The 288,358-nt window shown below is 42.9% G+C and overlaps 4 protein-coding genes and 1 long non-coding RNA gene across 25 annotated transcripts; 1 reads left to right on the top strand and 4 right to left on the bottom strand.

The window, feature by feature from the left end:
- Positions 1–103,464: 103,464 nt before the first annotated feature.
- On the bottom strand, positions 103,465–146,994 carry nup98 (nucleoporin 98 and 96 precursor). Of its 4 annotated transcripts, XM_061298748.1 has the most exons (35): positions 146,788–146,994; positions 145,123–145,232; positions 144,814–144,909; positions 144,541–144,732; positions 144,328–144,467; positions 143,833–143,940; positions 143,564–143,750; positions 143,328–143,494; positions 142,760–142,897; positions 142,551–142,686; positions 142,378–142,470; positions 141,864–142,004; positions 141,641–141,774; positions 140,677–140,864; positions 140,482–140,598; positions 139,933–140,104; positions 139,730–139,829; positions 139,488–139,604; positions 139,283–139,421; positions 139,026–139,203; positions 138,499–138,654; positions 138,200–138,424; positions 136,371–136,485; positions 136,023–136,264; positions 128,271–128,452; positions 127,930–128,168; positions 127,383–127,643; positions 109,663–109,820; positions 109,391–109,531; positions 109,091–109,242; positions 108,527–108,748; positions 107,041–107,282; positions 106,604–106,758; positions 106,429–106,543; positions 103,465–104,783 (listed from the first exon to the last, which is right to left on the bottom strand). In XM_061298748.1, exons 2-35 carry the CDS (start codon positions 145,199–145,201, stop codon positions 104,602–104,604), a joined length of 5,409 nt encoding a protein of 1,802 aa, XP_061154732.1. In that variant the 5' UTR covers positions 145,202–145,232; positions 146,788–146,994; the 3' UTR covers positions 103,465–104,601. The 4 variants fall into 4 exon arrangements, with proteins under 4 accessions (XP_061154732.1, XP_061154730.1, XP_061154731.1 ...); XM_061298746.1 differs by having other exon boundaries at positions 144,541–144,909; XM_061298747.1 differs by lacking the exon at positions 146,788–146,994 and adding an exon at positions 146,606–146,775 and having other exon boundaries at positions 144,541–144,909.
- A 446-nt stretch (positions 146,995–147,440) lies between these two features.
- On the top strand, positions 147,441–149,731 carry LOC133168279 (uncharacterized). Its single transcript, XR_009718179.1, has 2 exons — positions 147,441–147,602; positions 149,334–149,731. It is a non-coding gene; the product is annotated as an uncharacterized LOC133168279 (long non-coding RNA).
- Positions 149,732–151,914: 2,183 nt separating this feature from the next.
- On the bottom strand, positions 151,915–232,351 carry LOC133168486 (serine/threonine-protein kinase DCLK1-like). 15 transcript variants are annotated; one of them, XM_061300094.1, is made up of 24 exons: positions 232,209–232,351; positions 231,924–232,006; positions 231,742–231,852; positions 228,892–228,932; positions 228,700–228,798; positions 228,420–228,615; positions 226,053–226,106; positions 225,882–225,932; positions 225,267–225,689; positions 223,302–223,630; positions 178,094–178,193; positions 176,897–176,998; positions 165,046–165,143; positions 155,620–155,701; positions 155,237–155,517; positions 155,028–155,147; positions 154,555–154,701; positions 154,342–154,475; positions 154,067–154,144; positions 153,901–153,997; positions 153,758–153,838; positions 153,445–153,552; positions 153,147–153,220; positions 151,915–153,023 (listed from the first exon to the last, which is right to left on the bottom strand). In XM_061300094.1, exons 1-24 carry the CDS (start codon positions 232,277–232,279, stop codon positions 152,966–152,968), a joined length of 3,018 nt encoding a protein of 1,005 aa, XP_061156078.1. In that variant the 5' UTR covers positions 232,280–232,351; the 3' UTR covers positions 151,915–152,965. The 15 variants fall into 15 exon arrangements, with proteins under 15 accessions (XP_061156078.1, XP_061156072.1, XP_061156077.1 ...); XM_061300088.1 differs by having other exon boundaries at positions 228,420–228,798; XM_061300093.1 differs by having other exon boundaries at positions 228,420–228,798; positions 232,099–232,349.
- LOC133168489 (SEC14-like protein 2) lies at positions 231,278–240,401 on the bottom strand. Of its 4 annotated transcripts, XR_009718224.1 has the most exons (16): positions 240,260–240,401; positions 239,822–240,081; positions 238,877–238,952; positions 237,950–237,993; positions 237,371–237,433; positions 237,057–237,245; positions 236,898–236,993; positions 236,757–236,817; positions 236,591–236,674; positions 236,421–236,527; positions 234,591–234,730; positions 233,348–233,517; positions 233,071–233,244; positions 232,323–232,394; positions 231,924–232,150; positions 231,278–231,852 (listed from the first exon to the last, which is right to left on the bottom strand). XR_009718224.1 is itself a non-coding variant. In XM_061300102.1 (13 exons), the coding sequence occupies exons 2-13, from the start codon at positions 239,873–239,875 to the stop codon at positions 233,126–233,128; spliced, it is 1,203 nt and encodes a 400-aa protein (XP_061156086.1). In that variant the 5' UTR covers positions 239,876–240,081; positions 240,260–240,401; the 3' UTR covers positions 232,441–233,125. The 4 variants fall into 4 exon arrangements, 1 of the variants encoding a protein (XP_061156086.1); XR_009718223.1 differs by having other exon boundaries at positions 231,924–232,394; XR_009718225.1 differs by lacking the exons at positions 239,822–240,081; positions 240,260–240,401 and having other exon boundaries at positions 231,924–232,394; positions 238,846–238,952.
- Positions 240,171–265,670, bottom strand: LOC133168488 (spartin-like). Its single transcript, XM_061300101.1, has 8 exons — positions 265,460–265,670; positions 263,386–264,016; positions 243,642–243,836; positions 242,705–242,828; positions 241,594–241,788; positions 241,350–241,508; positions 241,133–241,223; positions 240,171–240,884 (listed from the first exon to the last, which is right to left on the bottom strand). The coding sequence occupies exons 2-8, from the start codon at positions 264,013–264,015 to the stop codon at positions 240,623–240,625; spliced, it is 1,656 nt and encodes a 551-aa protein (XP_061156085.1). The 5' UTR covers position 264,016; positions 265,460–265,670; the 3' UTR covers positions 240,171–240,622.
- Between the last annotated feature and the right edge of the window lie 22,688 nt (positions 265,671–288,358).

The raw sequence follows: 288,358 nt of genomic DNA, 5'->3' as shown, positions 1-288,358 counted from the left end.
TGGGTGTACATAAACTGCATTATATTTCAGGGTATATTCTTTTGTATATTTTTTGCACGGCCATTTCATTTGAACCACCTACTATGTCAGTTTTGTTTTGCATGTAGTAGACCTAGATGCATACCGTATTTTTCGGACTAAAAGTCGCTCTGGAGTACGAGTCGCATCAGCCATAAAATGCACAATAAAGGGAAAAAAACATATACCGTATTTTCCGCCCTATAAGGCGCACCTAAAAACCTAAATTTTTATCAAAAGTCAACAGTGCGCCTTATAGCCCGGTGCGCCTTATATATGGATCAAGTGATGAATTTGTTGATCCATACTGGTTGTACACAGTGCTCTGCCAAAATGTTTTAGTACGTTTTAGTACGACTAGTAAATTACAAGGTCGCATCGCTTCCCAGCATTGCGGTAACTGTAGTCAGGGGGCGTCACCGAATAGCTGTTGTACCCGGGAGGCTATTTCATTTCAAAATAGGCTGCTCCGTTAATGTTTCGAGTAAATCTACGGATCGATATGGAAGGGAAACATAGGTAAGTAGTACCAATGCGTTAGATCGAACTTTAGTCAGTTCTGATCATTTTATAGGAGATTGTTTGAGAGACGCGATTGTTTGTTTACACTTTGCTGAGGCTCATGGGAGATTGCGAGCTGAGGGTCATGTTTTTTTGCGGATGGCTAATGCTATAACGATAGCTGCTATACGCGCGAGGCTATTTCATGTCAAAATAGGCTGCTCTGTTAATGTTTCGAGTAAATCTACGGATCGATATGGAAGGGAAACATAGGTATGTAGTACCAATGCGTTAGATCGAACTTTAGTCAGTTCTGATCATTTTATAGGAGATCGTTTGACAGACGCGATTGTTTACACTTTGCTGACGCTCATGGGAGATTGCGAGCTGAGGCTCATAGGAAATTGCGGATGGCTAATGCTATAACGATAGCTGCTATACGCGCGAGGCTATTTCATGTCAAAATAGGCCGCTCTGTTCATGTTTCGAGTAAATCTACGGATCGATATGGAAGGGAAACATAGGTAAGTAGTACCAATGCGTTAGATCGAACTTTAGTCAGTTCTGATCATTTTATAGGAGCTCGTTTGAGAGACGCGATTGTTTGTTTACACTTTGCTGACGCTCATGGGAGATTGCGAGCTGAGGCTCATAGGAAATTGCGGATGGCTAATGCTATAACGATAGCTGCTATACGCGCGAGGCTATTTCATGTCAAAATAGGCTGCTCTGTTAATGTTTCGAGTAAATCTACGGATCGATATGGAAGGGAAACATAGGTAAGTAGTACCAATGCGTTAGATCGAACTTTAGTCAGTTCTGATCATTTTATAGGAGCTCGTTTGAGAGACGCGATTGTTTGTTTACACTTTGCTGACGCGTACCAATGCATTAGATCAAACTTTAGTCAGTTCTGATCATTTTATAGGAGCTCGTTTGAGAGACGCGATTGTTTACACTTTGCTGAGGCTCATGGGAGATTGCGAGCTGAGGCTCATAGGAAATCGCGGATGGCTAATGCTATAACGATAGCTGCTATACGCGCGAGGCTATTTCATGTCAAAATAGGCCGCGCTGTTAATGTTTCGAGTAAATCTACGGATCGATATGGAAGGGAAACATAGGTAAGTAGTACCAATGCGTTATATTGAACTTTAGTCAGTTCCAACCATTTTATAGGAGATTGTTTGAGAAACGCGATTGTTTACAGAGGGCTCGTTGGTTATTGGCTAGTGGGTGCAGACCGCAACCCTAGTCAACCTCAGTTTGTTGCAGTAAAGCTTCTATTTTATGCGCCTTATAGGCCGGTGCGCCTTATATATGGACAAAGTTTTAAAATGGGCCGTTCATTGAAGGTGCGCCTTATACCCCGGTGCGCCTTATAGGGCGGAAAATACGGTATAAGTCGCACCGGTGTTTAAGTTGCATTTTGGGGGAAATTTATTTGACAAAATCCAACACCAAGTACAGACATGAATCAGCAAAAACAGGCTATTCGATACCATATGCTGACGTGACAAACACAAACGAGGAGCTAAGAACGGGCCTGACGTAACCTTGACAGTTATTCAAATAACTATAACGTAAATAATAAGTTTATCAAACCATCAGTGTCACTCCAAATCATTGAATCCATCGATTGAATTCTTCGTCCTTTCTGTAAACAACGGCGCGTGTGACGTCGGACTCGTCGTCAGTTGCAGTTCAAATTATTCCACAGGCCCATATAACGATATATAAATTATTTATCAAATAACTATAATATAAACAACAATTGTATCAAACCATCTGTGTCACTCCAAATCAATGAATTTATCGATTAAATTCTTCGTCCGTTATGTTAACGCCACGTGTGCAGCACGGCGCTGACGTCGGACTCGTCATCAGTTGTAGTTCAAATTAATCCACAATATAAACAACCATTTTATCAAACCATTTGTGTCACTCCAAATCATTAAATCCATCGATCGAATTCTTCGTCCTTTGTGTAAACAACGGCGCGTGTGCGGCGCGCCGCTGACATCGGACTCGTCAGTTGCAATGCAAATTATTCCATAGGCCCATATAACAATATATAAACTATATATCAAATAACTATAATATAAACAAAGTTTTTATCAAACCATCCGTATTAAATCCATCAATCGAATTCTTCGTCCTTGATGTAAACAACGGCGTGGTGCGCCGCTCACGTCGGACTCGTCGTCAGTTGCAGTTCAAATTATTCCACAGGCCCATGTAACAATATATAAACTACCGTATTTTCCGCCCTATAAGGCGCACCTAAAAACCTAAATTTCTATCATAAGTCGACAGTGCGCCTTATAGTCCGGTGCGCCTTATATATGGATCAATTGATGAATTTGTTGATCCATACTGGTTGTACACAGTGCTCTGCCAAAATGTTTTAGTACGTTTTAGTACGACTAGTAAATTACAAGGTCGCATCGCTTCCCAACATTACGGAAACTGTAGTCAGGGGGCGTCATGGAATAGCTGTTGTACCCGCGAGCCTATTTCATTTCAAAATAGGCTGCTCCGTTAATGTTTCGAGTAAATCTACGGATCGATATGGAAGGGAAACATAGGTAAGTAGTACCAATGCGTTAGATCGAACTTTAGTCAATTCTGATCATTTTATAGGAGATCGTTTGAGAAACGCGATTGTTTACACTTTGCTGAGGCTCATGGGAAATTGCGTATGGCTAATGCTATAACAATAGCTGCTATACGCGCGAGGCTATTTCATGTCAAAATAGGCTGCTCTGTTAATGTTTCGAGTAACTCTACGGATCGATATGGAAGGGAAACATAGGTAAGTAGTACCAATGCGTTAGATCGAACTTTAGTCAGTTCTGATCATTTTATAAGAGATCGTTTGAGAAACGCGATTGTTTACACTTTGCTGAGGCTCATGGGAGATTGCGAGCTGAGGCTCATAGGAAATTGCGGATGGCTAATGCTATAACGATAGCTGCTATACGCGCGAGGCTATTTCATGTCAAAATAGGCTGCTCTGTTAATGTTTCGAGTAACTCTACGGATCAATATGGAAGGGAAACATAGGTAAGTAGAACCAATGCGTTAGATCGAACTTTAGTCAGTTCTGATCATTTTATAGGAGATCGTTTGAGAAACGCGATTTTTGACACTTTGCTGAGGCTCATGGGAGATTGCGAGCTGAGGCTCATAGCAAATTGCGGATGGCTATTGCTATAACGATAGCTGCTATACGCGTGAGGCTATTTCATGTCAAAATAGGCTGCTCTGTTAATCTTTCGAGTAAATCTACGGATCGATATGGAAGGGAAACATAGGTAAGTAGTAACAATGCGTTAGATCAAACTTTAGTCAGTTCCAATCATTTTATAGGAGATCGTTTGAGAAACGCGATTGCTTACAGAGGGCTCGTTGGTTATTGGCTAGTGGGTGCATACCGCAACCCTAGTCAACCTCAGTTTGTTGCAGTAAAGCTTCTATTTTATGCGCCTCATAATCCGGTGCGCCTTATATATGGATAAAGTTTTAAAATGGGCCGTTCATTGAAGGTGCGCCTTATAACCCGGTGCGCCTAATAGGGCGCAAAATACGGTATATATCAAATAACCATAATATAAACAACAATTTATCGAACCATCCGTGTCACTCCAAATCATTAAATCCATCGGAATCTTCGTCTTGTGTCACTTAAAAAACAAAAAAAACAAACAGCAGCTGTTGACTCCGGAACTACCGTTTTTTTCCGTGTATAGTGCGCGAAATTTACCTAATTTATTGTCCTAAAATCTGGGGTGCGTATTATACATGGGTACAAAGAAAAAAAAAAAAAAAAATTTTTTTTTAATTTTTTTTTTTTTTTTTTAAAGAAAGTCATGGTACAACAAAACCAACAACAGGACTGACCGACAAAGTCGTGGAATAAAAAGACAGGGTGACATTACCAAAGACAGGAACAGAATGACAGTAACACATGCAATGATCCAACGGTGAGCGAGGGGCAGACAGGACTTAGATACAAAACACGTTACATCGATTGAGGTGACACAGGAAGAGAGGGGCGACGCGAACAGAAACTATGGCAACCTAGACACATAGCAAAACATGACAAATCTCCCTCGAAATAAAACTCACCTTTCTTCTTGTTTGTTGTCAATCGCGCATCGCATTCAGCCATCCTGGCCAACACACTTAGTCAGTAAAATACATAATTGACGACACATCGTTTGATGCGATGGTGCAATCCTTGAGAGTGTGTTATTGTCAAATATTGTTTGTTTTTAATCTCCATCGCGGACCGGACGTCATACGGAGGCCGCCATTACAGATGCGCAGAACAGATGCGCAAGACACGTCAGCTATATTAAGAGCGAGAGTTGTTTTCTTCCTATTAGTTTCAATTCACAGTTTAATTAGCAGTTTCAATCAGCAAATAACAAAATGCGTATTACAGGTAAAATTTTATTTCACAACACTTTGCCTTGTTCCTTTGGTCTCTGCTGTTCATCCTAAAACACAAAGGCGCTCTTTAAGCAATGCGACAGTGAGCGCCCGGCGCGCTGCGGTTGCGCGACCGCACCAAATTAAGCTCCCTGCGCAGTGCGCACTGAGGTCCACTTAAATTTTAGAAAGTACATCAGGACTTTAAAAATAACTTCTAAATTTCAGCGACGGCTCTGTCACAATAATGCTACCAGCGCGGTGCAGTTGGGCGGTCGGCGGCGTGCTACGGTTGAGAGTTCTCTCTTGCGCTCTCTCTCGCTCTCGCACACATGCGCACACACGCACACGCGCACACACGCAAACCGGATATCATACGGAGGCCGCCATTACAGATGCGCAGAACGGATGCGCAAGACACGTCAGCTATATAAAGAGTGAGAGTTCAGTTCTCTACCTAAATCCGTATTACAGGTAATATTTTATTTCACAACACTTTGCCTTGTTCCTTTCGTCTCTGCTGTTCACTTCAAACACGCTCCATGCGACCGCAATGCTCTCGTATCAGACGCTTGCTCGATCACCTGCTCGTTTGCTGTCCCGTGCGCGCACGGAGCGCGGTGGTGCGTTTACGGGCAGTCGGAGAAATCAACGCCAACAAAAAAATTACATCCAGCCTAGTTAAGACCATACCAAAGACTATAAAAATGGGACCCATTGCCTCCCTGCGTGTGTGACGATCATTGGGACTTAAAAAAAAAAAAAAAAAAAATTTTTTTAAAAATTTCATAAAAATTGGGTGCGTATTATACATGGGTACAAGCTTTTTTCCAGCATCAGCATGCCATTTTTAGGGGTGCGTACTATACACGGAAAAAAACGGTACATGCACCGCTGACATCAGACTAGATCAGGGGTGGGCAAACTACGGCCCGCGGGCCACATCCGGCCCACGGGAGCGTTTAATCCGGCCCGCCAACCCTGAATAAATTGTATTATTAAACTTTTTTTTTTGGTCATTTTGCCTGCAATAACTGCGTTTCCCCAGTAGATGGGGAACCGCTCGCCTGCGCATTTACTACCGGAAGCCGTGTCAGAAAGCTCGGTGCACACTCACAAGTGTGTGTACGTACTCAGTAGTACGGACATGGCGCACTCGCGCTCTATTTGTATCAGTCCCGAATTTAGAGCGTGGGCTGTGACGACAGCATTCTTGTAATTCGCGCGCTGAGCTTTCAGATGCAGTTTTACGCTAAAGCCACCCACAAACCTTCCCCTGGAATCCTTCTAATAAAATGAGTCGCCCAAGGAAAAGCAAAGTGGACACAGTGCCGAATAATTAAAAAAGAGTGGCCAATTTGGCTCGACGTACGCGACGTGACGTTCAGCCACATGAGCATCAACATCAATCCGTCACAGATCGAGGTAAACGGACCAAGACGTCGGATCTCGCCTAAGAATTGCCACAACAAATTTTACTCCAGACTATGGCGCACTAGCAAAAAAAGGGAGACCAACAACACTGTTCCCACTGAAAATGAAGGGAAGGCTCTCAAGTTAGTTGTAAATAAATGCATTTTGAATATGATTCGTACACATAGCAGGGATTGAAACTAGCGACCATTCTCATTTTCAAACAATGCAGGATGCTCAAGGACATTGATGCACCACCTGTTTGCTACTAATCTTAACCTGTAAAGTTCTTAAGGCTTACTTTAAGGAAGTGTTTCCCGTTTCCTCACCTCTGTTACCAGGTGTTTGTGAGTTAAAACTCTGCTCTGATTTTCAGATACCCCTCACCGTGTTGCCGTTTTGATTACTTTATTTGGATGTATGCTTTCACCGATTCTTCAAGATGATATATTTGGTCACAATGTTTCCATTTGATGTGATCTCATAAGATAAACATCTTCCATTAATCTGACCTGCAGGCACTGAAGTGATGGAGACTGTTATTCATAATAACAGTGTCGTATTTTATGAGAATCACTGATAGCAGTTTTTTAGTAATTTTTATTTTGTTAATGCTGTTAATAAATATATTTGTTTTCAAAAAACTTGTTTGGAATATCCATGCTTTACTACCTACTAAAGGCCAAAATCTTTTATGCAATGACCTTTACAGGTCGCTTACCGTTTTTTTCCGTGTATAGTGCGCAATATTTTACTAATTTATTGTCCTAAAATCTGGGGTGCGTATTATACATGGGTACAAAGAAAAAAAAAATTAATTTTTTTTTTTTTAATTTTTTTTTTTTTTTTTTAAAGAAAGTCATGGTACAACAAAACCAACAACAGGACTGACCGACAAAGTCGTGGAATAAAAAGACAGGGTGACATTACCAAAGACAGGAACAGAATGACAGTAACACATGCAATGATCCAACGGTGAGCGAGGGGCAGACAGGACTTAGATACAAAACACGTTACATCGATTGAGGTGACACAGGAAGAGAGGGGCGACGCGAACAGAAACTATGGCAACCTAGACACATAGCAAAACATGACAAATCTCCCTCGAAATAAAACTCACCTTTCTTCTTGTTTGTTGTCAATCGCGCATCGCATTCAGCCATCCTGGCCAACACACTTAGTCAGTAAAATACATAATTGACGACACATCGTTTGATGCGATGGTGCAATCCTTGAGAGTGTGTTATTGTCAAATATTGTTTGTTTTTAATCTCCATCGCGGACCGGACGTCATACGGAGGCCGCCATTACAGATGCGCAGAACAGATGCGCAAGACACGTCAGCTATATTAAGAGCGAGAGTTGTTTTCTTCCTATTAGTTTCAATTCACAGTTTAATTAGCAGTTTCAATCAGCAAATAACAAAATGCGTATTACAGGTAAAATTTTATTTCACAACACTTTGCCTTGTTCCTTTGGTCTCTGCTGTTCATCCTAAAACACAAAGGCGCTCTTTAAGCAATGCGACAGTGAGCGCCCGGCGCGCTGCGGTTGCGCGACCGCACCAAATTAAGCTCCCTGCGCAGTGCGCACTGAGGTCCACTTAAATTTTAGAAAGTACATCAGGACTTTAAAAATAACTTCTAAATTTCAGCGACGGCTCTGTCACAATAATGCTACCAGCGCGGTGCAGTTGGGCGGTCGGCGGCGTGCTACGGTTGAGAGTTCTCTCTTGCGCTCTCTCTCGCTCTCGCACACATGCGCACACACGCACACGCGCACACACGCAAACCGGATATCATACGGAGGCCGCCATTACAGATGCGCAGAACGGATGCGCAAGACACGTCAGCTATATAAAGAGTGAGAGTTCAGTTCTCTACCTAAATCCGTATTACAGGTAATATTTTATTTCACAACACTTTGCCTTGTTCCTTTCGTCTCTGCTGTTCACTTCAAACACGCTCCATGCGACCGCAATGCTCTCGTATCAGACGCTTGCTCGATCACCTGCTCGTTTGCTGTCCCGTGCGCGCACGGAGCGCGGTGGTGCGTTTACGGGCAGTCGGAGAAATCAACGCCAACAAAAAAATTACATCCAGCCTAGTTAAGACCATACCAAAGACTATAAAAATGGGACCCATTGCCTCCCTGCGTGTGTGACGATCATTGGGACTTAAAAAAAAAAAAAAAAAAAATTTTTTTAAAAATTTCATAAAAATTGGGTGCGTATTATACATGGGTACAAGCTTTTTTCCAGCATCAGCATGCCATTTTTAGGGGTGCGTACTATACACGGAAAAAAACGGTACATGCACCGCTGACATCAGACTAGATCAGGGGTGGGCAAACTACGGCCCGCGGGCCACATCCGGCCCACGGGAGCGTTTAATCCGGCCCGCCAACCCTGAATAAATTGTATTATTAAACTTTTTTTTTTGGTCATTTTGCCTGCAATAACTGCGTTTCCCCAGTAGATGGGGAACCGCTCGCCTGCGCATTTACTACCGGAAGCCGTGTCAGAAAGCTCGGTGCACACTCACAAGTGTGTGTACGTACTCAGTAGTACGGACATGGCGCACTCGCGCTCTATTTGTATCAGTCCCGAATTTAGAGCGTGGGCTGTGACGACAGCATTCTTGTAATTCGCGCGCTGAGCTTTCAGATGCAGTTTTACGCTAAAGCCACCCACAAACCTTCCCCTGGAATCCTTCTAATAAAATGAGTCGCCCAAGGAAAAGCAAAGTGGACACAGTGCCGAATAATTAAAAAAGAGTGGCCAATTTGGCTCGACGTACGCGACGTGACGTTCAGCCACATGAGCATCAACATCAATCCGTCACAGATCGAGGTAAACGGACCAAGACGTCGGATCTCGCCTAAGAATTGCCACAACAAATTTTACTCCAGACTATGGCGCACTAGCAAAAAAAGGGAGACCAACAACACTGTTCCCACTGAAAATGAAGGGAAGGCTCTCAAGTTAGTTGTAAATAAATGCATTTTGAATATGATTCGTACACATAGCAGGGATTGAAACTAGCGACCATTCTCATTTTCAAACAATGCAGGATGCTCAAGGACATTGATGCACCACCTGTTTGCTACTAATCTTAACCTGTAAAGTTCTTAAGGCTTACTTTAAGGAAGTGTTTCCCGTTTCCTCACCTCTGTTACCAGGTGTTTGTGAGTTAAAACTCTGCTCTGATTTTCAGATACCCCTCACCGTGTTGCCGTTTTGATTACTTTATTTGGATGTATGCTTTCACCGATTCTTCAAGATGATATATTTGGTCACAATGTTTCCATTTGATGTGATCTCATAAGATAAACATCTTCCATTAATCTGACCTGCAGGCACTGAAGTGATGGAGACTGTTATTCATAATAACAGTGTCGTATTTTATGAGAATCACTGATAGCAGTTTTTTAGTAATTTTTATTTTGTTAATGCTGTTAATAAATATATTTGTTTTCAAAAAACTTGTTTGGAATATCCATGCTTTACTACCTACTAAAGGCCAAAATCTTTTATGCAATGACCTTTACAGGTCGCTTACCGTTTTTTTCCGTGTATAGTGCGCAATATTTTACTAATTTATTGTCCTAAAATCTGGGGTGCGTATTATACATGGGTACAAAGAAAAAAAAAATTATTTTTTTTTTTTTTAATTTTTTTTTTTTTTTTTTTTTTTTAAATAAAGTCATGGTACAACAAAACCAACAACAGGACTGACCGACAAAGTCGTGGAACAAAAAGACAGGGTGACATTACCAAAGACAGGAACAGAATGACAGTAACACATGCAATGATCCAACGGTGAGAGAGGGGCAGACAGGACTTAAATACAAAACACGTTACATCGATTGAGGTGACACAGGAAGAGCGGGGTGACACGAACAGAAACTATGGCAACCTAGACACATAGCAAAACTGGGGACGAGACATGACAAATCTCCCCCGAAATAAAACTCACCTTTCTTCTTGTTTGTTGTCAATCGCGCATCGCATTCAGCCATCCTGCCCAACACACTTAGTAAAATTCATAATTGACGACACATCGTTTGATGCGATGGTGCAATCCTCGATGGTGTGTTATTGTCAAATATTGTTTGTTTTTTAATCTCCATCGCGGACCGAACGTCATACGGAGGCCGCCATTACAGATGCGCAGAACGGTTGCGCAAGACACGTCAGCTATATAAAGAGCGAGAGTTCAGTTCTCCACCTATTAGTTTCAATTCACAGTTTAATTAGCAGTTTCAATCAGCAAATAACAAAATGCGTATTACAGGTAATATTTTATTTCACAACACTTTGCCTTGTTCCTTTCGTCTCTGCTGTTCATTTCAAACACGCTCCATACGACCGCAATGCTCTTGTATCAGACGCTCGCTCGATCACCTGCTAGTTTGCCGTCTGTCACAATGTACCCTACACAAATCCGAAACATTTGTTGCGGCTCCGAGTCATGACGAGGGGCAAGTTTTGGTTTCCAAGGTTGTTTTTATTCCTCTTCAACGTATCTCCCATACAGAGCCGCCTCATTCCCCTGCGCACGGAGCGCGGTGGTGCGTTTAGGGGCAGTCGGAGAAATCAACGCCAACAAAAAAAATGACATCCAGCCTAGTTAAGACCATACCAAAGACTTTAAAAATGGGACCCATTGCCTCCCTGCGTGTGTGACGATCTTTGGGACTTAAAAAAAAAAAAAGAAAAAAAATTTTTTTAAAAATTAAAAAAATTCATAAAAATTGGGCGCGTATTATACATGGGTACAAGCTTTTTTCCAGCATCAGCATGCCATTGTTAGGGGTGCGTACTATACATGGGGGCGCACTATACACGGAAAAAAACGGTATATTACTTCACACAAACACTACGTCCATCTGCTCCTGGTTCGGCCCTCCGGTCCAAATTTAGAACCCAGTTTGGCCCGCGAGTCAAAAGGTTTGCCCACCCCTGGACTAGATGTATCAAATAAATGTTATATAAACAACAATTTTAACGAACCATCCGTATCACTCCAAATCATTAAATCCATCGGAATCCGCTCTGTGACTTAAAAAACAAACAAAAAAACAGCTGTTGACTCCGGAACTACGTGCGCCGTTGATGTCAGCGTCGTCGTCAATTGCGGCTCCAATTATTCCACAGAGCTACGTATATACCGTAATTCTGTGTCACCTCAATCGATGTAACGTGTTTTGTATTTAAGTCCTGTCTGCCCCTCGCTCACCGTTGGATCATTGCATGTGTTACTGTCATTCTGTTCCTGTCTTTGGTAATGTCACCCTGTCTTTTTGTTCCACGACTTTGTCGGTCAGTCCTGTTGTTGGTTTTGTTGTACCATGACTTTCTTTAAAAAAAAAAAAAAAAAAAAATTAAAAAAAAAAAAATTAAAATTTTTTTTTCTTTGTACCCATGTATAATACGCACCCCAGATTTTAGGACAATAAATTAGGTAAATTTCGCGCACTATACACGGAAAAAAACGGTAAACCATATTTTAAATAACTATCACATAAACAACAATATTATCAAACCATCTGTGTCACTCCAAATCATTAAATCCATCGATCAAATTTCTCGTCCTTTATGTCATCCTGGTGACAGAGGTCCAGAGGATATTGCGCTTTAAAGTGTTAATTATTTTATTTGATTTTTTCTCTCTATTTTTCATGTTTTGAATATGTTCAAGATAAAGATATCAAAGCGTGTGAAGTGATCAACTATACTAAAAATAACATGTGAAGTGGTCAACTATACTTGTACGTATGTGATGTGTTAATGATCAAGTAAAAATTTGTGAGAAAAAAACATACCGTAATTTTCGGACTATAAGTCGCGTTTTCTTTTCATAGTTTGGGTGGGGGGGCGACTTATACTCAGGAGCGACTTATATACATATATGTTTTTTTTTCACTTTTTTGGGCATTTTATGGCTGGTGCGACTTATACTCCGGTGCGACTTATAGTCCGAAAATTACGGTATATAAGTCGCTCCTGAGTCGCCCCCCTACTCAAAATATGAAAAAAAAAAAACGCGACTTATAGTCCGTAAATTACGGTAACTATATTGTAGCTTTACCAAAGTACCAGGCAAGACGTGGGTTTGGTAACTGGCTCTTTATTTCACAAAACAAGAGCTCAACATATGAGCCAACACAGTGCTATAAGCAAGCGCCCTGGATCGCTCTCCACACCCCCACACCCCCCCACACCCGGCTGCCTTCACAGCCTTGCAAGACAATCGGAAACTACTGAAGTCTAACAACATACACGTTGCTACTCTAAATAAACTATATATCAAATAACTATAACATAAATAACATGTTTATCGAACCACCTGTGTCACTCCAAATCATGAAATCTCCTGACTCCAGAAGTCAGTGAATGGAACTCATTGTCAGTGAGGCTCCAATTATTCCACACCCATAGTGTGCCCTCATGCGGTTTAAAGTGGAAATAACATGTGAAGTGATCAACTATACTAGTAAGTCAGTAATGTGTTATTGATCAAGTAAAAATTTGTGAATAATTACACATATAAGTCACCCTCTCCACCCAAACTATACATAAAAATGCGACTTATAGTATTTATAGTAAAAATACGGTACTTTGTTTCTTTATGGCAAAAAGTTAGTGGAAAATGGTTTATGAAAGAAGACAATCCAAACTGCAATGATATTTTTGCAAAGGCTTTACTCTATTTGAGCCTGAAATGCTGCAAGTAAAAAATAATTGTAATTCAACATTGTGTGTGGATGCATAGGGGAAAAAAATGTGTGTATATATTATAGTGTATGTACACACGCACTCGCACACAGAAGAATTACCTTAATTTGTCCAGTCTTCTCAATTGGGCCACATGGCCTCATCAACATCAGCTGTGATTTCAATTAGTTGACTAATTTACATAACTTCAATTAAAAAATATTTACAATAAACTAAGTCATTGATCTATAAAGTGAACTGCTGCTCACTTCAACTTTAGCCTATTGCTTACGATGTTAGCCTTAAATTTATAACACATAGTTAGAAAAATGTATATATATGTTATCATGCGTTCTCTAATCAATGCCTTACCGCAATATTACTGCAATATATGCTTGCTGTTTGGCCTTGCTGTTTTTATGATGTACCACAGAAGGACAGTTCCTTTCTAACAAAGACCACTTTGTTAGACAACATGCCTCATTGCTGTCCTGCACCCCAGATGAACCTCCAAGTGACCATTAAAGTCAGGGTTTTTCCTAACTATCTTTTTCGTAGGATTAGGTTGGAATGTATACAACCTGTAGTAAATAACTTAGCTTGTTGCATCCTACACAATGTCGTAAAACTTCCCTTGCTATGTTTTAACTAGAGGTCAATGGTTTCTTCTCCTGTATCCAGTCCACTCAAACTCCTCTTCCCAGATGTTCTTATCAGTATGTAAACACCTAGTGATTTTTGCTTACGAGACAAAGCCCACATGCTTTCCTCCTCCCCTTTAGTGTCTTATGTCTCACACTGTGGGTAGGGCAAATCCAAATAAAAAGAGCGGGAGTGCCTACAGATATTCAGTGTGTGTAGAGATTGTATTAAGCTATCTGTACTGCACTCCTCGCGAGAAAAGACTTAATATTCTGTCTCACTTGTGGTTTGTTTGCTGTTGCTCTTCTATTCACTTATTCAGTCAGCGAAATAAACCTGACACATACTGTGTGAGATTAGTATTTATAATGATGTCAATTGCTTTGGCCTTGGTAGAGCTTGTTTGGAAAATGAGTTAAAACATTTTAAGAATTTTGCATCCGCTATATGCAGTATGTCAAATAAATAAAAAATGTTTTAATGTTGCTTATTTATTTGATCTATTTAATTATTATGAATTTTTAATTATCACCCTGTTTAATTTAATCATTTCTATTCTGTACTTCTCTTTTGTCATGTTTTTTTTCGTGTCCATGTTTATATTGTCTATCTGTTTATTTATGTACCGTCTTTGTCCGTGCATAATGCGCCCCGTGCATAATACGCACCCTAAAAATGGCATGTTGATGCTGGAAAAAAACCTGTACCCATGTATAATACGCACCCAAATTTTGACTCTTGCTTAAGTCCGTAAACGTAAAATTATTTCAGAAAGAAGATCATCTTTGGGAACAACCGGATGTTATTCTGCCGGTCAGTATCACTGCGCATGCGGTAGCAAACTCAATAGCGAAGAAATGTTTCGGATTTGTGTAGGGTACATTGTGACAGCAAACGAGCAGGTGATCGAGCAAGCGTCTGATACTATAACTTGGTCTCTTAACCATCTTGATGAAACTGCTAGTTAAACTGTGAATTGAAACTAATAGGTAGAGAACTGAACTCTCGCTCTTTATATAGCTGACGTGTCTTGCGCATCCGTTCTGCGCATCGGATCCGAATTTCCGCAGCCGAGTTTGAATATCTAGCGCCATCTAGGTGTCGAATTTTAAACTAGTACTGTAATGGCGGCCTCCATATGATAGCCGGTCTGCGATGGAGATTAAAAAACAAACAATATTTGACAACTAGAATTTTGCAATTTCTGGAGAAATTGCGTGTGAAGGCGAAATGTATGAATAACTTTTTCGGGGAATGCTGCCGAACGATGTTGAAACGTGTTGAATTACTTGAGAAATGTAGAATATTTGGAGAATTTGTGGTGAATTTCAAAATGAAAGTTTGGAATATTTGTTAAGTGGGAAGTTGTGGAATAGGTAGGCAAAAGATGAACAGTTGAAAGTTGGAATGGGTTGGATCGGTTGAAAAATGTAGAAATTAGAGTAGAAAAACGAAATTTTGGAGAATTTGGTTGAATTTCAAATTTGGAATTTTTGGTAAATGGGAAGTTGTGGAATAGGTAGGCAAAAGATGTACAGTTGAAAGTTGGAATGGGTTGAATCAGTTAAAAAATGTAGAAGTTAGAGCAAATGTTGAATCCCCACAGAGAATGAATGGGAAAATAAAAAAAAGCAATCGCGCCAAAATCTTTCTAAATTTGGAACAAAACCAAAAAAAACGGCCTCAAGAGGTTCACTTTTGGGGTAAAAATGTTGAAACGAGTTAAATCGGACATAAAACGAAAAAGTTAGCGCAAATGTAGCTATTTGGGGCACTTAGTGTTGAAATAAGGTCACTTCCGGTTTGATTAGGGTCATTTCCGGTCTAATTTGGGCCACTTCCGGTTTATTTGGGTCACTTCCGGTTTAAAACAGGTCACTTCCGGTTTAGCTGAGGTCACTTCCGGTTTATTTGGGGTCATTTCCGGTCTAAAAAGGTCACTTCCAGTTCATTTGGGGTCACTTCCGGTTTGATTTGGGGTCACTTCCGGTTTACCAGAGGTCACTTCCGGTCTATTTGGGGTCACTTCCGGTCTATTTGGGGTCACTTCCGGTTTATTTGGGTCACTTCCGGTTTGTCTGAGGTCACTTCCTGTTTATTAGGGGTCATTTCCGGTCTAAAAAGGTCACTTCCGGTACATTTGGGGTCACTTCCGGTTTGATTTGGGGTCACTTCCGGTTTACCTGAGGTCACTTCCGGTCTATTTGGGGTCACTTTCGGTTTGATTTGGGGCACTTCCGGTTCATTTTGGGTTCATTGGGGGCACTTGAGGGTCAATCCAAGATGGCCGCCACACTGGAATTGGGGGTCAAGGGTTGAATGTGTAAGCGTAGTGGAAGTGGGGGTGAATGGGAGTGAATGTGGGAAGCATAAGGTGAATGCATTTGGAATGGTTTGAATCGGTCGAAAAATTTAGAAATTAGAGTAGAAAAACGAAATTTTAGAGAATTTTGGTTGAATTTCAAATTTGAGAATTTGGAATTTTTGGTAAGTGGGAAGTTGTGGAATAGGTAGGCAAAAGATGAACAGTTGAAAGTTGGAACGGGTTGAATCGGTTGAAAAATGTAGAAGTTAGAGTGGAATAACAGAATTTGAGAGAATTTTGGTTGAATTTCAAATTTGAAAATTTGGAATTTTTGGTAAGTGGGAAGTTGTGGAATAGGTAGGCAAAAGATGAACAGTTGAAAGTTGGAATGGGTTGAATCGGTTGAAAAATGTAGAAGTTAGAGGTGAAAAACGAAATTTTGTGAAATGTCGAATGTGCCATTAAGAATGGATGGGGAAAAATTTGTCGGAATTTTGGGAATTTTGCGGAATCGGAAAATTTTCGGAATGAGAAAAATACAAGCCACCCTTTCCTGAATATTTGGAATACGTGAAAAGTGGAATGGAGTGAATCGGATGAATTATGTGAAAGATGAAACGGGACAAAAAAGTGAGGAGAATAAAATATAATAATAATAATAACTAGAATTTTGCAATTTCTGGAGAAATTGCGTGTGAAGGCGAAATGTATGAATAACTTTTTCGGGGAATGCTGCCGAACGATGTTGAAACGTGTTGAATTACTTGAGAAATGTAGAATATTTGGAGAATTTGTGGTGAATTTCAAAACTGAAAGTTGGGAATATTTGGTAAGTGGGAAGTTGTGGAATAGGTAGGCAAAAGATGAACAGCTGAAAGTTGGAATGGGTTGAATCGGTTGAAAAATGTAGAAATTAGAGTAGAAAAACGAAATTTTGGAGAATTCGGTTGAATTTCAAATTTGGAATTTTTGGTAAGTGGGAAGTTGTGGAATAGGTAGGCAAAAGATGTACAGTTGAAAGTTGGAACGGGTTGAATCAGTTAAAAAATGTAAAAGTTAGAGCAAATGTTGAATCCCCATAGAGAATGAATGGGAAAATAAAAAAAAGCAATTGCGCCAAATCTTTCTAAATTTGGAACAAAACAAAAAAAAACGGCCTCAGGAGGTTCACTTTTGGGGTAAAAATGTTGAAACGGGTTAAATCGGACAATAAACGAAGACGTTAGCGCAAATGTAGCTATTTGGGGCACTTAGTGTTGAAATAAGGTCACTTCCGGCTTGATTCGGGTCATTTCCGGTCTAATTTGGGTCACTTCCGGTTTATTTGGGTCACTTCCGGTTTAAAACAGGCCACTTCCGGTTTAGCTGAGGTCACTTCCGGTTTATTTGGGGTCATTTCCGGTCTAAAAAGGTCACTTCCGGTTCATTTGGGGTCACTTCCGGTTTGATTTGGGGTCACTTCCGGTTTACCAGAGGTCACTTCCGGTCTATTTGGGGTCACTTCCGGTCTATTTGGGGTCATTTCCGGTCTATTTGGGTCACTTCCGGTTTAATTTGGGTCACTTCCGGTTCGTCTGAGGTCACTTCCGGTTTATTAGGGGTCATTTCCGGTCTAAAAAGGTCACTTCCGGTACATTTGGGGTCACTTCCGGTTTGATTTGGGGTCACTTCCGGTTTACCTGAGGTCACTTCCGGTCTATTTGGGGTCACTTTCGGTTTGATTTGGGGCACTTCCGGTTCATTCTGGGTTCATTGGTGGCACTTCAGGGTCATCCAAGATGGCCGCCACACTGGAATTGGGGGTCAAGGGTTGAATTGTGTAAGCATAGTGGAAGTGGGGGTGAATGGGAGTGAATGTGGTAAGCATAAGATGAATAAAGGGAATAAATGTGGAATGGGTTGAATCGGTCGAAAAATGTAGAAATTAGAGTGGAAAAACGAAATTTTGGAGAATTTTGGTTGAATTTCAAAATAAAAGATGTGAAGTTTTGGGTAAGTGTGAAGTTGTGGAATAGGTAGAAAAATGATGAACAGTTGAAAGTTGGAATGGGTTGAATCGGTTGAAAAATGTAGAAATGAGAAGGGAAAAGGAAATTGGGTGTGAATTTCAAAATAAAAGATGTGAAGTTTTTGGTAAGTGGGAAGTTGTGGAATAGGTAGAAAAATGATGAACAGTTGAAAGTTGGAATGGGTTGAATCGGTTGGAAAATGTAGAAATGAGAAGGGAAAAGGAATTGGGTGTGAATTTCAAAATAAAAGATGTGAAGCTTTTGGTAAGTGGGAAGTTGTGGAATCGGTAGAAAAATAATGAACAGTTGAAAGTTGGAATGGGTTGAATCGGTTGAAAAATGTAGAAATTAGAGTAGAAAAACGAAATTTTAGAGAATTTTGGTTGAATTTCAAAATAAAAGATGTGAAGTTTTTGGTAAGTGGGACGTTGTGGAATAGGTAGGCAAAAGATGAACAGTTGAAAGTTGGAACGAGTTGAATCGGTTGAAAAATGTAGAAGTTAGAGGTGAAAAACGAAATTTTGTGAAAATTTGTCGGAATTTTTAACGTGAAAACGTGAAATTTTCGAATTTGGGAATTTTGGGAATGTCGAGAATCCTTCCGAATGTGATTAGAATGTGCTGAATGATGTGAATTTCAAATTGGAACGACGTAAATGTGAAATGTCGAATGTGCCATTAAGAATGAATGGGGAAAAATTTGTCGGAATTTTGGGAATTTTGCGGAATCGGTAAATTTTCGGAACGAGAAAAATGGAAGCGCTCGTCGCGTGAATATTTGGAATACGTGAAAAGTGGAATGGAGTGAATCGGATGAATTATGTGGAAGATGAAACGTGTCGAAAAAGTGTGGAGAATAAAATAGAAGAATAATAATAACTAGAATTTTGCAATTTCTGGAGAAATTGCGTGTGAAGGCGAAATGTATGAATAACTTTTTCGGGGAATGCTGCCGAACGATGTTGAAACGTGTTGAATTACTTGAGAAATGTAGAATATTTGGAGAATTTGTGGTGAATTTCAAAATTGAAAGTTTGGAATATTTGGTAAGTGGGAAGTTGTGGAATAGGTAGGCAAAAGATGAACAGCTGAAAGTTGGAATGGGTTGAAAAATGTAGAAATTAGAGTAAAAAACGAAATTTGGGAGAATTTGGTTGAATTTCAAATTTCGAATTTTTGGTAAGTGGGAAATTGTGGAATAGGTAGGCAAAAGATGTACAGTTGAAAGTTGGAACGGGTTGAATCAGTTAAAAAATGTAGAAGTTAGAGCAAATGTTGAATCCCCATAGAGAATGAATGGGAAAATAAGAAAAAGCAATTGCGCCAAAATCTTTCTAAATTTGGAACAAAACAAAAAAAACGGCCTCAGGAGGTTCACTTTTGGGATAAAAATGTTGAAACGGGTTAAATCGGACAATAAACGAAGACGTTAGCGCAAATGTAGCTATTTGGGGCACTTAGTGTTGAAATAAGGTCACTTCCGGCTTGATTCGGGTCATTTCCGGTCTAATTTGGGTCACTTCCGGTTTATTTGGGTCACTTCCGGTTTAAAACAGGCCACTTCCGGTTTAGCTGAGGTCACTTCCGGTTTATTTGGGGTCACTTCCGGTCTAAAAAGGTCACTTCCGGTTCATTTGTGGTCACTTCCGGTTTGATTTGGGGTCACTTCCGGTTTACCAGAGGTCACTTCCGGTCTATTTGGGGTCACTTCCGGTCTATTTGGGGTCACTTCCGGTTTATTTGGGTCACTTCCGGTTCGTCTGAGGTCACTTCCGGTTTATTAGGGGTTATTTCCGGTCTAAAAAGGTCACTTCCGGTACATTTGGGGTCACTTCCGGTTTGATTTGGGGTCACTTCCGGTTTACCTGAGGTCACTTCCGGTCTATTTGGGGTCACTTCCGGTTTAATTTGGGTCACTTCCGGTTCGTCTGAGGTCACTTCCGGTTTATTAGGGGTCATTTCCGGTCTAAAAAGGTCACTTCCGGTACATTTGGGGTCACTTCCGGTTTGATTTGGGGTCACTTCCGGTTTACCTGAGGTCACTTCCGGTCTATTTGGGGTCACTTTCGGTTTGATTTGGGCCACTTCCGGTTCATTCTGGGTTCATTGGTGGCACTTCAGGGTCATCCAAGATGGCCGCCACACTGGAATTGGGGGTCAAGGGTTGAATTGTGTAAGCATAGTGGAAGTGGGGGTGAATGGGAGTGAATGTGGGAAGAATAAGGTGAATTAAGTGAATAAATTTGGAATGGGTTGAATCTGTTGAAAAATGTAGAAATGAGAAGGGAAAAAGGAATTGGGTGTGAATTTCAAAATAAAAGATGTGAAGTTTTTGGTAAGTGGGAAGTTGTGGAATAGGTAGAAAAATGATGAACAGTTGAAAGTTGGAATGGGTTGAATCGGTTGAAAAATGTAGAAATGAGAAGGAGAAACGGAAATATTGGAGAATTGGGTGTGAATTTCAAAATAAAAGATGTGAAGTTTTTGGTAAGTGGGAAGTTGTGGAATAGGTAGAAAAATGATGAACAGTTGAAAGTTGGAATGGGTTGAATCGGTTGAAAAATGTAGAAATGAGAAGGGAAAAGGAATTGGGTGTGAATTTCAAAATAAAAGATGTGAAGCTTTTGGTAAGTGGGAAGTTGTGGAATCAGTAGAAAAATAATGAACAGTTGAAAGTTGGAATGGGTTGAATCGGTTGAAAAATGTAGAAATTAGAGTAGAAAAACGAAATTTTAGAGAATTTTGGTTGAATTTCAAAATAAAAGATGTGAAGTTTTTGGTAAGTGGGACGTTGTGGAATAGGTAGGCAAAAGATGAACAGTTGAAAGTTGGAACGAGTTGAATCGGTTGAAAAATGTAGAAGTTAGAGGTGAAAAACGAAATTTTGTGAAAATTTGTCGGAATTTTTAACGTGAAAACGTGAAATTTTCGAATTTGGGAATTTTGGGAATGTCGAGAATCCTTCCGAATGTGATTAGAATGTGCTGAATGATGTGAATTTCAAATTGGAACGACGTAAATGTGAAATGTCGAATGTGCCATTAAGAATGAATGGGGAAAAATTTGTCGGAATTTTGGGAATTTTGCGGAATCGGAAAATTTTCGGAACGAGCAAAATACAAGCGCTCGTCGCGTGAATATTTGGAATACGTGAAAAGTGGAATGGAGTGAATCGGATGAATTATGTGGAAGATGAAACGTGTCAAAAAAGTGTGGAGAAACGTAGAGAATAATAACTAGAATTTTGCAATTTCTGGAGAAATTGCGTGTGAAGGCGAAATGTATGAATAACTTTTTCGGGGAATGCTGCCGAACGATGTTGAAACGTGTTGAATTACTTGAGAAATGTAGAATATTTGGAGAATTTGTGGTGAATTTCAAAATCGAAAGTTTGGAATATTTGGTAAGTGGGAAGTTGTGGAATAGGTAGGCAAAAGATGAACAGTTGAAAGTTGGAATGGGTTGAATCGGTTAAAAAATGTAGAAATTAGAGTATAAAAACGAAATTTTGGAGAATTTGGTTGAATTTCAAATTTGGAATTTTTGGTAAGTGGGAAGTTGTGGAATAGGTAGGCAAAAGATGTACAGTTGAAAGTTGGAACGGGTTGAATCAGTTAAAAAATGTAGAAGTTAGAGCAAATGTTGAATCCCCATAGAGAATGAATGGGAAAATAAAAAAAGCAATTGCGCCAAAATCTTTCTAAATTTGGAAAAAAAAACAAAAAACGGCCTCAAGAGGTTCACTTTTGGGGTAAAAATGTTGAAACGGGTTAAATCGGACAAAAAACGAAATAGTTAGCGCAAATGTAGCTATTTGGGGCACTTAGTGTTGAAATAAGGTCAATTCCGGCTTGATTCGGGTCATTTCCGGTCTAATTTGGGTCACTTCCGGTTTATTTGGGTCACTTCCGGTTTAATTTGGGTCACTTCCGGTTCATCTGAGGTCACTTCCGGTTTATTAGGGGTCATTTCCGGTCTAAAAAGGTCACTTCCGGTACATTTGGGGTCACTTCCGGTTTGCCTGAGGTCACTTCCGGTCTATTTGGGGTCACTTCCGGTCTATTTGGGGTCACTTCCGGTTTATTTGGGTCACTTCCGGTTTAATTTGGTTCACTTCCGGTTCGTCTGAGGTCACTTCCGGTTTATCAGGGGTCATTTCCGGTCTAAAAAGGTCACTTCCGGTACATTTGGGGTCACTTCCGGTTTGATTTGGGGTCACTTCCGGTTTACCTGAGGTCACTTCCGGTCTATTTGGGGTCACTTTCGGTTTGATTTGGGGCACTTCCGGTTCATTTTGGGTTCATTGGGGGCACTTGAGGGTCATCCAAGATGGCCACCACACTGGAATTGGGGGTCAAGGGTTGAATGTGTAAGCGTAGTGGAAGTGGGGGTGAATGGGAGTGAATGTGGGAAGCATAAGGTGAATAAATTTGGAATGGGTTGAATCGGTCGAAAAATGTAGAAATGAGAGTTGAAAAACTGAATTTTTGAGAATTTGGTTGAATTTCAAATTTGAAAATGTGGAATTTTTGGTAAGTGGGAAGTTGTGGAATAGGTAGGCAAAAGATGAACAGTTGAAAATTGGAATGGGTTGAATCGGTTGAAAAATGTAGAAATGAGAAGGGAAAAAGGAATTGGGTGTAAATTTCAAAATAAAAGATGTGAAGTATTTGGGAAGTTGTGGAATAGGTAGAAAAATGATGAACAGTTGAAAGTTGGAATGGGTTGAATCGGTTGAAAAATGTAGAAATTAGAGTACAAAAACGGAATTTGAGAGAATTTTGGTTGAATTTCAAAATAAAATATGTGAAGTTTTTGGTAAGTGGGAAGTTGTGGAATAGGTAGAAAAATGATGAACAGTTGAAAGTTGGAATGGGTTGAATCGGTTGAAAAATGTAGAAATGAGAAGGGAAAAGGAAATTGGGTGTGAATTTCAAAATAAAAGATGTGAAGTTTTTGGTAAGTGGGAAGTTGTGGAATAGGTAGAATAATGATGAACAGTTGAAAGTTGGAATGGGTTGAATCGGTTGAAAAATGTAGAAATGAGAAGGGAAAAGGAATTGGGTGTGAATTTCAAAATAAAAGATGTGAAGCTTTTGGTAAGTGGGAAGTTGTGGAATCGGTAGAAAAATGATGAACAGTTGAAAGTTGGAATGGGTTGAATCGGTTGAAAAATGTAGAAATTAGAGTAGAAAAACGAAATTTTAGAGAATTTTGGTTGAATTTCAAAATAAAAGATGTGAAGTTTTTGGTAAGTGGGACGTTGTGGAATAGGTAGGCAAAAGATGAACAGTTGAAAGTTGGAACGAGTTGAATCGGTTGAAAAATGTAGAAGTTAGAGGTGAAAAACGAAATTTTGTGAAAATTTGTCGGAATTTTTAACGTGAAAACGAGAAATTTTCGAATTTGGGAATTTTGGGAATGTCGAGAATCCTTCCGAATGTGATTAGAATGTGCTGAATGATGTGAATTTCAAATTGGAACGACGTAAATGTGAAATGTCGAATGTGCCATTAAGAATGAATGGGGAAAAATTTGTCGGAATTTTGGGAATTTTGCGGAATCGGAAAATTTTCGGAACGAGAAAAATATAAGCGCTCATGTCGTGAATATTTGGAATACGTGAAAAGTGGAATGGAGTGAATCGGATGAATTATGTGGAAGATGAAACGTGTCAAAAAAGTGTGGAGAATAAAATAGAAGAATAATAATAATAACTAGAATTTTGCAATTTCTGGAGAAATTGCGTGTGAAGGCGAAATGTATGAATAACTTTTTCGGGGAATGCTGCCGAACGATGTTGAAACGTGTTGAATTACTTGAGAAATGTAGAATATTTGGAGAATTTGTGGTGAATTTCAAAATTGAAAGTTTGGAATATTCGGTAAGTGGGAAGTTGTGGAATAGGTAGGCAAAAGATGAACAGTTGAAAGTTGGAATGGGTTGAATCGGTAGAAAAATGTAGAAGTTAGAGTAGAAAAACGAAATTTTGGAGAATTTGGTTGAATTTTAAATTTGGAATTGTTGGTAAGTGGGAAGTTGTGGAATAGGTAGGCAAAAGATGAACAGTTGAAAGTTGGAACGGGTTGAATCAGTTAAAAAATGTAGAAGTTAGAGCAAATGTTGAATCCCCATAGAGAATGAATGGGAAAAAAAAAAAAGCAATTGCGCCAAAATCTTTCTAAATTTGGAACAAAACCAAAAAAAACGGCCTCAGGAGGTTCACTTTTGGGGTAAAAATGTTGAAACGGGTTAAATCGGACAAAAAACGAAGACGTTAGCGCAAATGTAGCTATTTGGGGCACTTAGTGTTGAAATAAGGTCACTTCCGGCTTGATTCGGGTCATTTCCGGTCTAATTTGGGTCACTTCCGGTTTATTTGGGTCACTTCCGGTTTAAAACAGGTCACTTCCGGTTTAGCTGAGGTCACTTCCGGTTTATTTGGGGTCATTTCCGGTCTAAAAAGGTCACTTCCGGTTCATTTGGGGTCACTTCCGGTCTATTTGGGGTCACTTCCGGTCTATTTGGGGTCACTTCCGGTTTATTTGGGTCACTTCCGGTTTAAAACAGGTCACTTCCGGTTTAGCTGAGGTCACTTCCGGTTTATTTGGGGTCATTTCCGGTCTAAAAAGGTAACTTCCGGTTCATTTTGGGTCACTTCCGGTTTGATTTGGGGTCACTTCCGGTTTACCAGAGGTCACTTCCGGTCTATTTGGGGTCACTTCCGGTCTATTTGGGGTCACTTCCGGTTTATTTGGGTCACTTCCGGTTTAATTTGGGTCACTTCCGGTTCGTCTGAGGTCACTTCCGGTTTATTAGGGGTCATTCCCGGTCTAAAAAGGTCACTTCCGGTACATTTGGGGTCACTTCCGGTTTGATTTGGGGTCACTTCCGGTTTACCAGAGGTCACTTCCGGTCTATTAAGGGTCACTTCCGGTCTATTTGGGGTCACTTCCGGTTTATTTGGGTCACTTCCGGTTTAATTTGGGTCACTTCCGGTTCGTCTGAGGTCACTTCCGGTTTATAAGGGGTCATTTCCGGTCTAAAAAGGTCACTTCCTGTACATTTGGGGTCACTTCCGGTTTGATTTGGGGTCACTTCCGGTTTACCTGAGGTCACTTCCGGTCTATTTGGGGTCACTTTCGGTTTGATTTGGGGCACTTCCGGTTCATTTTGGGTTCATTGGGGGCACTTGAGGGTCAATCCAAGATGGCCGCCACACTGGAATTGGGGGTCAAGGGTTGAATGTGTAAGCGTAGTGGAAGTGGGGGTGAATGCGAGTGAATGTGGGAAGCATAAGGTGAATGCATTTGGAATGGTTTGAATCGGTCGAAAAATGTAGAAATTAGAGTAGAAAAACGAAATTTTAGAGAATTTTGGTTGAATTTCAAATTTGAGAATTTGGAATTTTTGGTAAGTGGGAAGTTGTGGAATAGGTAGGCAAAAGATGAACAGTTGAAAGTTGGAACGGGTTGAATCGGTTGAAAAATGTAGAAATTAGAGTGGAATAACAGAATTTGAGAGAATTTTGGTTGAATTTCAAATTTGAAAATTTGGAATTTTTGGTAAGTGGGAAGTTGTGGAATAGGTAGGCAAAAGATGAACAGTTGAAAGTTGGAATGGGTTGAATCGGTTGAAAAATGTAGAAGTTAGAGGTGAAAAACGAAATTTTGTGAAATGTCGAATGTGCCATTAAGAATGGATGGGGAAAAATTTGTCGGAATTTTGGGAATTTTGCGGAATCGGAAAATTTTCGGAATGAGAAAAATGGAAGCGCTCATCGCGTGAATATTTGGAATACGTGGAAAGTGGAATGGAGTGAATCGGATGAATTATGTGGAAGATGAAAGTGGACAAAAAAGTGTGGAGAATAAAAGAGAATAATAATAATAATAATAATAATAATAGAGAATGGTGTAGAATAACATATGTGTGAAGGCCTTCGCCTTCACACAATAATAGAGAATGGTGTAGAATAACATATGTGTGAAGGCCTTCGCCTTCACACAATAATAATAACTAGAATTTTGCAATTTCTGGAGAAATTGCGTGTGAAGGCGAAATGTATGAATAACTTTTTCGGGGAATGCTGCCGAACGATGTTGAAACGTGTTGAATTACTTGAGAAATGTAGAATATTTGGAGAATTTGTGGCGAATTTCAAAATAAAAGATGTGAAGTTTTTGGTAAGTGGGAAGTTGTGGAATAGGTTGAAAAATGATGAACAGTTGAAAGTTGGAATGGGTTGAATCGGTTGAAAAATGTAGAAATGAGAAGGGAAAAAGGAATTGGGTGTGAATTTCAAAATAAAAGATGTGAAGGTTTTGGGAAGTTGTGGAATAGGTCGAAAAATGATGAACAGTTGAAAGTTGGAATGGGTTGAATCGGTTGAAAAATGTAGAAATGAGAAGGGAAAAGGGAATTGGGTGTGAATTTCAAAATAAAAGATGTGAAGTTTTTGGTAAGTGGGAAGTTGTGGAATAGGTAGAAAAATGATGAACAGTTGAAAGTTGGAATGGGTTGAATCGGTTGAAAAATGTAGAAAGGAGAAGGGAAAAGGGAATTGAGTGTGAATTTCAAAATAAAAGATGTGAAGTTTTTGGTAAGTGGGAAGTTGTGGAATAGGTAGAAAAATGATGAACAGTTGAAAGTTGGAATGGGTTGAATCGGTTGAAAAATGTAGAAATGAGAAGGGAAAAGGGAATTGGGTGTGAATTTCAAAATAAAAGATGTGAAGTATTTGGGAAGTTGTGGAATAGGTAGAAAAATGATGAACAGTTGAAAGTTGGAATGGGTTGAATCGGTTGAAAAATGTAGAAATTAGAGTACAAAAACGGAATTTGAGAGAATTTTGGTTGAATTTCAAAATAAAAGATGTGAAGTTTTTGGTAAGTGGGAAGTTGTGGAATAGGTAGAAAAATGATGAACAGTTGAAAGTTGGAATGGGTTGAATCGGTTGAAAAATGTAGAAATGAGAAGGGAAAAGGAAATTGGGTGTGAATTTCAAAATAAAAGATGTGAAGTTTTTGGTAAGTGGGAAGTTGTGGAATAGGTAGAAAAATGATGAACAGTTGAAAGTTGGAATGGGTTGAATCGGTTGAAAAATGTAGAAATGAGAAGGGAAAAGGAATTGGGTGTGAATTTCAAAATAAAAGACGTGAAGCTTTTGGTAAGTGGGAAGTTGTGGAATCGGTAGAAAAATAATGAACAGTTGAAAGTTGGAATGGGTTGAATCGGTTGAAAAATGTAGAAATGAGAAGGGGAAAGGAAATTGGGTGTGAATTTCAAAATAAAAGATGTGAAGTTTTTGGTAAGTGGGAAGTTGTGGAATAGGTAGAAAAATGATGAACAGTTGAAAGTTGGAATGGGTTGAATCGGTTGAAAAATGTAGAAATGAGAAGGGAAAAGGAATTGGGTGTGAATTTCAAAATAAAAGACGTGAAGCTTTTGGTAAGTGGGAAGTTGTGGAATTGGTAGAAAAATAGTGAACAGTTGAAAGTTGGAATGGGTTGAATCGGTTGAAAAATGTAGAAATGAGAAGGGAAAAGGAAATTGGGTGTGAATTTCAAAATAAAAGATGTGAAGTTTTTGGTAAGTGGGAAGTTGTGGAATAGGTAGAAAAATGATGAACAGTTGAAAGTTGGAATGGGTTGAATCGGTTGAAAAATGTAGAAATGAGAAGGGAAAAGGAATTGGGTGTGAATTTCAAAATAAAAGATGTGAAGCTTTTGGTAAGTGGGAAGTTGTGGAATCAGTAGAAAAATAATGAACAGTTGAAAGTTGGAATGGGTTGAATCGGTTGAAAAATGTAGAAATTAGAGTAGAAAAACGAAATTTTAGAGAATTTTGGTTGAATTTCAAAATAAAAGATGTGAAGTTTTTGGTAAGTGGGACGTTGTGGAATAGGTAGGCAAAAGATGAACAGTTGAAAGTTGGAACGAGTTGAATCGGTTGAAAAATGTAGAAGTTAGAGGTGAAAAACGAAATTTTGTGAAAATTTGTCGGAATTTTTAACGTGAAAACGTGAAATTTTCGAATTTGGGAATTTTGGGAATGTCGAGAATCCTTCCGAATGTGATTAGAATGTGCTGAATGATGTGAATTTCAAATTGGAACGACGTAAATGTGAAATGTCGAATGTGCCATTAAGAATGAATGGGGAAAAATTTGTCGGAATTTTGGGAATTTTGCGGAATCGGAAAATTTTCGGAACGAGAAAAATACAAGCGCTCGTCGCGTGAATATTTGGAATACGTGAAAAGTGGAATGGAGTGAATCGGATGAATTATGTGGAAGATGAAACGTGTCAAAAAAGTGTGGAGAATAAAAGAGAATAATAACTAGAATTTTGCAATTTCTGGAGAAATTGCGTGTGAAGGCGAAATGTATGAATAACTTTTTCGGGGAATGCTGCCGAACGATGTTGAAACGTGTTGAATTACTTGAGAAATGTAGAATATTTGGAGAATTTGTGGTGAATTTCAAAATTGAAAGTTTGGAATATTTGGTAAGTGGGAAGTTGTGGAATAGGTAGGCAAAAGATGAACAGTTGAAAGTTGGAATGGGTTGAATCGGTAGAAAAATTTAGAAGTTAGAGTAGAAAAACGAAATTTTGGAGAATTTGGTTGAATTTTAAATTTGGAATTGTTGGTAAGTGGGAAGTTGTGGAATAGGTAGGCAAAAGATGAACAGTTGAAAGTTGGAACGGGTTGAATCAGTTAAAAAATGTAGAAGTTAGAGCAAATGTTGAATCCCCATAGAGAATGAATGGGAAAATAAAAAAAAGCAATTGCGCCAAAATCTTTCTAGATTTGGAACAAAACCAAAAAAAACGGCCTCAGGAGGTTCACTTTTGGGGTAAAAATGTTGAAACGGGTTATATCGGACAAAAAACGAAGACGTAAGCGCAAATGTAGCTATTTGGGGCACTTAGTGTTGAAATAAGGTCACTTCCGGCTTGATTCGGGTCATTTCCGGTCTAATTTGGGTCACTTCCGGTTTATTTGGGTCACTTCCGGTTTAAAACAGGTCACTTCCGGTTTAGCTGAGGTCACTTCCGGTTTATTTGGGGTCATTTCCGGTCTAAAAAGGTCACTTCCGGTTCATTTTGGGTCACTTCCGGTTTGATTTGGGGTCACTTCCGGTTTACCAGAGGTCACTTCCGGTCTATTAGGGGTCACTTCCGGTTTGATTTGGGGCACTTCCGGTTTATTTGGGTCACTTCCGGTTCGTCTGAGGTCACTTCCGGTTTATTAGGGGTCATTTCCGGTCTAAAAAGGTCACTTCCGGTACATTTGGGGTCACTTCCGGTTTGATTTGGGGTCACTTCCGGTTTACCTGAGGTCACTTCCGGTCTATTTGGGGTCACTTCCGGTTTAATTTGGGTCACTTCCGGTTCGTCTGAGGTCACTTCCGGTTTATTAGGGGTCATTTCCGGTCTAAAAAGGTCACTTCCGGTACATTTGGGGTCACTTCCGGTTTGATTTGGGGTCACTTCCGGTTTACCTGAGGTCACTTCCGGTCTATTTGGGGTCACTTTCGGTTTGATTTGGGCCACTTCCGGTTCATTCTGGGTTCATTGGTGGCACTTCAGGGTCATCCAAGATGGCCGCCACACTGGAATTGGGGGTCAAGGGTTGAATTGTGTAAGCATAGTGGAAGTGGGGGTGAATGGGAGTGAATGTGGGAAGAATAAGGTGAATTAAGTGAATAAATTTGGAATGGGTTGAATCTGTTGAAAAATGTAGAAATGAGAAGGGAAAAAGGAATTGGGTGTGAATTTCAAAATAAAAGATGTGAAGTTTTTGGTAAGTGGGAAGTTGTGGAATAGGTAGAAAAATGATGAACAGTTGAAAGTTGGAATGGGTTGAATCGGTTGAAAAATGTAGAAATGAGAAGGAGAAACGGAAATATTGGAGAATTGGGTGTGAATTTCAAAATAAAAGATGTGAAGTTTTTGGTAAGTGGGAAGTTGTGGAATAGGTAGAAAAATGATGAACAGTTGAAAGTTGGAATGGGTTGAATCGGTTGAAAAATGTAGAAATGAGAAGGGAAAAGGAATTGGGTGTGAATTTCAAAATAAAAGATGTGAAGCTTTTGGTAAGTGGGAAGTTGTGGAATCAGTAGAAAAATAATGAACAGTTGAAAGTTGGAATGGGTTGAATCGGTTGAAAAATGTAGAAATTAGAGTAGAAAAACGAAATTTTAGAGAATTTTGGTTGAATTTCAAAATAAAAGATGTGAAGTTTTTGGTAAGTGGGACGTTGTGGAATAGGTAGGCAAAAGATGAACAGTTGAAAGTTGGAACGAGTTGAATCGGTTGAAAAATGTAGAAGTTAGAGGTGAAAAACGAAATTTTGTGAAAATTTGTCGGAATTTTTAACGTGAAAACGTGAAATTTTCGAATTTGGGAATTTTGGGAATGTCGAGAATCCTTCCGAATGTGATTAGAATGTGCTGAATGATGTGAATTTCAAATTGGAACGACGTAAATGTGAAATGTCGAATGTGCCATTAAGAATGAATGGGGAAAAATTTGTCGGAATTTTGGGAATTTTGCGGAATCGGAAAATTTTCGGAACGAGCAAAATACAAGCGCTCGTCGCGTGAATATTTGGAATACGTGAAAAGTGGAATGGAGTGAATCGGATGAATTATGTGGAAGATGAAACGTGTCAAAAAAGTGTGGAGAAACGTAGAGAATAATAATAATAACTAGAATTTTGCAATTTCTGGAGAAATTGCGTGTGAAGGCGAAATGTATGAATAACTTTTTCGGGGAATGCTGCCGAACGATGTTGAAACGTGTTGAATTACTTGAGAAATGTAGAATATTTGGAGAATTTGTGGTGAATTTCAAAATTGAAAGTTTGGAATATTTGGTAAGTGGGAAGTTGTCGAATAGGTAGGCAAAAGATGAACAGTTGAAAGTTGGAATGGGTTGAATCGGTTGAAAAATGTAGAAATTAGAGTAGAAAAACGAAATTTTGGAGAATTTGGTTGAATTTCGAATTTGGAATTTTTGGTAAGTGGGAAGTTGTAGAATAGGTAGATGTACAGTTGAAAGTTGGAACGGGTTGAATCAGTTAAAAAATGTAGAAGTTAGAGCAAATGTTGAATCCCCATATAGAATGAATGGGTTAATAAAAAAAAGCAATTGTGCCAAAATCTTTCTAAATTAGGAACAAAACAAAAAAAACGGCCTCAGGAGGTTCACTTTTGGGGTAAAAATGTTGAAACGGGTTAAATCGGACAATAAACGAAGACGTTAGCGCAAATGTAGCTATTTGGGGCACTTAGTGTTGAAATAAGGTCACTTCCGGCTTGATTCGGGTCATTTCCGGTCTAATTTGGGTCACTTCCGGTTTATTTGGGTCACTTCCGGTTTAAAACAGGCCACTTCCGGTTTAGCTGAGGTCACTTCCGGTTTATTTGGGGTCACTTCCGGTCTAAAAAGGTCACTTCCGGTTCATTTGTGGTCACTTCCGGTTTGATTTGGGGTCACTTCCGGTTTACCAGAGGTCACTTCCGGTCTATTTGGGGTCACTTCCGGTCTATTTGGGGTCACTTCCGGTTTATTTGGGTCACTTCCGGTTTAATTTGGGTCACTTCCGGTTCGTCTGAGGTCACTTCCGGTTTATTAGGGGTCATTTCCGGTCTAAAAAGGTCACTTCCGGTACATTTGGGGTCACTTCCGGTTTGATTTGGGGTCACTTCCGGTTTACCTGAGGTCACTTCCGGTCTATTTGGGGTCACTTTCGGTTTGATTTGGGGCACTTCCGGTTCATTCTGGGTTCATTGGTGGCACTTCAGGGTCATCCAAGATGGCCGCCACACTGGAATTGGGGGTCAAGGGTTGAATTGTGTAAGCATAGTGGAAGTGGGGGTGAATGGGAGTGAATGTGGGAAGAATAAGGTGAATTAAGTGAATAAATTTGGAATGGGTTGAATCGGTTGAAAAATGTAGAAATGAGAAGGGAAAAAGGAATTGGGTGTGAATTTCAAAATAAAAGATGTGAAGTTTTTGGTAAGTGGGAAGTTGTGGAATAGGTAGAAAAATGATGAACAGTTGAAAGTTGGAATGGGTTGAATCGGTTGAAAAATGTAGAAATGAGAAGGGAAAAAGGAATTGGGTGGGAATTTCAAAATAAAAGATGTGAAGTTTTTGGGACGTGGGAAGTTGTGGAATAGGTAGAAAAATGATGAACAGTTGAAAGTTGGAATGGGTTGAATCGGTTGAAAAATGTAGAAATGAGAAGGAGAAAAGGAAATATTGGAGAATTGGGTGTGAATTTCAAAATAAAAGATGTGAAGTTTTTGGTAAGTGGGAAGTTGTGGAATAGGTAGAAAAATGATGAACAGTTGAAAGTTGGAATGGGTTGAATCGGTTGAAAAATGTAGAAATGAGAAGGGAAAAGGAATTGGGTGTGAATTTCAAAATAAAAGATGTGAAGCTTTTGGTAAGTGGGAAGTTGTGGAATCAGTAGAAAAATAATGAACAGTTGAAAGTTGGAATGGGTTGAATCGGTTGAAAAATGTAGAAATTAGAGTAGAAAAACGAAATTTTAGAGAATTTTGGTTGAATTTCAAAATAAAAGAGGTGAAGTTTTTGGTAAGTGGGACGTTGTGGAATAGGTAGGCAAAAGATGAACAGTTGAAAGTTGGAACGAGTTGAATCGGTTGAAAAATGTAGAAGTTAGAGGTGAAAAACGAAATTTTGTGAAAATTTGTCGGAATTTTTAACGTGAAAACGTGAAATTTTCGAATTTGGGAATTTTGGGAATGTCGAGAATCCTTCCGAATGTGATTAGAATGTGCTGAATGATGTGAATTTCAAATTGGAACGACGTAAATGTGAAATGTCGAATGTGCCATTAAGAATGAATGGGGAAAAATTTGTCGGAATTTTGGGAATTTTGCGGAATCGGAAAATTTTCGGAACGAGCAAAATACAAGCGCTCGTCGCGTGAATATTTGGAATACGTGAAAAGTGGAATGGAGTGAATCGGATGAATTATGTGGAAGATGAAACGTGTCAAAAAAGTGTGGAGAAACGTAGAGAATAATAATAATAACTAGAATTTTGCAATTTCTGGAGAAATTGCGTGTGAAGGCGAAATGTATGAATAACTTCTTCGGGGAATGCTGCCGAACGATGTTGAAACGTGTTGAATTACTTGAGAAATGTAGAATATTTGGAGAATTTGTGGTGAATTTCAAAATTGAAAGTTTGGAATATTTGGTAAGTGGGAAGTTGTGGAATAGGTAGGCAAAAGATGAACAGTTGAAAGTTGGAATGGGTTGAATCGGTAGAAAAATGTAGAAGTTAGAGTAGAAAAACGAAATTTTGGAGAATTTGGTTGAATTTTAAATTTGGAATTGTTGGTAAGTGGGAAGTTGTGGAATAGGTAGGCAAAAGATGAACAGTTGAAAGTTGGAACGGGTTGAATCAGTTAAAAAATGTAGAAGTTAGAGCAAATGTTGAATCCCCATAGAGAATGAATGGGAAAATAAAAAAAAGCAATTGCGCCAAAATCTTTCTAAATTTGGAACAAAACCAAAAAAAACGGCCTCAGGAGGTTCACTTTTGGGGTAAAAATGTTGAAACGGGTTAAATCGGACAAAAAACGAAGACGTTAGCGCAAATGTAGCCATTTGGGGCACTTAGTGTTGAAATAAGGTCACTTCCGGCTTGATTCGGGTCATTTCCGGTGTAATTTGGGTCACTTCCGGTTTATTTGGGTCACTTCCGGTTTAAAATCGGTCACTTCCGGTTTAGCTGAGGTCACTTCCGGTTTATTTTGGGTCATTTCCGGTCTAAAAAGGTCACTTCCGGTTCATTTGGGGTCACTTCCGGTTTGATTTGGGGTCACTTCCGGTTTACCAGAGGTCACTTCCGGTCTATTTGGGGTCACTTCCGGTCTATTTGGGGTCACTTCCGGTTTATTTGGGTCACTTCCGGTTTAAAACAGGTCACTTCCGGTCTAGCTGAGGTCACTTCCGGTTTATTTGGGGTCATTTCCGGTCTAAAAAGGTAACTTCCGGTTCATTTTGGGTCACTTCCGGTTTGATTTGGGGTCACTTCCGGTTTACCTGAGGTCACTTCCGGTCTATTTGGGGTCACTTCCGGTCTATTTGGGGTCACTTCCGGTTTATTTGGGTCACTTCCGGTTTAATTTGGGTCACTTCCGGTTCGTCTGAGGTCACTTCCGGTTTATTAGGGGTCATTTCCGGTCTAAAAAGGCCACTTCCGGTACATTTGGGGTCACTTCCGGTTTGATTTGGGGTCACTTCCGGTTTACCTGAGGTCACTTCCGGTCTATTTGGGGTCACTTTCGGTTTGATCTGGGGCACTTCCGGTTCATTTTGGGTTCATTGGGGGCACTTGAGGGTCAATCCAAGATGGCCGCCACACTGGAATTGGGGGTCAAGGGTTGAATGTGTAGGCGTAGTGGAAGTGGGGGTGAATGGGAGTGAATGTGGGAAGCATAAGGTGAATGCATTTGGAATGGGTTGAATCGGTTGAAAAATGTAGAAATTAGAGTGGAATAACGGAATTTGAGAGAATTTTGGTTGAATTTCAAATTTGAGAATTTGGAATTTTTGGTAAGTGGGAAGTTGTGGAATAGGTAGGCAAAAGATGAACAGTTGAAAGTTGGAATGGGTTGAATCGGTTGAAAAATGTAGAAGTTAGAGGTGAAACACGAAATTTTGTGAAATGTGGAATGTGCCATTAAGAATGGATGGGGAAAAATTTGTCGGAATTTTGGGAATCTTGCGGAATCGGAAAATTTTCGGAATGAGAAAAATACAAGCGCTCATGTCGTGAATATTTGGAATACGTGAAAAGTGGAATGGAGTGAATCGGATGAATTTTGTGGAAGAAGAAGCGGGACAAAAAAGTGGCGGGAATAAAATAGAATAATAATAATAATAAAGTAAATGGAGTAGAATAACATATGTGTGAAGGCCTTCGCCTTCACACAATAATAATAGAGAATGGTGTAGAATAACATATGTGTGAAGGCCTTCGCCTTCACACAATAATAATAGAGAATGGTGTAGAATAACATATGTGTGAAGGCCTTCGCCTTCACACAATAATAATAGAGAATGGTGTAGAATAACATATGTGTGAAGGCCTTCGCCTTCACACAATAACTAGAATTTTGCAATTTCTGGAGAAATTGCGTGTGAAGGCGAAATGTATGAATAACTTCTTCGGGGAATGCTGCCGAACGATGTTGAAACGTGTTGAATTACTTGAGAAATGTAGAATATTTGGAGAATTTGTGGCGAATTTCAAAATAAAAGATGTGAAGTTTTTGGTAAGTGGGAAGTTGTGGAATAGGTCGAAAAATGATGAACAGTTGAAAGTTGGAATGGGTTGAATCGGTTGAAAAATGTAGAAATGAGAAGGGAAAAGGGAATTGGGTGTGAATTTCAAAATAAAAGATGTGAAGTTTTTGGTAAGTGGGAAGTTGTGGAATAGGTAGAAAAATGATGAACAGTTGAAAGTTGGAATGGGTTGAATCGGTTGAAAACTGTAGAAATGAGAAGGGAAAAGGGAATTGGGTGTGAATTTCAAAATAAAAGATGTGAAGTTTTTGGTAAGTGGGAAGTTGTGGAATAGGTAGAAAAATGATGAACAGTTGAAAGTTGGAATGGGTTGAATCGGTTGAAAAATGTAGAAATGAGAAGGGAAAAGGAAATTGGGTGTGAATTTCAAAATAAAAGATGTGAAGTTTTTGGTAAGTGGGAAGTTGTGGAATAGGTAGAAAAATGATGAACAGTTGAAAGTTGGAATGGGTTGAATCGGTTGAAAAATGTAGAAATGAGAAGGGAAAAGGAAATTGGGTGTGAATTTCAAAATAAAAGACGTGAAGTTTTTGGTAAGTGGGAAGTTGTGGAATAGGTAGAAAAATGATGAACAGTTGAAAGTTGGAATGGGTTGAATCGGTTGAAAAATGTAGAAATGAGAAGGGAAAAGGAATTGGGTGTGAATTTCAAAATAAAAGATGTGAAGCTTTTGGTAAGTGGGAAGTTGTGGAATCGGTAGAAAAATAATGAACAGTTGAAAGTTGGAATGGGTTGAATCGGTTGAAAAATGTAGAAATTAGAGTAGAAAAACGAAATTTTAGAGAATTTTGGTTGAATTTCAAAATAAAAGATGTGAAGTTTTTGGTAAGTGGGACGTTGTGGAATAGGTAGGCAAAAGATGAACAGTTGAAAGTTGGAACGAGTTGAATCGGTTGAAAAATGTAGAAGTTAGAGGTGAAAAACGAAATTTTGTGAAAATTTGTCGGAATTTTTAACGTGAAAACGTGAAATTTTCGAATTTGGGAATTTTGGGAATGTCGAGAATCCTTCCGAATGTGATTAGAATGTGCTGAATGATGTGAATTTCAAATTGGAACGACGTAAATGTGAAATGTCGAATGTGCCATTAAGAATGAATGGGGAAAAATTTGTCGGAATTTTGGGAATTTTGCGGAATCGGAAAATTTTCGGAACGAGAAAAATACAAGCGCTCGTCGCGTGAATATTTGGAATACGTGAAAAGTGGAATGGAGTGAATCGGATGAATTATGTGGAAGATGAAACGTGTCAAAAAAGTGTGGAGAATAAAAGAGAATAATAATAATAATAGAGAATGGTGTAGAATAACATATGTGTGAAGGCCTTCGCCTTCACACAATAATAATAGAGAATGGTGTAGAATAACATATGTGTGAAGGCCTTCGCCTTCACACAATAATAATAAAGTGAATGGAGTAGAATAACATATGTGTGAAGGCCTTCGCCTTCACACAATAACACACCATCAAGGATTGCACCATCGCATCAAACGATGTGTCGTCAATTATGAATTTTACTGACTAAGTGTGTTGGGCAGGATGGCTGAATGTGATGCCTGATTGACAACAAACAAGAAGAGGGAGATATTATTCAAAAATTGTTGCACCCATGCATAATGCGCACCCCAGATTTTAGGACAATAAATTAATTAAATTTTGCGCATTATGCACGGAAAAAGACGGTACTATTTCACTGCTGGCAACTGAATTTCCTCCCGGGGATCAATAAACCGATCGATTTATCTATCTATCTATTATAGGCCACATAAGCAGATGTTGTTTGTGTGAAGAGTTTTCGAAACATTTAACATTTTAAAAGAAATTGTCTTTTTTCCTGATTTTTCTCAACTTCATTGAGCTCCGCAGCAATCCCTTGGTAAAGGTTGTTTAATATCACCTCATGGGGAAATCCTTTCTCAGCTCTGTGGTTAATTAGGTCCAGCTGCAGGTGTTTCTCGATGACATCCAGGTCAGCTTTCGATTCCAAAAACTGCAAAGACATGTCACGTATATTTACGCTATTGCAAATTGGCAGCTATACATAACGACACAAGCTTTCACACAGCTCAGGTATACCCATGTTTTACATGGGGAATAGGTGGTTGCACTGATTAGATGGCATACATTTACTACGGCAGACACTCTAGATTGGTTCAGCCAGAAGAGAAAAATGGTGAAGGAGAAAAACATTATATTGTTGAGACAGACAGGAATAGCAGACATACTAAGAAAATTTAATCACAAATTTGATGTTGGCTTCTCTCAATCTTTAACATGTTACAGTCAAAGAAAAACAATTAACGTGCATAACAGCAGTGTGTTTACGAGTTCCCGACGTGAAAATACCATTAGTGTAGTGGTGCCTGTAAAAGTAGGTATAGTCTGAATTTTCACCAGTCCAGAAAATGCCCTGTTTTAAAAACAAAGATAAATGCTTAAAAATGGATCATTTATACAATATAATACAATTACCGTTTTCTTCCGTGTATAATGCGCCCCCATGTATAATACGCACCCTAAAAATGGCATGTTGATGCTGGAAAAAAGCCTGTACCCATCCATGTATAATACGCACCCAATTTTTATATATTTTTTTTAAGTCCCAATGATCGTCACACACGCAGGGAGGCAATGGGTCCCATTCTTATAGTCTTTGGTATGGTCTTAACTAGGCTGGATGTTTTTTTTTTTTTGTTGGCGTTGATTTCTCCGACTGCCCGTAAAGGCACCACCGCGATCAGATGAAAAGAGAGGAAAGTGACGTGCGGACATGTGAAAAAGGCGGCTCTGTATGGGAGAGACGTTGAAGAGGAATAAAAACACCCTTGGAAACCAAAACTTGCCCCTCGTCGTGACTCGGAGCCGCAACAAATGTTTCGGATTTGTGTAGGGTACATTGTGACAGTAAACGAGCAGGTGATCGAGCAAGCGTCTGATACGAGAGCATTGCGTTCGTATGGAGCGTGTTTGAAGTGAACAGCAGAGAAGAAAGGAACAAGGCAAAGTGTTGTGAAATAAAATATTACCTGTAATACGCATTTTGTTATTTGCTGATTGAAACTAATTAAACTGTGAATTGAAACTAATGGGAAGAAAACTGATTTCTCACTCTTTATATAACTGACGTGTCTTGCGCATCCGTTCTGCGCATCTGGCGGCCTCCGTATGATATCCGGTTTGCGATGGAGATTAAAAACCAAACAATATTTGACAATAACACACCATCAAGGATTGCACCATCGCATCAAACGATGTGTCGTCAATTATGAATTTTACTGACTAAGTGTGTTGGGCAGGATGGCTTAATGCGATGCGCGATTGACAACAAACAAGAAGAAAGGTGGTTTCAAGTTTTATTTCTAGGGAGATTTGTCATGTCTCGTCCCCAGTTTTGTTGTTGGTTTTGTTGTACCATGATTTTCTTAAAAAATAAAAATAAAAATAAATTAAAAAAATTAAAATTAAAAAAAAATTGTACCCATGTATAATGCGCACCCTAGATTTTAGGACAATAAATTAGTTACATTTTGCGCATTATACACGGACAAAAACGGTATTACTTGATTAGGAGAAGCAGCAGAATGACAATACAATAACATCACACAGAAATTATTCTATCATCAAAAGCTAAATAATAGGGCTGCAACGATACATCGATACACATCGATTAATCGATATAATGCTCTACGATTTATTGGCATCGATGCTAAACGTAAACATCGATTTATATCGCCGTGTTTGACCTCGGACATTAGACGCGACTTTATTTTGAAATCCAGTTCATTGTTGCTTGCTTCCTCTTTCCGGGAGCAGTGCGCCCGGCGTTGTTGTGTTGTGAGCAGAGCAGGCACGTGAAAGGGGAGTCGACAACAAGTACGCGGCTCCTGGGCTGTGCTATGGCTAGTGTCTAAAAAGACGAGGAAATTTGCTCCCCTTTAGGCTTCAAGTCATTCGTTTGGAAGCACTTTGGACTCCAAAGAAAAGATGGCTCAACGGACAAGACACGTGCAGTTTGTAAATACTGCCATGCGGTGATCAAATATTCAGGGAGCACAAATCTCGCCGCACATTTAAAGAAAAAACACGACATCAAAGTTCAGTGTTAAAATAAGAACTTTGTATACTACAATACTCTTGTAATTTCCTAAATAAAGAGTTTGCAGTACCTTGTTGATTTTGCGTATGAATTGTTATAAATCAGGATATTGTTCTATATTTTTTATTAAAAAAAAAATATATCGATCGTAGAGCACTATATCGCGATATATCGTGAATGAATCGCAGCAGGCTTTAAGATATCGGCAAATATCGTAGTTCTTTGTATCGATATTATATCGTATCGTGACAAAACCCGCGATTTACACCCCTACTAAATAACTATTCATAATGAGGCATTTTCTAATATTACCTTTTGTGAGGCTTCACCTTTAAAAAACTCGTAATGTAATTTACTGTTACCGCGAGTCCACTTAATTTGGACAATTAGAAACTTCTAACTACCGTATTTTCCGCACTATTAGGCGTACTTAAAAACTTTAAAAAAGTTAAAGTTAAAGTCCCAATGATCGTCACACACACATCTGGGTGTGGTGAAATTTGTCCTCTGCATTTAACCCATCCCCGTGTGATTTTAATCCATCCCCTGGGGGAGAGGGGAGCAGTGAGCAGCAGCGGTGCCGCGCTCGGGAATCATTTGGTGATCTAACCCCCCAATTCCAACCCTCAATGCTGAGTGCCAAGCAGGGAGGCAATGGGTCCCATTTTTATAGTCTTTGGTATGACCCATCTTCTTTGGTATGACCCAAAGTCATACCAAAATTTACTCAAAAAAACACAGTGCGCCTTATTATGCAGAGACTTATTATGAATTTGTTGATCCATACTGATTGTACACAGCGCTCTGCCAAAATGTTTCAGTACGTTTTAGTACAAAGAGGTAAATTACAAGGTCGCATCGCTTCCCAGCAATACGGCAACCGTGGTCAGGGGGCGTCACTGAATAGCTGTTGTACCCGCGAGGCTATTTCATTTCAAAATAGGCTGTTCCGTTAATATTTTCGAGTACGTTTACGGATCAATATCCAACGGAATCATAAATAAGCAGCACCAATGTGTTAAATCGGTTCCGATCACTTTTATAGGAGAGTGTTTGAGAAACGTGATTGTTTACAGGGGGCTGCCACGACACTTTGCTGAGGCTCATGGGAGTCAGCGAGCTGAGACTCATGGGAGTTTGCGGGTGGCTAATGCTATAATGATAGCTGCTATACGCACGACGCTATTTCATCTCAAAATAGGCTGCTCTGTTAATGTTTCGAGTAAATTTACGGATCGATATGGAAGCAATAGTCCAGGGCTCGAAACTAACGATTGCCCGATTGCCCGATTGCCCGGGGCAAGTAGCGATGGCAGACGGGCAAGTAGAATTTTTCCTCACTTGCCCTGCCATAATACCATGTTTTCAAGCTGTAAAAAGATGATTTTGTGCATAATTTCTCGCAACTTCTGCCGCTTCTGGTCCGACATTTTGTTTTCTAGGGAGCGGTTAGTTTCTCGTGTAAGTCTGCAATACATTGATAACGGCAAAGCGCTTCGTAATTAAATGCATGCTCCCTCACCCGTCCCTGGCTCTTCTGCGCCTGCGCACCAGCAGAGCTTGTTTCCGGTTGAATTTTGGTACTACAGTAGACTAGTGTGGTTTAATTGCATCAAAAGTTCTACACTGTATTAAAACAGGCTGCAGGCACAATATGATGGAATAAAAACATATGAAGGCAAAACTTATAGTGTTGTCTTTTTTATTGCAAAAATGTGTCGGGCAAGTAAAAATCCACTCCAAAAAAATTCGGCAAGTAAAATTTTGTTTCGGGCAAGTAAAATTTTCTCCAACTTGCCCGAGGGCAACTTGGGCAAAAAATAAGCTTCGAGCCCTGAATACCAAGGTGTTAGATCGAACTTTATTCAGTTCCAATCATTTATAGTTTTAGAAACGCGATTGTTTACAGGGGTCTGCCACGACACTTTGCTGAGGCTGAATTGAAACATTGAAACACAACAGCCGAAGACATGCAGATTTGAAGTGCAAATTTGCCTCTGTAGGTCCGGACAGATTTTATCAGTATCTACTACCAGGGTACCCCAAATTAACAGCCCTGGCTGCTAAAGGTTTTTGCATGTTTGGGACAACCTACCTTTGTGAACAAATTTTCTCAATAATGAATATTAATAAAACAAAAATGCGTTCAAGGCTCACAAACAAGCACTTAAATGACATTCTGAAAGTGACAGCTAGTCAGGACATGGCACCTACGTAAATTTGTTAAATTTTGCGTATTATACATGGAAAAAAACGGTAGATTTCCCCTAAAATGCAACTTGTACTCCGGAGCGACTTATATATCTTTTTTTTCACATTATTGTGCATTTTATGGCTAATGCTACCTATATTTCGTAGCGACTTTTAGTCCGAAAATTACGGTACTCTAAATACACCCACAAGAAGTGAAAACATAGAGCGCACAGCTCTGAAATCCGCAGAAAGTCTGACGCTAATTATTTTTGTGTCATCTCAATCTTATCGCTTTACTATGTCCGTCGTTTCCATAGATTGAAGGAACTGAACCATCAACAAAATGAAGTCTTTCGGCAAATCCTTCTCTATACTGACAAAAGATTTCTGAAACACTCCTTAACAAGCAGAACTTTGTCCACAGACGTGGGAACACTGCTAGAAAAATGAAATTTAACCAGGCACTTCTTTGAGGTTCTGATGTTGTGCAATGATTTGTGTGGATCTATGCATCCAACAACGGAACATTTTGATCTCTCCACTTTGGCACCCTTGAGTTGTTAGGACTACAAAAGTCTCACGGAGTAATAAACAAAGCGGATTAGTTTTAAACATGGCGGATGTGCAAATCCGCCATGTTTATGACTCGGATTTCCATTTGGCAACACCCTTTACCTTGTTTGATTTGTCCTGCCCCAACGATACATAGAAAAACGTCATAGAAAACAGACTAAATAATAGCCCCCAAAACGATCATAACAGTATCTCTGCAGCACCGGGGGGGATATATTACACTTTTATACACTCCTAGATACTCCAGATACACAAGAAAGTGAATTTAAAAGCAAAAAAAGCAGATTTTCCATAATACGTGTACTTTAAATGTACTTTAAATAAATAGTTGTGTAATATGTTGTATGTTGTAATAATATTGTTGTAACCAGCTCAGTGGCCTAGTGGTAGAGTGTCCGCCTTGAGACTGGAAGGTTGTGGGTCCAAACCCCGGCCGGGTCATACCAAAGACTATAAAAATGGGACCCATTGCCTCCCTGGTTGGCACTCAGCATTAAGGGTTGGAATTGGGGGGTTAAATAACCAACTGATTCCCGAGCGCGGCACCGCTGCTGCTCACTGCTCCCCTCTCCCCCAGGGGATGGATTAAAATCACACGGGGATGGGTTAAATGCAGAGGACAAATTTCACCACACCCAGGTGTGTGTGTGACCATCATTGGGACTTTAATCTTAATCTTTTAATCTTAATGCCAAAATGCTGTTAATCTGCTCTGAAATTTAATAAAACCGCTTTAGAACATGTACATTTTGTCAAATAAACAATTCATCTTTGTAATTTTTTTCAATTTTACAGTTGACCATGAAACCCACCATGGTTGTGTCGGCTGTATGAAGGTCTAAGTTCAATTATAGTTTGTATCATCACCCGTTATCATATGGCCACCTGACCTTATGCTGAGTCCACCGTTGGCCACCCCTGTGAAAATTTCCTGGCTCCGCCACCGCACAATGGGGATGGGTGGAAAATGAAATACAGTAATCCCTCGTTTATCGCGGATAATTGGTTCCAAAAACCACCCGCAATAAGTGAAATCCGCAAAGTACGGTCACCAACAAGAAGTACTGGGCAGGCTAACAAGTTAGCGGAAAGATGCTAGTTCGCAATCGTGCTAACACGCGAAAACGGACTTCTAAAGGAATGTGAACGAACATTTACGTGTTTTTACGACTTCACCATTGGTTTCATCTCATTTACAAATCCATATTCAGGATGTCACCTCCCTATTTCTCCTCCCTCCTGCACCGTCATCACTGTTCCCTCAATCTACGTAAGGTCCAGTAATCTTATTAAATTCACCATACCCAAAGTACGTACAGTTTTTGGTCAAAACTCCTTCCATTTCTCTGCAGCTTATGATTGGAATACTATGCAAAATACCCTTAAATTCACTGTCATCACATCATTTACAGTTTTCAAACAAAAATTGCAACAAGTTTTAACCGACTCTTGCAGCTGTTAGTTTAAATATGTTGTTATATTGTATAGTTTTATTGTTCTTGGTTGTTGTTCTTTATTTTTGATTGTGTATGTATTTATATAACCTTGTTTTATGTATTTATTTATTTATTAGCACTCCATCCCCCACCCCTCTCAAAGAGCCATTGTTCTTTGGATCAGGCCGCAGTTGTAAATAAGAACTTGTTCTTAATTGTTTGCCTGGGTAAATAAAGGTTAAAAAAAAATTGCAGCAATACTACATTGTCCTAAAGCAGGGGTAGCCAACCCGCGGCTCGCGAGCCGCATGCGGCTCTTTGCCGGGTTTCATGCGGCTCCTTTACGTTACGTCAAACGCTGCGTGTTTGCTTCGCTTCGGGGGGGGGGGGGTTTAATGGGACGTCAAACGCTGCGTGTTCGCTTCGCTTCGAGGGAGGGGGTGTTAATGGGACGTCAAACGCTGCGTGTTCGCTTCTCTTCGGGGGGGATGGGATGTGGCTCTTTGCGGTACACAGTAAAAAAATGGGGCTCTTAGTCTCTGACTGGTTGGCCACCCCTGTCCTAAAGGTTAGACACGTTTCCTCAATTTAGAAGTTTTATTTTGACTTATAAAAGTTTTTTTTATTTAAAAAAAAAATCTGCGATGTAGTGAAGCCGTGATAAATGAAACGCTAAGTAGCGAGGGATCACTGTGGTTGACAAGATGTAAACACGCTGGGCAGTGCTCGCGGGTAAGCAACATGCTGATGTCATTTCTTTCGGTATGGCGCCGTAAGTGGCTGCCTCCCAGCAGTGTTCTCTCTTTTCCTCTTTATTTCTTTCTTTTCTCCCTTTTCTTTCTGTCTTTTTGTCCATTCGGCAATGCTGGTGCCTTCTACCGCACCTCGGTATCTCTTCGGATCGGATATTTTGTATTTTTTTTTCTTCCTGGGACCGGGATCATCGGTCGAGACCGGCGTAACTCTACGGCGGCTTCCTGTTTATCCGGGCAGTGATGACCGGGTCCCTCGCCTTGGCCTTGCAACCGCAACCCCTGTGGGGACTCCGCTCCCTCGTGCTCGTCGGAAGCAACGACTTTCGCCATGCTAGCCCCGTGGTGACCATCTGCACGTGCACCTGACTGGGTGCCCAGGACGCTGCTCACACGTTTGCCTACTCTGTGATGTTTTTCACCGATTCACGACCACGGTCCATTGGGCGCCGTTGAACTGGACTGCCCCTACACCTGTCTATGGACCCCGTGGAGGCTATTTTGTGTGTTTTGGGGTGTTCTCTTGTATTGAGGGGTGCTGGTTGGCCGCTGTTACTTTTTTTCCTTTGTCTTTTAGCTTTGTTTTGCTTTGATGGCTTTTATCTTGAGCACTTTCTGCCTTTTTTTGTGGCACCGTTGTGTGGCAGCCTTATGAGAGCCTATTGAGTTGCGCTCATGCCATCTGTGTGTCTTTTGTATACCCACTCTGTGGTATGAATACGGCTGGGGCCTGAATTTCCCCACCCCTGGGGATCAATAAATATACAATCAATCAATCAATCAATCAATCAAGTCTCCCCATACATTGTGTCCATGTGAACATCCTCCTCAACCCTTTCTTTTAGGGCTCAGAATAAATATGTAGGATATATTTTAGAAAATTTATTACTATAAATATTAGCGTTTTAGCTCAATTGCTCCCAAGTCATGTGAACCAATTGTATTAAAATGTACTGCGCTAAGGCTATTTTAAATGTGCGTGTCAATCACATTTTTTTAATTTGAAAAACGACAAAAGAGCAACATGGCGAGGCATCTTACAAAATGCTATTATTTATTTTGAAGACCGGTGTTACGGTTCAACCCGCTCCCATTTTAACTTGTTCCCTGAATCCAGTTGCGGCCGTTAGGGCAAAGCCAGTTCGGTAATAGTGATGGCTCCTGAGTGAACGATTCGTTCAACAGAACGAATCTTTTCAGTGAACGAGAGTGAACAAACCACTTCCTAAAGTGATTCATTCGTTTTTCAATTCATGACTTCAACCAGTAGGTGTCAGTAATGCGCATTGAAGCTGGTGTTACTTCACCGTAAAACAAAACGAAGAAGAAAATGACGTAACTTCCCGTTCCTGAACGAGTCGTGAATTGCATTTCCCGTTCACCAACGAACGAATCTGTGAGTGAACGAATCAGTGAGTGATTTGCATTTCCAGTTCATCGCGAGAACGGTTCAGTGAGGGAACGAGTCAATGGGTGAACTGCCTTCTCGTGCATCAACGGATCAATCAGTGAGCGTGTTGCGTCTCTTGCCGTGAACTATGTAAGCCAGAATGTTTTCTTTTTTTTTTTGGTATGGCGCCGATGGGAGTGGCAGCCTCCCAGCAGTGTTATCTCTTTTTCTCTTTATTTCCTTCTTTTCTCCTTTTTCTTTCCGTCTTTTTGTCCATTCGGCGATGCTGGTGCCTTCTACCGCACCTCGGTATCGCTTCAGATCGGATATATTTTTGCCCCTGGGACCGGGACAGCTGCACACATTGGTCGAGACCAGCGTAACTCTAAGACGGCTTCCTGCTTATTTGGCCGGTGCTGACCGGGTCCCTCGCCTTGGCCTCGCAGCCGCGACCCCTGTGGGGAGTCCGCTCTCTCGTGCTCGTCGTAAGCAACGACCTTCGTCGTGCTAGCCCCGTGGTGACCATCTGCACGTGCCGCGACTGGGTGCCCAGGACGCTTCTCACACGTTTGCCTGCTTTGTAATGTTTTCACCGATTCACGACTACGGTCCATTGGGAGGCTATTTTGTGTGTTTTGGGGTGTTCTCTGATATTGAGGGGTGCTGGTTGGCCGCTGTTATTTTTTTTCCTTTGTCTTTTTGCTTTGCTTTGAGGGCTTTTCTCTTTCGCACTTTCTGGCTTTTTTTGTAGCGCCGTTGTGTGGCAGCCTTATGAGAGCCTATTGAGTAGCGCTCATGCCATCTGTGTCTTTTGTATACCTGCTCTGTGGTATGGATACTGCTGGGGCCTGAATTTCCCCATCCTTGGGGATCAATAAATGTTCAATCAATCAACCAATCAATAGAGTTACGATTTGCCAAGGAAAGAAAGAACCACTCACTGAAACACCGCTTCCTCTATGCTTGTTTTCTCCAAGCTAACGGCTAACTTTATTGCAGGAAGGGATGAGCCTTTATGCAACAACGGGGGGGGGGGGGGGGGGGGGATGCGTTATGCTTCTCTTTGGGTAATTATAGTAGTTTTTAAATAACGTGTATGCATTCATACGTCTAAATATTGTTATCCAATATATCACATTAGATTGCTGGTTTGAAATTCACTTTTAATAAACGTTTATGTTAAAACGTGTCTGTTTTTTTATTCCTTGTTTTATATTCGCCAATTCAAACATCGAGCAAGCGTCTGATACGAGAGCATTGCGTTCGTATAGAGCGTGTTTGAAGTGAACAGCAGAGACGAAAGGAACAAGGCAAAGTGTTGTGAAATAAAATATTACCTGTAATACACATTTTGTTATTTGCTGATTGTATTAAACTATCACTATTCAAGAAGAGGACTATTCGCATCGTATCCATAGTGCGCATGCGCAGTTATACTCCCTCCGTATGACGTCCAGTCCGCGATGGAGATTAAAAAACAAACAATATTTGACAATAACACAGGTTTCTGTTCCTGTCTTTGGTAATATCACCCTGTGTTTTTGTTCCACGTCTTTGTCGGTCAGTCCTGTTGTTGGTTTTGTTAGAGAGTTATGTTAGTTTACCAAGTCTGTGTTTTGAGTTCCTCCAATGAACCCTGGTCCAAGCTGCACTTGGTCGCCCTGCTCCTTTCCACATTCCATCCGTGACAAGATTTTCTTCAAAAATTGTTGTACCATGATTTTCTTCAAAAAAAAAATATATTTTTTTTAAAAAAATTAAAAATTGTACCCATGTATAATGCGCATTCCAGATTTTATGACAATAAATTAGTTAGATTTTGCGCATTATACATGGGAAAAAACGGTAGATTGCTGGTTTGAAATTTACTTTTATTATTATTTATATTATTATTATTTATAATAAACATTTGTGTTAAAACTTGTCTGATGTTTCATTCCTTAGTTTTATTCCTCTTAATGGGAAGAAGAGAGCCTTTAGTTCGGGGGATGTGGTGGAGCTGCGTAGAATGCAGAAGGAACTCTGTCTGAAGATCAGGCAGGGGAAGGAGAACTACGGGAGGTGGCTGGAGAAGCAGATGGGGCTTAACAACGCCAGGAACGTCTGGAGGGGTCTGCAGTCCATCTCGGGCCATGGTAGAGGGGCTGATTGCAAACCAGCTGATGGGGACAAGGCCTGGGCGGATGAACTCAAGCTGTTCTTCAACTGATTTGATTCCGCCTCCCCCCGCCGCTTCACCCCGCTCCGCAGCTCATTCTGCCACCTTCGACACTCCAGCCCCCCTGCCAGCTCACCAACCCCCTCTCACCCCCCCCCCCCCCCGGAGTCACTCTTATGTCTCCACTCCATCACCCCGGTCTTCTGACGTCCCCCTCTCCTTTACAGATTTTCAGGTGAGGAGTCACCTCAGAAAGATCAAGGCAGGGAAGGCCCCGGGCCCAGACGGCATCTGGCTGAGACTGCTCAGGGACTGTGCGGACCAGCTGAGTGGTGTTGTCAGGTGCCTGTTCAACCTGAGCCTGAACAAGGTGCCTGAACGATGCAGTGATTTATTTACTGCACAGAACACTGCTTCACCTGGAGGATAACGAGAGCACTGGGAGGATCATGTTCTTCGATTCCTCCAGCGCTTTTAACACCATCCAGCCGTCACTGCTTAGGGTGAAGATGGAGAAGGCGGGTGTGGACGAGCGCCTGGCTGCATGGACAACGGACTTCCTCACCGACCGGCCGCAGTATGTGAGGTTACATCGCTGTGAGTCTGACGTGGTGAGCTGCAGCACAGGTGTCCCCCAGGGTACGGTTCTCTCTCCTTTCCTTTTCACCCAGTTCACTTCAGACTTTACCCACGACATCGCTCACTGCCACATCCAGAAGTTCCCCGACGACACGACCATTTGAGTTTGAGTTTATTGAGTTTACTTACGCAATATCCAAGACATACAACATGAAGCAACAAACAGTATTACGGATGCGTGAAAGGTCACCCCAAGCAAGCTATTTAAAGCTTTTAATAGGGGGCCTGGTTTCCCATAAGTATCAGATATTGGCCAGATATCCTTACATTTTAGACAACATACAGATATATAATAGACAACAACAACAAACACACAAGGTACAACACACAACAAACATACGACAAGCAATAGACAGCCTCAGTATTCTGGTTACACTGGATTTGATATAAAGTACATTTGCTATTAATAAATTAACAACTAATAAATTAACAACAGGACACAGGTGTTCATGTGATTTATAATCTGCACATTAAACATACATTGATAGTAGTTGATTTTTTACATTTGCCTTGAAGATGGATATGTATTGCAACCTTTTTAGTGTTTCATCAAGCTCATTCCAAATCTGTGGTCCTCTGCACAATATAGCTTGTAGATTTTAGTTTCCGTTTTTTCCCAATGATTAGATTGCTATTCCTGGTGGTGTGGGTGTGGCTGGGAGTACAGATTAGGATGAGTTGACAGAGTTTATGGTTTTGTTTATGGACAGTCTGATACATGACGCAAGCATTCTGGAAATAGTTATGTTCAACAAGCCTCAGGAGATTGTGTTGGTGGAAGATTGTTTTAGTGGGGGCGTTAAACTCAGACCATGTTATGACACGTATGACCTTTTTCTGAAGTATCTCCAGCTTTTTAAAATGGGTATGCTTACTGTCTACTGCAAGGGTGGGCAAAGCGACTTGTAAAGGTCATTGCGTAAAAGATTTTGGTAGGTAGTAAAGCATGGATATTCCAAACAAGTTGTTTTTTTTTAAAACAAATGCATTTATTAACAGCATTAAAAAAATAATAATAATAATTCACTAAAAAAACGGCTATCGGTGATTCTCATAAAATACGACACTGTTATTATGAATAACAGTCTCCATCACTTCAGTGCCTGCAGGTCAGATTAATGAAAGATGTTTATCTTATGAGATCACATCAAACGGCAAACATTCTGACCAAATATATCTTGAAGAATCGGTGAAAGCATACACCCAAATAAAGTACCGTTTTTTTCCGTGTATAGTGCGCAATATTTTACTACTTTATTGTCCTAAAATCTGGGGTGCGTATTATACATGGGTACAAAGAAAAAAATTTTTAATTTTTTTTTTTTTAAATTCTTTTTTTTTTTTTTTTTTTTTTAAATAAAGTCATGGTACAACAAAACCAACAACAGGACTGACCGACAAAGTCGTGGAACAAAAAGACAGGGTGACATTACCAAAGACAGGAACAGAATGACAGTAACACATGCAATGATCCAACGGTGAGCGAGGGGCAGACAGGACTTAAATACAAAACACGTTACATCGATTGAGGTGACACAGGAAGAGCGGGGTGACACGAACAGAAACTATGGCAACCTAGACACATAGCAAAACTGGGGACGAGACATGACAAATCTCCCCCGAAATAAAACTCACCTTTCTTCTTGTTTGTTGTCAATCGCGCATCGCATTCAGCCATCCTGCCCAACACACTTAGTAAAATTCATAATTGACGACACATCGTTTGATGCGATGGTGCAATCCTCGATGGTGTGTTATTGTCAAATATTGTTTGTTTTTTAATCTCCATCGCGGACCGGACGTCATACGGAGGCCGCCATTACAGATGCGCAGAACGGTTGCGCAAGACACGTCAGCTATATAAAGAGCGAGAGTTCAGTTCTCCACCTATTAGTTTCAATTCACAGTTTAATTAGCAGTTTCAATCAGCAAATAACAAAATGCGTATTACAGGTAATATTTTATTTCACAACACTTTGCCTTGTTCCTTTCGTCTCTGCTGTTCATTTCAAACACGCTCCATACGACCGCAATGCTCTTGTATCAGACGCTCGCTCGATCACCTGCTAGTTTGCCGTCTGTCACAATGTACCCTACACAAATCCGAAACATTTGTTGCGGCTCCGAGTCACGACGAGGGGCAAGTTTTGGTTTCCAAGGTTGTTTTTATTCCTCTTCAACGTATCTCCCATACAGAGCCGCCTCATTCCCCTGCGCACGGAGCGCGGTGGTGCGTTTAGGGGCAGTCGGAGAAATCAACGCCAACAAAAAAAATGACATCCAGCCTAGTTAAGACCATACCAAAGACTTTAAAAATGGGACCCATTGCCTCCCTGCGTGTGTGACGATCTTTGGGACTTAAAAAAAAAAAAAAAAAGAAAAAAAAAATTAAAAATTTTTTTAAAAAATTCATAAAAATTGGGTGCGTATTATACATGGGTACAAGCTTTTTTCCAGCATCAGCATGCCATTGTTAGGGGTGCGTACTATACATGGGGGCGCACTATACACGGAAAAAAACGGTAATCGAAACGGCAACACGGTGAGGGGTATCTGAAAATCAGAGCAGGGTTTTAACTCGCAAACACCTGGTAACAGAGGTGAGGAAACGGGAAACACTTAAGAACTTTACAGGTCAAGATTAGTCGCAAACAGGTGGTGCATCAATGTCCTTGAGCATCCTGCATTGTTTGAAAATGAGAATGGTCGCTAGTTTCAATCCCTGCTATGTGTACAAATCATATTCAAAATGCCTCCCCTTCATTTTCAGTGGGAACAGTGTTGTTGGTCTCCCTTTTTTGCTAGTGCGTCATAGTCTGGAGTAAAATTTGTTGTGGCAATTCTTAGGCGAGATCCGAGGTGTTGGTCCGTTTACCTCGATCTGTGACGGGTTGATGTTGACGTTCATGTGGCTGAACGTCACGTCGCGTACGTCAAGCCAAATTGGCCACTCTTTTAAACGCTCGGCACTGTGTCCACCTTGCTTTTCCTTGGGCGACTCATTTTAATGGAAGGATTCCAGGGGAAGGTTTGTGGGTGGCTTTAGCGCAAAACTGCATCTGAAAGCTCAGCGCGCGAATTACAAGAATGCTGTCGTCACAGCCCACGCTCTAAATTCGGGACTGATACAAATAGAGCGCGAGTGCGCCATGTCCGTAAACGCAGTTGTGAGTGTGCACCGAGCTTTCTGACACAGCTTCCGGTAGTAAATGCGCAGGCGAGCGCTTCCCCATCTACTGGGGAAACGCAGTCATTCCAGGCAAAATGACCAAAAAAAAAGTTTAATAATAAAATTTGTTCAGGGTTGGCGGGCCGGATTAAACTGTCCCGTGGGCCGGATGTGGCCCGCGGGCCGTAGTTTGCCCACCCCTGGTCTACTGTATGCACACTCAGTTTTGCTCCTCTTATTCATTGTGTTATTTTTTTATTATTTATTCATCACTCATTATTTATTTATTATTTATTGTTTGTGCCTTCTTGTTTTTATTTTGTGTCGTCTACTTGTAATAATAATAATAATAAATTATATTTATAACGCACTTTACATTCAGGGGAATCCCAAAGTGCCACATGGCAGATAAAAAACCAAGAAAACAAAACAAGGACAAGTTTAAAACAACTGGACGACAACCAAGATATGAGAGAAATTACGGAAATGCTAAGGTAAAGAAGTGAGTTTTAAGTCCAGTTTTGAAAGAGTCCATGGATTGGGGTGCTCTTAGGTGGTCGGGGAGGGAGTTCCACAGTGTAGGGGCTGTATGGCAGAAGGCCCGGTCGCCCATGGTGCGCAGCTTGGTTTTAGGAACGTGGAGAAGGTGTGAATTGGATGCTTCGGGTGGCAGGTTTTGGGGCAAGGAGTTCTTTGAGGTATGGGGGAGCATGTCCGAGGATACAACGGTGAGTGAGGAGGGCGATCTTATAATCAATTCGGAATTTGATGGGGAGCCAGTGCAGAGAACGGAGGATGGGTGTGATGTGATTGCTTTTCCGCACCCTCATCAGGATCCTAGCAGCGCTGTTTTGAATGTACTGAAGCCTCTGGAGGCTCTTGCTAGGGATCCCGATGAGGAGTGCGTTACAATAGTCTAGCCTTGAGGAGACAAAGGCGTGGACAAGTTTCTCAGCATCCGTCAGGGTAAGTGTGGGGCGGAGTTTGGAGATATTTCTGAGGTGGAAGAAGGAGGTTTTGCAGATGTGTTTTATGTGTGACTCAAGGTTGAGTTGAGGGTCCAGTTTCACACCCAGGTTGGTGACAGTGGCTGAGAGGGGAATAGTGAGACCGGCGAATAAGATGCTTGTTATTGGGCAGGTATGGATCTGATGGGGAGTGCCAATTAACATGGCTTGGGTTTTGTCACTGTTAACTTGCAGGAAGCTGAGATTCATCCACGCCTTTATCTCCTCCAGACACAGGGAGAGCATGGATGTGGAAAGAGTAGGCAAGATTGATATTGGTCTGTAGTTGCTAAGATTGTTTTTGTCTCCTGATTTAAAGACCGGTGTGATACGTGCTATTTTTGCTATTTGTGGCACTACTCCAGAGAGTAGAGACAGATTGATGGAATGTGTAAGAGGTGCAGTTATTATATTGGAGATGCTTTTCAGAATTTTACTTGAGATACCATCTGTTCCAGCTGAGTTTGAATTCTTCATATTCATGATTATTTTATACACTTCATCGCAGTTAGTTGGATTCAGGAAGAAATAGCCCAGGTAATTACCTGATAGGTAGTCTTTAAACGAGGCATCCTGAGGCTGACTGATTTTACTGGATATGTTGCTACCAATAGAGACAAAGTAGTTATTGAATTTGTCGGCAAGACTATTATTTCTGATGATATTGCTTGTATTGAGATGATGGTCAGGGAATACAGAAGTTTTTTGGCTTCTGTTCAAGACCCAGTTCAGTACTCTCCAAGATTTCTTGGAATCACCCTGTGATTTGTTTATCAGGTCGGCAAAATGATTACCGTTTTTTTCCGTGTATAGTGCGCCCCCATGTATAATACGCACCCTAAAAATGGCATGCTGATGCTGGAAAAAAGCTTGTACCCATGTATAATACGCACCCAATTTTTATGAATTTTTTTAAATTTTTTTCTTTTTTTTTTTTTTAAGTCCCAATGATCGTCACACACGCAGGGAGGCAATGGGTCCCATTTTTATAGTCTTTGGTATGGTCTTAACTAGGCTGGATGTAATTTTTTTTGTTGGCGTTGATTTCTCCGACTGCCCGTAAACGCACCACCGCGCTCCGTGCGCGCACGGGAAAGAGGCGGCTCTGTATGGGAGAGACGTTGAAGAGGAATAAAAACACCCTTGGAAACCAAAACTTGCCCCTCGTCGTGACTCGGAGCCGCAACAAATGTTTCGGATTTGTGTAGGGTACATTGTGACAGACAGAAAACGAGCAGGTGATCGAGCAAGCGTCTGATACGAGAGCATTGCGGTCGCATGGAGCGTGTTTGAAGTGAACAGCAGAGAAGAAAATTTTTGTACCCATGTATAATGCGCACCCCAGATTTTAGGACAATAAATTAGTTAAATTTTGCGCACTATACACGGAAAAAAACGGTACATAGATTACTTATATGAGAAAAAATATCGGAATTTGATAAAGTTCAGTTTTAAGATAAGCACTTTGTAAACTACAATACTCTTGTAAATTCTTAAGTAAAGAGTTTGCAGTACCTTGTTGATTTTGCGTATGAATTGTTATAAATCAGGATATTGTTCTATATTTTTTATTTTTAAAAAAATAAATAAAAATATCGATCGTGGAGCACTATATCGTGATGTATCGTGAATGAATCACAGCAGGCTTTAAGATATCGGCAAATATCGTATCGCGGTTCTTTGTATCGATATGATATTGTATCGTGACAAAACCCGCGATTTACACCCCTAGTAGTCAGTTGCTCGAGTAGATCAAGCTTCTTGAGTTGTAGTTTTATAGATGTTATAGACTCACTGATGTCAGAGATTTCATTTTTGTTTGAGTTCAACTTGGCTCGGGTATTCATGGCCTCGGGTTTGTTGTTAGGCGTATTACAATAAAATGCGTCGATGTAGGCTTCCAAGTCCTCTAACGATTCATCAACAGGCGAATCCAGTTTGATTTAAATTCTGATCATTTGTCAAATTAGATGCAATGGCATAATTGGGAGGTTTCCTGGCATACCGTACAGCTCAGCACCTCATGTGGTCGGCCATGATCATTTTTGGATATGTCTCGGAGGGGAACGACCTGGAATATAGGACGGTCATCAAGGACTTTGTCAGCTGGTGTGAGCTCAACCAGCTTCAGATGAACACCAACAAGACGAAGGAGTTGATTGTGAGCTTCGGGAGGACAGCACCCATCTTCACTCCGGTGAACATCCAGGGATCGGACATTGAGGTAGTGGAGAACTACAAATTCCTGGGTGTTTGCCTTAACAACAAACTGGACTGGACTGATCACACCCACGCCTTATACAAAAAGGGCCATAGTTGCCTCCACCTGCTGAGGAGACTGAGGTCCTTCGGTGTGTGCAGGGCTCTCCTCCGGACCTTCTATGATTCTGTGGCGGCCTCAGCCATCCTGTACGCTGTGGTCTGCTGGGGTGGGGGCAGTACTGACCGGGACAGGGGGAGACTGAATAAGATGCTCAGACGAGCGAGCTCTGTCCTGGGCTGTACCCTGGACTCCGTTGAAGTTGTGGGTGACAGGAGGACGTTGATTAAGCTTAAATCCATCATGGACAACACCTCTCACCCCCTCCATGAGATTGTGCGGTCCCTGAGCAGCTCCTTTAGCGGCAGACTTTTGCACCCTCGGTGTCAGAAGGAACGGTTCTGCAGGTCCTTCATTCCCTTTGCTGTCAGACTTTACAACGTGCATGCCGCCTGATAAAATGAATGTGTTTCGTCTCTACTAGCAGCACTTGTGTTTGTCCTTGTCTGTTATTTACCCTTTTTTGTAATTCTGGCACTTGTTTTATTTTTGCACTCGTATTATTCTTGCACTCATATGCGATGCTGTGACAAGTGAATTTCCCCGCTGTGGGATGAATAAAGTTCTATCAATCAATCAATTAATTGTTTTATATTCGCCAATTAAAACATAAAAATCAGACATTTGGTTAACTGTTTTATATAACAATATATACCGTATTTTCCGCACTAATAGGCGCACCTAAAAACTTATATTTTACTAAAAAAAAACACAGTGCGCCTTATAATGCAGAGCGCCTTATATATGGATCAATTGATGAATTTGTTGATCCATACTGGTTGTACACAGTGCTCTGCCAAAATGTTTCAGTACGTTTTAGTACGACTAGTAAATTACAAGGTCGCATCGCTTCCCAACATTACGGCAACTGTAGTCAGGGGGCGTCACCGAATAGCTGTTGTACCCGCGAGGCTATTTCATTTCAAAATAGGCTGCTCCGTTAATGTTTCGAGTAAATTTACGGATTGATATGGAAGGGAAACATAGGTAGGCAGTACCAATGTGTTAGATCGAACTTTAGTCAGTTCCGATCATTTTATAGGAGATTGTTTGAGAAACACAATTGTTTACAGTTTGCTGAGGCTCATGGGAGATTGCGAGCTGACGCTCATGGGAATTTGCGGATGGCTAATGCGATAACAATAGCTGCTATACGCACCAGGCTATTTCATGTCAAAATAGGCTGCTCTGTTAATGTTTCGAGTAAATCTATGGATCGATATGGAAGGGAAACATAGGTAAGTAGTACCAATGAGTTAGATCAAACTTTAGTCAGTTCCGATCATTTTATAGGAGATCGTTTGAGAAACGCGATTGTTTACACTTTGCTGAGGCTCATGGGAGATTGCGAGCTGAGGCTCATGGGAATTTGCGGATGGCTAATGCTATAACGATAGCTGCTATACGCACCAGGCTATTTCATGTCAAAATAGGCTGCTCTGTTAATGTTTCGAGTAAATCTACGGATCGATATGGAAGGAAAACATAGGTAAGTAGTACCAATGCGTTAGATCGAACTTTAGTCAGTTCCGATCATTTTATAGGAGATAGTTTGAGAAACGCGATTGTTTACAGAGGGCTCGTTGGTTATTGGCTAGTGGATGCATACCGCAACCCTAGTCAACCTCAGTTTGTTGCAGTTTAACTTCTATTTTATGCACCTTACAATCCGGTGCGCCTTATATATGGACAAAGTTTTAAAATGGGCCTTTACGGGCAGTCGGAGATATCAACGGCAACAAAAAAAAAATACATCCAGCCTAGTTAAGACCATACCAAAGACTATAAAAATGGGACCCATTGCCTCCCTGCGTGTGTGACGATCATTGGGACTTAAAAAATATATATATAATAAATTGGGTGCGTATTATAAATGGGTACAGGCTTTTTTCCAGCATCAACATGCCATTTTTAGGGTGCGTATTATACATGGGGGCGCATTATACACGGAAAAAAACGGTATTCCCGAGTGCGGTGATTCCCGAGTGCGGTGATTCCCGAGCGCGGCACCGCTGCTGCTCACTGCTTCCCTCTCCCCCAGGGGATGGATTAAAATCACATGGGGATGGGTTAAATGCAGAGACCCAGATGTGTGTGTGTGACGATCATCGGGACTTTAAGTTTAACTTAACTTTATAATAACACCATCAACTATAAGCCAACAAATACAAAATTAAAACATCAATGTTGGCATAACGTGTGTCGGCTAACATAGCAGCAATGCTGTCTTTCACTCATTCGTGAATCTGCGCGAACGACCAATCAGCAGCGAGGGCTAGATGGAGGCGAGATTTTACAAGTCAGTGACGTAATTTCCCGTTCACGAACGAGTCAGTGACGCAACTCAGTGGACTAGTGGTTAGAGCAGGGGTTGGCAAACTTTTTGACTCGCGGGCCGAACTGGGTTCTAAATTTGGACCGGAGGGCCGAACCAGGAGCAGATGGACGTAGTGTTTGTGTGAAGTATTATAAGCGACCTGTAAAGGTCATTGCATAAAAGATTTTGGCCTTTCATAGGTAGTAAAGCATGGATATTCCAAACAAGTTTTTGAAACAAATGCATTTATTAACAGCATTAAAAAAATAATAATTCACTAAAAAACTGCTATCAGTGATTCTCATAAAATTATTATGAATAACAGTCTCCTTCACTTCAGTGCCTGCAGGTCAGATTAATGAAAGATGTTTATCTTATGAGATCACATCAAACGGCAAACATTCTGACCAAATATATCATCTTGAAGAATCGGTGAAAGCATACACCCAAATAAAGTAATCAAAACGGCAACACGGTGAGGGCTATCTGAAAATCAGAGCAGAGTTTTAACTCGCAAACACCTGGTAACAGACAGGAAACGGGAAACACTTCCTTAAAGTAAGCCTTAAGAACTTTACAGGTAAAGATTAATCGCAAACAGGTGGTGCATCAATGTCCTTGAGCATCCTGCATTGTTTGAAAATGAGAATGGTCGCTAGTTTCAATCCCTGCTATGTGTACAAATCATATCCAAAATGCCTCCCGTTCATTTTCAGTGGGAACAGTGTTGTTGGTCTCCCTTTTTTGCTAGTGCGTCATAGTCTCGAGTAAAATTTGTTGTGGCAATTCTTAGGAGAGATCCGAGGTGTTGGTCCGTTTACCTCGATCTGTGACGGGTTGATGTTGACGTTCATGTGGCTGAACGTCACGTCGCGTACGTCGAGCCAAATTGGCCACTCTCTTTTAAACACTCGGCACTGTGTCCACCTTGCTTTTCCTTGGGCGACTCATTTTAATGGAAGGATTCCAGGGGAAGGTTTGTGGGTGGCTTTAGCGCAAAACTGCATCTGAAAGCTCAGCGCGCGAATTACAAGAATGCTGTCGTCACAGCCCACGCTCTAAATTCGGGACTGATACAAATAGAGCGCGAGTGCGCCATGTCCGTACTACTGAGTACGTACACGCACTTGTGAGTGTGCACCGAGCTTTCTGACACGGCTTCCGGTAGTAAATGCGCAGGCGAGCACTTCCCCATCTACTGGGGAAATGCAGTCATTGCAGGCAAAATGACCCAAAAAAAAAGTTTAATAATACAATTTGGTCAGGGTTGGCGGGCCGGATTAAACGGTCCCGTGGGCCGGATGTGGCCCGCGGGCTGTAGTTTGCCCACCCCTGGGTTAGAGTGTCTGCCCTGAGACTGGAAAGTTGTGGGTTCAAACCCCGGCCGGGTCATACCAAAGACTGCTTGGCACTCAGCATTAAGGGTTGGAATTGGGGTTAGAAGGAGTGTTGCTCTTTACGAGCCCTAGGCTTCGTCTCCCTCCTTGCGCAGTTATTGATATAATAATATGTGCTAAACAATAAACTAAACTAACTTCCCGTTCACGACCGGGTGAGAGACTGTTGCCAACGGATCAGTGTGTAGGTGTTGTATTATAGAAAAAAAAAGTTAATTACCCGAGCCAATTATTATTATTATTATTATTATATATAATAAAATGAGGCAGCTCGGTGGGGCACTGGGTAGCACGTCCGCCTCACAGCTAGGAGGGTGCGGGTTCAATTCCACCTCCGGCCCTCCCTGTGTGGAGTTTGCATGTTCTCCCCGGGCCCGCGTGGGTTTTCTCCGGGCACTCCGGTTTCCTCCCACGTCCCAAAAATATGCTTGGTAGGCCGATTGAAGACTCCAAATTGTCCCTAGGTATGAGTGCGAGTGCAAATGGTTGTTTGTCTGTGTGCCCTGCGATTGGCTGGCAACCGGTTCAACCGCCTACTGCCCAATGACGGCTGGGATAGGCTCCAGCACGCCCTCGACCCCCGTGGAGATGTTCCACGAGATGTTCTAAAAAAAACAAAAACAAAAAAACAAAAAAGAAGATTCGGTTCACTTAAAAGAACTGGAATGCACATCACTATTCGGTAATCTTGGGATTCGTGACTGCAAATTCGTCACAAGTAACATGGAAATTATCGGACCGTGAAACTGTTCAAATCCTTAACAAACACGTGGAACGAAAGCCTTGTTTACATTTTCGAGTGGCTGCACGAAATTGGAAACAGTAAAAAAAAAATAAAAAAAATTAACAGGAAACAGCGGGATTTGAACACTAGACCCAAAGTCATACAAAACCACTCAACAGCCCGACCACTTAACCGCTATGCTACGATCAACTTACATGAATCGTGGCGATTTATAATTAAAAGCGATTTACCCAGCGAGGACGAGTTGATCTGGTGCCTCGTGTGTGTATACAAGCCCATCGTAACTGTCTCCTCCGAAGCAACTTGTCATGGTCGCGTTACCAGGCTTTACGACATCCTCGCAGTTGGGCATTAAACATTTATGACATGATCAACTTTGCAGATACATAAGGAAAGGTTCAAAACACTAAAGTAACGCTGTTACCAAAGTTATATTTATCGGCTTTGCGTATAAATGAGTGTGGCGAGGACAGAATTTCACAAATGATCGTCTGTCATGCGACGCACGAAGAGGAAGCGGGTGAGATACAGATACTTGATTACATTCCATTGTTACGTACCATGGCTTCCAGGTTCTTCACTGTCTCCTCCATGCTCTCTGCTGGATTCGAGGAAGGTCGGAAGTCGGAGTTTTCAGAGATCCAACAAGGGAGCGTGCACGAGAACGCCCTTTTGTTGGTAGTTGGGAAGTCGGAACAGTTCTTTATATAAATTAAGGAAAGGTGTAGGTCAAAATATGTTACATTAAACGAGAACAATCAACCATGGTTGGTGTTGACATTCGCCTCGGAAGCTTTGAGGCCGGAACTGGGCAAATTCGAGTTGGATTAGTCCGATTTCCGACGTTGCTCGAATGCAGCAGTGGGAAGTACGTCTCGCTCACACCGGACGTGGAACGGCTGTGTGGTAGGGATGGGCGATACCAATGATTTTGGATCGATACGATACCAAGTATTTCCTGCCCCCAAAATACCCGATGTCGATCCAATATCGATACCGGAAGTGTAATTTCCCGCCAAAAACCCAATTTAAATGCAGTGGCATTCTTGCTCTTGGAGAGTCATCTATTGAATTTTGTAGAAAAAACGTATTACGTCATGTACATGAATTATTAACCTTTTTAGAAAAACATTAATGGAAGATGCATATTAATAGTATAACTTTAATTAAAAGGAGCTATTCTTTACTTTTTTCTTTCTCTCTCTGTTGTTGGGAATTTCTTTTGTCTTTTAGTATATTGTAAAAAGAGACATGGTACCAACAGAGATGCAGGGCTTAATTGTCATGAGCAGCAAAACTATCAATTTGTAAAGCCACTGGATACTTGCACTCAATCAATCAATATTGTAATACTTTAGTGTTGTTTATGGGAAGTGGAGTTACAAATAAAACGTATGGCGTTCGACCACAAATTGAAAAGGGGAAAACTTTATTTATAAATGACTGACTAAAGCGCAGTAATTATTGCTTCAAATAGCACATCAACCACAAGTGCTTACGATTTTTGGTTAGCACCAGATACCTGGATATGTCTTGCCTTTCTGAAACGCTGCTTCTAAGGTACTTTGGTACCTTAGCCTCGGTGTGGCTGCAGGGTTTTCCGTCGCTGCCTTAGTGTCTGCGGCACGTTTCAACTGCAGCTCTTCATGAACCGTGGGGTGAATTTTACTTAAATGTTTTGTTAAGTTTGTGGTGTTGCCACAATATTTAATCGTTTTGTGACATATTTCACATCTTGCCTCGTTGTTATTAACTAAAGTATAATACCTCCAAACCAGACTTCTCTTACGTTCGGGCTGGCCCGCCGCCGTGGCCATGCTTGTTTGTGTTTGGATTGGAACGGGAGGCGGAGGAGGAGGGCTTGGCTTGGGAGAAAAGGGGGCGGGAGCAGAGCAGGACACGCCGGTGCAGCAGGCGGAAGGAAAAGTAGTGCTAGCATGAGTGCAAGTCGTCAAATTGGAGCAGAAAAAAATGAGGAGAAATATAATTACCGTTTTTTTCCGTGTATAGTGCGCAAAATTTAACTAATTTATTGTCCTAAAATCTGGGGTGCGCATTATACATGGGTACAAAAAATTTTTTAATTTTTTTTTTTTTTTTTTTTTTTTTTTTTAAGTCCCAATGATCGTCACACACGCAGGGAGGCAATGGGTCCCATTTTTATAGTCTTTGGTATGGTCTTAACTAGGCTGGATGTCATTTTTTTTGTTGGCGTTGATTTCTCCGACTGCCCGTAAACGCACCACCGCGCACGGGAAAGAGGCGGCTCTGTATGGGAGAGACGTTGAAGAGGAATAAAAACACCCTTGGAAACCAAAACTTGCCCCTCGTCGTGACTCGGAGCCGCAACAAATGTTTCGGATTTGTGTAGGGTACATTGTGAGACAGCAAACGAGCAGGTGATCGAGCAAGCCTTGTCTGATACGAGAGCATTGCGGTCGCATGGAGCGTGTTTGAAGTGAACAGCAGAGAAGAAAGGAACAAGGCAAAGTGTTGTGAAATAAAATATTACCTGTAATACGGATTTAGGTAGAGAACTGAACTCTCGCTCTTTATATAGCTGACGTGTCTTGCGCATCCGTTCTGCGCATCTGTAATGGCGGCCTCCGTATGATATCCGGTTTGCGTGTGTGCGCGTGTGCGTGTGTGCGAGAGCGAGAGAGAGAGAGAGAGAGCGCGAGAGAGAACGCTCAACCGTAGCGCGCCGCCGACCGCCCAACTGCACCGCGCTGGTCGCATTAGTGTGACAGAGCCGTCGCTGAAATTTAGAAGATATTTTTAAAGTCCTGATGTACTTTCTAAAATTTAAGTGGACCTCAGTGCGCACTGCGCAGGGAGCTTAATTTGGTGCAGCGCGCCGGGCGCTCACTGTCGCATTGCTTAAAGAGCGCCTTTGTGTTTTAGGATGAACAGCAGAGACCAAAGGAACAAGGCAAAGTGTTGTGAAATAAAATATTACCTGTAATACGCATTGTCAGGTTTATTTCAATGACTGAATAGCTATTAAGAGAAGAGCAACAGCAAACAAACCACAAGTGAGACAGAATATTAAGTCTTTTCTCGCGAGGAGTGCAGTACAGATAGCTTAATACAATCTCTACACACACTAAATATCTGTAGGCACTCCCGCTCTTTTTATTTGGATTTGCCCTACCCACAGTGTGAGACAAGCCCCTAAAGAAAGGAGGGGGAAAGCATGTGGGCTTTGCCTCGTAAGGAAAAATCACTAGGTGTTTACATACTAATAAAGACATCTGGGAAGAGGAGTTTGAGTGGACTGGATACAGAAGAGAAAACCTTTGACCTCAAGTAAAAACATAGCAAGGGAAGTTTTACGACATTGTGTAGGATGCAACAAACTAAGTTATTTATTACTGGTTATATACATTCCAACCTAATCCTACGATCAAGATAGTTAGGAAACCCTGACTTTAATGGTCACTTGGAGGTTCATCTGGGGTGCAAGACAGCAATGAGGCATGTTGTCTAACAAAGTGGTCTTTTGTTAGAAAGGAACTGTCCTTCCGTGGTACATCATAAAAACAGCAAGGCCAAACAGCAAGCATATAATGCAGTAATATTGCGGTAAGGCATTGATTAGAGAACGCATGATAACATATATATACATTTTTCTAACAATTCCCTCCTGTTTATCATAAGTTCTCAGAGACCATCTTATCACCTAAAAGCGGCCATTTCAAAAAAGATTTTCAGCCGTAAGAACACAATTCATAAGAACAAATTTACACCCGGGAGGAGATTGAGCCTTAATAATCAATGTCAGAGTCGGGAAACAAACCGGACAGGTTTACCAGAGGAGCCTCAAAGATGGAGCCATCGCTAGAGCGACAACCCTCGTCAGTCGCAAAGTCGTCCCCTTGGAGCAACGAAAAAGTCTCAGCTGCTGGAGAGATAGCAGTTGTAATTAACCTGTTAATTAGAGACCGGAGACACGGAATACAACATCATCCACACAAGGTCAAAACAGCAGAAAAAACGGCAAGGGAGACTAGGACCGAGGAAACCAGGGTACGGTACTGTCTGAACACGTTTAGCCAGTCGTTCCAAACCTCCGTGTTCACTCCACTGCGTTCCTTCATCTTCCCATTCAAGGTCCTCAGGCCCTCAAGGGCCTGGGACAGGCTTCCATCAGCGGCAGTATTATTTGGAATGAATGTGCAGCATTGCTCACCAAACATGGCGCAGACACCACCCTCTTTTGAGAGTAGCATATCAAGGGCCATTCGGTTCTGGAAAGCCATGAGGGAAGTCGCGGCCAGTTGGGAGTAGACCGCCCTGAAACCCGCCTCGGTCCAATTTCCAAGCCTCTGCACGTTGTAATGGATGTAGTTGATCCTGTCGACATTTTTGTTAAGAGTACACCACCAACACAGGGTGGATTCAAAACCAGCTGCTATCTGATTCACCAGCTTACACTTATCCGGTACTCCTCTGGGAACACCAATTGCATCAATTTCGGTCAGATCATCGTCGGCTGTCAAATTCAAAGATATTTTGGTTTTTACCAGCTTTTTCTTTTTTTCAGATCTTGGGATGTTGATACATATACAATTTAGCTTGACTACATTCTCTGAAAGCAATGGCTTCTTTTTTCTTTCTTCAATGGATATTACTATAAAGAATGCTCTGTCACACATTTCATAATCCAATATACGTGATAGATTTCACACAATCTTTGATCAATGGTGACGGTACAACATAAGGCAATGGTCACAAACCCATACATATGACATATTAAATTTTGTTTGTCTTTACAGCTTGTTTTGCCATTAGCAATCAATTGCTTCGTTTAGCAGTTTACTCTAATACTAGTTACCTGAAACAAATTATCCACATTCACTTTAGATATATTCATCCCATTCTTTAACATCTACAGCGGTTGTTGACAAAGTACACATATAAACATCATACTTTCATGGCAGTCCAGATCTGACACAGCAGATCATCCTGCAAAGGTCAAATCGATCTTTTAAATCGCTACAATGCAGCATAATTTTTTTTGGAGTGATCAATATAAGTTGTTCACTCATCTCTCCCCTACTCATTATGACTTAGTTCCCACAAATACCATATTGCTGAAGTTAACAAAGTGGCAACAAAGATAGCCACCTTACATGCAATAACGTCATTGTTCCATTTTCTTGTTCCCGGCATTTCTCTAAGAGGTAAGGCTCCCTTTGGGTCACTTTTTCCCGATTGAACGTTACCTCAAAAGAAATTACCCTTTTGTAATTTGCAAGGACCACCTCAACTGACCTTTCTGCTATTTTAATGGCAGTTGATGTAATTATCAATATTCAATGTGGCCCTTCCCCCGTGGAAGAACACCAGCGTTTTGTTTTCAATGCTCTTAATGAGAACGTGCTTTGTTCTTTTTGCCTTTAAAATATTAATTATAAATATAAAATGTAAATGCCAAATTTGAATCATCCTTAGTTTCCCACTTGGTTTTAAAACATGGTAATCTATATTGTCGCCCAAACAATTTTTCATGCGGGTTAAACCCACAGTACTTGTAATATTTAGTACAGTTTGACCAGGTCTAAACATTTTGTCCATGATCTTCCATTTTTCCCATGCACATTTTCACACTTTATACCAGTTCTGTCACGAGAATTAATTTCCGAAATCCCATATCTCGGTATTATTTCTTTACATAACGTTTTTGCCACTGTTGAGGCATTCAGTGTTTTTGTTGAAGCCAATTCAAACCATTTTGAGAATGCATCTTTAATGACCAGGCAGTATAACCCTGTGGATTGCATGTTAAACAAGCTCTTCAAAAAAAATTTTTTTATAACTGTTTAACTGTTTTGAATATGAATCAAATTCACATGATGTATAAAGCTGACTGAACTGCCCCATTATCCCTCCTCTTGAGCCATGCGACACACAACCATGGCTCAATATTGCTGCCCGCTTGTATAGGTTTTTTGGAGGATAGGTCAGTCTTCTGGTCATTTATAGATGCCATTCTCTACTCTTGCCCCTCTCTTTGTCCATGATTGAATTTCAATCTATGGACTTTGTCGCTGCACATCTTTAAAAATGTTTCAGTAATTCAATCCGCTTCTTGTGTGTATAAAATTTGAAGCGTCTTTTGCACTGCAGCTATGCGGTTCCGTCCGCAAGCTTGTTACCTCTTGACACCTTATCAGTCTCGTGCGTGCCCTGCACACGTGCACATAGCTATTTGTCGTGGCAATTGGACTGCTTCCACAACTAGCTTAGTTGTAGTTTCTTGTAGTTTCTTTTCAATCAGTTTCTCATCGTTTATCACAAGAATCTTAGTAATTTGAACAAAAGTCAAAAAGTATGTTTTATTATACTCAATTGTACGATTTAGAGAATCCATATGTAGTAAAGCGTTGTATTACTACATATGATTTCATCTTCATTTAATTTTGACACACCTTTCAAAATGCTTCTCAGTGTCCCAGTGCACACATGCTTTGCGTGTGTAACTGGTTGTCTCAACCCGTGTTCCACATCCTAATCTTTCCTTCCTCAAGGTGTCAAACCAATCCACAAATTGGAAAAGATAAAAATCAACAAATTAACCATCAGTAAATTAATATAATAGTTAATTGTTGTTGTTTCTTAACTGTAACTAACTCAATCACTCTCTTAACCACAAATGTAAAAACTTGTGTAGTCCTTACACAACCAATCGACTATTTCTTCTAAATTTAGCTTTGAAATGTTGTTATTTAATCATTTTGCTTCATCCAATCCCAGAAAGCAAGTTCCTTCCATCTCTCAAATTTGGTTTCATCAGGGATAGGCATTAATGCAGTGTGGACCAGTTCCTGCCCACAAAAAATTGCTTGCCTTTCTTTTCTTCTCATTTTCTTTTCAAAATTGCTTTTGTTTTGCGGTGCAAATCAATTCTTTTCTGCACCTACATTAGCCAATTTCAACACATAACACTGACAGTACACAGACAACACAAAAACTTACAGCAGAGACACAGCTCACAAACGATACAAACAAACAACGCTGCGCAAACGTCATCCTCTGTTTTGACGTTTTGGTTATACTTTTGTTTTCCCATCAGTGCCTATTATCCTTCATGCAAATATTGTCACATCTTCCTTTAAGCATCACTCTCTGAGAAAATCACACTGTCCCTGTTTCGCCTGCAGCCACAGCACCCCTCGTGCGAAGGGGGGGGGGGGGCAGCATCAATGTTGATTGGTCACAGGCTGGCCATTTCCTGCAACAACCATGATGCCGGCCCACCGCCCACACGAGCATAGCAAAGGCCCACGCGGACAGCCCCGCGACAACGCGTGAGCGCAGGCACGCTTATCAGTTTCACCTTCTCAAAGGGCAGGCCAACTCTGCTGTTGCCCTCCCCTATCATGTTCACCTTCAACATCTTTCAGTCTTCTACACAACATTTGCTGTCTCATTTTCGTCCTATCAAGCCACCATTCTAGTCACTTTCTGCCACACACGTCTTATTTTCTCTACTGCCACACACTGCTCATCTTAGTTTCTCCAACAAACTTAAACACATCATCGTCCACTTCTCAATTTCCCTATTATTGCTCAACAGCCTCCAGAACATTATCCATTACTGATTTCTTCCACAGAACACACATCTCACTCGCACTCATACACACACCCATTCATGAGGATCCTCTGCGCGCACACGCGCACACACACACCAGCACAAAAGGATGACGCACAACATATAAGAGCACATAGAAGCACTAAGAACATCTTTTTGCTCGTATTACTTGTCTGATTTATTCTCTATTTCACTTTTAGAAACTATGTGTAATTTTTTTTCTATTTATTTAGCAAATTTTAACTTCAATGTTTCTTTATCTTACTTTATCCTTTTAACATAAATATCTCCTTATATTTAAGCTAATTTCTCCTTAATTTTGGCAGCCAGGTTCCCACTTCATTACATGGAAACCTGATCTGATTTGATTTTGGCCTAGTCATAGTGTTTTCTGTTAATTTGTGCAGTCACGTGCCATGTGACCGTTTTCTCCGCAATTCCAGCATTTTATTAGAGGTTGCACAACTCCTCTTCCTCGGCCTCTAAAGCCTCCTTTAGACATTGCTCGCCCTCTCTGGCCTTTCTGTCCTCTGCCTGCATTTTGGTAAAAAGTGTCACTATCCTGGTCTACCAGAAAAGTGTGTTTTGAAGCTTTCATTTGTTTTCGTTTTTGTTTGTTTATTACTACTTTTTCCGCATGGAGGGCATGATTTATGTATTCCTCCAAAGTTCCGGTGTTCATTCCTATATGATTATTGATCACCCTAATTTGTATTGCAGGCTTGGACCCTACATGGATGGCATTTTTTAATTGTTGCTGATAAGCACCTTGAGGCGCATTATCTTCCACCAGTCCACTGTGTGTTTTAAACACTTTTGTCATGCGCACTCGATACTCATCAAAGGTTTCATTATCATTTTGCTTTGTTCTGCCTATTTCTGTATAATTTGCTCTGATTTCCTTTGACCAATCCATTTCTAGCGGGCTTTTCTGCCTAGTGGCTCTGTCCGTCATGCCATAAGGAGGAGGTGATTCCTCAATTTTGTGTGTGTCCTGCATTTGCGGATACAACTTCGCAATGATCTTTAGTTTTGAATTTGTAGCATGTGTTTTCTCTTCTTGCTCTTGTACTGCTTCTAGTTCTCCCTCAAATTCATATTTTTTAATCCATTTATCAAAATCTTTTTTTAATCGGTTGGGATCCTGCCTTTCAACTATTTTCCAATCTTTGCATTTTAGTTCATGTCGGGGTAGGGACTTTCGCTTATTATTTAAGTTTCCCATGGTTTATTTTTCTAAATTTTGGAGTTGGTAGTTTGAATGGCACCTACAGTGTCCTAAAACCAACTTTATTCACAGGACAGTGGTTAAAAATTCAATGTGTGGTAAGTCTCCTTTCACCTCCCCCAAAAGGAGCCACCGTTTACAATCCTGTGTGTTTATATATAGGAGCGCTCAAATGAGATCACTCTCAGTCAAACCGTACACAAGCATACCACGCGCAATTTTTGTTAATAACAGAGGAGTCTGCCCCTCCTGCTGCGGAATTTAACTAACATAAAACGTTAGGGGGCTCCACATCCGCCCCTGCAGAATTTAACTGTTTTTAGTTGTACTTGATAGGGTCTAGAATTCTCAAGGTTTTTTTGTTTTGTTTTTTTAATAACAGAGGAGTCCGCCCCTCCTGCTGCAGAATTTAACTAGCTTGAAAGCTAGGGGGCTCCACATCCGCCCCTGCGGAATTTAACTGTTTCTATTTAGTAGAATTAATATTCCTACTCACGGTCTGCTGATTCTCTTCCTCGGAAGATCTCGTCAACCCTCCCGGTGTCCAGCCGGACTGATCGAGACAGTCCCGTCAAAGGGCTTTTGTTTTACCTCGGCCGAGGATTGTCACCTGCGTCGAAGAGCCCGCTGGAACCGTTCAAGGCGTGTCGAGATCCCGGAACGAGCCCCCAATTTCTGTCAGGTTTATTTCAATGACTGAATAGCTATTAAGAGAAGAGCAACAGCAAACAAACCACAAGTGAGACAGAATATTAAGTCTTTTCTCGCGAGGAGTGCAGTACAGATAGCTTAATACAATCTCTACACACACTAAATATCTGTAGGCACTCCCGCTCTTTTTATTTGGATTTGCCCTACCCACAGTGTGAGACAAGCCCCTAAAGAAAGGAGGGGGAAAGCATGTGGGCTTTGCCTCGTAAGGAAAAATCACTAGGTGTTTACATACTAATAAAGACATCTGGGAAGAGGAGTTTGAGTGGACTGGATACAGAAGAGAAAACCTTTGACCTCAAGTAAAAACATAGCAAGGGAAGTTTTACGACATTGTGTAGGATGCAACAAACTAAGTTATTTATTACTGGTTATATACATTCCAACCTAATCCTACGATCAAGATAGTTAGGAAACCCTGACTTTAATGGTCACTTGGAGGTTCATCTGGGGTGCAAGACAGCAATGAGGCATGTTGTCTAACAAAGTGGTCTTTTGTTAGAAAGGAACTGTCCTTCCGTGGTACATCATAAAAACAGCAAGGCCAAACAGCAAGCATATAATGCAGTAATATTGCGGTAAGGCATTGATTAGAGAACGCATGATAACATATATATACATTTTTCTAACACGCATTTTGTTATTTGCTGATTGAAACTGCTAATTAAACTGTGAATTGAAACTAATAGGAAGAAAACAACTCTCGCTCTTTATATAGCTGACGTGTCTTGCGCATCCGTTCTGTGCATTTTATTTCACAACACTTTGCCTTGTTCCTTTCTTCTCTGCTGTTCACTTCAAACACGCTCCATGCGACCGCAATGCTCTCGTATCAGATAAGGCTTGCTCGATCACCTGCTCGTTTGCTGTCTCACAATGTACCCTACACAAATCCGAAACATTTGTTGCGGCTCCGAGTCACGACGAGGGGCAAGTTTTGGTTTCCAAGGGTGTTTTTATTCCTCTTCAACGTCTCTCCCATACAGAGCCGCCTCTTTCCCGTGCGCGGTGGTGCGTTTACGGGCAGTCGGAGAAATCAATGCCAACAAAAAAAATTGCATCCAGCCTAGTTAAGACCATACCAAAGACTATAAAAATGGGACCCATTGCCTCCCTGCGTGTGTGACAATCATTGGGACTTAAAAAAAAAAAAAAAAAAAAAATTAAATTTTTTTTTTAAAAAATTCATAAAAATTGGGTGCGTATTATACATGGGTACAAGCTTTTTTCCAGCATCAGCATGCCATTTTTAGGGGTGCGTACTATACATGGGGGCGCACTATACACGGAAAAAAACGGTATATATATATATATATATATATATATATATATATATATATATATATATATATATATATATATATATATATATATATATATACGTGTATATATATATATATATATATATATATATATATGTACATACAAAATATATAATATATAAAATATTTGTTCGTTGCTTTCCACTGTGAATTCCAGCAGTACATGGAATCCTTCAAGTATTCCCTTCACCAAAAGGCTAAAAATCAAAACCTTGAATGTGTGCAATAAATATTTTGCTATATTTTTGTAAACTCTTGTACCCATTGTATATTTCAATTAAAAACAAAGCATGTAAGCATATAAAACTAGATGCCAAAAAACTAATTGCTGCCCACATGAGGACCACAGCAGTGACCAGAAGGACCGTCACAGCCATTGCACTCCCTTGGTGATGAGCGCAATCGCAGCAATCAGTGGATATATCTTTCTGAAATAATTCCAGATTGGGACAACAATATGCCTCCCCTGTAGCATTCAGGCAGCAAGTACTTTAATATATATTCATTGTGTCAGCGAGGATCATTTCGGTTCAATGGTGTGCATTGGGTTTTTTATACACGGACCACATGTTGGCAGCAGGTGTAGATTTTGTAAGTGTGAAAAGATTAAATATTGAGGAATACCGAATCCCACGTAAATGTCCTCTTACAAACAGTTTACTCACGAATTCATATGACCCAGTGCTTTTTTGTTTCAACTGTTATTTATTTAATGTCAACTATCCACAGTGTTACGCTTCACAACTTTGCAGATGCAAAGATGAACGCAAGTATGTTGTTGACAGCAAGTGCTCCTCCGGCCGTCATGACTACATTCTACCGTGGCACCATTGAAAGCGTCCTCTCCAGCTGTATCGCTGTCTGGGGTGGTAGCTGCACTGAATACAATGTGAAGGCCCTCCAGCGCATAGTAAACACGGCTGGTAAGATTATTGGTGCTTCACTCCCCTCCCTGAAGGACATTTACACCTCTCATCTCACCCGCAAGGCAACCACGATTGTGAGTGATGTGAGTCACCCCGGTCACTCTTTGTTCGATCTTCTGCCCTCTGGGAAGAGGTACAGGTGCATGCGCTCCCGCACCACCAGACTCGCCAACAGCTTCAGTCTCCTGGCTGTTAGGATCCTGAACTCTCTCCCCCCTTCTGCGTAGCGTCCTGTACTTTTGCGCTATTTTCTGACTGTCTGCTGTATGCACACTTGCTCCATTTCTGCTCCTCTTCTTTATTGTGTTATTTGTTTATTTATTATTTATTCATCACTCTTATTTATTCATTGTTTGTGCCTTCTTGTTTTTATTTTTTTGCGTCGTTTACTTGTATGTATATTGTGTACTATGTCTTGTCACCGTGGGATAGTGGGAACGTTATTTCGATTTCTTTGTGTGTCTTGGCATGTGAAGAAATTGACAATAAAGCAGACTTTGACTTTGACAGATCTTTTAGTACGTAGCCGTTTTCATACATGATAATCAAGGAGCTTTAGGACTGCCACAGAGGATATATCAGATGTCACTCGATTTAAGATTGGCCATGGAAGCTCCTAAAAGCTCAGTCCTTGCACCTCAACCTTTAAGAGTGGAGATGTTCCTAAATATGGTGGCGTGAGAAGAATTTCCAAGTAGTATTCAATGGGTTGAGGACCAAGGAGCGTGGCAATAGACTGACATGAGTTCTTTGTCTCAGATGGCCTTGGAATGCTTTGGGATCCCCCAAAAGAGTGGTAACAAGTGACCTAGGGAGATGAATTCCTTCGCTGGAAATCATTTTCCATGGCCTCGCCGAACTTCGATGCCTGGGTTTTTGCTTCAGCGACCACTGATTCTGCGTTTCACTTAGCCAATTCAGCTTGACGGCATCCCTTATCACCGGTGTCCACCAGCTAGTTCAGGGATATCCGTCACGACAGGCACCGACCACCTTACGGCCACAGCTCCGATTGGCCACTTTAACAATGGAGTCACGTAATATGATCCACTCAGTCTCAATTTTTCCTGCATTTTGTGGACCTGGAGAAGGCATTCGACTGTGTCTCGGGGACACACAGTTATGTGGAGGGAGTTATGTGGAGGGTGCCAAACCCACCGATAAGGTGAACCTGTGGTGAAATATATTTTATATTGTATTATTTCATATAATCATTTAAATTTAATATATACCGTTTTTTTCCATGTATAGTGCGCCCCCATGTATAGTACGCACCCCTAACAATGGCATGCTGATGCTGGAAAAAAGCTTGTACCCATGTATAATACGCACCCAAGTTTTATGAATTTTTTTAAAAAAATTTTTTAATTTTTTTTTTTTTTTTTTTTTTAAGTCCCAAAGATCGTCACACACGCAGGGAGGCAATGGGTCCCATTTTTAAAGTCTTTGGTATGGTCTTAACTAGGCTGGATGTCATTTTTTTGTTGGCGTTGATTTCTCCGACTGCCCCTAAACGCACCACCGCGCTCCGTGCGCACACGGCGGCTCTGTATGGGAGAGACGTTGAACAGGAATAAAAACACCCTTGGAAACCAAAACTTGCCCCTCGTCGTGACTCGGAGCCGCAACAAATGTTTCGGATTTGTGTAGGGTACATTGTGACAGACGGCAAACTAGCAGGTGATCGAGCGAGCGTCTGATACAAGAGCATTGCGGTCGTATGGAGCGTGTTTGAAATGAACAGCAGAGACGAAAGGAACAAGGCAAAGTGTTGTGAAATAAAATATTACCTGTAATACGCATTTTGTTATTTGCTGATTGAAACTGCTAATTAAACTGTGAATTGAAACTAATAGGTGGAGAACTGAACTCTCGCTCTTTATATAGCTGACGTGTCTTGCGCAACCGTTCTGCGCATCTGTAATGGCGGCCTCCGTATGACGTCCGGTCCGCGATGGAGATTAAAAAACAAACAATATTTGACAATAACACACCATCGATTGCACCATCGCATCAAACGATGTGTCGTCAATTATGAATTTTACTAAGTGTGTTGGGCAGGATGGCTGAATGCGATGCGCGATTGACAACAAACAAGAAGAAAGGTGAGTTTTATTTCGGGGGAGATTTGTCATGTCTCGTCCCCAGTTTTGCTATGTGTCTAGGTTGCCATAGTTTCTGTTCGTGTCACCCCGCTCTTCCTGTGTCACCTCAATCGATGTAACGTGTTTTGTATTTAAGTCCTGTCTGCCCCTCGCTCACCGTTGGATCATTGCATGTGTTACTGTCATTCTGTTCCTGTCTTTGGTAATGTCACCCTGTCTTTTTGTTCCACGACTTTGTCGGTCAGTCCTGTTGTTGGTTTTGTTGTACCATGACTTTATTTTAAAAAAAAAAAAAAAAAAAAAAAATTAAAAATTTTTTTCTTTGTACCCATGTATAATACGCACCCCAGATTTTAGGACAATAAATTAGTAAAATATTGCGCACTATACACGGAAAAAAACGGTACTTTATTTTTTAGTTACAGTCAATAAATAATGTGAACTTGTATCATAACATGAAAATCTAAGTGAATGTGTTGTGAAAGAGGACGTTTGTGCACAAGGATTTATTTTTTTACTCATTTTTATTCAAAACAATTTATCAAACGTCTTGAAATTGAGCCTGTTGCGCTTTTTGGATGCAATTTGTTGAAAACACTAGTGATGTGCATTCGAGTTATTTTAGGTGAACTGAATCTTTAGAATCAGTTCACTCAAAAGATTCATTCAAACAAATCGTTCAATGAATCCCCCCCCCCGCCCAACACACACACACACACACACACACACACACACTGATAAGGCTTTTTTTTTTTTAATAACATCGTGTGGAAATAACTACGGGTGTAACGATACATCGATACGCATCGATTAATCGATATAATGCTCTACGATTTATTGGCATCGATGCTAAACGTAAACATCGATTTATATCGCCGTGTTTGACCTCGGACATTAGACGCGACTTTATTTTGAAATCCAGTTCATTGTTGCTTGCTTCCTCTTTCCGGGAGCAGGGAGCAGTGCGCGGCGTTGTGAGCAGAGCAGGCACGTGAAAGGGGAGTCGACAACTAGTACGCGGCTCCTGGGCTGGTGCTATGGCTAGTGTCCAAAAAGACGAAGAAATTTGCTCCCCTTTAGGCTTCAAGTCATTCGTTTGGAAGCACTTTAGATTCCAAAGAAAATATGGCTCAACGGAAAAGACACGTGCAGTTTGTAAATCCTGCCATGCGGTGATCAAATATTCAGGGAGCACAACTCTCGCCGCATATTTAAAGAAAAAACACAACATCAAAGTTCAGTGTTAAAATAAGCACTTTGTATACTGCAATACTCTTGTAATTTCCTAAATAAAGAGTTTGCAGTACCTTGTTGATTTTGCGTATGAATTGTTATAAATCAGGATATTGTTCTATATTTTTTATTTAAAAAAAAATACCGATCGTAGAGCACTATATCGCGATATATCGTGAATGAATCACAGCAGGCTTTAAGATATCGGCAAATATCGTATCGTAGTTCTTTGTATCGATATATCGTATCGTGACAAAACCCGCGATTTACACCCCTAGAAATAACCCATACACATCAAACAATACAACTACCACAAAAAAATTATTATACATAATAATTATTGGCTCGGGTAATTAACACATTTCTTTCTATAATACAACACTTACACACTGATCCGTTAGCAGCAGTCTCTCACCCGGTCGTGAACGGGAAGTTGCGTCACTGACTCGTAAAGTCCCTCCTCCATTTAACGCTCGCTGGCGCTGCTGATTGGTCGTTCGCGAAGATTCACGTGTGAGTGACAGACAGCATTGCCGCTATGCATTGCCAGCCGACACACTTTATGCCGACATTGATGTTTTAATTTTGTATTTGTTGGATTGTAGTTCATGGTGTTATTATATCGAATGTGTTTGTGTTTGAATAAAAGGTTGAAAATAAAACCCCGTTATGCCGACATTTGTTAATTAACAACGTAAAACACATATACATATTGTCATATTGTGGTGTGCAAGGACTGGAGTCGGAGGCGGAGTGATAAATGACGGTGCCAACGGCAGTTGTTTTAATGACATTTATAATTATCTTCTCTCAAACACGGGCCGACTCTTTTCCCCTCGAGATCCTAACACACACTCCTACAAACAGGAAACTCCCACACGTGTAAAACATCCCACCGGAACTCGGCAACGTGAACTTAGGTTCCGGGTGAATTATGTCAACCCACTACACAAGCCCCCCCCAGAATTCACCCATAGTCAAAATCCCCACGCCGGAAAGGAACGACAGCCCGACCACAGCGGGTGTAGGTGGCAGGGGCTGGCAGGGGGTCAAGGGTAGGGGGCGCCGCCGGAAAGGACGCTGGGCTGGACGGTTGCGTTGTCGGTCGGGCAGGCGGGAGCTCGGTCAGGTCGGAGGGGCGAGGCGCTGGGGGGACTCCGCGGCGTGGGGCCTGCGCCAATTCTAACGTCCGGGAAACATCCACGTGGGCAGGCTTAATCCTATCAACCGAAATAGTCTCAGGCCTACCGCCGATGTCCACGACCATGCTCTTACCCCCGTGCTGCAAGACCTTAAAAGGCCCGTCATAAGGCGGACGCAACGGTCCGCGGTGGGCGTCGTGGTGGATGAACACAAAACCCGCCGAGCGTAGGTTGGTGGGCACCTGGGAAACAGGGGTGCAGTGCTGTGACGTGGGGACAGGTGCGAACGTCCTGGCAACCTCCAGCAGGGAGGACCGCTGCCCGGCCGCCGACCAAGGCGTTGTGGTGTCTGGCATGAAGTCCCCAGGAACTCGTAGTACCTGGCCGTAGACGAGCTCAGCAGACGAGGACAGCAGGTCCTCCTTAGGGGCCGTCCTGAGGCCCAGCATGACCCAGGGAAGTCTGTCCACCCAGTTGCCATCCACCAGACTAGCGCGTAGAGCAGCCTTCATGGAGCGGTGGAACCGCTCGCACAGCCCGTTAGCCTGGGGGTGATAAGCGGTGGTGCGGTGCAGCTTGACGCCCAAGCCTCTAGCAACCACATTCCAGATCTCGGAAGTAAACTGTGCACCCCGGTCCGAGGAGAGGTCTGAAGGTGTTCCAAAGCGTGCGACCCATGTGCCAATAAACGCCCGGGCCACGTCAGCAGCTGAGGTTGAGGAAAGGGGGACGGCCTCAGGCCAACGGGTCGTCCTGTCCACCATGGTAAGGAGGTAGGTGAAACCATGGGAAGGGGGGAGCGGGCCCACAAGGTCGATGTTGACGTGGTCGAACCTCCTCTCGGGGACAGTAAACGGCTCCAACGGGGCCTTGGTATGGCGGTGCACCTTCGCACGCTGACAAGCCACACATGAGTCGACCCAGGCCCGCACGTCTCTCTTCAGCCCTTTCCAGACGAACTTCTGAGCCACCAGCCTCACGGACGCTTTTCTGCCAGGATGGGACAGGCCGTGTATCGCCTCAAAGACAGCCCGCTGCCAGCCGGCAGGGACAAGTGGTCTAGGTTGGCCGGTGGAGAGGTCGCACCACAGCCTGACTCCTGAGTCGCCAACCGCGACCACCTCCAGACGCAGCCCAGTGTCCGAGTCTTTGAGCGACTGGATCCCAGGATCTGAGGCTTGGTCAGCACTCATACCTGAGTAGTCGAGCCCCAGCTGAACCGTGAGGACGACCGCTCTAGAGAGGCAATCGGCGACCACGTTGGACTTCCCGGCGATGTGTCGATATCTGTGGTGTACTCAGAGATAAATGACAGCTGACGCTGCTGGCGGGCGGACCACGGCTCAGCCACCTTGGACATAGAGAACGTGAGGGGTTTGTGGTCGACGAAAACCGTAAACTCACGGTCTTCCAGGATGGAGCGGAAATGGCGGATCGCCAACCAGACGCCGAGCAGCTCCCTGTCGAATGCGCTGTATTTGCGCTCCCTAGGGACCAGCTGGCGGCTGAAAAAGGCGAGCGGTTGCCAGGCGCCACCAACCCACTGCTCAAATACAGCATCAACTGCGTAGTCAGATGCGTCGGTTGTGAGGGCGACCGGGGCTCCAGGCGACGGGTGGACCAACATGGTGGCCTGGCACAGCGCAGCCTTAGTATCCTCGAAAGCTTTGATCCTCTCGGGGGCCCAGTCGATGTCCTGGTTGGGGGTTTTACCCTTAAGGGCCTCATACAGTGGGTGCATGATGTGGGCCGCCCGGCGTATGAATCGGTGGTAGAATGTAACCATCCCAAGGAACTCCCGGAGCCCCCGGGCCGAACGTGGGCGGGGAAAAGCGGAGACTGCATCCACCTTTGTCGGGAGGGGGGTGGCCCCATTACTGCCGATGAGATGCCCAAGAAACTGGATCGACGGCACTCCGAAGACGCACTTCGCCGGGTTAATGATCAGGCCATGCTGGTCTTGTGAAAAGAGCCCGCAGGTGTGCCGCATGCTCCTCCTCCGAGGAGCTGGCGACGAGGACATCGTCCAAGTAGACGAAGATGAAAGGCATGTCCCTAAGCGCAGAGTCCATCAACCGCTGGAAGGACTGGGCCGCGTTTTTCAGGCCGAAGGGCATCCTAAGAAACTCGAAAAGCCCGAAAGGAGTCACCACCGCCGTTTTAGGGATGTCAGCAAGGTGCACTGGGACTTGGTGATAACCCCGCACCAGGTCCACTTTGGAGAACAGGTGCTTCCCTGCTAGATGTATCGAAAAGTCCTGAACATGGGGGACCGGGTAGCGGTCGGGCGTGGTGGCATCATTGAGGCGGCGGTAGTCGCCACACGGGCGCCAACCACCGTCCGGCTTAGGCACCATGTGGAGTGGGGAGGCCCACGGGCTGTCAGAGCGGCGAACGATGCCAAGGCGTTCCATGTTGGCGAACTCGGCCCGAGCAATTGTCAGTCTCTCCGGGTTGAGCCGTCGGGCCCTAGCGTAGATGGGGGGGCCTTTGGTCTCGATGTGGTGCTCGACCCCATGTTTAGCTGTGGTGGCGGCAAAAGTGGGCCGTGTAAGGCTGGGGAACTCTCCGAGGAGTTTCTGGTACATGTCGCCCTCGGAGAGCTAACTGGAGAGACTCACATAATTCCCCTCATCGCGGACACATGCGAAGGAGGAGAAGGTTAACGCGTCCACCAGGCGGCCGTTCTTAACATCCACGAGTAGTCCGTGGGCGCACAAAAAATCTGCGCCGAGCAGGGGGAAGGAGATGTCGGCAGTGACAAAGTCCCATGTGAAACGCTGACCCCCGAAACATATGTCCACAGTCCTTGTGCCATACGTCCTGATGGGGGTGTCGTTGGCGGATGTTAAGGGCGGGCCGTGCAACCCTCCAGCGGCGTCGTCCACTGTAGCCGGCAGGACGCTTCTCTGGGCACCGGTGTCACAGAGGAATCTGCGACCAGAGAGGGAGTCCTCAACGAACAGCAGCCGGTTCTTTTTGCCTGCGGTCACGGCCACTACTGAGCGCAGGCTTTGGCGTTTCCCGTCGTGTCGAAGTTGCAAGGGGAGCGGCACCTTTTAGCCTTGGCGCCAAAACGTGCATGGAAGTAGCACAAACCTGTGCTGGTGCGGCTGTCATTTGCAGCGTGTCTTCTGCCAGGGGAAACGCCAGCGCTTGGGGACGTGTAGCTGCGTGTTGGGGCCAGCACACCAGGGGCGACACGCTGGGTGGCCAAGTACTAGAAACGGTCCGCTTCCTCCGCCAGAGCACGCAACTCCGTAATGGTCGTATTTGCGAGGGCCGTTTGGACGTGCGGCGGCATATGTCGCAGAAACAGTTCAATGAAAAGAAAATTCGGCTCTTCCCCACCCAGCAGGTTTAACATCATCTCCATGTGTTCAGAGGGTTTGCTGACCCCTATGCCTTGAATAGCAAGCAGGCGCCGGGCTCGTTCGGATCGTGACAGTTCAAAAATCCTGAGGAGATAAGCCTTGAGCCCTGCATATTTATCCTGGGCCGGAGGGGAAGTGATGAAACTTACGGCTCTGGCTGCGGTGGAGCTTCCGAGTGCTGAGACAACGTGGTAGTAGCGTGTGGCATCATCCGTAATTCCCCGGAGGGCGAACTGAGCCTCCGCCTGTGCGAACCACGTTGCTGCAGAAGTCTCCCAAAACTCAGGCAGTCTGAGGACGGCGGAATGCGCCATGCCGTCTCGCTCGGTATTCTGTTCAGTCCCGGAATCCTCAGCGGGACTGACGTCAGGGTCACCAGTGTGGTGTGCAAGGACTGGAGTCGGAGGCGGAGTGATAAATGACGGTGCCAACGGCAGTTGTTTTAATGACATTTATAATTATCTTCTCTCAAACACGGGCCGACTCTTTTCCCCTCGAGATCCTAACACACACTCCTACAAACAGGAAACTCCCACACGTGTAAAACATCCCACCGGAACTCGGCAACGTGAACTTAGGTTCCGGGTGAATTATGTCAACCCACTACAATATAAAGCAGTTAACCAAATGTCAGATTTTTATGTTTTGATTGACGAATATAAAAACAAGGAATAAAACACCAGACAGGTTATAACATAAATGTTTGTTAAAATAATAATAATAATAATAAAAGTACCAATTTTTTTCCATGTATAATACGGCCGCATGTATAATACGCACCCTAAAAATGGCATGTCGATGCTGGAAAAAAGCCTGTATCCATGTATAATACGCACCCAAATTTTGACTCCTACTTAAGTCCGTAAACGTAAAATTATTTCAGAAAAAAGATCATCTTTGGGAAGAACCGGATGTTATTCTGCCGTATCACTGCGCATGCAGTAGCAAACTCGATAGCGAAGAAATATGTGAGACTCTCAACGGGATCACCGATATTTGAGTGATGTTCCAGTTATTTATCACAATTATTTATTATTATAATAATAATATATATAATATATATAATAAATATTTCTTTATTATTCACAATTGTCATGGTGATCTTTCTGGTGATTTCTTAACTAGGCTGGATGTATTTGTTTTGTTGGCGTTGATTTCTCCGACTGCCCAGAAAGGCACCACCGCGATCAGTTAGGTTACAATGAAAAGAGAGGAAAGTGACGTGCGGACATGTGAAAAAGGCGGGTCTGTATGGGAGAGAAGTTGAAGAGGTATAAAAATACCCTTGGAAACTAAACTTGCCCCTCGTCGTGACTCGGAGCCGCAACAAATGTTTCGGATTTGTGTCGGGTACATTGTGACAGCAAACGAGCAGGTGATCGAGCAAGCGTCTGGTATGAGAGCATTGTGTTCGTATGGAGCTTGTTTGAAGTGAACAGCAGAGAAGAAAGGAACAAGGCAAAGTGTTGTGGAATAAAATATTACCTGTAATACGCATTTTGTTATTTGCTGATTGTATTAAACTATCACATTCATTGTCAGTCAAGAAGAGGACTATTCGCATCGGATCCATAGTGCGCATGCGCAGTGATACTGCCTCGGTAAGTGTTGTGAAATAAAATATTACCTGTAATACGCATTTAGGTAGAGAACTGAAGTCTCGCTCTTTATATAGCTGACGTGTCTTGCGCATCGGTTCTGCGCATCTGTAATGGCGGCCTCCGTATGATATCCGGTTTGCGATGGAGATTAAAAAACAAATATTTGACAATAACACACCATCAAGGATTGCACCATCGCATCAAACGATGTGTCGTCAATTATGAATTTTACTGACTACCGTTTTTTTCCATGTATAATGCGCCCCCATGTATAATACGCACCCTAAAAATGGCATGTTGATGCTGGAAAAAAGCCTGTACCCATGTATAATACGCACCCAAATTTTGACTCCTACTTAAGTCCGTAAACGTAAAATCATTTCAGAAAAAAGATCATCTTTGGGAACAACCGGATGTTATTCTGCCGGTCAGTATCACTGGGCATGCGCTAGCTAACTCGATAGCGAAGAAATGTTTCGGATTTGTGTAGGGTACATTGTGATAGCAAACAAGCAGGTGATCGAGCAAGCGTCTGATACTAGAGCATTGTGTTCGTATGGAGCGTGTTTGAAGTGAACAGCAGAGAAGAAAGCGCATCTGTAATGGCGGCCTCCGGATCATATCCGGATAAAAAAATAAAAAAATAAATGTTTTGTTTTTTTTGTACCCATGTATAATGCGCACCCCAGATTTTAGGAAAATAAATTAGTTACATTTTGCACATTATACATGGAAAAAAACGGTAAGTGTGTTGGCCAGGATGGCTGAATGTGATGCGCGATTGACGTGTCTTGTGCATCCGTTCTGCACATACTGTCATGGCGGCCTCTGTATGATATCCGGTCTGCGATGGAGATTAAAAAACAAACAATATTTGACAATAACACACCATCACGGATTGCACCATCCCATCAAACGATGTGTCGTCAATTATGAATTTTACTGACTCTGTTGGGCAGGATGGCTGAATGCGATGCGCGATTGACAACAAACAAGAAGTTTGGTGATTTCAAGTTTTATTTCGAGGGAGATTTTCTTCAAAAATTGTTGTACCCATGTATACTGCGCACCCCAGATTTTAGGACAATAAATAAGTTAAATTTTGCGCATTATACATGGAAAAAACGGTACATCTCAAACCAGCAATCAATCATTTGAAACTGCAGTCGATATATTTAATAACAACATTTAGGCATATATATGCATACACGTTATTTAAAACCTACTATAAGTAAATCGTAAATCTACATTCTGGCTTACATAGTTCACGCCAGGCGCAACATATTCACTGACTGATCCCTTGATGCACAGGAATGCAGTTCACACACAGTTCGCGAACGGGAAAGCCAGGATTCGTTCCCTCACTGATCCGTTCTCGCGGTGAACTGGAAATGCGATTCACTCAGTGAGTGATTCACTCAGTGAGTGATTCACTCAGTGAGTGATTCACTCAGTGAGTGATTCACTCAGTGAGTGATTCACTTAGTGAGTGATTCGTTTACTCACAGATTCGTTCGTTGGTGAACGGGAAATGCAATTCACGACTCGTTCGTGAACGGGAAGTTACGTCATTTTCTTCGTACTGTTTTACGGGGAGGTGGCACCAGCTTCAATGCGCATTACCGACACCTACTGGTTGAAGTTATATGTGGCTCAGGCAGTAGAGTGGGTCGTTTAAGATTCAAGAGTTTTTATTCGCCATGTTTGAGCGTGCCTAACAAGGAATTTGACTTCGGTAAAAACACACCCTCTGTTCAACATTTAGGTGACTAACAACACTCAGGACATGTGAATAATGGCAAAAACAGTGTAGACAAATTCAAAAAGGTGTGAAGAGCAGGATGTTATTGCACAGTAATGACTCTGAGACTCTATGAGTGGTGTCAGTTCATCAGAGCAACAGCCTGGGGGAAGAAGCTGTCTCTGTGTCTGCTGGTTTTGGCGTACCGAGCTCTATAACGCAGTCCGGAGGGGAGTAGTTCAAACAGACTGCAACCTGGGTGTGAAGGGTCTGTAGAGATGTTCCTTGCACGTTTCCTGGTCCTGGACAGGTACAAGTCTTGGATAGATGCGAGGTTGATTCCAATGATCTTTTCTTTTTAGTAACTGGAGGGTTGACAGTTTGATCCCAGCTCTGTCACAGTCACATGTCGTTGTGTCCTTGGGCAAGACACTTCACACACCTTGCCTCCAGGTCGCCATTGTAAATGAAAAGGTGTTCTCAATTGGCTTAGCTGGTAAAACATTGAAAAAAAAAAAAAAAAAGAACGAATCACTTTAGGAAGTGATTCGTTCACTCTCGTTCACTGAAAATATTTGTTTCTTTTGAACGAATCGTTCACTCACTTGCCAACACTAGAAAACACCCGCTCACACGGCACAGATGAGACTGGAGTGCAGAGAAATTGCAACGCAAGCCGGAAGAGGTTTGGGAAATGGGTCTTTTGATTGTCCTAGTATCTGACTTGGGGCTGCTCCAAAATTGTTGATAACTTCAAGAATGAACAGTAAAAGATCAGATATTGTTTTGGCAGATCCATCCCGTTAACAATGCGCTTCCTATAACAGAGGTTTGGCGCGCTTCGTTGACAGGTGATACTGGTGCTGTTTCGGTCACGTGACTTTCTTAAAGTGATACGCGCACCGACACGGGGCTTCACTCTATGAGCTCCACACATGCGCCGACGCATCGGTGTTGCCCGACCCATCACTAACGTCCAGGAGTATGTCAGATCCTACCCCACCTACAATCGTTGCAAGACCTCCAAACGGCCTGCGGCCGGACTTCTCTAACATCTGCCCGTGCGTCATCAGCCGTAGTCCCACCTGGTCGTCGACTTCGTCACCGACCTCCCGCCATCGGATGGCAACACGGTGATCTTCACGGTCGTGGACCGTTTCAGCAAAATGGCATGGCTCATCGCTCTCCCCAAGTTGCCCATGGCCAAGTAGCCCGCCCAGATCCTCTTGCGGCCTCCCAATGGACATTGTCGCCGACCGGGGGCCATAATTCACCGCCGTCTTCTGGGCCGAGTTCTGCCGCCTCCTGAGGGCCACGACCAGTCGCACGTCAGGGTTCCACCGTCAGTCCAACGGGCAGGCTGAACGCCTCAACCAGTAGCTCGTTAAGTCCCTCCGATGCATGTCTTCAAGTAATCCATGCGGGTGGGCCCAGCAACTCCCATTGGTGGAGTACGCACATAACTTGCTCCCCAGCTCTGCTACCGGCCCCTCTCTTCGAGGAACAGGAGGAGAGCGTCGCCTATCCATCAGCGCTGGTGTGCGTGCGCCGCTGCCACTGGGCTTAGGCTAGGGCCCGGGCCTCCCTCCCCCGATCTGTTGCCAGCTACACCGCCAGGGTAACAAACCAACCTTGATGTACTGGGTCAGGCAACAAGTGTGGGTCTCAGCGTGCGACCTGCCTCTCCGGGTCGAGTCCCGCAAACTGGGCCCCGCTTCGTGGGACCCTTCTCCGTCAGGAAGGTAAAGTTATTCTTGGGGAACACAATGTGTTAAATGCATTCGTTAGTTTCTCGCTAGCGCCAGCATTAGCTTACTTCGTAGCTTAATTGCAGTGCTTGTTTACAAGATGTGTTCGTAAATACTGTGAGGGGATTTATTTTGTTAAGTGTTATGTATGTATGGACAAGTCTTCTGCCATTGGCATCTTTTAATCAATCAGAACGTTTGTGCCGCAAGTAAACGCGACCTCGGCTAAAAAACTACAAATATGTCGACCGGAAAGTGAGGCGCACATCTTGCGGCCTGGAGGGAATGAGGTGTGAAGTAGCTTATTTGCATTTAAAGGGACAGCACCAAAACAGCTTGCTCTGAGTCGCACCTCAGAATAAGTAGAAAAGAGGGACGTGTGATGCTATTAAAACAAGGAATTCAGACAAAAGCATCGCTGTTGCATTTTATATAGACCACAACTGATTGAGTAAAACGTAAAACAGAAGAATTTATTCACGTGATATGTAAGCTTTAATATTGTGTATAGCAGTGGTCCCCAACTTTTTTGCGTCACGGACCGATTTCGTGTCAGAAATATTTTCGTGTTCTGGCCTTTATATAAATAAATAATGCATTTATAAATAATTATTTTATTATTTAAATAATACATTTATAATAAATATATAAATACGATGAAATAAAATGATACAGCTGGCATAAAAACAAATATAAACGATATAAAAATAAAACTCACCATTACGGTGAATTAGTAGGAGCATTGAGCTTGTTTCTCAGAAACGAGCCGGTCCCATCGAGACGTAATCGGAGACAATGATACCCGAAGTGCTTAAGTTTAACCTAGGTTTGTCTTTTAATGCAGGATGCTTGGTCTCCATGTGCCGAAGCAGTTTTGAAGGCTTCATTGCCTCATTAGCTAGCCTGTCACCACATAGTATGCAGAGTGGGCTTGGCGCGTCAGAGTCACCTGTGGCGATAAATCCATATTTTAAGTAGGACTCTAGAAATTTTTAAATGCAGCTTTCCTTTTGTTAGGAGTCGTAGCTAACATCTCTGTTTCTTGCTCATTTTTGCTTGCTTCTTTTCAACTTATCACAGGCTACACAATCCAGTCTAGCCCAATATTGTTTCCCTTCCACTGGGCCTTTCACTCAACTCCAACACGTTGCGCAGCTGGAGCTTTGAGAACTTGATCTTTAGCGGTTGTTCCCCCGACAGCCAGAACTGAAAAATAATTGAGTAATTCAAATTTGAAAAAAAGCCTTTGACAACCATGACTACAACACATTATTCAGTAAATTGGAAACGTAGGGGAGAGTGGGGTAAGTAGTGCCAATTTTTTACTTAAAGTGCCCTTAAAGCAAGGGGATAACAGTAATGCCTCCAACTAAGATATCTACCGTAATTTTCGGACTACAAGTCGCGTTTTTTTTCATAGTTTGGGTGGGAGGGGGCGACTTATAATAAGGAGCGACTTATATATGTTTTCTTTTAAAAAATTTCCCCCCACAAAAAAAATTTGAAACTGCGATGTAGCAAGGGATTACTGTAATTTGAATTTCAAGTGACGTCAGCAGCGCGGCGGTTGTTTACATAAAGGACAAAGATTGATCACGGGATGACGAAGTTGACGAAGGGCCCCACTACCGGCATCATTAGCGTCTTTGTTTCTAAGTGACACGGCGGACGAAGAGTTTGAAGGATTTAAGGATTTGGAGTGACACAGAAGATTTGAAAAACTTTTACCCACGCCCGGTCCTACTCGAAGGAGCTCTCTTTCACCACCGTGGATTGAAGTCGGGGGCCGGCGCTCGGCCGAGTGGCTGTCCAGGGACGGTGGATGGGGCTCGGACAAGGCTTTTATGCACGCCCGGTCCTACTCTAGGGAGCTCTCTTTCACCTCCGTGGATGGAAGTCGAGGGCCAGTGCTAGGCCGGGTGGCTGTCCGGGGACGGTGGATGGGGCTCGGTCATGGCTTTTACGCACGCCCGGTCCTATTCTATGGATCTCTCTTCCACTTCCGTGGCTGGAAGTCCACGCCGCCACACGCCTGGAAGTTTGTTTTGTTAATAAAGAGCCGTTTACCAAACCCACGTCTTTCCTTGTACTTTGTTAAGGCTACAATCTAATTATATACTAGATCTGTGGAATAACGATGAGGCTGACGTCAGGGCTCACGCGCGGCGTTGTTGACAAAGGACGAGGAATTTGATTGATGGATTTAATGATTGAGTCCACAGATGGTTTGATAATATTATTGCTTATATAATAGTTATTTGATTTCTAATTTATATATTGTTATATGGGCCTCTGGAATATTTTAAAGTGCAAGCGCCGTCAGCTGCGCGCACCCATTGTTGACAAAGGACGATGGATGGATTTATTGATTTGGAGTGACACAGATGGTTTGATAGCATTATTGCTTATATTATAGTTATCCATCCATCCATCCATCCATCCATTTTCTGTACCGCTTAGTCCCCACTGGGGTCGCGGGCGTGCTGGAGCCTATCCCAGCCGTCATCGGGCAGTAGGCGGGGGACACCCTGAACCGGTTGCCAGCCAATCGCAGGGCACACAGAGACAAACAACCATTTGCACTCGCACTCACACCTAGGGACAATTTGGAGTGTTCAATCGGCCTACCAAGCATGTTTTTGGGATGTGGGAGGAAACCGGAGTGCCCGGAGAAAACCCACGCGGGCCCGGGGAGAACATGCAAACTCCACACAGGGAGGGCCGGAGGTGGAATCGAACCCGCACCCTCCTAACTGTGAGGCGGACGTGCTACCCAAGTACTCCACCGAGCCGCCACCTATATAATAGTTATTTGATATATAATGTATATATTGTTATATGGGCCTGTGGAATCTTTTGAGGTGCAAGCGCCATCAGCGGCGCGCACGCATTGTTGACAAAGGATGATCAATGGATTTAATGAATTGGAGTGGCACAGATGATTTTATTAACGTGTTATTTATGTAATAGTTTTTTTAATAACTCTGAATTTTACGTCAGGGCCGTTCTCAGCTCTTTATGTTTATGTCACGTTAGCATACCTATTGTTTAGCCTGTTGTTGCGCGTTCATGACTGTTGGTGTTGGATTTTGTCGAATAAATTGCCCCCCAAAATGCGACTTATACTCCGGAGCGACTTGTATATGTTGTTTTTCACTTTTTGGGGCATTTTATGGCTGATGCGACTTGTACTCCGGAGGGATTTATAGTCAGAAAATTACAGTACATATAGTTTAGGATGTTGTACATCCATGGGAACGATTACTTTGGATCTTAAACTGTTTGAGAAATACAGCTTTAGAAAAAAGTGGTTTTGTGGCACAACTTGCCCCAGGTATGGGGTAGGTTGTGCCATTAGAGAAAATACACTGGGGTAAATTGTGCCATTGATAATTGAAGTAAAACGGATCCTTTTAATCTCACAAATGATAATGCTATATAAAAGAAAGACAAATTCAATACAAATTACTTGTTTAACTTTTAAAGGTTTAGCAACATCAAAGGCAACTTTTCCATAACAAGGCCTATACAGTCACATGAACACCTAATTGAGTGTTGGAAATACGAACTTCTGCTCCTTTCTGGCTGTACCACCAAGTTTTGTGGTGTGGTGTGAACACATAGGCTACTCAGAACAAAATCAAAATTCCAAAATGAGCACCTAATCATCTGCAGCTGAATCTCTTCCCAGATCCGGCCTACAACTGAACGTCCCATGTGTCAATGCTGCAGGGGAATGTAAATTTATGCTCCCTTCTGGCTGTGCCACCAAGTTTTTATGGTGTGGGTAATTTCTTGAGCACATCACCTCTAGGGATGACTCCATCATTCTCTCTAAACGTGAAAATGGGCTTTCCATCAAGAGACCTCTTAGAACTTTGCCTCAGAAACTTTGCACTGATCTCGTCACCGTCAACATTCTCCACCTATCCAACATAGTTATAGGGTTTGGATTTTTTACCCGTAAACCTCACAATGACAAAGTCACCAGCCGACAGATTCTTGTCACCATCATCATCATCACTCTGGACATCTGAACTGTCATATTCAGTGACATCACTAAGTGGAAGCGGAACGTCACTCTCTTCTGAGCTACTGGGGAGCACTTTCTTTTTGGATTTGTTTTGCTTTGACCCTTTCAAGCTCCCCTTCTTATTTCCACTCCTTTTCTTCTTTTCAGCCTGTTTCTTTTGTGGCACAACTTACCCCAGGCCCTTTGGCACACATTACCCCAGACCCACCATTTTGAAAAACTGCATCCCCCTGCTGTTTTGAGCAAGCATCATGCTAATTGTATAGACTCATGCTGTAGCCTACTAAATCACTAAAACATGTGTGAACTGTTTTCAAAGTTGTTCATAATTGTTCAAACACAGCAATCAAAAAACCTTAATCATAGAAATTTTACGTTTGAGGGCAAAAAAATGTTTTTGAACTTGAATGTGCTTACTTCTCAAGCCATGTGTCTCCATCTCTGTAGGATGAGTGAAATGGATGCCCCTTAAAAAGGTGGTCACATGACCAACTTCTTCCATGGTTTTCTGGAAAACAGGCACAAATTACCCCACTCCCCTATGGTATCACAGGGGTTTGGATGAGCTGACTGCAGAGCTATGTATTTAAAAAACAGGAAATTGTTTGTGCAAACAGATTACCATAAATGAGTATAGGGACATTATATGTGGAGTACCACAGCATCACTAATAGGTCCAAAATTATTTATATCATATATAAATAATTAGGGGTGTAACGATTCATCGATACACATCGATTAATTGCTATAATGCTCTACGATTTATTGGAATCGATGCTAAACGTAAACATCGATTTATATCGCCGTGTTTGACCTCGGACATTAGACGCGACTTTATTTTGAAATCCAGTTCATTGTTGCTTGCTTCCTCTTTCCGGGAGCAGTGCGCGGCGTGGTTGTGTTGTGAGCAGAGCAGGCACGTGAAAGGGGAGTCGACAACTAGTACGCGGCTCCTGGGCTGGTGCTATGGCTAGTGTCCAAAAAGACGAGGAAATTTGCTCCCCTTTAGGCTTCAAGTCATTCGTGTGGAAGCACTTTGGATTCCAAAGAAAAGATGGCTCAACGGACAAGACACGTGCAGTTTGTAAATCCTGCCATGCGTTGATCAAATATTCAGGGACCACAAATCTCGCCGCACATTTAAAGAAAAAACACGACATCAAAGTTCAGTGTTAAAATAAGCACTGTATACTACAATACTCTTGTAATTTCCTAAATCAAAAGTTTGCAGTACCTTGTTGATTTTGCGTATGAATTGTTATAAATCAGGATATTGTTCTATATTTTTCATTTAAAAAAATATATATATCGATCGTAGAGCACTATATCGTGATATATTGTGAATGAATCGCAGCAGGCTTTAAGATATCGGCAAATATCGTATCGTAGTTCTTTGTATCGATATGATATCGTATCGTGACAAAACCCGCGATTTACACCCCTATAAATAATACATACCATTTTTTTCCGTGTATAATGCGCGAAATTTAACTAATTTATTGTCCTAAAATCTGGGGTGCGCATTATACATGGGTACAATTTTTTTAAATTAAAAAAATGTTTTTTTTTTTTCTTTTTTTTTTTAAAGAAAATCATGGTCCATATGACCGCAATGCTCTCGTATCAGACGCTTGCTCGATCACCTGCTCGTTTGCTGTCACAATGTACTCTACACAAATCCGAAACATTTGTTGCGGCTCCGAGTCACGACGAGGGGCAAGTTTTGGTTTCCAAGGGTGTTTTTATTCCTCTTCAACGTCTCTCCCATACAGAGCCGCCTTTTTCACGTCCGCACGCCTTTTTCACATGACCGCACTGACCGCGGTGGTGCTTTTACGGGCAGTCGGAGAAATCAACGCCAACAAAAAAAATTACATCCAGCCTAGTTAAGACCATACCAAAGACTATAAAAATGAGACCCATTGCCGCCCTGCGTGTGTGACGATCATTGGGACTTAAAAAAAAATAAAAAAATTTTTTTTAAATTATTATACATGGGTACAGGCTTTTTTCCAGCATCAACATGCCATTTTTAGGGTGCGCATTATACATGGGGGCGCATTATACACGGAAAAAAACGGTATACGTATGTAGCATATCAAATAGCTAGAGTTTGTCTTGTTTGCTGATGATACAATTATTCTGTTTTTGGGGGAATTTGCAATAGATTTTAAAAATGAGTACAACAGAAATAAACAAATTAAGTAGTTTGACAGAAATAAATTACCGTTTTTTTCCATGTATAATGCGCAAAATTGAACTAATTTATTGTCCTAAAATCTGGGGTGCGCATTATACATGGGTACAATTTTTTAAAAAAAAAATTTCTTTTTTTTTTTAAGAAAATCATGGTACAACAAAATCAACAACAGGATTGACCGACAAAGTCGTGGAACAAAAAGACAGGGTGACATTACCAAAGACAGGAACAGAAACCAAACAGACATCATGACAGTAACACATGCAATGATCCGACGCTGAGCGAGGGGCAGACAGGACTTAAATACAAAACACGTTACATTGATTGAGGTGACACAGGAAGGGAGGGGCGACGCGAACAGAAACTATGGCAACCTAGACACATAGCAAAACTGGGGACGAAACATGACAAATCTCCCTCGAAATAAAACTTGAAATCACCTTTCTTCTTGTTTGTTGTCAATCGCGCATCGCATTCAGCCATCCTGCCCAACACACTTAGTCAGTAAAATTTATAATTGACGACACATCGTTTGATGCGATGGTGCAATCCTTGATGGTGTGTTATTGTCAAATATTGTTTGTTTTTTAATCTCCCTCGTGGACCGGACATCATACGGAGGCAGTATCACTGCGCATGCGCACTATGGATCCGATGCGCAGAACGGATGCGCAAGACACGTCAGCTATATAAAGAGCGAGAGTTCAGTTTTCTTCAGTTTCAATTCACAGTTTAATTAGCAGTTTAACAAAATAACAAAATGCGTATTACAGGTAATATTTTATTCCACAACACTTTGCCTTGTTCCTTTCGTCTCTGCTGTTCACTTCAAACACGCTCCATACGAGATTTAACCGACTTAAGTAGGAGTCAAAATTTGGGTGCGTATTATACATGGGTACAGGCTTTTTTACGAGATTTACTCGAAACATTAACAGAGCAGCCTATTTTGACATGAAATAGCCTCGCGCGTATCGTCTTTTTGATCCACGTCTTTGTCGGTCAGTCCTGTTGTTGGTTTTGTTGTACCATGACTTACTTAAATTAAAAAAATTATAAAAATAAAAATAAAAATTAAAGATTTTTTGTACCCATGTATAATGCGCACCCCAGATTTTAGGACAATTAATTAGTTAAATTTTGCACATTATACAAGGAAAAAAACGGTAATTCTCTTCTCGCGAGGAGTGCAGTACAGATCGCTTACAACAATCTCACTCCACTAGCTATCTGTATGCACTCCTGCTCTTTTTATTTAGATTTGCCCTACCCACAAAATGAGACAAACGCCCCTAAAGGGAAGGGGGTAAGCACGTGGGCTTTGCCTCGTAAGAAGAAAAATCACAAGGTGTTACATACTGATATGGAACAGTGTGAGGAAGAATATGAGTGATCAGCAACCATTCTTTGTGTCTGTGATAAAATCAGGTAACATGAGTGATCAGCAAGCATTCTTTGTTCATTGGGGGGTGCGAGATAGTGATGAGGCATGTTGTTGATCAGATCAAACAGGTCTTTGTTAAAAAGGAACTGTCTTCATTTTGCTGTGTTGTCAGCTGCGTCCTATCTGACCCAGCTGTAACCTCTCTCTTCTGTGGTACATCATAAAAACAGCAAGGCCAAACAGCAAGCATATACGTATTGCAGTAATATTGCGGTAAAGCATTGATTAGACAACGCATGAAAACATATACCGTATTTTCCATGTATAATGCGCAAAATTTAACAAATTTATTGTCCTAAAATCTGGGGTGCGCATTATACATGGATACAAAAAATAAAAATAATATATATATACCGTATATTTTTTTTAAATCCGGATATGATACAGAGGCCGCCATTACAGATGCGCTTTCTTCTCTGCTGTTCACGTCAAACACACTCCATACGAACACAATGCTCTCGTATCAGACGCTTGCTCGATCATCTGCTTGTTTGCTGTCACAATGTACCCTACACAAATCCGAAACATTTCTTCGCTATCGAGTTTGCTAGCGCATGCGCAGTGATACTGACCGGCAGAATAACATCCGGTTGTTACCAAAGATCTTTTTTCTGAAATAATTTTACGTTAACCGACTTAAGTAGGAGTCAAAATTTGGGTGCGTATTATACATGGGTACAGGCTTTTTTCCAGCATCAACATGCCATTTTTAGGGTGCGTATTATACATGGAAAAAAACGGTATATATACATTTTTCTAACAATATTTACACATTAAATCAATAAAAGGAACATTTTAAGCATATAATTATACCTACACAATAAATCAATAAAGACATACTTATTTTTTCATATGTGATGGACTAAGTGGTAATGACAAATGATCTTATAACTTCATGATCTGATATGCATTGAGGTAAATTTTGGATTCTATGCGTCACTGTATGTCACCTTAAATGGCGACCTTGCAGCAGTGAGAAGACCCTAAGCTATTTTTGCGGTACAGAGAAGATCTAGTTTCAGCAATGTGTAGGTACTTAGAATATGGAAGGGCCATTCGTCCGTGACCAGGAAGACCTTTGTCCATGCCCTTTTAAGGGCATTAGTAACCAGTAGAGTGAGACTCGGACCGCAGCTGTTGTCTTACGAGGTACAAATGATGGGGGAGAACAGATAGAAAGGGGGGAAGAGCGCGAAGGGCAAGGAGCGCGGAAGGCGCGAAGGACAAGTGCAGGCGCGCAAGGGCGCAAGGGGCAAGAGCAAGAAGCGCGGGGGCCTTTTTGGGGCGAACATCTGTGCTGTCAAGAGCTGAAACATCTTTGCTCTTGGGGCCACCCTAACTTTTGGAGAGACATCACTTTGACATCTGTTAGGGTTTGCAGAATATCTTCATCGTATGATTATGTTGGAATGTAACCTGTAATAAGTTAATTAGTTTGTCCTGTCTAGACAAATTAGTTTACCACTGATTGACTAAACTCAGAGGAAGCAATCAAAGGTGCTTTGTTTACAGAGAGTCGTAAAAGGCCCCCTGCTATGCCTTGATCAGCAGGGGGGGGCGTCTCCAGCCCAACCTGTGTATTCCCAAACCCCCACTTGAAACCCCACTTTGGTTCTCCCAATAAATAAGTGCCTGACGAGGCCTGAGTGAGACTTCATTCGATCATCGCTGAGAGCACAGCGACGAGTGAACTCTCCGCCTGCAGGTGTCTAAAACGACTAACTTGTCTCCAGTGTGGTCCTTGCAAAATAAGTTAGAGTGAACACCACCCTAACATTTTTGGTGCCGAAACCCGGGACCCTCATACCCGCCATCTGGCTGACGGAGGGGGACGTGCTGCATTGTCGACAAGCCAGCGTCCATTGGAGGACCTGGTAACGAAAGACCTGGGAAGGAAGTTCTTCGCTGGGCCAGCATCATAGGTCTGCCTTCGTCTGTCAGAAGTGGATTGACGGGAACCCGGCAGCGCAGCGGACCAAGGGAGACAAGTAAGTCATAGAAAAAAGCGCAGATACGGCTTTGGTTTGTCCGAGCTATGAGATACAGCTTTGGATTGTCCGAGCTATGAGATACGGCTCTGGTTTGTCCGAGCTATGAGATACATCTTTGGTTTGTCCGAGTTATGATATACGGCTCTGGTTTGTCCGAGCTATGAGATACATCTTTGGTTTGTCCGAGTTATGATATACGGCTCTGGTTTGTCCGAGTTATGAGATACGGCTTTGGTGTTTCCAAGCTATGAAACAGCTGGGATTCTAGTCCCAGTGGAAGGAACGGGCTAAGAAAAAGGAGTTTCTTTTTCTTAATTGAAGAAGGACGTAGATTCTCATTTTTTTTGTCTGTCTTTCCAAGCTGTTTGCATGAAAGTTGTGTGGTTGAGTGTGCGACTGGTAGGATAAATTGACTGCAGAGAGAATTTGGTCAGAGGTCAATTTAAACCTGCATTGAGGATCCTCAAAGTAAAGAAAAGAAGAAAAAGAAATAAAACATTGTATAAACCTAGAAAACCGAAGTACGATGGGAAATAAGAACGGTAGATCCCTAGCTCTTGAAGGAGATGAGAAGTACATGGCGAGTAGATTTCTTAATTGTATGCAATACATGCCAAAGTGGAAGAAAAAGTTTGGAGTAGAAGCAAAGTTGAAAGTGGAAGTCTGGAAGGTAGTGGTGGATGTCTTGGAGGAGAGCGTGAAAAGGAAGTCAAAGGGACTGAAAAAGAGTAGTAAAGAGAAGGAATTGATTTGTGCTAGAATGTGGTTGAGTGCTTCACAAGAGAGAAGAGAACAAATCCAAAAGACAAAAGATAGAAAGTTGAGAAGTGATGAGGCTGCATCTATGTTTGTCAGGCCGGAGGACAACGAGGCCACAGTGCGCAGGCGCACTGTCCCGGCCACGGCTCCGGCCGTAGCTGGAAATGCAGCTCAAGCGGAGCAAGAGAGATCTTCCGCTCGTATGCAAAACTTGTATCCAGGTTTAACAGACCTGCACCCTCCCCCATATAACAGAAAGAAAAGTCAGTGTCACATTGCTAGAAGTCCTGTACAAACAAGAAGTTTGACCACTGCTGCTAGGTTTTCCCAAAATTTGGACAATGTTGATGTGTGCCCAATGATACAGGTGCCAAACCCTATTGTAGGGGAAGGCCAGCCTCCACATACGTATGTTTTTCGGCCATGGACTTTGGAAGAGGCAAGAAAAGCAGTTGAAGGGGTTACCCCTGTTGCTGAAGACCCAGATACATGGGCAGAAGACATGGCTGGGATCATACATTCTTATAGACTGAATGGACATGAGGCAGGAGAAGCTGCAATGTCTTCTTTGGGAAAGGACTGGGCAAAGGTTAGAGGTCATTATACAGGTAGGAATAATCAAGGGCCTTTTCCCTATCCCGGTGGGGGAAATCAATTGGTAGGGGAGTATGCAGCACAATGGAATGATCTTGTGCAAAGAGTGAGAACTATATTTCGAAGACGAGCGAATTATGGTCATTTGGCAGGAATTAAACAGAAGCCTGGGGAAGATACTGATGATTTTCGCTTAAGATTTGAAAAAGAGTTCAGGGTGGATAGTGGCATCCCATTCAATGATGCAGCTGAGAGTGCTTATCAGCAACAGCTTAAAAATGCGCTCCTTACTAATTTCCGCCCTGAAATCGGCAACTGGGTGAGGAAACATTTGGTGGAAGTAGATGTTGCAAGTGTGACAACAACTATGCAATGGGCCAGACATGCTGAAAAAGTGATCAAAAGAGGCAAAAGTTCTGATGTATTTCATCTAGGCGATGATGATGATGTTGACCTAGATGAAGATACAACAGTCTTCTTTCATGGGTCCCAGCAGGCAAGAGGAAGAGGTAGAGGCCAACAAGGTCGCAGGCCTCCATATAATTCAAGACCCCCACCAGATTCAGAGACCTGTTGGAACTGTGGTAGACGAGGACACTTGGCAAGATCGTGTCGTTTTGCAAAACAATACCAATCAAAGGGTGGAGGACATGGCAGAGGAAATGGCAGAGGAAGAGCCAAATTCTCAGCATGACTAGATTGCCCCCCTGTGATCTCTGGTCCTCCTACAGAGGAAGAGGTAGTAGATGTCCATGCAGCATGGGACATTTTGAATGCATTGAAAGAAAAACCATGTGTCACCTTAAACATTGGAGGAAGTGAAGTAGAGTTTTTGTGTGATACCGGAGCGTGTAAGACCGTAATAAAAACTAAAGTCCCAAATCTAAAGGCCTCCCAAAATACTATTTGGGTAAAATCAGCTGATGGGCAGGTACACAAGGAGAGTATCTCCAATCCAGTCGTAGTGAGAGATGATGAAACGGGAGTCATAGCTTCAGTCTCCATTGTGCTATCCCCAAAATGTCCCATAAACCTTCTGGGACGGGATCTGATGACTAGATTGGGAATTGCAATAATTCCAGTAAAGGATGGCATGAGAGCATGTAGAGTGAGAGATGTGGACTCATATGCTGCACAAGCAGGTGAGCGGATTTTCTGTTCCTATGACGTCTCCGCTGAACAGAATCCCAAGCTACCAGGCGATTTGCTGAGTGAAGCCCGAAAGCAATTGACACGACCTGAATCGGAAATGACTTGTGATGACTTACATGTCACCATGAACATCCTCACTGACCCACATGATGACTATATTGAAAGTTTTCTCAGTGACACAGAAGTAACTTTAACTGTCACTGCTCTGTACACTGATCGCAGGTCATTTGCAGCTGCTGCTGTGCTTCTGCCCGCTCCTCAGGATGACAAATACAAGTTGACGGCTGTACCCCACATTCCATTGTTTAAACCTCACAGTATAACATGGGCAGATGTGGGTTGCCGGATTAAACTTGTTGATTCTGTCACTGATTATGAGGATAAAGGTGATGGGTGGAGCTACAGTACCAGTTGTGACATGTGGAAGCGAACTGTGTGTGAAGTAGGTGTTGGTAGGGCAGGCGCGTGTGCGCGTCCCTGACTAGTTAACATTTGTTTGAGTGAGACGGAGGAGGGGGAATTGGCTGGGCTTCCTGACAAGCTGTGGACAAAAGGGCCATCTGATGTAGGACAGTTAACATCCATTCCGCCAGTGCAGATCAAACCAAGATCAGAGTGGCGTCCAAGAGTTAAGCAATATCCGTTAAAACAGGAGGCAATAAACGGGATTGCCCCTGTTATAAATGATCTTTTGTCAGGAGGAATCATTAGGAAGTGCTCGGATTCTCCTTGCAACACCCCTATTTTTCCAGTTCGAAAGGCCAATAAAATTGATTGGCGAATGATACAAGATTTACGAGCAGTGAATGATGCAGTACAGACAAGAGCACCTAATGTGCCTGACCCACACACACTTCTGAACACTTTGAAACCTACCCAGAAGTTTTTCACGGTAATTGATCTTAGCAATGCGTTTTTCTCGGTGCCAATTCACCCAGACTCACAGTTCTGGTTTGCGTTCACCTTTAAAGGGCAAAGTTATACGTACACCAGATTGCCACAGGGATTTGCTGATAGTCCAACTATTTTTATGCAAGCTATCATGGCCTGTTTGGCTGATGTTCAGATGTCAAACAAAAGCCAACTTCTAGTTTATGTAGATGATCTCCTGGTGGCCTCTGAAACTGAAGCTGCTTGCAGGGAAGACTCCGTAGCATTGTTACGCTATCTCTGCAAAACAGGGAATAAAGTGAACAAGAACAAACTCCAATGGGTCAGACAGGAAGTGAACTATTTAGGTCACACGTTGACAGCTTCTGGAAGACAGATACAGAAGACCAGAAAGCAAATCATTGCAGATGCACCAAAACCGGAGACGAAGAAACAAATTATGTCATTTTTGGGGCTCTGCAATTACTGCAGAGCATGGATCCCACATTATGCGGAAAAGACGCAACCGCTGTTAGATATTGCGCATGGAGTCCCCATGGCAATGACAGAAAAATTAATGTGGACTCCAGAAGCAGACGATGCTTTTGTAGTGCTGAAACAGGCTCTGATGGAAACCACATCTCTTATCTTGCCGGACTACAGTAAAACCTTTGTACAAACCGCGGACTGCAGGAATGGTTTTATGACCTCAGTGTTGCTGCAGAGACATGGCAGCAAACTACGACCAATTGCATTTTATTCGAAAAAATTGGATCCAGTGGCTCAATCCTTGCCAGACTGTGTCCAAGCAGTATGCGCGGCAGCGCTTGCAGTGAGACAATCTGCAGATGTGGTGCTCTTTCACAAAATGGAGTTGCTAGTTCCACATGCTGTAGATGTGTTGCTACTGCAAAGCAAGATGAACTTTTTGTCACCTGCCAGACACCTATCCTACACTGCTACGCTTCTGTCACAACCACACATTGTGATAAAGCGGTGCACAGTCCTTAACCCAGCAACGTTGATTCCGTTGCCGGGGGATGGTTCACCACATAACTGTTTGGATGCTACAGAACATCTACAGCTGCCCAGACAAGATATAATTGACACACCACTTGACAAAGGGGAAAAGTGGTTTGTGGATGGGTCATGTTCAAAGGATCCTAGAGGGAACAATCAAAGTGGGTATGCAATTGTGAGATTGCCAGACCAAATTGTTGAAGCAGAGAAGCTTCCATACAACAGGTCAGCGCAGGCGGCTGAGCTAATTGCACTAACAAGAGCTTGTGAATTGGCGGAAGATAAGGAAGTCACTGTATACACAGACAGTCAGTATGCGTTTTCTACTCTGTTCTATTTTGCAAAACAATGGGAGCGCAGGGGGATGACAACATCAACTGGTAAGCCGGTTACCCATGCCTCCTTGTTGAAAGACTTGTTACAGGCTATTCATTTACCTGCTAAACTAGCTGTGTGTAAATGTGCTGCTCACACCACAGGCACAGATGAAGCCTCGAATGGAAACAGGTTAGCAGACAGGATTGCTAAGGAAGCAGCGGCAGGGAAACATGGCCATGAATTTTTTTTAATAGATTCAGAGGACACGCAACTCATAGATAAGACTATACTGACAGATATGCAGGGCAATGCTCCAATGGTGGAAAAACGAATGTGGACAACAAATGGTGCAATAGCGGATACAGATAGTATCCTCCGCATCAATGACAAACCTGTTTTACCTAAATCACTTTTTAAGGCAGCAGCAATAGCGACGCATGGGCCTTGCCATGTGTCGACAGGGGGGATGAGGTCCATCATACATCAACAATTCACTACCTTTGGTTTGGATGTTTACTTAAAAGATTTTTGTAAAGCATGTCCCGTTTGTGTGAAACATAATTCACAAGGAAACATGAGACCTAAGAGAGGCTCATTTCCAAAACCGTCGTACCCATTTCAAATCATGCACATGGATTTTATTGAGCTCACACAAAGTGGACCTCACAAATACTGCCTAGTGATGATTGATGCATTTTCCAAATGGGTGGAAATAGTTCCATCTAAACATGCAGATGCCTTAACAGTGGCAAAAGCCATTTGCAAAGCCATAATACCGACTCATGGCATTCCCCAAACCATTTACAGTGATAATGGTCCACATTTTGTGAACCAAGTGGTACAGAACATGGCTGTACACCTTGGGATAACGTTAAAAAACCACTGCGCTTATCACCCAGCCAGCGCTGGCCTGGTTGAACGAGCAAACTATACTATCAAAAGCAGGTTGAAGAAATGCATGGAAACAACAGGCAGACCTTGGCCGGAGTGCCTAGACTTAGTAAAGCTCTATATGAGAATTACTCCCACTTCAGAAGGGCTAACACCTTTTGAAATCATCCACGGGAGGCCATATAGACTACCTGTGTTCCATGCAGATTTACAAAAGGCAGATGAAGAACAGTCTTTGGCAGATTTCATGGTCAGAACGCTCAGACTGACAGAGGTGTCAAATGCAAATTTACTGCCGCCTGCTCTGTCATCCTCACAGGTCGACAACACCATCAAGCCAGGAGACTGGGTCTACATCAAAGTCATCAAAAGAAAGAACTGGGCCAGCCCACGGTGGGAGGGACCATTTCAAGCCTTGCTGACTACCCCCACTGCAGTAAAGATCGCTGAACGGCCCAGCTGGATTCACCTCAGCCACTGCAAGCTACAAGGAGTGCTGGACCCCTAATTCAAAACGTGGATTGCGTAGATGCTGTTTGACTCGGCATTGCTTTACGGAAACTTGATGATTTGACCATCGAAAATGCCTTGCAAGTGATGGATTCAATGATGTACCGTTTCTGTGTTTTTCTTTTTCCTTTTTTATTGATAACAGTCTGGTCACCTAAGGCAGAGGGACCGTGTAACTCTTTTCCTGCACTTAATCTGGCTGCAGGTTTTTTGAGTTGCACATACTTTGGACTGGAGTATTGAGGGAAAAACCTCACTGGAAGTTATTGTTTTCATTTCATTGATTTCATTTTCTTACTTATGGTTGATTGTTCAGGTTTGACATAATCATATGATAAAACAGGAGGGATATGTTAGGGTTTGCAGAATATCTTCATCGTATGATTATGTTGGAATGTAACCTGTAATAAGTTAATTAGTTTGTCCTGTCTAGACAAATTAGTTTACCACTGATTGACTAAACTCAGAGGAAGCAATCAAAGGTGCTTTGTTTACAGAGAGTCGTAAAAGGCCCCCTGCTATGCCTTGATCAGCAGGGGGGGGCGTCTCCAGCCCAACCTGTGTATTCCCAAACCCCCACTTGAAACCCCACTTTGGTTCTCCCAATAAATAAGTGCCTGACGAGGCCTGAGTGAGACTTCATTCGATCATCGCTGAGAGCACAGCGACGAGTGAACTCTCCGCCTGCAGGTGTCTAAAACGACTAACTTGTCTCCAGTGTGGTCCTTGCAAAATAAGTTAGAGTGAACACCACCCTAACAACATCGGTTGAATAAATCTTTCCCAATCAGCCGTGTGTCACCGAAGTGCTTCCTTACCCGGACCAGCCATCGTCCACTGAGTGTTTTTTTGGAGACCAGCGAAACAACAAAGACCATTCACCACAGCATTTTTGTGCACTTGAAATGTCTTTTGGTATATTAGTATACATATATCAAAGTCAAAGTCAAAGTCTGCTTTATTGTCAACGTCTTCACATGCCGAGACACACAAAGAGATCGAAATTACGTTTTCTCTATCCCACGGTGACAAGACATATTACACGATAGACATACAAGTAAACGACGCAATATAAAAATCAAGAAGGCACAAACAATAAATAATAAGAGTAATAATAAATAAACAGAAAACACAACAAATAAGAGCCAGTGTGCATACAGACAGTAAAAGTACAGGAGGCTACGCAGAACGGGGAAGCGAGTTCAGGATCCTAACAGCCTGGAGTATGAAGCTGTTTGAGAGTCTGGTGGTGCGGGAGCGCAGGCTTCTGTACCTCTTCCCAGAGGGCAGAAGCTCGCACAGTGAGCGCAGTGACTCACATCACTCACAATCGTGATCGCCTTGCGGGTGAGATGGGAGGTGTAAATGTCCTTCAAGGAGGGGAGCGAAGCACCAATAATCTTACCAGCCCTGTTCACTATGCGCTGCAGGGCCTTCAAGTTGTAGTCAGTGCAGCCGCCACCCCAAACAGCAATACAGCTGGAGAGGACGCTCTCAATGGTGCCGCGGTAAAATGTAGTCATGACGGCCGGAGGAGCGCTCGCTCGCCTGAGTTTCCGCAGGAAGTACAGGTCAGAAGGTCAACCTCCAGCCTGTATTGAGTCTTGTCTCCCTTGGTGAGGAGACCCACCAGAGTCGTGTCGTCAGCAAACTTCACTATACGGTTGTCGCTGTAGGTTGCAGTGCAGTCATGCGTCAGGAGGGGGAAGAGCAGCGGACTGAGCACGCAGCCTTGGGGGGCCCCCGTGCTCAGTGTGATGCTGGCGGAGAGTTTGTCGCCAACACGTACTACTAGGGGTGTAAATCGCGGGTTTTGTCACGATACGATATTATATCGATACAAAGAACTACGATACGATATTTGCAGATATCTTAAAGCCTGCTGCGATTCATTCACGATATATCACGATATAGTGCTCTACGATAGATTTTTTTTTTTTAAATAAAAAATATAGAACAATATCCTGATTTATAACAATTCATACGCAAAATCAACAAGGTACTGCAAACTCTTTATTTAGGAAATTACAAGAGTATTGTAGTATACAAAGTGCGTATTTTAACACTGAACTTTGATGTCATGTTTTTTCTTTAAATGTGCGGCGAGATTTGTGCTCCCTGAATATTTGATCACCGCATGGCAGGATTTACAAACTGCATGTGTCTTGTCCGTTGAGCCATCTTTTCTTTGGAATCCAAAGTGCTTCCAAACGAATGACTTGAAGCCTAAAGGGGGAGCAAATTTCCTCGTCTTTTTGGACACTAGCCATAGCACCAGCCCAGGAGCCGCGTACAAGTTGTAGACTCCCCTTTCACGTGCCTGCTCTGCTCACAACACAACGCCGCGCACTGCTCCCGGAAAAAAGAAGCAAGCAACAATGAACTAGATTTCAAAAGTCGCGTCTAATGTCCGAGGTCAAACACGGCGATATAAATCGATGATTACGTTTAGCATCGATGTCAATAAAGCGTAGAGCATTATATCGATTAATTTATGTGTATCGATGAATCGTTACACCCCTACGTACTACCTGTGGCCTCTGACAGAGGAAATCCAGTAGCCAGTTGCAGAGGTAGGTACTGAGGCCCAGCGTGTCAAGTTTGCTGATGAGGCGTTGTGGCACAATGGTGTTGAAGGCAGAACTGAAGTCCACAAACGGCAATCTCACATACGAGTCCCTTCTCTCCAGGTGGGTGAGGGCAGAGGACTGTTTGGCTCGGTACGCAAACTGGAAGGGGTCAATGGTGGGGGGGAGAACGGATCGGATGTGTTCCATGACAAGCCGCTCAAAGCGCTTCATGATTATGGGCGTAAGTGCCACGGGGCGGTAGTCATTGAAGCAGGATGGAGCGGGTTTCTTCAGCACAGGTACGATGGTGGCAGCTTTGAAACACGACGGGACGATGGCCTGCTGCAGGGACGTGTTAAAGATAAATATAAATATACTATACATGATGTTCCTTCTGGCAAGCCTCTTATGTTCTTTGGCATATGCAAAGATAATTGTTGCCATATTTGTTTATGTAACGAAGAGTCTCCTTGTCAAACCTTTTCTCCTGGCCAGCAGCGCACATGTTCCAGTCAACTGGCAACTGCGCTCATTCATTAGCCTGCGTACACCCTTTCATGCGTATTGGCGTGAACAGAAATTGGCCAGTCAGGGGCACAATCACTAATTTTAAGACTTGTTCAAATAAACTTTTCATTCAAAATTGGCTCCAATAGAACAGGTTCTCTATGAAGATAAAGGTAAAGAAAGATAGGGAAATAAAGATAAGAACAAAAGGATGGGGGTGGAAAGAAATAGTTGGGTTTGAATCAAGACAAAGGAGGAAAAAAAAGAAATGCACAAAACATCACGTTAGTGTAAAAAAATAGAGCATTTTATTGTATTGCAATACCAAAATATGCTGTCCCAAAGCTGAGTTGAAGAATTGACCCAGTGAAAACGTGTGCACATTTTGGGTTTTTAGGCAGTCAGGGCTTCAACACAGCGTCTTGATGAAATTCAGTACAGAAAATAGATGTCAACAATGGTGACCGCTTGGAGATGACCTACGTACCCGCTTTGCAAGCCGAAATGCTCCTTTGAAAAGCAGACTGGTTAGGTGCGGCTGCTGTTTGTAGCTGAGCAGGTTGCAACCTGAATTTAGATATGGGAGTTTTCAAATCAAATCTTCAAATATTTAAATCAAATTTTGGAATGTTCATTCTCATACCTGTAATTTCCAACTAAATTTTGAAACTACTGTGAAAGATGAGACCCCCCAAGTTCACCTTTAAAGCTCAACTTTGAAACTCTGTGAATGTGCTGTTGAAATCCCCTCACTGCACCCCACCACAAGAGCCACTGCAGACAAAGCACCTTAACACTCACGCTTTCAGGTACGCTGTTGGCAATTTAAGAAAAAATAAATTTTGACTAGAGTGGCTTTCACAAGATTCGACACGCTATCAACCATACAAGGAGGAGTCTCGAATTTTGCAGCAGACTAGTCCCCTCGAGGCAATTGTTTAACGACACGCGCTTCCATATTTGGAAAAGTACACAAATGCGTAGTTTTGGTACTATTTGGTTTTAGTCAGCCTTTTCAGAAGGGATGCTTCAGGAAAAGCATGTCAAACAAATAATTTGTATTGGCAAGACAGTACTTTGTTCCTAACAATACTTTTGTACACACAAATGACACCAAGAATATGTGGCCCATTTTAGTCCAAAAATAATCAAGCAGGGAGAAATAGTTATTTTAATTTGGCTAATGTTATAAAACAATTGAGCAAGAACATTTAACAAAAAAAAAAACAGTTTTAATACGTGCTTACAAACACTCCAAAGAAACAGGAAAAAAATCTACAAAAATAGACCATTGGACATTCATCCACTTTGTTCCATCAAACATGGTCAAGATAGACACATACAGGGCCTCTCATGGTCGACGGCCACGCTGGGCTACGAGCGGCGCACGCAAAGTGTTCTGAACAGATTTGCCGGCACCGCTCACTGCCCAACGACGAGCTGGCGCAGGTAGGAGGCGGTGAGGCCGCGCAGCTCTTCCAAGGCGTAGTCCTCGGGCATGGGTAGACAGGCAACATGCGGCACCAGGTGCTGCGGCGGTGCCCCTGCCCCGCGCTGCAGACTCAGCACCACGCGCAGGATGTTCACCAAGCACTTGGCCATCTCTGAGGACGACAGCGGGACACGCATGCTCAAACCAACACACTCGCACCAAATTCACACCACTTCTCAAGAGAAACGTTTTAGGAAAAAGGACACCTACTCTTCCTTGTAATCTTGGAAGTTTACAACCATTCAAGAACTTAGAACTATTCTGTGAAAAAACTATGTCTACATTACTGATGGGTCTCATCACCAAGGGAGACGAGACTCAATACAGGCTGGAGGTTGACCTTCTGACCACGTGGTGCAGGGACAACAACCTCCTGCTGAACGTCGACAAGACCAAGGAGATTGTTGTGGACTTCCGCAAGGGTCACACCCAACACCTGCCGCTGACCATCGACGGTGCTGTGGTGGAGAGAGTGAGCAGCGCCAAGTTCTTGGGGGTGCACATCAGTGAGGATCTCTCCTGGTCCACCAACACCGCATCACTGACAAAGAAAGCCCAGCGCCGCCTGTACTTCCTGCGGAAACTCAGGCGAGCGAGCGCTCCTCCGGCCGTCATGACTACATTTTACCGTGGCACCATTGAGAGCGTCCTCTCCAGCTGTATTGCTGTTTGGGGTGGCGGCTGCACTGACTACAACTTGAAGGCCCTGCAGCGCATAGTGAACACGGCTGGTAAGATTATAGGTGCTTCGCTCCCCTCCTTGAAGGACATTTACACCTCCCATCTCACCCGCAAGGCGACCACGATTGTGAGTGATGTGAGTCACCCCGCTCACTCTTTGTTCGAGCTTCTGCCCTCTAGGAAGAGGTACAGAAGCCTGCGCTCCCGCACCACCAGACTCTCAAACAGCTTCATACTCCAGGCTGTCAGGATCCTGAACTCGCTTCCCCGTTCTGCGTAGCGTCCTGTATTTTTACTGTCTGTATGCACACTGGCTCTTATTTGTTGTGTTATCTGTTTATTTATTATTACTCTTATTATTTATTGTTTGTGCCTTCTTGTTTTTTTATATTGCGTCGTTTACTTGTATGTCTATCGTGTAATATGTCTTGTCACCGTGGGATAGAGAAAACGTAATTTCAATCCCTTTGTGTGTCTCGGCATGTGAAGACGTTGACAATAAAGCAGACTTTGACTTTGAAAATGCACTCCATAAATTTTTCCAATTTGACCCCGCCCAAACTTAAAACTTATGTTGGCAATATTGGGGTTACTTTCCATCAGAATGTCGCATAAAAAAAGTTTGAATGAGACATGTCCTTTCCAGAATAAGTTGCCATTTTACATGGAAAGGAAATGTCCCCCCGCCCCCTCCTGAAAAAAGACGCAAGATGTAATTTTCAAAGAAAAAGGTGACATTTCAAATTGCATTGATGTCATTTTGGGGGCTGAAAATTAGAGAATGCTTGAGTTGACATTTTATGTGCAAAGGTCAAATTTTCCAAGAGTACTATTAAAATTGTGTGTGTGCGCGCGCGCGCGCGCGCGCGTGCGTGTGTGTGCGTGTGTGTGCGTGCGTGCGTGCATGCGCGTGAAGGGGGGTGTCAACACTGAAGACGACAGTTGTGATTAAATCATTTGCAAGGTAAAGTTAAGATTCTCTGAGCAAAAAAAGTTGAACGCAAACATTGACATGAAAGGTAGCCTAACTTTCCCAGAATGTCGTAATTGCAAATAAAAGCATTTGTCTTTGGTACCTGACTGTGCCAAAAGGTCTCTGGCGCCCCCGCAGGGCAGGAGCTGGATCCTGCCGCATAGAGACGTCACTTGAGCGAGGAGACGCTCCAGCTCGTAGCTGTGGTCGCTCTCCATCTGGAAGGTAAGCAACGTCAGCTGCCGTCGTCGCGCGTGTGCGCACCAAACTCAACCGACCTGCCCAACGTCCCGCATGATGCCGGTGACCTGGATGTAGTCCAGGTAAACCTTGCCAGCAGTGTCCCAATCCCGGATGGTGGCGCTGTGCTCGGGCAGCGCCAGCCCCTTCAGAAACCCCAGCAGGTAGTCATGGTTGTCGTTGATGATGCAATCTAGGAAATCAGGAGAAAAGGTGGACAAAAGGGGGGAGAGAAAAAAAAGGTGTTTCCCTTTGATCGCAAAAGTGTGTCGCGAAAAGTGCGCTTGCCAACTCAATGGAACGCGCTCGGGACTGATTCCACTTCAACTTCTGCAGCTACGTATGGAGTTGAGCGTGGGCGCGTGAGCGCTCACATCGTGCATCTTAGAGAAGAGTACGATGGGAATCCAACACGATTCCTATTTCATGATGATTACAAAGGCCATGGATGTCAAAATGCCAGCAGATGTCATACCTGGGGCCAGGTGTGTGACGAGCAGCTGGTGACACCGGCTCCAGTCGCCGGCTCGATAGAGGTGCAGCGCCTCCCGGTGCTTGTCGCCGCAGTGGCGGGCGCGGACGCTCTTGGCTTCGTGGATCCAGTGCTCAGGGACCAGCAGCCGGACGGTCAGGAAGCGCTCCCGGCGGAGCGACTCGTCCGTCTCCTGCAGGGGGCAATGCAGGCTCAGCAGGACCCTCACCGCACGCTCACGCTGGCTGAAGAAGGAGAGGAGGAGAAGGAAAGAAGAGACAAGAGGCGGTACTGAGTCACATGATTTGATTCCAGGAAGAGTTCAAGAAGGCTTTCCTGAATTTTTGGGCTTTCGAAAGGCTTTTGAAATGACGCCTGACATTTTTGCATTTCCAATTCCCCGTGTGCGCACAGTCCGACACATTCTGGGGGACATGTCGAGCGCACCTTTTCACGATTGCGGGCAAAAAATAATAATGATAATAATCGGATTTGTTTTGGTTGGAGGGCGTCCCATTTTTCTGCACGGGTTTAGATCTCAATTGCTATGATTTGACAAAGCGTTTTTTTTCAAGGCCTCCGCTTTCATACATTCAAAGAAGATGGGCGATTAGGTCCACAAACTGGAAAAGCTGATTTGAACATCTGAACTTGACTCTGGTCAAATCAGAGCCACTTTGAAGGGGAACAAGCGGGAACAAGCGGCAACAATTAAGCGCCACTTATCTAATTCGTCACCATAGTTAAGATATAGTCAAACCTCGGTTTTCGACCACAATCCGTTCCAGAAGGCGGTTCGAGAAGTGAATCGGTCGAATTCCGAATCTTATTTTCCCATTACAGATAATGGAAAAAAAATTTATCCGTTCCAAGACTTAAAAAAAAAAAAAGAAAAACCTTTTTTAAGCATTTTTCATTTGCGCAACTTTGTCCGATTGCGCAACTGCAGCGCACCACCGACCGCGGCACTGCACTGCGCTGGTCGCATTATTGTGACAGAGCCGTCGCTGAAATTTAGAAAACATTTTTAAAGTCCTGATGTACTTTCCAAAATTAAAGTGGACCTGAGTGCGCAGGGAGCTTAATTTGGTCCGATCGCGCAACTGCAGCACACCGGGCGCTCAATGTCTTATTGCTTTAAGAGCGTCTTTGTGTTTTAGGATGGCTTTACTGCTCCCACTTGTGTTCTTTGGAGGCATGATTAGGGGTTAATACAATCCTCAAAGTAACGGAAATACAATAACGAATGGAGTCAGTCGGTATCCTGGCCGCGCAGTCGGGTTTTCTCGGCTCCTTTCAGCTCATCTCGCGAGATTTGACCTCCGAATTTTGTTCGACATCCGAAGCAAAAAAATCTCAAATTTTTTGTTCGAATTCCTATTTGTTCGAGAACCGGGACGTTTGAAATCCGAGGTTTGACTGTAGTTGATTCACTGTTTAGAGAACCTAATCAATTTATCACTATCAACACGGGGCGGAGTATACATACGCATGGTCTGGGATGTGCAGCAGAACAAGGACGGCCAGGTGCCAGAGGCCGGTGCTCTCCAGCTGCGCCGCGTAGCTAGCGTGCAGCAGGCCCTGGCACGCAGCGCTCAGGTGGCTGAAATGCAGTGCCTGCAGGACACCCCAGAGGTGCCAACTCAGACGGAAGTCCAGACGCTCCCACGTAGCGCTCAGAGGTTCCAGCAGCTGCTGCAGGCTGTAGTGTCTGAGGGCAGTCAAAAACACTTTTCAGCATCCTTACACACACTGCAGAAAATTGGGAGGGAAACTGGTTGTTTCGATGAATGCATTTTTCTTCTGATGCCAAAATGCAAATGCATGACAAAAAGAAGAAAAGAAACAAAGACCTTATTATATCCGTAACTCACTCGAGGGAGTGACAATCTTGGAATGCATTATGCTTATTTTCTTGCAATGATATTGTTCATGAAGATGTTTGGCTTTATGTTGACAAATCAACAAAACGGCCATCATCCATGCAGTGGCCACAATTACAGCCATCGATCTGGTTGAGTGCCGACTCCATTTTGCGCAACAAGCCGGGCACCTATCACTGTAGAGCTTGAGCAGATGGAAGCAGACATCATAGAGAGGCTTCTCCTCCTCTTTGTGGTGGTGGTCCATCAGCAGCTGCCGCTTCTCCTCCTCCAGATACGGAGGCACGGGGGCACAGGCGTATTTGCCTCCCTCGCATGATCCCTGCGGGACACGGCAATAAAATAAACAAGGCCCAATTTAAAATCCATTCATTTGAAATTGCCTTGCCCCGCCCACTTCCAATAAAACTGTACACGCGGCTTTCCCGTCTACCGTCTGCGGGTACGATTGTAGCTTCAAAACCGCTCACCCTGAAGGCGTCCTGGTACTTAGTGAGGGCGTCGGCCACAGAGCCGGTGGGCGGCAGCATGAACCAGAGGTGAACGGCCACACAGCGTTTCCAGTCTAGCTGCGAGCAGGCGTTCACTGCCGACTCTGACGTCTGCCACACCTGCGCGCACACAAATATGTCCATTTAAAAACAAGGCAGGATCGTTGAGCAGGCCGGCCGGCCGGTTGTGCAGTGAGCGCAAAGCAGGAAGCGGGGCCGCTCAGCGATGCAAATGAGCGCGGGGCACCTACGGGCTTTCCGGCGAGCAGGGTGAAGATTCGCAGACGTTCTTCCGTCAGGTAGCCGTCGGATTGCGTGCGGTTCCAGTCGGCCAGCTGCAGGGCCAGCAAGTCGCGGCTGTACTGCGACCCGGCGGCCTGCGACAACAGCAGGGCCAGGCGGTGGTCTCCTGGAGGCAAAAGAAAGCGGCAATGATTGGCGCCGTCGCGGGCTGGGACCTGCAGACTACATTTCAACACTTTGGATGCAAAAGACAGGCCAGGCCGCCCACATCTTTGCTGAACATGCCCAGACGGTCAAAGGCTGCTTTCATTCATCAAAAGATCGATTCTGCTGACGCACAATCCAAAAGCAGTGTTCATTTGAGGACGCATTTCTCAGCTGCCCTCTTTGGACACATTTTATTGACTTGAGTGAGCACCGGGAGTTTGTCTTTCAATTTGCCCGCTTGTTTTCAAATAGCCGGCACGTCAAAAGATACTCTGTTCACGAGAAACGTTAAAGATTGGGGTTGAAAATAAATAAACAAATTTGCTTTCCAATGTCAGATTTTTTGTTAAAGCAAATCGGTCCTCTTTAATAGACAAATTAAATGCCAGACTACTTGGTGCAAACTGCCAGAATTTGGAAAATTTGGGCATATACAAAGTCTTGAAACAATGATTACCGTATTTTTCGGACTATAAATCGCATGCTTTTTTCATCGTTTGGGTGAGGGGCGACTTATACTCAGGAGCGACTTGTATGTGTGATTATTCACAAATTTTTACTTGATCATTAACACATTACTTACTAGTATAGTTGATCACTTCACATGTTATTTTCACTTTAAAACACATGAAGGCGCACTATGGCTGTGGAATAATTGGAGCCTCACTGACAGTAAGTTCCATTCACCAACTTCCGGAGTCAGAAGATCTAATGATTTGGAGTGACACAGATGGTTCGATAAACTTGTTATTTATGTTATAGTTATTTGATATAGTTTATTTTGACGTCAGTGCCTCCCTGGGGGGGAATTCTGACGTCAGTGCCTCGCCAGTCATGAACCTCACCGCACGCAACTGATGGGGAGTGACTAATGTATACGTTAGGGGTGTAAATCGCGGGTTTTGTCACGATACGATATCATAGATACAAAGAACTACGATACGATATTTGCCGATATCTTAAAGCCTGCTGCGATTCATTCACGATATATCGCGATACGATCGATTACTTTTTTTTTTAATAAAAAATATAGAACAAAATCCTGATTTATAACAATTCATACGCAAAATCAACAAGGTATTGTAGTATACAAAGTACTTATTTTAACACTGAACTTTGATGTCGTTTTTTTTCTTTAAATGTGCGGCGAGATTTGTGCTCCCTGAATATTTGATCACCGCATGGCAGGATTTACAAACTGCACGTGTCTTGTCCGTTGAGCCATCTTTTCTTTGCAATCCAAAGTGCTTCCAAACGAATGACTTGAAGCCTAAAGGGGAGCAAATTTCCTCGTCTTTTTGGACACTGGCCATAGCACCAGCCCAGGAGCCGCGTACTAGTTGTCGACTCCCCTTTCACGTGCCTGCTCTGCTCACAACACAACCACGCCGCGCACTGCTCCCGGAAAGAGGAAGCAAGCAACAATGAACTGGATTTCAAAATAAAGTCGCGTCTAATGTCCGAGGTCAAACACGGCGATATAAATCGATGTTTACGTTTAGCATCGATGCCAATAAATCGTAGAGCATTATATCGATTAATCGATGTGTATCGATGAATCGTTACACCCCTAGTATACGTAGATCTGTGGAATAATTGGGGCCAGAACTGACGACGAGGCTGACGACCAGGCTGACGTCAGCGGCGCATGGAGTTCCAGAGACAACAGCTGTTTTTTTTATTTTTTATTTTCTAAAGTGACACAGAGGACGAAGATTTCGATGGATTTAATTATTTGGAGTGACACGGATGGTTCAATAAAATTGTTGTTTATATTATAGTTTGACATATAGTTTATAGAAACAAACCGGATTCGGTTGAAGTTGGGAAATTGTGTAAAATGTAAATAAAAACAAAATACAACGATTTGAAAATCCTTCTCAACCCCTATTCAATTGAATACACTACAAAGAGAACATATTTAATGTTCAAACTGATAAACTTACCGTTTTTTTCCGTGTATAATGCGCCCCCATGTATAATACGCACCCTAAAAATGGCATGTTGATGCTGGAAAAAAGCCTGTACCCATGTATAATACGCACCCAATGTTTTAAAAAAAAATGTATTTAATTTTTTTAAATTATTTTTTTAAGTCCCAATGATCGTCACACACGCAGGGAGGCAATGGGTCCCATTTTTATGGTCTTTGGTATGGTCTTAACTAGGCTGGATTTAATTTTTTTTGTTGCCGTTGATTTCTCCGACTGCCCGTAAAGGCACCACCGCGATCAGTGCGGACATGAAAAAGGCGGCTCTGTATGGGAGAGACGTTGAAGAGGAATAAAAACACCCTTGGAAACCAAAACTTGCCCCTCGTCGTGACTCGGAGCCGCAACAAATGTTTCGGATTTGTGTAGGGTACATTGTGACAGCAAACGAGCAGGTGATCGAGCGAGCGTCTGATACGAGAGCATTGCGGTCGTATGGAGCGTGTTTGAAGTGAACAGCAGAGACGAAAGGAACAAGGCAAAGTGTTGTGAAATAAAATATTACCTGTAATACGCATTTTGTTATTTGCTGATTCAAACTGCTAATTAAACTGTGAATTGAAACTAATAGGAAGAAAACAACTCTCGCTCTTTATATAGCTGACGTGTCTTGCGCATCCGTTCTGCGCATCTGCAGGGCTCGAAGCTTATTTTTTGCCCAAGTTGCCCTCGGGCAAGTTGGAGAAAATTTTACTTGCCCGAAACAAAATTTTACTTGCCCGAATTTTTTTGGAGTGGATTTTTACTTGCCCGACACATTTTTGCAATAAAAAAGACAACACTATAAGTTTTGCCTTCATATGCCTTCGTATCCGCCAACCGGAAACAAGCTCTGCTGGTGCGCAGGCGCAGAAGAGCCAGGGACGGGTGAGAGAGCATGCATTTAATTACGAAGCGCTTTGCCGTTATCAATGTATTGCAAACTTACACGAGAAACTAACCGCTCCCTAGAAAACAAAATGTCGGACCAGAAGCGGCAGAAGTTGCGAGAAATTATGCACAAAATCGTCTTTTTACAGCTTGAAAACATGGTATTATGGCAGGGCAAGTTCGGGCAAGTGAGGAAAAAATTCTACTTGCCCGTCTGCCATCGCTACTTGCCCCGGGCAATCGGGCAATCGTTAGTTTCGAGCCCTGTCTGTAATGGCAGCCTCCGTTTGATATCCGGTTTGCGATGGAGATTAAAAACCAAACAATATTTGACAATAACACACAATCAAGGATTGCACCATCGCATCAAACGATGTGTCGTCAACTATGAATTTTACTGACTAAGTGTGTTGGGCAGGATGGCTGAATGCGATGCGCGATTGACAACAAACAAGAAGAAAGGTGATTTCAAGTTCTATTTTGAGGGAGATTTGTCATGTCTCGTCCCCAGTTTTGCCATGTGTCTAGGTTGCCATAGTTTCTGTTCGCGTCGCCCCTCCCTTCCTGTGTCACCTCAATCAATGTAACGTGTTTTGTATTTAAGTCCTGTCTGCCCCTCGCTCACCGTCGGATCGTTGCATGTGTTACTGTCATGATGTCTGTTTGGTTTCTGTTCCTGTCTTTGGTAATGTCACCCTGTCTTTTTGTTCCACGTCTTTGTCGGTCAGTCCTGTTGTTGGTTTTGTTGTACCATAATTTTCTTAAAAAAATAAAATAATTGTACCCATGTATAATGCGCACCCCAGATTTTAGGACAATAAATTACCTAAATTTCGCGCATTATACACGGAAAAAAACGGTAATTGTTTTTTGCCAAATAATTGTGTGAAGGCGACGGCCTTCACACGTTATTCTACTCCATTCTCTATTATTATTATTATTATTATTATTATTATTATTATTGTGTGAAGGTGATGGCCTTCACACGTTATTGTACACCAGGGGTCACCAACACTGTGCCCGCGGGCACCAGGTCGCCCGTGAGGACCGCATGAGTCGCCTTCAGTACTGTTCTAAAATTAGCTCGAATAGCGGCACTTGTCAGTGAGCTACATCTATTTATTTTACAGTCAAACCACGGTTTCTGATTGTCCCGGTTCTCGAACAAATCGGAATTTGAACAAGAAATTCGAGATTTTTTGCTTCGGTTGTTGAATAAAATTCTGAGGTCGAACCTCGCGAGATGAGCCGGGAGGACCCGAGAAAACCCGACCGCGCGGCCCGGATGCTGACTGACTCCGTAGTTATTGTATTTTTGTTACTTTGAGGATTGTATTAAGCCCTAACCATGCCTCCAAAGAAAGCAAGTGGGAGCAGTAAAGCCATCCTAAAACAAAGACGCTCTTAAAGCAATGCGACAGTGAGCGCCCAGTTCGCTGCGGTTGCGCGATCAGACCAAATTAAGCTCCCTGCGCACTGAGGTCCACTTAAATTTTGTAAAGTACATCAGGACTAAAAATATTTTCTAAATTTCGCGACTGCTTTGTCACAACAATGCGACCAGCGCGGTGCAGTTGCGCGGTCGGTGACGCGCTATGGTCGCGCATTCGGCGGGGCGCTGCAGTTGCACAATCGGACAAAATTCAGCTCCCTGCGCACTTAGGTCCACTTAAATTCTGGAAAGTACATCAGGACTTTAAAAATATTTTCTAAATTTCAGCGACGGCTCTGTCACAATAATGCGACCAGCGCGGTGCAGTTGCGCGGTGGGCGACGCGCTACGGTTGCGCATTTGGCGGTGCGCTGCTTAAAATGCTTAAAAAAGGCGGGTTTTTTTTGGTCTTGGAACGGACTACATTTTTTTTTCTATTATTTGGAATGGGTAAATAGTAGGGGTGTAACGATACATCGATACACATCGATTAATCGATATAATGCTCTACGATTTATTGGCATCGATGCTAAACGTAAACATCGATTTATATCGCCGTGTTTGACCTCGGACATTAGACGCGACTTTATTTTGAAATCCAGTTCATTGTTGCTTGCTTCCTCTTTCCGGGAGCAGTGCGCCCGGCGTTGTTGTGTTGTGAGCAGAGCACGCTCGTGAAAGGGGAGGCGACAACTAGTACGCGGCTCCTGGGCTGGTGGTATGGCTAGTGTCCAAAAAGACGAGGAAATTTGCTCCCCTTTAGGCTTCAAGTCATTCGTGTGGAAGCACTTTGGATTCCAAAGAAAATATGGCTCAACGGACAAGACACGTGCAGTTTGTAAATCCTGCCATGCGGTGAACAAATATTCAGGGAGCACAAATCTCGCCGCATATTTAAAGAAAAAACACATCAAAGTTCAGTGTTAAAATAAGCACTTTGTATACTGCAATACTCTTGTAATTTCCTAAATAAAGAGTTTGCAGTACCTTGTTGATTTTGCGTATGAATTGTTATAAATCAGGATATCGTTCTATATTTTTTATTTAAAAAAAAATAAAATAAAATAAAAAAAAAATCGATCGTAGAGCACTATATCGCGATATATCGTGAATGAATCGCAGCAGGCTTTAAGATACCGGCAAATATCGTATCGTAGTTCTTTGTATTGATATATCGTATCGTGACAAAACCCGCGATTTACACCCCTAGTAAATAGATTCGGAATTCGACCGATTCGATTCTCGAACCACCTTCTGGAACGGATTGTGGTCGAAAACCGAGGTTTGACTGTACTGTGATGGCCTTCACACGTTATTCTACACAATTCACTTCATTATTATTGTGTGAAGGCGATGGCCTTCACACATGTGTTATTCTACTCCATTCTCTATTATTATTGTGTGAAGGTGATGGCCTTCACACGTGTTATTCTACACCAGGGGTGGCCAACCAGTCAGGGACTAAGAGCCACATTTTTTACTGTGTCATCGCAAAGAGCCACATCATACACGCGCACACGCGCGCGCGCACGCACCTGCACACACACACACACTCCTCTGCTTGTAAAAATTTGTTGCGTGACATTATTATGTCACGCACCAACATGATAATTACAAATTGACTTCTACAGTACTAAAATCACAGACCAAAGACCACATTTTCAACAATGAACATTGTGTGCATTGTCTCACACAGACAAACTCTCAGTTCAACAAATTCCACAAACAAAAACATAAGTTTTTTCACTTACTATATGTGGCGGGACAGACCATTCGTTTTAGTTTGTCGTTTTCAGTAGACAAGATTTAAATAACAATACTGAAGCATATTTTAACAAACTCCAGTTCATTGTATGGCTTTTTAGCCCGTGCAATGTTACAAGCCAGTTGAAACATTGCAAGTGTGACAGTCTCTGAGTGCTTCGTAATTTTTTTGAAAAACTGTACCTATTTTTCTGCCTGACTTTTCAAAGTCTCTAAACTTGTGCTTGCGAAATTCAGTCCCTTTTGCAAAGTCCTTATCGATATTGGCATGAAGTGAGCTGAAGTGGCGCTGACCATTTGAAGCTTTTAAATGCGCCAATGATGTCCGACATATCAGGCAGAATAGCTTGCCATAGCATTCAACAAAAAACAACTTTAACTCTGTTAAAAACGTCCTGTGTTCATCGTCATATTCGTTTAGCTGTGCATTTAATTCCTTGCCATTTAGGCAAGCGTCTTGTCAGCTTTTCTGGACCTAATGGGACCCCGTAGTCACAGTCGCCATTCAGTAAAAAGACAGCAAAACCAATCGCTCTGTTTGTCCCTCCTCCTTTGCGCGATTTCCCCTCACGCGCATGCGCGTTTGACCAAAATACCATATTGAACTCAAGCGAAGCAAATACGCACGAAAAATAAACACAAATGTCGATATGAACGTAAAAGAGCCGCATGAAACCAGCCAAAGAGCCGCATGCGGCTCGTGAGCCGCGGGTTGGCCACCGCTTTTCTACACAATTCTCTATTAATGTTATTGTGTGAAGGCGATGGCCTTCACACGTTATTCTACACCATTCACTTTATTATTAGCGTGAAGGTGAAGACCTTCACACTATTGTTATTCCTGTCCTTTATTATTATTAGTGTGAAGGTGAAGACCTTCACACTATTGTTATTCCTGTTCTTTATTATTAGTGTGAAGGTGAAGACCTTCACACTATTGTTATTCCTGTCTATTAGTGTGAAGGTGAAGACCTTCACACTATTGTTATTCCTGTCCTTTATTATTAGTGTGAAGGTCTTCACCTTCACACTAATTTTATTCCTGTCCTTTATTATGATTAGTGTGAAAGTGAAGATCTTCACACTATTGTTATTCCTGTCCTTTATTATTATTAGAGTGAAGGGAAGACCTTCACACTATTGTTATTCCTGTCCTTTATTATCTACATTATTCTACATTTTTCAACCAATTCAACCCATTCCAACTTTAATTCCAAATTTTCAAATTTGAAATCCGACCAAATTCTCTAAAATTTAGTTTTTCTACTCTAGGTTCTCCATGAGGGGTGTCCAAACTACGGCCCGCGGTCCAGTTTTTATTGGCCCGCAGCAAAGAAGAGGTACTGGGCAGGCTAACGAGTTAGCGGAAAGATGCTAATTCGCGATCGTGGTAACACGCGCAAACTGACCTCCAAAGGAAATTAAACGAACATTTGGAGCAAAACTACATTGTCCTAAAGGTTAGACACATGTGATCATTCATTTCTCTTGTTAGGAGACACACTTACATCGCCAATGACTCCTGTACCACTGTAACCGACATGTACAAGAACGTAAAAAAGGAAGTGGTATCGCCTGAAAACGGCCTTCAAAATAAATCACCCTACCTCAAATCAAAGCATGGCTGAATAACACAACATGGAGAATTCTTAACACAAACTGTAAATGTTTTTAGAACAACTTTTATTATAATAATTTTTTTTATAACAAGGTAGAAGTGTACATACTGTAAATATGTTCTTAGAACTCTATTATAACAATTTTCTATAACAAGGTACAACACTGTAAATATGTTTTTAGAACTCTTATTATAATAACCTTTTTTTATATATAAAAAAGGTACAAGTGTACGCACTGCAATTGTGTGGGCAGGTTTTGTGCCATAATTCCTCAATTTAGAAGTTTTATTTTGACTTAATTCTTTTTTTCAATTTGAGAAAAAAATCTGCTCTGTAGTGAAACCGCGATAAACAAACCATGATGTAGTGAGGGATTACTGTAAATCACTGAAAATCAAGGCAATTGTGTTTGTCCAATTTGTAAATAGACGGTTGCCTTGTTTAAGAATTTCAACTTAAAGAGACACTATCAGACTAAACATGAGAACACAAACGACTAGCTAACAGGGAGTGACCGCGCTGATAAAGTGAAGCGGCTCCATGCAGAACTGGCATCACAACAGCGATTCTTCACACGGGACTGTGAGTCAAAAATAAATATTACTAAAGCATGCTACGAAGTGGCCATGTTAAGACTGTTGATGTTATAGACCTGTAGACCTGACACAAACTATTATTTTCTGAAGGATAATGTAAATGACAAGAGCAAAATTCACTAGTTTTAAGTTTTAATAACAGAAAACTTTGCATTACCGTAAATTCCGGACTATTAGCAGCACCGGATTATAAAACGCACCAGCTAAAATTGGGGGATATTTTAGTTTTTTCTTATATAAGCCGCACCGGACTACAAGCCGCACGTGCACACGCGTTTTTTTACAAAGAAAGACCGTTCACAGAAAGCCTTTTTAAAGTTTTAATAACATACTTTAACATGTCTTTCTAAACATTGCCTGTGACGCAGCAGTAGTACCGCAGCAACACGGAAGTGTACACGCGAGTTATTAACAAAGAAAGACTGGACACAGAAAGCTTTTTTAAAGTTTTAATAACATACCTTAACATTTCTTTCCAACTCGAGTTATTAACAAAGAAAGACTGGACACAGAAAGCTTTTTTAAAGTTTTAATAACATACCTTAACATTTCTTTCCAAACACTGCCCGTGCCGCGGCAGTAATACCGCAGCAACACGGAAGTAACACAAGACTAATAGGGCTGGATTAAAAAAAACATACCCGGTAAAAGTCACTGAGACGCGGCGGTAACACAGCACCAACAGGGGTCGTTAAAAGACATACCAGTAAAAGTAAGAAAAGAGCTTCATCGTCTTCATCTTCCTCCTGTGCACTGAAACCATCGAAGTCTTCCTCCTCAGCGTCCGATTGGAATAGCGTTAGATATCCTTTGTCTCACACTTTCTCAGTCTCTTTCGTCGTCGCTTTTATGCATTTCTTCGAGTGTGATGAGGGTCTGTTCATGTTAATTTTATTCATGCACGAAGCGCTAAATTACATTAAACTAGCGAGCGACACGTACAGACGGACGGGACCACGAAATAAAGAAAAGGGTGACGCAACCGTCTTGACAAACTAGCACGTCTTCTTCGGCGCATTCTCTTCTTCGTCTGTCTCGCTCTTGCTTCCTGCTAGAGCGCCCCGGAGGCCGTAAAAATCCATAAATACGCCGCGCCGCCATTTAAGCTCTATTTCCCTCTTTGACAGCCAAATCGATTGCTTTTAACTTAAAAGCTGCATCAAATACATTTCTTCGTGTTTTCCATGAGGGTGTGTGCATGATGCGCGAAATGTTCAAAACACAAACTAGCACGTCTTCTTCGGCGCATTATTTCTTCTTCGTCTGTAATAATAATAATAAGAAGCAATCCTGCTAGAGCGGCCCTGGAGGCCGTAAAAATCCATAAATACGCCACGCCGCCATTTAGGCCTTGGGGTTCAAAGTAATCTTCTGAATAAAATGCATTAAAAGTTCACGTTCATTACAACTTGTTTTTGGTGAGCAAAATGTCAGAAGAATTTAATTTAAATGCTGATTGATTGGGTTTTAATACAATGCAGATGGTCCAAACAGCGCCACTGCTTTGTGTAATCTCTGAGTCACATGGCAGAGTAAGAGAAAGGGTTTAGAGCCCTTTGACGCAGGTCACCTAGCGTACATTCCTACTAAAGCTCATAATAGTCACAAGCAACACAGCCAGAATAAGCAGCAGCCATAGTAGTGTTTCAAAATAGTATTTTTTTTGTTGTTTTTTTCTTCAAGATACCGCAGTGTATAAAAGTGAATTTTATTTTATGCCATTTTTCACATGTCCTGAGTGTTGTTAGTCACCTAAATGTTGAACAGAGGGTGTGTTTTACCGAAGTCAAATTCCTTGTTTGGCACGCTCAAACATGGCGAATAAAAGAACTCTTGAATCTTCAAGTGACCAAGTCATCACAAAAATCATGAAAAAATCCTTATATAAGCCGCACCTGACTATAAACCGCAGGGTTCAAAACTTTGGAAAAAAGTCGCGGCTTATAGTCCGGAATTTACGGTACTTATAACTCCCGTTTAAAATGTTCATGAGGCAAAAGTAATTTTAAACTCATGTAAATTTAAGGTATTTCATACAGTTTGTTCAATGTTATCTGACTCTTCAGATATGAATGAAAAGGCAGAATGTGTTTTTAGAGTTGTTCACATCTGCCTGAGTGACTCATATTTGGTTATTTTTTCATTTGAAAAATAAAGACAATTGTGACAATGAAATTTGTTTTATAACTGTGTGTATTTGCATGACATTTTTGTAGTTACAAAATGTCCGAAAAAACTATTGGCCGCCGGGCCCCTTCACTTTATCAAATCTGGCCCTCCTTGCAAAAGGTTTGGACACCCCTGTTCTACATTTTTCAACTGATTCAACCTATTCCACTTTTCAATTGTAATTCCAAACTTTCAAATTTGATATTCGACCAAATCCTCCAAAATTTCGTTTCTCTACATTTCTGTACCGATTCAACCCATTCCAACTTTCAACTCTTCATCTTTTGCCTACTTATTCCACAACTTCCCACTTACTAAAAATTCCAAACTTTCAAATCTGAAATTCAACCAAATTCTCTAAAGTTTCATTTTTCTACATTTTCAACCGATTCAACCCATTTCAACTTTCAATTGTAATTTCAAATTTTAAATTGGACCAAATTCTCCAAAATTTTGTTTTTCTCAATTTTTCAACCGATTCAACCCATTCCAACTTTCAATTGTAATTCCAAATTTTAAATTTGACCAAATTCTCCAAAATTTCATTTTTCTACATTTTTCAACTGATTCAACTCATTCCAACTTTCAATTGTAATTCCAAATTTTCAAATTTGTAATTCGACCAACTTCTCCAAAATTTAGTTTTCCTACTCTAATTTCTACATTTTTCAACCGATTCAACCCATTCCACTTTTCAACTGTAACTCCAAATTTTCAAATTTGAAACTCGACCAAATTCTCCAAAATTTCGTTGTTCTACATTTCTGTACCGATTCAACCCATTCCAACTTTCAACTCTTCATCTTTTAACTACCTATTCCACAACTTCCCACCAACTTTTTCACCTCTAATTTCTGCACTTTTCAACATCGCAATTTCTTCAGGAATTGCCAATTCTAGTCAGTTATTTCTGTCCTTTATTATTATTATTATTTTTCTACTTATTCTGCCTACTTTTTTGTCCCTTAACTACTTCCACATACCGATTCACTCCGTTCCACTTTTCACTTATTCCAAATATTCATGACACCGTTGCTTACATTTATTTCATTCAAAAAATTTTCCGTTTTCACAAAATTCACAGATTTCCGGCAAATTTTTCCCCATTCATTCTTAAGGGCAGATTCAACATTTTACATTTACGTTGTTCCAGTTTGAAATTCACATACTGTTTTTTTCCATGTATAATGCGCATAATTTAACTAATTTTTTGTCCTAAAATCTGGGGTGCGCATTATACATTGGTACAAAAAAGAATTTTTTTTTTTTTTTTTTAATCCGGATATGATACGGAGGCCGGCATTACAGATGCGCTTTCTAGGGGTGTAAATCGCGGGTTTTGTCACGATACGATATAATATCGATATTTGCCGATATCTTAAAGCCTGCTGCGATTCATTCACAATATATTGCGATATAGTGCTCTACGATCGATTTCCTTTTTTTTTTTTTTAAATACCGTTTTTTTCCGTGTATAGTGCGCAAAATTTTACTAATTTATTGTCCTAAAATCCGGGGTGCGCATTATACATGGGTACAAAAAAAAATTTAAAAAAAAAATATATTTTTTTTAATTTTTTTTTTTTTTTTTTTTTTTAAGTCCCAATGATCGTCACACACGCAGGGAGGCAATGGGTCCCATTTTTATAGTCTTTGGTATGGTCTTAACTAGGCTGGATGTAATTTTTTTTGTTGGCGTTGATTTCTCCGACTGCCCGTAAACGCACCACCGCGCTTCGTGCGCGCACGGGACAGCAAACGAGCATGTGATCGAGCAAGCGTCTGATACGAGAGCATTGCGGTCGCATGGAGCGTGTTTGAAGTGAACAGCAGAGACGAGAGGAACAAGGCAAAGTGTTGTGAAATAAAATGCACAGAACGGATGCGCAAGACACGTCAGCTATATAAGGAGCGAGAGTTGTTTTCTTCCTATTAGTTTCAATTCACAGTTTAATTAGCAGTTTCAATCAGCAAATAACAAAATGCGTATTACAGGTAATATTTTATTTCACAACACTTTGCCTTGTTCCTTTCGTCTCTGCTGTTCATCCTAAAACACAAAGGCGCTCTTTAAGCAATGCGACAGTGAGCGCCCGGCGCGCTGCGGTTGCGCGACCGCACCAAATTAAGCTCCCTGCGCAATGCGCACTGAGGTCCACTTAAATTTTAGAAAGTACATCAGGACTTTAAAAATATCTTCTAAATTTCAGCGACGGCTCTGTCACAATAATCGGCCAGCCCGGTGCAGTTGGGCGGTCGGCGGCGCGCTACGGTTGAGCGTTCTCTCGCACGCTCTCTCTCTCGCTCTCGCACACACGCAAACCGGATATCATACGGAGGCCGCCATTACAGATGCGCAGAACGGATGAGCAAGACACGTCAGCTATATAAAGAGCGAGAGTTCAGTTCTCTACCTAAATCCGTATTACAGGTAATATTTTATTTCACAACACTTTGCCTTGTTCCTTTCTTCTCTGCTGTTCACTTCAAACACGCTCCATGCGCACGGAGCGCGGTGGTGCGTTTATGGGCAGTCGGAGAAATCAACGCCAACAAAAAAAATTACATCCAGCCTAGTTAAGACCATACCAAAGACTATAAAAATGGGACCCATTGCCTCCCTGCGTGTGTGACGATCATTGGGACTTAAAAAAAAAAAAAAAAAAATTTAATTTTTTTTTTAAAAAAATTCATAAAAATTGGGTGCGTATTATACATGGGTACAAGCTTTTTTCCAGCATCAGCATGCCATTTTTAGGGGTGCGTACTATACATGGGGGCGCACTATACACGGAAAAAAACGGTAAAAAATATAGAACAATATCCTGATTTATAACAATTCATACGCAAAATCAACAAGGTACTGCAAACTCTTTCACGATATATCGCGATATAGTGCTCTACGATCGATTTTATTTTTTTTTTATTAATAAAAAATATAGAACAATATCCTGATTTATAACAATTCATACGCAAAATCAACAAGGTACTGCAAACTCTTTATTTAGGAAATTACAAGAGTATTGTAGTATACAAATTGCTTACTTTAACACTGAACTTTGATGTCGTGTTTTTTCTTTAAATGTGCGGCGAGATTTGTGCTCCCTGAATATTTGATCACCGCATGGCAGGATTTACAAACTACAAGTGTCTTGTCCGTTGAGCCATCTTTTCTTTGGAATCCAAAGTGCTTCCAAACGAATGACTTGAAGCCTAAAGGGGAGCAAATTTCCTCGTCTTTTTGGACACTAGCCATACCACCAGCCCAGGAGCCGCGTACTAGTTGTCGCCTCCCCTTTCACGAGCGTGCTCTGCTCACAACACAACAACGCCGGGCGCACTGCTCCCGGAAAGAGGAAGCAAGCAACAATGAACTGGATTTCAAAATAAAGTCGCGTCTAATGTCCGAGGTCAAACACGGCGATATAAATCGATGTTTATCTTTAGCATCGATGCCAATAAATCGTAGAGCATTATATCGATTAATCGAAGTGTATCGATGTATCGTTACACCCCTAGCGCTTTCTTCTCTGCTGTTCACTTCAAACACGCTACATACGAACACAATGCTCTCGTATCAGACACTTGCTCGATCACCTGCTCGTTTGCTGTCACAATGTACCCTACACAAATCCGAAACATTTCTTCGCTATCGAGTTTGCTAGCACATGCGCAGTGATACTGACCGGCAGAATAACATCCGGTTGTTCCCAAAGATGATATTTTTTCTGAAATAATTTTACTTTTACAAACTTAAGTAGGAGTCAAAATTTGGGTGCGTATTATACATGGGTACAGGCTTTTTTCCAGTATCAACATGCCATTTTTAGGGTGCGTATTATACATGGGGGCGCATTATACATGGAAAAAACGGTAATTTAACACATTCAAATGACATTGGGGACATACACAAACTTGCCAAATTCAAAAATTTCAAATTTTCACTTAAAATTTGCACAAGATTTTGCAAAATTTCACAAAATTTTGTTTTTCACTTTTAATTTCGACATACTTCAACCGATTCAACTCGTTCCAACTTTCAACTGTTCATCTTTGCCTACCTATTCCAGACCTTCCCACTTACCAAAAATTCCACATTTTTACGTTTAAAATTTGCAAAAAAAATGCACAAAATTTCTTTTTTCACTTCTTTTGAAAATCTTCAACCGATTCAACCCATTCCAAAGAATTTACATCCTTCCAGTTTGAAATTCACATCTTTCAGCACATTCAAATCACATTGGGGACATTCTCAAAATTGCCAAATTCAAAAATTTCACGTTTTCACTTTTAAAATTTGCACAAAAGTTTGCAAAATTTCACAAAATTTAGTTTTTCCCTTCTAATTTCTACATTTTCCCATCGATTCAACCCGTTCCAACTTTCAACTGTTCATTTTTTGCATACCTATTCCACACCTTACCAAAATTTCCAAATTTTCAATTTGGAAATTTACACCAAATTTTTCAAAGATTTAGTTTTTCCCTTCTAATTTTTACATTTCCCAACCGATTCAACCCATTCCAACTTTATTCACTTTGTTCACCTTATGCTATATTCACCCCCTTCACCCCCACTTCCACTTCCCGAGCTCATGTAAAATGGACTGATGCACAATGGAAAAGTGTTTTGTGGTATGATAAGTCTCCTCCGGACCAAAGCGGAAGCGGACCATCCGGACTGTTAGCATCGCAAAGTTCAAAAGGCTGCATCTGTGATGGTATGGGGGAGCATTAGTTTCCATGGCATTGGTGACTTACATTTCTGTGAAGGCAACATAAATGGTGAACAGTACATACATTTTGGAGCAACAGATGCTGCCATCCAAGCGACGTCTTTTTCATTGACGCCGCTGCTTATTTCAGCAAGATAATGCCAAGCTACATTCTGCACGGCTTTGAAATAAGAGTCCAGGTTCTCCCCTGGACCGCTTGCAGTCCAGACATGTCTCCCATTGAAAATGTGTGGCGCATTATGAAGCGTAAAATACGACAGGGAAGACCCTAGACCAGGGATGGGCAAACTACGGCCCGCGGGCCACATCCGGCCCACGGGACCCTTTAATCCGGCCCGCCAACCCTGAATAAATTGTATTAAACATTTTTTTGGGTCATTTTGCCTGCAATGACTGCGTTTCCCCAGTAGATGGGGAACCGCTCGCCTGCGCATTTACTACAGGAAGCCGTGTCAGAAAGCTCGGCGCACACTCACAAGTGCGTGTACGTACTCTGTAATACGGACATGGCGCACTCGCGCTCTATTTGTATCAGTCCCGAATATAGAGCGTGAGCTGTGATAACAGCATTCTTGTAATTCGCGCGCTGAGCTTTCAGATACAGTTTTACGCTAAAGCCACCTACAAACCTTCCCCTGGAATCCTTCTATTAAAATGAGTCGCCCAAGGAAAAGCAAAGTGGAGACAGTGCGGAGTGTTTAAAAGAGAGTGGCCAATTTGGCTCGACGTACGCGACGTGACGTTCAGCCACATGAACATCAACCCGTCACAGATTGAGGTAAACGGACCAACACGTCGGATCTCTCCTAAGAATTGCCACAACAGATTTTACTCCAGACTATGACGCACTAGCAAAAAAAGGAGACCAACAACACTGTTCCCACTGAAAATGAAGCATTGTGGGTCTTGTATGTGCCTGCGTGCACGTACAAGACCCACAATGCCCCGCGCGCAGCCAAGATGGAAGAACCCTGGAGCAGCGAGAGAACAATGTTTTGCCACTAGATTTGGGGGGGAAACGGAGCGTAAGTTACGATCAATGCGGCCACGTTGAGTTGCACTTAGACTAATGTTTACATTATGTACCAATGTCAAGGACGATTATGTCACCCAGCTTATATCATTGATGTGTTTCGATAGTTGTGGGGTTGTCACTAATTATTTGTGTTTAGATAAATGTCTGAGCTATAATGGTGTAATCAATGATTAAAACTTAAATCTGTTTATTGTATTCGTTTATATGTTTAATAAAGACAAAGCCATCACAAAACTGTTGTAATTAATTAGATTTTGATCTAAATTAGCCTTGAATAAAGACTAAGCAGTCACATGAATTAACAGAAAAAGTGGACAGCCGGACTCTGACTCATTGTCAAGAGGCCAGACTCGGAGCAAAAATCCGACCGAGTCCACAGCCCTGTTCATAATAACTGTCGTATTTTATGAGAATCACTGATAGCAGTTTTTAGTGAATTACTATTATTTTTTAATGCTATTAATAAATGCATTTGTTTTCAAAAACTTGTTTGGAATATCCATGCTTTACTACCTACTAAAGGCCAAAATCTTTTATGCAATGACCTTTACAGGTCGCTTATATTAATTCACACAAACACTACGTCCATCTGCTCCTGGTTCGGCCCTCCGGTCCAAATTTTAGAACCCAGTTCGGCCAGCGAGTCAAAAGGTTTGCCCACCCCTGCCCTAGACTGTTGAACAACTGAAGCGGTTCATCCAGCAGGAATGGGAAAGAATTCCACATGAGAAGCTAATTAGTCTCCTCTTCCAAAACGTTTTGAGTGTTATTAAAAGTAAAGGTGATGTAATGACGTGGTAAACATGCCCTTTCCCAACTTCTACTGCACGTGTTGCAGCAATGAAATTCAAAGTTAATTATTTGAAAAATAAGATAAAGTTTATGAGTTTGAGCATTAAAAATGTTGTCTTTGTAGTGTATTCAAATGAATATAAGTTGAAAAGGATTTTCAAATCATTGTACTTTGTTTTTATTTACATTTTACTCAATTTCCCAACTTCAACCGAATCCGGTTTGTATAGAATTGTTTTTCCTTTTATGGTGCATTTTATGGCTGATACGGTAAAATACGGTAAATTCAATCTGAGAATAGTTGTCAATTAATCTGGCAATCAATAAATTGTCCATTGAGAAAAGTCAATTTTTCTTGACTCTGATATCGCACTAGTTTCTCGTTTTTCTTGAAAACTAATCAACGGTTTCCCACAAGTGGTCTCGCAGCATACTGGTTTAGTGCGGCGTGTCCGGGCCCTCGTCCGTTTTAGTCACCGAGGGACAACTTTGCTCGACGAGCTGTCGGAGTGCTCACCCTCCTCCTGCGCCAGACGACAGGCCTCACTGATGCGGTTTCCCGTCAGGTAGCTGAAGACTGCCTCCGTGCGCCGCTCTTTGCCCGCCAGTGCCACTTCCTTCTCCACCCGCCGGGCGGTGCGGTGGGACAGCCAGGCGGAGAAGGCGCGGCGCCTCTCCAGCTGCTGTTTGTAGTCGCCCTCCAGGACCTCGGCATGCGGCTGCCGACCCCAGAGAGCCTCGCACAGGGTCCACACCTCACACCAATAGGCCAGCAATGCTGAGGACACAAAGCATGGCAATTAATAGGTGGGAGAAGGTCAGGCCCGTGCCGGGCGCAACTTTCGACTCGGCCGTGCGGTCGGTTCCGAAACGCAAATGCATTCTGAGTGGGCGAGGAAGATAGCACCGCTCTACAGCCTTCGGCTCAGACGCCGACAAAGCTCTTCATCCCAATTTCACCACACTAGGCGCGTTTTGAGGTCAATTTCCAACCGCCACATATCGGACGACTGCGTTTGCAGACGCGACTGCGGAAGCGCACGGCATTCATGCGGCTGTCTTACGGTCAGCATGCGCCTGCTCATCACTCAGCTCGGAGATCCAATCGACGTAATCGTGCAGCGCCGCCGCACCGGGCCGCGGGCGGACGTGAGGGCAAGTGGAGGCGTCTGTGGCGATGGTGCTGTGCTTCAGACAGATTTCCAGGGGGCGCTGCAGTACCTCTCTGCTCTGCTCCTCACTCATCTTCTCTCCTGGGGCCACCAACTGCTCCAAGAGCACCTTGTAGGCGCTCTCCGTAGGCCTGCAATTCCAATGCATGGTTTGTTAAGTGACAAAACGACGCCACTCCAGTTTGCCGTCATAACCTCGGCTTGATTTTCATTCCATCTTGTTGGCGTCTTACGGTATGCTGCCGCCAGGTTTTGGCCGGAGATTGAAGTCCATGGTGTTTGCGGGCAGGTGGCCAAGCTGCTCGGCCGGCAGGGAGCTCAACGAATGGCCGCAGTGGGCCAGCGTCCAGCCAGGACCCCAGCCCACGCGGAAGGAGCGGCCCACGTACAAACTGGTGTCCATCAGCAAGTTGCCCTGCAAATGAGCAAAATGGATTCGTGCCGCGGATAATGTAGAAAATCAAATTATAGAGCGAGCCTACGTAATTTTCAGGGCTACCAAAAGAAACGCATTTTCAGAATCAACTAGAATTTGCAATTTCTGGAGAAATTGCATGCGAAGGCGAAAAAGCTGAATAATTACTTAGGGAATGCTGCAGATAATGCAGTTGGAACGGGCTGAATCAGTCAAATAATGTAGGAATTAGAGAGGGAAAACTAAATTTTGTCAAATTTGACGTGAATTTTTAAAGTTCAAAATTTTGAATTTTTAGTAAGTGGGAAGCTGTGGAATAGGTAGGCATAAGATGCAGTTAAAAGTTGGAACGGTTGAATCAGGTGAAAAATGGAGAAATTAGAAGGGAAGAACAAAATTTGTGGCACTTCCGGTTTGTTTTGGGGAACTTCTGGTTCAATTGAGGCCACTTCCGGTTGCTTTGGGGCACTTCCAGTTCAATGTACATCACCTTTCGGATTATTTGGGGAACTTCTGGTTCAATCGAAGTCACTTTCGGTTTGTTTGGGGCACTTCCGGTTCACTTCCGGTCAAGTTAGGGGCACTTCTGGTTCACTTTCTGTTCATGTTGGGGCACTTCCTGTTTGTTTTGGGGCACTTCCGGTTCAGTTTGTGTTCATTCTGGGGTCACTCCAAGATGGCCGCCAGACTGTGTATGTTTTTCTGTGGGTTTTAGCTTGTATTTTTTTCATCTTTTTTTAATTCTATTAGTTTTTTCTCTCATGCGCAGATCGGTTGGCACTTTTTAAATTTCGTTGTACAGGTGACAATGACAAATAAAGATCTATTCTATTCTTTCTGCGTAACGTCCTGTACTTTGCGCTATGCTTACTGTCTGCTGTATGCACACTGGCTCAGTTTTGCTGCTCTTATTTATTGTGTTGTTTGTTTATTCATCACTCATATTACCGTTTTTTTTCATGTATAATGCGCAAAATTCAACTAATTTATTGTCCTAAAATCTGGGGTGCGCATTATACATGGGTACAATTTTATTTATTTTTTTAAGAAAATCATGGTACAACAAAACCAACAACAGGACTGACCGACAAAGTCGTGGAACAAAAAGACAGGGTGACATTACCAAAGACAGGAACAGAAACCAAACAGAAATCATGACAGTAACACATGCAATGATCCGAAGGTGAGCGAGGGGCAGACAGGACTTAAATACAAAACACGTGACATTGATTGAGGTGACACAGGAAGGGAGGGCCGACGCGAACAGAAACTATGGCAACATAGCAAAACTGGGCACGAGACATGACAAATCTCCCTCGAAATAAAACTTGAAATCACCTTTCTTCTTGTTTGTTGTCAATCGCGCATCGCATTCAGCCATCCTGCCCAACACACTTAGTCAGTAAAATTCATAATTGACGACACATCGCTTGATGCGATGGTGCAATCCTTGATGGTGTGTTATTGTCAAATATTGTTTGTTTTTTAATCTCCATCGCGGACCGGACGTCATACGGAGGCAGTATCACTGCGCATGCGCACTATGGATCCGATGCGCAGGACGGATGCGCAAAACACGTCAGCTATATAAAGAGCGAGAGTTCAGTTTTCTTCCTATTAGTTTCAATTCACAGTTTAATTAGCAGTTTCAATCAGCAAGTAACAAAATGCGTATTACAGGTAATATTTTATTTCACAACACTTTGCCTTGTTCCTTTCGTCTCTGCTGTTCACTTCAAACACGCTCCATACGAACGCAATGCTCTCGTATCAAACACTTGCTCGATCACCTGCTCGTTTGCTGTCACAATCAGAGGCGTAGCCAGGAATTTTTCCAGTAGGGGCGCGCGCCCACAGGAAAAAAAAATCAATCACCCACGCCGTTCGCTGATCGCTAAAACAACATCCGGGTCCGGGAGGCAAACGGTGAATGGATAACATCGCGCACATAGAATAGCGCAAGCACATTCGCGCAAGACCGAAAGAAAAAAACGGCATGAAAATGAAGAATCGAAAAAGCTCGATTTTTTTCAACCGGGGCGCAGGGAGTCCTAACCGGGGCGCCGCCCCGGCTTGGCTACGCCTCTGGTCACAATGTACCGTACCCAAATCCGAAACATTTGTTGCGGCTCCGAGTCACGACGAGGGGCAAGTTTTCTTTCCAAGGGTGTTTTTATTCCTCTTCAACTTCTCTCCCATACAGAGCCGCCTTTTTCACATGTCCGCACGCTTTTTTCACATGTCCGCACTGATCGCGGTGGTGCCTTTACGGGCAGTTGGAGAAATCAACGCCAACAAAAAAAAATTACATCCAGCCTAGTTAAGACCATACCAAAGACTATAAAAATGGGACCCATTGCCTCTCTGCGTGTGTGACGATCATTGGGACTTAAAAAAAAAACGAAAAAAAAAAAAAATTTGGGTGCGTAATATACATGGCTACAGGCTTTTTTTCCCAGCATCAACATGACATTTTTAGGGTGCGTATTATACATGGGGGCCCATTATACACAGAAGAAAAACGGTATTTATTATTTATTTATTGTTTGTGCCTTCTTGGTTTTATTTTGTGTCGTCTACTTGTATGTCTACCGTGTACTATGTCTCGTCACCGTGGGATAGAGGAAACGGAATTTTGGTTTCTTTGTGTGCCAATAAAGCAGACTTTGACTTTGGACTTTGACTTAGAAGGGAAAAACAGAATTTTGCAAAATTCTGCGGGAATCTTTGAAAATGTGTTTTTTTTGTAAATGGCAAGTTTTAGAACTGGAAGAGAAAGGATTAACATTTTAAAGTTGGAACAAGGTGAATCAGTCAAGAAATGTAGGTTCACTGTATGCGCAGCCAAACTTTCAGCATTTCACTATGATTACCTCCCGATAGGCTTATTACCCGCATGTTAACCAAGCGATGGGATTAAAGTGATTCGGTTTGGCTTCTTACTTGGTCCAGCAACCCCACTCATTTTGGCTGGTCATAAACCTTTATTTTAAATGAAAAAAGCGAGTGCATGGGTTGATGCGTAATGCGTTGATTAGCTTCTTTGCTTTGATGCCGGGCATGCTGCGGTGAGGGTGGCGCGGTTCACTGTGACTGCCTCGCAATAGGCTTACATGTATGTAAATCAAGCGATTCTATTTTTTTTTCTTTAAATGTCATGCGATCGACCAGTAGTAGCTTACTTCGGTGATGCCCTTGAGCACGGTTGCTGTAATGCTGAAAGCAATGCGACCTTGTACTAAAACGTACTGAAACATTTTTGGCAGAGGGCTGTGTACAACCAGTATGAATCAACAAATTCATCAATTGATCCGTATACAGTGCCTTGCGAAAGTATACGGCCCCCTTGAACCTTTCGCGACATTTCAGGCTTCAAACAAAGATATAAAAGTTAAATTTTTTGTCAAGTATCAAGAACAAGTGGGACACAATCGTGAAGTGGAACAAAATTTATTGGATAAGTTAAACTTTTTTAACAAATAAAAAACTGAAAAGTGGGGCGTGCAATATTATTCGGCCCCCTTGCGCTAATACTTTGTAGCGCCACCTTTTGCTGCAATTACAGCTGCAAGTCGCTTGGGGTATGTCTATCAGTTTTGCACATCGAGAGACTGGAATTCTTGCCCATTCTTCCTTGCAAAACAGCTCGAGCTCAGTGAGGTTGGATGGAGAGCGTTTGTGAACAGCAGTCTTCAGCTCTTTCCACAGATTCTCGATTGGATTCAGGTCTGGACTTCGACTTGGCCATTCTAACACCTGGATACGTCTATTTGTGAACCATTCCATTGTAGATTTGGCTTTATGTTTTGGATCATTGTCCTGTTGAAGATAAATCTCCGTCCCAGTCTCAGGTCTTTTGCAGACTCCAACAGTTTTTCTTCCGGAATGGTCTTGTATTTGGCTCCATCCATCTTCCCATCAATTTTAGCCATCTTCCCTGTCCCTGCTCAAGAAAAGCAGGCCCAAACCATAATGCTGCCACCACGTTTGACAGTGGGGATGGTGTGTTCAGGGTGATGAGCTGTGTTGCTTTTACGACTGATTGTTGTCCTATGGACAGACTCTCCCACCTCAGCTGTAGTTATCTGCAGTTCATCCAGAGTGATCATGGGCCTCTTGACTGCATCTCTGATCAGTCTTCTCCTTGTTTGAGATGAAAGTTTGGAGGGACGGCCGGGTCTTGGTAGATTTGCAGTGGTCTGATACTCCTTCCATTTCAATATAATTGCTTGCACAGTGCTCCTTGAGATGTTTAAAGCTTGGGAAATCTTTTTGTATCCAAATCTTGCTTTAAACTTCTCCACAACAGTATCTCGGACCTGCCTAGTGTGTTCCTTTGTCTTCATGGTTCTCTCTGCGCTTTAAACAGAACCCTGAGACTATCAAAGAGCAGGTGCATTTATACGGAGACTTGATTACACACAGGTGCATTCTATTTATCATCAGTCATTTAGGACAACATTGGATCATTCAAAGATCCTCACTGAACTTCTGGAGTGAGTTTGCTGCACTGAAAGTAAAGGGGCCGAATAATATTGCACGCCCCACTTTTCAGTTTTTTATTTGTTAAAAAAGTTTAAATTATCCAATAAACTTTGTTCCACTTCACGATTTTGTCCCACTTGTTGATTCTTGACAAAAAATTAAAATTTGATATCTTTATGTTTGAAACCTGAAATGTGGCGAAATGTTGAAAGGTTCAAGGGGGCCGAATACTTTCGCAAGGCACTGTATTTCATTTCAAAATAGGCTGTTCTGTTAATGTTTTCGAGTACGTTTACGGATCAATATCCAACGGAATCATAAATAAGCAGCACCAATGTGTTAAATCAGTCTTTAGTCGGTTCCTATCACTTTTATGGGAGAGAGTTTGAGAAACGTGATTGTTTACAGGCGGCTTCCACGACACTTTGCTGAGTCTCATGGGAGTCTGCGAGCTGAGGCTCATGGGAGTTTGCGGGTGGCTAATGCTATAATGATAGCTGCTATACGCACGAGGCTATTTCATTTCAAAATAGGCTGCTCGGTTGGTGCTTCGAGTAAATTTCTGGATGGATATGGAAGGGAAACATAGATAAGCAGTAGGGGTGTAACGATTCATCGATGCATCGATATAATGCTCAACAATTTATTGGCATCGATGCTAAACGTAAACATTGATTTATATCGCCGTGTTTGACCTCTGACATTAGACGAGACTTTATTTTGAAATCCAGTTCATTGTTGCTTGCTTCCTCTTTCCGGGAGCAGCCTTGTTGGTTTTGCGTATGAATTGTTATAAATCAGGATATTGTTCTAAATCGATCGTAGAGCACTATATCGTGATGTATCGTGAATGAATCACAGCAGGCTTTAAGATATCGGCAAATATCGTATCGCGGTTGTTTGTATCCATATGATATTGTATCGTGACAAAACCCGCGATTTACACCCTTAATAAGCAGTACCAATGAACGAACTTTAGTCAGTTCCGATCATTTTATAGGAGATAGTTTGAGAAACAAGATTGTTTACAGAGGGTATATATATATATGTTAAATGTTGTCTTATGTTAAAATGTTAATGTTAAAAAACTTTAAATTACCCAATAAATTTCGTTCCACTTCACGATTGTGTCCCACTTGTTGATTCTTGACAAAAAATTAAAATTTTATATCTTTATGTTTGAAGCCTGAAATGTGGCAAAATGTTGAAAGGTTCAAGGTTTGCAAGGCACTGTATAAGGTCCTCTGCATTATAAGGCGCACTGTGGCTTTTTGAGTAAATATTAAGTTTTTAAGTGTGCCTTATAGTGCGGAAAATACAGCAAATGTTGATTGTGAAATTAAAAATGAATGGGTAAAATTTTGCCGGAAATTTGTGAATTTTGCGATCATTTTTGGAAGGGAAAAAAAGGGAAGCACCCATCACGTGAATATTTGGAATATGTTGAAATTGAAATGGGGTGAATTGGATCAAGTATGTGGAAGTAGTCCCGGGACAAAAAAGTGCGAGAAATGAAAAAGTAGAATAACTTGTGTGATGGCAAACTAGAATTTGCAGTTTCCAGAGAAATTATGTGTGAAGGCGAAGAAGCGGAATAAATACTTGGGGAATGCTACAGAACAATGTTTAAAGTTGGAACGGGTTGAATCGGTTAAATAATGTAGGAACTTGAAGGGAAAAATGAAATTGGCAAATTTGGCGTAAATTTCAAAATTGAAAATTTTGAATTTTGGCAAGTGGTAAGTTTTGGAATAGGGAGGCAAAAGTTAAAAGTTGGAACGGGTTGAATCGGTTGAAAAATTTAGAAATTAGAAGGAAAAAAAGGAAATATTGCGCAAATTTTGTGAAAATGGGCAATTTTTGAAACGTGTCCTCTTGGTAATGTTGACAATCTTCCCCAATGTGATTTAAATGAGCTGAATGATGTAACTTTCAAGCGGGAGCGATGTATATGCCATTAAGAATGAATGGGGAATGAATGAATTTTGCGAGAACAAAAAATGTTTGGAATGAGAAAAATGGAGAACGTCAAAAGTGGAATGAAGTGAATCAGATGGATCATGTGGAAGTAGTAGCAGGACAAAAAAGTGAGGAGAATAAAACAGAAGCAGCAGCGGAATAGTAAAGTGAATGGTGTGGAATAACATAAGTGTGAAGGCCTTTGCTTTCTCACTAATTAAGCCGCTGCTTACTTTTTTGGTTCCATCAGATTCAAAACGTCTGTGCCTTTATTCAAAAACAGAACATTTCAAATGAACTTAAATTACCGGTCCATTCATCTGTCAGAAAATACAAAACAAATGTTTGCAAATGTCTTAGGGTGTATTAAGACGAGAAAAGTCCTTTAGTCCGCTTGTTTGGACCGGACCAAAAGCGGACTTCATTTTTTTCGTTTGGTGCAGTTCCTATTCAGACTGTGTATTTTGCAAGTGAAGTATACACATCCACGCTTGTGACGATCTGTGCTCCAATTGGACAGCAATGACCAGGGCGGCACATGGAGCACAGACCTGGAAATGGAGGGAAAACACACGGGTCCTACGCGCTGCGTTCCTGCTCTGCATATTCGGCTGTTGGTGCGGATCTTCGCTGTTTGTATTCACACCTGCAGCGAACCGCACTAAAGCTCGTTTGGAAGCGAACCGAGACCCTGTTTCTTTAATGCGCACCAGGATTCATTTGCGTGTATTCACACCAGCCTGGCCCGTTTAAAGCAGACCAAACAGTCAGGTCTGAATACACCCTAAGCTCAAATGAAAAGAAAGCAAATAGTCTCCTCCGACAAAGGACTTAAGTCAGAGAACATTGTTGCGAAGTTGTAATTCAAAGTATTTGGAGCATTGGAAGTTAGATTGTGTATCCAAGCGCTTCATCAATGAGAAAAACAATTGTCAATGCATTTGACAATCATCTAGTGCTTGACGAATTGCTGCACTTTTGAACTGGTTGTTAGTTGAGAAGACAAAATGAGACCCTGCTGAGAGCCAAGCTACATTACAGCAAATTTCAACTTTTGCAACTTTCCAAAGGTCTAGGTGTGAGGGAGCAGAGTAACGTGACGTGGCGTGACATGCAGTGGACTTGCCTTTCCTTGGGCGATAGACTCTTCCAGCGGCACGGGGCCTGCCAAGCGCCGAACCCCGACTGTCTTTACCAGGGGTTCCGCCTGCTTGGGGGAAAGCATGAAGGAGGAGGCAGTGGCGGGTACCGCCCAGTGGGATGAGCGGGGCGCTCTGGGCCACGGCAGGGGTGAAGCAAGCCCACGAGGGGAATCAGGGGGCTGGGACAGGAGGCCAGAAGAAATGCGAGCCTGGAAGAGAGGACCCACTGGCCACAGGGGCGAAAAACGTTCACATACGTGTGAAAAACGTTCACATACGTGTGAAAAACACGTGCGGCCATTGCAGTAATGTCGCACATTCAAAGTTCCTACCCGAGGGTCGTCCCGGCTGCACGTGACACAGCGACAAGTCCGAGGAGATCTTCAGGTGATCCTGACGAAAGTCGCTTTCGTCTTCATCCTCGGTTAAAAGAGACGCCTTCATGATCTAAGACAATCAAAGGGTGCTTATCTTTCATGGCTTTGTTGTGCAGCAGGTGAGCCTTATTTTCCCTCCAAGTGATGATGTGCTAATCGATTTAACTTCTTGACTGTAGGAGTAGAAAGCAAACGGCTCACCGCGAGCTGCAACAAACTGAGCGTTAAAGAGACAGCGGCATAGCGGTGTCTATGTTTAGTCCAGTTCCAGTTAGGAGAGTTGTTTTGCACATTATCATCCTTGATAGTCAGGTGATGATGTTTCACTTTTTAATCGTTGCCTTTATTCTATGGCTCCACTGCGTAGTGGCGCCACTGCACGGCGGCCCCGGCGGCAGTATGGAGCAGCGATTGGACAAGCCAAAGCTAACTACTCGTTAAGCTCATGGCATGTGTTTCTGGCCTCTTCGCAGCATTCTATTTTGGGGCTAAAAGTCAGTCTGTACTAGAGATGCACCGATCCGACTTTTTCAGTTCCGATACCGATACCGATGCCGTGGCTTTGCGTATCGGTCGATACCCGATACCGATCCGATATTATGGTTGACTTGATTGATTGATTGATTGTATATTTATTGATCCCCAGGGGTGGGGAAATTCAGGCCCCAGCCGTATTCATACCACAGAGTGGGTATACAAAAGACACACAGATGGCATGAGCGCAACTCAATAGGCTCTCATAAGGCTGCCACACAACGGTGCCACAAAGAAAGGCAGAAAGTGCTCAAGATAAAAGCCATCAAAGCAAAACAAAGCTAAAAGACAAAGGAAAAAAAGTAACAGCGGCCAACCAGGACCCCTCAATACAAGAGAACACTCCAAAACACACAAAATAGCCTCCACGGGGTCCATAGACAGGTGTAGGGGCAGTCCAGTTCAAACTTAACAAGCTACATAACTCTACATGTGGAACAGAAAAGACCAAAGGCAATGGCATCAGGCAGACTACACAGTTCTTTGCTCTAAATTAGGGGTGTCCAAACTAACGGTCCAGTTTTTATTGGCCCGCAGCAAATTCTGAAAACATAATTGAATATGGCCCGCACAAGAAGCTTGAGCTCAGCTTCTCAGTTTCCACACTAGATGGAGCCCGCCACACAAAGCGTTTGACGTCCCATTAACACCCCCCCGGAAGAGAAGCGAACACGCAGCGTTTCACATCCGATTAGCCCCCCCCATTCGGGAGAGAAGCGAACGCGCAGCCTTTGACGTCCCATTAGCAACCCGAAGAGAAGCGAACGCGCATGGTTTGACGTCCGCTTAGCAACCCGGGGAAGAGAAGCGAACGTTCGCTCCATGTTTGCGTTTGTTTAGAAAACTCTCGTGGCATGCGGCACACGTGCTGCTGACGTATGACGTAGCCCGCGTCCCAATAGATTAAGGAAAGTATCGGCTCACAGATCGGTTGTATTTTCCGATACCCGATCCATCTATTTTGTTGATATCGGGACCGATATCCGATCCAGATATCGGATCGGTGCATCTCTAGTCTGTACAAATGTCAAATGCAAGTGAGCCCGGTCCAGCCAGCATCCAAGGGTAGGTGGAGGCCCAACGCAACGGGGCGCCCACAGAAATCCACCGCCCCAGTTTTGACACCGCTCCATAGTTGGCGGTAGATGCTGTCCTAACTCTTCCTTGCTTTTCTTTTGCCATATTTTGTTGGGACGGACGACTAAAAGCAAAGAATGCGAACGCTGTGCAAATAAGTGGCCAAGACCTACCTGCAGCGTGTGGGGGTTGATGCCCAACGAGGACACCATGTGGTTGGGAACAGAGACGCCAGGAGATGAAATATCAGCAGCCGCGGCGCCCCCCGGCCCGTTCGCCGGCCCAAGGTTGTCAATGTGCCCTGGTGCTCTCTCCGCCGGAAGGCCCTGCGTGACGTCGGCCATGTCGCTGTCCAACTCGGCCACGCCGCTCGCCAGGTCAGTGACAACCGCCGAGGTCTGACGAGACCAGAGGAAAGCATTCAGTCTGCCATTTTGTAGCGACCTCTGAACGCGGACGCCCTGGTTGCTACCTGCGCCGTCATCTGCTGCTGGATGGGGGGAGGAGGCTGCGGCAGTCTGGAGGGAGGAAGTGACATCATCACTTTCTGCTTCTTGGGGTCGGTCTGAAGCGGAACGTCGTCGTCTTCGTCCGACTCCTGCAGGCCATACTTGGAGAAATGAGCCACCTGGGAGGAAGTGAGTAAAAGTTAAGAAATCAATTGGACATGCAACCCAACCAGCTGACTGATTGACACATTATGAGCTAGAAAAGAAACATTGCAAGAAGCAAAGAAAAAGACCACAAATGCATGTCCTCGTTGTGTTCAAAGGGGGGAAGAGGAAGAATACTTATCTCGCCCTACCGCTTGTTCTCTGCATATTGCTCTCACCACATCATGACGACATGATTACGCCACACTTGCACGCAAACAATCATCCGCATTAACTCTTCCCCCCCCCCACCTTAACTGTTAAATTCTCACCATACCCACACTTTCACATTGGCGCAACCCTTACACACCTACACACTTGTAACAAAGACAGTACCCACACACACCTCAAAGACCCAGGAGCCGGTCTCAGGCCTGTATTCCAGGAAGCGCGCTCCCTGTTTGCGTGCCGCCTTCTCTAGCCGGCCTTCGTAGTTCATGTCAGCGAGGCGTTCTGGGCTTCGGATTTGTGTGCAGCTCGTCTTGTCGTTGGGCCAAACGCCGTCCAGAGTCACCTCGGCCCGCCTGCGTGCATCGACACACGAGCGACTCATAGCAAGCCGCGGCTGCTGCCAAAACGTACGCCTATGCATAGAGACCTCACCTGTTGAGGCCCTCGCCCTCGGCCGGCTTGTTCCTGTCGTCCGGGTACACAATGACTTCTTTGCGTCGAAAGTGAACGATCTGGTCGAGGTCCAGTCCAGTGACGTTGACCACGCCGGGAAAGAAGATGGAGCCATAACCTGCGAGGATCAGTCGCGTCACAGCTTTGATCTGACCGGACAGTCACAAACGTCCCGCAAGGTCACCTTTCCTGCCGATGGTGAAATTTTCCACCACGCAGTCGCCACCATCGTCGTCCACCATGTCAGCCAGCTCGTCCATGGAGGGGATGGTGTAATAGCCCGCACGCCTCAGCACGATGCCTGGAAGGAATACATCGAACTTATATTGCGCTTTTTCTGGACCCAAAAAACATCAGGTCATCATCACACTAAATGGTAGGGCGAGCCAAGCCCAACGTTGGCGCCAACGGGCTCGCGCATCGCACCTGCGGGGTGAGGAGGTGGGTTGGTTTCCAGCGTGACATCGTCTCGCACCTCTCGCAGAGACTCTTCGCCTGGGGATGTCGACGCGTTCTCACTGCTCAACTGGCAATTGAGGAGTAACATCACCACCCAAAAAAAAAAAAACCTCACAGCGACAAGCATGAAAAGCGCGACAAAGCAAGCACGCCGGCAGCAGGGCTCTCACCTCCAGACCATTCCTGATGGCCTTGTGCATGTTGAGCTCGCAGATGGTGTCCTGCAGGACGCAGGGGGTGCGGGCCTGTGGTACAGGCTTCGCGATGGGGTTGACGTAGAAATGCGTGACCTCCAGGTCATCACCGGCCGGCGCTGGCCTCGGCTCATCGTCTTCAGTTTGGCTGCAGACAAGCCCGCGGGTCGTTAAGCAGACAACTGGGTCGGAGTGTGAAGCCGGGCCGACGTGAACACGCTGTCAGGTCTGCCGACCATAGCGTAATAATTTTGAGCGGCAAAGCATCGGCGTAGCACCACCCGGTGCGGCCTCTCCGTCACCAGCGCTTGTGTCGTATGTTGCATGAAGCATGCAAAAATTCAACAAGTGACTTGAGTTGGTTGAACATTATGCATCCACAATTTGAGGTGCAACAAGTCATCGATTAATTCACTTATCCAAAGAATCAACTTGATCAAATAGTGGAATAGTGGCAACTTTTCACTTGGCATGGTCGCATGTGGCGTACTGAGTGTAGAGCGAGTTTGTGCTCAAGTTGAACACCTGTGTCCATTCAGAGGGTACGCCGACAGAGAGGTGAGGTCGTCTGCGTCTTTGCCAACGGGGCTGCTGTACTGGCTGCTGTTTAAGTTTTTCAGCACCAGCTTCTTGATGCTCTTCCTGCAGACGCAAAAGCACATGTAGCAAAGTGCCAACGCCGGGCCGCAGCACACAGCCGGCTGCCGCAGCAACAGCCACCTGGGAACGAAGGCTCCGTTGGCCAGAGAAGGCTCGTCGTCATCCAAGCCGTCAAAAAGCTGCGACTTGGAACCGCCCGATGAAGTCAAAGCTTTGGGACGCACCCTGGTGGCTGGTCGGGGGGTCAGCTTGTAGTGCGTGGGTGTAGTCAGAGCTTTCTGGGCCGTGGGGTTGGTCGGTTTCAGACGCTGCGGCGGAAGGGAGGGAAAAAAAGAGCGCGTTTGGGCGTGTTTGTCTGTCGCAAAACGGGAGCATCGGAGAGCAAGCACTTGAACCGGACGCAACTCAAAATGGCGACTCGAACACTTGCCAAGTGGGCGCAAAATGCGAAAGCCCACAAGTTAACGTGAAAGCGGGTTTGGAGTTGGCTACAGGCGCTTTTACGACAATACAAACATAGGAGGATATTTGTGAGGCTGCAACTTTTTTTTTTTGCCTTTATTGGGCCACAAAATAGGCTTGCGTTCCAGGCGGCGATGGAAACCGCTTCTGTGAGGTGCGACATATAGCTTTGTTGCGATCGTGGCAGAAAGTCCTAAATTACTACTATGCTCGCCAAAGATTCAAGATTCAAGAGTTTTTATTCGCCATGTTTGAGCGTGCCAAACAAGGAATTGGGTTCCAGTGTAGTAAGAGTACTTTTGTTGCCACAGTGAGGCGATTCAAATGGAAAAATTTTCTATTTGAGAGTAGAGTCAAGGTAACGTCACACAAAAAAGCTTCTCGGGTAGGCGTGAAGCTAGCGAGTGAATTATTTACAGATCAAACTCTCCAAGCTCCCATCAGGCCATTCCTGCTTTCTTTTCTGTTGCGACTGTGTGCTACTCCTTTTCCTAAATGAAAAAGCCAGGGCTTCCTTTTGCTACAATAGAAGGCCCATCTTGTCGAGGTGCGGTCAAACCAGCGCCAAAATCTTTATTTTGCATGGGCGGCCTCGGGATCGGCTCACCGTCCGCTCACTCACCTCTTCCTTCTTCTTTGGGTCAGACAGAGGGTTCCTGAAGAGTGGCGAGTCTCCATAAGGAGAGTACGCCAGCACGCTGAACTGCTGCTGCAGCATGGCTTGTTGAGCAGTGGCCGCGTTGGGATCAGTCAGCACTTGAGGGGCAAAAAACAATAAATAAAATCAACAAATAGGAGCCACGCAGTTTTCCCTCCGGTTTGAAATTAGGAGCATCGATGCTGACCGACAGGCTGCTGAGGCGCGCTGAAGCCCAACGTGCCGGTGCCGCCGTTGAAGCCGCCGGTCCCAAACGTTCCCATCGTGCCCAGAGTGGAGCCCAATTTGCTCTGGTTATTCCCAAACAGAGATGTGGTCCCAGCGCCCACTGCTCCGCAAACACAGCGACAGTTATTTGAACACGTGAAAAACGACACAGCGGTTAAGCGGAGAACGGCGGGGCACACGCTGGGCAAGTGACGCTCACTCATGTGAGGGCGCGTCCCAGCCATTAACACCGCAACGTCTCACCGTACTGACAGAATAGGCATAACATAACATTGCATTATAAAGCAAATAAGTTAGCAGAAATACAAACAGCAAAGCAAAAGCGAGGTTCCGCTGCAATTCATTTGATTTCACGATCAACATAATAAAAATACCAATAAAAATGACAAAAGCCACCAAGCAAAGGTGAGCCTAAATGAACATCTGATGCGTGACTGCCTTATTTTGGTCATTTGAGGTGGACGTGCCAGTACCTGCCCCAAAGGTGTTCCCCAGTCCAGTTCCGAGGCCTCCGGCGGTCGATTTGTTGCCAAAGAGATTACCTCCCGCGGGGTTGGTGCCAAAGCCTGCAGTCAGCGATGACAAACGCGTGACATGCCTGCCGGTGCCAAGCTCGGGTTGGCCCGCAGCTCCAGACCGCTCTTACCAAATGTTGACGGGTTGGCTCCGGTTCCCAGCGTTAGCGCAGGCTTGTTGCCAAAGATTCCCGTGCCAGTGCCAAAGGACGGGGCACTGGTCGTGGTGGTGCCAAAGCTGCCAGCTTTGTTTCCAAAAATACTGGGCTGCAAGAGGCAATGCCACGCACGTCAGCAGTGGATCGTCGCGCTCCCGGGCTTTTCTGCCAGCGGCTCTCACCTGAGCACCCACACTCCCAAAGCCGGTGCCAGCTTGGCCAAAGAGTCCGCCGGCGGCGCCGAAGCCGGTGGAGGCGCTCGTCTGGGCAGTGCCAAACAAGCCACCTGATTGTGACGCAGCCGTGTTGCCAAACAAACCCTGGGACATGGCGGAAGAAATTCGGAGGTGAGCAGTGTACAAATGTACATACACGTGCCCCCCAAGAAAAGGGAAGCAAAACTCACGGGACATAAATCACAACCCAAACTTTGACTGCTGATGCTCTGTTACGAATGCTTGATCGTCAGCCCTGGCCCAAAAGCCAATGACATGGTCGCACGCGTAGGTCGCATGGATCGCATCCCTAATCTCATCGTCGAGAATAGGGATGCGCCACCAGATTGCAACACCACCAGACAAAAGTGGTGTCCACTGTAGGAAGGTGAGAAATATGAAATAATCATTCCATTGGTTGATACCACGGATACGGAGGGCCAGGGCTGCTTCTGACTGGGCCCCAAAACATGGAAGGGGTAAAAAAAAAAAAAAAAAAAAGGTGGCAGATGACGTGAGCATTTGAACTTCTCACCATGGTACTGGTACTGGCTTGGCCCATGGTGTTGGTGTTGCCGAAGGAAAAGCCGCCACTCTGCGTGGTGGTGGTCTGACCGAAGGGCTTGAAGAGGCTGCCAGCCTGCTGCTGGTTTGGTTGGCTAAAGAGGCCCCCCGTGGTGCCGCTGAAGCCACCCGTTGAGGCTGAAGGGGGTAAAGACAGCTAGAGTGAGCACTAGGCAAGTCCCCATTGCCCACCGACGCTCAACTCACCTTGACCAAAGGTGCTCTTGTTCTGTCCAAACGCAAAGTTGTTGTTGGACACCGCCGAGCCAAACAGGCCGGCGGGGGGGCCAGACGCGGGGGCAGCGGTGCCGCCGCCAAACAGGCCGCCCGCGGCAGTAGGCATTTGGTTGGCGGCGCCCTTGCGTCCCGCCTGGTAGTCCTCCAGCCTCAACTCCTGCGGCGGCGCAAATACAAAAGCAAAACCGTCAGAAACCGAGCTGGACTACCACTGGACTCTGCTTGGCTCGCTCGCTCACCTCCAGGGATTTGTTCTCATACTCCTTCATGGCGGTGATGCACTGATGCTTGGTGTTGATGTTGGTGGTCACGCCGGCTTTCACCATAGTGTCATTCCCTGTTGGAGCCTGAGTGCGAGATCAAGTAAAAAGATGGCACTGGTGGACACTTATGTCGGACTAGCATTCGAGTGGCATAGACCACCCCCACATTGCCAGTCGTTTGAGACCACCTGAGCCTTGACAACTCGCACAATATTGTGTTGTATGCTTACAAAGAACCACGTTAAAGAAAAGAAACCCTTTTTTTCACAGGCTGCGTCCACCTTTGTCCATTTAGTCAGCTTTTGTTAGCTAAGTTTGGGGAAATTCTATCACATCAACAAACAAAACCAGCTTTTTGGGAAAACCATCAAGCAGGAGAGTGACTTTGGTGCCAACATTTTGGTTCCGTAACCCCGCTACATGTGAAGAGAAAAGGCATCCTGAGTCCACCTTTCAGCTCCATTTACTCACGTTAAACTTGACCGTGGTTCCGGGCTGCTGCGTCGCCGAGAAGCCCGAGCCTCCGAACAGCGATGCGGTGCCTCCAAAAGGGTTGGAGGGGGTGTTGGTGGAGCCAAAGAGCCCGCCACTGCTCGTGCCGGTCCCGAAGCCTGCGTTTGGGCACACATGTGCCGTGAGCCCACAAAAAGCACAAAGGCCGATTTGGCGACAGAGACCACTCACTTCCGAAGGATGCAGGCTTGTTGGCGCTGAAAGCATTGCTCTGCTGCGAGAAGAGCCCGCCGGCTGCGGTGTTCCCGGCCGCCGTGTTACCAAACAGGCCGGAGGACGTGGCGCTTGGAGCACCAAAGCCAAAACTGGTGCTGGTGGATGACGTCGGCGGCTGGCTGAATGTGCTGGAGCCAAACAGGCCGCCTGGATGGAGGAAGAGGAGGCGAGCGGGCGTGAAGCTCCATGCACGGGCGGCAAGGCGGCGCGACAAGTGAGTCCACCAACCAGGTTTATTCTGTGCGGTGCCAAAGAGCCCTCCGGTGTTGGTGGTCGCTCCAAACGCAGACGTACCGAACCCCCCAGTGGTCCCAAAGCCCGCGTCTGCACACAGAGCACACGCTGACGTCGCCCATCATGCCCAGAACAAAAACAAAAAAGACAACAAAAAATATGCGCCCATGGGCCCGACAGGAATCGCTCCCCCCCCAACCCCGCCGTCCGTCAGAGCGTCACATGAATGCTCATAGTGAACCCGTTCGTCCAAATGTCCGACCACGGCAAACCTTCGAGTTGACGAAAGGTGGACAGACTTACTTTGCTGCCCGAAGGTGGACGAAGTGCCGAACCCCCCCGAGCCTCCGCCGAAGGGAGTCCCGAATGACTTGTTGAACATCTTACCCTGCTAGCGGGCCAGCACTGGTTCACTGCACACAAACAAAAGACCAGTCATCATCATATTTTGTTTCCTAAACACTCCCGCCGTAGTGTTCTCCTTTTGTCATCACATGACTAGTCAACGGAGACACACCAACGCTACGAAACGGGGTCCGACCAGAGGCCTTTTACAGCAGTGATCCTGCTAGAAATGGTACTGGATCCATTTGCACGCGATGTAATATGATAACATTTTAACAACTCGAGTATCCAACTATTTATGGCGACACATGGTAACTGGGTACAACCCGGACCCAGGCTAAACTACAAGGGACTCGGAGGAGATTTGGCCCCTAGACATGCGGCACGCACGCCCACCGGTGTGTGGACACGCCCTGGTGCCCACGAACCAGCCCCCAACTATGGGTTAAATAGTACCACTGCCCAGTGGGCTCCTCGGGAGAGGAATGGGCTAAGGGAGTCAACCCCTACAGAAAATCAATTTCCCCTTGGGTTGGTGTCAGGAAGGGCATCCGGCTGTAAAAAGTTTTGCTCCAAAAAATTTCTCAGTATAGGATTCTCAATCACAAGATGGCCATGGACCGTCCCCAGTGGAAGAAAGCCATATTGAGAATCCAGTCCAACCCAGCGGTGCCTGGAAAGCGGACTTTAAAACGATAATGAATGAGTATCCAACTATTTGGATCATCAATGAATCATTAAGACCTTGTTTAACTTTCAACTGACCCAATGCTCTTCAGCCGGCATCTCAACTGCACATATTTTGTGATTTCTCGAGTCCTCTGTGAAAGCATGCCAATTGTGCGTCAAAACCCCAACCTTTTCAAAACATTCACCATTTTTGCTGTTTTGCCGAATAACAAAACCAGTCTTGGAATCTGAATCCGTGTGTGCAGTTTATGCACTGTCAATTAGAAATAACGTTGGTTTTAAACCAAGGCAATATTTTTTAATTAATGCTTGAAGTTTCAACCTGCTATCTGCCACACAAATTTTTGACTCATAATTTGAGATTAAGAATTTTGACAGAATGTTGAGAAGAAGAAAAAAACACGCATATCATCGGCATGCCATTTAAAAGGTCCAATAGTCACCAGACTCATGCGGATCATCCACAACCTAAATAGCAAACGTGAAGCCTTCCAACTGAAACCGTGAACCCTTCACGCTTAGCATGAGCCAACTTGCTCTGTCTTTACTACTCTATTTCAATGTGTCCAGATATATGGCTAAAATAACTCATTTGACTGGCCGGCGAGTATTTTCATGTAATAAAGCTGATTAAAAGCCGTTGACGTCACACCCAGTGGCCATTAGCATGCCGTACCATTCTTTTCACTAGCACGTTAGCTCGCCCACCCAACTCATCGCACCCATGTCAAAAAAGTGACTTTTGTCTTACGTTGGGGTCACACAACGTCGCTTTCGGAATTTCTGTTCGTCCTTGGCAAGCACCGAGGTGCGCCAAGAGACTGCCCGTGAAAACTTTCTAGCGGCGAAAGTAGCGTTAGTCGTTTAGCTAACTCTGGCTAGCTTGCAAAACAAGAGTGACAGAACGAAAGGCCTTCCTCGGACGCGACTTGCCTTCGGCGACGGGGTAGTTTCTCCACCTCCAGCTTCTTTTTTTGTAAAAACTATTATTAATTAATTAATCAATTAATTAATGGAGGGAGGAGCAAGAAGGTTGGAAAATGTATCGCTAGCGAGCCGACTAGTTTTGTCGGCGCGGAGGGAAAGAGTCCTACGACGTACGTCCAGAAGCATTTTCAACTCTGCGCGGTGACGTTTAACGCAGTTGCTTGAATACGTCACGTCCGGCTACCATTACGATGATTACATTAATTTTATCCTATTATTGTAATTGTGGAAAACTGCCCACATAACAGTATACTTTATATGAACCAAAAAGCTGAAGAATATTTGGCACATATTCTATTCCATTCCATTCTATTGTATTATCTTTGTCGCCAGTGTATAATGAACGGCAGAAAACAGAATAGGTCTGTCTTTTTTTCTTCTTCACATCAGTCAGCTTCATGTGCTAGAGCTAGAGCGTCCTCTAGAGCAGTGGTCCCCAACCTTTTTTGCGCCACGGACCGGTTACATGTCAGAAATATTTTCGCGGACCGGCATTTATAGAAATAAATAATACATGTATATAAATAAATAAATAAATAAATAAATAAATAAATAAATAAATAAATAAATAAATAATACATTTATAATAAATATATAAATACGACGAAATAAAATGATACGACTGACATAAAACCAAGTACAAATGACAAAAATAAAACTCACCATTACGTTGAATTAGTGGGAGCACTGAGTTTGTTTCTCAGAAACCAGCCGGTCCCATCTAGACGTAATCGGAGACAATGACACCCGAAGTGATTAAGGTTTGTCTTTTATTGCAGGATGCTTGGTCTCCATGTGTTGAAGCAGTTTTGAATGCTTCATTGCCTGGTTAGTTAGCCTGTCGCCACATATTAGCTTTGTGGGCTCGACAAGGGAAACATGTCACGTGACCGAGACGAGTGTCTTGACCTGAATTAATTGATCGTCGATATTTTTTTTTTTCTGTGCAGCTTGGCGGCCCGGTGGTTGGGGACCACTGCTAATCGATATAATGCTCTACGATTTATTGGCATCGATGCTAAACGTAAACATCGATTTATATCGCCGTGTTTGACCTCGGACATTAGACGTGACTTTATTTTGAAATCCGGTTCATTGATGCTCGCTTCCTCTTTCCGGGAGCAGTGCGCGCGGCGTTGTTGTGTTGTGAGCAGAGCAGGCACGTGAAAGGGGAGTCGACAACTAGTCCGCGGCTCCTGGGCTGGTGTTATGGCTAGTGTCCAAAAAGACGAGGAAATTTGCTCACCTTTAGGCTTCAAGTCATTCGTTTGGAAGCACTTTGGATTCCAAAGAAAAGATGGCTCAACGGACAAGACACGTGCAGTTTGTAAATCCTGCCATGCGGTGATCAAATATTCAGGGTTGACAAATCTCGCCGCACATTTAAAGAAAAAACACGACATCAAAGTTCAGTGTTAAAGTAAGCACTTTGTATTAGGGGTGTAACGATACATCGATACACATCAATTAATCGATATAATGCTCTACGATTTATTGGCATCGATGCTAAACGTAAACATCGAGTTATATCGCCGTGTTTGACCTCGGACATTAGACGCGACTTTATTTTGAAATCCAGTTCATTGTTGCTTGCTTCCTCTTTCCGGGAGCGCACTGCGCGTGTTGTGTTGTGAGCAGAGCACGCACGTGAAAGGGGAGTCGACAACTAGTACGCGGGTACTGGGCTGGTGCTATGGCTAGTGTCCAAAAAGACGAGGAAATTTGCGCCCCTTTAGTTCAAGTCATTCGTTTGGAAGCACTTTGGATTCCAAAGAAAAGATGGCTCAACGGACAAGACACGTGCAGTTTGTAAATCCTGCCATGCAGTGATCAAATATTCAGGGAGCACAAATCTCGCCGCACATTTAAAGAAAAAACACGACATCAAAGTTTAGTGTTAAAATAAGCACTTTGTATACTACAATACTCTTGTAATTTCCTAAATAAAGAGTTTGCAGTACCTTGTTGATTTTGCGTATGAATTGGTTATTGTTCTATATTTTTTATTTAAAAAAAATCGATCGTAGAGCACTATATCGTGATATATTGTGAATGAATCGCAGCAGGCTTTAAGGTATCGGCAAATATAGTATCGTAGTTCTTTGTATCGATATATCGTATCGTGACAAAACCCGTGATTTACACCCCTACTTTGTATACTACAATAATCTTGTAATTTACTAAATAAAGAGTTTGCAGTACCTTGTTGATTTTGCATATGAATTGTTATAAATCAGAATATTGTTCTATATTTTTTATTTAAAAAAATAAATCGATCGTAGAGCACTATATCGTGATATATCGTGAATGAATCGCAGCAGGCTTTAAGGTATCGGCAAATATAGTATCGTAGTTCTTTGTATCGATATATCGTATCGTGATAAAACCCGCGACGTACACCCCTAATATATACATTTTTATATACACACACACATATATATATATATCATATAGACCACTGGTTATTCACCATTCTTCTTACTTTTTGGTAGATTACCAAGGCTTCCGGTGGACCTTCTATTTGGCATTGAGCAGGAAGAAAGCCCGGGCTCCTACCAAGACTATGTGGGAAAATGGAGGAGCAGGATGATTGAGGCTTACAACATCGCCTCCAGGAATGCAGTTTAGTCAGCCGATAGAGGTAAAAGACAGTACGACAGGAAAATCTATGGTCCACCACTTCAGGTGGGCAGCCGTGTTCTTGTCAGAAATGTCGTTGAGAAGGGAGGTCCGGGAAAGATCCGCTCATATTGGGAAGACAAGATTTACGTCATCAAACACCAAAAGGGTGAGGACAGTCCAGTTTTCGAGTTAGAGCCAGAAAATGGCACAGGCAGAACAAAGATCTTACACAGGAATTTGTTATTGCACTGTGACTTTGTTCCACTAACTCAGTGCTTCTCAATTATTTTCTGTTACGCCCCCCCCTAGCAAGAAGAAAACTATTCGCGCCCCCCCCCTCCCCAACGTGACTTTCTTAACTTGTCTTGTAAGTCGTAAAATGTTGAACTGTCGCAAACGTCATAGAAGTAACAATGAGAGCGCCACTGCCCCCTGCTGGGAAGATGCGCAATTACACTTTATTCTAGTACTGCAAAAAAAAAGCCTGTTCCCCAGGGTCACACGCGCCCCCCCAGGTATAGCACGGCGCCCCCCAAGGGGGGCGCGCCCCACTATTTGAGAAGCACTGCACTAACTCCACAGGAAAATAAGATGGTGGAAAAGAAAAAAACAAAACAAAGACACTTTGATGAAAATGGGAGAGCAAAGGCACAACAGATGCAGCAGGTGGAAAGTGAGGTGGATCTAGATGAGAACTTATTGGATGCTGACACATGGTCTGTCCATGAGCCGCACGGCTTGCGTTTGCTGGACCCCACTGCAGTAGAATTTGTCCCACAGATCGCGAGAGATGCTTCCGTGCAGGAAGAGCGTTCCGAACAAGCTGAGGAGGAGGAACGGGTCAAGATAGTCCCTTCTCCATCTGGTAGGGAAGTTGAGTACACTGCAGATGCAGGTGATATATCCGAGGAGCCGGAGTCCGAAGACGCAAGAGCGGGAAAGGAGAGAAGGTGGTACTCAAAAAGGGAAAGACAGAAGCCACAAATTTTGACTTACACTACGCTGGGTCAACCGACTTTCACAGAGAGGATAGTAGCTACTAAATGTTTAGATGTTAGGGGTTTCTGGCGACCTTGGTGTTGAATGCTTATGTTTATATATATCATTTGTGACGTCATAGTTGGCTGTTTATTTGAACTATACCACCAATGTATTTCGTCGTTCATTGATGGAAGGTGGCAAATACAGCCAACTGTGAAGATGTAGGAACCGGACAAACATGGTTGTAACATGAACATGGACAAATGCCACATGTGTATGCAGGTCTTATAATTGGTTGTTGAAAATGTTGGGTGGTTGAATGCTTACACTGAATTTTTCAGGAGTATACACAACTGCAATGTATATTCGTCAGGGTATGTGAAAAAAAAAAAAATTTGCTTCACACCGGTTTACCGGTCTATTCCGTACTATTTGGTCTGTAAATTGGTTACCTTGATGTGAGTGTTAGGTCAGGATGACACTGTTTTTTTAAGTGGGGGAGGGTGTGGGACTCTCAATGGGATCACCGGTGTTTGAGTGATGTTCCAGTTATTTATTTTCTTTGTGTGTTCGCAATTGTCACGGTGATCGTTCTGGTGTTTTTTTAACTAGGCTGTATGTATTTTTTTTGTGAATGCTGATTTCTCCGACTGCCCGAAAAGGCACCACCGCGATTGGTGAGGGGAGGAGAAAAACGAGAGAAAAAGGTGCGGACAGTAGGTGTGTAAATGGCGGGTCTTGTCACGATACGATATCATATCGATACAAAGAACTACGATACGATATTTGCCGATATCTTAAAGCCTGCTGCGATTCATTCACGATATATCACAATATAGTGCTCTACGATCGATTTTTTTCTTTTTAAATAGAAAATATAGAACAATATCCTGATTTATAACAATTCATACGCAAAATCAACAAGGTACTGCAAACTCTATTTAGTAAATTACAAGAGTATTGTAGTATACAAAGTGCTTACTTTAACACTGAACTTTGATGTCGTGTTTTTTCTTTAAATGTGCGGCGAGATTTGTGGTCCCTAAATATTTGATCACCGCATGGCAGGATTTACAAACTGCACGTGTCTTGTCCGTTGAGCCATCTTTTCTTTGGAATCCAAAGTGCTTCCAAACGAATGACTTGAAGCCTAAAGGGGAGCAAATTTCCTCGTCTTTTTGGACACTAGCCATAGCACCAGCCCAGGAGCCGCGTACTAGTTGTCGACTCCCCTTTCACGTGCCTGCTCTGCTCACAACACCACAACGCCGCGCACTGCTCCCGGAAAGAGGAAGCAAGCAACAATGAACTCGATTTCAAAATAAAGTCGCGTCTAATGTCCGAATTCAAACACGGCGATATAAATCGATGTTTACGTTTAGCATCGATGCCAATAAATCGTAGAGCATTATATCGATTAATCAATGTGTATCGATGAATCGTTACACCCCTAATATGTATGTATGTATGTATGTATATATATACACACACACACACACACACACACACACACACACACACACACACACACACACACACACACACACACACACACACACACACACACACACACACACACACACACACACACACACACACACACACACACACACACACACACACACACACACACACACACACACACATATATATATAGATATATAGATATATAGATATATAGATATATAGATATATATATGTATTAGGGGTGTAACGATTAATCGATGTGTATCGATGAATCGTTACACCCCAAGTCATTCGTTTGGAAGCACTTTGGATTCCAAAGAAAAGATGGCTCAACGGACAAGACACGTGCAGTTTGTAAATCCTGCCATGCGGTGATCAAATATTCAGGGACCACAAATCTCGCCGCACATTTAAAGAAAAAACAACATCAAAGTTCAGTGTTAAAATAAGCACTTTGTATACTACAATACTCTTGTAATTTCCTAAATAAAGAGTTTGCAGTACCTTGTTGATTTTGCGTATGAATTGTTATAAATCAGGATGTTGTTCTATATTTTTTATTTAAAAAAATATATATATCGATCGTAGAGCACTATATCGTGATATATCGTGAATGAATCGCAGCAGGCTTTAAGATATCGGCAAATATCGTATCGTAGTTCTTTGTGTCGATATGATATCGTATCGTGACAAAACCCGCGATTTACACCCCTAATACATATACATACACACACACACACGCTGCAGGTAAAAAAGAAAAAACAAGATGAAGTTCATTGGTCCATATTGCCAGGGATGTTCCATCACCAAAGGGGAATGACAAATGAGTCAACGTGGATAAATGAAATATAATCAACCAAAAAAAGTTCACCTCTTGGAAAAAAGATTTCTCTCATGTACAGCTTTTTTTTTTTTTTGCGTCAAAGTTTTCACTACTACAGGAACTTCTCGAAGGGGTTCCCGCCCTCTTCAGAGCTGATGGAGATGTCATCAGAGTCGCGTGGGAGGCTGGCGTTTGAGCGGGACATTTTTTGTGACAGATTTGCAGAGGTCATCACATCCGGGTGGCGTCTTCATCCGAGAAGCGACCTCTCCTTATCAACAAGGGAGGCCTGAAGGGAAAAAGATGACTTTAATTTCAGCCCTTGAAGACACTTTGGTTGAAAAATGCCCTTTTGGGGCGATTGTGTGTCTGTGTGTGTGCGCGCGTGAAACGAAGGTCCGGCCCGGCCCACCTGATCCAATACATAGCCGGGTGCCGGTGGAAGTCCAACGAGCCGGATCTCTGCATAGAAAAGCTTCCGTCCAACTGAGCACAAACACACAACGGCAGAGTCACACACACAAATAACAAGAACACACCATTTGCATGCCTGACTCTATTTTGAACATGGACCCACCATGGAAGCCCACTTTAGCCCCTCAGCCCAGTTTGGCACCCAACATCCAACCCAACCAAACTGAGTTGAAAACACCAGCGGGAATTTGAAATGCGACTTGGGAAGCCCACTCCGCAGCGCCAAGGCCGCTTACCCAAATGTGCGCCTGCGCGTTGTCGCTGCCCTTTGGCGAGGTGTTGAAATGCTTCTTGATCTTTCCTGCGACTGACAGTTGACGGTCATTCTCGCAAAGGCCTTCATCCTGCATCCGGCGAGCAGAACCGGAGGTAAGCAAGTCTTTGATCAACAAGGAGTTTGCAGAATGCAAAAATGTCAATGACGCCGAGACCGGAGTTACACATGACGTGACGGGGAAAAAAAAGATGAAACCAAAGGTTGATGCGAGGTGCAAAAAAAAATAATACAGACGGGAAGATCTGAACAAAGATCAAGATAAACGGTCTTACGATGACCCAAGGATGCTCTAGGACCTGCAGGGCCGTGTACCGCTGGTCCACTTCCACCTCCAGCATGGATTCGATCAGCGCCTGACACCCAGAAACAAAAGGTGTGGTGCCATTGTTCACAGAGTCTCTCAAAGCACATTCACCTTGGCGGCGGCGGACACGCCATCCCAGTACGGCAGAGGAAACTCCACCCGGGCCATCAGAATCTGGTCAAAGAGCACCTCCTGATCTTGGCTGTTCCTGCAAGCAAAGCAGCGCAGCAATGTCAGCCACCAGCAGAGGGAGCAGCGACGGCAGCTGGCCACTTACCCCCGGAAAGGCGGAAACCCGCACAGCAGAATGTAAGTGATCACGCCGGCCGCCCAGATGTCCACTTTCAGCCCGTACCTGTCACAACACACTCGCTCACATTTCAAGTCAATGCTACAATGCTAAAGCCAAAAGAGGCACAAGCAATTAAAGCAACTGAAAAGGAAGCCACAAATACTGATGATCGGAAATAAAAAGGAGAGTCAAACAGACTTGAAAGTACAAATGATACCACAAATTACATCCACAAATACGTTGACTTTGAAAAACCTCACCCAGTTTCCACAATGATTTCAGGCGCTACATATGTCGGCGTGCCACAGACGGTGTAAAGAGGTCCGTCCACCACTGTGGCCAAACCAAAGTCTCCCAGTTTGAGGCTCTTGCTACCATCCACATGCTCATACACCTGAAAATGACACCGGTGGCAATGTGGCCGTGATGCCGAGTTCGTATGCATTGATCTGCTGACCTTGGGACAACCTCACCAGAAGGTTTTCTGGCTTGATGTCTCGGTGCACAATGTTGAGGCTGTGGAGGTATCTGATGGCGTTGGCCAAGTTGTAGAGCATGCCGCTGGCATCCTTCTCTGTGTAGCGGTTGGCAGAAGTGATGGCGTCAAACAGGTCTCCGCCCTGAAGACAAAGCGTATCACGACGGCCAGAATGTTTGTCATGTTGGTCTAGGGTTCCATACTGGGCAGGCAGGACTTGTTGCGCCATGTCCCACCAATGCTGGCATATGCTGTTCCGCAATTTTGGGTCGCCGGCTGTTTTCATTTTATTTGCTGCCCCTTATGAACGCTTGTTTTTTTTTCTTTTTACCACCTATTGAACGACGCCCAACGCTCCCTGCCTAGCCTTCATATTCAAACGCTGCGAGGCCATCAAGATCGCTTTGCAATTCATCGCTCGGAAGAACAGTGTTGCGCGAGGCACTACAGGAGTAAACCTACACCGACCTTGACCAGCTCCATGACCAGGTAAAGTTCGCTGTACGTGTCCACCTCCTCAATGAGAAGGACGATGTTGGGATGCTTGACTTGCCGCAGGATGGCCACCTCGTTCTGAATCATGTGCTCCTGCAAGCAAACCCGAGTCTCGCCATCATTATTTGATGACAAGCTACAAGGTCAAGACCAGATTAAATAAATTGGGATCGGTGTCTGACCTTGCCTCGACATTTGCCCTTGTTGATGATCTTGAGCGCGTAATGGCGTCCCGTGGAGCGCTCGGCGCACTCGTGAACCACCGCAAAGTTGCCGTCGCCCAGCATGCGGCCAACCTTGTAGCGCTCCGATATGTAGGAAGGGACAGCCGGAACCTCGTCCGCCGAGGACGGAGCCTCGTCCACTGAGGCCGGCGCCTCAGCCAGAGCCTTGTCCGCTGAGGCCGGCGCCACAGCCGGAGCCTCGTCCGCCAAGGCCGGAGCCTCATCCGCGACAACTTCTTCTGCGGTGTGGAGATGTGGCGATCAATTCAAACAAAAAAAAAATCAATCCGATGAGATTACAACGCAAATGTTTTTGGGTGAAGAAAAACTGAAGTCCTCACCGTCAGTCACGGCTTCGTCACTGTTTTGCGAGCTAGACGCTTGACTGGATGACAAAGAGGAGGAGGAGGAGTCCCGAGAGCCCTGTGGATGAAATTAGACCGCTAAGGATGGCCAAAAAACATAACAGTTTTGCACAAGATGGCGGCGCGTGCATACGCAGCGACCTCTTTCTGTCCCGCCCAAACGGTGTTTTGTCCGTCTAATGCAGTGCTTCTCAATTATTTTCTGTTACGCCCCCCCGTAGCAAGAAGAAAACTATTCGCGCCCCCCCTTCCCCACCGTGACTATCCTAACTTGTCTTGTAAGTCGTAAAATGTTGCACTGTTGCAAACGTCACAGAAGTCACAATGAGAGCGCCACTGCCCCCTGCTGTGAAGATTCGCAATTACACTTTATTCTAGTACTGCCAAAAAAAAAAGCCTGTTCCCCAGGGTCACACGCGCCCCCCCAGGAATAGCACCCCTTGGGGGGCGCGCCCCACTATTTGAGAAGCACTGGTCTAATGAGTGTTTGTCCGGTGTGTTTTTTTTGTTCGTCTCGTCGTACTGAGTCGTGCTACAAGTACGGCAGGCAGGGTCTGCTTGACATCGGCAAAAGCGAGTTTTGTCGAGTTCTGGACTTTGATGCGGGGACATTAAAGGAGCTCGGACTGCTACGTCCTGAAGCGTCGCCGGGCTCGTCTGCTATTCCTCCCCCGGTTGGGAATCGTCGAAACCGGTGTGCGAGGAGGCTGAAGAGGGGCAAGCGCGGGGGCGTCCGGGCCAGGCTGGCGGCCAACCCTGCTCGTGCCTTCCATTCTTCTGGCGAATCTTCGATCGCTGGACAACAAAATGGATTCGCTTGCTGCGATCTACAAACCGGACAGTGCGGGACTGCTGTGTGCTCGTGTTCACTGAGACTTGGTTGACCGTCAACATTCCGGACTCTGCTGTACATCTGGAGCGGCTAGCGTGCTATCGGGCGGACCGGGCCATTGTACAAGGGGGAAAATCTCGTGGAGGTGGAATATGCGTCTACATCCGTGACGAATGGTGCCAGGACTCTGTAGTGGTATGCAAGCACTGCTCGCCACTGGTAGAGTTTGTGATCATTAAGTGCCGTCCTTTTTACCTGCCAAGGGAATTTACCGCGATTCTGCTGGTCGCGGTTTACATCCTGCCTTCCAACATCGAAGGCGACAGGATCGCGGCTCTTAGTGAACTGTACCAGGCTGTCAGTGAACAACAGACAGCGCACCCTGACGGTTTCACCATCTTCGCTGGGGATTTTAATCATGCTAATCTGAAGTCTGTTTTTCCGAGGCTTCACAAGCATGTTAATTTTCCTACGCGTGGCGACAGCTTCCTGGACCTGGTCTACTCTTCGCATAAAGGAGCTTTCAAAGCCGCCCCCTCCCCCTTTTGCCCGCATACAGACAAATGGTGAGAGCATCCAGACCGGTTCGAAAGCGGCTACGGGTGTGGCCTGAGGGTGCCTCTGATGCGCTTCGTGACTGCTTTGGCTCTACTGACTGGGACATGTTTAGGAGGGCTGCCACTTGCGACGATCGGACAGACATTGAGGAGTATACTGACTCTGTTTCCTTCTACATCAGGAAGTGCATTGATGATGTGACTCACTCAAAATCCATCGTCACTCGGGCTAACCGGAAGCCATGGCTGACGGGGGCTGTCTTCAGGCTGCTGTGAGCCAAAGCCTTTAGAGCGGGGGATGAGGCTGGCTTGAGAACTGCGAGGGCCGACCTGTTCCGGGGCATCAAAGAAGCAAAGAGGGCGTTCTCTTGCAAAATTACCGCCCACTTCAAGGACAGCAGGGACGCACGGAGCCTTTGGCAGGGCATTCAGACCATCACGGACTACAGGCCCGCACCGCAGAGCTGTGAAGGGGACGTCCGTCTGCTCAATGACCTTAACCGCTTCTTTGCTCGCTTCGACACTCAGAACAGCACTTGCCCGCTGAAGGCCACTCCCCCTTCACACGAGCTGCCCCTGTGCCTCTCCGCCGACAGCGTGAGGAGGGCGCTTGCCGCTATCAACATCCGTAAGGCGGCGGGCCCTGACAACATCCCGGGTTGTGCGCTGAAGGACTGCGCTGGTGAGCTGACGGATGTCTTCACGGACATCACTTCCCTGCAGCAGGCCATCGTCCCGTCGTGTTTCAAAGCTGCCACTATCGTACCTGTGCCGAAGAAACCCGCTCCGTCCTGCTTCAATGACTACCGCCCCGTGGCACTTACGCCCATCATCATGAAGTGCTTTGAGCGGCTTGTCTTGGAGCACATCCGATCCGTTCTCCCCCACACCATTGACCCCTTCCAGTTTTCGTACCGAGCCAAACGGTTCTCTGAGGATGCCATCTGCTCTGCCCTCCACTCAGCCCTCACCCACCTGGAGAGAAGGGACTCGTATGTGAGATTGCTGTTTGTGGACTTCAATTCTGCCTTCAACATTGTGCCAAAACACCTCATCAGCAAACTTGACACGCTGGGCCTCACTACCTGCCTCTGCAACTGGCTACTGGACTTCCTCTGTCAGAGGCCACAGGTGGTACGTGTTGGCGACAAAATCTCCGCCAGCATCACGCTGAGCACGGGGGCCCCCCAAGGCTGCGTGCTCAGTCCGCTGCTCTTCACCCTTCTGACGCACGACTGCACTGCAACCTACAGCGACAACCGCATAGTGAAGTTTGCTGACGACACGACTCTGGTGGGTCTCATCACCAAGGGAGACGAGACTCAATACAGGCTGGAGGTTGACCTTCTGACGACGTGGTGCAGGGACAACAACCTCCTGCTGAACGTCGACAAGACCAAGGAGATGCTCGGCCGGCAGGGAGCTCAACGAATGGCCGCAGTGGGCCAGCGTCCAGCCAGGACCCCAGCCCACGCGGAAGGAGCGGCCCACGTACAAACTGGTGTCCATCAGCAAGTTGCCCTGCAAATGAGCAAAATGGATTCGTGCCGCGGATAATGTAGAAAATCAAATTAAAGAGCGAACCTACGCTACCAGGGTTTTCAGGGCTACCAAAAGAAACGCATTTTCAGAATCAACTAGAATTTGCAATTTCTGGAGAAATTGCATGCGAAGGCGAAAAAGCTGAATAATTACTTAGGGAATGCTGCAGATAATGCAGTTGGAACGGGCTGAATCAGTCAAATAATGTAGGACTTAGAGAGGGAAAACTAAATTTTGTCAAATTTGACATGAATTTTAAAGTTCAAAATTTTGAATTTTTAGTAAGTGGGAAGCTGTGGAATAGGTAGGCATAAGATGCAGTTAAAAGTTGGAACGGTTGAATCAGTTGAAAAATTGAGAAATTAGAAGGGAAGAACAAAATTTGTGGCACTTCCGGTTTGTTTTGGGGAACTTCTGGTTCAATTGAGGCCACTTCCGGTTGATTTGGGGCAACTTCCGGTTGATTTGCGCCACTTCTGGTTTGCTTTGGGACACTTCCAGTTCAATGTGCATCACCTTTCGGATTATTTGGGGAACTTCTGGTTCAATCGAAGTCACTTTCGGTTTGTTTGGGGCACTTCCGGTTCACTTCCGGTCAAGTTAGGGGCACTTCTGGTTCACTTCCTGTTCATGTTGGGGCACTTCCTGTTGGTTTTGGGGCACTTCCGGTTCAGTTTGTGTTCATTCTGGGGTCACTCCAAGATGGCCGCCAGACTGTGGAAGTGGGAGTGAAGGGGTGAATTAGGTAAGTGTGGGGTGGTGGTGAAGGGTTTGAATAAAGTTAAAGTCCCAGTCAAATAATGAAGAAGATTGTTGTTGACTTCCGGAAGGGTCACACCCAACACCTGCCGCTGACCATCGACGGTGCTGTGGTGGCGAGAGTGAGCAGCGCCAGGTTCCTGGGGGTGCACATCAGTGAGGATCTCTCCTGGTCCACCAACACCGCGTCACTGGCGAAGAAGGCCCAGGGCCGTCTGTACTTCCTGCGGAAACTCAGGCAAGCGAGCGCTCCTCCAGTCGTCATGACTACATTTTACCGCGGCACCATTGAGAGCGTCCTCTCCAGCTGTATTGCTGTTTGGGGTGGTAGCTGCACTAACTACAACATGAAGGCCCTGCAGCGCATAGTGAACACGGCTGGTAAGATTATTAGTGCTTCACTCCCCTCCTTGAAATACATTTACACCTCCCATCTCACCCGTAAAGCAACCACGATTGTGAGTGATGTGAGTCACCCCGCTCACTCTTTGTTTTAGCTTCTGCCCTCTGGGAAGAGGTACAGGAGCCTGCGCTCCCGCACCACCAGACTCTCCAACAGCTGCATACTCCAGGCTGTTAGGATCCTGAACTCGCCCCCCCTTTCTGCGTAGCGTCCTGTACTTTGTGCTATGCTTACTGTCTGCTATACGCACACTGGCTCAGTTTTGCTCCTCTTATTTATTGGGTTATTTGTTTATTATTTATTCATCACTCATTTTATTTATTTATTATTTATTAGTTATTGTTTGGATTGGCTGGCAACCGGTTCAGGGTGTCCCCCGCCTACTGCCCAATGACGGCTGGGATAGGCTCCCGCGCGCCCGGGGGTCCCGTGTGGACTAAGCGGTTCAGAAAATGGATGGATGGATGATAGTTATTGTTTGTGCCTTCTTGTTTTTATTTTGTGTCGTCTACTTGTATGTTTATCGTGTACTGTGTCTCGTCACCGTGGGATGGAGGAAACGGAATTTCGGTTTCTTTGTGTCTTGACATATGAAGGGATTGACAATAAAGTGACTTTGAACTTTTTGAACTTTGAACTACGCATGGGCAAGAGGGGGCAACGCCCCCTCAAACAGATGTCCTGCCCCCTCGAATCAAACTTTTAGAAGTGAAAAATCCGCTGATAGAAACACACGTTAATCAGCCCCCTCTCTTCTCTCATGTCGGTGCAGTGTGTGTCCTCACACAGCCTGCTGTCAGGACTCCGCGGCCCTCCGTAAACATCTAATTACTGTGAGTATGCAAATGAGGCAAGACGCAGCCAGAGAGTGTCAAGTTACAGTTAGCGCGGTAGGAGTTGGAAGAAGCAGTAAAAACTCCACCAAACTCGTCGTAATGACCCGTGATATAACTAATGATTAACGACAACTCAAATAATAGTTAATATAACATTCATATTATATGTTCCCCCCCCCTGAGAGATTGCCACCTTATTGTGGTCAGGGGGTTCGCGTGCCTCAGTGACCCTAAGAGCAATACCAGCAGAAGCTTTAATCTTCAGGTGGGACACCCAAGCTGGACAGGTTTTAGTGTAGAGGCCTGACAGAGTGCAATCCACTTCTCCAGGTTGAGATCTGGACACACAGCTAACAACTGCCGTGAAGAAAACACTAACAGTGTTAAAAATGTGTTTAAAAAAACAAACAAAAAAAACCACATGCCCCCTTCACATTTCTGACTGCCCCCTCTTATGTGCATTCCTAGAACCGGCCCTGAACCATAATAGGTATCATAACAGTATTGGTTCGATAAACAACACTACGCTAAGAATGGCCAAGTAACCCTAATAGGTATGGTAACAGTACTGGTTCGATAAACAAGACAAATGTTCTCAAAATTCAATTCAAATGAATTCTTTAAATAAAGCTAATAACCCAACAAAGCCTGTTATGGAATAGTTCTGTATGATGCAATGACATAAGGTTAGTCATCTTCTTCAGACCTACTGGGAATAAAAGACTCCTTGACGGCATGTTGTCTTATGTAAGGCCTTTGTTTCCTTCTTGGGCAGGCAATTTGGGCGTAAAAGACGCTCTTCTTCTGCTCCTACTGCTCCTCATCTCTCCCGAGGCCGCATCATATCGCACATGCGGCCGCTGGCTTCCTACCACGGCCACTGTTGCCATGGAAACTACTGAGAGGCAGCTGAGGAGATGTCTTGAGTATGTTCAGGGATCTCAGGGGCTTGTCTCTTTGAAAGATGTCTGGCTGCAGTAAGAGGTGACGTCCCACTGAAGGAAAACAGGAAACGCTGACCTTGTTGACCGCAAAAAGGCCAACCTAAGCCCCCGAACCCGAGATAACGAGAGCCGATTGACGACGGCGTAACGTCAAAGGTCATATAAAAGGAGCCCGACTCAAAGTCTTTTCGACCGGGGTGGCGTCAATCCGTCGAGCGCCGTTCTCTTGCTCTCCTTGAAACGTTGTTGCTCTTTGTTTCGCTACTCAAACAAGACAAGTCGTTAAAGGATTGAAGCAATCAAGTGTGGTTTCTTTGATTTCTGTCTAGACCAGGGGTGTCCAAACTTTTGGCAAGGAGGGCCAGATTTAGTTCCGTGAAGGGGCCCGGGGGCCAATATTTTTCTCTTCTCTTCCCGGTATGCTAATCGGACGTCAAACGCTGCGCGTTCGCTTCTCTTCCCTGGGGGGTGCAAATCGGACGTCAAACGCAGCGCGTTCGCTTCTCTTCCTGGGATTGCTAATCGGACATCAAACGCTGCGCGTTCGCTTCTCTTCCCTGGGGGGTGTAATGGGACGTCAAACGCTTCGTGTGGCGGGCTCCATCTAGTGTGGAAACTGAGAAGTGCAACAGAGTTGAGCTCAAGCTTCTTGTGCGGGCCATATTCAATTGTTTTCAGAATTTGCTGCGGGCCAATAAAAACTGGACCGTGGGCCGCAGTTGGCCCGCGGGCCGTAGTTTGGACACCACTAGTCTAGACGGCAAACACGTGCCGTTGCACTCTCGTCGCAAACAATGGACGCCGGAAGAGAAACAAAGCAAAACATGCAAACGCCACCCAAGCCTGAGGAGACGACATGTCCTTTATCCCAAATACTACTCTGTGACATATGAGAAGATGTCCAGATCTAACGTGTGTGACAACGTCCATGTAATGAAACACAAAACAAAAAGGTGTGTCAATGAAAGGACATTTTAATGAGAACAAACAAATGGAAATGAAAGCCAGATGAAAAGTGACATGGCAAAAAAAAAAAAAAAAGAATGGAAAAGAGTACAAGATTGAACATGCAAATCTATTTGTTGGGAAATGGCCACTCGGCATCGTGCGCCTGCCAACATTCGGGACACAATGAATAAGTCATTGCAACAAGTAAATGCCATCACTGCGTTTGCTGTCAGATGAGCAGGAATGCCGCGGACTGATTGATGGCACTACCAACAAAAGCGCAAATGCTTTTTTGACAACCATATTTCCGGTCTACATAACTGAGTTAAACTATAAATCAGATGCCATAAATCAACCAGTCTACAGTTGTGTGGTGTGTTGCGATCAATACATGACACCTTTAAGGTGCAAGAAACAAACGACTTTTCAAATCTGGAATGATTTGATTCCAAGCCCAGTTCAAGTGGCACGTGGGGGGTTGCCATCAATCAATCCGGGTGCATGACTGCCTTTGGACACATTCTTCACCTCTCTCCCAATTTCAAATGAGTGGTTGTCTACCGGCAACTTCCTGTCTAGCCTTTTGCCACACGAGACAACACATGCGAGATGCATCTTGTGCACAATCAAAGAACCAAATAAACACAAGAGCTCATCTTGCCACGACATTGGCCACAAATACACACTCGTTAGTAAAGGGATCTGGCGCTGTGATTGACGACTACAAGAAAAACAGAAAAGAGAAGAATATTCATGGGTGTGCTGTGTGACGTCGCTCTAAGATGTAGTTGGCCTATGCTCGTCTTTGTCCGCATCCTGTTAACATAGAGCGTTGTTTAGTCACACGCGAATGACGATTGGCTAAAAGTTGAGATACTCAAACAGTCATCTTGTCTCATAAACGTACTAATACCAAATTGGTGCTGTATGCAAGATGATTGTACCTGTATCACTAAAGTTGTATTGTGTTTGTACCTGTATCACTAAAGTTGTATTGTGTTGTATCTAAGGGAAGCGCACATACAGTGGTACCTCTACTTACGAACGCATATACTTCGCACATCTCGAGATACAAACCGGAGCCTCATGATTTTTTTGCGTCTACTTATGAACCAATTTTCAACTTCCAAACTGACGCACCAGTCACTCCCCCTCATCTTGCCTTGTCTCTTTTGCTCTGCCATTCCCTGTTTGTCTCGGCGCGTTAACAGTGTCAAAACAGTATGTCTCCTAAGACTATCAATATGTAACTCGAAATCATAAAGGCGAAGGCATGCATTTCGAGCTTGCGACGGAGTACGGCCAGTGTTGTGCCAAAGTAGGTATCCCTTGCCGCAGGAGTGCACACGCATTGAGTAAAAGGCGGAAGTCGTTGCCGTGCACCAAACATGAAGAACACACGTTTGTGTTTGTCAATTTCCATCTTTAGAAGCTAGGTTCCTTTTCTTTTTCTCACTTGCGTTGTGCGCAAAGTGCATTCAATGACCACTCACACAGTCGGAAGACTCCTTAATTGCACCAAAAAGTAATGACGAGTACGTGAGCACATTGCAAGGAGTACATGGAAGCATACAAGAATTTATTAGCCTGAATTTTTCTGTGTCTTCTCAGAGGTATTTTTAGCAAGTGTTAAAAATTAGAACAGGTTTGCTCTTCCTCAAGAAAAGCTAGGAGGTCAAGAATAAAGTGCCATTTATTTTTGGTTTTAAAGGTTTGAAAAAGCAAAAATTAAACTGTTTAGGTTTTCCGTGTTTTACACAGAGTAATAGGGCAAAAGGTGTGACTTTTGGGATAGTTTGGCATGCATTATCAGGGCTCGAAGCTTATTTTTTGCCCAAGTTGCCCTCGGGCAAGTTGGAGAAAATTTTACTTGCCCGAAACAAAATTTTACTTGCCCGAATTTTTTTGGAGTGGATTTTTACTTGCCCGACACGGAAACAAGCTCTGCTGGTGCGCAGGCGCAGAAGAGACAGGGACGAGGGAGCATGCATTTAATTACGAAGCGCTTTGCCGTTATCAATGTATTGCAGACTTACACGAGAAACTAACCGCTCCCTAGAAAACAAAATGTCGGACCAGAAGCGGCAGAAGTTGCGAGAAATTATGCACAAAATCGTCTTTTTACAGCTTGAAAACATGGTATTATGGCAGGGCAAGTTCGGGCAAGTGAGGAAAAATTCTACTTGCCCGTCTGCCATCGCTACTTGCCCCGGGCAATCGGGCAATCGTTAGTTTCGAGCCCTGATTATTTGCTTTTCCATTGATTCCTATGCTTTGTAAAGCCATTGCTTCTACTTACAAACATTTCTTCTTACATGGAACCAATTACGTTCGTAAGTAGAGGTACCACTGTATATGTTGAAGACGTTATTGTGGGTAAATAAGTCACAGTTTCCTAAGCGTCTCTCTGCTTCCTGGCGACAACAGAAATTGAGCGCCTAATGTATGGCTGCACCATTGGTGTTCAAATAGTAGTTGCTCAAAGGGTCCTATTGTCCCATGTCTTTGTTTTGAATACACGGTTCACGGTGCGGGTTGGGTGTGGGGGTCGTAAGCGCGCGTGACCCAGCACTCCGCTTACCCACTGTTGTTGGACGAGGCTCACCGGGCTGGTCGAGGAGGGGCTGGGGGACTTGGCCGTCTGCGGCGTAGACAGCTGACTGACCGGCGTCCCGTTCACTGGAGAAAATGGAGCAAGAGTGTAACCAGGTGATTGTTTGTGCGACTTGAAGAGCTACAACATTAATGTGGCCACAAAGCGCAAGCCTTCCAAACGCTACAACTGGAAGCCGCCATCTATGTATGTCAATGCCAAACGCTGGCAGGAAACTAAAGCAAAACTTACATGTTTACACTTTTATGCTAGTAGGTATTAGCAATGTGCTGAGCGATAACGCATGTATGAGCGTCACACTGCGAATGGTACGAGTCGCACATCCCGTGAAGGCCATCTGATGAATATTGGCCAGTGGCTTCCTCCATGCCATCGTGCTCATGCCAGGAGCCCCACGCGACTTCATTAAAGACGAGCTAGTCTCGGGAAGACGGCGATCCAATTGACACCGCAAGAAGGCTTTCTGTACGTGTCCACAAAGACGGGGACGGCTTTTTGGCTCCGCCAGGTAACTATCGCAACCCAGGCTCCAAGCCTCGTCTCGCACCCTAATATGCCATCCGAACAGGTCTTGCAGCTTTCAAAAGGTCTCTTTTCAAATGCAGTTCACACCGCGAACCTTCATTGACAACCCAAATACAGACAAGCAAAGTTCGCAGAGCCACTTTGTTTTCACAGCCCAAGCCCAGCACTTAAAGCCAGCGTCGTCGAAACGCTAACCCAGACTCGAGAACTCAAGTCAGATTTGAAAGCGCATTTCTGTCTCGCGAGGCTGGCATCAATGGCAAAAAGGCAAAGCCCGCTAACGCTTGATGCTAACCTTGGATGGAGACCCTAACTGAGGCTTGCTAACGCTTATTATGCAGGCACCATCCGTACCTTTTCTCTTTCTGTCGGCCGTTATGTACATCAGTGGAGCGCACGCAGATAGAGATCGTATTCTTTTTATCCTTTTACCCAACCAGCTGCGATCACCCCAACTCTGTCTGCAAACTTCACCAGCGGCCGTCCAAAGCAGACTAAATTACACGTTGCACAAGGCGATCGTTTGATGACACAAGCTCTCCCCTTGAGGAAACCCGATCTCACACACGCGCACACACGTAGAGCGTTACACAACGCATCCGACTGTAAATATTGTCGCAGCTTAGCAGCAGAACCCGACGTTTCCGTATTTGTAGGGCGGCCTACCTTCTTCCCCCGGCATGACCGAGACGAAGAGCTCAGCGCGAGTGGACGAGGAAGAAGATGAGCACCGGCCTGGCTACTCAAGTATTGAATGGGACGACGGCAGCGGTGCTGTACTACACTGACGCCAAAAAGGAGCATGGGGGGGGGGGCTAATAATGGGCGGGGAAGGCAGGAAGGGGGAGCTGCATGCTCAGAGTACCGGTCCAGTAGGGATGGGCGATACCAATGATTTTGGATTCGATCCGATACCAAGTATTTCCTGCCCAAAATTACCCGATATCGATCCGATATCGACACCGGAAGTGTAATTTCCCGCCAAAAACCCCAATTTAAATGCAGTGGCATTCTTGCTCTTGGAGAGTCATCTATTGAATTTTGTAGAAAAAAGTATTACGTCATGTACATGAATTATTAACCTTTTTAGAAAAACATTAATGGAAGATGCATATTAATAGTATAACTTTAATTAAAAGGAGCTATTCTTTACTTTTTTCTTTCTCTCTCTGTTGTTGGGAATTTTTTTTGTCTTTTAGTATATTGTAAAAAGAGACATGGTACCAACAGAGATGCAGGGCTTAATCGTCATGAGCAGCAAAACTATCAATTTGTAAAGCCACTGGATACTTGCATTTAATATTGTAATACTTTAGTGTTGTTTATGGGAAGTGGAGTTACAAATAAAACGTATGGCGTTCGACCACAAATTGAAAATGGGAAAACTTTATTTATAAATGACTGACTAAAGCGCAGTAATTATTGCTTCAAATAGCACATCAACCACAAGTGCTTACGATTTTTGGTTAGCACCAGATACCTGGATATGTCTTGCCTTTCTGAAACGCTGCTTCTAAGGTACTTTGGTACCTTAGCCTCGGTGTGGCTGCAGGGTTTTCCGTCGCTGCCTTAGTGTCTGCGGCACGTTTCAACTGCAGCTCTTCATGAACCGTGGGGTGAATTTTACTTAAATGTTTTGTTAAGTTTGTGGTGTTGCCACAATATTTAATCGTTTTGTGACATATTTCACATCTTGCCTCGTTGTTATTAACTAAAGTATAATACCTCCAAACCAGACTTCTCTTACGTTCGGGCTGGCCCGCCGCCGTGGCCATGCTTGTTTGTGTTTGGATTGGAACGGGAGGCGGAGGAGGAGGGCTTGGCTTGGGAGAAAAGGGGGCGGGAGCAGAGCAGGACACGCCGGTGCAGCAGGCGGAAGGAAAAGTAGTGCTAGCATGAGTGCAAGTCGTCAAATTGGAGCAGAAAAAAATGAGGAGAAATATAATTACCGTTTTTTTCCGTGTATAGTGCGCAAAATTTAACTAATTTATTGTCCTAAAATCTGGGGTGCGCATTATACATGGGTACAAAAAAATTTTTAATTTTCTTTTTTTTTTTTTTTTTTTTTTAAGTCCCAATGATCGTCACACACGCAGGGAGGCAATGGGTCCCATTTTTATAGTCTTTGGTATGGTCTTAACTAGGCTGGATGTCATTTTTTTTGTTGGCGTTGATTTCTCCGACTGCCCGTAAACGCACCACCGCGCACGGGAAAGAGGCGGCTCTGTATGGGAGAGACGTTGAAGAGGAATAAAAACACCCTTGGAAACCAAAACTTGCCCCTCGTCGTGACTCGGAGCCGCAACAAATGTTTCGGATTTGTGTAGGGTACATTGTGAGACAGCAAACGAGCAGGTGATCGAGCAAGCCTTGTCTGATACGAGAGCATTGCGGTCGCATGGAGCGTGTTTGAAGTGAACAGCAGAGAAGAAAGGAACAAGGCAAAGTGTTGTGAAATAAAATATTACCTGTAATACGGATTTAAGTAGAGAACTGAACTCTCGCTCTTTATATAGCTGACGTGTCTTGCGCATCCGTTCTGCGCATCTGTAATGGCGGCCTCCGTATGATATCCGGTTTGCGTGTGTGCGCGTGTGCGTGTGTGCGAGAGCGAGAGAGAGAGAGAGAGAGAGCGCGAGAGAGAACGCTCAACCGTAGCGCGCCGCCGACCGCCCAACTGCACCGCGCTGGTCGCATTAGTGTGACAGAGCCGTCGCTGAAATTTAGAAGATATTTTTAAAGTCCTGATGTACTTTCTAAAATTTAAGTGGACCTCAGTGCGCACTGCGCAGGGAGCTTAATTTGGTGCAGCGCGCCGGGCGCTCACTGTCGCATTGCTTAAAGAGCGCCTTTGTGTTTTAGGATGAACAGCAGAGACCAAAGGAACAAGGCAAAGTGTTGTGAAATAAAATATTACCTGTAATACGCATTTTGTTATTTGCTGATTGAAACTGCTAATTAAACTGTGAATTGAAACTAATAGGAAGAAAACAACTCTCGCTCTTTATATAGCTGACGTGTCTTGCGCATCCGTTCTGTGCATTTTATTTCACAACACTTTGCCTTGTTCCTTTCTTCTCTGCTGTTCACTTCAAACACGCTCCATGCGACCGCAATGCTCTCGTATCAGACAAGGCTTGCTCGATCACCTGCTCGTTTGCTGTCTCACAATGTACCCTACACAAATCCGAAACATTTGTTGCGGCTCCGAGTCACGACGAGGGGCAAGTTTTGGTTTCCAAGGGTGTTTTTATTCCTCTTCAACGTCTCTCCCATACAGAGCCGCCTCTTTCCCGTGCGCGGTGGTGCGTTTACGGGCAGTCGGAGAAATCAACGCCAACAAAAAAAATTACATCCAGCCTAGTTAAGACCATACCAAAGACTATAAAAATGGGACCCATTGCCTCCCTGCGTGTGTGACAATCATTGGGACTTAAAAAAAAAAAAAAAAAAAAATTAAATTTTTTTTTAAAAAAATTCATAAAAATTGGGTGCGTATTATACATGGGTACAAGCTTTTTTCCAGCATCAGCATGCCATTTTTAGGGGTGCGTACTATACATGGGGGCGCACTATACACGGAAAAAAACGGTAAATAATTTTAAGTATCAATATTTTAGCTAGGTAGATCGATACTAAAAATTGAGCAGCCTGGATCGATATATCGATATTTTGGTATCAATCCGCCCATCCCTACCGTCCAGGGAAGAGCGCGAGCGAGGGAAGGAGGGAGCTTCGACAAGAATGGGGAATTATGTCCATTGTCAAAACAAAAATAGGAGCAAGTTACTCATATAATTTACGTGTGCTCAGGAAATATGTTGAAAACCCAAATGGAGAGCCTTGATCCAGGCTCGAAAGCCTCATTTAGCAGCAGGGCTTTTTATCACCAAAAGGACGCACTGACAACAATGTCAGTGGCAATTATAATTGTACTGTAAATCAATCAAACAAGACGAGATGATTTGCGGTTGCAATGCAAGGTACAACTCAACGTCGGAATACGAGCCATTACTGCCCCCTGGAGCGCCGGAGTAGAATTGAAAGATTTTTTTACTCACACGTTACGAGAATGTTGTCGTTTGCGTGAATGCGGCACCGAGCGAGTGTCAGTACAGGCAAAACAAACCAAGTGGAGCTTGATGGGAAAGCAGTTCCAGGAATGACGTATTCGTCACATTTGACCACATTAGTAGCGCACTGGCAAAAACAGTCATGAGTGTAGTAATAGGCGGGGTAGGAACCGTTGTGAGGGTTGTATGTTGCTGGGGGGAAAGACAATAAAGTATGTTCCGTCTTGACTTGAACGAGCGTCTGTCCCGTCTCTGCCTTAAGGATTTCTATGTGCCTCTTAAACAATAGAACATGGTGTCAGAAGTGGGATACAAAAGTGTCGAAGCGAAGAGACTACTGGACTAGAGTAAGTCCCAAGCAAGACAGGACGTTGAAAGTGGAAAAAGTAACTTCAGTCCGCTAGCACGGCTAGGCAGGAGCTGACGCTAAGGGAGACGAGGAAGAAAACAACGAGGCAAGTAATGCCACCGGAAAAATTCACGTTCAAGGCAGAAGACTGGCCCAAATGGATAAAACGCTTTGAGAGGTTTCGCATCGTATCAGGTTTGGAAACTCAAGCGGAGGAGAACCAAGTGAATGCACTAATCTACAGTATGGGAGAAGAGGCGGAGGACATTTTGGTTTCCCTACACCTCACCCCAGAACAAATGAGTGAGTACTACAGAGTCACGCAGAGACTGGATGCTCACTTTGTAGCTCGGAGAAATATAATTTTTGAAAGAGCTAAGTTTAATCAGCGGCAGCAAGAGATGGGCGAGTTGGCAGACAGCTTTATCACCGCGCTTCATTGTTTAGCTGAACACTGTGGATATGGACAACTACACGATGAGATGGTCAGAGATAGGCTTGTAGTTGGACTTCGAGACAAGCGTTTATCAGAACTGTTGCAACTGGATCCAGAGCTTACATTAGAAAAAGCAGTTACAAAGGCCAAACAGAGTGAAATGGTCAAGAAACAACAAGAAATGCTGAAAACGAACTTCAAGGGAGACGTCGTTAATACTCAACTTGATAGTGTACGCATTCAACCACAAGGGGGCGCCAGACCCAAACAAAACAAAATGCAGCTGAAACCAGGATTTTCCACCAAAGCCAAACCATGCACAAGATGTGGAGACACAAAAGGTCACGCTTGTCAGCAATGACAGAAGAAGCCTCATGCAATAATTGCAAAAAGAAGGGACATTTTGCTAGAATGTGCAGGTTCAAGAAAATGTACGAGGTCAATCTAGAAAGATTAGAGGATTTTTCTTCAGAGGATATTTCATTTTTGGGTTCAGTGGCTTGTGAATCTTCAGATCCGTGGATGACAGAAATAGAAATGGACAAGTCTAACGCTGTGTTTAAAATTGACACAGGCGCAGATGTGACAGCAGTTCCAGCTGGCATGTATGTAAAAGGACAATTCAATGAACTAAAGCAAACCAGAAAAGTGCTGATGGGGCCAGGCAGGTCGCAGTTAAAGGTTAAAGGCAAGTTTTCGGCGACTCTCAAAAGAAAAGACAAAAGCATAATGGAGGACATTTATGTGGTTGAAGGACTAAGTACAGCTTTACTGAGCAGACAAGCAGCCACTGCATTACAGCTAGTGGCTAGGCTTGATACAGCTATTTTGGACAATAAAGAGACAATCAAGCAGGAATTTCCGGAGCTATTCACAGGGCTTGGAATTATGAAAGGAGAATACCATATTGTACTTAAACCGGAAGCACAACCATTCTCCATCTCAACTCCACGACGCATTTCTATCCCTTTACTGCCAAAGGTTAAAGAGGAACTTTCTCGTATGCGCAACAAGGAGTCATCTCCAAGGTGGAGCAGCCTACAGAATGATGTGCACCTATGGAGGTGGTTCCCAAGCCCGCACGTGAACGAGTGAGAATATGTTCAGACCTCACTCAACTAAATTAGTCTGTTTTGAGAGAAAGGCACCAGCTACCTTCAGTTGAAAACACGCTTGGACAGCTTTCAGGTGCCAAGGTATTTTCAAAACTAGATGCCAATGCAGGTTTCTGGCAGATTCCTCTTTCAAAAGACTCATCACTGCTCACAACCTTTATCACTCCTTTCGGTCGCTATTGCTACAATCGACTGTGCTTTGGACTATCTTTAGCACCAGAATACTTTCAGAAACGCATGCAGCAAATCCTAGAAGGCCTGGAGGGAGTAGTGTGTCAGATGGATGACGTCCTCATCTGGGGAGTGGATCAGAAAGAGCACGACAATAGACTAAGGCAGTGCTTCTCAATTATTTTCTGTTACGCCCCCCCTAGCAAGAAGAAAACTATTCGCGCCCCCCCCCCTCCCCACCGTGACTATCCTAACTTGTCTTGTAAGTCGTAAAATGTTGCACTGTCGCAAACGTCACAGAAGTAACAATGACAGCGCCACTGCCCCCTGCTGTGAAAATTCGCAATTGCACTTTATTCTAGTACTGCCAAAAAAAAAAGCCTGTTCCCTAGGGTCACACGCGCCCCCCCAGGTATAGCACCCACTATTTGAGAAGCACTGGACTAAGGGAAGCTCTCACATGTCTACGGGACGCGGGCGTGACATTTAATGATAAGTGTGAATTTTCAAAGACTAAAATCAAGTTCCTAGGTCAGATCATTCAGGCAACTGGAGTTAGCCCCGACCCAGAGAAATTAAATGCAGTAAAATCCATGAAGGAACCAACCAACATTTCCGAGGTGAGAAGATTTCTGGGAATGGCAAATCACCTGGGAAAGTTTTTGCCACACTTAGCAGAAAAGACACATCCACTCAGAGATCTGTTAAGAAAAACAAACATGTGGTCATGGGGACCTCAGCAGATTCAGGCTTTTGAAAGCATAAAAATAGACTTGACAACACCTCCTGGGCTGGCATTGTATGATCTTTCAGCTGATACCCTAGTCTCAGCAGATTCATCTTCTTATGGACTGGGTGCTGTATTGTTACAGAAAACTAGCAGTATGGACTGGAAACCAGTGGCATATGCATCACGCGCATTGAGCACCACGGAGCAGCGCTACACGCAAATTGAGAAGGAAGCGCTAGCCACAACGTGGGCATGTGAGAGGTTTGCAGAGTTTTTGATTGGAAAGGACTTTCACATTCAAACTGACCACAAACCTCTAGTCCCTCTACTAGGCGCGAGAAATCTGGACGAACTACCTCCACGTATACGCCTGAAAATGCGTTTCATGAGATTTTCATTCACCATATCCCATGTGGCTGGCAAAGAAATCGCAACAGCTGATGTTCTATCAAGAGCACCGGTGACGTCTTCGGAGGAAAGACTACGTGAGGAAGAGATCAACCTCTACGCCGACACCGTAGTAGACAGCCTCCCTGCAACTGAGAAGAGACTCAAAGAGATTCAGTCTCATCAGGACAAAGATGACATTTTGCAGCAGCTTAAGCAGTTCTGTGTAAGTGGTTGGCCAGACAAGTTTTCGATTGAAAATACTTTTATGCCATATTTCCCTTTTGCAGGTGAACTGACTGTTCAGAATGGGTTGTTGTTATTAGGCTGTAGGCTGGTCATTCCAAAAACACTTAGAGATGACATGCTAAACAAACTCCACGAAGGTCACTTAGGAATTACTAAGTGCAGAGAACGTGCTAAACAATCTGTGTGGTGGCCAGGTCTTAGCAAAGATTTAAAGCAACTCATTGAGAAGTGTGACGCATGTGCCCGTGAGCGAGTTAACAACAGAGAGACAATGTTAGGAACTGAGTTTCCTTCAAGACCATGGTGTACAGTAGGGGTAGATTTGTTTCAGTTCGGTAAAAACCAGTATCTTGCGGTTGTAGATTACTTTTCAAGGTTTTGTGAGGTAGCCAAGCTTTTGTGTACAACTTCGGACGCTGTAATTGCCCACTGTAAATCTATTTTTGCTCGACATGGTATACCTGAGGTTGTACGCTCAGATAATGGTCCGCAATTTGCATCTGAAGAGTTCAAAAGGTTTGCACGGATGTGGGGGTTTTCACATGTCACATCCAGTCCACATTTCCCACAGAGTAATGAGGAGGTGGAGCGGGCAATAAGGACTGTCAAAAGTCTACTAAAAAAATCCAGTGATCCCTACTTAGCTTTAATGGCTTACCGTGCCGCACCTTTAGCAAATGGTTGTAGTCCAACTGAACTGCTAATGGGGCGTAAAATACGTACTACTGTTCCGGTCATTCCCTCTCAGCTCGATCCAAAAGGAGCGGATTTGGAAAATGTGAAGAGGAAGGAGCAGAGCTACAGACAAAAACAAAAACTGAATTTTGACAAACGACATAGAGCTCACACATTGCCTGCCTTACAACCTGGAGACCATGTGTGGGTCAAGGACATGCAACAGAGAGGTACTGTAGTGTCCACAGCGAACACACCAAGGTCCTACATCGTAGAAACATCTGGGGGAAATCTCCGGAGAGACAGGTATCATCTCTTACGCACACCTGTGGCTCCAGAACCACACATCACTGTCCCTGATATGGGGGAAAGCAACCCTACAGGGACTCTGAAAGGACCGGTCTCTCCTGTTGTACTCTCTGGTTCACCAGAATCTGAGAGACGCTATCCTTCTCGCATCAGGAAGACCCCAGAGTACCTTAAAGACTATGTTACTTGAGTTCACAGCTTTTTGGGGCGGAATAATCCCCATATTCAACTTCAGGGTCTGGGCTGTCAGATTTGGTAATACCAATTATTTAATAGTTAAGTTTTTGCCACTGGGTTCATATATTGGGATGGTATTGAGTTGTAAAACATATAACCTTTTTCAGCTAGTTGTTGAGGAAATAATCTGTTGTACTAATTTTCTACACAAAGATTATTTCTAGGGGTGTAAATCGCGGGTTTTGTCACGATACGATATAATATCGATACAAAGAACTACGATAAGATATTTGCCGATATCTTAAAGCCTGCTGCGATTCATTCACGATCTATCGCGATATAGTGCTCTACGATCGATTTTTTTTTTTAATAAAAAATATAGAACAATATCCTGATTTATAACAATTCATACGCAAAATCAACAAGGTACTGCAAACTCTTTATTTAGGAAATTACAAGAGTATTGCAGTATACAAAGTGCTTATTTTAACACTGAACTTTGATGTCGTGTTTTTTCTTTAAATATGCGGCGAGATTTGTGCTCCCTGAATATTTGATCACCGCATGGCAGGATTTACAAACTGCACGTGTCTTGTCCGTTGAGCCATATTTTCTTTGGAATCCAAAGTGCTTCCAAACGAATGACTTGAAGCCTAAAGGGGAGCAAATTTCTTCGTCTTTTTGGACACTAGCCATAGCACCAGCCCAGGAGCCGCGTACTAGTTGTCGACTCCCCTTTCACATGCGTGCTCTGCTCACAACACAACACGCGCAGTGCGCTCCCGGAAAGAGGAAGCAAGCAACAATGAACTGGATTTCAAAATAAAGTCGCGTCTAATGTCCGAGGTCAAACACGGCGATATAAATCGATGTTTACGTTTAGCATCGATGGCAATAAATCGTAGAGCATTATATCGATTAATCGATGTGTACCGATGTATCGTTACACCCCTAATTATTTCCCATTGAGAAAGGGGGATGTAGTAATAGGCGGGGTAGGAACCGTTGTGAGGGTTGTATGTTGCTGGGGGGAAAGACAATAAAGTATGTTCCGTCTTGACTTGAACGAGCGTCTGTCCCGTCTCTGGCTTAAGGGTTTCTATGTACCTCTTAAACAATAGAACAATGAGAACATCAACGGCAGGAGCACCAGGAACACAAGGCAGCGGCAGCAGCAGGAGGAGGAGGAGGAAGTAGGGGCTTAAATCGCGGGTTTTGTCACGATACGATATAATATTGATATAAAGAACTACGATACGATATTTGCCGATATCTTAAAGCCTGCTGCGATTCATTCACGACATATCGCGATATAGTGCTCTACGATCGATTTTTTTTTTTTTAATAAAAAATATAGAACAATATCCTGATTTATAACAATTCATACGCAAAATCAACAAGGTACTGCAAACTCTTTATTTAGGAAATTACAAGAGTATTGTAGTATACAAATTGCTTACTTTGACACTGAACTTTGATGTCGTGTTTTTTCTTTAAATGTGCGGCGAGATTTGTGCTCCCTGAATATTTGATCACCGCATGGCAGGATTTACAAACTGCACGTGTCTTGTCCGTTGAGCCATCTTTTCTTTGGAATCCAAAGTGCTTCCACACGAATGACTTGAAGCCTAAAGGGGAGCAAATTTCTTCGTCTTTTTGGACACTAGCCATAGCACCAGCCCAGGAGCCGCGCACTAGTTGTCGCCTCCCTTTCACGTGCGTGCTCTGCTCACAACAACGCCGGGCGCACTGCTCCCGGAAAGAGGAAGCAAGCAACAATGAACTGGATTCCAAACTAAAGTCGCGTCTAATGTCCAAGGTCAAACACGGCGATATAAATCGATGTTTACCTTTAGAATCGATGCCAATAAATCGTAGAGCATTATATCGATTAATCGATGTGTATCGATGTATCGTTACACCCCTAGGAGGAAGGGTTAGAAGGAAGGTTTCCCAGAAATGACTCAAGCTTTGCGACTCAAATGCGCGCGCACTTTGAATATGGAGAGGCAGCGTGCTTGCCAACACTGTTCAGGAAATGCAAACAACCGCGCTAGTCTGCCGTTGTCGTGCCGTAATGGTCATCAGCACGTGTCTATTTGATGACATCGTGGCTGACTTCTGTTTCACAAAAGCGTCCAATGCAGGGGTGTCCAAGCTTTTGCAAGGAGGGCCAGATTTAGTAACGTGAAGGGGCCCGGATGCCAAACGCTGCATGTTCGCTTCTCTTCCGGGGGTGTGGGGGTGGGGGGGGTTGCTAATGGGACGTCAAACGCTTTGTGTGGCGGGCTCCATCTAGTGTTGAAACTGAGAAGTGTAACAGAGTTGAGCTCAAGCTTCTTGTGCGGGCCATATTCAATTATGTTTTCAGAATTTGCTGCGGGCCAATAAAAACTGCCCGCGGGCCGTAGTTTGGACACCCATGTTTCCTTGTTTCCCCAAAATATTGCAGTGCGCATGTACATCACTGCCACCATTCATTCATTCATTCTTTCAGCGCGATGCAAAGACAACTAACATTTGGCCGAATTGCAATGCAAGAAAGACATGGAATCTTTTTGGAAAGCGTTCTGATCATTTGTTTCTAACAATAATTGCGTTTGAATGTCTTGGTTTTCTTACCAGACGCGGGTGACTTGCCGTGCTGGATCTGGATCAAAGCCTTGGGGGAACTTCGAATGGAGGACATCTTGCTGTAGCTCATCGGCCGCATGACGCGCCACTCTGCCACAGAACCAGTTGAGAATGCAAAAGGACTTTTATTACAGCAGCGGAGGACAGAGAGACACACACACACTCGCCTGTCGCACACAAAATGGAGCGCGGGCTAATTCCAGTGTAAAAGAAAACTGGAGCGGTGATTGTGATTCCCCAAGTGTGGTGATAGGGGCCCTTTGCCTCCCTCTAGTGGTACGTGCAATAATGACCAATCATGAGAGTGAGCGCGTGCGTGCGTTCGTTCGTTTAGACCAGGGGTCACCAACTCCGGTCCTCAAGGGAGCCAATCCAGCCTGTTTTAGGTGCAGCCCTACAACAACACACCGGATTCAAATAATCAGGATCGCTATCAGCCTTAATAGAACTTGCTGATGAGGTGATCATTTGAATCAGGTGTGTTGTTGTAGGGCTGCACCTAAAACAGGCTGGATTGGCGCCCTTGAGGTCCGAAGTTGGTGACCCCTGGTTTAGACTCTAATTCATCATCTTCCCTTTTTCCTCTAAAGTTTAGAGGAAAAAGGGAAGATGATGAACCGCGCTGTTTGCGCTGTCAAAGCACTGGCAGCACGACAAGGAGGCAAAGCACACTGAAAACGAAGATTCGCGTTTGGACACAACATCCTGCACAGGCAAATTTTCTCAAGATATTCTTGACAAGAATAAAAGTTTCATTATGTACAACGTTAGGCGCAAAACATGACCAAGGCACATTCTAAATTCATATTCTTTCAAGTTTTTTTCCATTTGCGATTCAAGTTAAACTAAATATATATTATTAATATAGACATGAAATTTTCCCTGATAGTCCAGTGGTTAGAATGAATTTCACCGCCCTGGGTTCACTTCCCGGTCAGGGAACCATATGCAGCCATAGGGGGCACATGTCAGTGTCTCCCCTGTGCCAATCCCAAGCCCAGGTAAATGCAGAGGGTTGCTTCAGGAAGGTCATTCGGCGTAAAAACTGTGCCAAACACTTCTCATGCGAATCATCTGGATAAAAACGGGTGTTTCGCTGTGGCGACCCCTTCAGGGAAAAGCCGAAAGGAGCCACAATTTAAACATATTTATATATAAATAAATATTGCAAGAGAAAAATCTCACCCGTCTCATCCAGCATCAGGTCATCTTGGAAACGCAGCTTTTCGGGGCCGCATGCCACAAACACGTCCTCGTCGCCAAAAAAGTCTTGCAGGCGTGTCACCTGCGAGGAGAGGCACCTTTACCTAAATATACACCGTAAAACAAAATCTCAATATGAACTAGAATTTTGCAATTTCTGGAGAAATTGCGTGTGAAGGCGAAATGTATGAATAACTTCTTCGGGGAATGCTGCCGAACGATGTTGAAACGTGTTGAATTACTTGAGAAATGTAGAATATTTGGAGAATTTGTGGCGAATTTCAAAATAAAAGATGTGAAGTTTTTGGTAAGTGGGAAGTTGTGGAGTAGGTCGAAAAATGATGAACAGTTGAAAGTTGGAATGGGTTGAATCGGTTGAAAAATGTAGAAATGAGAAGGGAAAAGGGAATTGGGTGTGAATTTCAAAATAAAAGATGTGAAGTTTTTGGTGAGTGGGAAGTTGTGGAATAGGTAGAAAAATGATGAACAGTTGAAAGTTGGAATGGGTTGAATCGGTTGAAAAATGTAGAAATGAGAAGGGAAAAGGGAATTGGGTGTGAATTTCAAAATAAAAGATGTGAAGTTTTTGGTAAGTGGGAAGTTGTGGAATAGGTCAAAAAATGATGAACAGTTGAAAGTTGGAATGGGTTGAATCGGTTGAAAAATGTAGAAATGAGAAGGGAAAAGGGAATTGAGTGTGAATTTCAAAATAAAAGATGTGAAGTTTTTGGTAAGTGGGAAGTTGTGGAATAGGTAGAAAAATGATGAACAGTTGAAAGTTGGAATGGGTTGAATCGGTTGAAAAATGTAGAAATGAGAAGGGAAAAGGGAATTGGGTGTGAATTTCAAAATAAAAGATGTGAAGTTTTTGGTAAGTGGGAAGTTGTGGAATAGGTAGAAAAATGATGAACAGTTGAAAGTTGGAATGGGTTGAATCGGTTGAAAAATGTAGAAATGAGAAGGGAAAAAGGAATTGGGTGTGAATTTCAAAATAAAAGATGTGAAGTATTTGGGAAGTTGTGGAATAGGTAGAAAAATGATGAACAGTTGAAAGTTGGAATGGGTTGAATCGGTTGAAAAATGTAGAAATTAGAGTACAAAAACGGAATTTGAGAGAATTTTGGTTGAATTTCAAAATAAAAGATGTGAAGTTTTTGGTAAGTGGGAAGTTGTGGAATAGGTAGAAAAATGATGAACAGTTGAAAGTTGGAATGGGTTGAATCGGTTGAAAAATGTAGAAATGAGAAGGGAAAAGGAAATTGGGTGTGAATTTCAAAATAAAAGATGTGAAGTTTTTGGTAAGTGGGAAGTTGTGGAATAGGTAGTAAAATGATGAACAGTTGAAAGTTGGAATGGGTTGAATCGGTTGAAAAATGTAGAAATGAGAAGGGAAAAGGAATTGGGTGTGAATTTCAAAATAAAAGATGTGAAGCTTTTGGTAAGTGGGAAGTTGTGGAATCGGTAGAAAAATAATGAACAGTTGAAAGTTGGAATGGGTTGAATCGGTTGAAAAATGTAGAAATTAGAGTAGAAAAACGAAATTTTAGAGAATTTTGGTTGAATTTCAAAATAAAAGAGGTGAAGTTTTTGGTAAGTGGGACGTTGTGGAATAGGTAGGCAAAAGATGAACAGTTGAAAGTTGGAACGAGTTGAATCGGTTGAAAAATGTAGAAGTTAGAGCTGAAAAACGAAATTTTGTGAAAATTTGTCGGAATTTTTAACGTGAAAACGTGACATTTTCGAATTTGGGAATTTTGGGAATGTCGAGAATCCTTCCGAATGTGATTAGAATGTGCTGAATGATGTGAATTTCAAATTGGAACGACGTAAATGTGAAATGTCGAATGTGCCATTGAGAATGAATGGGGAAAAATTTGTCGGAATTTGGGGAATTTTGCGGAAACGGAAAATTTTCGGAACGAGAAAAATGGAAGCGCTCATCGCGTGAATATTTGGAATACGTGAAAAGTGGAATGGAGTGAATCGGATGAATTATGCGGAAGATGAAACTGGACAAAAAAGTGTGGAGAATAAAAGAGAACTAGAATTTTGCAATTTCTGGAGAAATTGCGTGTGAAGGCGAAATGTATGAATAACTTTTTCGGGGAATGCTGCCGAACGATGTTGAAACGTGTTGAATTACTTGAGAAATGTAGAATATTTGGAGAATTTGTGGTGAATTTCAAAATGAAAGTTTGGAATATTTGTTAAGTGGGAAGTTGTGGAATAGGTAGGCAAAAGATGAACAGTTGAAAGTTGGAATGGGTTGAATCGGTTGAAAAATGTAGAAATTAGAGTAGAAAAACGAAATTTTGGAGAATTTGGTTGAATTTCAAATTTGGAATTTTTGGTAAATGGGAAGTTGTGGAATAGGTAGGCAAAAGATGTACAGTTGAAAGTTGGAACGGGTTGAATCAGTTAAAAAATGTAGAAGTTAGAGCAAATGTTGAATCCCCACAGAGAATGAATGGGAAAATAAAAAAGCAATCGCGCCAAAATCTTTCTAAATTTGGAACAAAACCAAAAAAAACGGCCTCAAGAGGTTCACTTTTGGGGTAAAAATGTTGAAACGAGTTAAATCGGACATAAAACGAAAAAGTTAGCGCAAATGTAGCTATTTGGGGCACTTAGTGTTGAAATAAGGTCACTTCCGGTTTGATTCGGGTCATTTCCGGTCGAATTTGTGTCACTTCCGGTTTATTTGGGTCACTTCCGGTTTAAAACAGGTCACTTCCGGTTTAGCTGAGGTCACTTCCGGTTTATTTGGGGTCATTTCCGGTCTAAAAAGGTCACTTCCGGTTCATTTGGGGTCATTTCCGGTTTGATTTGGGGTCACTTCCGGTTTACCAGAGGTCACTTCCGGTCTATTTGGGGTCACTTCCGGTCTATTTGGGGTCACTTCCGGTTTATTTGGGTCACTTCCGGTTTAATTTGGGCCACTTCCGGTTCGTCTGTGGTCACTTCCGGTTTATTAGGGGTCATTTCCGGTCTAAAAGTGTCACTTCCGGTACATTTGGGGTCACTTCCGGTTTGATTTGGGGTCACTTCCGGTTTATCAGAGGTAACTTCCGGTCTATTTGGGGTCACTTCCGGTCTATTTGGGGTCACTTCCGGTTTATTTGGTTCACTTCCGGTTTAATTTGGGTCACTTCCGGTTCGTCTGAGGTCACTTCCGGTTTATTAGGGGTCATTTCCGGTCTAAAAAGGTCACTTCCGGTACATTTGGGGTCGCTTCCGGTTTGATTTGGGGTCACTTCCGGTTTACCTGAGGTCACTTCCGGTCTATTTGGGGTCACTTTCGGTTTGATTTGGGGCACTTCCGGTTCATTTTGGGTTCATTGGGGGCACTTGAGGGTCAATCCAAGATGGCCGCCACACTGGAATTGGGGGTCAAGGGTTGAATTGTGTAAGCATAGTGGAAGTGGGGGTGAATGGGAGTGAATGTGGGAAGCATAAGGTGAATGCATTTGGAATGGGTTGAATCGGTCGAAAAATGTAGAAATTAGAGTAGAAAAACGAAATTTTAGAGAATTTTGGTTGAATTTCAAATTTGAGAATTTGGAATTTTTGGTAAGTGGGAAGTTGTGGAATAGGTAGGCAAAAGATGAACAGTTGAAAGTTGGAATGGGTTGAATCGGTTGAAAAATGTAGAAATTAGAGTGGAATAACGGAATTTGAGAGAATTTTGGTTGAATTTCAAATTTGAAAATTTGGAATTTTTGGTAAGTGGGAAGTTGTGGAATAGGTAGGCAAAAGATGAACAGTTGAAAGTTGGAATGGGTTGAATCGGTTGAAAAATGTAGAAGTTAGAGGTGAAACACGAAATTTTGTGAAATGTCGAATGTGCCATTAAGAATGGATGGGGAAAAATTTGTCGGAATTTTGGGAATTTTGCGGAATCGGAAAATTTTCGGAATGAGAAAAATACAAGCGCTCATGTCGTGAATATTTGGAATACGTGAAAAGTGGAATGGAGTGAATCGGATGAATTATGTGGAAGATGAAACGGGACAAAAAAGTGGCGGGAATAAAATAGAATAACTAGAATTTTGCAATTTCTGGAGAAATTGCGTGTGAAGGCGAAATGTATGAATAACTTTTTCGGGGAATGCTGCCGAACGATGTTGAAACGTGTTGAATTACTTGAGAAATGTAGAATATTTGGAGAATTTGTGGTGAATTTCAAATTTGAAAGTTTGGAATTTTTGGTAAGTGGGAAGTTGTGGAATAGGTAGGCAAAAGATGAACAGTTGAAAGTTGGAATGGGTTGAATCGGTTGAAAAATGTAGAAATTAGAGTAGAAAAACGAAATTTTGGAGAATTTGGTTGAATTTCGAATTTGGAATTTTTGGTAAGTGGGAAGTTGTGGAATAGGTAGGCAAAAGATGTACAGTTGAAAGTTGGAACGAGTTGAATCAGTTAAAAAATGTAGAAGTTAGAGCAAATGTTGAATCCCCATAGAGAATGAATGGGAAAATAAAAAAAAGCAATTGCGCCAAAATCTTTCTAAATTTGGAACAAAAAAAAAAAACGGCCTCAGGAGGTTCACTTTTGGGGTAAAAATGTCGAAACGGGTTAAATCAGACAAAAAACGAAAAAGTTAGCGCAAATGTAGCTATTTGGGCCACTCAGTGTTGAAATAAGGTCACTTCCGGTTTGATTCGGGTCACTTCCGGTCTAGTTTGGGTCACTTCCGGTTTATTTGGGTCACTTCCGGTTTAAAACAGGTCACTTCCGGTTTAGCTGAGGTCACTTCCGGTTTATTTGGGGTCATTTCCGGTCTAAATAGGTCACTTCCGGTTCATTTGGGGTCACTTCCGGTTTGATTTGGGGTCACTTCCGGTTTACCAGAGGTCACTTCCGGTCTATTTGGGGTCACTTCCGGTTTATTTGGGTCACTTCCGGTTTAATTTGGGTCACTTCCGGTTTAATTTGGGTCACTTCCGGTTCGTCTGAGGTCACTTCCGGTTTATTAGGGGTCATTTCCGGTCTAAAATGGTCACTTCCGGTACATTTGGGGTCACTTCCGGTTTGATTTGGGGTCACTTCCGGTTTACCTGAGGTCACCTCCGGTCTATTTGGGGTCACTTTCGGTTTGATTTGGGGCACTTCCGGTTCATTCTGGGTTCATTGGTGGCACTTCAGGGTCATCCAAGATGGCCGCCACACTGGAATTGGGGGTCAAGGGTTGAATTGTGTAAGCATAGTGGAAGTGGGGGTGAATGGGAGTGAATGTGGGAAGCATAGTGGAAGTGGGGGTGAATGGGAGTGAATGTGGTAAGCATAAGGTGAATAAGGGGAATAAATGTGGAACGGGTTGAATCGGTCGAAAAATGTAGAAATTAGAGTAGAAAAACGAAATTTTAGAGAATTTTGGTTGAATTTCAAATTTGAGAATTTGGAATTTTTGGTAAGTGGGAAGTTGTGGAATAGGTAGGCAAAAGATGAACAGTTGAAAGTTGGAACGGGTTGAATCGGTTGAAAAATGTAGAAATTAGAGTGGAATAACGGAATTTGAGAGAATTTTGGTTGAATTTCAAATTTGAAAATTTGGAACTTTTGGTAAGTGGGAAGTTGTGGAATAGGTAGGCAAAAGATGAACAGTTGAAAGTTGGAACGGGTTGAATCGGTTGAAAAATGTAGAAATTAGAGTGGAATAACGGAATTTGAGAGAATTTCGGTTGAATTTCAAATTTGAAAATTTGGAATTTTTGGTAAGTGGGAAGTTGTGGAATAGGTAGGCAAAAGATGAACAGTTGAAAGTTGGAATGGGTTGAATCGGTTGAAAAATGTAGAAGTTAGAGGTGAAAAACGAAATTTTGTGAAATGTCGAATGTGCCATTAAGAATGGATGGGGAAAAATTTGTCGGAATTTTGGGAATTTTGCGGAATCGGAAAATTTTCGGAATGAGAAAAATACAAGCACCCCTTTCCTGAATATTTGGAATACGTGAAAAGTGGAATGGAGTGAATCGGATGAATTATGTGAAAGATGAAACGGGACAAAAAAGTGAGGAGAATAAAATAGAAGAATAATAATAACTAGAATTTTGCAATTTCTGGAGAAATTGCGTGTGAAGGCGAAATGTATGAATAACTTTTTCGGGGAATGCTGCCGAACGATGTTGAAACGTGTTGAATTACTTGAGAAATGTAGAATATTTGGAGAATTTGTGGTGAATTTCAAAATTGAAAGTTTGGAATATTTGGTAAGTGGGAAGTTGTGGAATAGGTAGGCAAAAGATGAACAGTTGAAAGTTGGAATGGGTTGAATCGGTTGAAAAATGTAGAAATTAGAGTAGAAAAACGAAATTTTGGAGAATTTGGTTGAATTTCGAATTTGGAATTTTTGGTAAGTGGGAAGTTGTGGAATAGGTAGGCAAAAGATGTACAGTTGAAAGTTGGAACGGGTTGAATCAGTTAAAAAATGTAGAAGTTAGAGCAAATGTTGAATCCCCATAGAGAATGAATGGGAAAATAAAAAAAAGCAATTGCGCCAAAATCTTTCTAAATTTGGAACAAAACAAAAAAAACGGCCTCAGGAGATTCACTTTTGGGGTAAAAATGTTGAAACGGGTTAAATCAGACAAAAAACGAAAAAGTTAGCGCAAATGTAGCTATTTGGGCCACTCAGTGTTGAAATAAGGTCACTTCCGGTTTGATTCGGGTCACTTCCGGTCTAGTTTGGGTCACTTCCGGTTTATTTGGGTCACTTCCGGTTTAAAACAGGTCACTTCCGGTTTAGCTGAGGTCACTTCCGGTTTATTTGGGGTCACTTCCGGTCTAAAAAGGTCACTTCCGGTTCATTTGGGGTCACTTCCGGTTTGATTTAGGGTCACTTCCGGTTTACCAGAGGTCACTTCCGGTCTATTTGGGGTCACTTCCGGTTTATTTGGGTCACTTCCGGTTTAATTTGGGTCACTTCCGGTTCGTCTGAGGTCACTTCCTGTTTATTAGGGGTCATTTCCGGTCTAAAAAGGTCACTTCCGGTACGTTTGGGGTCACTTCCGGTTTGATTTGGGGTCACTTCCGGTTTACCTGAGGTCACTTCCGGTCTATTTGGGGTCACTTTCGGTTTGATTTGGGGCACTTCCGGTTTAATTTGGGTCACTTCCGGTTCATCTGAGGTCACTTCCGGTTTATTAAGGGTCATTTCCGGTCTAAAAAGGTAACTTCCGGTACATTTGGGGTCACTTCCGGTTTGATTTGGGGTCACTTCCGGTTTACCTGAGGTCACTTCCGGTCTATTTGGGGTCACTTTCGGTTTGATTTGGGGCACTTCCGGTTCATTTTGGGTTCATTGGGGGCACTTGAGGGTCAATCCAAGATGGCCGCCACACTGGAATTGGGGGTCAAGGGTTGAATGTGTAAGCGTAGTGGAAGTGGGGGTGAATGGGAGTGAATGTGGGAAGCATAAGGTCAATGCATTTGGAATGGGTTGAATCGGTCGAAAAATGTAGAAATTAGAGTAGAAAAACGAAATTTTAGAGAATTTTGGTTGAATTTCAAATTTGAGAATTTGGAATTTTTGGTAAGTGGGAAGTTGTGGAATAGGTAGGCAAAAGATGAACAGTTGAAAGTTGGAACGGGTTGAATCGGTTGAAAAATGTAGAAATTAGAGTGGAATAACGGAATTTGAGAGAATTTTGGTTGAATTTCAAATTTGAAAATTTGGAATTTTTGGTAAGTGAGAAGTTGTGGAATAGGTAGGCAAAAGATGAACAGTTGAAAGTTGGAATGGGTTGAATCGGTTGAAAAATGTAGAAGTTAGAGGTGAAACACGAAATTTTGTGAAATGTCGAATGTGCCATTAAGAATGGATGGGGAAAAATTTGTCGGAATTTTGGGAATTTTGCGGAATCGGAAAATTTTCAGAATGAGAAAAATACAAGCGCTCATGTCGTGAATATTTGGAATACGTGAAAAGTGGAATGGAGTGAATCGGATGAATTATGCGGAAGATGAAACTGGACAAAAAAGTGTGGAGAATAAAAGAGAATAATAATAATAACTAGAATTTTGCAATTTCTGGAGAAATTGCGTGTGAAGGCGAAATGTATGAATAACTTTTTCGGGGAATGCTGCCGAACGATGTTGAAACGTGTTGAATTACTTGAGAAATGTAGAATATTTGGAGAATTTGTGGTGAATTTCAAAATTGGAAGTTTGGAATATTTGGTAAGTGGGAAGTTGTGGAATAGGTAGGCAAAATATGAACAGTTGAAAGTTGAAATGGGTTGAATCTGTTGAAAAATGCAGAAATTAGAGTAGAAAAACGAAATTTTGGAGAATTTGGTTGAATTTCGAATTTGGAATTTTTGGTAAGTGGGAAGTTGTGGAATAGGTAGGCAAAAGATGTACAGTTGAAAGTTGGAACGGGTTGAATCAGTTAAAAAATGTAGAAGTTAGAGCAAATGTTGAATCACCATAGAGAGAATGAATGGGAAAATAAAAAAAAGCAATTGCGCCAAAATCTTTCTAAATTTGGAACAAAACAAAAAAAACGGCCTCAGGAGGTTCACTTTTGGGGTAAAAATGTTGAAACGGGTTAAATCGGACAAAAAACGAAGACGTTAGCGCAAATGTAGCTATTTGGGGAACTTAGTGTTGAAATAAGGTCACTTCCGGCTTGATTCGGGTCATTTCCGGTCTAATTTGGGTCACTTCCGGTTTATTTGGGTCACTTCCGGTTTAAAACAGGTCACTTCCGGTTTAGCTGAGGTCACTTCCGGTTTATTTGGGGTCATTTCTGGTCTAAAAAGGTCACTTCCGGTTCATTTGGGGTCACTTCCGGTTTGATTTGGGGTCACTTCCGGTTTACCAGAGGTCACTTCCGGTCTATTTGGGGTCACTTCCGGTCTATTTGGGGTCACTTCCGGTTTATTTGGGTCACTTCCGGTTTAATTTGGGTCACTTCCGGTTCGTCTGAGGTCACTTCCGGTTTATTAGGGGTCATTTCCGGTCTAAAAAGGTCACTTCCGGTACATTTGGGGTCACTTCCGGTTTGATTTGGGGTCACTTCCGGTTTACCTGAGGTCACTTCCGGTCTATTTGGGGTCACTTTCGGTTGGATTTGGGCCACTTCCGGTTCATTCTGGGTTCATTGGTGGCACTTCAGGGTCATCCAAGATGGCCGCCACACTGGAATTGGGGGTCAAGGGTTGAATTGTGTAAGCATAGTGGAAGTGGGGGTGAATGGGAGTGAATGTGGGAAGAATAAGGTGAATTAAGTGAATAAATTTGGAATGGGTTGAATCTGTTGAAAAATGTAGAAATGAGAAGGGAAAAAGGAATTGGGTGTGAATTTCAAAATAAAAGATGTGAAGTTTTTGGTAAGTGGGAAGTTGTGGAATAGGTAGAAAAATGATGAACAGTTGAAAGTTGGAATGGGTTGAATCGGTTGAAAAATGTAGAAATGAGAAGGAGAAACGGAAATATTGGAGAATTGGGTGTGAATTTCAAAATAAAAGATGTGAAGTTTTTGGTAAGTGGGAAGTTGTGGAATAGGTAGAAAAATGATGAACAGTTGAAAGTTGGAATGGGTTGAATCGGTTGAAAAATGTAGAAATGAGAAGGGAAAAGGAATTGGGTGTGAATTTCAAAATAAAAGATGTGAAGCTTTTGGTAAGTGGGAAGTTGTGGAATCAGTAGAAAAATAATGAACAGTTGAAAGTTGGAATGGGTTGAATCGGTTGAAAAATGTAGAAATTAGAGTAGAAAAACGAAATTTTAGAGAATTTTGGTTGAATTTCAAAATAAAAGATGTGAAGTTTTTGGTAAGTGGGACGTTGTGGAATAGGTAGGCAAAAGATGAACAGTTGAAAGTTGGAACGAGTTGAATCGGTTGAAAAATGTAGAAGTTAGAGGTGAAAAACGAAATTTTGTGAAAATTTGTCGGAATTTTTAACGTGAAAACGTGAAATTTTCGAATTTGGGAATTTTGGGAATGTCGAGAATCCTTCCGAATGTGATTAGAATGTGCTGAATGATGTGAATTTCAAATTGGAACGACGTAAATGTGAAATGTCGAATGTGCCATTAAGAATGAATGGGGAAAAATTTGTCGGAATTTTGGGAATTTTGCGGAATCGGAAAATTTTCGGAACGAGCAAAATACAAGCGCTCGTCGCGTGAATATTTGGAATACGTGAAAAGTGGAATGGAGTGAATCGGATGAATTATGTGGAAGATGAAACGTGTCAAAAAAGTGTGGAGAAACGTAGAGAATAATAATAATAATAATAATAGAGAATGGTGTAGAATAACATATGTGTGAAGGCCTTCGCCTTCACACAACTAGAATTTTGCAATTTCTGGAGAAATTGCGTGTGAAGGCGAAATGTATGAATAACTTCTTCGGGGAATGCTGCCGAACGATGTTGAAACGTGTTGAATTACTTGAGAAATGTAGAATATTTGGAGAATTTGGCGTGAATTTCAAAATAAAAGATGTGAAGTTTTTGGTAAGTGGGAAGTTGTGGAAAAGGTCGAAAAATGATGAACAGTTGAAAGTTGGAATGTGTTGAATCGGTTGAAAAATGTAGAAATGAGAAGGGAAAAAGGAATTGGGTGTGAATTTCAAAATAAAAGATGTGAAGGTTTTGGGAAGTTGTGGAATAGGTCGAAAAATGATGAACAGTTGAAAGTTGGAATGGGTTGAATCGGCTGAAAAATGTAGAAATGAGAAGGGAAAAGGGAATTGGGTGTGAATTTCAAAATAAAAGATGTGAAGTTTTTGGTAAGTGGGAAGTTGTGGAATAGGTAGAAAAATGATGAACAGTTGAAAGTTGGAATGGGTTGAATCGGTTGAAAAATGTAGAAATGAGAAGGGAAAAGGGAATTGGGTGTGAATTTCAAAATAAAAGATGTGAAGTTTTTGGTAAGTGGGAAGTTGTGGAATAGGTAGAAAAATGATGAACAGTTGAAAGTTGGAATGGGTTGAATCGGTTGAAAAATGTAGAAATGAGAAGGGAAAAGGGAATTGAGTGTGAATTTCAAAATAAAAGATGTGAAGTTTTTGGTAAGTGGGAAGTTGTGGAATAGGTAGAAAAATGATGAACAGTTGAAAGTTGGAATGGGTTGAATCGGTTGAAAAATGTAGAAATGAGAAGGGAAAAGGGAATTGGGTGTGAATTTCAAAATAAAAGATGTGAAGTTTTTGGTTAGTGGGAAGTTGTGGAATGGGTAGAAAAATGATGAACAGTTGAAAGTTGGAATGGGTTGAATCGGTTGAAAAATGTAGAAATTAGAAGGGAAAAAGGAATTGGGTGTGAATTTCAAAATAAAAGATGTGAAGTATTTGGGAAGTTGTGGAATAGGTAGAAAAATGATGAACAGTTGAAAGTTGGAATGGGTTGAATCGGTTGAAAAATGTAGAAATTAGAGTACAAAAACGGAATTTGAGAGAATTTTGGTTGAATTTCAAAATAAAAGATGTGAAGTTTTTGGTAAGTGGGAAGTTGTGGAATAGGTAGAAAAATGATGAACAGTTGAAAGTTGGAATGGGTTGAATCGGTTGAAAAATGTAGAAATGAGAAGGGAAAAGGAAATTGGGTGTGAATTTCAAAATAAAAGATGTGAAGTTTTTGGTAAGTGGGAAGTTGTGGAATAGGTAGAAAAATGATGAACAGTTGAAAGTTGGAATGGGTTGAATCGGTTGAAAAATGTAGAAATGAGAAGGGAAAAGGAATTGGGTGTGAATTTCAAAATAAAAGATGTGAAGCTTTTGGTAAGTGGGAAGTTGTGGAATCGGTAGAAAAATAATGAACAGTTGAAAGTTGGAATGGGTTGAATCGGTTGAAAAATGTAGAAATTAGAGTGGAAAAACGAAATTTTAGAGAATTTTGGTTGAATTTCAAAATAAAAGATGTGAAGTTTTTGGGAAGTGGGACGTTGTGGAATAGGTAGGCAAAAGATGAACAGTTGAAAGTTGGAACGAGTTGAATCGGTTGAAAAATGTAGAAGTTAGAGCTGAAAAACGAAATTTTGTGAAAATTTGTCGGAATTTTTAACGTGAAAACGTGAAATTTCTGAATTTGGGAATTTTGGGAATGTCGAGAATCCTTCCGAATGTGATTAGAATGTGCTGAATGATGTGAATTTCAAATTGGAACGACGTAAACGTGAAATGTCGAATGTGCCATTAAGAATGAATGGGGAAAAATTTGTCGGAATTTGGGGAATTTTGCGGAATCGGAAAATGTTCGGAATGAGAAAAATACAAGCCACCCTTTCCTGAATATTTGGAATACGTGAAAAGTGGAATGGAGTGAATCGGGTGAATTTTGTGAAAGAAGAAGCGGGACAAAAAAGTGAGGAGAATAAAATATAATAATAATAATAACTAGAATTTTGCAATTTCTGGAGAAATTGCGTGTGAAGGCGAAATGTATGAATAACTTTTTCGGGGAATGCTGCCGAACGATGTTGAAACGTGTTGAATTACTTGAGAAATGTAGAATATTTGGAGAATTTGTGGTGAATTTCAAAATTGAAAGTTTGGAATATTTGGTAAGTGGGAAGTTGTGGAATAGGTAGGCAAAAGATGAACAGTTGAAAGTTGGAATGGGTTGAATCGGTAGAAAAATTTAGAAGTTAGAGTAGAAAAACGAAATTTTGGAGAATTTGGTTGAATTTTAAATTTGGAATTGTTGGTAAGTGGGAAGTTGTGGAATAGGTAGGCAAAAGATGAACAGTTGAAAGTTGGAACGGGTTGAATCAGTTAAAAAATGTAGAAGTTAGAGCAAATGTTGAATCCCCATAGAGAATGAATGGGAAAATAAAAAAAAGCAATTGCGCCAAAATCTTTCTAGATTTGGAACAAAACCAAAAAAAACGGCCTCAGGAGGTTCACTTTTGGGGTAAAAATGTTGAAACGGGTTATATCGGACAAAAAACGAAGACGTAAGCGCAAATGTAGCTATTTGGGGCACTTAGTGTTGAAATAAGGTCACTTCCGGCTTGATTCGGGTCATTTCCGGTCTAATTTGGGTCACTTCCGGTTTATTTGGGTCACTTCCGGTTTAAAACAGGTCACTTCCGGTTTAGCTGAGGTCACTTCCGGTTTATTTGGGGTCATTTCCGGTCTAAAAAGGTCACTTCCGGTTCATTTTGGGTCACTTCCGGTTTGATTTGGGGTCACTTCCGGTTTACCAGAGGTCACTTCCGGTCTATTAGGGGTCACTTCCGGTTTGATTTGGGGCACTTCCGGTTTATTTGGGTCACTTCCGGTTCGTCTGAGGTCACTTCCGGTTTATTAGGGGTCATTTCCGGTCTAAAAAGGTCACTTCCGGTACATTTGGGGTCACTTCCGGTTTGATTTGGGGTCACTTCCGGTTTACCTGAGGTCACTTCCGGTCTATTTGGGGTCACTTCCGGTTTAATTTGGGTCACTTCCGGTTCGTCTGAGGTCACTTCCGGTTTATTAGGGGTCATTTCCGGTCTAAAAAGGTCACTTCCGGTACATTTGGGGTCACTTCCGGTTTGATTTGGGGTCACTTCCGGTTTACCTGAGGTCACTTCCGGTCTATTTGGGGTCACTTCCGGTTTGATTTGGGGCACTTCCGGTTCATTCTGGGTTCATTGGTGGCACTTCAGGGTCATCCAAGATGGCCGCCACACTGGAATTGGGGGTCAAGGGTTGAATTGTGTAAGCATAGTGGAAGTGGGGGTGAATGGGAGTGAATGTGGGAAGAATAAGGTGAATTAAGTGAATAAATTTGGAATGGGTTGAATCTGTTGAAAAATGTAGAAATGAGAAGGGAAAAAGGAATTGGGTGTGAATTTCAAAATAAAAGATGTGAAGTTTTTGGTAAGTGGGAAGTTGTGGAATAGGTAGAAAAATGATGAACAGTTGAAAGTTGGAATGGGTTGAATCGGTTGAAAAATGTAGAAATGAGAAGGGAAAAAGGAATTGGGTGGGAATTTCAAAATAAAAGATGTGAAGTTTTTGGGACGTGGGAAGTTGTGGAATAGGTAGAAAAATGATGAACAGTTGAAAGTTGGAATGGGTTGAATCGGTTGAAAAATGTAGAAATGAGAAGGGAAAAGGAATTGGGTGTGAATTTCAAAATAAAAGATGTGAAGCTTTTGGTAAGTGGGAAGTTGTGGAATCAGTAGAAAAATAATGAACAGTTGAAAGTTGGAATGGGTTGAATCGGTTGAAAAATGTAGAAATTAGAGTAGAAAAACGAAATTTTAGAGAATTTTGGTTGAATTTCAAAATAAAAGATGTGAAGTTTTTGGTAAGTGGGACGTTGTGGAATAGGTAGGCAAAAGATGAACAGTTGAAAGTTGGAACGAGTTGAATCGGTTGAAAAATGTAGAAGTTAGAGGTGAAAAACGAAATTTTGTGAAAATTTGTCGGAATTTTTAACGTGAAAACGTGAAATTTTCGAATTTGGGAATTTTGGGAATGTCGAGAATCCTTCCGAATGTGATTAGAATGTGCTGAATGATGTGAATTTCAAATTGGAACGACGTAAATGTGAAATGTCGAATGTGCCATTAAGAATGAATGGGGAAAAATTTGTCGGAATTTTGGGAATTTTGCGGAATCGGAAAATTTTCGGAACGAGCAAAATACAAGCGCTCGTCGCGTGAATATTTGGAATACGTGAAAAGTGGAATGGAGTGAATCGGATGAATTATGTGGAAGATGAAACGTGTCAAAAAAGTGTGGAGAAACGTAGAGAATAATAATAACTAGAATTTTGCAATTTCTGGAGAAATTGCGTGTGAAGGCGAAATGTATGAATAACTTTTTCGGGGAATGCTGCCGAACGATGTTGAAACGTGTTGAATTACTTGAGAAATGTAGAATATTTGGAGAATTTGTGGTGAATTTCAAAATTGGAAGTTTGGAATATTTGGTAAGTGGGAAGTTGTGGAATAGGTAGGCAAAATATGAACAGTTGAAAGTTGAAATGGGTTGAATCTGTTGAAAAATGCAGAAATTAGAGTAGAAAAACGAAATTTTGGAGAATTTGGTTGAATTTCGAATTTGGAATTTTTGGTAAGTGGGAAGTTGTGGAATAGGTAGGCAAAAGATGTACAGTTGAAAGTTGGAACGGGTTGAATCAGTTAAAAAATGTAGAAGTTAGAGCAAATGTTGAATCACCATAGAGAGAATGAATGGGAAAATAAAAAAAAGCAATTGCGCCAAAATCTTTCTAAATTTGGAACAAAACAAAAAAAACGGCCTCAGGAGGTTCACTTTTGGGGTAAAAATGTTGAAACGGGTTAAATCGGACAAAAAACGAAGACGTTAGCGCAAATGTAGCTATTTGGGGAACTTAGTGTTGAAATAAGGTCACTTCCGGCTTGATTCGGGTCATTTCCGGTCTAATTTGGGTCACTTCCGGTTTATTTGGGTCACTTCCGGTTTAAAACAGGTCACTTCCGGTTTAGCTGAGGTCACTTCCGGTTTATTTGGGGTCACTTCCGGTCCAAAAGGGTCACTTCCGGTTCATTTGGGGTCACTTCCGGTTTGATTTGGGGTCACTTCCGGTTTACCAGAGGTCACTTCCGGTCTATTTGGGGTCACTTCCGGTTTATTTGGGTCACTTCCGGTTTAATTTGGGTCACTTCCGGTTCGTCTGAGGTCACTTCCGGTTTATAAGGGGTCATTTCCGGTCTAAAAAGGTCACTTCCGGTACATTTGGGGTCACTTCCGGTTTGATTTGGGGTCACTTCCGGTTTACCTGAGGTCACTTCCGGTCTATTTGGGGTCACTTCCGGTTTAATTTGGGTCACTTCCGGTTCGTCTGAGGTCACTTCCGGTTTATTAGGGGTCATTTCCGGTCTAAAAAGGTCACTTCCGGTACATTTGGGGTCACTTCCGGTTTGATTTGGGGTCACTTCCGGTTTACCTGAGGTCACTTCCGGTCTATTTGGGGTCACTTTCGGTTTGATTTGGGCCACTTCCGGTTCATTCTGGGTTCATTGGTGGCACTTCAGGGTCATCCAAGATGGCCGCCACACTGGAATTGGGGGTCAAGGGTTGAATTGTGTAAGCATAGTGGAAGTGGGGGTGAATGGGAGTGAATGTGGGAAGAATAAGGTGAATTAAGTGAATAAATTTGGAATGGGTTGAATCTGTTGAAAAATGTAGAAATGAGAAGGGAAAAAGGAATTGGGTGTGAATTTCAAAATAAAAGATGTGAAGTTTTTGGTAAGTGGGAAGTTGTGGAATAGGTAGAAAAATGATGAACAGTTGAAAGTTGGAATGGGTTGAATCGGTTGAAAAATGTAGAAATGAGAAGGAGAAACGGAAATATTGGAGAATTGGGTGTGAATTTCAAAATAAAAGATGTGAAGTTTTTGGTAAGTGGGAAGTTGTGGAATAGGTAGAAAAATGATGAACAGTTGAAAGTTGGAATGGGTTGAATCGGTTGAAAAATGTAGAAATGAGAAGGGAAAAGGAATTGGGTGTGAATTTCAAAATAAAAGATGTGAAGCTTTTGGTAAGTGGGAAGTTGTGGAATCAGTAGAAAAATAATGAACAGTTGAAAGTTGGAATGGGTTGAATCGGTTGAAAAATGTAGAAATTAGAGTAGAAAAACGAAATTTTAGAGAATTTTGGTTGAATTTCAAAATAAAAGATGTGAAGTTTTTGGTAAGTGGGACGTTGTGGAATAGGTAGGCAAAAGATGAACAGTTGAAAGTTGGAACGAGTTGAATCGGTTGAAAAATGTAGAAGTTAGAGGTGAAAAACGAAATTTTGTGAAAATTTGTCGGAATTTTTAACGTGAAAACGTGAAATTTTCGAATTTGGGAATTTTGGGAATGTCGAGAATCCTTCCGAATGTGATTAGAATGTGCTGAATGATGTGAATTTCAAATTGGAACGACGTAAATGTGAAATGTCGAATGTGCCATTAAGAATGAATGGGGAAAAATTTGTCGGAATTTTGGGAATTTTGCGGAATCGGAAAATTTTCGGAACGAGCAAAATACAAGCGCTCGTCGCGTGAATATTTGGAATACGTGAAAAGTGGAATGGAGTGAATCGGATGAATTATGTGGAAGATGAAACGTGTCAAAAAAGTGTGGAGAAACGTAGAGAATAATAATAATAATAATAGAGAATGGTGTAGAATAACATATGTGTGAAGGCCTTCGCCTTCACACAATAACTAGAATTTTGCAATTTCTGGAGAAATTGCGTGTGAAGGCGAAATGTATGAATAACTTCTTCGGGGAATGCTGCCGAACGATGTTGAAACGTGTTGAATTACTTGAGAAATGTAGAATATTTGGAGAATTTGTGGTGAATTTCAAAATTGAAAGTTTGGAATATTTGGTAAGTGGGAAGTTGTGGAATAGGTAGGCAAAAGATGAACAGTTGAAAGTTGGAATGGGTTGAATCGGTTGAAAAATGTAGAAGTTAGAGTAGAAAAACGAAATTTTGGAGAATTTGGTTGAATTTTAAATTTGGAATTGTTGGTAAGTGGGAAGTTGTGGAATAGGTAGGCAAAAGATGAACAGTTGAAAGTTGGAACGGGTTGAATCAGTTAAAAAATGTAGAAGTTAGAGCAAATGTTGAATCCCCATAGAGAATGAATGGGAAAATAAAAAAAGGCAATTGTGCCAAAATCTTTCTAGATTTGGAACAAAACCAAAAAAAACGGCCTCAGGAGGTTCACTTTTGGGGTAAAAATGTTGAAACGGGTTAAATCGGACAAAAAACGAAGACGTAAGCGCAAATGTAGCTATTTGGGGCACTTAGTGTTGAAATAAGGTCACTTCCGGCTTGATTCGGGTCATTTCCGGTCTAATTTGGGTCACTTCCGGTTTATTTGGGTCACTTCCGGTTTAAAACAGGTCACTTCCGGTTTAGGTGAGGTCACTTCCGGTTTATTTGGGGTCATTTCCGGTCTAAAAAGGTCACTTCCGGTTCATTTGGGGTCACTTCCGGTTTGATTTGGGGTCACTTCCGGTTTACCAGAGGTCACTTCCGGTCTATAAGGGGTCACTTCCGGTTTGATTGGGTCACTTCCGGTTTATTTGGGTCACTTCCGGTTTAATTTGGGTCACTTCCGGTTCGTCTGAGGTCACTTCCGGTTTATTAGGGGTCATTTCCGGTCTAAAAAGGTCACTTCCGGTACATTTGGGGTCACTTCCGGTTTGATTTGGGGTCACTTCCGGTTTACCTGAGGTCACTTCCGGTCTATTTGGGGTCACTTTCGGTTTGATTTGGGGCACTTCCGGTTCATTTTGGGTTCATTGGGGGCACTTGAGGGTCAATCCAAGATGGCCGCCACACTGGAATTGGGGGTCAAGGGTTGAATGTGTAAGCGTAGTGGAAGTGGGGGTGAATGGGAGTGAATGTGGGAAGCATAAGGTGAATGCATTTGGAATGGGTTGAATCGGTCGAAAAATGTAGAAATTATAGTAGAAAAACGAAATTTTAGAGAATTTTGGTTGAATTTCAAATTTGAAAATTTGGAATTTTTGGTAAGTGGGAAGTTGTGGAATAGGTAGAAAAATGATGAACAGTTGAAAGTTGGAATGGGTTAAATCGGTTGAAAAATGTAGAAATGAGAAGGGGAAAAGGAATTGGGTGCGAATTTCAAAATAAAAGATGTGAAGTTTTTGGTAAGTGGGAAGTTGTGGAATAAGTAGAAAAATGATGAACAGTTGAAAGTTGGAATGTGTTGAATCGGTTGAAAAATGTAGAAATGAGAAGGGAAAAGGAAATTGGGTGTGAATTTCAAAATAAAAGATGTGAAGTTTTTGGTAAGTGGGAAGTTGTGGAATAGGTGGAAAAATGATGAACAGTTGAAAGTTGGAATGGGTTGAATCGGTTGAAAAATGTAGAAATGAGAAGGGAAAAGGAATTGGGTGTGAATTTCAAAATAAAAGATGTGAAGTATTTGGGAAGTTGTGGAATAGGTAGAAAAATGATGAACAGTTGAAAGTTGGAATGGGTTGAATCGGTTGAAAAATGTAGAAATTAGAGTACAAAAACGGAATTTGAGAGAATTTTGGTTGAATTTCAAAATAAAAGATGTGAAGTTTTTGGTAAGTGGGAAGTTGTGGAATAGGTAGAAAAATGATGAACAGTTGAAAGTTGGAATGGGTTGAATCGGTTGAAAAATGTAGAAATGAGAAGGGAAAAGGAAATTGGGTGTGAATTTCAAAATAAAAGATGTGAAGTTTTTGGTAAGTGGGAAGTTGTGGAATAGGTAGAAAAATGATGAACAGTTGAAAGTTGGAATGGGTTGAATCGGTTGAAAAATGTAGAAATGAGAAGGGAAAAGGAATTGGGTGTGAATTTCAAAATAAAAGATGTGAAGCTTTTGGTAAGTGGGAATTTGTGGAATCGGTAGAAAAATAATGAACAGTTGAAAGTTGGAATGGGTTGAATCGGTTGAAAAATGTAGAAATTAGAGTAGAAAAACGAAATGTTAGAGAATTTTGGTTGAATTTCAAAATAAAAGATGTGAAGTTTTTGGTAAGTGGGACGTTGTGGAATAGGTAGGCAAAAGATGAACAGTTGAAAGTTGGAACGAGTTGAATCGGTTGAAAAATGTAGAAGTTAGAGGTGAAAAACGAAATTTTGTGAAAATTTGTCGGAATTTTTAACGTGAAAACGTGAAATTTTCGAATTTGGGAATTTTGGGAATGTCGAGAATCCTTCCGAATGTGATTAGAATGTGCTGAATGATGTGAATTTCAAATTGGAACGACGTAAATGTGAAATGTCGAATGTGCCATTAAGAATGAATGGGGAAAAATTTGTCGGAATTTGGGGAATTTTGCGGAATCGGAAAATTTTCGGAACGAGAAAAATGGAAGCGCTCGTCGCGTGAATATTTGGAATACGTGAAAAGTGGAATGGAGTGAATCGGATGAATTATGCGGAAGATGAAACGTGTCAAAAAAGTGAGGAGAATAAAATATAAAAATAATAATAATAAAGTAAATGGAGTAGAATAACATAAGTGTGAAGGCCTTCGCCTTCACACAATAATAATAGAGAATGGTGTAGAATAACATATGTGTGAAGGCCTTCGCCTTCACACAATAAAGTGAATGGAGTAGAATAACATAAGTGTGAAGGCCTTCGCCTTCACACAATAATAGAGAATGGTGTAGAATAACATATGTGTGAAGGCCTTCGCCTTCACACAATAATAATAAAGTAAATGGAGTAGAATAACATATGTGTGAAGGCCTTCGCCTTCACACAATAATAATAATAATAACTAGAATTGCAATTTCGGGAGAAATTGCGTGTGAAGGCGAAGGCAGATGTTAAGTTACAAACGTTAAGCGTTAAAAATGATGAGCGGGAAGAATACAAAGGGAAAATAGATAATTGTGAAATAAATGGGAAAATGTTACAAATACATGTTACAAAAAGGTACAAATGATAAGCGTTAAAAATGAAACGTTACAAATGTTACAAAAAAGGTACAAATGATAAGCGTTGAAAATGATAAGGGGGAAGGATAAAGAGTAAAATAATTTATGACTCCCAATGTGGGAATCGAACCCACTACAGGAAACTGGCTCGGGTTGACATTTCCATTGTGTTTCCGACTGAGCTAACGAGGATCCTTCCTTCTTGCTGGTTGAATTTGGTTAATGTAATGAATGTGTTTGTTGAATGCGAATGCGTAATCAAAGTGGTGGAAATTGCTTAATGTAATGAATGTTGAATGCGAATGACAAAAGTTACAAATGATAACCGTTGAAAATGATAACCGGGAAGGATAAAGAGTAAAATAAATAATGACGCCCAATGTGGGAATCGAACTGACGCGGGTTTTGATACCACTCGGGAATGATGCTCGTGTACTGGAATCACTTGTGTTTCCCACGAGCTAATTGAGTCCCTTACTATGTCGTGGTTGCAATTGGTTAATGTAATGAATGTGTTTGTTGAATGCGAATACGTAATCAAAGTGGTGGAAATTGCTTAATGTAATGAATGTTGAATGCGAATGTTAGTTACAAATGATAAGCGTTGAAAATGATAAGCGGGAAGAATAAAGAGTAAAATAATTAATGACGCCCAATGTGGGAATCGAACCCACTACAGGAAACTGGCTCGGGTTGACATTGCCATTAAGAATGAATGGGGAAATAAAAGGCACAAATTTGCTAATTACTTAAAAACGGTAAATGTTATGAACGCGAAAAATACTGGCAAGCGTGCCATGAATTTTTGGAACGTGTGAAAGGTTGAACGAGGTGAATCGGTTGAAGCATGTGGGAGTAGTTAGATGTCAAAAAAGTGGGAGGAATAAGTTGTTTAATAATAAAGTACAATATCAATGTGTGAAGGCCTTCGCCTTCACACAATAATAAAGTAAATGGAGTAGAATAACATATGTGTGAAGGCCTCCGCCTTCACACAATAACTAGAATTTTGCAATTTCTGGAGAAATTGCGTGTGAAGGCGAAATGTATGAATAACTTTTTCGGGGAATGCTGCCGAACGATGTTGAAACGTGTTGAATTACTTGAGAAATGTAGAATATTTGGAGAATTTGTGGTGAATTTCAAAATTGAAAGTTTGGAATATTTGGTAAGTGGGAAGTTGCGGAATAGGTAGGCAAAAGATGAACAGTTGAAAGTTGGAATGGGTTGAATCGGTAGAAAAATGTAGAAGTTAGAGTAGAAAAACGAAATTTTGGAGAATTTGGTTGAATTTTAAATTTGGAATTGTTGGTAAGTGGGAAGTTGTGGAATAGGTAGGCAAAAGATGAACAGTTGAAAGTTGGAACGGGTTGAATCAGTTAAAAAATGTAGAAGTTAGAGCAAATGTTGAATCCCCATAGAGAATGAATGGGAAAATAAAAAAAAGCAATTGCGCCAAAATCTTTCTAGATTTGGGACAAAACCAAAAAAAACGGCCTCAGGTGGTTCACTTTTGGGGTAAAAATGTTGAAACGGGTTAAATCGGACAAAAAACGAAGACGTTAGCGCAAATGTAGCTATTTGGGGCACTTAGTGTTGAAATAAGGTCACTTCCGGCTTGATTCGGGTCATTTCCGGTCTAATTTGGGTCACTTCCGGTTTATTTGGGTCACTTCCGGTTTAAAACAGGTCACTTCCGGTTTAGCTGAGGTCACTTCCGGTTTATTTGGGGTCATTTCCGGTCTAAAAAGGTCACTTCCGGTTCATTTGGGGTCACTTCCGGTTTGATTTGGGGTCACTTCCGGTTTACCAGAGGTCACTTCCGGTCTATTTAGGGTCACTTCCGGTCTATTTGGGGTCACTTCCGGATTATTTGGGTCACTTCCGGTTTAATTTGGGTCACTTCCGGTTCGTCTGAGGTCACTTCCGGTTTATTAGGGGTCATTTCCGGTCTAAAAAGGTCACTTCCGGTACATTTGGGGTCACTTCCGGTTTGATTTGGGGTCACTTCCGGTTTACCTGAGGTCACTTCCGGTCTATTTGGGGTCACTTCCGGTTTGATTTGGGGCACTTCCGGTTCATTCTGGGTTCATTGGTGGCACTTCAGGGTCATCCAAGATGGCCGCCACACTGGAATTGGGGGTCAAGGGTTGAATTGTGTAAGCATAGTGGAAGTGGGGGTGAATGGGAGTGAATGTGGGAAGAATAAGGTGAATTAAGTGAATAAATTTGGAATGGGTTGAATCGGTTGAAAAATGTAGAAATGAGAAGGGAAAAAGGAATTGGGTGTGAATTTCAAAATAAAAGATGTGAAGTTTTTGGTAAGTGGGAAGTTGTGGAATAGGTAGAAAAATGATGAACAGTTGAAAGTTGGAATGGGTTGAATCTGTTGAAAAATGTAGAAATGAGAAGGGAAAAAGGAATTGGGTGGGAATTTCAAAATAAAAGATGTGACGTTTTTGGGACGTGGGAAGTTGTGGAATAGGTAGAAAAATGATGAACAGTTGAAAGTTGGAATGGGTTGAATCGGTTGAAAAATGTAGAAATGAGAAGAATCGGTTGAAAAATGTAGAAATGAGAAGGGAAAAAGGAATTGGGTGTGAATTTCAAAATAAAAGATGTGAAGTTTTTGGTAAGTGGGAAGTTGTGGAATAGGTAGAAAAATGATGAACAGTTGAAAGTTGGAATGGGTTGAATCGGTTGAAAAATGTAGAAATGAGAAGGGAAAAAGGAATTGGGTGGGAATTTCAAAATAAAAGATGTGAAGTTTTTGGGACGTGGGAAGTTGTGGAATAGGTAGAAAAATGATGAACAGTTGAAAGTTGGAATGGGTTGACTCGGTTGAAAAATGTAGAAATGAGAAGGAGAAAAGGAAATATTGGAGAATTGGGTGTGAATTTCAAAATAAAAGATGTGAAGTTTTTGGTAAGTGGGAAGTTGTGGAATAGGTAGAAAAATGATGAACAGTTGAAAGTTGGAATGGGTTGAATCGGTTGAAAAATGTAGAAATGAGAAGGGAAAAGGAATTGGGTGTGAATTTCAAAATAAAAGATGTGAAGCTTTTGGTAAGTGGGAAGTTGTGGAATCAGTAGAAAAATAATGAACAGTTGAAAGTTGGAATGGGTTGAATCGGTTGAAAAATGTAGAAATTAGAGTAGAAAAACGAAATTTTAGAGAATTTTGGTTGAATTTCAAAATAAAAGATGTGAAGTTTTTGGTAAGTGGGACGTTGTGGAATAGGTAGGCAAAAGATGAACAGTTGAAAGTTGGAACGAGTTGAATCGGTTGAAAAATGTAGAAGTTAGAGGTGAAAAACGAAATTTTGTGAAAATTTGTCGGAATTTTTAACGTGAAAACGTGAAATTTTCGAATTTGGGAATTTTGGGAATGTCGAGAATCCTTCCGAATGTGATTAGAATGTGCTGAATGATGTGAATTTCAAATTGGAACGACGTAAATGTGAAATGTCGAATGTGCCATTAAGAATGAATGGGGAAAAAATTGTCGGAATTTTGGGAATTTTGCGGAATCGGAAAATTTTCGGAACGAGAAAAATATAAGCGCTCGTCGCGTGAATATTTGGAATACGTGAAAAGTGGAATGGAGAATCGGATGAATTATGTGGCAGATGAAACGTGTCAAAAAAGTGTGGAGAATAAAATAGAAGAATAATAATAACTAGAATTGCAATTTCGGAAGAAATTGCGTGTGAAGGCGAAGGCAGATGTTAAGTTACAAACGTTAAGCGTTAAAAATGATGAGCGGGAAGAATACAAAGGGAAAATAGATAATTGTGAAATAAATGGGAAAATGTTACAAATACATGTTACAAAAAGGTACAAATGATAAACGTTAAAAATGAAACGTTACAAATGTTACAAAAAAGGTACAAATGATAAGCGTTGAAAATGATAAGGGGGAAGAATAAAGCGTAAAATAATTTGACTCCCAATGTGGGAATCGAACACACTACAGGAAACTGGCTCGGGTTGACATTTCCATTGTGTTTCCAACTGAGCTAATCAGGATCCTTCCTTCATGCTGGTTGAATTTGGTTAATGTGATGAATGTGTTTGTTGAATGCGAATGCGTAATCAAAGTGGTGGAAATTGCTTAATGTAATGAATGTTGAATGCGAATGACAAAAGTTACAAATGATAACTGTTGAAAATGATAACCGGGAAGGATAAAGAGTAAAATAAATAATGACGCCCAATGTGGGAATCGAACCCACTACAGGAAACTGGCTCGGGTTGACATTGCCATTAAGAATGAATGGGGAAATAAAAGGCACAAATTTGCTAATTACTTAAAAACGGTAAATGTTATGAACGCGAAAAATACTGGCAAGCGTGCCATGAATTTTTGGAACGTGTGAAAGGTTGAACGAGGTGAATCGGTTGAAGCATGTGGGAGTAGTTAGATGTCAAAAAAGTGGGAGGAATAAGTTGTTTAATAATAAAGTACAATATCAATGTGTGAAGGCCTTCGCCTTCACACAACTAGAATTTTGCAATTTCTGGAGAAATTGCGTGTGAAGGCGAAATGTATGAATAACTTTTTCGGGGAATGCTGCCGAACGATGTTGAAACGTGTTGAATTACTTGAGAAATGTAGAATATTTGGAGAATTTGTGGTGAATTTCAAAATTGAAAGTTTGGAATATTTGGTAAGTGGGAAGTTGCGGAATAGGTAGGCAAAAGATGAACAGTTGAAAGTTGGAATGGGTTGAATCGGTAGAAAAATGTAGAAGTTAGAGTAGAAAAACGAAATTTTGGAGAATTTGGTTGAATTTTAAATTTGGAATTGTTGGTAAGTGGGAAGTTGTGGAATAGGTAGGCAAAAGATGAACAGTTGAAAGTTGGAACGGGTTGAATCAGTTAAAAAATGTAGAAGTTAGAGCAAATGTTGAATCCCCATAGAGAATGAATGGGAAAATAAAAAAAAGCAATTGCGCCAAAATCTTTCTAGATTTGGGACAAAACCAAAAAAAACGGCCTCAGGAGGTTCACTTTTGGGGTAAAAATGTTGAAACGGGTTAAATCGGACAAAAAACGAAGACGTTAGCGCAAATGTAGCTATTTGGGGCACTTAGTGTTGAAATAAGGTCACTTCCGGTTTGATTCGGGTCATTTCCGGTCTAGTTTGGGTCACTTCCGGTTTATTTGGGTCACTTCCGGTTTAAGACAGGTCACTTCCGGTTTAGCTGAGGTCACTTCCGGTTTATTTGGGGTCATTTCCGGTCTAAAAAGGTCACTTCCAGTTCATTTGGGGTCACTTCCGGTTTGATTTGGGGTCACTTCCGGTTTACCAGAGGTCACTTCCGGTCTATTTGGGGTCACTTCCGGTTTATTTGGGTCACTTCCGGTTTAATTTGGGTCACTTCCGGTTCGTCTGAGGTCACTTCCTGTTTATTAGGGGTCATTTCCGGTCTAAAAAGGTCACTTCCGGTACGTTTGGGGTCACTTCCGGTTTGATTTGGGGTCACTTCCGGTTTACCTGAGGTCACTTCCGGTCTATTTGGGGTCACTTTCGGTTTGATTTGGGGCACTTCCGGTTCATTTTGGGTTCATTGGGGGCACTTGAGGGTCATCCAAGATGGCCGCCACACTGGAATTGGGGGTCAAGGGTTGAATGTGTAAGCGTAGTGGAAGTGGGGGTGAATGGGAGTGAATGTGGGAAGCATAAGGTGAATAAATTTGGAATGGGTTGAATCGGTCGAAAAATGTAGAAATGAGAGTAGAAAAACTGAATTTTTGAGAATTTGGTTGAATTTCAAATTTGAAAATGTGGAATTTTTGGTAAGTGGGAAGTTGTGGAATAGGTAGGCAAAAGATGAACAGTTGAAAGTTGGAATGGGTTGAATCGGTTGAAAAATGTAGAAATGAGAAGGGAAAAAGGAATTGGGTGTGAATTTCAAAATAAAAGATGTGAAGTATTTGGGAAGTTGTGGAATAGGTAGAAAAATGATGAACAGTTGAAAGTTGGAATGGGTTGAATCGGTTGAAAAATGTAGAAATTAGAGTACAAAAACGGAATTTGAGAGAATTTTGGTTGAATTTCAAAATAAAATATGTGAAGTTTTTGGTAAGTGGGAAGTTGTGGAATAGGTAGAAAAATGATGAACAGTTGAAAGTTGGAATGGGTTGAATCGGTTGAAAAATGTAGAAATGAGAAGGGAAAAGGAAATTGGGTGTGAATTTCAAAATAAAAGATGTGAAGTTTTTGGTAAGTGGGAAGTTGTGGAATAGGTAGAAAAATGATGAACAGTTGAAAGTTGGAATGGGTTGAATCGGTTGAAAAATGTAGAAATGAGAAGGGAAAAGGAATTGGGTGTGAATTTCAAAATAAAAGATGTGAAGCTTTTGGTAAGTGGGAAGTTGTGGAATCGGTAGAAAAATGATGAACAGTTGAAAGTTGGAATGGGTTGAATCGGTTGAAAAATGTAGAAATTAGAGTAGAAAAACGAAATTTTAGAGAATTTTGGTTGAATTTCAAAATAAAAGATGTGAAGTTTTTGGTAAGTGGGACGTTGTGGAATAGGTAGGCAAAAGATGAACAGTTGAAAGTTGGAACGAGTTGAATCGGTTGAAAAATGTAGAAGTTAAAGGTGAAAAACGAAATTTTGTGAAAATTTGTCGGAATTTTTAACGTGAAAACGAGAAATTTTCGAATTTGGGAATTTTGGGAATGTCGAGAATCCTTCCGAATGTGATTAGAATGTGCTGAATGATGTGAATTTCAAATTGGAACGACGTAAATGTGAAATGTCGAATGTGCCATTAAGAATGAATGGGGAAAAATTTGTCGGAATTTTGGGAATTTTGCGGAATCGGAAAATTTTCGGAACGAGAAAAATATAAGCGCTCATGTCGTGAATATTTGGAATACGTGAAAAGTGGAATGGAGTGAATCGGATGAATTATGTGGAAGATGAAACGTGTCAAAAAAGTGTGGAGAATAAAATAGAAGAATAATAATAATAACTAGAATTGCAATTTCGGAAGAAATTGCGTGTGAAGGCGAAGGCAGATGGTAATTTAGAAACGTTAAGCGTTAAAAATGATGAGAGGGAAGAATGAAAAGGGAAAGAAATAATTGTGAAATAAATGGGAAAATGTTACAAATACATGTTACAAAAAGGTACAAATGATAAGCGTTAAAAATGAAATGTTACAAATGTTACAAAAAAGGTACAAATGATAAGCGTTGAAAATGATAAGGGAAAGGATAAAGAGTAAAATAAATAATGACGCCCAACGTGGGAATCGAACTGACGCGGGTTTTGATACCACTCGGGAATGATGCTCGTGTACTGGAATCACTTGTGTTTCCCACGAGCTAATTGAGTCCCTTACTATGCCGTGGTTGAAATTGGTTAATGTAATGAATGTGTTTGTTGAATGCGAATACGTAATTAAAGTGGTGGAAATTGCTTAATGTAATGAATGTTGAATGCGAATGTTAGTTACAAATGATAAGCGTTGAAAATGATAAGCGGGAAGAATAAAGAGTAAAATAAATAATGACGCCCAATGTGGGAATCGAACCCACTACAGGAAACTGGCTCGGGTTGACATTGCCATTAAGAATGAATGGGGAAATAAAAGGCACAAATTTGCTAATTACTTAAAAACGGTAAATGTTATGAACGAGAAAAAAAGTGGCAAGCTTGCCATGAATTTTTGGAACGTGTGAAAGTTTGAACGAGGTGAATCGGTTGAAGCATGTGGGAGTAGTTGGATGTCAAAAAAGTGGGAGGAATAAGTTGTTTAATAAAAATAACTAGAATTGCAATTTCGGAAGAAATTGCGTGTGAAGGCGAAGGCAGATGTTAATTTACAAACGTTAAGCGTTAAAAATGATGAGCGGGAAGAATACAAAGGGAAAATAGATAATTGTGAAATAAATGGGAAGATGTTACAAATACATGTTACAAAAAGGTACAAATGATAAGCGTTAAAAATGAAACGTTACAAATGTTACAAAAAAGGTACAAATGATAAGCGTTGAAAATGATAAGGGGGAAGAATAAAGAGTAAAATAATTTATGACTCCCAATGTGGGAATCGAACCCACTACAGGAAACTGGCTCGGGTTGACATTTCCATTGTGTTTCCGACTGAGCTAATGAGGATCCTTCCTTCTTGCTGGTTGAATTTGGTTAATGTAATGAATGTGTTTGTTGAATGCGAATGCGTAATCAAAGTGGTGGAAATTGCTTAATGTAATGAATGTTGGATGCGAATGACAAAAGTTACAAATGATAACCGTTGAAAATGATAACCGGGAAGGATAAAGAGTAAAATAAATAATGACGCCCAATGTGGGAATCGAACTGACGCGGGTTTTGATACCACTCGGGAATGATGCTCATGTACTGGAATCACTTGTGTTTCCCACGAGCTAATTGAGTCCCTTACTATGTCGTGGTTGCAATTGGTTAATGTAATGAATGTGTTTGTTGAATGCGAATACGTAATCAAAGTGGTGGAAATTGCTTAATGTAATGAATGTTGAATGCGAATGTTAGTTACAAATGATAAGCGTTGAAAATGATAAGCGGGAAGAATAAAGAGTAAAATAATTAATGACGCCCAATGTGGGAATCGAACCCACTACAGGAAACTGGCTCGGGTTGACATTGCCATTAAGAATGAATGGGGAAATAAAAGGCACAAATTTGCTAATTACTTAAAAACGGTAAATGTTATGAACGCGAAAAATACTGGCAAGCGTGCCATGAATTTTTGGAACGTGTGAAAGGTTGAACGAGGTGAATCGGTTGAAGCATGTGGGAGTAGTTAGATGTCAAAAAAGTGGGAGGAATAAGTTGTTTAATAATAAAGTACAATATCAATGTGTGAAGGCCTTCGCCTTCACACAATAACTAGAATTGCAATTTCGGAAGAAATTGCGTGTGAAGGCGAAGGCAGATGTTAAGTTACAAACGTTAAGCGTTAAAAATGATGAGCGGGAAGAATACAAAGGGAAAATAGATAATTGTGAAATAAATGGGAAAATGTTACAAATACATGTTACAAAAAGGTACAAATGATAAGCGTTAAAAATGAAACGTTACAAATGTTACAAAAAAGGTACAAATGATAAGGGGGAAGAATAAAGAGTAAAATACTTTATGACGCCCAAAGTGGGAATCGAACCCACTACAGGAAACTGGCGCAGGTTGACATTGCCATTGTGTTTCCAACTGAGCTAATCAGGTTCCTACCTCAGTAACTGTTGAATTTGGTTAATGTAATGAATGTGTTTGTTGAATGCGAATGCGTAATCAAAGTGGTGGAAATTGCTTAATGTAATGAATGTTGAATGCGAATGACAAAAGTTACAAATGATAACCGTTGAAAATGATAACCGGGAAGGATAAAGAGTAAAATAAATAATGACGCCCAATGTGGGAATCGAACTGACGCGGGTTTTGATACCACTCGGGAAAGATGCTCGTGTACTGGAATCACTTGTGTTTCCCACGAGCTAATTGAGTCCCTTTCTTTTATTGGTTGAATTTGGTTAATGTAATGAATGTGTTTGTTGAATGCGAATACGTAATCAAAGTGGTGGAAATTGCTTAATGTAATGAATGTTGAATGCGAATGTTAGTTACAAATGATAAGCGTTGAAAATGATAAGCGGGAAGAATAAAGAGTAGAATAATTAATGACGCCCAATGTGGGAATCGAACCCACTACAGGAAACTGGCTCGGGTTGACATTGCCATTAAGAATGAATGGGGAAATAAAAGGCACAAATTTGCTAATTACTTAAAAACGGTAAATGTTATGAACGCGAAAAATACTGGCAAGTGTGCCATGAATTTTTGGAACGTGTGAAAGTTTGAACGAGGTGAATGGGTTGAAGCATGTGGGAGTAGTTAGATGTCAAAAAAGTGGGAGGAATAAGTTGTTTAATAATAAAGTACACTAGAATTGCAATTTCGGAAGAAATTGCGTGTGAAGGCGAAGGCAGATGGTAATTTAGAAACGTTAAGCGTTAAAAATGATGAGAGGGAAGAATGAAAAGGGAAAGAAATAATTGTGAAATAAATGGGAAAATGTTACAAATACATGTTACAAAAAGGTACAAATGATAAGCGTTAAAAATGAAATGTTACAAATGTTACAAAAAAGGTACAAATGATAAGCGTTGAAAATGATAAGGGAAAGGATAAAGAGTAAAATAAATAATGACGCCCAACGTGGGAATCGAACTGACGCGGGTTTTGATACCACTCGGGAATGATGCTCGTGTACTGGAATCACTTGTGTTTCCCACGAGCTAATTGAGTCCCTTACTATGCCGTGGTTGAAATTGGTTAATGTAATGAATGTGTTTGTTGAATGCGAATACGTAATTAAAGTGGTGGAAATTGCTTAATGTAATGAATGTTGAATGCGAATGTTAGTTACAAATGATAAGCGTTGAAAATGATAAGCGGGAAGAATAAAGAGTAAAATAAATAATGACGCCCAATGTGGGAATCGAACCCACTACAGGAAACTGGCTCGGGTTGACATTGCCATTAAGAATGAATGGGGAAATAAAAGGCACAAATTTGCTAATTACTTAAAAACGGTAAATGTTATGAACGAGAAAAAAAGTGGCAAGCTTGCCATGAATTTTTGGAACGTGTGAAAGTTTGAACGAGGTGAATCGGTTGAAGCATGTGGGAGTAGTTGGATGTCAAAAAAGTGGGAGGAATAAGTTGTTTAATAAAAATAATAATAAAGTAGAATAACAATGTGTGAAGGCCTTCGCCTTCACACAATAAAGTAGAATAACAATGTGTGAAGGCCTTCGCCTTCACACAACTAGAATTGCAATTTCGGAAGAAATTGCGTGTGAAGGCGAAGGCAGATGTTAAGTTACAAACGTTAAGCGTTAAAAATGATGAGCGGGAAGAATACAAAGGGAAAATAGATAATTGTGAAATAAATGGGAAGATGTTACAAATACATGTTACAAAAAGGTACAAATGATAAGCGTTAAAAATGAAACGTTACAAATGTTACAAAAAAGGTACAAATGATAAGCGTTGAAAATGATAAGGGGGAAGAATAAAGAGTAAAATAACTTATGACTCCCAATGTGGGAATCGAACCCACTACAGGAAACTGGCTCGGGTTGACATTTCCATTGTGTTTCCGACTGAGCTAATGAGGATCCTTCCTTCTTGCTGGATGAATTTGGTTAATGTAATGAATGTGTTTGTTGAATGCGAATGCGTAATCAAAGTGGTGGAAATTGCTTAATGTAATGAATGTTGGATGCGAATGACAAAAGTTACAAATGATAACCGTTGAAAATGATAACCGGGAAGGATAAAGAGTAAAATAAATAATGACGCCCAATGTGGGAATCGAACTGACGCGGGTTTTGATACCACTCGGGAATGATGCTCATGTACTGGAATCACTTGTGTTTCCCACGAGCTAATTGAGTCCCTTACTATGTCGTGGTTGCAATTGGTTAATGTAATGAATGTGTTTGTTGAATGCGAATACGTAATCAAAGTGGTGGAAATTGCTTAATGTAATGAATGTTGAATGCGAATGTTAGTTACAAATGATAAGCGTTGAAAATGATAAGCGGGAAGAATAAAGAGTAAAATAATTAATGACGCCCAATGTGGGAATCGAACCCACTACAGGAAACTGGCTCGGGTTGACATTGCCATTAAGAATGAATGGGGAAATAAAAGGCACAAATTTGCTAATTACTTAAAAACGGTAAATGTTATGAACGCGAAAAATACTGGCAAGCGTGCCATGAATTTGTGGAACGTGTGAAAGGTTGAACGAGGTGAATCGGTTGAAGCATGTGGGAGTAGTTAGATGTCAAAAAAGTGGGAGGAATAAGTTGTTTAATAATAAAGTACAATATCAATGTGTGAAGGCCTTCGCCTTCACACAACTAGAATTGCAATTTCGGAAGAAATTGCGTGTGAAGGCGAAGGCAGATGTTGATTTACAAACGTTAAGCGTTAAAAATGATGAGCGGGAAGAATAGAAAGGGAAAATAAATTATTGTGAAATAAATGGGAAAATGTTACAAATACATGTTACAAAAAGGTACAAATGATAAGCGTTAAAAATGAAATGTTACAAATGTTACAAAAAAGGTACAAATGATAAGCGTTGAAAATGATAAGGGGAAGGATAAAGAGTAAAATAAATAATGACGCCCAATGTGGGAATCGAACTGACGCGGGTTTTGATACCACTCGGGAAAGATGCTCGTGTACTGGAATCACTTGTGTTTCCCACGAGCTAATTGTGTCCCTGTCTACATACTGGTTGAATTTGGTTAATGTAATGAATGTGTTTGTTGAATGCGAATACGTAATCAAAGTGGTGGAAATTGCTTAATGTAATGAATGTTGAATGCGAATGTTAGTTACAAATGATAAGCGTTGAAAATGATAAGCGGGAAGAATAAAGAGTAAAATAATTAATGACGCCCAATGTGGGAATCGAACCCACTACAGGAAACTGGCTCGGGTTGACATTGCCATTAAGAATGAATGGGGAAATAAAAGGCACAAATTTGCTAATTACTTAAAAACGGTAAATGTTATGAACGCGAAAAATACTGGCAAGCGTGCCATGAATTTTTGGAACGTGTGAAAGTTTGAACGAGGTGAATCGGTTGAAGCATGTGGGAGTAGTTAGATGTCAAAAAAGTGGGAGGAATAAGTTGTTTAATAATAAAGTACAATATCAATGTGTGAAGGCCTTCGCCTTCACACAACTAGAATTTTGCAATTTCTGGAGAAATTGCGTGTGAAGGCGAAATGTATGAATAACTTTTTCGGGGAATGCTGCCGAACGATGTTGAAACGTGTTGAATTACTTGAGAAATGTAGAATATTTGGAGAATTTGTGGTGAATTTCAAAATTGAAAGTTTGGAATATTTGGTAAGTGGGAAGTTGTGGAATAGGTAGGCAAAAGATGAACAGTTGAAAGTTGGAATGGGTTGAATCGGTTGAAAAATGTAGAAATTAGAGTAGAAAAACGAAATTTTGGAGAATTTGGTTGAATTTCGAATTTGGAATTTTTGGTACGTGGGAAGTTGTGGAATAGGTAGGCAAAAGATGTACAGTTGAAAGTTGGAACGGGTTGAATCAGTTAAAAAATGTAGAAGTTAGAGCAAATGTTGAATCCCCATAGAGAATGAATGGGAAAATAAAAAAAGCAATTGCGCCAAAATCTTTCTAAATTTGGAACAAAACAAAAAAAACGGCCTCAGTAGATTCACTTTTGGGGTAAAAATGTTGAAACGGGTTAAATCGGACAAAAAACGAAAAAGGTAGCGCAAATGTAGCTATTTGGGCCACTCAGTGTTGAAATAAGGTCACTTCCGGTTTGATTCGGGTCACTTCCGGTCTAGTTTGGGTCACTTCCGGTTTATTTGGGTCACTTCCGGTTTAAAACAGGTCACTTCCGGTTTAGCTGAGGTCACTTCCGGTTTATTTGGGGTCATTTCCGGTCTAAAAAGGTCACTTCCGGTTCATTTGGGGTCACTTCCGGTTTGATTAGGGGTCACTTCCGGTTTACCAGAGGTCACTTCCGGTCTATTTGGGGTCACTTCCGGTCTATTTGGGGTCACTTCCGGTTTATTTGGGTCACTTCCGGTTTAATTTGGGTCACTTCCGGTTCGTCTGAGGTCACTTCCGGTTTATTAGGGGTCATTTCCGGTCTAAAAAGGTCACTTCCGGTACATTTGGGGTCACTTCCGGTTTGATTTGGGGTCACTTCCGGTTTACCTGAGGTCACTTCCGGTCTATTTGGGGTCACTTTCGGTTTGATTTGGGGCACTTCCGGTTCATTCTGGGTTCATTGGTGGCACTTCAGGGTCATCCAAGATGGCCGCCACACTGGAATTGGGGGTCAAGGGTTGAATTGTGTAAGCATAGTGGAAGTGGGGGTGAATGGGAGTGAATGTGGTAAGCATAAGATGAATAAAGGGAATAAATGTGGAATGGGTTGAATCGGTCGAAAAATGTAGAAATTAGAGTGGAAAAACGAAATTTTGGAGAATTTGGTTGAATTTCAAACGTGAAAGTTCGGAATTTTTGGTAAGTGGGAAGTTGTGGAATAGGTAGGCAAAAGATGAACAGTTGAAAGTTGGAATGGGTTGAATCGGTTGAAAAATGTAGAAATTACAGTGGAAAAACTGAATTTTGGAGAATTTTGGTTGAATTTCAAATTTGAAAATTTGGAATTTTTGGTAAGTGGGAAGTTGTGGAATAGGTAGGCAAAAGATGAACAGTTGAAAGTTGGAATGGGTTGAATCGGTTGAAAAATGTAGAAATTAGAGTAGAAAAACGGAATTTGAGAGAATTTTGGTTGAATTTCAAATTTGAAAATTTGGAATTTTTGGTAAGTGGGAAGTTGTGGAATAGGTAGGCAAAAGATGAACAGTTGAAAGTTGGAATGGGTTGAATCGGTTGAAAAATGTAGAAGTTAGAGGTGAAAAACGAAATTTTGTGAAATGTCGAATGTGCCATTAAGAATGGATGGGGAAAAATTTGTCGGAATTCTGGGAATTTTGCGGAATCGGAAAATTTTCGGAACGAGAAAAATGGAAGCGCTCATCGCGTGAATATTTGGAATACGTGGAAAGTGGAATGGAGTGAATCGGATGAATTATGTGGAAGATGAAAGTGGACAAAAAAGTGTGGAGAATAAAAGAGAATAATAATAATAACTAGAATTTTGCAATTTCTGGAGAAATTGCGTGTGAAGGCGAAATGTATGAATAACTTCTTCGGGGAATGCTGCCGAACGATGTTGAAACGTGTTGAATTACTTGAGAAATGTAGAATATTTGGAGAATTTGTGGTGAATTTCAAAATAAAAGCTGTGAAGTTTTTGGTAAGTGGGAAGTTGTGGAATAGGTCGAAAAATGATGAACAGTTGAAAGTTGGAATGGGTTGAATCGGTTGAAAAACGTAGAAATGAGAAGGGAAAAAGGAATTGGGTGTGAATTTCAAAATAAAAGATGTGAAGGTTTTGGGAAGTTGTGGAATAGGTCGAAAAATGATGAACAGTTGAAAGTTGGAATGGGTTGAATCGGTTGAAAAATGTAGAAATGAGAAGGGAAAAGGGAATTGGGTGTGAATTTCAAAATAAAAGATGTGAAGTTTTTGGTAAGTGGGAAGTTGTGGAATAGGTAGAAAAATGATGAACAGTTGAAAGTTGGAATGGGTTGAATCGGTTGAAAAATGTAGAAATGAGAAGGGAAAAGGGAATTGGGTGTGAATTTCAAAATAAAAGATGTGAAGTTTTTGGTAAGTGGGAAGTTGTGGAATAGGTAGAAAAATGATGAACAGTTGGAATGGGTTGAATCGGTTGAAAAATGTAGAAATGAGAAGGGAAAAGGGAATTGAGTGTGAATTTCAAAATAAAAGATGTGAAGTTTTTGGTAAGTGGGAAGTTGTGGAATAGGTAGAAAAATGATGAACAGTTGAAAGTTGGAATGGGTTGAATCGGTTGAAAAATGTAGAAATCAGAAGGGAAAAGGGAATTGGGTGTGAATTTCAAAATAAAAGATGTGAAGTTTTGGGTAAGTGGGAAGTTGTGGAATGGGTAGAAAAATGATGAACAGTTGAAAGTTGGAATGGGTTGAATCGGTTGAAAAATGTAGAAATTAGAAGGGAAAAAGGAATTGGGTGTGAATTTCAAAATAAAAGATGTGAAGTATTTGGGAAGTTGTGGAATAGGTAGAAAAATGATGAACAGTTGAAAGTTGGAATGGGTTGAATCGGTTGAAAAATGTAGAAATCAGAGTACAAAAACGGAATTTGAGAGAATTTTGGTTGAATTTCAAAATAAAAGATGTGAAGTTTTTGGTAAGTGGGAAGTTGTGGAATAGGTAGAAAAATGATGAACAGTTGAAAGTTGGAATGGGTTGAATCGGTTGAAAAATGTAGAAATGAGAAGGGAAAAGGAAATTGGGTGTGAATTTCAAAATAAAAGATGTGAAGCTTTTGATAAGTGGGAAGTTGTGGAATGGGTAGAAAAATGATGAACAGTTGAAAGTTGGAATGGGTTGAATCGGTTGAAAAATGTAGAAATGAGAAGGGAAAAGGAATTGGGTGTGAATTTCAAAATAAAAGATGTGAAGCTTTTGGTAAGTGGGAAGTTGTGGAATGGGTAGAAAAATAATGAACAGTTGAAAGTTGGAATGGGTTGAATCGGTTGAAAAATGTAGAAATTGGAGTAGAAAAACTAAATTTTAGAGAATTTTGGTTGAATTTCAAAATAAAAGATGTGAAGTTTTTGGTAAGTGGGACGTTGTGGAATAGGTAGGCAAAAGATGAACAGTTGAAACTTGGAACGAGTTGAATCGGTTGAAAAATGTAGAAGTTAGAGCTGAAAAACAAAATTTTGTGAAAATTTGTCGGAATTTTTAACGTGAAAACGTGAAATTTTCGAATTTGGGAATTTTGGGAATGTCGAGAATCCTTCCGAATGTGATTAGAATGTGCTGAATGATGTGAATTTCAAATTGGAACGACGTAAATGTGAAATGTCGAATGTGCCATTGAGAATGAATGGGGAAAAATTTGTCGGAATTTGGGGAATTTTGCGGAAACGGAAAATTTTCGGAACGAGAAAAATGGAAGCGCTCGTCGCGTGAATATTTGGAATACGTGAAAAGTGGAATGGAGTGAATCGGATGAATTATGTGGAAGATGAAACGTGTCAAAAAAGTGAGGAGAATAAAATATAATAATAACTAGAATTGCAATTTCGGGAGAAATTGCGTGTGAAGGCGAAGGCAGATGTTAAGTTACAAACGTTAAGCGTTAAAAATGATGAGCGGGAAGAATACAAAGGGAAAATAGATAATTGTGAAATAAATGGGAAAATGTTACAAATACATGTTACAAAAAGGTACAAATATAAGCGTTAAAAATGAAACGTTACAAATGTTACAAAAAAGGTACAAATGATAAGCGTTGAAAATGATAAGGGGGAAGAATAAAGAGTAAAATAATTTATGACTCCCAATGTGGGAATCGAACCCACTACAGGAAACTGGCTCGGGTTGACATTTCCATTGTGTTTCCGACTGAGCTAACGAGGATCCTTCCTTCTTGCTGGTTGAATTTGGTTAATGTAATGAATGTGTTTGTTGAATGCGAATGCGTAATCAAAGTGGTGGAAATTGCTTAATGTAATGAATGTTGAATGCGAATGACAAAAGTTACAAATGATAACCGTTGAAAATGATAACCGGGAAGGATAAAGAGTAAAATAAATAATGACGCCCAATGTGGGAATCGAACTGACGCGGGTTTTGATACCACTCGGGAATGATGCTCGTGTACTGGAATCACTTGTGTTTCCCACGAGCTAATTGAGTCCCTTACTATGTCGTGGTTGCAATTGGTTAATGTAATGAATGTGTTTGTTGAATGCGAATACGTAATCAAAGTGGTGGAAATTGCTTAATGTAATGAATGTTGAATGCGAATGTTAGTTACAAATGATAAGCGTTGAAAATGATAAGCGGGAAGAATAAAGAGTAAAATAATTAATGACGCCCAATGTGGGAATCGAACCCACTACAGGAAACTGGCTCGGGTTGACATTGCCATTAAGAATGAATGGGGAAATAAAAGGCACAAATTTGCTAATTACTTAAAAACGGTAAATGTTATGAACGCGAAAAATACTGGCAAGCGTGCCATGAATTTTTGGAACGTGTGAAAGGTTGAACGAGGTGAATCGGTTGAAGCATGTGGGAGTAGTTAGATGTCAAAAAAGTGGGAGGAATAAGTTGTTTAATAATAAAGTACAATATCAATGTGTGAAGGCCTTCGCCTTCACACAATAATAAAGTGAAAAAAGTAGAATAACATATGTGTGAAGGCCTTCGCCTTCACACAATAACTAGAATTTGCAATTCCTGAAGGAATTGCGTGTGAAGGTGAAGAAGTTGAATAAATATTTAAGGAATGTTGCAGAATGATGTTGAAACGAGTTGAATCGGTTGAAAAATGTAGAAATGAGAAGGGAAAAAGGAAATTTTGGAGAATTGGGTGTGAATTTCAAAATAAAAGATGTGAATTATTTGGTAAGTTGTGGAATAGGTAGAAAAATGATGAACAGTTGAAAGTTGGAATGGGTTGAATCGGTTAAAAAATGTAAAAATGAGAAGGGAAAAGGGAATTGGGCGTGAATTTCAAAATAAAAGATGTGAATTTTTTGGCAAGTGGGAAGTTGTTGAATAGGTAGAAAAATGATGAACAGTTGAAAGTTGGAATGGGTTGAATCGGTTGAAGAATGTAGAAACGAGAAGGGAAAAAGGAATTGGGCGTGAATTTCAAAATAAAAGATGTGAAGTTTTTGGTAAGTGGGAAGTTGTGGAATAGGTATAAAAATGATGAACAGTTGAAAGTTGGAATGGGTTGAATCGGTTGAAAAATGTAGAAATGAGAAGGGAAAAAGGAATTGGGTGTGAATTTCAAAATAAAAGATGTGAAGTTTTTGGTAAGTGGGAAGTTGTGGAATAGGTAGAAAAAGGATGAACAGTTGAAAGTTGGAATGGGTTGAATCGGTAGAAAAATGTAGAAATGAGAAGGGAAAAAGGAATTGGGTGTGAATTTCAAAATAAAAGATGTGAAGTTTTTGGGAAGTGGGAAGTTGTGGAATAGGTAGAAAAATGATGAAGAGTTGAAAGTTGGAATGGGTTGAATCGGTTGAAAAATGTAGAAATTAGAGTAGAAAAAAGGAAATTTTGGAGAATTTTGGTTGAATTTCAAAATAAAAGATGTGAAGTTTTTGGTAAGTGGGAAGTTGTGCAATAGGTAGAGAAAAGATGAACAGTTGAAAGTTGGAATGGGTTGAATCGGTTGAAAAATGTAGAAATGAGAAGGGAAAAAGGAATTGGGTGTGAATTTCAAAATAAAAGAAGTGAAGTTTTTGATAAGTGGGAAGTTGTTGAATAGGTAGAAAAATTATGAACAGTTGAAAGTTGGAATGGGTTGGATCGGTTGAAAAATGTAGAAATGAGAAGGGAAAAAGGAATTGGGTGTGAATTTCAAAATAAAAGAAGTGAAGTTTTTGATAAGTGGGAAGTTGTTGAATAGGTAGAAAAATTATGAACAGTTGAAAGTTGGAATGGGTTGAATCGGTTGAAAAATGTAGAAATTAGAGTAGAAAAAAGGAAATTTTAGAGAATTTTGGTTGAATTTCAAAATAAAAGATGTGTAGTTTTTGGTAAGTGGGAAGTTGTGGAATAGGTAGAGAAAAGATGAACAGTTGAAAGTTGGAATGGGTTGAATCGGTTGAAAAATGTAGAAATGAGAAGGGAAAAGGGAAAAAGGAATAGAGTGTGAATTTCAAAATAAAAGATGAAAACGTGAAAATGTTGAATTTGGCAAGTTTGGGAATGTCCCCAATGTGATTTGAATGTGTTGAATTATGTGAATTTCAAACTGGAACAACATAAATGTGAAATGTTGAATCTGCCATTAAGAATGAATGGGGCAAAAATCGCCGTAAATTTGTGAATTTTGCGAAAACGGAAAATTTTTGGAAGGAAAAAAATCTAAGCAGTGTTGCCATGAATATTTGGAATAAGTGAAAAGTGGAATGGAGTGAATCGGTTGAAGTATGTGGAAGTAGTTAAGCGCCGAAAAAGTGGGCAGAATAAGTAGAATAACTAGAATTGCAATTTCGGAAGAAATTGCGTGTGAAGGCGAAGGCAGATGTTAAGTTACAAACGTTAAGCGTTAAAAATGATGAGCGGGAAGAATACAAAGGGAAAATAGATAATTGTGAAATAAATGGGAAAATGTTACAAATACATGTTACAAAAAGGTACAAATGATAAGCGTTAAAAATGAAACGTTACAAATGTTACAAAAAAGGTACAAATGATAAGCGTTGAAAATGATAAGGGGGAAGAATAAAGAGTAAAATAATTTATGACTCCCAATGTGGGAATCGAACCCACTACAGGAAACTGGCTCGGGTTGACATTTCCATTGTGTTTCCGACTGAGCTAACGAGGATCCCTCCTTCTTGCTGGTTGAATTTGGTTAATGTAATGAATGTGTTTGTTGAATGCGAATGCGTAATCAAAGTGGTGGAAATTGCTTAATGTAATGAATGTTGAATGCGAATGACAAAAGTTACAAATGATAACCGTTGAAAATGATAACCGGGAAGGATAAAGAGTAAAATAAATAATGACGCCCAATGTGGGAATCGAACTGACGCGGGTTTTGATACCACTCGGGAATGATGCTCGTGTACTGTAATCACTTGTGTTTCCCACGAGCTAATTGAGTCCCTTACTATGTCGTGGTTGCAATTGGTTAATGTAATGAATGTGTTTGTTGAATGCGAATACGTAATCAAAGTGGTGGAAATTGCTTAATGTAATGAATGTTGAATGCGAATGTTAGTTACAAATGATAAGCGTTGAAAATGATAAGCGGGAAGAATAAAGAGTAAAATAATTAATGACGCCCAATGTGGGAATCGAACCCACTACAGGAAACTGGCTCGGGTTGACATTGCCATTAAGAATGAATGGGGAAATAAAAGGCACAAATTTGCTAATTACTTAAAAACGGTAAATGTTATGAACGCGAAAAATACTGGCAAGCGTGCCATGAATTTTTGGAACGTGTGAAAGGTTGAACGAGGTGAATCGGTTGAAGCATGTGGGAGTAGTTAGATGTCAAAAAAGTGGGAGGAATAAGTTGTTTAATAATAAAGTACAATATCAATGTGTGAAGGCCTTCGCCTTCACACAATAATAACTAGAATTGCAATTTCGGAAGAAATTGCGTGTGAAGGCGAAGGCAGATCTTAAGTTACAAACGTTAAGCGTTAAAAATGATGAGCGGGAAGAATACAAAGGGAAAATAGATAATTGTGAAATAAATGGGAAAATGTTACAAATACATGTTACAAAAAGGTACAAATGATAAGCGTTAAAAATGAAACGTTACAAATGTTACAAAAAAGGTACAAATGATAAGCGTTGAAAATGATAAGGGGGAAGAATAAAGAGTAAAATAATTTATGACTCCCAATGTGGGAATCGAACCCACTACAGGAAACTGGCTCGGGTTGACATTTCCATTGTGTTTCCGACTGAGCTAATGAGGATCCTTCCTTCTTGCTGGTTGAATTTGGTTAATGTAATGAATGTGTTTGTTGAATGCGAATGCGTAATCAAAGTGGTGGAAATTGCTTAATGTAATTAATGTTGAATGCGAATGACAAAAGTTACAAATGATAACCGTTGAAAATGATAACCGGGAAGGATAAAGAGTAAAATAAACAATGACGCCCAATGTGGGAATCGAACTGACGCGGGTTTTGATACCACTCGGGAATGATGCTCGTGTACTGGAATCACTTGTGTTTCCCACGAGCTAATTGAGTCCCTTACTATGTCGTGGTTGCAATTGGTTAATGTAATGAATGTGTTTGTTGAATGCGAATACGTAATCAAAGTGGTGGAAATTGCTTAATGTAATGAATGTTGAATGCGAATGTTAGTTACAAATGATAAGCGTTGAAAATGATAAGCGGGAAGAATAAAGAGTAAAATAATTAATGACGCCCAATGTGGGAATCGAACCCACTACAGGAAACTGGCTCGGGTTGACATTGCCATTAAGAATGAATGGGGAAATAAAAGGCACAAATTTGCTAATTACTTAAAAACGGTAAATGTTATGAACGCGAAAAATACTGGCAAGCGTGCCATGAATTTTTGGAACGTGTGAAAGGTTGAACGAGGTGAATCGGTTGAAGCATGTGGGAGTAGTTAGATGTCAAAAAAGTGGGAGGAATAAGTTGTTTAATAATAAAGTACAATATCAATGTGTGAAGGCCTTCGCCTTCACACAATAATAATAAAGGACAGGAATAACAATAGTGTGAAGGTCTTCACCTTCACACTAATAATAATAATAGAGAATGGTGTAGAATAACATATGTGTGAAGGCCTTCGCCTTCACACAATAATAGAGAATGGTGTAGAATAACATATGTGTGAAGGCCTTCGCCTTCACACAATAATAGAGAATGGTGTAGAATAACATATGTGTGAAGGCCTTCGCCTTCACACAATAATAAAGTAAATGGAGTAGAATAACATATGTGTGAAGGCCATCGCCTTCACACAATAATAATAATAGAGAATGGTGTAGAATAACATATGTGTGAAGGCCTTCGCCTTCACACAAATATAATTCGAAACGGGACTATGTGCCGGCGTAGTTGTGTGAAATAATGGTTGGTAAGAAAAAAAGCTGCAGTGCGACGGGATTTTGAAAAGTTCAAAGGAAAAGCATCACACGGAGAACGGTTTGAAAGATTTTGCTCAAGAAACCCATTCGCTGGCGTCCCAATACTTTTGTCCTTAACTGGCTTGGCACCACGAACCCACCAGGTGGCGGTGTCGGACAGCAGCGAGCCACCAGGCGCAGTCTCAGCGCGCGCTCGCAACTTCCTCGCTGAGCTGTTCTGGCCGCGGTGCTGAATCAGGCTTCAAATAGAAGCCCTGCAATTGGTCCTTTTTGACCTTTACAATTTAGATGGTTTTCTTCTGGTGTTATCTTAGCATTTCATCAAGTGCCTCGGTGCCAATCAAATGACAACAAAAAAACGAGCAGACTTTGTGTAGCAGACTCAAATCAAATCCAAGCGCAAAAGGGGACTTTCAAAGAGGAAATTGAAAGACGGTTGAGGGGCGAGCACTAGCTAGGAAGCGACAGTCGTAATGAAGAGTCTGGAGTGGAGCGGCGTTTTTTTTTTCGTTTCTTTTTCTCTCACTGTTTGTTGATGTCAAAAATGATGTTGCTGCCTTACAACAAGCTACAAAGTGACAAAGCAAGTCTGGACATGGGAGTGAGGGCCTGGAACCGACGTGGCCTTCGTAGCCATTTAGAGTGTGACGATTGGGCAGAGCTGGACTGCTGTGCCAGTCAAGGCCGACCACTGAGGCCTCGCATCGTTCTGCGCAAACAGCTTAGCACAGTATTAAGAAAGGAGCCGTGGCTGGGCTTTCTTTCTAAGCTACTTAGAGTTTCTCCAACCTCTTGATCACAACCAGCCTGACACACACACAGACGCAAGCATGGCAGTACAGTAAAACTCAACGGTCGTTGCACGGCAACTGTGGCACGAGGTAGCCGAGGAAGAAGAGCTACCAGATCTTGCTCGGGTTACACACAAAAATGGGACACCGGAGCCTCAGGGGGGTGCTGGTGAGCGAAACCTGGGTGTGGAGGGTATCTATCGGGTTCTAGATGAGAAATATGTTTAAACAAATGCATGAGTCAGCCATGTTGAAGTGATTTTGAGGGTCAACAACTATTTGACTGGGCAATAGAATATTTGGAAGATGCTTAAAGCAGAGGACATTTGGTAGGCTTGTTTACCGCCAGTGTAGCCGTGCAAGAATGACTGCGCATGCGTGTGTGCACTTGTATGTCCTCATTAAAAATGTTAATGAAGGCAAAGAGATGAGCGAGCCGCTTTGGTATTGGAACGTCATCTCTCGTTCTCTCTTCGGACTCGTCGGTTCTTCCGGCATGTCGCGTCATGACCGCCGACCTCAAAACCTACTTATGACACGCACGCGCCCGGGACGTAACCCAATGCCGGTAACTCTCCTGACACGCGGTTGATGTTCAATAAGGTGTCATCGATCGGTCAAACGTCTGACTGATGACATGCGGTAGAAGTAGCAAACTAGACCGCTTTTTTTTTGTCTTTGCCACAAGCCAGGCGATTTTAGCCGTGATTATGGCATGGATTACACACATTTCACCGAGTTTGAAAATAATCTCCTATTTGTCCTTTCGTGACCTTTATGCTCTAAATTTGTGGTGGGGGGGGAGGGCAGTGCACGACCGGTTCGGCGTTGGCGTGCCGAGCGGCTAAAAATAGTCAGGCTGAAACAGCCTGACTCACACCAAGAGAGGAGGGGGGTTTGTTGTGCTAACTCCCAGACAACTGTAACCTGTGGCAACGGCAGAGCCAGCAGACGACTTTAGATTTTGTGTAGGAGGATTCTCAGAGAGATTTTTTGTTATTTTTCAGAAGCGCAGATCTGATCAGGAATCTGGAGCGACACCCCGCCGTGTTAATCGTGGACGATCGTTAAATGGATTGCGAGAGGTCAGACTGGATGCGATAACGCCCGTCGGCGACACAGAACAAGAGACAAACCTGAGGTCCCGTCCTCAGATATATGCATAGAAACACGACACTGCATCTTTGATATTGGAGATATTGGAGATCTTGGAGATCGCGAGAGCCACACATGAAAGAGAATCACGTTGTATTGGACAACGTTTGCTAGAATAGAGTCTGATTTGTCAGCAAAGCAAACAACAAGCGTCCAGATGAAGGCAAATGAACAAGTACCCACCAAAGCGACAGATGGCGCGAGACCTATCAGGCAGACCATCGGAACCAGTCCGAACCCGACAAAGCACTGTTTGCGCTATTTTTCTAGACATTGACGCGAATGAAGGTGGGTAAACCTCGAAAGGCGTGTGACTCAGACTTGTGCGGCCTGGGGGTTCACAACAATGCTGATGGGGCGGTGGAGACACACACTCTCCATTCACAAAAGCGATGGATGCACAAATGAATGAATTTCAACACATTTAAGCGACCGCTCACGGAGTTCTGAAACATTTCCTTCACAATTCCCTGGCAGTATCTTTGGTTCTTGGCAGAAGATAAAGAACACGCCTCAGAGCCCGTCCCGCACATGCACGGCCTTTTGCCTCGTTGCCGTTTGACTCACCAGCTTCCCCTCCAGCGTGTAGATCTTCTTGACCACTCCGGAGTCCAGTTTGACGGCGTCGGTGATGTCACTGAGCACTTGCTCGTACGAGTGTGCCGTCTTCTTGTTGAGCAGGACCCTGACACCCTTGCGGGGTTTCATGCCGCCGCCACGCACCACCGTCACCAGCTTGGGGCGAACAAAGTCCTTGTTTTCGCGGCTCTCGGGCGGCCTGCTGCGGGTCCGGGCCACACCCGAGCCCTTGACGTTCACCGACCAGTTGGGGTTGATGTTTTTGCTGTAGTTCACTTTTTTGTAAGCTTCCATGGAGCTGCAGACGTAGCTTTCGCCTGTAGGGGGGCGGCAAGTAGTGAGTAGGACGCCGCATAGCGGTGAAACAAGAGCAATTGTGGATTTTAGATACAGTTTTTTCCATGTATAATGCGTAAAATTTATCTACTTTATTGTCCTAAAATCTGGGGTGCGCATTATACATGGGTACAATTTAAAAAAAAAAAAATTCTCTTTTAATTTAATTTTTTTAACAAAATCATGGTACAACAATTTTTGAAGAAAATCTTGTCACGGATGGAGTGTGGAAAGGAGCAGGGCGACCAAGTGGAGCTTGGACCAGGGTTCATTGGAGGAACTCAAAACACAGACTTGGTAAACTAACATAACTCTCTAACAAAACCAACAACAGGACTGACCGACAAAGACGTGGAACAAAAAGACAGGGTGACATTACCAAAGACAGGAACAGAAACCTGTGTTATTGTCAAATATTGTTTGTTTTTTAATCTCCATTGCGGACTGGACGTCATACGGAGGCAGTATTACTGCTTATGCGCACTATGGATCCGATGTGAATAGTCCTCTTCTCTTCTTGACTGACAATGAATGTGATAGTTTAATACAATCAGCAAATAACAAAATGCGTATTACAGGTAATATTTTATTTCACAACACTTTGCCTTGTTCCTTCCGTCTCTGCTGTTCACTTCAAACATGCGCCATACGAACGCAATGCTCTCGTATCAGACGCTTGCTCGATCACCTGCTCGTTTGCTGTCACAATGTACCCTACACAAATCCGAAACATTTGTTGCGGCTTCGAGTCCCGACGAGGGGCAAGTTTTGGTTTCCAAGGGTGTTTTTATTCCTCTTCAACTTCTCTCCCATACAGAGCCGCCTTTTTCACATGTCCGCACGTCACTTTCCTCTTTTCATTTTAACCTAACTGATCGCGGTGGTGCCTTTACGGGCAGTCGGAGAAATCAAGCTGAACAAAACTAAACCCAGTGTTTACACGGATATAAACTAAGCCTAGTTAAGACCATACCAAAGACTATAAAAATGGGACCCATTGCCTCCCTGCTTGGTACTCATCATTAAGGGTTGGAATTGGGGGGTTAGATCACCAAATGATTCCTGAGCGCGGCGCCGCTGCTGCTCACTGCTCCCCTCTCCCCCAGGGGATGGATCAAAATCACACGGGGATGGGTGTGATTCCAAGCAGAGGACAAATTTCACCACACCCAGATGCGTGTGTGACGATCATTGGGACTTTAAAAAAAAAAAAAAAAAAAAAATTGGGTGCGTATTATACATGGGTACAGGCTTTTTTCCAGCATTGACATGCCATTTTTAGGGTGCGTATTATACATGGGGGCGCATTATACATGGAAAAAAACGGTAGTTAGGTTTCGGATCGCAATTTGGTCATTGAATGACCGTAAGGCATTTTTACAAACTTTCATTGATTGAAAAAAAATTGGCCAATTAGAAGCATCAAATTAAAATCTGAGCATGATGTATTTGAAAACAAAGACATCAAAATGAAAAAAGTCAAATAAGATTTTTTTTTTTTAATCATTGTTCTCGCACCATACTGCAATTATTAATTGCGTTTGTGGGAAAACACGGCGGAATGGACTGGTTTTTGAGCCGTCTCAAATTTCACTACGCAGCCTTCTCCTGGCTTACCTTCCACCAGTTGCTCGAGGCTGCCCATGCGCCCTGATCCGTCCAGCGTGTAGATGGCACGCACGCCCTGCGGCAGGTTGACATTGTCCGAGAGGGCGCGCGTCAAGTCGGCCAGCAGCGCCTCAAAAGTGCGAAAGCGGTCGGACGACACTGCGTACACGATGCCGTGGAAGAAGCGGTCGCCGTTCCGGAAGAAGCGCACCTTCTTAGCGCGCTTTTCAGCACTCAGGGCCTGAAGGCTGCGCGGTGCGCGCTGCAGCAGCAAGCTGCAGTGCGCGCTGTGCGCGGGGCTGTGGACCACCCCATTGAGGCGGGCGTCCGTCCCGGCAGCGGATCCCACGCCAGCCCGCTGAGTGCGCTCGTCAAAGTGCTCCATGTCCATAACGTGGCCCGGCGGCGCCGCCACCGTCGCTGCACTACTGTCTGCCACACACATACACACAAAAGTTGAGAAAGCATAGCAAAGCAAGAGGCGAGCAGGTACACGTCCCAGATTAGAGCCCTAAACACAGATTAAGTCTAATCTGGGTGCCCTGGCAGACAGTGTGCACGCGCGGGGATTGATGGAGAGAATCGAAAGCAGCCTTCCCATAATACTCAGTGTGAATGATTTACCGACACAAGAGCCGAGGTCCTCCGTCACCTCCAGTATGGACGATTGTCCCCCTAAAAAGCAGAAAGTAAGCAAAGGTTTTTGGCCAGCCGAGCCCGACCGCTCACACTGCGCGCGAGCGCGTCTGCCTATGTGCGGTGATGACGGAAAGAACCAGAAACAGAGCGCCACACCAACTAAGTAGCAGCTGCACGTTCCCCTCCTTCTCCTCCTCCTCAGGCACGTCACTGGTGTCGTGATTCCCATTCAGCGCGCACACACACACGACAGAGAGAAGAGAGAGAAAGCGAAAGAGATAGATTTGCCAGACAGTGGCCAATTCGTCTCACTTTATTAGTCAACCAACGAAACACGGAACCAGAGAGAGATACACATCGTGTATTACAAACCAGGCCGCAACTTGGAATGGCTGCGAGCTTCATGCTAACACAATGCAAAATACTATTGACAGGCTAGATGGATTACCGTTTTTTTCCGTGTATAGTGCGCCCCCATGTATAGTACGCACCCCTAAAAATGGCATGCTGATGCTGGAAAAAAAGCTTGTACCCATGTATAATACGCACCCAATTTTTGTGATTTTTTTTTAAAAAAAAATGTAATTTTTTTTTTTTTTTTTAAGTCCCTATGATCGTCACACACGCAGGGAGGCAATGGGTCCCATTTTTATAGTCTTTGGTATGGTCTTAACTAGGCTGGATGTAATTTTTTTTGTTGGCGTTGATTTCTCCGACTGCCCATAAACGCACCACCGCGCTCCGTGCGCATGGAGCGTGTTTGAAGTGAACAGCAGAGAAGAAAGGAACAAGGCAAAGTGTTGTGAAATAAAATATTACCTGTAATACGGATTTAGGTAGAGAACTGAACTCTCGCTCTTTATATAGCTGACGTGTCTTGCTCATCCGTTCTGCGCATCTGTAATGGCGGCCTCCGTATGATATCCGGTTTGCGTGTGTGCGAGAGCGAGAGAGAGCGAGAGAGAGAGCGCGCGAGAGAACGCTCAACCGTAGCGCGCCGCCGACCGCCCAACTGCGCCGGGCTGGTCGATTATTGTGACAGAGCCGTCGCTGAAATTTAGAAGATATTTTTAAAGTCCTGATGTACTTTCTAAAATTTAAGTGGACCTCAGTGCGCACTGCGCAGGGAGCTTAATTTGGTGCGGTCGCGCAACCGCAGCGCGCCGGGCGCTCACTGTCGCATTGCTTAAAGAGCGCCTTTGTGTTTTAGGATGAACAGCAGAGACCAAAGGAACAAGGCAAAGTGTTGTGAAATAAAATATTACCTGTAATACGCATTTTGTTATTTGCTGATTGAAACTGCTAATTAAACTGTGAATTGAAACTAATAGGAAGAAAACAACTCTCGCTCTTTATATAGATGACGTGTCTTGCGCATCCGTTCTGTGCATTTTATTTCACAACACTTTGCCTTTCTTCTCTGCTGTTCACTTCAAACACGCTCCATGCGACCGCAATGCTCTCGTATCAGACGCTTGCTCGATCACCTGCTCGTTTGCTGTCCCGTGGTGCATTTATGGACAGTCGGAGAAATCAACGCCAACAAAAAAAAAATACATCCAGCCTAGTTAAGACCATACCAAAGACTATAAAAATGGGACCCATTGCCTCCCTGCGTGTGTGACGATCATTGGGACTTAAAAAAAAAAAAAAAAAAATTAAAAAAAAATTTTTTTTTTTTTTTTTTTTGTACCCATGTATATATAATGCGCACCCCAGATTTTAGGACAATAAATTAGTTAAATTTTGCGCACTATACACGGAAAAAAACGGTAGGTGGCGGTGTTCGCAAATGGTACAGCAACACACGTAGACAGGATGTCCAAATACGCCTGGCATTTTACCAACTCGGCATTAAGAAACTTCTCTTCCTTTCTGACTAATCCAGATTATTTTATTTCTTATGCTTGTTGAAAAAAAAAATCATGCGAAGATGACCTTGACTGAATCGGAATTGCAATTTAGTTGTATCTTCTGACGCCGCATGTGTGCGTTAAAAGTTTTCTGGTTCCACCTCAGTCAGCGTTTCACGTGATGCTTGAGGGTGGGCAACCTGTTCCCGAGGAGGCTTTTCCTCACCTCGCCCCTAGCACCTCCCCCGTCACACTCCAGAGGTTTTCCCTTTTTGGCGTCAGTCTCGGATTTCCTGCTCGGCTGCTTGGCTCTGCACGCGCACAGCATTGGGAAAGGTTAGCTACCGGCTGGTGTTACATTTCATTCAAAATCAATCCGATTGATGAAATTAGGAGTTTCAATCAATTTGATTTGGGCATTGCGCAATTTGTGCAAAACCAAGCCAAAAATGTGTGCATAATTGCCCCCGCCCCCCCAAAAAAGGTTCGCAATGTCTTATAGATGCCACAAGATGGCGGACATGTAACTCGACTCGACTCACGTCAACAAAGCTCCTTGGCAGAGGGATGTCGCAAGACGACAAAGTGATACTTTTACATCAGACAGTGGCTTTAGTGCAATCGCAAAAAGTCAACGGGTGAATTTTTCATCCCTAGGTTGGTGTCATACCTGAGCTTGCTCTCCGGGGCCCTCTGTGGCTGCTTGGAGTACTGCCTCCACTGGTCGTCAACAGTGGAGGACAACTGCAGAAGAACATATTCCACACGGCAGCTTGGTTGTCAACAACATGCGGGCGGAGGAGGTCGCTTACCTTGGCAATTTCCGAGAGGTACGCTCGCCTCTCATCGTTAGTTTTATGGAATGCCTGATTGCCGCCCCCCCCCCAAAAAAAACTTGCAGAGATTGTACTAAGCAGTTGGATGGAATGCATCAACTCGGTCCCACTAACCTTTGACTCTAGTTCAATGCTAACGCGACAGTCAGCCAGTTGACTCTGCAGGCCTGACTTCTCATCGGTGAGCAACTTGAGGCGATGCCGTAGCGATTCCTGAGAAGAAAAAATAGCGGCTCCCTAAATTCTCTGTCCTTTATTGTGCGTCTGACGCCCTCCGCTGGCAGGATGAAGAAAGGCAACACTCACGGGTGGCATGTTATCGTAGGATCGGATAGAGGTCAGCCGGTCTGGGGAAAACGACACAAATTCTAGCACACATACAAAGAAAATCTTACATGCTCACTAGTCACTTCATTAGGTACAGCTCATTAGATCCCAGGATGAGCTGTTTCCACGTATTCCTTTGTTCTGTCACGTTTGAAGAAGAAAAAATAAACACCTGGATATGCTTCTTTGGATTTCATGCACCAAGCACAACCAAACGCTCGCATTGAACTTTGTGTGAATGTGCTTGCAGCATTCAGATTGTCGAAGTCTGCAACTGTCATCGAAAGTGGAGTTGCACCAAACGGGGTGTAGTAGTAAGGTGGATAAAAAAATTGTTCTGATATAATTGGTGAGTCTGTTTTAAAATGTTTGTGTTGAATAATTTAAACGATGAAGACAGTTGTTAAGGTAACCACATAGACTGTGGACACGCTCGACGTATGGCGCTGTTGTTCTATGGTCCTCTTCATTTTCGGTGCTTTGGTGTTACATGTCAAGTTGCTCCCATGTTATCTTGCTCCCCGTCTCGTGTTACGACTGTTATGGTAAAGCGATTTTGTGTTTCGCGACTGGAGATTCGTCACAAGCGACTTGGAACTTCCCTGAGTGCAAAACTGTTCAAATTCTCAATAAAAACGCTCAACGAAACGTCTCGTTTGCATTTCCGAAAAATAATAATAAAGGGGATTCAAACCCGTGACGCAATGAACTAAAGTACAGTGTAGTGAGGACCGCCTTCACTGCTGTGCCATCGTGCCACGCATCAACTTTAATAGATTATTTTCAATATATCCAAAACTAAATTACCCGGCGAGGGTATGCGTTAATCTGATGCCTTGTGTATACCCGCCCATGTTAACTGGCTCCTCGGAACCAACTTGACATGGTCGCGTTCCAAAGCTTCACGCAGCAGGGCATCATGTATTTATGACATGATCAACTATCTAGACACATAAGGAATTGGTCCAAGTACTAAAGCAGCGGTGTTGTATTGATCGGCTTTGCGTATTAATAGGAGTGTGGAGAGAAAATTTCACAAATGGTTGTCTGTCATGCAATGCGCGGAGGGTGTGCGTTGGGATATACAAAAGTAAAATTCACCTCTATTGACTTTACAGTTGTTTGTCTCAAATTATTCATTACATTTGAACGGTCCTTACACTACTATTTCAAAATCCATGCATTGACATCATCCCTGACATGGTGGTGCAAACAAATTTGAACATTGGGCGCGCGGGTATTCAGATGCTTCTAAGTCAAGTCAAGTTTATTTGTATAGCCCTAAATCACAAGCAGTCTCAAAGGGCTTCACATAGACAAAAATTGACAATTATTCTCAAAGCATCCCCTGATCTTAAGCTCCCAAAAGGGCAAGGAAAAACTAAAAAAAAAAAATACCGGGGCAAAATGAGAAACCTTGAGAAGGGACCACAGATGGAAGGATCCCCAGGTTGAAATGGATGCAGAGAGGGCACAAATGATAAAATATGAAAATCAATGAAATAAAAAGTGGATGTCCATGTAAGAGCGAAGGGCTGCCAAAGGAGCCTTTTTTTGTTTGTCCTGGCAGTGTCTTCGAGGAGGTTGAGCTGCAGTTCCCCCATCCTGAATTGGCCCACGAGAATCCAGATAGCCGCTGTCAGCATGGGTGCCACTTAACCAGGAGGGGAGGGAGGGGGTGGAGAGGGAGAGAAAACAAACTCCAGCCGAATCGGCCACTACAGGTTAGTTAAAGGCCAGGTCATAGAGAACGTGTCTTTAAACGTGGACTTTTGAATGTCAACATTGTGTAAAGAGTGCTCTGATGTCAAATATAACAGAACAATAATTCATCCTTGGCTGGGGGGTTGTGCAAGTGTACCACCTTTTCAGCGGTAAACTTTCGTTCACCCTCCGCGCGTCGCACGACAGACAATCATGTGTGATATTTTGTTCTCTCCACACTCCTATTAATACGCAAAGTCGATCAATATAACACCGCTGCTTTAGTACTTGGATCCATTCCTTATGTGTCTAGAAAGTTGATTATGTCATAAATGCATGATGCCCTGCTGCGAGATTGGCGTGAAGCTTTGGAACGCGACCATGTCAAGTTGGTTCCGAGGAGCCAGTTAACATGGGCGGGTATACACAAGACATCAGATCAACGCGTACCCTCGCCGGGTGATTTAGTTTCGGCTGTATAAAATAAATTCTATTGATTTTATTGTGTGCCACATTGGCACAGCGGTTAGGGCGGTGATCAGTACACTGTACTTCATTTCTTTGCGTCACGGGTTCAAATTCCGCTTATGACTTTTCTATTTTATATATATTTTTTAGTGTTTGCTATGTGTTGCAGCCAGTCGGAAATGCAAATGAGACGTTTCGTTCAGCGTTTTTTTATTGAGAAGTTGAACAGTTTTGCAGTCAGGCAACTTCCAAGTCGCTTGTGACGAATCTTCAGTCGCGAAACACAAAATCGCTTTACCATAACAGTCGTAAATCGATACGGGGAGCAAGATAACATGGGAGCAACTAGACATATAACACCGGTGCCATCTTGTCACGTTCGATTACAAACAATTTTTGGTAGAGAGCGTCAACTATTCGCGCACTGTCACCATTTGTGACAGGGCTCGAAAACGTTAATTGTATAATGAATAAAGTGGACTTCACAGGATCGCCCATAAAGTAACAGCTTAATCCCCAAACCATTTGTTAATGTCAATCAAAAATCGTTGCAGTCCTAATCCCAAGAAGTGGCGACGTCGCCCAACTACTCTGACACGCAGCGTGCAAGATCAACATATTTACATTCATCCTCGTTCGAAGACAATGTCACCTCACCCACTGGGTTCCCACGCAGGTCTTGCATCCTCTCGTGGACGAGAGCGAGTTGCCTTTGTAGCTGTGCGTTCAGCTCAGTCTGAGTTTCATATCTGGTCTTCCACTCGTTGTCTCGCCCAAACAAACGCAAGCGCACTAAATATCGTCGCAAACTGACCACGAGAAGCATTTTTACTTGTTACCTTCCCCGTCGACACCGTGAAGTCTGTCTTGAAGTTCCCTCGTGGTGCACCGCAGGTCCCGTACCGACTCTTCCAGCATGCCTCTGGGGGGGTTACAAACACCGGTGGAAATCAAATAGTAAAAAATAACTCGGTACATTTCTCGTTCTTGCCCCAGTTCAATGCGAAGGCGTACCATGTCATATTTGGAATGATCTTTGCTCATTTTTTAAAATCGCCAAAAGTCTCTGGGGGGTGAGGGGGTACAAACACAGGGGGAAATCAAACGGTAAGAAAATAACTCACTTCATTTCTCGTTCTTGCTCCAGTTCAATGCGCAGGCGTGCCATGTGATATTTGGAATGATCTTTGTTCATTTTTTAAAATCGCCAACCAGAGGGAAGAGAAAGTTTGTGCTACCTGGTTTCCATAGAAACGGGCGCTTCCTGTGGTTGGTGTAGCGCTAGTGCTGCCACAAGGAGGCGCTGCCGTCTTTTGGGAGACATGGAGACGTAGTGCCAATTAGCAAAAATAAAAGTTCTAGGCAAAGCCATTTATTTGTTGCTACGAAAGCGACCAGTTCAACACAACTTAGTGGTTTGAAAAAAAACAAAAAACATCGCGCGTTCCTTGTAAACGTTGATGACGTAACCAAATACGGAAACTAATCAACCAAAACAAAGTTCACTTAACATTTTGTCAAAAAAATTGGACACCATTTTAATTTCTTCTTTAAAATTAGCATACCACTACTACTTTGAACTCAGTAAAGTGTGTAGGAAAACAAACAAACCAAAATGAAAATTTGCAAATACCGTATTCTCGTTACATTTTATTATAATACTCAGTGGCGTAGCCAAGCCGGGGCGGCGCCCCAGTTAGGACTCCCTGCGCCCCGGTTAAAAAAAATCTAGCTTTTTCGATTCTTCATTTTCATGCCGTTTTTTTCTTTCGATCTTGCGCGAATGCGCTTGCGCTATTCTATGTACGCGATGTTATCCATTCACCATTTGCCTCCCGGACCCGGATGTTGTTTTAGCGATCAGCGAATGGCGTGGGTGATGTTCGATTTTCTTTCCTGTGAGCGCGCGCCCCTACTGGAAAAATTCCTGGCTACGCCACTGATAATACTGTTATTACTGTTTGTTCGGGTGTGCTGGTCCAATACCCCTGTCCTCCGATGTGATATTCTTGGTTACGATTGGGTGCTTTCTGTTGAGTCTTTATTTTGATTGGACGTCGCAACGGCCTGTCTTCAAACGGTCTGGCAGCAAAACCTCGACCGTGAAGCTGATCCTCTTGGCTTGGAAGATGCTGTACGTGTTGTCGAATCGCAGCACGTCTGCACACACAATTACACAACGGGGGCAGCATTTGGAATTGTGAAATCACTTCAATTGACTTTGGTTAACTTTTATGATGCCACGAAAGTCGTCTGCACTCACACACGCCGGGGTGCTCGCATGTCAGCGAGCCGTCTTCAGGCACCAGGTGAGCATTGTAGCGCTGACTCGGCACCACTGTCTCCATCTCGGCCGCTTTTTTCCACTCGTCCGTTCTGGCCTTCAGGAAAATGCCGAAACCAATGTCGGCACCCTCACTGCAAAACTGCCACCTGGTGTTACAAGTGAAAACACACAGCAAATTTAAAGATGTCTTTTGATACAACAAAAAACGGTACAGTAAAAAACTTATGCAAATGGGTCTGTCCAGTATAAAACATGCACCGTATCACCAACAGGACAACAATCAAGTATATAAATCCAAATTACCGTAATTTTCGGACTAAAAGTCGCACCGGAGTATAAATCGCACCAGCCATAAAATGCCCAAAAAAGCGCCTGTAAGTTTGTTTTGTTAAATAAAGAGTCGTTTACAAACCCACGTCTTTCCTTGAACTTTGTTAACGCTACAATATAGTTATATAGTAGATCTGTGGAATAACGACGAGGCTGACGTCAGGGCTGACGTCAGGGCGCACGCGCGGCGATGTTGACAAAGGACGAGGAATTTGACCAATGGATTTAATGATTTAGAGTGCACAGATGGTTTGATAACATTATTCTTATATAATAGTTATTTGATATATAATTTATATATCGTTATATGGGCCTGTGGAATATTTTGAAGTGCAAGATCCGTCAGCGGCGCGCACGCATTGTTGACAAAGGACGATTGATGGATTTAATGAATTGGAGTGACGCAGATGGTTTTATTAACGTGTTATTTATGTAATAGTTTTTTGAATAACTCTGAATTTTACGTCAGGGCCGTTCTCAGCTCTTAGTTTGTGTTTATGTCATGTTAGCATACCTATTGTTTAGCCTGTTGTTGCTCACGTGTTGTTGCGACGCTGCGTCAGCAGCGCGGCGGTTGTTTACATAAAGGACAAAGATTGACTCGACAGCTGCTAATGACGCGACGTTGCGCTGCTGTCGTCACTTGAAATTAAATTACAGTAATCCCTTGCTACATTGCGGTTCGTTTATCGCGGTTTCACTTTTTTTTTTTTTGAAGATTTTTGAAAAAAAAAAACATATATAAGTCGCTCCTGAGTATAAGTCGCCCCCCCCCACCCAAACTATGAAAGAAAACGCCACTTATAGTCCGAAAATTACGGTAGTGCTGATTTTGGGGGCGAAATTTTTCAAAACATCATTATTGGCTGATGGGGTTGAAACGTCCCACCTGAGGATGCATCCCGGAAAGAGAATCTCATAATCCAGTTGTCGCGTGGACCCACGACTGACAGTCAAACACTGATCGTATTCCACTAACACATGATCCCGCACGTAGTAGGAGGGCGGGACCGGACCCACGTGGTTGATCTGCAGGAGAGAAAAAAGATCTGCAAAATCGGCAAGTGTATCTTTTATGGTGGTGATGGTCGTGGTGGGAAAGGGGCAAGGGAGTATAAAGAGAAAGTTTTACTCACATGAAGAATTCGCCATTTGTATGCATTTTTACTGGCTTGGTTTGCGTAACATTAAGTGTGCCACTAAAACAAGACAATCTTATACCATGGGGGGGGTAACAAAGTGCAAATTATTCAGTGCAAATTTAAACACGTCTTCACTTTACATTCTACACGTTGTGTATTTTTTCTTCATCTCGAGACAGTCAAGTACTGCCGTGGCGGCATCTTGTTGCCAAGGAACTACATTGAAATGAGGGGGGCCGCTTCATTTAGTGCAGCCATAACCGTATCCATGGAAAGAGTAGTCAGTGTTCAGCAATTGAAATAAAACCAATCAAATGAACAAAAACTAATCATCTGTAATCGAGACACAGTCAGCAAGTATTGCAGAGGTGGGGAGTAACTGATGGTGTAGGGGTGCAACTTGCAATAAAGCTGACTCTGACTCTCTAAATGTGTGACGACCAAACAAAAAAAAAAAGGATTGCTGAGGCGCCATCTTGTGGAATGTTGGTGCCTAGGAACTACATTGACTTGAAGGGAGCTTACTATACCAGCTCAGTGGGCCTTGTGGTATGAGTGTCTGCCCCCTGATACTGGGAGGTCGTGGGTTCGATCCCCGGCCGAGTCATACCAAAAGATTATAAAATGGAACCCGATGCCTCCCTGCTTGACACTCAGCATTAAGGGTTGCATTGGGGATTGTGTGAGGAGCTGCGCCCCACACTCATTATTAATGCACATTGTATAGCTTCTACTATAGAAGCTCATCTGAGGACGACCGAGAGAGAGAGAGAGACCCTTCATTTAGCGCAACCATAACTGTGTCCAACAAAAGAGTAGTAGTCCATGTTCAGCAATTGAAATGAAAACAACCAAATGATCAAAAACAAATCAGCTGTAATTGTGCAAAAGGATAAGATTGAATGAAGACTATTCTCAAAAAGTGATGACTCATCAAGGTTGGTGTCACACGGTAACAACACATCAGGCTAGGTTACAACAGAAAAAAAGAAAAGTGCGAGCCTTCCGCCGTCCGTGCCTCACTTGTCGCGGGCCCAACTCATTATCTACAGAGACAGTGAAAGAGCAGCAGCGTGAGTGGCGATGTCGACGGTCTCGACACGTGCAAGCTGTGAGCGAGCTGCGAGGTACAAGCAAGCTGAGAGCGCCGAGCCCCTTCAAACCGCTAACTCAAGCTGTTATGCATCTACGCCAGGAAGCAGGTGCAGATTGCTCGTTTTGCTCTTGTGCAATTCCCTCGTGTCGGGAAGACTTGTCCTGTTCTTTGACAGTTTGTGAACTCGTTGTATACCTGTTGTACACTGACGATAAAGGCATTCGATTCTATTTTCATACAAGATTGACGACGTGGAGGTTATTTTGGGTCACCAGTTGAGGGCGTTTGACATCAAGATCGCTGAGTTTCACGATCCAAACTGTTGGGTTTGGTCAAGCCAATAAAAAAAAACAAAAAAACAGCAGTGATGGGGGGGGGGAGCGTTTGCCGGCCACACCTAATCTACGCGAAACAAGCCGAGGGCGCTCATCTAATGACCGAGCCCAAGCCTAAGGCAGCAGGCAGATAGATCCAAACTCACCCGGGTCCGACAGCGAGGGTCTCCGTCGGGGTCCGTCAGTTTGCCGCCGTAAACGACGGGCAGCTGCTCGGCGTCGATGTGCCCCAGGAGCACTTGCTGCCAGTCGGCTGCGGCGGAGCACACAGGGCGTCATGTTGCGAGGCGTCTCGGGCTGTGTGCGCGCGTCTCACCGCCCAGGATGAAGATCTTCTGCCGCGTGATCTCGCTCAGAAAGTGCTTGACAAGGTTGTAAGCCACCGGGAAGAGTTTGGGAGCTACGGGAGCGCAATTGGTTCCGCAAGCATTAGCAGTTGGGAAAGGAGGCCAGCGCAGTGACGACTCCTTGTCCCGATTTACCCTTAATGACAAAAAGCTTCTTGAGGCCCTCTGGATAGTTGTCCTCAAACATCTGTAGGATCTGAAAAGAGCACAACACGCACCGGCGAGAGCGAGTATGAGAGTGACGGTTCAAGCGTGCTCCCAAACGAGGAGCCTCACCTCTCCGTAGGTTTGGATGGCAGGCTTCCATAGGTGCTTGAGTCCCAAGCCCTCCATGTCATAGATCATTGTGATGGACTCCACCGTCTTGCCCAACTGGATGGCAACACACGCGCCGTTAGCCGTTAGCCTTACGCCGCGTTGCCACAGCACACTCGCCTTTCGCGACTGCGCCAGGCACTCTCGCTGCAGCATCTCGCAGTCACGGATCTTGGAGCGGATGAAGTCCTGCTTGGAGGCGGACAGGAACAGACCTTTGGGGTCCATGGGTCCAATCACGTCGTACCACACTGGGCTGCCGTCGTGGTCGTAGCCGCACATGCCGCCCGACAGGTACTTTTCAATCACCTGCGCGCATGAAACGCCGGTGACGAGTTTGCTTCCTTTCCCATCCGGGGCCTGATTTGGGCTGCTAAAGTTATTTTGCTCGCATTTGTTGTTGTTGCGCTCGCTCGCTGCTACTGTTTGGTCACCTCGGGAGGCCGCCAGTCACTGATGATGCTGTCCACCTCCATTCGCTTCCTGAACTCAATGTGCTGGAAGGACAAGGCACGCGACCGTTAACAGACATCCACGGGCCACTGCATTAGGTACACCGCGCCTCGCGAGACCAATTCGACAGAGGGCTTCATCGGACGGGAGATCCAAAGATCACCATGACTGCAGTCATTCGTATCGGATGCAAAAAAAGTGGCACTGCGTAACGGTAGGATGAGGATATATCTAATGAAGTGGCCGGCCTGTCAGTATTGCATTTGAGAGATGAGAAAAAATCGCCTCGTCAACAGGAGGTGGAGTCGTTGTGTTATCAGTGCACAGACATACTAGTAACCCCCCCCCACACACACACACACACACATACACGATAACGGAGCAAATGAGAACACCACAACGGCATGTTTTGCTGTCCATTTGCCCCTCTTGTTAGCACAACACTAAAAAGTAGCCGAGTTATTTGGTCATCTTAACTTGTTAGTGTCATTGTCGGAATAACATCACACCTACACACAGGGAAATAAAAGTGGCGGTGTGGAGAGGAGCATGCATGTTACCTTTCGCAACATGGCCTCCGACTTCTGCACGTTGAAGTTTCTGGCTAACAAAAGGAAAAAAAATCCAGACTATAAAAGTTGCTAATCAGTGGTTAACTTTTGATTTTCACATCTGTAGTGTCACTGTTAACAGTGTTTTTTTAAAAATCACATGAATATGTACAAATATAATCTTGTATTTAAGTAACAGCTGCATCCTTGATTGGGTTGTGTTTGACTTTGGCGCTTCAACTGCAATAAACCTTTCACAAATCAGAAAACAAGAAACGCAGGCGAGCGCACAACAAGTACGAAATGAACATTATGTATTTGAAACAGTCGCTGCACTCATATCACTTCTCGGAATGAATTCGATCCAACGTGGAAGCAAGCGCACGAGCTCTCCGCCGCGTCACATGCTCACACGGCGGCTGACATTGAATGACACGCTGCCATGATGGTGCAGAATAGAGAGAGAAGGAATAAGGGCAATTCAACAGAGTTACAGTTTTGGAAATCTCACATTTGCTTCGCCCCTTTTGTTGGCCGAGTGCGCCTTTTAATGCGATTAGCTAGCGGATTAGCCCGAAGCACAGCGAGTCCTCAGGGTAAACCTCCGTGCGCTACGCCACTAATCAGGATAAAAAATTGAACTCAACTGCAGCGATGCAAAAGGTTTGCTTCTCTATGTTTTAAGGTGACGTCACATAGAAATGCGCACCGAGGAGAAACCGGTTCAGAGACTTTGAACAAAGTGAGCGTTAGGACTCAAAGCAAGTTCTGAATTTCAAGACAGTGTTCAGGAAAGAGCAAAACTACGGGTTCGTGCGCAAGCTTCCATCAGCTCCTTTGGCCGGCCGGCAAAGTTCATTTGATTTTTGAAAACATATTTGGGAGCATTTGAAACAATGTTGTACCCATGTGATATCTTCAATCTGGAGTGCTCACCTCGAAGCCAGCGGAGCAGAAAGTGGTCATGCTGGGCAGGAAGTTGAGCAAGAACGTCTTGAATCCTCTCCCGGAACTGAGAAGAAAGCGTGACAAGTGTACACGTCAGGAAAAGCGTATTTGACGTCATCACATTTCGATAGCTTTCATTACTTGACGCGAGGCCCCGGGGCAAATCCAAAACCAGTTCTCACTCGTGCTTGGCCGAAGCTTGTGACAGATTGGGTGACTAATTACTTTGCACACTTGAGTGTCCCGGTGTTAAGCAACAAAAAGATCATTTTGAAAATCTTGCAAAACATCCACAATGGGGCTGTTAGCCGACAAATTGTGTTGCAAATGACTCACATGAGATAGATAGATAGATAGATAGATAGATAGATAGATAGATAGATAGATAGATAGATAGATAGATAGATAGATAGATAGATAGATAGATAGATAGATAGATAGATAGATAGATAGATAGATAGATAGATAGATAGATAGATAGATAGATAGATAGATAGATAGATAGATAGATTTGCAGGATTTTCTGATTGCATAAGACTTTTTTTTCCCCTATCACGTTTTTGGCCATGTTTTACAAACGCCTGCAAAATAGTATTTGTAATGAATGCTGAGGCAAAACAATAATAATATTAAAAAAGAAACTTAAATGAAAATTATTCATTTTCCAACTACTGTATATTTTCGATTCTATTAGCATTTATCGTATTACCTGGTGCAGTGAGTTAGGTCCATTTTGGTTTAAATATTACAAAATGGATATCAGTATTTAGGTCGATAACAAATAATCATTTAGTATATTTCATGGTTCAGTGCTTCAGCTTATTTTTTCATTTAAAAAAATGAACAGGATACAAAATGTATTTAATTTCATGTCTTACTTGCCGCTTCAGCGTGTTCATCATCATTAAAAATAATAACAGCAGGACGTCTTACCTGTCGCAGTGCTTCAACCTGCTTGGGGCCGAGGTCTCCCAGCCTGTCGCTCATGTCTGCGGCCAGACGATAAGCTCTTGGGAAGGAGGATGGTGATGACTTCAAAGTGCTGACACGAACAAGGCGGCTAATCGGGCAGGCGACGGACGCCCGCCCCAGTCAAACTCGCCACGGTCTCTGTCTCCACCGGCGGCAGGTGACGTCAAAAGGGGAACTATTGAACAACCCTCGTTCACTTTCCCCTCCTCCTCCTCTTGACTCTAACAAAGAGTGGATATATGTTAAGAGGGTTACCCCCCTAGCTGGTTCGTAAAGTAGCCGCGCTTTAAAGGGATACAGATTTGGCCCGTTTGTGATTATTTCGATGTTTAATAGTACATCTCAAACATTTCACGTCACTAAATCATGAATAGTGGAACATACGTGAAGTGAACTAACCGTATTGGCGGCGAGTGGAGCTTTGGCAACACCATCGTGAATAAGGAAGCTTGCCGACAAAGTGTATCATTACATAGGCAACCGTGCTAAAATATTAAAGGCACATAATTGATTTCAAAGACCCATTTGCAAATGGTAGCAGCTACAATAACAATTAATATCCCCTCTTTATGATATTGCGCAAAACTATTTCAAAGAACAATGTTGTCCTATTAAGCAGGTCAACATAGAATGTCCCGAGTCGAAGACACGGCACAGCAAGAGAAAACAACAGCATTGTTCCAGTTATGTGTTTAAAACAAGTTGAATTTCCCGAAAGAATCTAACAAAGAAGCAAAGTGGAAGCAGCAGCTGTGGACTCGATCAAGTCTTCTTTATGTCTTTCTGCACTTGCTTGTCATTGTTGGAGGCTCCCTGCGTTGACGACGGCGGCGTCCCAGACGTTATGTCCTCCCCCGCCGTCTCTTTCCCTTTGGAGCTCTTCGCCATGCCTTTAGCCATCTCAATTCCCGTGGTCTTCAAAATGGCCTTCAGGCCCAAGTTGTCCACATTGTACGCTGTCATGCCCACGTTGGTCACTGAGCGCAGTGCCGTGTCAGTGGCCTGGCCTGCATCGTTGCCATACCTTAGCCGCGAGGAGGACAAATGTACAAACAAAAGTCAAAACGATGTTGTCCGCGATTTGACTTGACGATGAGCATTTATCTCATTACATTGAGACGAATAGCCGAGCCACAACGGGAGGGGCTATTGCACTCGGGAGGTATATTTCAGTATGAACTTGCTCAATAGCTTGCCGAAGCCCGCCGATCAGAAGCGAGGCCGGCAGAACAAGATAGGAAGAGCGGTGTACAAAGACCGAGGTCAACTCACTTGTACGTCACCGTGTTGACTGTTTCTGATGACACACTCTGGCTGATGAGCTTGGCTCCCGTCTCCAGGCTGGTCCACACAGCGGAGAAGCCTGAGGCGAGGACGTCCAGACCACATTAGGGTGTAGAGACATTTTGTGAGGCTGCGGTGGAGGTGGTCTCTACGCCCACAAGGTGACCGCCGCCAGCCGAGCCCAGCTGACCCAAACAACTGTCACCTTGTAGGCTTCTGGAGGTCACAAATCTGGCTCCCTCCAGGTTGGACGGCTCCCCCTCTTTGCTCTTCATGGACTCGGGGATCAGCTTGGCGCCGTGCTTTTTCACCTGAGGGGCCACCTTCTCCGCCAGATGTTCGGTCAACGTGCTCACACCATCCACTGTGGAAATGAGCGCAAAGCATTACGGCAACGTGGTGGCGTCTCACGACAGCTTGCCGCCAGGTGAGTCTTTCCCACAGCTCACCCAAGTACTGGCTGACGCGCAGAGCGCCCCCTGTGGCCTGCTTGGCCACCTGCAGGCCCTTGCTGACGTGCGGGTTGACTTCGGAGGGCGTCTCCTCGGGTGTCAGGTGTTCCCGAATCTTCAGCGCCCCCTTCTGAATTGCCCTGGTGGTGGCTTCAGCACCTCTGATCACCTCGTGTCCGAAGCGCGTCGCCCCTGGAGAAAAAAGGACCCAAATGAACGGTGCTTTTCCCAAAAATCCGGCCCCCGGAGCTGGTTCATGAAACAGCGTAAAGCCACAGAAAAGTCAGTCACGAAACGCCAGGCACAAAGAGTTAGCCATTTTGGGACCGAGTGGCCTTTTGGGTCACTTGCGAGCAATTCCACTTAAAGGGAAATGTACTTTTGGGAGTTTGCAAATACATTTGATTAAGGCTGCGTTAGACACATATAATCATATCAATATAATTTTTAGTAGTAGTGTGGTCGCTTAATAAGTGGAAAGGAATGTGCAGACTACATGAATTTGTTTTCTTCAAAGTATTGTGGAACAGGATGTCCAGAAAGGGAGGATATCTCAAGGCCGATGGGGAACGCGAAAAACAACTCGTCTTTGTGGTCCAGACACCTGTGCTGAGCAGGGGAAAACCCAAACGAGGAGGAGATGGCCATCGACCATCGACCAATCACCACACAATAATTTGCATGCTTGAATATTCATATTGTGTTTCTTTAAAACTGGGCAACCCGGAAGAATGTCTTGTCTTTCTGGTCATGAAGGCACACGAGTTTTTATGTTAAGGACCCAAGGCCCAGGCGCCTGTATTAGCTTGCTTTGTCAGGATTAAACAATTGGTTAATTCGGTCTGATTGATCTACTGGTCTTCTCTTTGACAGAACGAACTCGCAAAATTGTTAGGTGCGCCAGTGTGTGGATTAGAACATAGCAATTCTTGTGTTAAGTGTTGATCATAGTTTGGAGTCAGATCAATAGATAAAATCCGTATCCTAACACACTTTACAAGTCGTGACTTGGATGCAAACAACAAACTAAAATAGGGAGACAAACGATGTTTTCTTTTATTTCAGTTGTTTTGACAAACAACAAAAATTGACCGATTCTGACACTCACCTGAAGCGATTCCCTGGCCCATCTTCGCGCTCCAAGTAGGAAGAGTCGCTTTGGTCCCGTTCTCAGCCAGACAACCCAGGGGGACGGTGCTGCTCAAGTCGATGACTTCGGCGCCATCCAGACTCTGTTGGAACAAAATCGGATCATCTGGAGTAGGGGTTTTGTCACGATACGATATCATATCGATACAAAGAACTACGATACGATATTTGCCGATATCTTAAAGCCTGCTGCGATTCATCCACGATATATCGCAATATAGTGCTCTCCGATCGATTTTTTTTTTTTTTAATAAAAAATGTAGAACAATATCCTGATTTATAACAATTCATACGCAAAATCAACAAGGTACTGCAAACTCTTTATATAGGAAATTACTGTATTGTAGTATACAAAAGTGCTTATTTTAACACTAAACTTTGATGTCGTGTTTTTTCTTTAAATGTGCGGCGAGATTTGTGCTCCCTGAATATTTGATCACCGCATGGCAGGATTCTTGTCCGTTGAGCCATCTTTTCTTTGGAATCCAAAGTGCTTCCAAACGAATGACTTGAAGCCTAAAGGGGAGCAAATTTCCTCGTCTTTTTGGACACTAGCCATAGCACCAGCCCAGGAGCCGCGTACTAGTTGTCGACTCCCCTTTCACATGCGTGCTCTGCTCACAACACAACACGCACAGTGCGCTCCCGGAAAGAGGAAGCAAGCAACAATGAACTGGATTTCAAAATAAAGTCGCGTCTAATGTCCGAGGTCAAACACGGCGATATAAATCGATGTTTACGTTTAGCATCGATGCCAATAAATCGTAGAGCATCATATCGATTAATCGATGTGTATTGATGAATCGTTACACCCCTAGTCTGGAGTCGTCCGACTAATTTTGTCAATAAAAGATGACGGCCGCCCGCAAATGGGCGGGTGCTTCGGACGCACTCACCTGCACCCGGAAGTCAGCCAGCTCCGCCACCAGGTCCCGGAACATTTCTCGGTTGGCAACGGGCAGCCGCGCCGACAGCACCACGCCGATGTAAGCGCCGGGCAACGCCGCCAGCGTATCCGGCAGCATAAAGACGCCCGACTGGGCCAGCAGCACCGGCGTGTTCGGGGTGAGCGGGTGCAGCCAGCCGCAAACCTGCACAACCAGACACACACGCAAATTAGTGCTGGCGCAGAGGCGCCCTCGAGCGGTCGGGGGGTAGGGGGGTTGCTGTTGACCGACATGACGGGTCTCCGGCCACGAGCGATCCCGGCTCAGAAAACTGCTGAGCCATGATCAGAATCAGAATGCCTTTTATTGTCATTATACATGGTATAACGAGATTAGAGATGCCCAACAATGCAGAATTTGTCCATTCGGCGATGCTAGTGCCTTCGACCGCACCTTAGTGTGTGCAGATTGCTTCGGATCGGATATTGTTTTTCCCTGGGTCCGGGATGGCTGCGGACATCGGTCGGGACCAGCGTGACTCTAAGACGGCTTCCTGCTCATCCGGCCGGTGCTGACCGGGTCCCTCGCCTTGGCCTCACAGCCGCGACCTCTGTGAGGAGTCTGCTCTCTCGTGCTCGTCGGAACCAACAACCTTCGCCGTACCAGCCCCATGATGACCATCTGCACGCGCCCTGACTGGGTGCCCAGGACGCTGCTCACACGTTTGCCTGTTTTGTGATGTTTTACTGATTCACGACCACGCTCCGTTGGGCGCCGTTGAACTTGGCTGCCCTTACACCTGTTTATGGACCCCGTGGAGGATATTTTGTGTGTTTTGGGGTGTTCATTGGTGTTTTTGTTACTTTTTTATCATGTGTCTTGTTGCTTTGCTTTGATGGCTTTTAACTTTTGCACTTACTGGCTGTTGGGAAAAATATACTTTTTATCATTGGATTCTATGTATCTACTTATGTGTGCAAAATCTTCCACAGTATGTGACCTCGTGATAATGACTTGGGCGCATATGGCTGGCTAAGGAGCACATGACCGGGGTCATGAATCGCGTTATACAATAAACTCCTTCGTTAGCTAGTCATGACCAGGTCATGAGTCTATTATGAGATGGCTAAAGCAGACAAATGTCTTATTTAATCTAAAGTCATGAGTACGCCACGGATGTATGGATCTCAGGGGCACTAAGACCCTCCTGCTTAACTTGGTTGAAGTCATTAGACGACCATTAGGGGTGTAAATCGCGGGTTTTGTCACGATACGATATAATATCGATACAAAGAACTACGATACGATATTTGCCGATATCTTAAAGCCTGCTGCGATTCATTCACGATATATCGCGATATAGTGCTCTACGATCGATTTTTTTTTTTTTTAATAAAAAACATAGAACAATATCCTGATTTATAACAATTCATACGCAAAATCAACAAGGTACTGCAAACTCTTTATTTAGGAAATTACAAGAGTATTGCAGTATACAAAGTGCTTATTTTAACACTGAACTTTGATGTCGTGTTTTTTCTTTAAATGTGCGGCGAGATTTGTGCTCCCTGAATATGAATATTTGATCACCGCATGGCAGGATTTACAAACTGCACGTGTCTTGTCCGTTGAGCCATCTTTTCTTTGCAATCCAAAGTGCTTCCAAACGAATGACTTGAAGCCTAAAGGTGAGCAAATTTCCTCGTCTTTTTGGACACTAGCCATAACACCAGCCCAGGAGCCGCGGACTAGTTGTCGACTCCCCTTTCACGTGCCTGCTCTGCTCACAACACAACAACGCCGCGCGCACTGCTCCCGGAAAGAGGAAGCGAGCATCAATGAACCGGATTTCAAAATAAAGTCACGTCTAATGTCCGAGGTCAAACACGGCGATATAAATCGATGTTTACGTTTAGCATCGATGCCAATAAATCGTAGAGCATTATATCGATTAATTGATGTGTATCGATGTATCGTTACACCCCTAACGACCATACTGCGCTTTCCATAATAGCATCCGTGTTGTTCTGTGGTCATGAGATGTAATTATGAGATGTCCTTCATGTTTAAGAAACTATGCATTCATGTAAACTCCCCCCACTGTTGTTCCTCAATAAAAGGCACGACCAAACTGGAAGAAGAGCGCGAATCTCAGCCACACTTGCTGTGCGTCTGGTTTTCGCCCTTCTGCAGAAGTTGCTTGCCATCGAAGACAGCTCCTGCCTCTGTGAGATTCTTCTCAGATAAATGTTGTGGACCCAACACTGGCTTTCTTTGCGGCGCCGTTGTGTGGCAGCCTTATAAGTGCCTATTAAGTTGAGTTGCGCTCATGCCATCTGGGTGTCTTTTATATACCCGCTCTGTGGTATGAATACATACTGCTGGGGCCTGAATTTTCCCACCCAATTGATCAATAAATGTTCAATCAATCTATATATCTATACACATATGTATATACCGTAAACTCCGGACTATAATTTTTTCCAAAATCTTGAACCCTGCGGCTTATATAAGGATTTCGTTTGTGATTTTTGTGATGACTTCATCACTTTTATACACTGCGGTATCTTGAAGAAAAAAACCCCACAAAAATACTATTTTGAAACACTACTATGGCTGCTGTTTATTCTGGCTGTGTTGCTTGTGACTATTATGAGCTTTAGTAGGAATGCACGCTAGGGCTCTAAACCCTTTCTCTTACTCTGCCATGTGACTCAGAGATTACACAAAGCAGTGGCGCTGTTTGGACCATCTGCATTGTATTAAAACCAGGGCTGTGGACTCGGACTCGGAGACTCGGACTCGGTCATTTTTGCCGGACTCTGACTCAGTGCTGATTTTGACCGAGTCCACCGAGTCCAACAATAAAAAAAATACGTTCAATTTTATTTTCATCATGAGAATGCGCGTAGGAATACTGTCCACAGCCCTGCTTGCTTGTCATGAAGACAAATTTAGTTGTTGCGTGCGCGCCCGCGCCTGCCTGCCCGCGTGCGTGCACGTACAAGACCCACAATGCCCCGCGCGCAGCCAAGATGGAAGAATTCGGGAGCAGCGAGAGAACAATGTTTTGCCTCTAGATTTGGGGGTGGAAACGGAGTAAGTTACGATCAATGCGGCCACGTTGAGTTGCACTTAGGCTAATGTTTACATTATGTACCAATGTCAAGGACGATTATGTCACCCAGCTTATATCATTGATGTGTTTCAATAGTTTGTGGGGTCGTCACTAATTATTTGTGTTTAGATAAATGTCTGAGCTATAATGGTGTAATTAATGATTAAAACTTGAACGTATCTGTTTATTATATTCGTTTATATGTTTAATAAAGACAAAGCCATCACAAAACTGTTGTAATTATTTAGATTTTGATCTAAATTAGCCTTGAATAAAGACTAAGCAGTCACATGAATTAACACAAAAATTGGACAGCCGGACTTGGACTCGGACTCGTGGTCAAGAGGCCGGACTCGGAGGAAAAATCCGACCGAGTTCACAGCCCTGATTAAAACCCAATCAATCAGCATTTAAATTAAATTATTCTGACATTTTGCTCACCAAAAACAAGTAGTAATGAACGTGAACTTTTAATGCATTTTATTCAGAAGGTTACTTTGAACCCCGAGGCTTAAATTTATGGATTTTTACGGCCTCCAGAGGGCGCTGTAGCAGGAAGCAAGAGCGAGACAGACGAAGAAGAGATAATGCGCCGAAGAAGACGTGCTAGTTTGTGTTTTGATAGGCCAGCGGTCGGGAACATATGGCTCGCGAGCCAGATGTGGCTCTTTTGATGATTGCATATGGCTCGCGAGCCAGATGTGGCTCTTTTGATGATTGCATATGGCTCGCAGATAAAACAAAATATTCTCACTTGTTTTAATCCATCCCTCGATTTTTCACTGCGCATGTCCTGTTCAGGGCTGCAGGAGCAATTGTCCATTATTTTAATTGGATGATACTGGCCTACGTTTGCCGTTGCTGGGTAAAACAGGTAAACGCCCCTTTTTGAATCAGTCTGAGACGGCGTCTGCTCGGTCATTAGCTCAAAGCTAACCCTTCGACGAAGAAGATGGCGAAAAGAAAAAAAGACGACGAGTATCGTACATTTCAGGACGAATGGACCGAAGAATTCGCCTTTGTGGAGAGAGCGGGTTCTGCGGTGTGTCTAATTTGCAATGACAAAATTACATCGTTGAAACGGTCGAATGTAAAGCAGCACTTCGACACGCCCCACGCTGCCTTTGCATCAAAATACCCGGCGGGAGACAGCAGAAAGAAAGCGTGCCAACTGCCAAGAGCTTCTGAGCAGGGTGCAAGCTAGCCAGCACCAACTCCGCGTATGGACCCGGCAAGGTGACTATAATTCGGCTAGCTTTGCTGGTTCTTTAGCAATAGTGAGGAACGGAAAACCATTCACTGATGGCGAGTATGCTAAAACGTTCATGCTGGATGTAGCCAATGAACTTTTTGATGATCTTCCGAACAAAGACAAGATAATCAAACGGATACAAGACATGCCTCTGTCGGCAAGAACTGTTCTGTAATGGTGAGTGTTATAACAACATTATTTAAAATAATAAATCCAGAGGCTTATTATATATACTGACATTTAGTTGAATTCACTTTTAAAATATATTATATGGCTCTCACTGAAATAAATTTCCAATTTTTTTGCTTTCATGGCTCTCAGTCAAAAAGGTTCCCGACCCCTGTGATAGGCGAATAGTGTCGTATAATTCACACAAAGAAGAGACACGAGATCAAGACGGACATTACTAGGGGTGTAACTCGCGGGTTTTACACGATTCGATATTTGCCGATATCTAAAAGCCTGCTGTGATTCATTCACGATACATCACGATATAGTGCTCTACGATCGATACAGAACAATATCCTGATTTATAACAATTCATACCAGGGATGGGCGATACCAATGATTTTGGAATCGATCCGATACCAAGTATTTCCTACCCAAAATACCCGATATTCGATCCGATATCGATACCGGAAGTGTAACTTCCCGCCAAAAAAACAATTTAAATGCAGAGGCATTCTTGCTCTTGGAGAGTCATCTATTGAATTTTGTAGAAAAAAGTATTACGTCATGTACATGTATTATTAACCTTTTTAGACATTAGTGCATTAGTGGAAGATGCATATTAATAGTATAACTTTAATAAAAAGGAGCTATTCTTTACTTTTTTCTCTCTCTCTCTCTGTTGTTGGGAAAAAGTTTTGTCTTTTAGTATACCGTTTTTTTCCGTGTATAGTGCGCCCCCATGTATAGTACGCACCCCTAACAATGGCATGCTGATGCTGGAAAAAAGCTTGTACCCATGTATAATACGCACCCAATTTTTATGAATTTTTTTTTAATTTTTTATTTTTTATTTTTTTTTTTAAGTCCCAAAGATCGTCACACACGCAGGGAGGCAATGGGTCCCATTTTTAAAGTCTTTGGTATGGTCTTAACTAGGCTGGATGTCATTTTTTTTGTTGGCGTTGATTTCTCCGACTGCCCCTAAACGCACCACCGCGCTCCGTGCGCAGGGGAATGAGGCGGCTCTGTATGGGAGATACGTTGAAGAGGAATAAAAACAACCTTGGAAACCAAAACTTGCCCCTCGTCGTGACTCGGAGCCGCAACAAATGTTTCGGATTTGTGTAGGGTACATTGTGACAGACGGCAAACTAGCAGGTGATCGAGCGAGCGTCTGATACAAGAGCATTGCGGTCGTATGGAGCGTGTTTGAAATGAACAGCAGAGACGAAAGGAACAAGGCAAAGTGTTGTGAAATAAACCTGTAATACGCATTTTGTTATTTGCTGATTGAAACTGCTAATTAAACTGTGAATTGAAACTAATAGGTGGAGAACTGAACTCTCGCTCTTTATATAGCTGACGTGTCTTGCGCAACCGTTCTGCGCATCTGTAATGGCGGCCTCCGTATGACGTCCGGTCCGCGATGGAGATTAAAAAACAAACAATATTTGACAATAACACACCATCGAGGATTGCACCATCGCATCAAACGATGTGTCGTCAATTATGAATTTTACTAAGTGTGTTGGGCAGGATGGCTGAATGCGATGCGCGATTGACAACAAACAAGAAGAAAGGTGAGTTTTATTTCGGGGGAGATTTGTCATGTCTCGTCCCCAGTTTTGCTATGTGTCTAGGTTGCCATAGTTTCTGTTCGTGTCACCCCGCTCTTCCTGTGTCACCTCAATCGATGTAACGTGTTTTGTATTTAAGTCCTGTCTGCCCCTCGCTCACCGTTGGATCATTGCATGTGTTACTGTCATTCTGTTCCTGTCTTTGGTAATGTCACCCTGTCTTTTTGTTCCACGACTTTGTCGGTCAGTCCTGTTGTTGGTTTTGTTGTACCATGACTTTATTTAAAAAAAAAAATAAATAAAAAATAAATAAAAAAAAAAAAATTAAAAATTTTTTTCTTTGTACCCATGTATAATACGCACCCCAGATTTTAGGACAATAAATTAGTAAAATATTGCGCACTATACACGGAAAAAAACGGTAGCTTAAATATACAGGAGATATTTGTGTTAAAAGGATAAAGTAATATAAAGTAACACTGAAGTTAAAATTTGCAAAATACACGGAAAGGAATTACACATAGTTTCTAAAAGTGAAATAGAGAATAAATCAGACAAGTAATACGAGCAAAAAGGTGTTCTTAGTGCTTCTATGTGTTCTTATATGTTGTGCGTCATCCTTTTGTGCTGGTGTGTGTGTGCGTGTGCGCGCAGAGGATCCTCATGAATGGGTGTGCGTATGAGTGCGAGTGAGATGTGTGTTCTATGGAAGAAATCAGAAATGGAGAATGTTCTGGAGGCTGTTGAGCAATACTAGGGAAATTGAGAAGTGGATGATGGTGTGTTTAAGTTGGTTGGAGAAACTGAGATGAGCAAGGTGTGTGCAATAGAGAAAATAAGGCGTGTGTGGCGGAGAGTTACGAGAACGGTGGCTTGATAGGATGGGAATAAGAGACAGCAAATGTTGTGTAGAAGATTGAAAGATGTTGAAGGTGAACATGATGGGGGAGGGCAACAGCAAAGTTGGCCTGCCCTTTGAGAAGGTGAAACTGATAAGCGTGCCTGCGCTCGCGCGTTGTCGCGGGGCTGTCCGCGTGGGCCTTTGCTATGCTCGTGTGGGCGGTGGGCCGGCATCATGGTTGTTGCAGGAAATGGCCAGCCTGTGACCAATCAACATTGATGCTGCGCCCCCCCCTCGCACGAGGGGTGCTATGGCTGCAGGCGAAGCAGGGACAGTGTGATTTTCTCAGAGAGTGATGCTTAAGGAAGATGTGACAATATTTGCATGAAGGATAAAAGGCACTGATGAGAAAACAAAAGTATAACCAAAACGTCAAAACAGAGGATGACGTTTGCGCAGCGTTGTTTGTTTGTATCGTTTGTGAGCTGTGTCTCTGCTGTAAGTTTTTGTGTTGTCTGTGTGCTGTCAGTGTTATGTGTTAAAATTGGCTAATGTAGCTATATAAAGACCGAGAGTTCAGTTCTCTACCTAAATCCGTATTACAGGTAATATTTTATTTCACAACACTTTGCCTTGTTCCTTTCTTCTCTGCTGTTCACTTCAAACACGCTCCATGCGACCGCAATGCTCTCGTATCAGACAAGGCTTGCTCGATCACCTGCTCGTTTGCTGTCCCGTGCGCGCACGGAGCGCGGTGGTACGTTTACGGGCAGTCGGAGAAATCAACGACAACAAAAAAAATTACATCCAGCCTAGTTAAGACCATACCAAAGACTATAAAAATGGGACCCATTGCCTCCCTGCGTGTGTGACGATCATTGGGACTTAAAAAAAAAAAAAAAAAAAATTTACATTTTTTTTTGTACCCATGTACAATGCGCACCCCAGATTTTAGGACAATAAATTAGTTAAATTTTGCGCACTATACACGGAAAAAAACGGTAGTTAAAGTTAAGAAACAACAAGAATTGTCTATCATATTAATTTACTGGCGGTTATTTTGTTAGTTTTTATCTTTATCTTGATTGGTTTGACACCTGGAGGGAGGAAAGATTAGGATGTGGAACATGGGTTGAGACAACCAGTTACACACGCAAAACATGTGTGCACTGGGACACTGAGAAGCATTTTGAAAGGTGTGTCAAAATTAAATCAAGATGAAATCATATGTAGTAATACAACGCTTTACTACATATGGATTCTCTAAATCGTACAATTGAGTAAAATAAAACATACTTTTTGACTTTTGTTCAAATTACTAAGATTCTTGTGATAAACGATGAGAACCTGATTGAAAAGAAACTACAGGAAACTACAACTAAGCTAGTTGTGGAAGCAGTCCAATTGCCACGACAAATAGCTATGTGCACGTGTGCAGGGCACGCACGAGACTGATAAGGTGTCAAGACGTAACAAGCTTGCAGACGGAACTGCATAGCTGTAGTGCAAAAGACCATTCAAATTTTATACACAGAAGAAGCAGATTAAATTACTGAAACATTTTTTAAAGTTGTGCAGCGTCAAAATCCATCGACTGAAATTCAATTATGGATGAAAAGAGGAGCAAGAGTGGAGAATGGTATCTAAAAATGACCAGAAGACTGACCTAAAAAAAAACCTATACAAGCGGGCAGCAATATTGAGCCATGGTTGTGTGTCGCATGGCTCAAGAGGAGGGATGGAAGGGCAGTTCAGTCAGCTTTATACAACATGAATTTGATTCATATTCAAAACGTTTATAAAAACAAATTTTTAGAGCTTGTTTAACATGTGCTTAACACAATCCACAGGGTTATAATGCCTGGTCATAATAGATGCATTCTCAAAATTGATTGAATTGGCTTCAAAATAAACACTGAATGCCTTAACAGTGGCAAAAACGTTATGTAAAGAAATAATAGTTTGTCAACAACTGCTGTAGATGTTAAAGAATGGAATCAATATCTCGAAAATGAATGTGGATAGTTTGTTTACTGATTGTGAAATGTGCGACAGAGTGTTCTATATAATATCCGTTGAATGGAAGAAAAAGAAAAGAAACCATTGCTTTTAGAGAATGTAGTCAACCAAAATTGTATATGTACCGACATGCCAAGATCTGGGAAAAAGCTGGAAAAAACAAAAACATAATGTCTTTAAATTTGAGAGGTGACGATGATCTGACTGAAATTGATGCAATTAGAGTCCCCAGAGGAGTTCCTGATTAATAAGAATTAATTGACCAAATTGAAGCGGGATGGGAGTCCTCCATTTGCTGCTGGTGGACGATGAACAAGAACGTTGACAGGATAAATTACATCCATTGCAACATGCAGAAATTGGGCAAACGGACACAAGCGGGACTTGAGGCAGTGCACGAACAGCTAGCCATGCCTTCCCTAATGTCAATCCAGAACCGCAATGCTCTTGTTATGTTGTTGTCTGGGAAAGGAAGGATCTGCGCAATGTTCAGGGAACAATGCTGCACCTTCATCCAGAATGACACCGCCCCTGATGGGAGCCTGACGAAGATGATTGCAAACTTGCAATCCCTCAACACGAGGATGAAAGAGCACAACAAGTGGATGACTGCTTTTGGGAAGTATAAAGCCCTTGTGTCCTCAATTGCTGCTATACTCACCTTGTGTGGATGTTGTTTTATTCCATGTCTCCGTGCTCTGATTAATCGTCTTATCACTACAGCAATCTCGCCCATGGACGACGAGATGGCCCGGGTATGCCTAATGTCTGAACGGCAGCATGTCGATGATAACGATGATGATGATGCAGTTTTTGCACTTGAGTTTACAGACTTTTTCGCAGATCTGTGTATTTCCGAATGATAATATCGCAACATTTGTCCTTTTTTGGTGTAAACTTATTTGTGCTCATACTTGTGATCCGACAACCGAAAATCGAGAGAAGTGGTTGTTTTTGGTGATGTAAATATTGAGCAAATATGTGATAAACAGGAGGGAAATGTTGGAATAATTTAAGTAAAGCCTTGTCATTTATGAGTTTACGGCTTTCCTTTCATCTAGGTTCTTTCTCTTTAGTGACAGGGAAGTCTTTTGATCTCTGTCAGCCATATGTGTCCTTCCTGTCCTTATGTTATCTGTGTGTTTTTGTTCCTGTAAGAGGTAAACACAGTTTGAAGTGGTTGCGTACAAGTTATCCCATATTTACTCAAGTCTTGTTCAAGTGTTTAGGAGAAGTCACTCTTGTTATTGCGTGTTAATTTACTAAGTAGATAAAGTCTAGCAAAGGTCTAGTTGCATTGTTCCACAGGAAAGCGGCAATAGAAGTTATCTGATCTCATTCGCGGACGACTCGGCCAACAACTGGAGAAGAACAGATGGACAAACTCTGCGGGGGTCACGGGCCGACAATGAAGAGCTAATTCACACCACACTACATTCCTTAGCTAATCAACGTTGCTACTGACACAATCTTCCCTCCCTTTAGTGTAGCAACGCCTCTGTAACCAGGGCAACCAAAACATTAAATAGAGGAGCACGTGGAGGGAGAACTCAAAATTGATGGAGATTGTAACCGAGTTTCTTCTCTCTATCGTTCTCCTTGCGAGAAAAGACTTAATATTTCTGTCTCACTTGTGGTTTGTTTGCTGTTGCTCTTCTCTTAATAGTTATTCAGTCAGGTTGACTGATTATCATGAATTGAATGGCTGGTTTTACGCTTTCATTTAAAAGTCAAGTTTTGGTGTACATTGTTGATAATTGCTTTTGAAACAAAGGAAGCGTGGGGATGAGATTTCTTTCTCCTCATGCAGCATTTAGGCCTGAGAGAAAATGAAGTCAAGTAACAGAAGTTACGATGGGTAAAACCAGAAGTAAACTATGTTGGTTTACTCTCAGCGAAAGGGAGAGCAGTGCAATGAGGCAGGAAACAGGCTATATTAGACACAGAACGACCTATCACAAAGAACAATTTATGGTTTTTTTTCCCCCTGTGATTGCTGCAGCGCTTGGGCTCCACATTATGCTGAAATTGCTAAGCCACTGACAGGAGTGGCTCGTGGACAGCCGTTAGCAGTCGAAGATACATTTGCGTGGACACCGAAAGTAGAAGCATTGACAAGTTGAAAATGGCATTAGTTCAGACATCAAAGGGTGCGATAATGGATAAGGTGTTATTGACCACGTCAGCAACGAAACTGTTTTGCCAAAATGATTTTTTAAGGCAAACCCAATTGTGTCACTTATGTGACAACAGGGGGGGGATGAGTTATTACCGTTTTTTTCCGTGTATAGTGCGACCCCATGTATAGTACGCACCCCTAAAAATGGCATGCTGATGCTGGAAAAAAGCTTGTACCCATGTATAATACGCACCCAATTTTTATGAATTTTTTTTTAAAAATTTTTAATTATTTATTATTTTTTTTTAAGTCCCAATGATCGTCACACACGCAGGGAGGCAATGGGTCCCATTTTTATAGTCTTTGGTATGGTCTTAACTAGGCTGGATGTAATTTTTTTTGTTGGCGTTGATTTCTCCGACTGCCCATAAACGCACCACCGCGCTCCGTGCGCGCACGGGACAGCAAACGAGCAGGTGATCGAGCAAGCGTCTGATACGAGAGCATTGCGGTCGCATGGAGCGTGTTTGAAGTGAACAGCAGAGACGAAAGGAACAAGGCAAAGTGTTGTGAAATAAAATATTACCTGTAATACGGATTTAGGTAGAGAACTGAACTCTCACTCTTTATATAGCTGACGTGTCTTGCGCATCCGTTCTGCGCATCTGTAATGGCGGCCTCCGTATGATATCCGGTTTGCGTGTGTGTGCGAGAGCGAGAGAGAGCGAGAGAGAGAGTGCGAGAGAGAACTCTCAACCGTAGCACGCCGCCGACCGCCCAACTGCACCGCGCTGGTAGCATTATTGTGACAGAGCCGTCGGTGAAATTTAGAAGATATTTTTAAAGTCCTGATGTACTTTCTAAAATTTAAGTGGACCTCAGTGCGCACTGCGCAGGGAGCTTAATTTGGTGCGGTCGCGCAACCGCAGCGCGCCGGGCGCTCACTGTCGCATTGCTTAAAGAGCGCCTTTGTGTTTTAGGATGAACAGCAGAGACCAAAGGAACAAGGCAAAGTGTTGTGAAATAAAATATTACCTGTAATACGCATTTTGTTATTTGCTGATTGAAACTGCTAATTAAACTGTGAATTGAAACTAATAGGAAGAAAACAACTCTCGCTCTATATAGCTGACGTGTCTTGCGCATCCGTTCTGTGCATTTTATTTCACAACACTTTGCCTTTCTTCTCTGCTGTTCACTTCAAACACGCTCCATGCGACCGCAATGCTCTCGTATCAGACGCTTGCTCGATCACCTGCTCGTTTGCTGTCCCGTGCGCGCACGAAGCGCGGTGGTGCGTTTACGGGCAGTCGGAGAAATCAACGCCAACAAAAAAAATTACATCCAGCCTAGTTAAGACCATACCAAAGACTATAAAAATGGGACCCATTGCCTCCCTGCGTGTGTGACGATCATTGGGACTTAAAAAAAAAAAAAAAAAAAAAATTAATTTTTTTTTTTTAAAAAAAATTCATAAAAATTGGGTGCGTATTATACATGGGTACAAGCTTTTTTCCAGCATCAGCATGCCATTTTTAGGGGTGCGTACTATACATGGGGGCGCACTATACACGGAAAAAAACGGTAATAAATACACAGATCTTGCATGATATGCAACATTCAGCCCCTAAACAAGAACAAAAAATGTGGATTGCTAAAGGTGCACAACTGACAGACAAAGACATATACATTGTAAATAATAAGCCTGTTCTCCCTAAATCCCTTTTTAGAGCAGCTGCAATTTCGACACACGGAAGTACTCATGTGTCGACAGGGGGGGATGCAGGAGCTAATATCACAACACTTTACAACGTATGGTTTCAATTTGTACTCAAAACATTTTTGTAGAGCGTGTGAAGTCTGTATAAAAAATAATCCACAAGGGAATGTAAGACCAAAAAGAGGAAAATTCCCAGAACCAACATATCCGTTCCAAATGTCGCGTATGGACTTCATATAACTAAACAGGTGTGGATTGTACAAATACTGTTTAGTCCTAATAGATGCCTTTTCAAGGTGGACAGAAATAATCCCAGCAAAGAATGCAGATGCTATAACAGTAGCAAAGGCTATCTGCAAGACCATCATTCCCAGTTATGGAATCTCAGAGACCATTTATAGTGACAACGGACCACATTTTGTCAATACGGTCATTAACCAAATGCATGGCAGAAACGGGAAGCCCATGGCCCGAATGTCTAGATTTTGTAAAACTCTATATGAGGATTATGCCCTGTGGCAAGGTTTTAACCCGATATGAGATCATTCATGGCAGAGCATACGGGCTCCCACTGTTCTCACATGATAAAGACACAGCCACAGAAGAGCTAACTCTAGCTGACTAACATGATCAAAACCATGCAAACGGAAAACGTGTCAAATGCAAATTTACTGCCCTCCACTCCTTTATCTCCACAGGATGGCTCAGCAAAACCAGGTGACTGGGTCGTCATCAAAGTAATCAAACGAAAGACGTGGTCTTCACCCTGGTGGGAGGGACCATTCCAAGTCCTACTCGCCACACCCACAGCTGTGCAGAAAGACCCAGCTGGATTCATCTCAGCCACTGTAAACTGCAGAGAGTGCTTGGCTCCTAGGCCCCGGTCAGGCCGAAGTATCCGGCTGCAAAGGGGGTGCCAATTATAGTTTGGCATCAGTCTCAAACCGGTGAAGAACTAAGAACCCTGATCATTTAGCTCCCTAGGGGTTCAGGTGGCTCTGTGGAACTGAACGGAAAATGGCACTCAGAGGAGTGCTTGTCTGTGCTGTGGCTGTAGCATGCTTGCCAATGACATGGAGTGTCCAGGGTCCCCAAAGGGAGAGTGGAACTTCCGCTCGAATCAAGAGAATGACGACCGAACTGTTGACAAAGTATATAAAGATAAACCCAGATATACCCCATGCAGACAACATGTGGTACCAGTATGTATCCATGTTGGCCGAAACATACAATCAAAGTGAATGTTATGTATGTTCCATAATGCCACGATCAAGTCAACAGCCCGTCCTACATGCCCGATCCATGCCAGAGAAAAATGGATGGTGTTTCGCAATACTAAGGGCTTTTGGGTTTAATCCCATCGAAGGACTCAGACGGTCGGAAATGAATGAGGCACAACTAACCGCCCATCCCTGTTACAACATCTCAAGGCCATTCACAATAATGTCAAGAAGTTCTGACGTCACACCCGCACCAGTGACTCTCGAAGTGAGTGAAACCATCTCACATCCCCTGTGCTTCCGACAAAGACGTGTTGATGGAATAAAGGTGGGAGATACAAAGCGCTGCATCACCACCGCACTTCTAGAACCTTCCAGCAAGACCTCGATGAATACCACCTTAGCAATCAGACAAATCCTAGCAGGAGGCGAAAATCCCCACTCCATCATCGAAGGGGGATGGTGGCTCTGTGGTCGCCGAGGCTACGCAGTCCTTCCAGGACGATGGGATGGCACGGCACATGTTTCCCCGTATATGTGTCAGATCACACTGTGTTCCTCAGTCTGACACATTTTCAGGAACATCATTAGCGAAAGACACGTGCAGCTGTTGCCCCCACCTTCCGTCCCTACGACAGTGTCTGGGGCTCAGACGTACCAGATGAATACAAGCTTTGGAGCGCGGGACAAAAGGTGGCACTCACACTCTTCCCACAGGCGGGTGTGGCTAAGACTATTCTCCGAATAGAAACCATGGACTACAGGTTGAAGACCTTTGCCAATTTTACTCTAGAGGCCCTTACAGGTTATGACACTACAGTCCCGAATGCTTTTGGACCTTCCGACTGCCGAAAAAGGAGGTGTGTGTGAAATAGTTGGTACCTCCTGTTGTACCTACATCCCAGGAGAAAATGACACCCACATCGAGTATGCTCTACAAGGACTTCGGAACCTCCGTAAAGCTATGTCCCAGGACGAAACCCCAGCCAAGGACGTCCATCCCTTTTGGTGGCTGTTTTATGGCAATTGGAGGCAACTTCTCTTGAAAGTTGCGGTTCTTTTAGTTGCCATACTGTTATTGCTCTGTATTTTTACATCATGCATCATACCTTGTAATCGTCACATAATGACTAAAATGTTGACATCAGCGTTTGCTATCCGGAATGTCATGTTGGTCCAGCGTAAAAAAGATGAGTGGGACCACCTTGCGTAAAACACCTACCTATTTGTTTTTGCCTTTGGATGGTGCAAAACAAAATGCATTCCATTATGATGAACATGGCCAGAGCCGAATGGAGAGCTGTAGTTCTGATAAACTCTGGAATGTAAACTTTCATACTTTTTGATGTTACTATACTATATTGTGTAGGCGTATACTCATTTATACACATATGTAGTTATTAGTTGATGTTTTGTTTTCCCATGAATTCCAATGTTAAACAGGGGGGAATGTTGGGAAAAATATACTTTCTATCATTGGATTCTATGTATCTACTTATGTGTGCAAGATTTTCCGCAACATGTGACAGTTTGGCCTCGTGATAATGACTTGGGAGCAGATGGCTGGCTAAGGAGCTCATGTATGGAATCACGAGCCGCGCTATACAATGAGCCCCATAGTTAGCTAGCCATGAACAGATCATGAGGTTGTCATGGGATGGCCGAAGCAGACAAACGTCTTATTTAAGTAGAAGTCATGAGGACTCCAACAGAGGTATCCATCCCATGAGCACTAAGACTACATCTTTTGTCTAGCTAAAGTCATGAGACGACCATACCGCGTCTGTCCTAATAGTATCGCTGTTGTGCGGTGGTCATGAGATGTAATTGTGGAATGTCCTTCCACCTCCTTGTGGAAGCTATGCATTCATGTACATGTACACTTGCCCCATTGTTTGTTCCTCAATAAAAGGCACGACCAAACTGAGGGAAGGCGCAGATCCCATCCACATTCGCTGTGGCTGGGGTGTGTCCTTCTGCAGGAGTCGCACGCCAAAAAAGACTTATCCCGCCTCTGTGAGATTCTGTTCAGATAAATGTTGTGAACCCAACAGTCCTCTGAGGATGCCATCTGCTCTGCCCTCCACTCGGCCCTCACCCACCTGGAGAGAAGGGACTCGTATGTGAGATTGCTGTTTGTGGACTTTAGTTCTGCCTTCAACACCATTGTGCCACAACGCCTCATCAGCAAACTTGACAAGCTGGGCCTCAGTACCTACCTCTGCAACTGGCTACTGGACTTCCTCTGTCAGAGGCCACAGGTGGTATGTGTTGGCGACAAAATCTCCGCCAGCATCACGCTGAGCACGGGGCCCCCCCAACGCTGCGTGCTCAGTCCGCTGTTCTTCACCCTCCTGACGCATGACTGCACTGCAACCTACAGCGACAACCGCATAGTGAAGTTTGCGGACGACACGACTCTGGTGGGTCTCATCACCAAGGGAGACGAGACTCAATACAGGCTGGAGGTTAACCTCCTGACCACGTGGTGCAGGGACAACAACCTCTTGCTGAACGTCGACAAGACCAAGGAGATTGTTGTGGACTTCCGGAAGGGTCACACCCAACACCTGCCGCTGACCATCGACGGTGCTGTGGTGGAGAGAGTGAGCAGCGGCAGGTTCCTGGGGGTGCACATCAGTGAGGATCTCTCCTGGTCCACCAACACCGCATCACTGGCGAAGAAAGCCCAGCGCCGCCTGTACTTCCTGCGAAAACTCAGGCGAGCGAGCGCTCCTCCGGCCGTCATGACTACATTTTACCGCAGCACCATTGAGAGCGTCCTCTCCAGCTGTATTGCTGTTTGGGGTGGCGGCTGCACTGACTACAACTTGAAGGCCCTGCAGCGCATAGTGAACACGGCTGGTAAGATTATTGGTGCTTCGCTCCCCTCCTTGAAGGACATTTACACCTCCCATCTCACCCGCAAGGCGACCACGATTATGAGTGATGTGAGTCACCCCGCTCACTCTTTGTTTGAGCTTCTGCCCTCTGGGAAGAGGTACAGGAGCCTGCGCTCCCACACCACCAGACTCTCCAACAGCTTCATACTCAAGGCTGTTAGGATCCTGAACTCGCCCCCCCCTTTCTGCGTAGCGTCCTGTACTTTGCGCTATGCTTACTGTCTGCTGTACGCACACTGGCTCAGTTTTGCTCCTCTTATTTATTGGGTTATTTGTTTATTATTTATTCATCACTTATTTTATTTATTTATTATTTATTATTTGTGCCTTCCTTATTTTGTGTCGTCTACTTGTATGTTTATCGTGTACTGTGTCTCGTCACTGTGGGATGGAGGAAACGGAATTTCGGTTTCTTTGTGTGTCTTTACATATGAAGAGATTGACAATAAAGCTGACTTTGACTTGACTTTGACTTAAACCTCCAGCTCCAGGGACGTGACCGCATGATCACTGACATGTATGACGCAGTGAAGGCATTTCAAGTGAAGCTGATTTTATGGGAGACACAAATGCTTCAGTGCAACTTGTCCCACTTTCCCTGTTGCCAAGTAATGCTGAACCAAGTCGGCACAACGGTGTTCCCAAATACGCACTTTGCTGTTAAACTGAGCGCACTGCGCACGGAGTTCGCACGGCGCTTTTGTGATTTTGAGGAACAAAAGAAGAATTTAGAGTTGTTTTGCAACCCATTTGCCGTCAACGTGGAATCTGCACCTGTTCAGATTCAGATGGCGCTGATTGAGCTGCAGTGTAATGGGACGCTAAAGTCATAGTACGACACTGCAGGGCCCACAGAGTTTATTCACTCCATTCCCGCAGCAATGTCCCAACTCCGTCTACATGTGGCTCGAACCTTGTGCATGTTTGGTAGCACATATCTGTGTGAGAAGCTGTTCTCAGTGATGAAGACAAACAAAACAGCACACAGGAGTCGTCTCATTGATGAGCACCTTCAGTCCATCCTGAGAGTCTCCACAACACGGGACCACACACCAAACATAAACCAACTTGTTGCCAAAAAAAGATGCCAATCATCCGGCTCTGATAAAATGGCATAAGAGCAAAGAAAACTGAATGTTTTGATTCATTATTTGTGATTGCTGAAAAGCACATTGTTTTTATATTTCCAGGTTTTGTTTTGTTTTGCAGCATGTTCATATTGGAGAGTAAAATCATTTGGGATATTTAAAATTTAGGTTTTTTATTTAAAATGACATAAAAGCAAAGAAAATCAAACGTTTTGATTTACTATTATTTTAATGTTTACTTGAAGTACAAGCTCTGTCACCATTTTAATTTATTTTTTTCAGGCGTTTTTTTTGCAGCACGTTCCAATTTCTAACTTCTATAATTTTAACTGGATATATTTTTATGGAGATATTTTAAGTTATTTAAAGTTTAAGTTGATTTAGTCCAGAATAACATTCCTGTCCGTTTGTATTTATATTTATGTTAAAAGTTAGTTTTAGTGTGTTCAATAAATGTTTGTTCTGTTCGCCCCGCGACCTGAAGTGTGTTTTGAATTTTGGCCCCCTGTGCAATTGAGTTTGACACCCCTGTTTTAGGTAGATGATTTGGAGGCAAGCCCCAGGGGAAGAGAATATAGAAAACAGTCAGTCTTCATACGCGTCATCGCAAAGTTAAGGAGTTAAACAGTTAAGTACTTAAAGTTACTTTTGCATTTGATATGCATGTTATGCGAACCTAAGCTTTGAAGAGGGAGCAACAGCAATGTCTAAATACTCTTTTTAATTTATACAAACATAGTTGCTCCATCAGAGCACAGACACTGCACACACAGCTTGGTAACGTTTCCATTACACATAAGGCAGAGCTCGTTAACGTCATGACACATTGATACAAAACATTCAGTAGATAAGACATTCTTATGAGGATATGTTTTTTCTTCTTTTCCCCTCCCTTTTCTTCCCTTCCGTATTCCTGCTTGCGGACAGTATAAAATCTGATCTGGAGTCTGACCTTGTTGTTTTCTTCTGCTGAAGTGCACTGTGTACTGACTGCCGTGAAACAACCCAAGATCTTGCAAATAAAGAACCAACTACTACTCCACATCTTTGTTGTCCTTGCTCAACGACGGACATGTTGGCCAATCCCTCCCATCCACTGCACATCGAGCTGACGGGGATGAGGAGCAAATTCAGCAACAGATTTGTCCTCCCCCGTCAGAGCACAAAGAGATTTGGACAATCGTTTATTCCAGCTGCACTCCAACTCTACAATCAGGCCCGCCGGCGCGGGGAGACCTGGAGCTAGAGACTTGTGACTTTTTATCTTTATCTTACATGATGCACTTTAGTAAACTACCAGCTTGCACTTCATGTTATTGGAACAGTAGCGTGTTATATTTATTGCATTGTGAACTTTGTTTTTTTCTGTTTGTCTTCCTCTTTTTTTAAATGCCACGAGCTGTTTGACAATTTTCCCCTGAGGGGCCAATAAAGGTTTCAATCAATCAATCAATCAATCTTGAACAAAACGCAACAGTTTATATGTTTGTTTGTCTCACCAGTTCTACGGTGAGTCTGTGATGGGTTGGGGTGGCATTTTATGTGGATGATAAGTGCTTTTGTAAAGCAAGAAATAATAAATGTAGTCACTGCACAGAATGACAAAGAACATTTGGGGCTCCACTTCCCCTCATGCAAGGAGGAAAACAGAAATTTTGAGTCCACTCAACTATGTCACAAGTGTTAGTCCCAAAGAGCGAAAAGAGCAAAAGAAGGTGCACTCACGTCCAGGAAAACGGGCCTACTCCCATTGGGCGGCCAGGCAGCAAAGCTGACGATGCGAAGATACCCGGGCTGCGACAGGGCGCTCACCTGCCCGCTGGGGGCCAGGAAGAACATTTGCACGCCCGAGGGCATCAGGAGCAGCTCGCTCTCAGGCCCACGGGCCAGGCTGCGGTAGCCGCCGGTGGGCCAGGCCGAATACACCGGGGGCCTGGCCGCCACGGGCGGCGCGTTCCTCTCCGGGAGCGGTGGCACTTGGAGGACGGTGGGGACGGAGGGGTACAGGTGCCGCGCCGGATTGAGACTGGGGGTCAGGTCCATGAGCAGCCGTCTCCTCTGGGCGGGAGGGGGTGCCTGCGCAGCATCCATGGCGGAGAGGTGGTGGCCGACAGTGCCCAGGGCGCCCTCCATCCGCCGCTGTAGCTCTCGGGCTCGATCCCAGGCGGGCCCCTGGTGATGCTCCCCCCTGGTGGGCACGGCCAGGCCCTGTGCCAGGTGCACGCGGCCCTTGCAGTAGTACTCAGTCGCCTTGGAGTGATCGCCGCCCTCCTCCAGAGACAGGCCACGGCTCATGCAGTTGAAGGCCAGCTCATACTGGTCCTTGATCAGCAGCAACTCGGCCGGCTCTGTCATGCTAAGGAAAAGGCCGCTTGTGTTACTACCAACGATGACATGTTGTCAAGACTCACAAATTCAAAACAGTGACTGCCAAAATGACCATAAGACAAAAGCAATCTGAACAGGTCCTGTACGACATCAAAGCGCACGATGACAACTACAAAGAGCAAACGCGGACTTCGATCGTATCGCTATATAACGCCGCATCCAACTAGATGTGTAAAATAATATATCACATAAAAGTACTCCAATTCATGACACCATTAAATCACGGAATCTCATTTCACACTCATCGTCGGTGAAGATGACTAATATTTGACAACGATTTGTTGTGTGGGTTCCCTCTCATGGCATGTACAAAAAGGTCAAGGTCAATGCTCAAACTGCATTTTTGTTTTGTTTTTTCAAATTGTCACGCGCCCGTGCCACATGCGACCCAGCCGGCGACCTTTTCTAAACCGCGCCCCCATATCACCGTAATGGCTGTCACCTGCTCCCTCTTGTTTACTCAAACCCCGCCCGGTGTCTACTGTTACTTCCTGTTTGTTTTCTACTGTTTCCTGCCCACTGTTCCGAGCCTCTGCCCGGTCTGTGTCTCTGGTCTCCACTACCCCCCCTCCTCCCTTCAATAAACCCTGGTCCAAGCTGCATTTGGTCACCTTGCTCTATTCATCCATGACGACACAAATCCGGTTCAATTAATTTGTTTAGGACTTTTTTGATTGATTGATTGATTGATTGATTGATTGATACCTTTATTGTCCCCTCTGGGGAAAATCAGTTGTCAGTTGTCAAACAGCTCATGACTTACTGAAGCATGACGTTTTCAGTTGTATTTAGCTTTTGAATGTATTTACTAACTCGCGTGCATGTGTAAAGCTTTGCTCATTTGAAGCCCAGGCTCAACCTTCAAAGTGATATTACGCCCTTTAAATACACATCTCTTTTTAGGGATGAAACCTGCCTTGCTTTTGAAAAAGGACATGGTCCGCCAGCGCTTGGGGAGCGAATAATTATTTTCAGTGGTTCTCAGTTTAAAAGCTTTGAAAAGCACTGCACAACAAAGTGCTATTATTGCCAGTCAAGACATTGTCTGAGTTGTAGTTCTTTTCTTGATGCACAGTGAACGCGAATATTATTTTCAGTGGTTCTTGGTTTGAAAGGTTTGAAAAGCACTGCACAACAAAATGCTTTTACTAACAGCCAAGACATTGTCTGAGTTGTGGTTCTTTTCTTGATGCATAGTGAACGCGCAATGTAAATTTCCACAAACGACGAGCGCGGCTGAGTTGGCGTTGTCACGTTCGCCCGGTTCGACCTGCATGACGAGTGTTTGCTCTCCACTTTTTAGCACATGAAAAAATTTCAAGTCCACAAACGGTATACGCTCGCAGACACTTGGTGTCATTTGAAGTCTCGAGGAACAAAAGATGAGAGAAAACGGGATCACTTAGCTCACCTTGATGGTGTAATGTCTCTTCCTGTAAAAAAAAAAAAAAAGACAAAAGTTCCCTGAAAAGTCTCCTTACGCCACTCTCAGACGCCAATGGCGCGACAGCAACACGTTATTGAAATAAGTCATTGACAAATCGTGTCCACGCCTGTCCAGTGAGTTTGATTGCAGAAGTCTCCTCCCACAGACTGCTCTCCACTCCGCACCTGCGTATATTGTGTGAACCAGGCACGTGCACTCATGGGAGGCAGGTGAGGCAGTGCCTCACCTTGCCACCAGGGGCAGTAAAGGGCTCAACATGGTTTCCTCAGCCGTCACCATTAGTTGTTATTAATTGCTAAAAAATGAATAATATAATAAAACATAATATAATATCTGTCCTGTGGTCTATGCTTTTAATGGAATTTGGGTGTGTTTCCTATACATTTGGATCATTTTCATAGTCAAAATAGCTGTATTTCTTGTTCAAATAACAACGAGAGACGAGAATCATGGAGGCTGAGGCAGTGATAGGTAGTGCCTCTCAGGGCGAGCGTGTGAGTGTGCACCACTCACACACTGTACTGAGCGCGTGCAAATGGCGCGTGCTTGCAGTCAGCAGGAAAATACGGGCCTTGAGACAGCCAGTACCTTTGCCTCGAAGATGGGGCGATAGTGAGCCTGCGGCTAATAGTTCACGACACGAGTAAATGCGAGAGTAAATTAAGAAGAAAAAAGAGAAAAGAAAAACAACCAACAACATTCGGTGCTAACGCGTTGCTATTTGGCTTTATTTTCCCTGACAATGGAGGATATAATCTCGAAAATGAGAAGTTTTTCAAGACTTGACTTTCAGTCAAAGCAAGAAACCATAAGTAAGGGAAGACCAACGCCAGAACTCCAGAAAATGTGGCAGCGGCAGGGTGGGTTCTAGGAATGCACGTAAGAGGGGGCAGTCAGAAATGTGAATGGAGCATGTTTTTTTTTTTTTCTACACATTTTTAACACCGTAAGTGTTTTCTTCACGGCAGTTGTTAGCTGCGTGTCCACATCTCAACCTGGAGAAGTGGATTGCACTCTGTCAGGCCTCTACACTAAGACCTGTCCAGCTTGGGTGTCCCACCTGAAGATTAAAGCTTCTGCTGGTATTAGGGTCACTGATAATATTAAATATTAAATAATAGGGGTGTAACGATACATCGATACTAGGGGTGTAAATCGCGGGTTTTGTCACGATACGATATAATATCGATACAAATAACTACGATACAATATTTGCCGATATCTTAAAGCCTGCTGCGATTCATTCACGATATATCGCGATATAGTGCTCTACGATCGATTTTTTTTTTTTAAATAAAAAATATAGAACAATAACCTGATTTATAACAATTCATACGCAAAATCAACAAGGTACTGCAAACTCTTTATTTAGGAAATTACAAGAGTATTGTGGTATACAAAGTGCTTATTTTAACACTAAACTTTGATGTCGTGTTTTTTCTTTAAATGTGCGGCGAGATTTGTGCTCCCTGAATATTTGATCACCGCAAGGCAGGATTTACAAACTGCACGTGTCTTGTCCGTTGAGTCATCTTTTCCTTGGAATCCAAAGTGCTTCCAAACGAATGACTTGAAGCCTAAAGGGGAGCCAATTTCCTCGTCTTTTTGGACACTAGCCATAGCACCAGCCCAGGAGCCGCGTACTAGTTGTCGACTCCCCTTTCACGTGCGTGCTCTGCTCACAACACAACACGCGCAGTGCGCTCCCAGAAAGAGGAAGCAAGCAACAATGAACTGGATTTCAAAATATTTGTAAGATTTGTAATGAATCCAGAATGTATGACATTTTAGTTTTTTAATTGCATTACAGAAAATAAAGAACTTTATCACAATATTCTAATTTTCTGAGACAGTCCTGTGTGTGTGTGTGTGTATGTGTGTATATATATATATATATACATATATATACATATATATATATATATATATATATATATATATATATATATATATATATATATATATATATATATATATGTATATATATATATATATATATATATATATATATATATATATACTAGTTGTTTAGCGGTTAGTGTTGAGTGTGGATATCGCCCTTGCCCTTACACTCGACACACCAACCTGTGCACTGCCTGGATTGATTACAAGAAAGCCTACGACTCCATGCCACACTCATGGATCACTGAATGCTTGGAACTGTACAACATCAACAGGAACCTGAGAGCCTTCATTGCAAACTCGATGGGACTGTGGAAAACAACCCTTGAGGCCAATTACAAGCCAATTGCACAAGTCTCCATCAAATGTGGCATATACCAAGGAGATGCTCTGTCCCCACTGCTGTTCTGCATAGGTCTGAACCCCCTCAGCCAAATAATCAACAAGACTGGCTACGGATACCGACTCAAAAATGGGGCCACCATCAGTCACCTCCTATACATGGATGACATAAAGTTGTATGCCAAGAGCGAGCAAGACATCGATTCACTGATCCACACAACCAGGATCTACAGCACAGACATTGGAATGTCATTCGGACTAGAGAAGTGCGGTCGCATGGTGACAAAGAGAGGGAAGGTAGTCCATACAGATGGGGTCTCACTCCCAGAAGGAACAATAACAGACATTGAGGACAGCTACAAGTACCTTGGTATCCAACAAGCAAATGGCAACCTCGATGAAGCCACAAGGAGAGGAGCCACAGCCAAATACCTACAACGAGTAAGGCAAGTCCTCAGAAGTCAGCTAAATGGCAAGAACAAGATCCGGGCAATAAACAGCTACGCCCTGCCAGTCATCAGATACCCTGCAGGAATAATAAGATGGCCAAAGGAAGAGACTCAGACCACAGATGTCAAGACACGGAAGCTCCTAACCATGCACGGAGGGTTCCACCCTAAGTCCAGCACCCTGAGACTGTACACTAGCAACAACATCAGACATCTCAGTCCAGAAGAGTGCAGTGCTAGGAACAGCCAAAATACTGCGCAGAACCCTCAAGCTCCCAGGCCTCTGGTAGAGGACCCGAGCTTGGAGTGGGAGACCACCCGCGGAGGGTGAGAGGGCAATTTTTTTTTTTTATACATATATATATATATATATATATATACGTATATATATATATATATACATATACATACAGTGCCTTGCGAAAGTATTCGGCCCCCTTGAACCTTTCAACATTTCAGGCTTCAAACATAAAGATATCAAATTTTAATTTTTTGTCAAGAATCAACAAGTGGTACACAATCGTGAAGTGGAACAAAGTTTATTGGATAATTTAAACTTTTTTAACAAATAAAAAACTGAAAAGTGGGGCGTGCAATATTATTTGGCCCCTTTACTTTCAGTGCAGCAAACTCACTCCAGAAGTTCAGTGAGGATCTTTGAATGATCCAATGTTGTCCTAAATGACTGATGATGATAAATAGAATGCACCTGTGTGTAATCAAGTCTCCGAAGCAAGCACCATACGTCCAGAGGACAGCAGTTTAATAAACTCACACGAGGATACAGAGAACAAACACTACCACCTGGTTGCGTTACATCCGGGGAGCGAGGAGGAACTGGCAGTCTAAGCTACGGTCGCCGTGCGGGACATTTCTTTAGCACAATACACAATCATGCAATTATCTACATCCTCTCCTTTTAGAACATTGCCTCTATAAAAAATATTGGTAACTAAAAAACTGTAATATACAAATGTGACATGACAGTCTAACAGTAAACAATTCTGCGTAAAACTGGCAGCATAAAATTTACTGAATTAACAAATTATTCCTCTTGGAAATGCACGAAGGTACACTTGGTAATAATGACAAGTACCGTTTTTTTCCGTGTATAGTGCGCCCCCATGTATAGTACGCACCCCTAACAATGGCATGCTGATGCTGGAAAAAAGCTTGTACCCATGTATAATACGCACCCAATTTTTATGAATTTTTTTAAAAAAAAAAATTTTTTTTTTTTTTTTTTTTTTTTTTTAAGTCCCAAAGATCGTCACACACGCAGGGAGGCAATGGGTCCCATTTTTAAAGTCTTTGGTATGGTCTTAACTAGGCTGGATGTCATTTTTTTTGTTGGCGTTGATTTCTCCGACTGCCCCTAAACGCACCACCGCGCTCCGTGCGCACACGGCGGCTCTGTATGGGAGAGACGTTGAAGAGGAATAAAAACACCCTTGGAAACCAAAACTTGCCCCTCGTCGTGACTCGGAGCCGCAACAAATGTTTCGGATTTGTGTAGGGTATATTGTGACAGACGGCAAACTAGCAGGTGATCGAGCGAGCGTCTGATACAAGAGCATTGCGGTCGTATGGAGCGTGTTTGAAATGAACAGCAGAGACGAAAGGAACAAGGCAAAGTGTTGTGAAATAAAATATTACCTGTAATACGCATTTTGTTATTTGCTGATTGAAACTGCTAATTAAACTGTGAATTGAAACTAATAGGTGGAGAACTGAACTCTCGCTCTTTATATAGCTGACGTGTCTTGCGCAACCGTTCTGCGCATCTGTAATGGCGGCCTCCGTATGACGTCCGGTCCGCGATGGAGATTAAAAAACAAACAATATTTGACAATAACACACCATCGAGGATTGCACCATCGCATCAAACGATGTGTCGTCAATTATGAATTTTACTAAGTGTGTTGGGCAGGATGGCTGAATGCGATGCGCGATTGACAACAAACAAGAAGAAAGGTGAGTTTTATTTCGGGGGAGATTTGTCATGTCTCGTCCCCAGTTTTGCTATGTGTCTAGGTTGCCATAGTTTCTGTTCGTGTCACCCCGCTCTTCCTGTGTCACCTCAATCGATGTAACGTGTTTTGTATTTAAGTCCTGTCTGCCCCTCGCTCACCGTTGGATCATTGCATGCGTTACTGTCATTCTGTTCCTGTCTTTGGTAATGTCACCCTGTCTTTTTGTTCCACGACTTTGTCGGTCAGTCCTGTTGTTGGTTTTGTTGTACCATGACTTTATTTAAAAAAAAAAAAAAAAAAAAAAATTAAAAAAAAAAAAAATATTTTTTTTTTTTCTTTGTACCCATGTATAATACGCACCCCAGATTTTAGGACAATAAATTAGTAAAATATTGCGCACTATACACGGAAAAAAACGGTATGTAAACAACCTTAGAGCTTAACTCTTTTTTTTTTTTTCAAAATGCAACTAACAAACATGCAGTTCAATCCTTATACTTCGGATTCGGCTTAGAAATCCGACCTGAGCGAGTCACATAAGCAGAACAATTGTGTGACACTCGGGTGGGCAAGTCAGCTGGAGATGTTGTTGATTGCTCATTGGTGGAGTAGTGAGCAGATGGCTGAGAGAAGTGAGGCGGTCAGGCATGTGGACTGGATAGAAGAGGGTCTGGTGTACTCGGAACTGGTGGTTGAGAGTGATGGTCAGAGTCGGCGTGCAAAGGTGGGGTTGGTTCAGCAACAGGAAGGATGTGACGGCGATTCCTCCTGTAGATACCTCCGTTGGATTCAACGATGTAGGAGTGCGGCTCTTTGCAAGCCTGAACCACTTTCCCGAGGCGGTCATATCCCTCTGCAGTCTGTAACCGGACAATTTGTCCTCTCACAAGTGGCACTAGAGGGCGACTTGTAGCATCATAGTACTGCTTTTGAACAAGTCTTTTCCTTTGAAGCTGAGTAGCAACTTGTTTTGCACCCTTTATTGTAGGCACAAGCAGATTGTTGTTGACAGGAAAGGTAGAACGTGTCTGGCGAGACATGAGAGGCTGTGCAGGTGATCCAAGCGTGTTGTCTCGAGGAATGTTCCTGAGGTTGAGCAGGTTAAGAAAAACATCTGTTCCATCTCGGTGTGACTTTTCCATGAGCTGTTTGGCACTGCGGACGGCACGCTCGGCTAATCCATTTGACTGCGGATATTCGGGACTGCTGGTAACGTGAGTAATGTCCCACTGTTTGGAAAAGTCGCGGAATCGTTGGCTTGTGTACTGTTTGCCATTATCAGAAATCAGTGTATGGGGTGCTCCATGAACAGAAAAATGTCTCTTTAGCTTTTTTATCACTGTAGCTGAAGACAAATCACGAAGCAGATCAATTTCGAACCATCCTGAGTACCGTTTTTTTCCGTGTATAGTGCGCAAAATTTTACTAATTTATTGTCCTAAAATCTGGGGTGCGCATTATACATGGGTACAAAAAAAAAAAAAAAAAATTTTTTTTTTTTAATTTTTTTTTTTTTTTTTTTAAGTCCCAATGATCGTCACACACGCAGGGAGGCAATGGGTCCCATTTTTATAGTCTTTGGTATGGTCTTAACTAGGCTGGATGTAATTTTTTTTGTTGGCGTTGATTTCTCCGACTGCCCATAAACGCACCACCGCGCTTCGTGCGCGCACGGGACAGCAAACGAGCAGGTAGGTGATCGAGCAAGCGTCTGATACGAGAGCATTGCGGTCGCATGGAGCGTGTTTGAAGTGAACAGCAGAGAAGAAAGGAACAAGGCAAAGTGTTGTGAAATAAAATGCACAGAACGGATGCGCAAGACACGTCAGCTATATATAAAGAGCGAGAGTTGTTTTCTTCCTATTAGTTTCAATTCACAGTTTAATTAGCAGTTTCAATCAGCAAATAACAAAATGCGTATTACAGGTAATATTTTATTTCACAACACTTTGCCTTGTTCCTTTGGTCTCTGCTGTTCATCCTAAAACACAAAGGCGCTCTTTAAGCAATGCGACAGTGAGCGCCCGGCGCGCTGCGGTTGCGCGACCGCACCAAATCAAGCTCCCTGCGCAGTGCGCACTGAGGTCCACTTAAATTTTAGAAAGTACATCAGGACTTTAAAAATATCTTCTAAATTTCAGCGACGGCTCTGTCACACTAATCGACCAGCGCGGTGCAGTTGGGCGGTCGGCGGCGCGCTACGGTTGAGCGTTTTCTCTCGCGCTCTCTCCCTCTCTCTCTCTCGCTCTCGCACACACGCAAACCGGATATCATACGGAGGCCGCCATTACAGATGCGCAGAACGGATGAGCAAGACACGTCAGCTATATAAAGAGCGAGAGTTCAGTTCTCTACCTAAATCCGTATTACAGGTAATATTTTATTTCACAACACTTTGCCTTGTTCCTTTCTTCTCTGCTGTTCACTTCAAACACGCTCCATGCGCACGGAGCGCGGTGGTGCGTTTACGGGCAGTCGGAGAAATCAACGCCAACAAAAAAAATTACATCCAGCCTAGTTAAGACCATACCAAAGACTATAAAAATGGGACCCATTGCCTCCCTGCGTGTGTGACGATCATTGGGACTTAAAAAAAACAAAACAAAAAAAAAATTAAATTTTTTTTAAAAAGAAATTCATAAAAATTGGGTGCGTATTATACATGGGTACAAGCTTTTTTCCAGCATCAGCATGCCATTTTTAGGGGTGCGTACTATACATGGGGGCGCACTATACACGGAAAAAAACGGTATTCATATTGTGTTTCTTTAAAACTGGGCAACCCGGAAGAATGTGTCGTCTTTTCTGGTCACGAAGGCACACGAGTTTTTGTGTTAAGGACCCAAGACCCAGGCGCCTGTATTAGCTTGCTTTGACAAGATTAAACAATTGGTAAATTCGGTCTGATTGATCTACTGGTCTTCTCTTTGACAGAACGAACTCGCAAAATTGTTAGGTGCGCCAGTGTGTGGATTAGAACATGGCAATTTTTGTGTTAAGTGTTGATCACAATTTGGAGTCAGATCAATAGCTAAAATCCGTATCCTAACACGTTCAATGGCTTCTGCTCCTGCAAGGTTGAAGAGGATGTACGCTTTTGTCTTGGCAGGTTTATCCGCGTGTGCAGCCTCGATAAAAATGTCATATTCTCTTTCAAAAATACGCCAATTCTCGGCAATGTCTCCTTCAAAAACAAGCGGGTCAGGCCTGCGAAATCCTTCCGCCATAGTTAGTCTTCTCTTTATTCCTTTCGCACTTCGAAGCACGGCGAAGAAAAAAACCACCACTTAATACACAGTGAGCAGGTTCAAGACGTCTTCTGACACCATGTCGTTATGTGCGTCGAAGCAAGCACCATACGTTCAAAGGACAGCAGTTTAATAAACTCACACGAGGATCCAGAGAACAAACACTACCACCTGGTTGCGTTACATCCGGGGAGCGAGGAGGAACTGGCAGGCTAAGCTACGGTAGCCGTGCGGGACATTTCTTTAGCACAATACACAATCATGCAATTATCTACACCTGTCTTGTATTTAAGTTCTGTTTGTGTGTCACTCCCTGTCGGAGCATTGCTGTTGATGTTGAAGCGCACTGTCACGAAGTTTGTTTGGTTCCTGTCTTTTGTTTCACGTTTTTGTCGGTCAGTCCTGTTAGTTTTGTTGTTAAGTCACGTCAGTTTGCCGAGCCTGTCTGTTGAGTTTCCTTCAATAAACCCTGGTCCAAGCTGCACTTGGTCGCCCTGCTCCATTTCCACCATTCCGACCGTGACAGAATGCTCCGACCACTACAGCGACCAGCGCTTGGACCTCCCTCCACCATCAGCTCCCACTGTGACGCCCGATCCATGTCCATCGTCCGAGCAGGTTCCAGCGCAATCGGCTCCGCTGTCGCCATCGGACTTCGCTGCCGCGACGCCGGACCCGCGGTCGCCATCGGAGTGCTTCTAGCGACACCAGCTTCGCGGCCGCGATCGGACTCCACTGCCGCGACGCCGGACCCGCGGCCGCCATCGGAGTGCCTCCCGGCGTCATCAGACTCGCGGTCGCCATCGGAGTGCTTCTGGCGACAGCAGCTTTGCGGCCGCGATCGGACTCCACTGCCGCGACGCCGGACCCGCGGCCGCCATCGGAGTGCCTCCCGGCGTCATCAGACTCGCGGTCGCCATCGGAGTGCTTCTGGCGACAGCAGCTTTGCGGCCGCAATCGAACTCCACTGCGGCGACGCCGAACCCACGGCCGCCATCGGAGTGCCTCCCGGCGTCATCAGACTCGCGGTCGCCATCGGGCTCCACCCCAGCATCGCAGGGCCCTTTGACGTCGCCCGACTTCAAGCCAGCTGCGCCGGACCCGCGATCGTCCCTGGCCCCACTCCCACTGCTGCGGCGCGCGGTGGCTCTTGCTGCTGCCACAGCTCCGCCTTACAAATGCCGCTCATCGCGGTCCGGACTTTCGAGTGCCGCTGATTGCGGCGAGGACTTATTTTTTATCCGCCCAAGTGCGGATTTTGTGTGAGTTGCCGCCCGAGTGCGGTTCGGTTCCCCTCGTCGCCGCCCGAGTGCGGTTCGGTTCCCCTCGTCGCCGCCCAAGTGCGGTTCGGTTCCCCTAGTCGCCGCCCGAGTGCGGTTCGGTTCCCCAAGTCGCCGCCCGAGTGCGGTTCGGTTCCCCAAGTCGCCGCCCGAGTCCGGTTCTGTCCCCTAGGTTGCCGCCCGAGTGCGGTTCTGTGCCCCAGGTTGCCCCCGTGTGCGGTTCAGGCTATTTCAGAGACCAGTAGGGTCGTCTGGACTGGTGCGCTGACCCCCCCGCGTGCCGCCGTGGGGGGTTGGGTTTTTGGGACGTCGGGAGCCGTCCCTTGTGGGGGGGGGGTTCTGTCATGTCTCGTCCCCAGTTTTGTTAGGTGTGTAGGTTGTAATCGTCTCCGTCTGTCTGTGTGTTCATGTCCGTGTGTCTGTGTGCTCGCCCCTCCCTTCCTGTGTGCCCTGTGTAAAGTTTGCCACAAGCCACCTGGGAGACACCAAACATGTGGAAGAAGGTGCTCTGGTCAGATGAAACCAAAATCGAACTTTTTGGCCACAATGCAAAACGATATGTTTGGCGTAAAAGCAACACAGCTCATCACCATGAACACACCATCCCCACTGTCAAACATGGTGGTGGCAGCATCATGGTTCGGGCCTGATTTTCTTCAGCAGGGCTAAGATGGCTAAAATTGATGGAAAGATGGATGGAGCCAAATACAGGACCATTCTGGAAGAAAACTTGTTGGAGTCTGCAAAAGACCTGAGACTGGGACGGAGATTTATCTTCCAACAGGACAATGATCCAAAACATAAAGCCAAATCTACAATGGAATGGTTCACAAATAGACGTATCCAGGTGTTAGATTGGCCAAGTCAAAGTCCAGACCTGAATCCAATCAAGAATCTGTGGAAAGAGCTGAAGACTGCTGTTCACAAACGCTCTCCATCCAACCTCACTGAGCTCGAGCTGTTTTGCAAGGAAGAATGGGCAAGAATTCCAGTCTCTCGATGTGCAAAACTCATAGAGACATACCCCAAGCGACTTGCAGCTGTAATTGCAGCAAAAGGTGGCGCTACAAAGTATTAGCGCAAGAGGGCCGAATAATATTGCACGCCCCACTTTTCAGTGGACCTCAGTGCGCAGGGAGCTTAATTTTGTCAGATCGCGCAACTGCAGCGCACCGCCGAACGCGCAACGTAGCGCGCTGCCGACCGCGCTGCCGACCGCGCTGCCGACCGCGCAACTACACCGCGCTGGTCGCATTATTGTGACAGAGCCGTCGCTAAAATTTAGAAAATATTTTTAAAGTCCTAATGGACTTTCCAAAATTTAAGTGGACCTCAGTGCACAGGGAGCTTAATTTGGTCCGATCGCGCAACCGCAGCGCGCCGGGCGCTCACTGTCTCATTGCTTTAGGAGTGTTTCAAGAGATTCAAGATTCAAGAGTTTTTATTTGCCATGTTTGAGCGCGCCAAACAAGGGAATTTGACTTTGGTACATCACAGCCTTTGTTCTTTGTGTTTTAGGATGGCTTTACTGCTACCACTTGCTTCCTTTGGAGGCATGATTAGAGTTGATGGAATCCTCAGCGTAACGAGAATGTAATAACGAACGGAGTTGTTGGGTTCACAACATTTATCTGAAAAGAATCTCACACAGGCAGGATATGTCTTCGATGGCAAGCGATCATCTGGAGATGGGCGCAAATCAGACACACAGCAAGTGTGGCTGAGATCCGCGCCCTTCCTTCAGTTTGGTCGTGCCTTTTATTGAGGAACAACAATGGGGCAAGTGTACATGAATGCATAGCTTCTTTAGACAGGAAAGACATTCCACAATTACATCTCATGACCACAGCACAACAGCGATACTATTGCGGACAGAAGCAGTATGGTCGTCTCATGACTTTAGCTTAACAAAGACGTAGTCTTAGTGCCCGTGGGATGGATACCTCTGTGGCGTTCTCTTGACTTCTATTTAAATAAGACGTTTGTCTGCTTCAGCCATCCCATGACAACCTCATGATCTGTTTATGGATAGCTAACTATGGCGCTTATTGTATAGCACGACTCGTGACTCCAGACATGAGTTCCTTAGCCAGCCATATGCTCCCAAGTCATTATCACAAGGCCAAACTGTCACATACTGCGGAAAATTTTGCACACATAAGTAGATACATAGAATCCAATGATAAAAAGTATATTTTTCCCAACATTCCCCCCTGTTTAACATTGGAATTCATGGGAAAACAAAACATCAACTAATAACTACATATAGCTATAAATGAGTATATGCCTACACAATATAGTAGTATAGTAACATCAAAAAGTATGAAAGTTTACAATCCAGAGTTTATCAGAACTACAGCTCTCCATTCTGCTTTGGCCATGTTCGTCATAATGGAATGTATTTTGTTTTGGATCATCAAAAAGAAGAAAAAACAAACAGGTAGGCGATTTACGCAAGGTGGTCCCACTCATCTTGTTAACGCTGGACCAACATGATATTCTGGACAGCAAACGCTGATGTCAACATTTTAGTCATCATGTGACTTAATCGGTTTAACCGTGAAACCCTTGCCACAGGGCATAATCCTCATATAGAGTTTTACCAAATGTAGACATTTGGGCCATGTTCTTCCTGTTTCTGCCATGCATTTGGTTAATCTATTTTTAATTGTTCCATTTGTCCGTTCAACAAGGCCAGCACTCGATGGATGATAGGAACAATGATTTTTTAATGTAATCTGCAAATGTTCAGCCATTTTGTTAATGACTGAATTGACAAAATGTGGTCCGTTGTCACTGTAAATGGTCTCTGGGATGCCATAACTGGGAATGATGGTCTTGCAGATAGCCTTTGCTACGGTTATAGCGTCTGCATTCTTTGCTGGGATTATTTCTGCCCACCTTGAAAAGGCATCGATTAGGACTAAACAGTATTTGTACAGTCCACACCCGTTTAGTTCTATGAAGTCCATAAGCAACATTTGGAACGGATATGTTGGTTCTGGGAATTTTCCTCTTTTCCTTGTGGATTATTTTTTATACATACTTCACACGCTCTACAAAAATGTTTTGAGTACAAATTGAAACCATACGTTGTAAAGTGTTGTGATATTAGCTCCCGCATCACCCCTGTCGACACATGAGTACTTCCGTGTGTCGAAATTGCAGCTGCTCTAAAAAGGGATTTAGGGAGAACAAGCTTATTATTTACAACGTATATGTCTTTGTCTGTCAGTTGTGCACCTTTAGTAATCCAAATTTTCTGTTCTTTTTTAGGGGCTAAATGTTGCATATCATGCAAGATCTGTGTATTTATTAGTTCTTCCTTTTCTGACGGCAATCTCAGAAATAGGTCTGAGGTTCCGTATTTGCCTATAGCATCTTCCTTTGCTATTTTATCTGCTAAGGCATTGCCTAGTGATACAAAATCTTTCCTCCGTGTGTGTGCCTCACGTTTGCAAATTGCAAGCTTTGTGGGCAACATTACTGCCTGGAGAAGCTGGATTAGAAGTTGTGCATGTGTTATTTGCTTTCCTGTTGAAGTTATCATTCCACGCCTTTCCCATTGTTTTGCAAAGTAAAAAACTGTTGAAAATGCTTACTGGCTGTCTGTGTATACCATATGTGTCAAACTCAAGGCCCGCCGGCCACATCCGGCCCGGCATGCAATTATATCCGGCCCACGAGCTCATCTTATATTATTGTTACTAATGGCCCGACGATATGAAGTGATGATAACACAATAAACTACAGATCCCATAATGCAGTACTTTCGCTGCCTTGCCGAGCGTTTTTCCGCGGCAATCAGGTCAAGTGCTTGTTGCTGCAAGTTATTGCGAAGCTAGCCCCTCATGATGCCGAAGAGAAAAGTTGATTCTGAAAACAGAGCCTTTAAAAAACGATGGGAGGTTGAGTATATGTTTACTGACATTGCCGGAAAGCTCGTTTGTCTCATTTGTGGCGCTAATGTGGCTGTATTGAAAAAGTTTAATCTAAGACGGCACTATAAAACAAAACATCTGGATAACCTGAAAGACCTGAATGCAGAGCAGAAGATACAGAAGGTTAAAGAAGAAGCTGACATTCCAGCAGACGTTTTTCACCCGTGCAAAATCACAAACTGAACCTGCTGTGAAAGCGAGTTTTATCGTGGCAGAGGAGATCGCCAAAGCAGGCCGGCCATTCACAGAGGGAGAATTTCTGAAGAGCTGCATGGTCAAGGTGTGCGACATCATATGTCCAGACAAAAAGCAGATGCTGGCAAATGTAAGCCTGAGTAGAAATACGGTTGCTGATCGGGTTTGTGAGATGGCCACTGATTTAAGAACGCAGTTGAGTAAAAGAAGCAAAGACTTTATTGCATACTCTCTTGCTGTGGATGAAAGTACTGACATGACTGACACTGCAGAGCTAGCCATCTTCATCCGTGGGGTGGACTCCGATTTGCGTGTTACTGAGGAAATATTGGACATTAAACCGATGCACGGGACAACGACCGGAAAGGATATTTTTGAAAACGTATGTCAAAGTGTAACTGACATGAAACTGCCCTGGGACAAACTTATTGGTCTTACAACTGATGTAGCACCGGCTATGTGGGGTGAGTAAAGTGGACTAGTAGGAAGGATGCGAGAAAAGATGCAGGAGGAGAACTGTACTGGTGAGTTAACAACATACCACTGCATCATACACCAGGAAGCACTGTGTGGCAAAGTCCTGAAGATGGACCATGTAATGAGCACTGTAACGCAAACCGTAAACTTTATCCGAAGTAGAGGTTTAAATCACCGGCAATTTCAGTCCTTTATGCGGAGTATAGATTCAGAGTTTGCCGACATTCCTTATCATACAGAGGTGCGTTGGCTAAGTCGCACCTGTTCAGATTCAGATGGAGCTGATTGAGCTGCAGTGTAATGAGACGCTAAAGTCATAGTACGACACTGCAGGGCCCACAGAGTTTCTTCACTCCATTCCAGCAGCAATGTCCCAACTCCGTCTACATGTGGCTCGAACCTTGTGCATGTTTGGTAGCACATATCTGTGTGAGAAGCTGTTCTCAGTGATGAAGACAAACAAAACAGCAGACAGGAGTTGTCTCATTGATGAGCACCTTCAGTCCATCCTGAGAGTCTCCACAACACGGGACCTCACACCAAACATAAACCAACTTGTTGCCAAAAAAAGATGCCAATCATCCGGCTCTGATAAAATGGCATAAGAGCAAAGAAAACTGAATGTTTTGATTCATTATTTGTGATTGCTGAAAAGCACAAATTGTTTTTATATTTCCAGATTTTGTTTCGTTTTGCAGCATGTTCATATTTCTATCTTGTATAATTTTGGCAGGAGATATTTTTATGGAGAGTAAAATCATTTGGGATATTTAAAAATTAGGTTTTTTATTTAAAATGACATAAAAGCAAAGAAAATAAAACGATTTGATTTATTATTTTAATGTTTACTTGAAGTACAAGCACTGTCACCATTTTAATTTATTTTTTCAGGCGTTTTTTTTGCAGCATGTTCCAATTTCTAACTTCTATAATTTTAACTGGATATACTTTTATGGAGATCAAGATATTTTAAGTTATTTAAAGTTTAAGTTGATTTATTCCAGAATAACATTCCTGTCCGTTTGTATTTATATTTATGTTAAAAGTTAGTTTTAGTGTGTTCAATAAATGTTTGTTCTGTTCGGCCCGCGACCTGAAGTGTGTTTTGAATTGTGGCCCCTTGTGCAATTGAGTTTGACACCCCTGGTGTATACAGTTAGATCTTGTCCATCTGCGAGAGTACATGCTCTGGTCAGTGCAATGATTTGTGACAATAACAGAGCTGTATAAGACAAATGTCTGGCTGGAGACAGCATATTCATTTTACTTTGAAGTAACAACACATCAACAGCATGTGGTACAAACAGGTCTGTGGGATGGAACAAGTTAACATCTGCTGACGATTCTACTGCCATTGCAGCAGCCCATATAACTTGAACACATTTTCCACTTTGTTTTCAACAGGCTTCTGAAGTGGGGGTGATTTTCATATAGAGTTTCTTTTAAGTTCCCGTGTGGATCATGTTTCACACAAACAAGACATGCTTTTTCTAAAAAAAATTCACTAAAGAATCTAAACCGGGGCGGTTCGGTGCGGCACTGGGTAGCACGTCCGCCTCACAGTTAGGAGGGTGCGGGTTCGATTCCACCTCCGGCCCTCCCTGTGTGGAATTTGCATGTTCTCCCCGGGCCTGCGTGGGTTTTCTCCGGGCACTCCGGTTTCCTCCCACATCCCAAAAACATGCTTGGTAGGCCGATTGAAGACTCCAAATTGTCCCTAGGTGTGAGTGCGAGTGCAAATGGTTGTTTGTCTCTGTGTGCCCTGCGATTGGCTGGCAACCGGTGACTACTGCCCGATGACGGCTGGGATAGGCTCCAGCACTCCCGCGACCCCCGTGGGGACTAAGCGGTTCAGAAAATGGATGGATGGATGAATCTAAACCGAAGGTAACTAATAACTCATCCCCCCCTGTTGTCACATTAAGTGACACAATTGGAGTTGCCTTAAAAAGTCATTTTGGCTAAACAGTTTTGTTACTGACGTGGTCAATAACACCTTATCCATTATCGCACCCTTTGTTGTTTGAACTAATGCCGTTTTCAATTTTGTCAATGCTTCTACTTTTGGTGTCCACGCGAATGTATCTTCGACTGCTAATGGCTGTCCATGAGCCACTTCTGTCAGTGGCTTAGCAATTTCAGCATAACGTGGAGCCCAAGCTCTGCAGCAATCACAGAAAGAAAGACATAAGTTGTTCTTTGTGACAGGTTGTGGTGTGTCTAATATAGCCTGTTTCCTGCCTCATTGCACTGCTCTCCCTTTCGCTGAGAGTAAACCAAGATAGTTTTACTTCTGGTTTTACCCATCGTAAATTCTGTTACTTGACTTCATTTCCTCTCTGGCCTAAATGCTGCATGAGGAGAAAGAAATCTCATTCCCATGCTTCCTTTGTTTCAATAGCAATTATCATCAATGTAGACCAAAACTTGACTTTTAGATGAAAGTGTAAAACCAGCCATTCAATTCATGATAATCAGTCAACCACTGTGAAATAAGCCCTATTTTCTTTTCTTAGCATTAAATTTGCTCAAGATCACTCTTTCTTCAAAGTTGTTCGACTACTTTTCCCATAGCAGTTTCCAACAACGTCAACCATTCAACCTGTATCTTGTTGTAAGGGATTGGAGAGTACAGCCAAGTGCGTGACGATAAAGAGGTTTATTGCGGGTGGGGGGTAAGGTGGGCGAAGCTGGAGCCAGAGCTGGATCGGCGATCTGCTTCGACGAACAAGCGGTTCTTCTGTTTCCTCGAATTCTCCACTGACGTCAGATCGTCGTGGACCGGAGAGCGACACAACATCTCGGGACAGACGGACAATCGGGTCTGCGCTGGCGGCGTTTATATAGCGCTGTCCATGCGGCTGTGGCAGGTGGCGCCAGTACGTGACATTTGTCAGTCATTGATTCCTGCTCATTTGCATCTCTCTCTGTCTCTCTGTCTCTCTGTCTCTGTCTCTCTCTCTCTCTCTCTCTCTCTCTCTCTGTCTCTGTCTCTGTCTCTGTCTCTGTCTCTCTCTCTCTCTCTCTCTCTCTCTCTCTCTCTCTCTCTCTCTCTCTCTTTTTTTTACTATTTTTATTTATTACCGTTTTTTTTTTCATGTATAATGCGCCCCCCCATGTATAATACGCACCCTAAAAATGGCATGTTGATGCTGGAAAAAAGCCCATGTATGATACGCACCCAATTTATTTTTATTTTATTTATTTTTTTAAGTCCCAATGATCGTCACACACGTAGGGAGGCAATGGGTCCCATTTTTATAGTCTTTGGTATGGTCTTAACTAGGCTGGATGTATTTTTTCTTGTTGCCGTTGACTTCTCCGACTGCCCGTAAAGGCACCACCGCGATCAGTGCGGACATGTGAAAAAGGCGTGCGGACATATGAAAAAGGCGGCTCTGTATGGGAGAGACGTTGAAGAGGAATAAAAACACCCTTGGAAACCAAAACTTGCCCCTCGTCGTGACTCGGAGCCGCAACAAATGTTTCGGATTTGTGTAGAGTACATTGTGACAGCAAACGAGCAGGTGATCGAGCAAGCGTCTGATACGAGAGCATTGTGTTCGTATGGAGAAGAAAGGAACAAGGCAAAGTGTTGTAAAATAAAACATTACCTGTAATACGCATTTTGTTATTTGCTGATTGAAACTGCTAATTAAACTGTGAATTGAAACTAATAGGGAGAGAACTGAAGTCTTGCTCTTTATATAGCTGACGTGTCTTGCGCATCCGTTCGGCCCATCTGTAATGGCGGCCTCCGTATGATATCCGGTTTGCGATGGAGATTAAAAAACTAACAATATTTGACAATAACACACCATCAAGGATTGCACCATTGCATCAAACCATGTGTCGTCAAGTATGAATTTGTCATGTCTCGTCCCCAGTTTTGCTATGTGTCTAGGTTGCCATAGTTTCTGTTCGCGTCGCCCCTCCCTTCCTGTGTCACCTCAATCAATGTAACGTGTTTTGTATTTAAGTCCTGTCTGCCCCTCGCTCACCGTCGGATCATTGCATGTGTTACTGTCATGATGTCTGTTTGGTTTCTGTTCCTGTCTTTGGTAATGTCACCCTGTCTTTTTGTTCCACGTCTTTGTAGGTCAGTCCTGTTGTTGGTTTTGTTGTACTATGATTTTCTTAAAAAAAATAAAATAAAAAATTACCGTTTTTTTCCATGTATAGTGCGCCCCCATGTATAGTACGCACCCCTAACAATGGCATGCTGATGCTGGAAAAAAGCTTGTACCCATGTATAATACGCACCCAATTTTTATGAATTTTTTTTAATTTTTTTTTTTTTTTTTAAGTCCCAAAGATCGTCACACACGCAGGGAGGCAATGGGTCCCATTTTTAAAGTCTTTGGTATGGTCTTAACTAGGCTGGATGTCATTTTTTTTGTTGGCGTTGATTTCTCCGACTGCCCCTAAACGCACCACCGCGCTCCGCGCGCACACGGCGGCTCTGTATGGGAGAGACGTTGAAGAGGAATAAAAACACCCTTGGAAACCAAAACTTGCCCCTCGTCGTGACTCGGAGCCGCAACAAATGTTTCGGATTTGTGTAGGGTACATTGTGAGACAGCAAACGAGCAGGTGATCGAGCAAGCCTTGTCTGATACGAGAGCATTGCGGTCGTATGGAGCGTGTTTGAAATGAACAGCAGAGACGAAAGGAACAAGGCAAAGTGTTGTGAAATAAAATATTACCTGTAATACGCAATTTGTTATTTGCTGATTGAAACTGCTAATTAAACTGAATTGAAACTAATAGGTGGAGAACTGAACTCTCGCTCTTTATATAGCTGACGTGTCTTGCGCAACCGTTCTGCGCATCTGTAATGGCGGCCTCCGTATGACGTCCGGTCCGCGATGGAGATTAAAAAACAAACAATATTTGACAATAACACACCATCGAGGATTGCACCATCGCATCAAACGATGTGTCGTCAATTATGAATTTTACTAAGTGTGTTGGGCAGGATGGCTGAATGCGATGCGCGATTGACAACAAACAAGAAGAAAGGTGAGTTTTATTTCGGGGGAGATTTGTCATGTCTCGTCCCCAGTTTTGCTATGTGTCTTGGTTGCCATAGTTTCTGTTCGTGTCACCCCGCTCTTCCTGTGTCACCTCAATCGATGTAACGTGTTTTGTATTTAAGTCCTGTCTGCCCCTCGCTCACCGTTGGATCATTGCATGTGTTACTGTCATTCTGTTCCTGTCTTTGGTAATGTCACCCTGTCTTTTTGTTCCACGACTTTGTCGGTCAGTCCTGCTGTTGGTTTTGTTGTACCATGACTTTATTTAAAAAAAAAAAAAAAAAAAAAAAAATTAAAAAAAAAAAAAAAAATTTTTTTTCTTTGTACCCATGTATAATACGCACCCCAGATTTTAGGACAATAAATTAGTAAAATAATGCGCACTATACACGGAAAAAAACGGTAATTAAAAAAAGAATTAAAAAAAATTGTACCCATGTATAATGCGCACCCCAGATTTTAGGACAATAAATCAGTTAAATTTTGCGCATTATACACGGAAAAAAAACGGTAATTTTTTTTATATTAGTGGCCTTATCTTTCAATAAGGTTTGACACCTGTATCATTCGCATACATCAGCATCGTTTATACTTTGGGGAAATTTAACAGCCTTTGTCATGCTTCTTGTTTGTACAGGAGTTCTAATTGACTGACCATGACATATTTTGCTATGATATGGGGGAGTTTCCAGGTCTTTTAAATTTAGATGCATGTTTTGCATCGGAGCAGAATGAGCTTTTTGCCTCAGGCTCCTCTACTTAACAGTGCGCCCGCGCTTCATTGTCTGACAAACATACTTGCGGCCTCATCACTCTTAATGACACTTGCCTCAGGTTTGGTAACTTATTTAACATATATACTTCTCATCTCCTGATAGGTTGTCAGTAACACTTTGACGACCCCTAAAGGGAAATGTACTTTCGGCAGTTTGCAAACACATTTGATTAAGGCTGCGTTAGACACATATAATCATATCAATATAATTTCTAGTAGTAGTGTGGTCGCTTAATAAGTGGAAAGGAATGTGCAGACTACATGAATTTGTTTTCTTCAAAGTATTGTGGAACAGGATGTCCAGAAAGGGAGGATATCTCAAGGCCGATGGGGAACGCAAAAAACAACTCGTCTTTGTGGTCCAGACACCTGTGCTGAGCAGGGGAAAACCCAAACGAGGAGGAGATGACCATCGACCATCGACCAATCACCACACAATAATTTGCATGCTTGAATATTCATATTGTGTTTCTTTAAAACTGGGCAACCCGGAAGAATGTGTCGTCTTTCTGGTCACGAAGGCACACGGGTTTTTGTGTTAAGGACCCAAGGCCCAGGCGCCTGTATTAGTTTGCTTTGTCAGCATTAAACAATTGGTAAATTCGGTCTGATTGATCTACTGGTCTTCTCTTTGACAGAACGAACTCGCAAAATTGTTAGGTGCGCCAGTGTGTGGATTAGAACATAGCAATTCTTGTGTTAAGTGTTGATCGCAATTTGGAGTCAGATCAATAGCTAAAATCCGTATCCTAACAATTTCTTGGCGACCCCAACGTGATGTCAAGAGAAGGGTTATTGACAACTCGTGGTCTGTGTCCAAGTCATCGGACAGTTAGTCTGGGACAGCTGTCTCCCGGTCGGCGTACCGTTTGAATAAGGAATAAGCGCACAACGTTGAGCTGGTACGACGTCTCCTAAACCCTGAGCTCATCAATGATAAGGTAAGCAGAATACCTGTTACTATATGTCGAAATTCTGCAAATTGAAAGAGGAAATTTAAGAGGAGACTGTCGTTCAGATCAAATAAGGTGTGCAAGCAATTAGAAACAGTTAAATTCCGTGGTGGGAGTGCGGGCTCCTCTGTTCTTTTAGAAATAGTTAAATTCCGTGGTGGGAGTGCGGGCTCCTCTGTTCTTTTAGAAACAGTTAAATTCCGTGGTGGGAGTGCGGACTCCTCTGTTTCGCTTCGTCGTGGCGGACAAGGGTGCGGTGACGACCGTATTCAAATAGCTGGGGTGTTTTTGAGATCCCCGAGGAGAAGTGAGGCCTCCTCAAAAAGTATCCGGTGGTAACAGTTTCTCCTGTGAGAGACCAGACCGCTAAAATATCCAAAATGTGCAACCAAATTGGGGGGAGTGTGTGTGTGATGAGAGGAATGAATGGAGTGAGATTGAGAGGAATGTATGCTGATGTGGAAGCGCAAATCGTGAGCTACATAAGAGATGGATTTAAATCCCTTTGTTTGTGTGTTCTGTGTATGTGCGTAATCTCTCTAAAAGTTTGTGTCAGTCTGTTGTCGTTTGTCTGAGCTCTGTGCGAGCACTTTGTGTATTGGCGGGCGGGCCGTGCGGATGCGTGTGTGTGTATGTGCGGTTGTGTGCGCGCTCGGTGTGTGTGCGTTTATGTGCACATGTGTGGGTGCGGGCGTGTGAGGGGGAAGATGGGATGGATCAGAGAATGTTCAAGAAAGGAGGGGGCCAGTTCGGCTCATGCCGGCAAGGGTGGGGGCCAGCGGGACGCGCGGGCCTGGCCAGATTGTGACGTCAACATTGATACGCTGACACCCCCCCCCCCCCCTCGTCCAGGGGCGCTGTGCCAAGGATACCGCAAAGGCGGGGCTGGGTCCCCTGGGAGAGGTCAATGTTGAGGAGAAGTGAGAGAAGAGAGGGGGGCTAACTTGTAAATAGTGAGGAGATAATTACTCAATTGATGGGGGTTAATAATTATCCAAATTTTAGTCACATGTATTGAGGGACCACAGCAACAACATTGTACTTGCAGGCCATTAATTTAGTAGGTGATGACAGTGTTTAGATAAGTAGACTGTTTTATCAAAAATGTGAGCGTGAAGGAGGAGGTTTGATTTGTAGTCTGGCATTTGGGTGCCACTTTTAAGAGTCTGTGCAGGAACATAGATTGTTTTTGATCGTCCTAAAGATATATTTAACAGTTTATTTCGGTGCAGTAAGGGTATAGCAGTTTTGAAAGACTTAAAATTAAAAGCAAAATTACATTTTAATTCTGACATATGCCAGTTAACATGAGGATGGCAAATAAATAAATGAATAAATACTAGGTCAAATGTGGCATGTGTTTTAAATTGGGCGATAAGACATTCACTTTCAAGCACTATCATTTAGCGCTGCTGACAACAATAACTTATGAGATGGTAAATGCAGGAGGAGTGTCATAGTTGGAACACATGACCTATAGATTGAACAATAACATTCATCGCATATACAACCATGTTGGTAGATTGTTAAATTATATTGCAGTTTATTACAAAAGATTTCGGAACTTTATTTGATGATAAACACTGGAACGAGGATTTTAGCCGTGTTGATGGGTAGAGTGGATGGATTGCTCAGAAGAAAAAAAGAAGACTGAAAGAACAAAGACAAGATGGACGCATTTGAGAGTGGCGGATGATCCAGCCCTGAATCATCATCATGAGAATCTAAGAGGAGAGGCTGCTAAGGACTTGCATGAGTCACATGAAGTCAAACTGGACACATTGCTAAAGAAGCATTACAAAGTTGGTGGAGTGTGGGACAAAACGGATGCAAGTGTGTTTGGGTGCTGGGGCGGACATATCTGAGGAGTTTTGATAAAAGAGGGAATAATAAGGCTGCTTATTGACACTGAAACGGGGATAACAACAAAATACATAGATATGGACAGCAAAGATGCACTAATAATGTTAGAAAAATGTATATATATATATTATCATGCGTTCTCTAATCAATGCTTTACCGCAATATTACTGTAATATATGCTTGCTGTTTTTATGATGTACCACAGAAGGACAGTCCTTTCTAACAAAGACCACTTTGTTAGACAACGTGCCTCATTGCTGTCTTGCACCCCAGATGAACCTCCAAATGACCATTAAAGTCAGGGTTTCCTAACTATCTTGATCGTAGGATTAGGTTGGAATGTATATAACCAGTAATAAATAATTTAGTTTGTTGCATCCTACACAATGTCGTAAAACTTCCCACTGGTATGTTTTTACTTGAGGTCAA

Source organism: Syngnathus typhle, linkage group LG15 (genome assembly GCF_033458585.1).
Source record: "Syngnathus typhle isolate RoL2023-S1 ecotype Sweden linkage group LG15, RoL_Styp_1.0, whole genome shotgun sequence".
Classification (NCBI taxonomy): domain Eukaryota; kingdom Metazoa; phylum Chordata; class Actinopteri; order Syngnathiformes; family Syngnathidae; genus Syngnathus; species Syngnathus typhle.
Note: the sequence above shows the minus strand (reverse complement) of the source record. Positions and strands in the feature narration are given on the sequence as shown.

Coding starts and splice junctions, on each gene's coding strand:
- LOC133168486 (XM_061300085.1), bottom strand. CDS start 232,128: ATGAGCAAAGATCATTCCAAATATGACATGGTACGCCTTCGCATTGAA. Junction 153,839..153,900: donor GCGTGTCCGCCGCCGCCAAG/GTGAATGTGCTT, acceptor TCTGGGTGTCAG/GCGCTGATCGAATCCATGCT. Junction 153,024..153,146: donor CCGGCTATGTATTGGATCAG/GTGGGCCGGGCC, acceptor TTTTCCCTTCAG/GCCTCCCTTGTTGATAAGGA.
- LOC133168488 (XM_061300101.1), bottom strand. CDS start 264,015: ATGACAGAGCCGGCCGAGTTGCTGCTGATCAAGGACCAGTATGAGCTG. Junction 241,789..242,704: donor GGGCCAGGGAATCGCTTCAG/GTGAGTGTCAGA, acceptor TTTTTTCTCCAG/GGGCGACGCGCTTCGGACAC. Junction 240,885..241,132: donor GTCAACACGGTGACGTACAA/GTGAGTTGACCT, acceptor CTCGCGGCTAAG/GTATGGCAACGATGCAGGCC.
- LOC133168489 (XM_061300102.1), bottom strand. CDS start 239,875: ATGAGCGACAGGCTGGGAGACCTCGGCCCCAAGCAGGTTGAAGCACTG. Junction 237,434..237,949: donor CGGAGGCCATGTTGCGAAAG/GTAACATGCATG, acceptor TTGTCCTTCCAG/CACATTGAGTTCAGGAAGCG. Junction 236,528..236,590: donor GAAGATCTTCATCCTGGGCG/GTGAGACGCGCG, acceptor GCTCCGCCGCAG/CCGACTGGCAGCAAGTGCTC.
- nup98 (XM_061298746.1), bottom strand. CDS start 145,201: ATGTTCAACAAGTCATTCGGGACTCCCTTCGGCGGAGGCTCGGGGGGG. Junction 141,775..141,863: donor CGCGCCTCAGCAGCCTGTCG/GTCAGCATCGAT, acceptor TTGCCCCTCAAG/TGCTGACTGATCCCAACGCG. Junction 107,283..108,526: donor CTGCACATCCCAGACCATGC/GTATGTATACTC, acceptor CTCCTTCTTCAG/CCAGCGTGAGCGTGCGGTGA.